This window comes from Neolamprologus multifasciatus, chromosome 8 (genome assembly GCF_963576455.1).
Source record: "Neolamprologus multifasciatus chromosome 8, fNeoMul1.2, whole genome shotgun sequence".
NCBI classification, from domain to species: Eukaryota; Metazoa; Chordata; class Actinopteri; order Cichliformes; family Cichlidae; genus Neolamprologus; species Neolamprologus multifasciatus.
The window spans coordinates 1,110,001-1,387,500 of record NC_140446.1 but is presented as its reverse complement, the minus strand read 5'-3'; the positions used below and the strand labels follow the sequence as shown (position 1 = coordinate 1,387,500).

General features: G+C 43.0%; 10 protein-coding genes and 1 long non-coding RNA gene across 41 annotated transcripts in view; 1 reads left to right on the top strand and 10 right to left on the bottom strand.

Moving 5' to 3' along the window:
- The window catches only part of LOC146512082 (serine-rich coiled-coil domain-containing protein 2-like), a 48,336-nt gene extending 20,174 nt beyond the window's left edge, over window positions 1–28,162 (bottom strand). For 4 of the 6 annotated variants that reach the window (XM_085169817.1, XM_085169819.1, XM_085169820.1 and 1 more), the window contains exons 1-7: window positions 27,392–28,162; window positions 8,509–9,881; window positions 8,246–8,422; window positions 8,098–8,171; window positions 6,317–6,490; window positions 1,944–2,034; window positions 1–43 (exon numbers count right to left, since the gene is read on the bottom strand). The exon at window positions 1–43 is cut by the window's left edge and continues 42 nt beyond it. In XM_085169817.1, coding sequence (XP_085025943.1) covers window positions 1–43; window positions 1,944–2,034; window positions 6,317–6,490; window positions 8,098–8,171; window positions 8,246–8,422; window positions 8,509–9,838 — 1,889 coding nt within the window. In that variant the 5' untranslated portion in view covers window positions 9,839–9,881; window positions 27,392–28,162. The remainder of the gene's footprint in view (window positions 44–1,943; window positions 2,035–6,316; window positions 6,491–8,097; window positions 8,172–8,245; window positions 8,423–8,508; window positions 9,882–27,391) is intronic. The other 2 variants (XM_085169822.1, XM_085169821.1) reach the window with 1 other exon arrangement.
- A 9,747-nt stretch (window positions 28,163–37,909) lies between these two features.
- LOC146512081 (uncharacterized) lies at window positions 37,910–39,366 on the bottom strand. Of its 2 annotated transcripts, none has more exons than XM_085171289.1 (4): window positions 39,240–39,366; window positions 39,105–39,163; window positions 38,049–38,873; window positions 37,910–37,978 (listed from the first exon to the last, which is right to left on the bottom strand). In XM_085171289.1, the coding sequence occupies exons 1-3, from the start codon at window positions 39,260–39,262 to the stop codon at window positions 38,050–38,052; spliced, it is 906 nt and encodes a 301-aa protein (XP_085027415.1). In that variant the 5' UTR covers window positions 39,263–39,366; the 3' UTR covers window positions 37,910–37,978; window position 38,049. The 2 variants fall into 2 exon arrangements, with proteins under 2 accessions (XP_085027415.1, XP_085027414.1); XM_085171288.1 differs by having other exon boundaries at window positions 38,056–38,873.
- A 1,258-nt stretch (window positions 39,367–40,624) lies between these two features.
- LOC146512080 (uncharacterized) lies at window positions 40,625–43,134 on the bottom strand. 10 transcript variants are annotated; one of them, XM_085169481.1, is made up of 5 exons: window positions 43,013–43,134; window positions 42,882–42,943; window positions 42,406–42,792; window positions 41,395–42,369; window positions 40,625–41,320 (listed from the first exon to the last, which is right to left on the bottom strand). In XM_085169481.1, exons 1-4 carry the CDS (start codon window positions 43,033–43,035, stop codon window positions 41,396–41,398), a joined length of 1,446 nt encoding a protein of 481 aa, XP_085025607.1. In that variant the 5' UTR covers window positions 43,036–43,134; the 3' UTR covers window positions 40,625–41,320; window position 41,395. The 10 variants fall into 10 exon arrangements, with proteins under 10 accessions (XP_085025607.1, XP_085025606.1, XP_085025608.1 ...); XM_085169480.1 differs by having other exon boundaries at window positions 42,882–42,976; window positions 43,013–43,129; XM_085169482.1 differs by having other exon boundaries at window positions 42,454–42,792; window positions 42,882–42,976; window positions 43,013–43,129.
- A 1,026-nt stretch (window positions 43,135–44,160) lies between these two features.
- On the bottom strand, window positions 44,161–44,492 carry LOC146512079 (uncharacterized). Its single transcript, XR_014875584.1, has 2 exons — window positions 44,460–44,492; window positions 44,161–44,385 (listed from the first exon to the last, which is right to left on the bottom strand). It is a non-coding gene; the product is annotated as an uncharacterized LOC146512079 (long non-coding RNA).
- Window positions 44,493–50,419: 5,927 nt separating this feature from the next.
- Window positions 50,420–68,618, bottom strand: LOC146512078 (rac GTPase-activating protein 1). Of its 7 annotated transcripts, XM_085169834.1 has the most exons (18): window positions 68,474–68,618; window positions 63,606–63,638; window positions 63,400–63,512; window positions 62,990–63,204; window positions 60,234–60,373; window positions 58,359–58,431; window positions 58,228–58,281; window positions 58,025–58,123; window positions 57,354–57,492; window positions 56,623–56,753; window positions 55,063–55,218; window positions 52,511–52,606; window positions 52,125–52,323; window positions 51,958–52,063; window positions 51,670–51,802; window positions 51,057–51,165; window positions 50,805–50,904; window positions 50,420–50,606 (listed from the first exon to the last, which is right to left on the bottom strand). In XM_085169834.1, exons 3-18 carry the CDS (start codon window positions 63,488–63,490, stop codon window positions 50,561–50,563), a joined length of 1,887 nt encoding a protein of 628 aa, XP_085025960.1. In that variant the 5' UTR covers window positions 63,491–63,512; window positions 63,606–63,638; window positions 68,474–68,618; the 3' UTR covers window positions 50,420–50,560. The 7 variants fall into 7 exon arrangements, with proteins under 7 accessions (XP_085025960.1, XP_085025958.1, XP_085025957.1 ...); XM_085169832.1 differs by lacking the exon at window positions 63,606–63,638 and having other exon boundaries at window positions 63,400–63,554; XM_085169831.1 differs by lacking the exon at window positions 63,606–63,638.
- A 3,167-nt stretch (window positions 68,619–71,785) lies between these two features.
- Window positions 71,786–91,917, bottom strand: dpysl4 (dihydropyrimidinase like 4). Of its 2 annotated transcripts, none has more exons than XM_085169835.1 (15): window positions 91,333–91,917; window positions 84,811–84,899; window positions 82,868–83,052; window positions 82,631–82,795; window positions 82,452–82,513; window positions 82,296–82,376; window positions 79,544–79,612; window positions 79,331–79,451; window positions 76,733–76,889; window positions 76,223–76,364; window positions 75,989–76,073; window positions 75,274–75,359; window positions 75,012–75,191; window positions 74,744–74,909; window positions 71,786–74,624 (listed from the first exon to the last, which is right to left on the bottom strand). In XM_085169835.1, the coding sequence occupies exons 1-15, from the start codon at window positions 91,615–91,617 to the stop codon at window positions 74,533–74,535; spliced, it is 1,965 nt and encodes a 654-aa protein (XP_085025961.1). In that variant the 5' UTR covers window positions 91,618–91,917; the 3' UTR covers window positions 71,786–74,532. The 2 variants fall into 2 exon arrangements, with proteins under 2 accessions (XP_085025961.1, XP_085025962.1); XM_085169836.1 differs by lacking the exon at window positions 91,333–91,917 and adding an exon at window positions 88,224–89,443.
- A 5,584-nt stretch (window positions 91,918–97,501) lies between these two features.
- jakmip3 (Janus kinase and microtubule interacting protein 3) lies at window positions 97,502–132,438 on the bottom strand. Of its 5 annotated transcripts, none has more exons than XM_085169823.1 (24): window positions 131,842–132,438; window positions 130,858–131,057; window positions 129,853–130,095; window positions 128,571–128,810; window positions 124,769–124,963; window positions 121,063–121,176; window positions 119,411–119,566; window positions 114,611–114,748; window positions 113,841–113,876; window positions 113,626–113,697; window positions 112,117–112,221; window positions 111,288–111,416; window positions 111,117–111,200; window positions 106,964–107,026; window positions 106,729–106,827; window positions 106,554–106,652; window positions 101,942–102,001; window positions 101,654–101,719; window positions 99,903–99,971; window positions 99,091–99,168; window positions 98,494–98,724; window positions 98,348–98,413; window positions 98,202–98,261; window positions 97,502–98,126 (listed from the first exon to the last, which is right to left on the bottom strand). In XM_085169823.1, the coding sequence occupies exons 2-23, from the start codon at window positions 130,990–130,992 to the stop codon at window positions 98,211–98,213; spliced, it is 2,529 nt and encodes an 842-aa protein (XP_085025949.1). In that variant the 5' UTR covers window positions 130,993–131,057; window positions 131,842–132,438; the 3' UTR covers window positions 97,502–98,126; window positions 98,202–98,210. The 5 variants fall into 5 exon arrangements, with proteins under 5 accessions (XP_085025949.1, XP_085025950.1, XP_085025951.1 ...); XM_085169824.1 differs by having other exon boundaries at window positions 130,858–131,051; XM_085169825.1 differs by having other exon boundaries at window positions 101,948–102,001; window positions 131,842–132,437.
- Window positions 132,439–139,277: 6,839 nt separating this feature from the next.
- On the bottom strand, window positions 139,278–220,629 carry tcerg1l (transcription elongation regulator 1 like). 4 transcript variants are annotated; one of them, XM_085170486.1, is made up of 16 exons: window positions 219,683–220,629; window positions 216,804–217,018; window positions 214,396–214,488; window positions 214,178–214,328; window positions 200,758–200,877; window positions 160,906–161,048; window positions 160,534–160,602; window positions 160,379–160,454; window positions 154,492–154,571; window positions 152,333–152,451; window positions 147,315–147,466; window positions 147,147–147,234; window positions 146,664–146,766; window positions 144,315–144,404; window positions 144,105–144,223; window positions 142,463–144,025 (listed from the first exon to the last, which is right to left on the bottom strand). In XM_085170486.1, the coding sequence occupies exons 2-16, from the start codon at window positions 217,002–217,004 to the stop codon at window positions 143,809–143,811; spliced, it is 1,821 nt and encodes a 606-aa protein (XP_085026612.1). In that variant the 5' UTR covers window positions 217,005–217,018; window positions 219,683–220,629; the 3' UTR covers window positions 142,463–143,808. The 4 variants fall into 4 exon arrangements, with proteins under 4 accessions (XP_085026611.1, XP_085026612.1, XP_085026609.1 ...); XM_085170485.1 differs by lacking the exon at window positions 142,463–144,025 and adding an exon at window positions 139,278–142,082 and having other exon boundaries at window positions 216,804–220,507; XM_085170483.1 differs by having other exon boundaries at window positions 216,804–220,629.
- Window positions 220,630–247,032: 26,403 nt separating this feature from the next.
- Window positions 247,033–251,065, bottom strand: LOC146512074 (protein phosphatase 1 regulatory subunit 3C-B-like). The gene is made up of 3 exons (XM_085170528.1): window positions 250,949–251,065; window positions 249,555–249,949; window positions 247,033–249,353 (listed from the first exon to the last, which is right to left on the bottom strand). Exons 1-3 carry the CDS (start codon window positions 250,960–250,962, stop codon window positions 248,767–248,769), a joined length of 996 nt encoding a protein of 331 aa, XP_085026654.1. The 5' UTR covers window positions 250,963–251,065; the 3' UTR covers window positions 247,033–248,766.
- Window positions 251,066–251,195: 130 nt separating this feature from the next.
- Window positions 251,196–277,500, top strand: part of ebf3a (EBF transcription factor 3a) — a 99,303-nt gene continuing 72,998 nt past the window's right edge. Inside the window, exons 1-3 of one of the 2 annotated variants that reach the window (XM_085170511.1) lie at window positions 251,196–251,306; window positions 251,507–251,564; window positions 271,509–271,719. The gene's annotated coding sequence lies outside the window, so the exon portion shown is untranslated. The other variant, XM_085170509.1, reaches the window with a different exon arrangement.
- Window positions 254,016–270,621, bottom strand: syde1 (synapse defective Rho GTPase homolog 1). The gene is made up of 14 exons (XM_085170477.1): window positions 270,492–270,621; window positions 263,501–263,763; window positions 262,450–262,927; window positions 262,029–262,367; window positions 261,573–261,768; window positions 260,935–261,098; window positions 259,602–259,706; window positions 259,426–259,514; window positions 257,957–258,094; window positions 257,754–257,880; window positions 256,128–256,303; window positions 255,145–255,400; window positions 254,780–255,064; window positions 254,016–254,622 (listed from the first exon to the last, which is right to left on the bottom strand). Exons 1-14 carry the CDS (start codon window positions 270,574–270,576, stop codon window positions 254,441–254,443), a joined length of 2,883 nt encoding a protein of 960 aa, XP_085026603.1. The 5' UTR covers window positions 270,577–270,621; the 3' UTR covers window positions 254,016–254,440.

The following is a 277,500-nucleotide window of genomic DNA, read 5'->3' as shown; positions in this document are numbered from 1 at the left end:
TGCCTCTTCCTCCACTGAGCCATGTGGGACAGCCCGTCTCCGTCTGCAGCCGAAAAATCAAACAAGAGTCAACACTGACCGGAGACGTGGCGCTGTGGTCACCGGTGAAGCTTTTGAGCCCTGCACAGATCCCGCTGCTCGCACTGACGCGACGTGCAGATCACCATGACAACCAGTAAGGATTTAACTCCAAACAGAGGATGATTGTTTTTGTAGGGCATCCTGAAAGCTTGCATCACTCTGGTTCCCTTTACAATACTTTTTAAATGATGCCAGCACTAAGCCACGCCCCCAGCATGATGATCCCAAGTGTCCAGCAGCTGTTAGCAAACTGGTCTCTGAGAAAACCTTCAGTCAGTTAAACTGGTGAATTTTATGCTGCAGAATAAAACATATAAAGTCTAAACTACACATCTGAGTTCACTTTGCAGTCTCAGCTGAATTTTGTTGTCTTGCTGTTAGCATCTTTTGGCTAAACCACAGCCCCGCAGGCCGAGGGGTAGGTGTGGCAGCAATTTTTCACACCAGCCTATTAATCAACCAAAGACCCAGACAGACTTTTAATTCATTTAAAAGCCTGATGCTTAGCCTCGTCCACCCCAGCTGTAAAACTCAGAAACCAGTCTTACTTATCATCTATCGTCCACCTGGGCCTTACACAGAGTTTCTGTCTGATTTCTCAGACTTTATATCTAATTTAGTTCGGAGCTCAGATAAAATAATTATTGTGGGTGATTTTAATATCCATGTTGATGCTAAAAATGACAGCCTCAACATGGCATTTAATCTGTTATTAGACTCAATTGGTTTCTCTCAAAATGTAAAAGAACCCACCCACCACTTTAATCACACTCTAGATCTTGTTTTAACATATGGCATAGAAACTGAACATTTAACAGTGTTTCCTGAAAACCCTCTCCTGTCTGATCATTTCCTGATAACATTTACATTTACAATAATTGATTACACAGCAGTGGAGAGAAGACTTTATCAAAGTAGATGTCTTTCTGAAAGCGCTGTAACTAAGTTTAAGAATATAATCCACCCACTGTTATCATCTTCAATTCCCTGTACCAACACAGAGCAGAGCAGCTATTATTATTATTATTATTATTATTAGCTATACTAATGCTTCAATCTTAAATAGGATCAACCTATCTCTAATAATCGGCTATGTTAAACCTTTACTCAAAAAGCATCTCTAGACCCAGCAGTCTTAGCTAATTATAGGCCAATCTCCAACCTTCCTTTCATATCAAACATCCTTGAAAGAGTAGTTGTCAAACAGCTAACAGATCATCTGCAGAGGAATGGTTTATTTGAAGAGTTTCAGTCAGGTTTCAGAGCTCATATAATATCATATTTATCTAATAGACTCCAATCTTCACACACTGAGGTTAATTATGGAGTTCCACAGGGTTCAGTGCTAGGACCAATTCTGTTTACATTATACATGCTTCCCTTAGGCAGCATCATTAGAAGACATAGCATACATTTACACTGCTATGCAGATGACACCCAGCTCTACACTCACCTCACTCACTCTGTGTTAACAGACCTCTCTGCATTGAATCATATCTGTTATTAACCTCTGTCTCTCTTCCACAGCATGTCTTTTATCCTGTCTTCCTTCTCTCACCCCAACCAATCACAGCAGATGGCCCCGCCCCTCCCTGAGCCTGGTTCTGCTGGAGGTTTCTTCCTGTTAAAAGGGAGTTTTTCCTTCCCACTGTCACCAAAGCGCTTTCTCATAGGGGGTCATATGATTGTTGGGTTTTTCTCTGTATGTATTATTGTAGGGTCTACCTTACAATATAAAGCACCTTGAGGTGACTTTTGATGTGATTTGGTGCTGTGTAAATAAAATTTAACTTTATGTCCTTACTGGGATCCATCATTTCACTTTACAGGTATCAGTGATATCTGCACATGTTCAGACGTACCGCTGTGCAGAGAGCCATCCTCTGGGAAGTCTGCGTCCAGCATGAGATCATCATCAGCCAGATCGCACGAGTCCAGGTTGTTCAGGATGTCCTGAAAGACAGCGTACGACAGAGACACGCGGTCTTTAATAAGCCGACTCCAAGAAAACACACCGAGCTAAACTCAATGAGCAGAAAATGTTTCAGGAACTTCTAACGTCGGCGTGCAGACAGCGAACGAGAGCATCCAGAGCTGGAAATACAAATGCTCCTTTCCATGGAGCACCACACAGGAAAGATGAGAGTACGGATCCACTCAGTGAAGTGTTGTTTAGGTCCAAACCTATCCCGACTGAACAGTTACAGCTTCCTGTCGTTTATTTTGGAGAAGAAACCTTAAAAGGAGATAAAGACAGAACACCGAGACGTCTCCGTTTTCTTATCTTGTAAATAAAGAAAAGTTTTTGGAAATCTGTACCCTGCTTCCCTGATTTCCTTTCCTCAAACCCAAACTCAGCAGATTCTGCTGTTAGTGTTAGCTCACATCATTGGGTCACCTGTTACTGCAGCTGGTTGACGACAACAACACGTCCACTCACAAATCCACGCAGCTCCAAAACTAAAGAGCTTCATGCAGCAGAGCCATGAGGAAGTCTGGGTAAACAAAACTGTTAGCTTCAAGAAACGGTGCATCACTTTAAAACAAAGAAACGTTCGCTGTCTGACTGCTGTCGAAGCTCTGAGGATAAATATCTATAACTAATCAATCATATCTATCAGTTAAACCTGAACAGTAGGTTTTACCTTGTATGTCACTGGACATCTGCAGGCTACAGGTTAAGGATCAGCTTTGAGCTCCGTTCATTCACTGTAGGACACATGCTGACCGTGTTTTTAAAGTTATTCTGAAAAAATAAACGAGCGTCATCAGAAAACAGCAGCAGACTATCATTCTATCGTCCAGGACAGCGGTCGGAAAACTTGATAGCATCTCGATATTTGTGTGTTAGAGGAAAAAGAACATTTATTGAATAATTCTCTATTTGATTCTAGTTTTGCACAAGGTGATCAGACAAAGAGCCGTGCTGCACAGACCGCCGACCTCGAAGAAACACAAAGACCAAAGAAAATTCATTTCCTCCCTGTGACGAAGCAGCTCCAGCACGAAGGCCGACAAAAGGCACAGACCGTCTGTGCAAGAGTTCGAAGGCTGCTTCATGCAGAAGCATCTGCCTGCATGTGCTCAGCCTTCCCGATGACACATGCAGTTAGCCTGTATGACACAGAGGCTCCTCCATCACGCCCGTGAAGATGATCTGCAGCGATAACCACAGCAAAAGTTACAGGACTCGTTTTTAGTCAAACGGCTTCAAACTGTGTCAGAGGTGAAAACTCGCCAACACTAATGTCTTAACAGAGTTAAAGTTTTTCACAAGCAAACATCAAAATTCATCCTTGAAGAAGACGAGGACGAAGAGTCAGAGTTTACCTACGGTTTGTTTTTCTGCCTCGAAAAGCTCCGTCACACCTGAGTGACCCGAGAGGAAAATAACACACGCACGCACGCACGCACGCGCACACGCACACACACACACACACTGGTGGCTGAGAGCAGTCATCCACATCAACGCACCGCCTCCTAATCTCCTCCTGCTCCTTCATCTCTTCCCTCCTCTTTGTCATCTTCACTTCTTCCTCTCCTACTTCCATCCTGTCACTCTACCTTCCTCCTCTTGCCCTTCTTCCCTTCTTCTCCTTCTCTCTCCTTCTTCTGCCCACATCATTCACAAAAACACGTATCAGCGAGAAACTAAATCACTGATTTAGACTTCAGGATATTTCATAGAGCTGTGAGCACAGAAGCTGTAACGTCGTTACACTTGAAACAATCATTTAAACGCTAACGAGTCCATGACAGGAGAACACAACATGTGTATGTACTGATTTTATAATCAATAAATCATGAGAAGGTTCAACCTAAAAGATGTAATAACAAGCACTGCCCTCTACAGGAGGAAACAGGAAGAACATGAAGAAGATGCCCTCTGACATCACAGTGACATCAAAAGGCCGACGTCAGCATGTTGTAATAAAAACATCAGAAAACTGAAACACGTTGCTGAGCGCTCTGCTTGCTCTCGTTTCCGTATTAATCCAGCCTAAACAGGAAGCAACTTCTTATCTGCCAATTCCGTTTATGGCTTTTATTGTGGAATAAAAAGTGGTTAAAAATTTTAACATGGTCTTTAATCAGTGGTTGTTGATCAATGGTCATGAGAATTTGCATAATTATGATTAAGGAACTGACCTCACAGCCCAGTGTTCCTTCAGTGGGCTGATTCAGTCATTTAATAATATTATTATTATTATTATTATTATTATTATTATTATTAGTTTCAGTCATTATGCAAATGTCCTGTTTATAAGAAACCTGCAGTCAGCTGAGATTGAAGAAGTCACCTGGATGATGACGAAACGTTTCTCCCACAAAACGCTACGTCCAGATGAACAGAATCAACTTTTGGAGAGTTAAAAATTTTAGTTTTGTTTCATAACATTTCTTAAACTCTCCTCGTGCCACGCCCCCTCTGATCATCGCTCGGGTCGCTGAACTGATGAAAACACAGAAACCTCGTCGTTGTCCTGACCCGTCTGTTAAAACAAACAGAGCAAAGCTTTCCCCTGAGACAACACTGACCCCTGGTGGTCGGGTCAAACATTTCTAATGATAATTTCAGTTTCACATCCGCCAACAAACAGAAGACAATCAGGTTAAAGCTTAAAGACGAGAAAGGCTTGAGCCATCAGTCCAGAGCTCGTTAATGTCCTCACATCATTAAGACCCTCAGCTCACTGCGATCAATCACTCGTTAGGCCCACGGCTCATTAACGCAGAGGGCACATTGAGACGGGGAGCTCATTAACAGCCTCTCAGCATCATTCAGGATGGAGATTAACTTTACAGAGCGGACATCCTGCCTCACAGCGTACATGAAGCCACGGCTCGAAGCAGTTTAACACATCTGAATCCCTTTGACTGTTGTCAGCTTTGTGTAACACCACCCAGATGCTCACTTCATGTCTGATAAGAAACATTAGTCGTTTATGGCAGCTGTAGCTCACAGTAAACACTCTGATGCTAACGAAGTGCAATTTATTAACCTGCAACCAGCAGAATGACCGGGTGGCGTTTAAGCCGCACAGATACAGGATGTTTAAACTGATTTCCTGTTTCCTGTGCCAGTTTATTTATTTATTTCAGCTGGTTGTTGTGTTTTCATCAGGGAGGTTGCAGAGTGCCCTCTGGTGGACAAATTATGCAACATCCGCACTGATAACATGGTCGTTTCATTTATTGGCTGTTATACAAGCTGACACCGACACATACACGTGTAACCGTTACAGTCCATAATGCCGATAAACCAGTCGGACTTTAGCAGAGATGCTCTTAAAACTGGAAAACCGTGAGAAAAATGGGAGCTTCCAGCTTCTCTCATCATCTCATGAACATCAGTGTCTGTAAAGTTTCAGTGGACACTGGAAGCTGGAGACAAACTTTACTGAAAAAATGTCTGATGTTGTTCAAAAATAGAAAGGATGCATGAGGAAGGTCAAGAGAGAGAGATGCTGAACATTGAACGTATCACTAAGGAGTAAAAAATAAACTCCTGACCACAAATACAGAAACCGCAGCTTCATTTAAGGGAGTATAAACAGTGAGGGAACCTTTAACATCCCTTCAACTGTAGAAGAAGAATCAGAAGAAGAAGAAAGGTTGAGTGAGGACGAGACTAAAGAGGAGTACAAAGAATAAAAGGAACAACAACAACATGATGTAATGAAGAAGTAAAGAGAAATTATAGAAGAGAAATGAAAAAAGAGCAGAACAAGAAGAAGAACAGGACATCTGATCTGCCTTGAGTGTAATTCACAGAGTGGACACAAGAGGGAGCCAGAGGACTTCCTGCAGACTTAGATGAGCTGATGAAACCTGGAGCTGAAACGTGACACGAGCGTTCATCGTGAGATTAAAAATGTCTGATTTTCAGTTTGACTCTGACTAAACTTTGGACATTTCAAATCAATGAAATCAAAACATACGATCAGTCTGAGTGAAGCTGCTTTTTGAGCTCCACTGAGAGGCCTCAAGCTCAGACTTTAAAAAACTTTGTGCTAATCTGACACGTGACTCCGTCACGATGAAGCGTCTCCATTGTGCCGTCTCTGTGGAAGCAAAGCTCAGCCGCAGCTTTCTGAATGAAGTGGAGCAGCACAGCAGACGCCTCCTGAATGTTAAACGCTCCTCTTTGTCATTTCTCTGCTGCGCTGCCACGAAATCATCCAAACTACAAACTAGCCTGCAGGAAGTGTGTGAGGTGCAGGTTTGTCCTTACGATGCTGTTGAGGTCGGAGTCGAAGCTCCCGATGTGGTGGGTGGTGTTGCTGCTGGTGTGAATGGACGCGGTTGTGGCGACGCCCCCCAGGGGCTCCAGACCCTCCTCGTCCCACATGTAGGTGCCCCCGGACCCACAGCTGTCGGAGGGGGACAGGTCCAGGGACGAGCCGCCCTGCAGAGGGGACGGACATGTTTGATTCAGACCACGTGGAGTTTTTCAGCTTTTATTAAACGTTCACGACTGCAGATAAGAGCAGGACAGACGTCCTCCTCTGTCTTTCCCAACAGCGTCCCGCCTCGCCCGGCTTTCAGGGACAGAAACCACGTCTACCTGCCTGTTAACTGTCCATGTGTGGGGCTGCTTTCACCTGCTGCAGCTGAGCTGTGAGTCAGGTATGACTCAAAGATTATGTCATGTTTCTGGAAATGGGTTTAAGGTTTGACAAATGGAGGAAACTGTGACAATTTAAGAGGCGAAATATCTGAAGTAGGTCTATGAGGTGAGGCTGAAGGCAGGGTGAGGCCAAGCAGCATCCTGCTGTGCTGATATCAACGCCTGCAGTTCCTCTAATGTCCACTAGAGGCTGACTCAGTGTTAAAGCTCTACAGCAGAAACAAACCTGCTGACGGCCTCATACAGAAACTCTTCATATCAACTGTTTTCACAACCTTTTAAAACTGTATTAACCCTTTAAAACCTACCATAAAACCATATATATATATATATATATATATAAATAAAATACCAAAAAAGTTGCACAAAATAGTTTCCCACCACAGGAAATTTATTTTGAGTGTCTTCATAGTTTTATTTTTGAAATACACCAATTTTTATACACTGCAGGAAAAACGAAAATAAATATTATAATGCAAATTTGCAAAAAAGCAGCATATGCATCAAAATAAACTATTTCCAGCAGTGCAATATGAGTCCTAAGCATCCCAGAAACCACACAGAAAGTCATAAAGTCAAAGATAACTTTTAAAAACACCAGTATAGGCTCATGAGGCCCTGATGGTGAAAAAAAACTACATTTCCGCGAAAATGACATCACTTCCGGTTTTGGGCAGGTCATGGCGGACATGCAAAAGTTCGCGCTGACGTCTATTCTAACGTAGGAAGTGTTATGAACAGCTGATTGGATCGGCAAAGCGTGTTTCTGGAATATTATGTTTTTGTTGCTGCAAGTGCTTTTTATGCAGTTTTTGCAAAACTATATGTGGAAGGAAACTGTGACCGAGGACAAGCTGATGGCATAAGATGTAAGTACAACTCCTCCGGTTTCATATGCAAAAAAAATTATTGCGCTAGCTCACGTGGTTGCAGAGCTACCGGGGTTTAAAAATAGTTACGCAAAACAGAGCGTGCTGCTCTGACCGGCTTTAAAGGGTTAAGGCTTAAAGTCTGCATTATTAGGGGCGTGGCCTCTTTGACTGACAGGCGGCTGTAGCTGCTAGCTGTCTGCTAGCTTCACCTCAGCTAACTGGAGTCCCTGAACTGGACCTCCGGACTGTGTTTGTGTTGTTAGACTCTATTTTTTCATACAAATGAAGCAGCCTACTGGCTTTTATTGATTTCTCTAATTAAAAAACAAATTCTGGCAAATGTAACAGGAAGTGTTGGCCCAAAACTACAAGAAATATGGCCGCTAGCACAGGCTAAGCCACAGCATTAGCTGCTGCTGTGGGTAGTGAGGTGGCGAGCTGTCATCAGTCAGCACTGATAGTTCCTTCTGATTGGTGGATAGAAAGTTCTTCGTATGGGTTTAATGGCGGTACCTGCTCGTGGTAGTCCGGCTGACTGGACCGTCTCCGGCGGGAGATTCGGGTCAGCTGATGGTCTCCTCGTTCACCTGAACACAAGCAGCATTATTTTTTTAAGCAGTCGACACTTTTTCTCCTCCCACCTGCTCCTCATGAAACTCACCTGTGAATCTCACGCCGCTCCAGTCGATACCATCATCCAGAAAACACAGCCCGGTCGCCTTGGTGACACAATTAGCGACCACCTTGTCATCATCAAACCTGGCGCACGATTGGTCGAGCCCGGAGTCGTCTTCCTCATTTTTGGAGGAGAGCAGCAGGATGCCGATGCCTCCGTTTCCTGCAAACAGCAGACGAGCGTCGCCGTGAAGTCGGATATTATTCTAATTTACTGACATCTGCATAAAATAAGAAATCTGATCTCACCGAGGTTGTCGAAGTCGTCCATGTACTCCTGACTGGTGTCGTTTCTATCCAGAGAGGAGGCGGAAGACAGGGACATGTCCTCCAGCGTCTCCCCTAAAATCGACACCTCTCCCTGGGATGCAGGCTCTGCCGGCAGCTCGTCCGGAGCCTCTGGGCTGTTTTCTGTCGTCGAAGGCGTCTCCACAGAGTCCTTCCGTCTGCTCAGTCCTTGGACGTCTACACACTGATTGGCCGTCGTCGCTCGCAGTGGGCGGGACTGCTTGATAAGTGTTGGGCGTGACATCTTGTAGCTGATGCCACTGGGCCTGGAGGTGGGGCCCAGGCTGGGTAGGAGTGGTTTCTTTAAGGCAGACGGAGGCAGGAGGGAGGGGACCCCTGACCTCGCTGAAGCAGCAGAACCAACACTGGCTCCGCCTCTACCTGCCTGGCTGCTAACAGGTGGTTTCAGCAGGCTGCCTTTAGGTGGAGCCCTGCTGGTGGAGGGGGACTGAGAGAGGGACGAGGAGGAGGCGGAGGAAGGGGTGAGGGTGGGGGAGGGCTGCCGTCGGACCTGGGTGAGGCTCCGTGAGCGAAAGCGATCGTCTTCCGTGAGCCGGACGGAGACCGCGGAGCCGAGGCTGTCGCTGGAGTACGAGCGGTTGGCTGGACTCTTCTTCTGGAACGGGGAACCAGCTCGAGATCCAGGACCAGAACCGCCGGCGCGAGAGAGGAAACTCTGAGGCCGTCTCAGAGAGCTGCTGGGTCCGGGCCGCGGTTTGGGCCCCGAAACGCCGTTCAGGGCGTGTTTGGCGCCGTTGGTCGGCCCTGATGGACTCAGTTTGTTGGATCTGATTTTGGAAGCAGGAAGCGTGCCGGGGCTGGACTGTGGAGACGGCGATGATGATGATGGCACAGGCTGGCCAAAGCCACGCCCCTTTTCCACAGAGGCTGCTTTTTTGGCGTCACGCTGGGAGTAAAACTGCTGGACGCTGCTGCGATTCCGCCCGCCATTCCCCCGGCTCCACGCCCTCTCCCCATCACTGCCGCCGTCCACCATCAATCCAGTTTCTTTCCTCAATTTCACAGAAATCGAACTCGGCACTCGGATAAATCCATTCTGTTTAGCCGAGGACGGGGGCGCCGTTAGGGCGCCGTTGCCCCCTGATGGTCCAGGGTGGTGGTAGAACCCGTTGGTGAGGCGGGTGCCGGCGCTGGCAGCAGCAGCAGCGCTGGTGCTGACAGCGGCGGTGGCGGCGGGAGCCGTCTGAGATCTGGGCCGAGAACCAAACTTGGGCAACCTAGAGACCATGGTGGGCATGGCGGGAGGGTCGACGAGATGAGGGGCTGACATCAAACCCCGCCCACTTCACCATGGAGACACAGAGTCAGAGGATCTGGACAGAAGACAGGAAAAGAGGATGTTAAAGGTCACAACCTCAGAAACGTCAACTGAAAACTATTCCTCTAAAACTCTAAGTGATGAAATTTGATTTAAATTAAAAAATGTTTTAAATTGTTTTCCAAAGAAAAACAAAAAAGACAAATTTCAGCAGCGATGTTTGGACACGTGGAGTCAGACGAGTCCTGCGAGGTTCCCTCGGGTAGCTTCACGTGCACTTTGCAGCTTATTCTGTGTGACGTTTGTGTTTCAGTGCAGACAGACAGGCTGCAGCTTTGTTATCACGCAAAGCAAGAACCAGTTCAGAGAACGCTTCCATTTAGAGCTACGAAGGACCTTTACTGGAAAACCTTTCAAACGCCCGTTTGCTGCGGTTTCTCTGAACCACAACAAACAGCCGAACCAGCTCTCAGCGTCTGCAGACGCTCCTCACTGAGCAGAGCTGCAGGATCAGAAGAGGACAAAGCTGCAGCAGCCTGGGAGACTTTGGTGAGCTCACTGGTATAAAAAAAGGCTGGTAGCCCACAGTGGGTGATCACATGATCACGCCGATGGTAAAGGAAAGCCCGCCTCCATGAGGTCACCATATTCAGTTTACCATAAAGAGAAAACTTTTCTCCTGGTTTAAAGAAAGTTTCCGAGGAAGAATCACTGCAGAAGGTTCAGGGATTGAACTTTACAGGCTCGAGTGACACTGTGGAGCTGTGCTGTGGAACTTTATTCATAAAGCACATTTAATAACAACAAAATGTTGGCCAAAGTGCTGCACAAAGATTTAAAACAAGTAAAAAATTACACAGTAAGAAATAAGATCAATAACAAATACGTGGAAACAGATGACTGGGTGGATAGATGGTTACTCTCATGCGGTGTTGAAAGCCAATCAGTAAAAATGTTTTAAGATACTGGGACTGTGCTGTGGGACAGCAGAGCTGTCAGACTGCAGGTTTGAACGGCGACGTTACAGGAAAACGTCTCTGAGCCTCGTTGTGGGTTCAGTCCTGATGGAGGTGAGATGGATGGACGCATGTTTACTCCAAACGTGTATTTTTAGCCTCCCCCCCCCCTCCTGGCCCCCGCTGAGCCCTCAGATATGTTGGTATTCATAACACCAACCGTTCCCTCTGACTCTCCAGAAACAGTCGCTGAAAGCGGTCGTCTGAGTTCCTGCTGGTCGCTCTGCTCCACAGCAGCTACGTGATAGGCTGCTTTTATAGCATTAGCATTGTTAGCTTGACATGACACCCTCTGTGACGCGCATGCAGAAACATGGAGCTGCACGTGTGTCGTGCACTGACAGCGTGAAGATAAACCAGCGTCCAAAACTTGTTTTTTTGCAAACAATTCAGTTTCTGAAATCTGCAGAGCTCAGTTTGTGATCCTTATTTTTGAATACATGTTTCCACCTGCAAAGCTCGCTGTATTAGAAATAAAAGCTGTTTTTTTCAAACAAAGTGAAAAATGGATTTAACTGTAGATACATGTTAGTGCTGCAGGACTTAAATGAACAACTCCTTGTTGTGTTTTCATTCATGTTTTGAGGCCATAACAAACTGTTATTACTGTCAGTCACCTGCAGTACCTTCTCAGTCCATCAGGGGTCCCCGGCCTACACTTTGGGAATCCCAGGTTTAGTCCTTGATGTGATTCCGACTCTCTGAATAAACGTGGATAGAACAATACACGAGCTAAGTTTAAGAGTATTAATCTGAAGTTTGCTTGCTAACAAACATGTTGGCAGGTTTTAAATCACAGTCAGCGTCGCTGCATCCACAGCTGAGCCCAGACTGAACCTGCTGAACAAAGACAAGTTTCATTCATTTTGGTGATGATGCATGCTGCAAATATCCAGAAGTTTCTCAGCACCAATGACGTCAGGTACCCCGATGAAATATAATGAAGGTGTGAAGCCGATAGGCCCCGCCCTCCTGCAGAGAGCCGAGCTGCGGCGTCTGCACAAAAACTAAATTACAGCCCTGAGGGAGCGGAAAAACCCAGAGAGGAGCAGCTTTGACTCCTGCCAGAGATTAACAGCTGAAACATGTGGCAGCTGATCGCTCTGCAGCTTCAGCGCCGCCGGCTCGTGTGTGTGTGTGTGTGTGTGTGTTTGGGCTGGTGTGGAGATAATGCTTAAATGCACTCCGCCCCTAATAAAAACAGCCTGCTGTTCCTGCACACAGACACACATTAATGGTATGCCACATCCATCTCACACACACACACACACACACACACAGGTAAGACTGCATGCAAATCCAGAGGCCGGGAAGCTGCAGGGAAACAAACCTGCGACCTGCTGCAGCGTGCAGTCGTGCAGCAGGTCGCAGGTTTGTGTGTCTCTGGTTGCAGAAGTTCATAAAACCACAGCGACAAGAGTTCAGTATACATAACTCAAATGTGTCAACACACACACACACACACACACACACACACACACACACACACACACACGAGTGCATGTGAGTAATTCCCACACACACAGACATGTGACCACAGGGTGTAGCCTCACTGATTCCTGCATCTTAATTAAGTTTAGGAGACTCTCGTTTCAACTGGAAAGGAATGCAGAGCAAACACCGAGTCAGCACTCGGAGCTCAGGAACGTCACGGTTTTAGATGCTGCAAACAGACGGCAGCAGCTCAAATAATCAAACAAATTATTTATATAGATGAAAAAGTTTAAAAGTGGCTGAACTCTGCTGCAGGCTCTGGATCAGCTGAGCGTGGGACGAGAGGCAGTGGATCACATGGTTACAAGTGACTGAACTTTCAAAATAAAAGTCAGAGTGACTGTGTACTCCTAGACAAGAAAATAAAACGTAAATAAAACATCATCACAAATGTGTTGATCAAATTAAAGAAGCAGCAGCAGCTAAATTACTCTTTAAAATCGATGAAAACTTTGGAAGGAGACGATTCTCTTCACATCACACCGTCAGGACCCACACACCTGTTCCTGAGCCCACAGAGCCTCCATCACATGCTGGTGTTGGACTGTGAGTGACCTCCAAACACTCCTGATCCATCAGTTTATAAGTATCACTGACTCTACATTAGTGTGCATTATAATCACTCAAATATCCTGATAGATCTGAGCTGTTAGATTTGCCCTCTTGGTCTTCAACGACACTTTTTACTGGGATAAATAAAGACGCATCAAAGTCACTTTGCACACTGTCACAAGGAAACGACTCGATCTCCTTGGCGAGACACGTTGGACAGATCACAGACCGACGAGTCGTTTACAGCCAGTTACTCTGGCGTCAGAGCGAAGCCTCCCTCTCACGTTGTGCTGATGCTAAAACCAGAACCGTCCCTCCGAGCTCGACTCAACTGAGCATCACGAGCTTTTCTGGAGGCCTGAAATCAAACAGCTGATGTGTTTATCGAGGAGCGAGGTAGGTAAGGCGAGACCGCTGAGGAGCTTGTGACTTCAGCTTGAGAGCCACAGAAAGGCCGGAGCGGCCAGCTGCTGGATCATCTGCACGGCCCGAAGGCTCGCCGCGCTTTAGGCCTCGCCGCCACGTGCTTCACTCACAGTAACAACATTATTCAGCATCAAGTCTCACCTCTAAACTGAGAACATGTTTGCTATCACTGATGTGAATAAAGAGATGCTGCAGAAAGCTGACTCACAGCTTCCCATCAAAAACTCACAGCTGGACGTCACCGTCACTGTGGCCAGAGAGCAAACCGCCTCAGGCTCACAGTGAGGGGCGCCATCGTGTATCCGTTTACTTCATCTGTATAGTACTGCATTTATGAGACACTCTTATTTTTATCTACAGAATAGGGCTGCCACAAACAATTATTTTGATAGTCGACTAGTCACCGATTATTTTTGCGATTAGTCGACTAATCAGATCATCATCCATTGGACGTAAAACGTACAGCTTATTGCACCAGCAGCATCTGCTCTTATATAACTATCATTAGCTTACAGCTTTAAGTGTTTAAGGTCTGTGCTAACTAAAAATAAAGACAAGATGATAGTTTATTAAATTTTAATGAAATCTGCAGATTGTTTTGGTGAAGTTTAATAAACTCCTTGTTATCTAAAATATAACGGGACACCGGAGTAAATTCTCGAGCATCTCACACTTCTGATAATCAGCTGTCTGCTTGACGTTTATTCAGCTGTGTAAAAACTATAACTTTAATCTCAGCCAAACCGATTTACTCAGGAACAAATAAAATACTAAAAAAAAAGCCAAACAATAACATTTTTAAGTTATCTAAGTGACTTATATATCATGTTTAACCTGAGTAGCGAAAGACGAGGTGGGTTTGAAAACGATTAGCCGGGAGTCCGGTGTTCTCACGGCTCTAGTTAGCCTAGCCCCCGGCTAGCTATCGAGCTAGTGGCTAACAGACGTCTCCGAAAATGTCGGAGCGCTTTTGAAAATATGTGGTGTCTTGATAAATTGAGCAGATATTTGAGGTTTACACAGCTACATTCTCGCCTGAAAATATGGTAAACGTTTATTTTGTGACCCAGAAAGAATAATAAGAGTAATATTAAAACTTACTAGCATTGTTGGAAACTGAGCTGGGCCGCGCTATGAATTTCTTCTTCTTCGGGGTTTAACGGCAGCTGGCATCCTTGTATATGCAGTGCTGCCATCTTCTGTTCCAGTCCGTTATTACACTCTTAAATCCTACTACTTATTCCTGTGTCTTTTGGGATCTTACAAAGCTTCAAACGACGCGTCGACTATTAAATCAGTCGTCGACGTAATCGTGACTAGTCGACTAATCGTGGCAGCCCTACTACAGAATAAAGGTTTATGAATAATTCAGGTAAAAGACTCTGTGCACAGCGCTGCTATGAGGCAGATTCATCAGATCCAACACATCACCATCATCAATATAAATATAATACTAAATCCACTTTTTCCAGCAGCAGGTTTACGTTACTGCTTCTGCTTTGAGGATGAATTTCTGTGGGGGAAGTTTAAGTGTGTCATGGTCACGAGTGATGGAAAGGTGACACACGAGGTCGCCCGGTGGATCAGTGTGGTGTCCACCCACCAGGAGCTCCTCTAAGAGCAGAGTGGAGACCCCGATGGTGGACCGGGAAGCTGCTGGTTATGTTGGTGGATTTGGGGAGTCCAGATTTCAAACATGCTTTATTAAAGATGCAACAACAACGTGGACGCCCTCCGGGTGCCCTCGCTGCTGTTTGAGTGCTGCGCTAACGTTAGCATCGGGGTGTAAACAATGGTAACCATGGCTTCCGTTAGCTTGCGAGGTAGTTGAGTTGTGCTCACAAAGGCAAAGCTTGGACTATTACTGTGGAGCTAAAAAAGGTAACCAGGGCAGCGCTCATGTTTTCATCATCTGATGGTAAATAAGTGTGAAAAGGTTAACGTCCAGATTAAGGTCACATGATTCATGTGCTGCTTCAGCAGGCTGGTGAGATTAACTGTTCAGGTGGGAGTTTATCTACACTTGTGTCACATTAACTGACACGTAGCCACGTCCTCAAAAAACTCCAGTCATGATGATGTCACAAAGCCTGCAGCAATACTGTCCTCCTGTGTGTGTGTGTGTGTGCGTTTGTATTACCAATGTTGTGGGGACATAAAACTGTCGGTCACTTTGTGGGGACTCGACTTCTTTGGTGGACAAAGGACAAATCCACGACTTGAAGCATTGAATGTAAGCCGGTGTAAAGTCCTCTGAAGTGCTGCGAGCAGGAGTGCAGCTGTACTGCAGCAGAAGCACTGCTGCGATACCAAGGACACACAGGAGGAATGAAGACTGATGAAGGAGGTCAGGGCAGAATCATAATGAGATCCTCTCTCCTCGCTCTCGTCTGTGTCTGCACACTGTCTCTCTCTCTTCATCCTGTGTTATTTATCAGCATCTCTCCATCACTCGCCTCTTGTTCATTTGGATTCTCTTCAAGTTGAAACTGAGCTGAGCAACAATCCCGACACAGAATATTTGACAGTGTTGTGCTGACAGTGTTGTGCTGGCACTGATGCTGCGAACACTTCATGCTTCCTGTGCAAACATTCATATTAAACATGCCAGAGTTTCAAACAGTGAGCTGTTCATGCTCAGACTGCACGCTACTCAAAACACACAACTGTGCACTGCTTGTTCTACTGTTGACTCCGTGTGACCTCAGAGAGGAGATCGCTCACAAGCTCCGCCCACCTGATGTTCATATCTCAAGTTTACAAAGAAAAGTCTGTCAGAAGAAAGTTGGATAACAGGGAAGTGCGGTTTTCAGACACAACTGACTGCAACAAGGCCCAGCATGAGAGGAAAAAGGCTTATTTCCAACTGTGAATCATGCAAAGCTACCTTCATAGGGTTCAGGAACAAAAACGTGGGGCTGGAAATAAAACACGGCCCTTTATCACAGTGGTGACAGTTCCTGAACTCTGATTTATGACTGATGATTCTCTCAACCATTAGTTCCCATTCAGCAATAACTTTTGTGTCCGAACGGATCAAAACGAGTGCTTATCAATCAAAAACACAGCTGTAGCAGTTTTACATCGTGGTCACCGTCCACAGTCCAGGACACGTGTTAGATAACTGAACACACAAGATAAAGACACCGTGCAGCCTATCTGAAGTGGTACGTGCTGAACAAACACGGTGCCAAAGTTCAAAGTGTCTGCATGTGAGCCGCGACGAGGAAAGTCCAGTCGGTTCCCTCACCTCCTCTCGTGCACTGCACCAACGACCTGCCGCGTCAGCGCTCGCTGGTGTTCCCCGACCTCTCTGCGTGGGCCTTTAAAGCCTCACACATAATCCAGTTTGGTGTCACGGCTGCTGGATGACTTACTTAAGCCGGATGAACAAGTGTGTTTAAGATAAGAGAAGCAAACACACGGAGGATAAGTCGGCTCAGAGTGTGAGCGGCGTGGATGAGGCCTCGGCTGTTTGGCTGTGAGCCACAGAGTCCATTTGAATTAATGAATGAAAATCCAGGAGTAAAGTCAACTCGCTGTTTGTTCGTTTGTTTAATGGATAAGAAACGAGTGAACTCTGATTACAGCAGCAAACCTCACAAGAGCAAAGATAAAAACCATTCTCAGCACCAAAAACTACAGACGCCCGTGTTATCCTTCCAATCCCCCCACGCCGAGTGTTAGCAGAGCACCACTACAGCGCTCCCTCTGAGGCTGGATTACAGGCAGCTCCACGTTTGCTCCATTGTTCCAGTTTATGTAACGTAATTCACTGCAAACCAGTCAGAACTTTGCACCATTTGTGCAGCTTCCTGTGGGCTCCGTACCAAACGTGCAGCTCTTCCCCCCAAAGACGATGTTTGAGTGCTGAGGTGTCTGCCATCATCGGTGCATCTGAGCTGCTCGCGTTGGAGCTGAAGCCAGTGAATCATGGACCGGCAGTTACCTTCATTCATTTATATAGAAAACAGAGAAGTTTTAAAAGTGTCAGTGATGCAAAGCTGTTCCTGGAGGCCCAGGATACGAACGCAGAGCTGGAAATGATCTGAGCAGCTCTCCATTAAACTCCGAGTCTGCAGAGAAGCCCGAGTGCTGCTTACGTGTCCTGACCTTGACGGCTTTGTTATCGACAGAGCGTATCCATGAAGGATACCGGGGTGATCTGAGCCCGAGACTCACTGTACTGTGCTTATGAGTCACTTTCTCTAATGCAGAAGATGAGTCAGAAAACAGAGCTGCTGGGAATCAGCATCCAGCGTTTATCTTCTGCTCCAACAATCAGTGAAACTATCAGAAAAGACGTCTGCAGCTACAAACAGGTGATGAGCGCCTCTGTGATTAATGGACAGCAGAGAGAAACATACTAGAACATACTCAGCTCTGTAACTTTGTCAGAGAACGAAAGCACAAACGCTGAGGGCGTCGCTGAGGGCGTCGCTGCGTGACGCTGCGAGGTCTCGTGTCTGAGATGGTTTTAATTCCGTATCTGCACAAACTTTGGATGTTACAGAAAAATTATAACTGAAGTGAAAATCCAGATGAAACAGCATCTTTTGTTTCCCTCCTCCTCCTTTGACTCCCCCCTCGTTTATGCATTATCCTGCACTTACTCCCCCTCCTCTTCCTCTACTGTACGTCCATGCAGCCACGCTCTGAGCTATCGATGTCTTCATGCTCCAGTTCTCCGCTCACTCAGCTGAGAGGAATCGAGGGCTGGCAGCGAGACGGCCAGGAAAGGTCAAACACGTCCATCTTTAACCTCCTGAGACCCGAACTCTTCCACAGCAGCATTTTTAATTTCTCTTTGAAATTTAGGCTGATTGATGAATATAAAAACAAAGAATTACCAGATTATTTTTTTCACCTGATTTTTGTTTCTAAGAAGAAATGAGAGCCACATACGAGGATATGCGTTTAAAATTTTGATAGAACAGTAGCAGCATAATGTCCTCGTGAGTGGACATCAGGCCCTTGTAGAGCAAAATTAAGCATTTTGGTCTAAATAACCCAAAATGTGATGTCCACATACTGTATGTGGACGCAGGTCCTAGAACGATTAATCTGAAATCAGTTCAGCCAGGACGCACACAGCTGCTTCACTTATCACTGTGGACCGCCGTCCTGAGCAGGGGGTCCGCTGCAAACAGTCAGTATTGGCATCATCAAATAATCTGGAGATTATAAAGGAATATATTCATTTATGGTTGATCGAAATCCCCAAACCCACCAAAAAGCTCCCATGGTAAATGGCCTGTATTTATATAGCGCCTTACTAGTCCCTAAGGACCACAAAGCACTTCACATATCCAGTCATTCAACCATTCACACACTGGTGAGTCCTGGTCCGGCAGCCGGGCAACGGGTGAAGTGTCTTGCCCAAGGACACAACGACCGAGACTGTCCGAGACTGTCCTCGAACCGGCAACCTTCCGATTACAAGGCGAACTCCCAACTCTTGAGCCACGATCGCCCCATGCATGCCTCAAACCAAAGAATACTTCATGTATAATGAAGCAGGGTCAAAACTCACTGTTTTATACAAATTCAGACATTTAGTGCACTGACGTTAAATTTTGACTGCACAGTTTGTAAATCATCTAAATGAGGTGCGAAACTATGCAAATATGTGGCTTTCCTGGACAGAAATGACAATGATTCACTAAAACATTGTCATTTATCAAATTATTGATCAACTAATCATTCCAGCTTCAAATTGATTGATTGATTGAAAATGGCCAATAACTTCTTAAAGTTTAATTTCCACAGATGAGTTCTGAGTCAGACGTCTGAGAGTCCAGACTCTGCCCGTCTGGGTTAATTTCACAGGAATGACGACCTCGTCGTCTCCTGACAGACGGCGCTCTCTCTCAGATTCTCAGGTGAACGTTTCCGCTCCACGGGCTCAGATTTCATTCACACTCGGAGTGAGAAAGGCCAAAAGCTGCTGGAGCAGAGCTCACAGATGGACCCGCGACACAACAGATGGCGTGGATGGAGCTCGCTGCGTGCACGAAACGTGACACCACAAATCTTGGACAGCAAGTACAAAAAGTCACAAAAAGTAAGACGATCCATTAAAAGGAGAGAATTTTAATGAATCTGCAGCAGGATCATCTTCCATAATCAGTCAATTGTTACTCTCAGCCTGACCAACAAGCACAACAAAAGAAAGTATCGCAGGGTATTTTTCTATTTTACATTGATTACAAGGCTAAACTGAACACATCACCACCAGCAGCTGGTGGACAAAATATAAAACAGCGGAGTTCCTCAGGGTTCGAGTTTAGGTCCTCTTATTTTTCACATCATATGGAATCTAAAGACTATAATTAGAGAAATGCTACTTTTACTACACATAACTTGAGTTTCAAAAAACAAAAAGTAAGGTTTACATTTGAATTTTCATTTTATTTTGCAATAAAATGAAAACTGTTAGTTACAGGTATGTTTTGCTGCTACATCTTGTTATACCACTTATGACACGGGAAACAAAGCTTCACTTCACTGGCCTGCCTGCATAAACGAAGGTGTCAATAAAACCTCCTTCTCTGTAAGATGCTAACAAACAACACCTCATTCACACGTTACGTTCATTGCCTGAGTCTGTTATGTAATATTTGATCTATTAAATTGCTCCAAATAACAACAGGAGAGACTACATGTGAACGCTCTACCTCTGAGCCTTCTTAAAGATAAAGAGAACTCTGTGCTGCTGTGGAGGGTTTAAAGGCCAGATGTGACGTAACTGCACTCACGAGGACACGCTTGCTGCTGTTGTTACACCAGAAACACTCACAGGTTTATCTGAACTCTGCTGCTGGTCTTCGTCTGTCCAGGTGAGGAAAAAACAGCAGGACATACCTGAGCTCCTTGAGCTTTCAGGAGTCGCACCAGCTGGTGATGAACTACTTCATGTGCATCAACAAAAACTGTAGTTCTCCTAATGTCCACTCGTGGCTCGCTAATAAACACATTTATAATAAACATAATAAGCTAATAAACACATTTACAGCCTGATATGAATGTAGCTAGCTCTAAAGCTAGTTCATTAATAAATCTCACTTATTATGCAGGTAGATGGTAGCACAGGTGACTTTAGCTGCTAGCGGTCTGCTAGCCTTTCCTTTAATGCAATTAGCTGATTAATAATACGGCTGCTGTGAACTCAGAGCGTCCAAGAAGTCCGAGCTCCAGTGTTTTATTATTTGGATGTTGCTGAGCACTAATTAGCAGGTAACTGTGTCTGCGTCACGCTTGCACAGTCTGTAGACGCAGCTTGCTAACCAAGCTAACTAGCATTAGCAAGAAAACAGGGACTCCGCCCTCTTGTCCAAATATGGTCACTTCTGGCTCCAAAAGAACAACAAGAGAAAACATCCATCCTTTATTTACAGTGGACAGCTGTAAATTTACCAACTGTGCCAAATGAAACTGACCCCAAACAGCAAAGCCTTATGGGTAACGAGGACAGGACTGTTGAGAAGCAGGCAGCGCAGATAAACATGGCAGCCTGATCATCACGTCTGCACGGTTAGAACAATAACAATGCTCCTGAGCTGTAGCTCACCGACTCTTTATTTCCACGTCCGTGCGTGCAGATCACCCGAGGACAGATGTTATTGGCTCAGGGCAGACTAACATTACCTCCTCCTCCTCCTCGCCTCCATCACTGAGCACAAAAAAGCTGCACTAATCTTCCAGACATATAAAACCCTGTTTAAGTGACCTACACATCTCAAGCTCATGTGAATTAAACAGACGTGACATTTAAACATGAGCCAGACTGTCAATTTGTCGTAAGAAAGCGGCTCTCTAATGAAGCCTGAAGTCAGAGTGAGTCATCGTTTCTCCGTCAGTCCAGGTCACGGTGTGGTTTCCGACTCCTCCTCAGTCAGGATGGCTCCCTATCAAAACAACAGAGCCACATTTAGCCGAGCTGTTTTATTATTCATGGCTGCCGCTTGGATGCAGGCCGTGAGAGTCATCATTCGATCCGCACACTCAGCAGCAGGTTTCTTGCAGGCCTGACGTCCACGCTGTTAGCCCAGATACTCAGACAGTAAAGAAAGTGGCGGGCTCACACGCATTACTGCGCTCCACGCAGGAAAGATACAAATTTAATAAAACTCTGACCTCATTTACTTTATTATTTTAAAGGCTGTAACATTCAAATCTGTGTGATGGACAAAAAGCCTGACAGCTGCAGCTTTGCTGGCTGTTGTTGTTGTTTTGTGAATTATTATTATTATTATATTTAGCTCATTTTTGATGACAGCTTATTGCTTTGTTTCTATTTATATGCTGCTACCAACTATGCAGCTGTTGGAAAATATTTTGCAGTTATATGAGGAGTTTAGTCATTTATTGTGTATTTATTTTCCTACATTCACCTAAACCAGTTTAACAACAAATTAACATTATGCACAAAATTTACATTTATTCAAAAATACGAAAAACTGATCAAAACAGCGAAAACTATTTTAAATAATTAGCATTTTAAATATGCACATGGAGGCAGAAGAGCTTCTCTGAACACACAGCGAATGAAACCTTGAAGCAGAGCTGCAGCAGCTGCAGACCCCACCGGGTGGGACCCACTCAGCTGAGAACAGGAAGCTGAGGCTGCGGTTCACAGGCTCAGCACTAGGGGTGGGCGATAGAAACGATATACAATAGAAACGATATAAATTTGGCCAACGATAGAGATTTTGACTATATCACTCTATCGCAATAGCGCATGTTGATGATGTCATGAAGCTGCGCCTGTTTTGATCGAAAGCATCACAGCAGCTAAAACCATTATCATCTGCAAATTATGGCGGGCGACAGTCATAGCAAAGAGATGAAGCACTTTTGAAATATGGGGAAAGCCAAAAACTGCGCTTCCTCCACTTCCGTAACATTGATTCATTAATGTTGAATTCTCTCGCAGCTGTTCTGTTCCCATGTTGTTGCAGTATATTAATAACTAACCTCGTATTGTGGATGAATGATCTCAGTTGCTCTCCTGACTGAAGTTTGGTCCGTGTATAGCATCCTGCTATGCGATTGCATTTGTCCCTGACCACCAGAATCCGTCACGTTAACTTTTATCGAGTGGAAAAAAAGTTGGCGTTCATCCTCCAGCTTCACTGTGCTAATGTTATGCTAACATAGCTGTGTTGCTAGCAATCACGTAGCACAACATGTTTAGGTGGAAGCTAGCGAGCTAACTTCCTGTTAACTTCTAACTCCGTTAAATTTAATAAATTCTGTTTCCATGGATGTTAAACTTAATTGTTACACCTGGTAAAGCAGCAACGCTGATGATTTAATTAAAGATGAAAGAATTTAGACCGTTTTTAACTCTCAGTATTCGTTTGACTTTGGGACCTGAAGCAGACGGAGTTTTGGACCCAGATTACTCCGTGAAGCTCCTCACTACGGCAGCCGTAATGCTCTGACGATCCATCAAGCAGTGGAGCTTACCAAAGTTGTACTAAAACATTTTTTAACAGATTTCTGCAGCCAAAATCGGTTCGAGGTCAGTAAGCACAACCAGAATTCATACATAAGGCACACTCTCGATTTTTGAGAAAATTAAAGGATTTTAAGTCCTTATAGTGTGGAAAATACGTTATACAGAAGAAAAGAATATATCGTGATATATATCGTTACCGCACATGCTTCAAATTATATCGCGATATGAATTTCAGGCCATATCGCCCAGCCCTACTCAGCAAATTTAACACCAGACGTGGAAACATGGGCACATCATATGGTAGGATCAGAACGTGGCGTGAACGTGAGTTCCTGGATCATCCTGCCTTGTGTCAGTTATTAACTGCCTGAGGTTGTAACACCTCCACGCAGGCAAACACACAGCAGGAGAGCCCCGCCCGGGTGGCTATTAGACCAACAAACACACCCTCGTCCAACACAGACACACACAGAGGATGTGTAAACATTTCCCACAGACAGTTTTCAGTCTGATGGTGGTGACATGTGGGATTTCAGTCTCATGCAGGAACTGGTCTGACTGGTCTCCAGCGGGCGGGGACGGCAGCGAGGATCCACGAGGAGATTCTCGTCATTTTCATAAACAAATGTGTTTGTGCTGGTCGTTGTTTAAAGCATCCGACAGCTTTCTGTGCTCGGCTCTTCGGCTCTTTCAAAAGACTGAAAGAGATCTAAAATCTAATGTTAATATTTCAGGATTTTCTCCCCCAAACAGGAAGAGCCGTCAGAGTCTGCGTCTGAGAAACAACACGTTTCATTTACCTGAAGAAAGTCGTTACTAATTCAACAGGTCCTCTGTGAGCCTGACATGGAAACTGATGCTATTTTACTTATTATTACATTCATGTTATATAATGAATAATATTTTATTGGACTTTATCATTTATTCTGTTTTCATTTGTTTAGCATGTGATCATCTGATTTTGTCATTTCTTTTAAAACTTTATTTTTTAATCTTTGAATTTTTTTGTTTTTTATTATGTTTTGTTATATTTTTAGTCGTATTAAAAATAAATAAATATTTATGTTTTGATTGGTTTCTGCTGTTCTCTGACTCGATCTGTGTTTATCGCCTCTGTGTCAATAAAGTTTGATCAGCGTTTAGCAGCGCGGGCTGTTCGTTAGCCGTCCGTCAGCAGCCGGTGCTGGATTTCCTGTCAGGAGCTGAACGCTGCTCGTGCTGCCTGGAGGTCGCTCGCCTCCACCCTCCCCAAATCTGTCTGCAGCCCCCCGCTCCCCAATCCAGACCACGTCACAGCAACAGGAAACCACTTCTGCAGATCAGCAGCTCAGACGCAGCTTTCACAAACATGAAGTTTTAATAGTTTAAACATATTTTTAAACTAGATTTTTCACATTTTGAATGTTTGATTCTTTAGAATTAAATATGTGAAAAACATGAATCCTGATAGAATTTTTAAAAAACATAAAGAATACTTTTATCATGTTTGTATCATAATGTGTATATTAGATTTGTTACATATTACTCTATAATGTTACAAAATATTTTTATTATTGTACAATATAAACAAACTAACAATATATTAGTTAAAAATATTCCATGTTTATCATATTCTAAGACTGGACTCTGTTTTCTTTCCTCTTCTTTTATTTAAATCCAGGTTGAAGACTCACCTGTTCTCAGCTGCATTTAAATAAAACACCAAATCCGCACTTAAGCTTAAATTTCAAAACTTACATTTTAACTACTGATTTTATCTGTTTTGATTTTATATACTGTTTTGTTTGTTTGTTTGCTTATTTTAATCAATTTTAAATCATGCTTTTTATTTGTTTTTGTTTCTAATGTCTCTGTAAAGCACTTTGAATCACCTTGTTGTTGAATTGTGCTATACAAATAAACTTGCCTTGCCTTCTACTTATTATATCGTTTATTTTTGTTTTTTTATTTATTTGAGAATGTTTCAGTATTTATTAGGAAATATTTACTTCATATTTTTCTGCCACGTTTGATTTAAAAAGTAATTTTTATTTCCCATTAATTTAATTTTAGATTAGTTTTTCATGCTTTTTAATAATATTTTTAAGTCAATTTCCACTTTATTTCCAGACATATATTCTTTTTATTGCTCGTTGTGCAGAGATTGTATTTTCTTCTGTTTTTGGGTTCATTTCTTCTCAGCAGTTAATAAAAATGAATTCAATAAATAAAGATTTCTGGCTTCTTGGAGTCAGTCTCACTGATTTTCTTTAAACTTTAAATGGAATGAAGTTTCCACATGAACCTTCTCGTGTCCTGATGTAATTTGTTTCTGCATGAATAACTACACTTACATCACTACATCAGCCTTTGTTTACATGTTCCCTTTCCTGCACGCTCGTCCTCGCCGAGCTCGGCTCACATGATCTGATCAGTGAGGAAGCAGCGGGCAGACACCACCCAGCTAGAGATCCACAGATTCACCAAACATTTCCTGCCGCTGACCTCCATCAGCACAGACGGAGAGGGCATCAGATATCGCTCCACAGAGAGCCACCGCCATCGCTGTTAGCATTAGCTTGGCACCAACGCACGACCAGAGCTGCGATTTGCAGAAGAAAGTTTCGACCAGTGAAACAAAAAGCTCAGATTGAATTCACAAAGATGACACAGGATGATGAGGACTGAGATAAAATCAGATGTAACGCTGACCTTTGGGGGGATTACTTTTAAAAACTAAAAATTGGAGTTAAATGCTCATTTTCTTTCATTGACACATATCACGTTACAAAATGCTGCCTCAGCAAGCACGATTTTAATCTTTGGGTCGACACCAAGGTGACCTCCATCCAAACCCCAGCAGAGCGGCTCGGCCTCCAACACGCACACACAAACTTGTTTTCCTCTAACACGGGGACTCCACTATCTTGATTTGCCAGCCCACAGAGGACACCAACTGTGCCATCTGTGCTGAAGGCCTGATGGAAAACATTAGCCTGAGGAAACGACTTTGAAACAGCGAAGTTAAACCTGCTCAGGCTGCAGGCAGGACTACACCTTCCACTTCAATTATTCATCCAACAGTCTGGAAACAATTAATGTTTGATCAGCTGGATCCAAACTCCTCCCTCTGCAGCTCCTTTGTCTTCCTCGGGGGTGAGAGCGGGCTACAGACACAAAAGGCCGACCCGTCTATGAAACTAGCTTCTGTTTCATTGGTAGGTGAACAAAAACCTGAACAGGAGGCAGAAAACTAATGAAAGCACCAGCAGGGCTTCTGTTTTCTGTGCTGTGACTCATCCCCTCTCCGTTATCTGTCGGGCTCTTCGTCTCAGAGGGAGAGGGCGAGGAGGAGAAAGGCCAGCCGGGTGGAAACGCCACACAGAGAGACAGATGGGCGGACAGGCTGGACTCCTGCCATCGGTCTCGGTGTCAGCAGGTTCCCTCAGAGAGCCGCTGAAGCTGGCAGCGAGAGCGCCACAGAGCAGCAGGGGACTCGTCTCTGCAGCTGCTTTCACACCTGATTCTGCCGACCAACCCACATCAGCTCACTTCACAGTACACGGTTAATTTCATCATCCACCGCTGCCTTTCCTCCATGGCTGCAGACTCCGGGCTCGTGCTCCAGTTTAAGACTCAGGTTAAAAGCCCGGATGATGCATTCGACTCACTGCTGAGGCCGGCTGTACTTTCTCTTCATGCTGACGGGGAAAATCAAACTCCACGTTTCCTCTCATGTGCTTTAACACCGAGCAGTCAATAAATCATCACCATCACACACTCAGGATCCACTGAAGGAAACTTGCTCAGAAAGGTGAAGCTGAACCCGTCCATGTCATTAACTTAGTGCTTCCAGCTCGTTAGGAGGCAGAACTCGAGCTTAAAGTAAATAAACAAATGTGTGTGATGATCAAAGCTCATTTATAAATGAATTCAACGACATTTCATTCCTACTATAAACTGGAATCGAGCCCAAGTTTGGTGACTTCACCTCAGCCTGAATCTGATTGGCTGTTATGACACATCAGCTGCTGATTGGCTCTTTGTAGGCAAGCTTTACGTTAACTAACCCAACTGATCAATAAAAGAAATCAGCTGAGCACTGATTAACTGAATAATCAATTAGTTCAATAAAGTAGTCAGTGATGATTCACAGAGACGGTTTGCTGCAGTAAAAACATCTGTTTTATAAACAGCACATTAATCAATCAGCTGATCTGATTGTTATTACCAGGTTAGTTTAACCAGGTTAGTTTAACCGGTAATAACTGCTGTGTGACGTCAGGCTCGTAGAAACAACACCAAACTAAAGTTTCACCGTCCTGTGAGATGTTCTGAGCTGTGTGAGTGATTGCTTCATCGGAAAGAGATTAATTGTTCGATCAGTTCATTAAAATAATAAACTGTCTCGAGTCTCGTTATCTTTAGGACAAAATGGTCAAAAACAACCCGTAAGCTTTTCTGACGTCAGATAAGTTACACACCTGATCAGCTGACAGAAAATCTAAGTAATTAATCGATTGTGAAACAGATCTTCTGTCTGACCCTCAGGTCTCTCACACACACGCACACGTACACACAGAGCCTGGACGTGGGGTGTGTGCGTCCTCTCAGCAGATGTTTCCTCACACTCACCTGCGAACCACTCGGAGCATCTGACGCCGAAATGCGGAAATATGCTGCTCGGCTGGATGAAGACAGCCGAGCTGTAATGGGGCTGTGAGCCGGGATGAACCGGGCTATGAGCCGGGCTGTGCCGAGGTAATATCCGACCGCTGGCGCTGTGCTGGAGGCCGGGCGGCGGTAAGAGTCCCAGTAAACGGCGCTGAGCTGTGGGGCCTGTAGATGCTCCTCCCGGGCTCGGCGGATCTCGCGCTGCCGACGATCACCTCCGCGCGCCCTGACGGAGAGGAGACGCTAACGTGAACGCCTTTTGTCCGCGTGCAGTCTGTTTGTGCCGCACATGCTCAGAGCTCGAGCCGCTGCTGCTGAATCATCCACACGCGCGCGTGCACGCGGACAGCGCTTGCGCGAGGCACAGCTGACTCTGACGTCACGCGGACGCTGTAAACAAAACCCTTTCGTGACCGGTGTTCCAGATCAACCGGTGTTCCAGATCTACTGGCGCTTAGATCAACTGGCGTTGGTCGAACAGATGTGTGGCAGTCTTGCGTTTCAGGAGCTGCTACCGACAAACCAGCAAAAACACGCCAATCTGTGACGCTTGTGAGGTTATCTCAAACACACTCCGTCAGTCGTGATGCTGCTGAACAACAAAATGTTTAAAAATGTCGCGAGTTTACCTGCTGGCTGGCTCGCGAAAACAGCAAACACTTAACACCACGCCGATGTTGTTCACGGGACAGCAAGAGTAAAGCGAGCAGTTTACTTTGTGCACTAACATGGACTCGAGTCAACCAGCGCCACCTCTGGCCAAGTGCCACAGCCTGCAGCCAGATCAGCCTGTGACACACATCTGCACCACGTTTCAATTGGTTTCATGCACATTTGTACCTTTGTGTCTGTTTGTGCGTCATGCAAATAAACCTTTAAAATGAATGAAATGATATCATGTATTTTTTTTATTGGCCTACATTTGTACAAAATTCCAAATTATATACACAAAGTCATAGGAATCACCACCCCTGTTCATCATGATTCTAATATTCTCTTTTTCCATAACAATGAAATACACCTTGGACAAATATGACACAACCATATTTCATTAGTGTTGTCACATCACATGTTGTTAGCGTAGTCTGTCTGTGTCTTTTATATATCTCTATATCTCTATACAGTCTGTATGTGTGGTTAATCCAATAAACATTTGTAAGGAGATGCAGTTACTGTGAATGTACAGCAGGTACACAGTGATCAGTAATAAACAGTCAGACAATGACTCTGACAATCTCATTCAGTCTTGCAGATTGAATGCACCTTCTGTGGAAAGTGGTACCACACAGTGTGTGTGGACTTCCCCTGTGCAGAAGGCGACTACCAATGTTGTGGTTGTTAAATAAACAGAAAACATTGATCCGTGTTGTCTTTGCTTACTGATTGTTTTTAGTGTTGACAATCCACATTGCTGACATTGCATCTTTCAACATGTTGGTGGGTAGATGTGGATGTACCAGGGGTAAGTGCAGCCACTCAGATCATAGCAGCAGGTGCAGATGTGTCACATGTTAATCTAGTAGTAGGCTGTGGTATTTGGCCACAGGTGGCAGCAGTGGACTGACCTCCACTTGAAACTGCTCCAGCTGCTGTGTGATAGTGGATCTGCTACAAATTGAAGATCATATGCAAGTTTTGGAAATTAACCCTTGTATTATGTTGACAAACAAGAAAATGACATTGATTTTGTTGCGGTCATTTTGACCCGTACTGTGTAAATCCACTCAGAACTGTCAAGAAACTGCAATAAAACAATAGAAACTTTATTTTCCATCAGATAAACATGTAGAACACAGACATACAACAGTTAGACTTTCCATAACTATTTTAGGAACAATTTGGAAAAGGTTTTTCGTTCTTACAAACACATTTCTGTTGAACTTGCCTGATGTTCTCAGTTTTTTAATGTTCAACATTTTCAGTTTTGTCCACATGATGGACAGAATGTAACTGTGTGCTTTCTGCAGATGTACTTCTTGCATTTCTCACAGCATCACAGGAAACAGGAAGCCAGGCTGTGATGGTGACGTGTGTCCACCAGAGGGCAGAGTTTCACTGCCTTTGAGGCACCTGAGCTTTGAAGGAAAGAGACACCTGACAGCTTCAGTGACGTCACCAAACTCTTAAAAACTGAACACGTGATCATGTTTCGAGCTTCTGTTTTCTTCCTAATATCTGGATAATTAATTGATAACTAATCTATTTATCGCCTGTTGCTGGTGGACCATCAGAGGTGTTCACATCTCCTATATTTCATATCGTTTTCTTTTATAGGTTAAAGTTGAGCTTATGGTGCTCATTATTCACAACAACCCAAAAATGGCAACAAAGGAAGAAAAAACATTCTTCAGAATTCAGCCTCTGTACGTGCAAAATATTTAAATGGCTTTTATATGTAAATGAAAAACAAATAAAAGAACAAACAACACGAGTTTATAACGGATCCTTTTAATTATCGCGCCCACAAAAATATATGAATGAAACGAAACCTGTAAGTTAATTTTTCTTTGTCTGGTACGATAAACTTTTTTTCTATAATCCGCTGATGATGTTTTATTTTAAAACTATAGTTTTTTTTAAAGAACTCTTATAAACGCCGGAGGTCACCGAGAGCAGCTGGAAAAGCAGTTTTATTTCTAAGGCTCTGTGAGGCGAAGACTGAAGCTGTGCAGGACCGAGAGCGACACACAGCGAGGAAGTCTAAACAAACCGTTTCACGACCTGCAGGCAGAAAAGCTCAGTTCAGACTCACCTTCATCAAACGTGCGGCTCCGTGAGCGCGCTCGCTCTGCAGCAGCGAGGATCTGCACCTCCTCCTCCTCCTCACTCCGAGGAGTTCTTCTCTGAAAGCAGCTGCTGTGGATCCGCATTAGACACACCTGAACTTGAAGAAAAACGGGAAACCTTCAGATTTCTGTCAAATAAACCAACACAGAACTTAATTACTGCTCCAGCTGATCCCCGGGCGGAGGTCGCGGGTCCATTAAAGGTAACACAGACGGACACCTGAGAGACCCTGACAGGCACAGACAGGCACAGCAGGGGTTCCGGGCCTGGCTAGAGTGTCTGTGGCTCTCTGCAGGTACCCTCCCACAGTGGGACGCACACGTCGGGTCGGCTGGTGCTTCTGTCTACCTGTTAGCCCTGCGACGGGTGGAGACGTGTCCAGATGGTGCCTGGGTCTGCTCCGGAGAACCGGATCACTCGTTAATGAAACTGCTGTTTCCAAAGTTTGTTGTGGGTGGAAGTGTTTGTTTCTCCCGTGACCTGTTAACACGAGAGCAGACGTCTTTGGCACATTAAAAACATAAAGAAACTGAAGCAAACGAACTCCGCGTGAACTTTCCACGCTTCGGTTCAGATATTTCACTTCAGCCTGGAGGTGATTTTGTTTCGGGGTTGTTGTTTTTTTTGTTGTTGTTGTTCTTTTACAGACCGAAACATTTGAAGTGTGCGTTTCACGTGCGCTATGTATAAGTGTTGAAGAGCTCTGAGCTCGCGTGGATTGAGTATACCTGAGGGAGGGAGGGACAGTCCGAGTGTCCATGGAGACTTTCTACAACCACACGCGGAACCAGCGGCAGGACCAGAGCCAGCACCCAGTGGTCACGGCGGCAGCGGACAGCCCCGCGCACGGGAGTGACCTCAGCCTCCGCGCGCTCACCGGATGCGTCCTGTGCGTCCTGATCGTGTCCACGCTGCTGGGGAACGCGCTGGTGTGCGCCGCCGCCGTCGTCAAGTTCCACCACCTTCGCTCCAAAGTCACCAACGCCTTCGTCATCTCTCTGGCCGTGTCCGACCTGTTCGTGGCCGTGCTAGTGATGCCGTGGAGGGCCGTGTCCGAGGTGGCCGGCGTCTGGCTTTCCCCACCACCACCTGAAGCTCGAGAAATCCAAAATGATCCATTGAGTCAAACAGGCAGTTGTGTGTTTGATGTTCTCGCCGCACATTTGCTGGAATTCTGCTCAAATCTGAATTTTAAAAACAAACCTCGTCCTGCTTTATGATCACTGAGTTTATCTTCTAAATCCTGATTTCAGTGTTAAACTTCATGATTGATCACACAGACTGACAACCAATCAGTTGTTGCTACCACGACATGATGACATATACTTTTACTGATATATTTGGTGTTCAGTATTCGGACACTGCATGGACCCCCTCGTGGCTCTGATGACGTGTTTGTGTGTTACAGCCCACGCAGGGAGTTCAGGGTTTTCTTTTGTAATGAAATAAGTGAAACAGACACAATTTACATGTTCGTGACTTTTCTTCTCTCTTCTTGTCATGGCAAAAAAAAACAAACAGTGATAAACAAGCTTTAAAATAATGAGTGTGAGTTTACATCAGCAGTGTAAAAACAAGATTTTTCTGTCGCTGAGTTTTCAGTTTATAGTAAAATGTAAAATTGTGTTTACAGCACCGTTCACAGGCTTTTCCTCTCACTGTGAAACCGAGAACTCTTTAAAGGTACTTCTTTCCTTTAGCAGATCAATTTAATCAAAGATTCTTTGCTCAAGAATCCTTCATCTTTGTTTGAATCTGCTGAACAACAATACTGTGCTCTTAATAACAGACACATATGAGGTTAAATATCCCAGGAACGTCAGGATAAATGGCACCAAGCTAACAGGCTGAATGTCGGGAATGAGGGGAAAATCCGTCCTGATTGTTCTGTGCTCTCGTTAGTGACATAAACTAATAAAGTTGTGATGTAATAAAAATGACCTTAAACGCACGGATATCGATGGCGGTTTGAATTTAAACCTAAGCCCTGACTTGTACTTGATGCCCACAGATTGAAAGCTGTTTGATGTGAGTGTTCAGACCCACTGACTGAACCTCCCTTTGATATGGTAAAGATGAAGGACAGATCATTAATAACAATTACATCATTAATTTTGGCATCTAATTGGCCCTTCAGGTAATTGCAGGCTGTTGGAGTTTGTACATGCTGAACAAAAGCCAGATGAGCGTTTCCTCGATGGCGTTTGCTGGAAAGCTTTGGTCTGCTGGTTGTCGGTGAGCTGAGGTGAAGCTCTGCAGACTCAGAGACGGAAAACCTTCTTTTCTAACAGCTCGTTTCAGATGGAGCAGGAACTGTGAGATAAAGAAGGATTATTACAAACCGCGATCATGCAAAGCTCCTCTAGCACAGAACAATAATTGCACTTTTAAGTTACTGTCATGTTGCTGTTTGAAGCTTTGGGTCAGTTCAGGATTAATGTCAGTATTTCATGTAAATCTCCCTCACTGTGTTAAGGTGAGGGAGAGCCAGACTGTTGTTTTACTGCACAGGAACCCGACAAGTCAGCGACTTTAATGTTAAATGTAGGACAAAGGTGAAGGCAGCAGCATCACCACGCTTCCAAAATACTGAGATTGGAGGGGAAACACAAATTTTCATCAACAGTCAAAAAAAAAAAGAAGAAATTCATCAACCAAACTCAAGTCTGGCTTTAATGTCACCTCCAAAAATGTCCCTGGGTGGAGATGTGGAACAGGTGGAGCGCTGTGATGTTGAGTGGATCCAGATGGAGAGGTCAGAGCTGATTAGCATTCAGAGTCAAGGATGAAGGTCACAGAGAGACCTGAGAAAGGAAGTTTGGGTGATCCGAGGCAGCTTGCAGGTGTCCTCTGGAGTCTCTCTCACTGATCCTGAAAACATGAACTCAGGAGAAAAATCGCTGCAGAGATTTCACCACGTTTGTTGTTCTGACTGTTACTGACAGACAGCGCAGCCAATCCCGGCACACCAGGGTCCAGCATGGCGCTGAAAGGAGCTCCATCTCTCAGAAATATGTACAACAGGAAAAGCTGAAAATCAAAAATCATATTAACCACAAACTTTTCAGGTTATTAACAGCAAACACAGAAATCTGTTTGTGCCATTATGGAAATGTTTCACTCTTTTATAAAACTGCTGCTCTTTCTACCTGATGAACATCAGTCAGCCCAGACTGAAATGTTACATGTGTGAGGCGTAATAAACACAAGCAGAGAAACCATGTTGCACAGTCACATGATCATGATTATTGCAGCCTGTGTAATGCTCAACCACTGCATCAACAACTTGATTTTCAGCCCAGTGCATGCCCGCAAATCTCACTTCCTCCCTGCAGTAATCAGCCATTTACAGGCTGTGAAGTTGGAATTTGCTCCAATCAGAAACTTCTGGAAATAAAGCATATGATGCATAGTGGGTGGGTCCAGCACTGGCAGAAATCAGAGAGAAATATCTTAATAGTAATATGTACAATTAACAAGCTACGGAGCCCTGCAGGGGACATGGGAGAAAAAGAAAAGTTTTGCGAGATCTCGCAAAACTAACTCGGGATCTCGCAAAACTTTTGCGAGATCTCGCAAACGTTTTAGCCGCATTCTTTGGATGCTGGCTCGAAGCCGACCGGGAGGTCGAGGCACGATGTACCGGGAAAGTGGTGTTCCTCCCGGCTGTAGTAGGTCTCGACCTCCCGTTACCTCGAAGCTAACGGGAAGAATGCGGCTAAAACTTTTGCGAGATCCCGCAAAAGTCAGTCTTAATTTTTTTTTCTCTCATGTCCCCTGCGGGGGTCCGTAACAAGCACCCTGAATTGGATAATTGAAGAAGTAAAACTTCTTCCAGGCGATGAAGTGCCAGAAATCCAAACTCCATTTCAACATGCAACAGATCTTTGAGATGTTTGTGTTGCCTTCAGATTGCTCCAAACAGTTGTTAGTCTGCACTTTTCCAGTGCTTACTGAAAAAACTGCTCCACTGTTCCCAATATCGAGTCTCCATCAGGTTCAGGACTATGTGAAACCTCTTGAGTGTTTATAGCAGCAGCATCAAGGCAACTGAGCAAATCACAAATTTATCCAAGTTCAAGTTTGTGCTCATAAATCAGTAGGATGATACGATGAAACGCTGTCGTCTGCATATAACTTTACATCTGTAATATATTTTAATCTAAGAGGTATGATAACCAGAATCTGTTATCTAAGCTGGGTTTTTAACAGTGTTGGGACTAACGCGTTATTAAGTAACGCGTTACAGTAACTACGTTATTATTGTGGTAACGAGCACGGTAACTAGTTATTATGCCAAAATCAGGAACGCGTTAGTCGTTACTGGGATTTAGATAGGGTCGTTACTCGTTACTTCGTGTGGTGGCTATCGCGGAGCTTCCACAGATTCAGTGGTGGAGGCCAGCAGGTGGATGAGGGAAAGGGGACGCAGAAGGAAAAGAGACCCGAGGCGGCCGCCGGTCCAAGTGTGAACTGAACTTCAGCTAAGAAGTTATGACCTGCAGTCTATCTGGGTCAGATATAAACCAAGTTTAGGTGGAGTTTATTTTCGTTATTCTGACTTTTTCCGTACTGCGTACTAGCTAGCATGACGGAGTTTCTATACAGCTGTGTGGGTGCTAAGAAGTTAATGATGTTGAACTTTATTTTGTTCATAAGTTATTAGAGTTGCCAACCGTCCCGTCTGGTATTCAGATAAAATATTACGCGTTTCTTATTGAGGTGAAAAGGAACAGTTTGTCCCGGACTTCAGCTACAATGAAAAAGACACAAAGCTGGAGTTATTCTGTGTCTTTGCTGCACAGCTGCCTCTTCTTCTTTCATTCTCCCCCCTCTCTCTCCCGTTTCTACTTCAATCATGAAAACTGATCAATGATCAGCTGATCGGCTCTCTTGTTTGTTTATCGCCCACTTTGCGCCAGAAACAGGAAACCAGCCGATGTCGCGTTAAACAACAGCAGCACGTTTAAGCTTGATCAGCTGTTGTTAGAATTTATTTAATATTAATTTCTAGTATCAGCAGATGTTTGCTGGAGCCACAGCTGTAAAAAAGCTGCTGGTCATGATGTCGGTTTGGTTATCTGGTGAGAGGGAAACATGAAGATGAAACCAGGAGATGTCCTTACTGAATCATCAGAGCTGAACAGGTGATGGAGAAACAGGTTTACCTTTTAGGTGACATGAATGAGTTGAAGGGAAGTTATGAACTGTTTCTGAGAGACAGATAACCCCAGGATCCTTTTTAGGTAGCTGACAGCTGGTAACTGTGCAGGTGCGGATCTAGCAAAGTTTTGCCAGGGGGGCCAGGTAGGGCATTAACAGGGAGAGGGGGGCACAAAGAAATACTTTTCTTTCTTATTCTCATTTAAAATGTTTAGGTTTTAAAAAATAATTATCTGAATCTTACAACAAAGGATTGATGCATATATACCATCAAAACAGTGAACATCACTGTCACAACAGCGTTTGTTTTCATTCAAAGGCTTTATGATTTTTCCTATAATGGTGGGCCAGTCTCTAGTCAAAATGCCCGGGCCGATTTTTTGTCCCCGTCCAGCCCTGTATGCAGCTCATCTGCAGTCTGGTGTTACCTACATCTTCCTATTCAGAAGGCAGAATTTCTGAGTTCTGAGTACAATCAAAGCACCACGACTGCAGTTTTTGTGTTGGATGTAAAAGGAGAATTCTGAGTAAAACCAAAGTTACTTTTCCTAGTAACTAGTTACTTTGAAAGTAACGAGTAACTTGAAGTAACTGAGTTACTTTTGATAGAAGTAACTAGTAATGTAACTAAGTTACTATTTTAAAGTAACTTACCCAACACTGGTTTTTAAGTACAGTCATTTTCCCTCCCCTATGGTGTGCCACAAGGTTCTGTATTGAGGCCCTTATTATATACATAATGCTGATTGAACGTTTCAGTTATGGACGTGCTTCTGTACACATTACATTCAGAGCTCTGTGCACTCAAACACACATCACTATGCTTATGTTTAACATAATGAAGATGTGACTACGACACCTCAGTCTATCTTGCACACCTCAGTCTATCTTGCACACCTCATTGGTCAGCTTAGTGCCTTCTTTGATGACATTTTGTTAAATAAACAGAAAAAGTGCTCAGTATTGCACTAGCTTCCCCTGTTTGAAGCTTTTGTTCCACATGTAGAACTGTTGCTGCAGCCACAGCAGCAGCAGAGGTGAAAGGTTGCACAGAGAAACAGACAACCACACTTAAGAGCTCTTTGTGACACACCCTTTCATCTCCAGGAGAAAGCGGCCAGGATTGTGCTCGTGCCTCCTTTCATTCGCTCTCTGAAGTCACTCAGTGCCAATGCTGGCGTTTCAATGACAGCCAGGCAGATCGCCAGAGAAGATTAACAGTGTTCATCGTCTCTGAGGTATTCAAGTGTTTGCATAAAACACATACAACCACATGGAGGGAAAACATGAAGAGAAGAAACCAACAAATTCAACAATAGGGAGAAAAATCCCATTTCAAAATCGGAGCGCTTAGAATAAAATACAGTAGATTTGATTAATTTCTTCTGCCTTCATGATATAACAAAAATTATGTAAAATCAGTAATTTAGTAAAAAGGATACTGTACTCAAATATACAGATTAGTGTCTAATTACATCTTCCATTAACCTGACCCATATAATTAATCTAGAATAAATATCAGCGGGTTGGCAGTTTGTGGAAGCCACTATGTTCCCCCACTATATCTGAATACAGTGGAGGGAAAGGACATCTGCCTTGCAACTAATGGTGTTTTACATATGTGGTGCTAGAGAGCGGAGATGCAATGTGCAAACCGAAGCAGAAAGAAGTCACAGGTGTTTACGTGAAGGTACATTTAGATTCACTTCTGCACCGTCATACCCTACATTTATCCCCTTCACCAAAAACACAAGGAAAGAAAATGCCACTGGCATCTTATTAAAATGCTTTCTTCATTTAAGTCAGCGCTCTAACACAAAAACACGCTCCCAGGTCAGACATGTGACCCTCATCTCTGGAAAGCTGACAAGAGCTTAATAACAGCAGCCAGTTATAAGCTAACATTAGGCTCCAATGTCCTAAAAGTCACTTTCCCGCTGATAAATCGTTCAACTGCGTCTCACCTGGCATTGAAAGCTGAGGTAAACAGCGGACTGACTGCCTTCTACAGTTGAAATTTAAGGTTTTGTCTGACAGATGAAAATAAGTTCTTGCCACTGTAGCCAGGCTTACGCAAATAAGTTTCTGGAGGTAATTTAATAGAATTCTGCAAGCTGCTCACATCTGTTAAACTTTTACACACTGTAGCTTAAATTGTCAGTCCATGGTTTGACTTTGGGATCTGGAGTCTTGGTTGAGTATTTTCAGTACATTTGAGTTATTTTCACCATTTTAAGTCTCGAGTTGTAGTTGCTATAGTGTTGACTTTCACTTCATTATGCTTTTCATCATCATTCATCCAATGTGACAGAATCACGTGACCTACAAGACAACCTGTGTGTCCATGCATATCAGCCAGTTTAAAGAAAGTTGTAACCCATCACCTCTGACTGTGATGGTGTCAGGTTCAGCCAGTTAAGGCAGAGTCTGGCTATGCTGAATGTGTAAACATCAAAGTGTCTGACATTGTCCACAAAAACCTAAAGCTGACCTAATGACTGGTTGCCCAGTAAAAGACTGGAGAACAGATTTTGTTGTTATAGTGCATTTAATGACCACATGATGCACGGAGGCCCAGGCTCAGCTCATCAAGTTGACCTGCAAGAACAAACAGTCACTACACACGTTTCTCCAAATTTAAGCTAGTTGGTTCGTAACTGTGCCTTACCTCAAACCTTTATCCTTTGGGAATCAGCCACTGGGACACTTTCTGGATTGTATGGCAGCACAGGGCTTAGAGGAAAGGGGTTGTAGACATCGTCAGTGTATTTGGAGTAAGAAAAGGCTTCTCTTCCTCGCTGGTACCCATTGCCGTTCTGGATGATGTAGGATGAAGGCAATGCAGGTGGAGCTATAAACATGCCAAGTGGCACTTGAGAGGTATACCAGGCATTAAAGTCAGGGTAGGTCTGAGATGGCATCCAGTTCTGTGGGTCAAAGGAGGAAGGAGCTCCCCCTGCAGGACCATTTACCCATGGAAAGCCACCAATACCAACCCTTGCAGAGCCGCCAGCAGATCCAACCCTTGCAGAGCCGCCAGCAGATCCAACCCTTGCAGAGCCGCCAGCAGATCCAACCCTTGCAGAGCCGGAGCCGCCAGCAGATCCAACCCTTGCAGAGCCGGAGCCGCCAGCAGATCCAACCCTTGCAGAGCCGGAGCCGCCAGCAGATCCAACCCTTGCAGAGCCGGAGCCGCCAGCAGATCCAACCCTTGCAGAGCCGGAGCCGCCAGCAGATCCAACCCTTCTAGTACCAGAGCTGCCAACACCATGCCCTGTAGTAACTGAGGTGTCACGACCAACCCCAGTTGTGCCAACACTTAAAGCACCAGATCTGCCAGCACCAGAGGCCCAGTTACCAGTACCAACTCTTACAGATCCAGTGCTACCACCCCCAAGCAATCCAGTTCCAGGGAACCATCTGACAGCACCAACCCCTCCAGTACCAGGTACCCAGCCAAGGTGGCCCAATCTTCCGGTGCCACCAGACTGACCTGAAAGCAGAAATAAGTTTTTACTGAAACTGAGCTTGTCGAGTTGCAATAAAGCTCTTGAAAATTTTGCTCTGAGTAGCACTGAAAGAAAACCCTTCTGTTACTTGGTTTAGCAGACCAAGCTTTTCAGTCAAGTATAAAATTACAGTTTTCTGAGAAAAAAGGTAGTTCAGTTCTGCTACAGCTAGATTTCCAAGACTAACTCTCTTGAGGTTAGACAGGAAGACTCACCTTTAACTAAAACAGGCAGGCAAGGCAGGCCAAAAAGGAGAAAGCAAATCCAGGAAACCCTGTTGAAGATATAACATGTTTTATATATATAAAAAAACTTAAATTATAAAAGAGACATCAAGCAGCACAACTAACCTCAGAATAAAAACAAGCACCATGATTAAGCCTCAAAAGGGTCAGCTACAGCAGGTCGGTACCAACAAGCTGCCAGCTGCTTACAGATCAACTCAGTGTCCATTAATTAGCTGGCAACAAATGCATGGCTTATATTGGTGCTCAACATGCTGGCAGCTCTCATTAAATTCATTCACTTCACCTGGTGCCCATCACTCCCCAGTCAATGATGCATTCTTTTTAGCCTGGAATCTGAACAATACCGAACCCCGCACAGGAAAGTTTGACTGCAATAGAGAAGAAAAAACAATAGAACATGTTTTGATGCATTGTCAGAAATATGATGCAGAGAGAAGAATTGATATGCTTGGTGATATGAAAGTGAAACTGGGCTTGGTTGATTTGTTTCATAAGAACTCAAGAAGGGAAAGTTATCAGACCATATTTAGTTTTTACGGCAGACTCATTTGTTTGGGAGGTTTTTAATTTTTAATTTTTTTGTAAAAATGTATTTATTTATTTTGTTAACATTTTGGTTCACATTCCAAACCAGTTGGTGGCAGTATTGCACCGTTTTGCTGTTTGCAAACCACCAATAAATAATATGAAGAAGAAGAAGACCGAGCTCCTACTTGTAATACTACAGGGTGGGCCATTTATATGGATACACATGGGAATGGTTGGTGATATTAAAGTCCTGTTTGTGGCACATTAGTATATGTGAGGGGGCAAACTCCTCAAAATGGGTGGTGACCATGGTGGCCATTTAGAAGTCGGCCATCTTGGATACAACTTTTGTTTTTTCAATAGGAAGAGGGCCATGTGACACATCAAACTTATTGGTAATGTCACAAGAACAACAATGATGTGCTTGGTTTCAACGTAACTTTATTCTTTCATGAGTTATATATTTGTGGAGTACAGGTAAGAACTGAGCAGTAAGGGGGTAGTGCTTGGCCTTTCTAAATTTACCCAGGATAAAGTTGTTGTTGAAAACCAGCATGAAGCTGAAGAGAGCAGATGACATTTTAATGTGTTCCGAATTAAAGAGCTCAGTTCCCCAGCTACTCAAAACAATTTACCCTACAACATCTCTGGGTAGAAAATTAATCCAAATCGGCCATCCTCAGAGAATTAAACCACCCATTCAAACAACCGTTGAAGTTGCCAGAGGCAGTCTTACCTGTCTAGTTCTAGGTGTGTGTGTATATATATATATATATAATAAAAATTTTAAAAACCCACTCCAAAAATAGATGATTTGTCACGTGCAAACCATGCTCCAACAATCAACTCTGTTGTTGAATCAATCAATTGATGGACTATGCCACCAATCTCTGATTGGACGCGTAAACATTCCTCTTAGTCCTCTGAGAACTTCCTCAAAGGCAAGAAAAAATAAATACTCAAATTCATTTGGAATAACAGACGAGCCAGACTATGCCTATCATTACTATATCTTAAGGGTAAGTCTCTGTATTCCAAGGCTCATGCTTTCCTGCAATTTTAATGCAAGAAAAAAAAAAAACCCACACACCACACTATACACACTTTTCACATCAGCTGAAGTTTGACCCAAGAGTTAGTATAATTTTTAGAGTTCAAGATGGTGGAATTGCCAAGGGTACACAAGATCAGAAACTGCATTTGTTTAAATGTATAAAAATAAATGAGATTCCCCATACCAGATCGGTAAAGGCCTGGGTTAACGATAAGTTCTATTTTTAATACCACCAAATCACAGCTGCCCCAAAGTGCTTAATATTGAAAGTTGAAAACCCTACAACTTCAAGTCAATGCAAGAGTCAGATGATCAAGCACTTTCCAGTAGAATTTTGATGCCTACTTTCAACACTGTATAATAAAGGAGCAAGAAAATCCATGGGATACCTTTTCTTTGCAACTAGAGCCAGAATCTAGCACTGTTGGAGCACACCAAGCAGCTCAGGCTGTAGCCTTTGGGATCAGTTACTTGATAGAAGTGAAACGAATCATTTAAACATTGAATTACAATCAAATGCACAGAACACTCAGCTTTATTAAAGTCTTTATTCCATATCCAAAAGGCTTCTTGAAAGCAGATACATGCTCTTCAGTTTCACCTGCAAGATTAAGAAGAAATAACAGTCAACTAAAAGGACTTTTAGTCATTAATGCTTCACTGCATGCAAGTTACCTCAGACTTTTATCGCTTGAAATCCACTTGCACTTCTTGGGTACTGTGGCAGTACAGGACTCAGAGGATGGTGGCCCAAGACATTATTAGAATATTTGGAGTGAGAAAGTACTTCTCTTCCTCGCTGGTAGCCAGTTCCAGTCTGGACAAGATGGGACGAAGGCAATGAAGGTACCTGAGGGGGCAGCGCAAACATACCTAGTGGTACCTCATAAGTAGACCAGGCATTGAAGTCAGGGAAGGGACGTGGTGGCATCCAGTTCCATGGGTGGTTAAGGAAAGAAGAACTTACTGCAGGATAATTTTGATAAGGAACACCACCAAGGAATGAATAACCATTAGACCATGTTGGGCGAAACTCTCCAATGGGGCCAACAGGAGCAAAGGACCAGCCTCCTGGAGAGCTGCTAGGGCCAACCCATCCTCCACTGGAGCTCCCAGGGCCAAAGGACCAGCCTCCTGGGCCAACTGCTACCCCAGTGGAGCTCCCAGGAATAAAAGACCAATGTCCTGCAGAGCTGCTAATCCCTCCTCCACTGGTGCTCCCTACGGGGCCAGAGGACCAACCCCCTGGAGAACTGCTAGGGCCAACTGCTACCCCAGTGGAGCTCCCAGGGCTAAAAGACCAACTTCCTGCTGAGCTGCCAATTCCTCCTCCACTGGTGCTCCCAGGGCCAAAGGACCAACTTCCTGCCGAGTTGCCAGGGGCGACCCCTCCCCCAGTGGAGCTGCCAGGGCTGACGGACCAACTTCCTGCAGAGCTGCCAGGGCCAACCCCTCCGGCAGTGGAGCCAGCAGATCCAGGACCAACACCACCTCCATTGGAGCTGCCAGAGCCAAAGGACCAGCCTCCTGCAGAGCTGCAACAGAAAACTGCCCCTCCAGCAGAACCATTATGTTCAGGGCCAGAATCGAGTTCTCCTCCAGTAGAACCATTAGGGCCAGAATCGAGTTCTCCTCCAGTAGAACCATTAGGTCCAGAATCGAGTTCTCCTCCGGTAGAACCATCAGGTCCAGAGCCAGAACCAGCCTCTTCTCCAGTAGAGCCATCAGGTCCAGGTCCAGAGCCAGAACCAGCCTCTTCTCCAGTAGAGCCATCAGGTCCAGGTCCAGAGCCAGAACCAGCCTCTTCTCCAGTAGAGCCATCAGGTCCAGGTCCAGAGCCAGAACCAGCCTCTTCTCCAGTAGAGCCATCAGGTCCAGGTCCAGAGCCAGAACCAGCCTCTTCTCCAGTAGAGCCATCAGGTCCAGGTCCAGAGCCAGAACCAGCCTCTTCTCCAGTAGAGCCATCAGGTCCAGGTCCAGAGCCAGAACCAGCCTCTTCTCCAGTAGAGCCATCATGTCCAGGGTTAGTGCCAGCACTTCTAGGACTGGCAATTACAGCTGGACTAGTTCGCCCTGAATTAAAAGATTTCAACTAAATGTAAGCTTGTAAAACCAAGTTAATTTAAGCTTCTAGGCATTCTGAAGTTGAAGGAATAGCTTACCTTTCATTGTTACAGGGAAACAAGATCCACTGCTGAAAAGCAGGAAACAAATCCAGGAAACCCTGTGAAAAAACAAACAAGTCTCTGTAGATAAACTACTAAATCAGACAGCATTAAATTTCACTACTCACTTCAAAACAAGCTTGAGCCCCATGTCTAACTCAAAAAGCAGAACGATTCCTCTACAGCAAGTTAGGATGAAAACCAGGGGGGTGCTGCTATAGGTTTGTGCTTTAACTGGTGTGTGGTTGCTGTTTATATTGGTGCAGTTGCAATTACAGTGATTAACCACACCTGGTAAAACCTGCATTTAGCTTGCAACTTGGAAGCGTTTTACCTGAACAGTTAGGAGCAAATGAGTGTAACCCTCCAAGGGGAACAGGTTGTCAACCTAATCTTATATTGTTTATATACTGCCTGCTTTTTCTTTTCTTTCTTTTTTCAAACAGTCAATATGTCAAAATTTTCAGGTTAGTATTGTGGAACTTTGACTTAAAAATGAAATATTAATCTGAAATATTGGGATAAATTGAAACTCTACGATAAGATAAAATGTATTTTTAAAAAACATTTCTGACTTATACTTTTGTTTTTTCTCAGTGCAGGAAACAAGCCTCCATAGATATGACCTATGATTCTGAACATACAATTCTTATGTTTTAATGAACACTTAAACTTAATTTAGATTATGTTTCAAAAACCAACATTTTAAGTCCTTCCAGGCATTTCAGATGGCTGTGGAGTTGCAAGACTTGCTTTTTGAACATTTTGTTCAGAGGGTTACACCAACAAAGATGAAGTGACAGTCCAAACACTGGACTGTTGAATTAAAACATGAACACAGAGGTTAATTATGTAAAAAAAAAGAATGATCAATATAGCACTGAGTTTGCATTGAAAATATACCTCATATCGGTATATTTAAATCCTACAGCTATACTAATGTTTCAAAAAATTCATAGGACATTTACGGTTGCACATCTGAAGCCTTACAGCATCAACAAAACCAGCTAATGTTAGCTCAGCTCAAACTTGAGTGTTGTGGTTGCAGATAGCGTGTTGGCAAGGTTCGTCAGCCAGCAAGATAGTTATGGGTTATTCAGGAAATTCATGTTCACCAAATCAGAAAAAATGGTGAACAAAACTCTACTTTCTTCTTACTGTTCAATACACAGTTGTAAGAAACCTGATGTAGGAACATATGATGGGTTTACTCATGCTAGCAATTTTTTTGTGTTACTTGGGGAGTGGCTTAGACACAGGATGTATTTTCAGCTCACTAGCAGTAAAATTTTGGCACCCAGTTATCCTGCTGCATTTATTTACAGGCCACAATACCCATTATTCAGTGAACATTATTGTATTTAGAAGATTTGGTTCACTGTCCGTAGAGTTAGCAGCACACTGCAACATCTAAAACCAAGATGATTGACAGTCAATGCAATTTTTCTTTTGTTTAATGTTTGAAGACATCAGTTCTTGCACAGCTGAGGGTCAGCATCACCTGCAGAAACAAAGAAAAATTACCACACAGGTTTTGATTGTTCAAGTGCTAGATGCTTATAAGTAGCCCCTTACCTCAGATCCGCGGCTCTTGAAACTCAGTCTCAGGAAAACCCTGGATACTGTGTCAGAGGAAAAGGAACAACTATATCATCAGAGTATTTAGAGAAAGAAAGGGCTTCTCTTCCCCGCTGGTAGCCATTCCCAGACTGGACGATGTAGGATGAAGGAAATATGGGAGGTGCTGCGACCATGCCCAGTGGCACGCTGTAGGTATACAAGCCACTGAAGTCAGGGAAAGACTCGGATGGCAGCCATCTCTGAGAGTCGAGAGAAAGGGCTCCTCCTACAGGAGCAGTAACCCAAGGAACGCCACCAAGAAATGAGGATCCATAAAAGCCTCCAGCACCATCCTCTCCACCTCCGAAGCTGCTAGTCCCTACCCCTCCAGAATCAGAAGTCCAGTCATCACCAAATTGAGCTGAAACTAGAAACAGATTTCAGACAGTTTCTTTTAATTTTTAATGTAAAAAAAGAAAATCCAAGCTTTAAAGTCTAAGTCAAGAAATGAAATAAAGGCTTTATCAAGTAAAACTGTTTCAGAAGACCTCAAAATCTACATTCCTGCTGCAGCTACACACCAGTTATCATAGACACTTGCCTTGAATGACTGTAGGGGAACAAGCTGCTCTGCTGAACAGCAGGAATGAACAGTCAGCTCATAGATTTCTCACTTCTGAACTTTTTTAGTGTGTTTTTTTTTCCATTTATTGTTTAATCATGTGTGCGTGCCTGTGTGTGGTTATGAGGACCTTCTACAGAGGCACCACAGAGTATTCTTATTTAACACTCGTAATAACACAAGCTGAAAATACTCCTGTTGTTCTTTTTCAGTACTGTATACCACCTGATGGTTTTGCCTCCTCTCTCTCTTTTCTTTCTCTCTGATTGCCGAAAAGCATTATAAACATGCTACAGAGAGGCGGGTTCATGCATTTCAGTTTTAACTGTTAAGCTTTCTGTGTGCATGCCTGTCTGGTTGTGTGTATGTGTAAGACATTTGCTGTGTATGTAACCTTCCTGTCGTTGCCGGGTCAAATCTCACCAATTTACAAATTTTAAAAAAACTCATAAATATTGGGTTTTACATCTGAGTGCCTCGAGGCCTTAGTACATCCTCCACACTATGCACTTGAACATATTAAACAAAAGAAGTTCTCATCACTTTAACTTTGAATGTTTTAATCAAGTTCAGCAGCTGGATCAAAAAGAGCACATGTAACAATAACACATGTATCAGTTGTCTGTGAAAGTTCTCAGTCATCCAGGTCATCGTAGTCAAAGGAGCTTGCAAAGAAAAGCGTCTGGACTTCTTTAAGTTGCTTGAAGACGTTTCACCTTCATCCGAGAAGCTTCTTCAGTTCTAAGGTCAAATGGTGGGGAGTCCCAGATATAAACCTAGTGGGAGTTTCCCCCCATGGAGGGACAAAAGGACCCCCTGATGATCCTCTAATCGCCTGAGCCAAGGTGTGAAACTGGGTGTGGGTCCCAATCAGCCAGAGTTTCGGGTGTGTTCATTGTGAAACCTGGCCCCACCCTATCATGTGAATTCCTGAGGTCAGATGGCCCAGGATGTGAGTGGGCGTTAAGGCGTCTGGGAAGGGATCTCAAAACTGGATTATAGATGGCAGACAGTTGGTGTCGTAAACCACCGCCTCTGTTCAAAGATGGTCGCTCACAGTGGACATAGATGTCCACTTTTGAGATCCCTTCCCAGACGCCTTAACGCCCACTCACATCCTGGGCCATCTGACCTCAGGAATTCGCATGATAAGGTGGGGCCAGGTTTCACAATGAACTCACCCGAAACTCTGGCTGATTGTGACCCACACCCAGTTTCACACCTTGGCTCAGGTGATTAGAGGATCATCAGGGGGTCCTTTTGTCCCTCTGTGGGGGGAAACTCCCACTAGGTTTAAATCTGGGACTCTCCACCATTTGACCTTAGAACTGAAGAAGCTTCTCGGATGAAGGTGAAACGTCTTCAAGCAACTTAAAGAAGTCCAGACGCTTTTCTTTGCAAGCTCCTTTGACATGTATCAGTTGTTCCATTGTGGAGTGATCCAAGTATAAAAACAATAACAAATACAATTTCTAGGTTCCATAACAGTTTTTATCATTACTTTATTGTGGATTAGGTGAAGAGTTGTTAAATGTGGACAATTTAAATAATAGATTAATGCAATAGCAAATTGTGCCTTTTTCTCAGATGGACAGCAGATGGAGAGTGATAGAGGAGATGAGGGAGGAAGAGAGGCAAAGATTGAGTCATGGGCAGAGCCACAGTTTTTTAAAAATTCTCTTGCTTTATGGTTCTTAGCGCTGTTACCAATCTTTGCATTTTATTATTATCTCCTAACACTTGTTTAATCAGCTATCGTCTCTCCTATGAACCTTTTGTCTGCATTCTCAGTTCAACACAAACTGAACTGAGAACTCCTCATCATGCAACATTGTATCCATCAGGTAAAACATTGGCTACGTTTGCTTTGCATTTTCCCCACCAAGTTGAAGTCACTGATTTTGATGTTCCAGACTTTTGGAATCTCAGCTGAAACCCACATTCGCCGGGGTAATCTGTCGTAACTGGAACAGTGGAGGCTGGAGGTGTAATGCTGTCTTTTTGCAAAATGTCATTTGGAAGCGCAAAGAGATTTTCATCAAAGTTTTCAGCTAATTGCTGCTCATTGATGATCTGAAACATCTCCATGGTGTCATCTGGCCTCAAGGTTTCATCACGACCCGTTGTATTGCTGTTCACGGTTGAGATAGTGTCCACACTGACAGACAGAGATTCAGTCACAGGTAGCTGTTCCCGCAGCTCTTTAAAAGAATCCTGGCTGAAGGGTAGATTCTGATTAAAAACCAAAATGCCATCCTGCCTCAGTTAAAAAGGTTCTGCACAGAAGCGTCTGCAGAAGGAACAGCAGAACCAGGCCTTTGCAGCACTGCGTCATCTCCTCGTCCACACATGCCTTCAGGACGCAGCCTACAAGTTGAGAGCAACACATGATCAGTAACCGCTATAACAGAATGGCCTCGTGCGTCTGTCATTCTCTGTGGTTTGTTTGAGTGTTTGGTTTTTAAATGCACAGCAAGTGGCACTCTCTCTCTCTCTGTCTCTCTCTCTCTCTGTCTCTCACTCTCTCACACACACACACACACACACACACACACACACACACACACACACACAGAGAAGCAGGGCAGCTGCTGTGCAACTGGGATTTTGACAAGAGGGGCTCCCTCTGCTGGCTCAATGCGGTACAAAGTGTCAGAAGTTGTTCGAGCTGCAGATCTGAACAGTCAACAATTAATTGCGTCTCTGGTCCACAGGAGGGCGCCCAGCTGGCAAGTCCTGTGCATTGCATATTAAAGGTGTTGCAACTGCACTCACATGTGCTGTTTGTGTAAAAGACAGACACACACACCCACACCCACACACACACACACACACACACAGGCTCAGAGATGAGGGAAAAACAACAGAATTGAGGAGGAAATAAATAAGTCTTCTCATTTCTTGCTGTGTGACAAGAAATAGGAGACATGTTTGTTTGTTTTTTTAAGTTAATTCCCAATAAAACTGTTTTATTGCTAACTACATTGTTGTCTGTATTAATGCTGAAGTCCTAAATGATCATGAATCATGATCATGATGATGAATTTATGCTAATAACATCATGTAACAGGCATGGAGAACAGCACTGACTGGGAGGCTTTGAACAAATCACATAGTTCAATTCAACATATAAGACTTTAAGAATTCACAAGCATCTACTTAAAATCGAATTTATCATCCGTGATATTATTATGTACAGTTCCGATGCATTTTGTATCACCCTTAAATAAACAGGCAGCCTTAAAGTATGAAATATTCATATACAAATACACACATAAATGTGTGAACTGTCTCAGTGGCTGATAGTGCCCCACAGGCCTCAGTGTGAGCTTGCAGACATTTATGTCTTTGGTAGCACAGAAACAAGAAGCTATTCTTTGTGACCATACGGATCGGTCATATTACCATTATTTCACCCAAAGGCACCAAGTTAATACTCAAAAAAGCTGCAGCAATACACACAAATATAAACAGTGACAACTTTGCTTTTAGCCTTTAACCCTCTGGGGTCCAGGGTATAATTGATTTGTTCTCTATATTTCACCTTTAAAACTGTTTATCTTGCCAATCTGTTATTTACTCATTTTGACATAATGTGTCAGCACAATTTATCTAAATTCAGACAAAATTTAAAATACGAGTAGAAAGTGATATTTTTGACTGTAAAAACCACAAGCACGTTTAACGAATCATTGTCATAACTTGAAATGCAAATAGAAATTGTACATTTTTTAAAAATATGCACAAGTTTTGCAAACAACAAAGTTATTTGGTACTATTTACCTAAAAATGCAGCCAAGGCTCAGACGTTATTTATTTAAAACTCTTTACAGAACAATCAGCTGTTCTGCATCAAATAAGAAAGCACACAAATTTATGCAACTCCAAAAAATAGTTGCATAAATTTAAAATTTATGACACAGCTGCTGTCAGACCTGCAGGTTTTTTAAATGTAAAAAAACTCAGCACTCAGCGTTTACACTGCAATCTGCCTTTGGTGGCTTTTTTGCAGCAACTGTGACGTTCACTAGTAGAACTGACACACAAAACAAAACAACTACACACTAACTACACAAGACAACACACTAACTTCAGTCTCCAAACACGGCAAACGTCACAAATCTCTCAGTATCAAAACTCGCTCTCTCTCTTTCGCCGGTCACTCCTAAAACTTCCCCCTCTTCCAAAATGACCAAATGCCAAATGTTGCCATATCATTTTTTGATTGGTCGACGTGGTACATTTTTCCACCAAGAGAGAAGAAGTGTTTTTTTCCTTTTTCACTCACAAGCAAATCGTGTTTGCTAGCGCTCTCCTTAGAAAACGCAGTTTTTACCGTTTCCTCCCGGAGTAAACGCCACTGTTTTATTCAAAAAACATCGGTTTTACGTGGCCTATCAACACAATTTAAAAACTGGTATATGTGTTTAACTTGTGTTTGAACGTGTGTTATTGTTCAAACACACGTTAAACTTGAGACTCTGGGTCCGTCGACCCCAGACTTGTGTCAAGCCAGCCTCCAGTTTGTTTTACGTTCCCTGTGTATTCAAAGTATTACGGGAATGGATGTGGAAACCGGATTTCAAAATAAAAGCCAACCTCGAGTGAATTAACAGATATGTTAAGAACATAATAACATATAATTTAGGCTTGTTTAAAAACTCTAATGTTAGATCTACATGACACAACATTGTACCCTAATAGCGCACTGTCAATATCAAGGCCATCTAATTTTGGATTTCAAAGTAAAAGCCCTGTGAATTTTTTTTGAACTACTCTTTCACAGAATTTTGAAATTGCCCATATTTGACTTACTTTTGTAACGATTTTGAAATGCTCTAAATAGAAAAAATCCTGTTTCCACAGGATAATTTCACTTTAGATCAACAGTATCCAAGCCGACAGTAAAACCATGTAAATTTCAAGTTGGTCTGATTTTGCCTTTCAAATTAATGGCCCGTCGAATTTGCCCATATGTGATATACTTTTTCAATTATTTCAGAATGTTTTAAAAATGAAAATTGCTGTTTCCACAGGATAATTTCTCTCAAGATCGACAGTGCACACTATCGCGGTGATATCAAGTCAATTTGCCTTTCAAAGTAATGGTCCATTGAAATTGTCCATGGAAGACCCACTCTTTCACTGACTTCAAAATCCCAATAAAAGCAAAGTTGCTGTTTCCACAGAACAGACCCTTTGTTTACTGGGTCATTATCAACGAACTTCATGTGAAACCCAGAGACGAGGAAGGAAAGGAGAAAAACGTGTCCAGGAAGTAAAAAACCAAAAGGGCAGATCTCGACAGGAAGGAGATCAACGTTTCAAATGAAATGAAAATCACAGCAAAGAATAGGACATCACGTTTTATTCCAACTTGTAATTTTTTTAAAGTGCCTCGAGAACAAACTTCATGTGGTTAGCATGAAATCTATAAAAATGATCATCAGGTCCAGCATTTGTGTGCTCAAACAGGTCAGAGGTTCAAAATCTGTCAGCTGGGCGACGTGAAGAATTTCCTCGCCGGCTCTGGTCGACCTCTGAGGACAAAACAAACCATGACATGAGATAACTGAAACAACAACGCTAATATCTCATATCTTTAACCTGCATTAAAGGGAAAACTAAAACCCAGAAATTCTCCCAGTCTTAGAACTAAAGTTAATTTTAGCCCCGTGATCTTCCTCAGTATTTGCTCAAGAGTTTGTGGATGTTGCGTTAACGCGGCGTGGTCTTACGCATTGCCCCGGTTCCTGACTCGCCCTCTCACAGATCTTCCTGCTGTAGCTTGGTAGTAACTGTTTAACTCTGGAGATGTCAGCGGCTTGAAGAAACGACCTGAGAGGAAAATATTTATATATATTAAAAAACAAGGTTCAGTGCTTCCTTCTTTGTATTAAGAGGTCCAGTTATACTGTGAAAGAAAACAAAGGCGGCTGAGGCAGTCGGACGATTCACGGCGATGGTTAAAGAGGCCTCAGGTTTCTCACCTTGCCCTTCACTCTGGCCCATCTTACTGGTGGAGGAAGAAGGGGGGATTTGGCCAATGAGGATACGCCTCCAGTAATCTTCAGGGAGGGACAAGAGGCGGCAGACAACCTGCAGTGAGAGCAACGAGAGCACTCAAAATGATCTCTGAAGATGCAGAGGACAGAGAAATTAATACTATAAAGATGCTACACTCAACATTTGTGTTACCTAGCAACACTTTTCACATTGCATGTGTGATCCACACAGAAATGTGGTCACAATTGTGAGTTAAGTGTCGTGATATATGGAGATTATTATGCATGTTTTATTTTGCTGGTTTATTGGTGTGATTTAAATCCACAATGTCATGTAAGTTCCCTGTTGCCAGGAGAGTGTATAACACTTTGGACAGTAGGGGGCAGCAGCGTGCTTTGGGAACTGAGTCGGATGCATGTAGGGTACTGAAGATTTTTCTTACTTTGTAGCAGCTATAAGGTCAGATATCAAATGCTAGCAGTGACCGGTTCAGTCTGTTTGTACTTTATCGTGACTGAAACCAACCGTTATCCAAAATTCAACTCAATTATCCCCCCCCCCACCCCTCTTCCGGTCTGGATATTTAGAGAGGCTGACCTTCAGCTGAGTGTTGGTGTCTCTCAAGATGGTGCTGGGTGATGGCTCAGGCATCCCGTGACCCACAATGGTTGGGCCGAACACCCGGGACAAGTTATTCTGGTCCATCTGGCAGTGAGGACTCCTCATCACCCTCAAACATTAAGTTAAAAAAAAAAGAAAGAAAAAGAAATATATATATATATATATACACACATATATACACAAAGCCTTAAAATCCCAAAGTGCTCATCTGCAGCTCTTCAGGTGTGCTTGATTTCCGTGTGGAGACTTTGTGGAAGGACTTACTTGTGTAAATGAATCATGAGGAAGGCAAGCGTGTCCCTGTTGGCCTTTGGCAGCTCTGCTATGGCCTGATACATGGTAGCTGAGCAGTTGTCTTCATCAGTCAGCTCTGAAAAAAACGTGACATCAGGCGCTGGTCTCAGCTCTGGAATTTAAAGGTCTGAACATACCTGAAGCCTCCATAAAGGTCCTGTGCAGTCTGAAGGTGATCATAGGTTCATTCAGCTTCCTCAGGAAGTCTTTCAGCAGTCCGCAGACCACATGGACATCTTGGACTTTACTGAGCATCAGAGCAGATTTCCCCTGAAGGAAGCAGTCTCTGAGCTCCTTCACCAGACGCTCACCTCCAGGAACTCTGTACAGGCCTCTCTGCAGACACAGGTTAGACATACAGGAAGTGCATGCTGGGGACAGGGCTCCAGGAAGTTTTCTTTATCCACATCCTTGCATGCACAGGAGGATCCAACCCTCATTTAATCCCAGAGTATCAGAACAAACAGCATCTTTATTATTGATACATCCATAAACCCAAATGATCAAAACAGTAACGGCTCACCTCCTGCAGGCCCCTCCTCTCGATTTCGGCCACGCAGTCCACAATCAGCTGAGGCACTCTGGGATGAGTCTGAGGAGCAAAGTCCTCCAACGAGTCCTGAACAAGGTTTCATTAATAGCTAAATTTGCTTTACGGAAAAAAAATGATAGCATTTGGCATCCCTTCAAAAAACACACATGCCTAATAAAACCCTGACTATAACACATATGTACTACTTTAAACATTTCAAATCGAATACAAAAACAGTTCTTATTTAATTCAGTGACAGCAACGGGGACAACGCTGTTTTTATAACGCTTTGTGCTGCATCTGGGAAATGAAAACCTGAGGACAGAAGCTGAAATTCACCCCGCAGAGGATGGGAACCATTTTTAAGGATTGATCCTCTGAACCTGCTAAACAAGACTGTGGCTCACCTATCAGACGACTGGACCATCTCACTCTCTGATTCAGTGAGTTCTTCTCTGTGACAGAGGTCTGACTGAACCATGCCATCAAACAAAAGGATAAAACAGACTGAGAATGAGATTTTCATGAACGATAAAACAAAGTTTAATTTTTCGGTCAGTGTCAAACGAGCACGTTTCCTGAGGCAATAAAGGTGCTGGTGACCCTTTTTACAAACTGAAAGTTCAGTTTTTCATTGATTATGGTCCCAACATATTTATATGATTGAACTTGATTTTCTGACCTTTAATTAAAGTGACTCTGTGCCCGTTTTGTTTCTTAAAATCAATAACTACATCTTTAGTTGTAAATATGTTCATTGGAGATAAGACTCCTCACACCACTGAACAAAGTCATCAATGACTGGACCGTGGTTAGTTTCACCCTCTTTCAGTAAGCTGACAATAACAGAGTCATCTGCATATTTAATGATGGCCCTGTTTTCATGTCTGCTCTGACACATGTTTGTATAGAGAACCTGTGGAGGAGAACACTGGGTCAGACTGAACCCCATTTATTCTACGTCTTTGTGACCCATTTGTTAAAATATCTACAATCCAGCCCAACGAGTTTTTCCTGATTTCAAACTGATCTAAAAGTCTTAGGGCTGTACAAGAGCAGGCTTTCATTTAGACAGATGTTGTCCAGCTGTTTCACCTCTGTTCCTCACCCCCAACCTGTCGCAGTAGAAAGCCTCCCCTCCCTGAGCCCGGTTCTGATGGAAGTTCTTCCTTCCCACTGTCCCCAAGTGTTTGCTCACAAGGCGTCGTCCGATTGTTTTCTGTATCATTGTAGTGTCTTTACAATATAAGGAGTCTCGAGGCAACTCAGTCATAGTCAACTAATAGTAGATGAAAATTTGACGTGGAAATCACATATTGAGTATATTAGAAAGAAGATGGTTAAAAACATTTATATTTTGGGAAATGTAAGAGATTTATTAGACTATAAAACAATGCGCATTTTATATTTTTCATTGTTTTTCTCATATTTTAGTTACTGTATTGAAGTCTGGGGGAATACATGAGAATACTATAAAACCTCTAAACTTATTACAGAAGAAAGTGATACGAATGATTCATAATGTTAAATATAGAGAACATACAAATAAATTTATAAAATCAAAATTATTAAAATTAGGAGATTTAGTGAAATTACGGACACTATTAATTATGTTTAAGGCTAAAAATAATATTTTGCCCTTTAAGTTACAAAGAGTATTTTTATTGTGTTTGGGGGGAGAAGATGGAAGGAAATTTTATTTGAAGCATCAGTTAGCTGTGACTACACAAAGATTAATGAGTCCAGCGGTTAGGGGTATATGACTGTGGAACTCACTTCATTATAATTTAAAGAGTTGTATAAATTTACATCGTTTAAAAAGTGTTACATGCTTAAAACAATAACTCAATGTGAAGAATGCGAATAAAATTGGAGTTCATTGAAAAAGGATCCATTATAATTTTTTGTTTTATTTATTTTAATTTTAATTTTTCTCCTTGTTACTATGTGGAGTGGTATATTCTGATTGTAAATGTGTTGTTTGGTTTGGGTTAGGACCGCAGATAAATGTTAATGTTAGTTTGTCCTGATTTTTGGTGCCCACTTGTAATATAAATTAGACTGTAGATAGGGGGCGGGGTTTAATAAGAATATTTTCTTCTTCCTGCTCCTTTTCACACATGGTTGTAGAGCTTTTGATGGAAAGTGTGGTTGGTTTGTTTGATTTTTTGTACCAAGTGATAAATAAATAAATAAATAAATAAATGAAATGAAACTGTTGTGATTTTGCGCCATGTAAATAAAACTGAATTGTATTTCACCTGAGCAGTTAAAGAGCCATCCCTGAAAATAAAACACATGTTCAATTTCAAGATATGATCTACTGGCCTTTCAGAGTTGTGCATTTAAGAAGTTTTAAACAGTCCTGCACCAGGAAGCTTTTTTTCTAGAAATGTCCAAACATACAACAGTAATCGAGCAAAACAAACGGAAACTAAACCAGCTCACTAAAGTCGCCCTGTTGTCCATGAACACAACCAACTGAAATGACTGTTGCAGGTTTGTTGTGATGTCACAGTGAAGCCCCTCCCTCCAGCTCACACCTTAGCTGCCGTTTGAGTTGTACTTCCTGTGCAGCCATCAGCGAACTTCTGTCGGCACTCCGGATGAGCGACCACGCGACAGTTCCTGCACTTCACCACCATCTTACCAAAGCGGATCCTCTTCCCACACGGCGTGCAGGTCTCCGGCCGGATCACCTGGAGGGAAATGACACGTTACTCCATCAGAGGTGATGTCGGAGCAGCTGGAATGTAAACATCAAGGAGGTTGCACCCCATGATGGGAATATCAGCATTACCCTATTGTTGCCATGCTGTTACCAACATGAAAATGCAGCGTGGGCAGGAGTGCTGCTGATTGGCTGAGAAAGAGTAAAGTAGCCATGGTAAACCAGCCAACTTAAACTTAGTTAGGTGAGGGGCGATCGTGGCTCAAGAGTTGGGAGTTCGCCTTGTAATCGGAAGGTTGCAGGTTCGAGGACAGTCTCGGTCGTTGTGTCCTTGGGCAAGACACTTCACCTACCGCCTACTGGTGTCAGTGGTGGCACACTCTACTACTACTACACTACTAAAAAAGTTCCACAAAGATGGTTCTTTTTAAGGAAAATGAGATCTTTTAATGTCTCATCTGAGATGTTGTCTTTGTTTTATAGAAGTTTTATCGAATCTGTGACGTCTTTTTGTATCGCTGCCTGGTTTGGTAACCTGACGGTGAAGAATAAGAATCGGTTGGGACTTCTGGTAAAAACTGTTAGCAAAATTTCAGGGCGCTGGCAAGATGGACTTTTGGCCATTTACAATAGAAATGTGCTTAGAAAGGCTCATTCTGTTATTAATTGTGTGAACCATCCACTTCACAGTGAGTTTGAGTTGTTGCCTTCCAGCCGCCGTTTTAGAGTTCCTCTGAGGACTAAAAGACTCCAGGTCTCTTTTATCCCTACTGCGTCTTGTCTCCTTAATGGCAAATAATTGTCCTTGAACTTTCCATCATTATTATTTTATAGTATTGTTCTGTTTATTTTTATCCTGCTGCTAAACTAATTTCCCCTTGAGGGACAATAAAGAAATTGAATTGAATTGATTCCTTAGTTTTGTTATACAGTGAACCTATTTTTTCAGTATTACACTGAAATCACTTCAACTGTTTACCTTAGTGTGGAAGAAAACACTTGTTCGGCCACGATGATCTGACATTGTGACAGTTTGGCTTATTTAATTTGCTCAAAAAGCAGTTTTATTGTACATTATTGTGGAATAAATATAAAAAAGGTTGTTTTTTTATTGTTCTATTATTACAACATGTGGAAATAATTCCACAACAGTTACATGATATCCAATCTGTGTCTATAATATCGTCACAGTGACATTTGAACAGTTTAGTTTCCTGTCACTTCCTTCTGGTAAGTTCATTTATTTCAACGTATTCAGTTTTATAATAAACATCTGAACACACTAAAATGTATGTAGTCAAGTATATTTAAATTGTTTTACATATCCAAACATGTTTTCAAAGTAACGCAAATGTTACTTTTATATTATCATAACCAAGTTACTAACTCAGTTACTTCCACAAAAAAGTAAATTGCCCAACACTCGTCGTACCGTCTTTGACACAAAGGTGTGTTTGGAGGCTTTCTGATCTCTGCCGACGTTCCCGACTTTCTCCTCGACCAGAGCTTCACCTTCAGGACCGGAGACCGAGTCGTTGCAGGGGAACCACACCGACGTCTGGCCTGAAGGGCAGAGTGCAAAACACGGGTTTTCTCACCTGTTCTGACAGCAACAGATTAAAAGAAACAAACGAAAAAAGAGGCTAAAAGAGAAACTCAGAACACCTCTGACTGATTCTCTGATCGGTCGTCTAAAGCATGATGGGAAATCTTGTCCAAAGCAGTCCAACTGTAGTGAACCTGGTAGATCCTCATTCTTTAAAATCATTAATCCGTCACTGGTCTGGACACATTTGGACATGAAGCTGAAACGAATTAAATATCTATCCAGCATACAGGCAGCCCCTCAAACGAGCCCGTCAGTAAGTAAAATTACTAAAGTTTGGAGTGAAGAGTATGAGTCGGTGCTTCAGCTTTGGTGCTACAAACTGGGTTGTGTTTAAGACTGCACAGACACCTTAATATTGCATACTCTGTATATATTATGACTGAATGCTGAAACTACTTGCACTTTAAATTCTGTTTACACCCACATATAAGCTACAAGATCTACAAAGCACTGTTTTATTACTTTCTTTTAGTTGCGTGAATCGAATCTGCAAAGTAAGAATTCGCTCTGCGAACGTGACAACAAACATCTTGTATCTTGAACGTAGAGCTGACCTCCTGCTGAGACGGTACACTCCTGGGTGATAGTCTGGGGAGAGTTTTCGGAGGTTTCCTGAGTGATTCCCAGCACCATGTGGACCTGGCCTCCAGTGTCATTAGAAATGATGGAGGCCTTCACAACGGTCTCCACCTCCTGAGTAAGTTCAAAGAGTCAGAGCCACAGGAGAGCCTTTAAAAACATGTTTTATGGCCTCTGCAGAGGCGACTTTTCACTCGGGGAATCAGGACGACTTTAGTTTGAGTCAGTGGAGGCATCAGAAACGTTCAGGTACAGTAGGAACAAACAGAACTTTAAGCAGTTAATTCTTTGGTTCATTAATGACTTTGTTGTGGTAGATTTATAATAAACAACTGATTGGTTGATCAGATACTTGCATTAACAATCACACAGCAGTGAATCATTACATTCAGAACAGAAAGTGAGTTAAGTGAGTCTGAACTTAAATGGTTGTTCAGAAACTGCTGATCTGCTGGGATTTTTCCACCAACCATCTCCGAGTTTACAGAGACAGAAGACCACACCTGTCTATTCTAATGATATAGCTGCCATGTTCCTCCCAGCTCTTTGTTAATCTGCCCCATAAAGAATTAAGGAAAGGCCCAGCCTGGTACTAACAAGACGAGGTCAAGTGAGAACATAACATCTCAGTCGGTTTTCCATTTACCTTCTCCACAGTTTTCCTCTCCAGAAGCTCTGCTGACAAGTTCCTGCCTCTGCTTCGTTTCCTGACCGAAGCACCAACAGGCAGACCCATCGAGGAACGCTGTGGAGAACAGCATATCATCAGAAAGCCAGGGGAACAGAGGCTGTACCCTGCACCAAAATCTGATGGATGAACAAACAAGTAAATATAGGACGGCGTGTTACCCTCCTCTCTCTCGCTCGAGACCTCAGCGGTTGGATCACAGTCGTGTCCAAATCCTGAAAGACCATGACAAAGAATGTTAAAGCGTTCTTACACTGCAGGCATGGTGCACGTGTCGGGTTAATGTTCGTACCACATCGTCGTCGGTGCGATCGTAGCTGATGTCAGAGTGAGACAGGAAGGACGACTCATCGATGACGGGCAACCTGACAAAAGATTTTTATCATCTTTAGTGAAAACTCTTCACTCCGTTTCAAACAGACTTTACAGAGGAGGACTCTGCTTCTTTAACCTGCATTCTCTCTGATGCCCAGCAGGTGGCAGCTCTGACCTTATTACTGGTCCCTGAGCTCAGTAAACTCTTTCCTGCTTTAAGGTCTGATTGAGATTAGAGATGGATATGGTCTGATGCCAATATCATAAATTTGGATATCTGCCGATACTGATATGAATCTGATATAGTGTTTTTTAATCAATAAAACTGTTTTTTTATATCTTGCTGCATTTTGTATAAGTTCATACTCAAGTTTAAAAACAAACACTAAAGCTATCCTGTTACACCTGTGTGTGAAAAATACACTGCAAAAAAAATATTTCATAGTTCAGCAAAACTGATCTATCTAATAAACTTAAACCTGCTCCATCCTCCCTATTCTGGTATTTTTTAGCAGAAATATTAAGCAACCTAACTAATAGGGCTGCAAACTCCCAGCAAAAATAGTGAACCCTCCACCCTCCACCTCATGATGCTTAATCGACGTAATCAACTTTAATTTGATGCAGTGTGAAAAAAAAAAAATGCACAGAAATAAATTATTTTTCAAGAATAATTAAATAGATTCAACATCTTTCTTCAACAGAACTGCAAACTGCACAGATGGTTCCCAAAGGAAAAAGTAGTATATCTTACTAGGGTATATTAGACTTAACAGTTACTATATACAGTAATGGACTTCTATATATTTAATCAGATTAAAACTTTGGGTGTCAGATTCAGATAATTATTTATTAAAAGCTCAACATTTAAAATGAGAATAAGAAAGAAAAGTATGTCTTTGTGCCCCTTTTCCCTGTTCATGCCCTATCGGCCCCCCTGGCTACACTTTGCTAGATCCGCCCCTGCACAGTTACGTCAGCTGTAGAAAAAGATCCTGGTGTAGAAATAATATTAAATAAATTCTAACAACAGCTGATCAAGCTTAAACATGCTGCTGTTGTTCAGCCGCTGGTTTCCTCTTTCTGGTGCAAAGTGAGACAAAAACAAAGAAGAGAGACGATCAGCTGATCATTGATCAGTTTCATGATTGAAGTAGCAGCAAGAAGAAGCAGTCGCTCCATATATCGGTTGTTAAGCTTAACGTGGGAATGCTTTACAAACATTCAGAGATGAACTTACACACTTGCTTTACTTCTCTCTGGGAAAACTTCCTCAGAGATGAAATGCTGGTTTGAGGCTACAAATACACACAGCCGCTCTATCATGTGACCACACTGCTCCGACTGCTATGGTTATGAGCCGAGTTACCCGTGTGGGAAGTTTTGTGAGGAGCTTTTTTAATATTTAACGGATCGGATTACATTTTTTATTTCTCTCCGATATCCGATCCAGTAATTTACGTCAGTATCAGACCGACACCGATACGTAATATCGGATCGGTCCATCTCTAATTGAGATTGTTGATATCACGGTCCTGTTAAAGTCAGAGAGGAGCAGGAGGCAGATTATGGGCGGGGCTACCTGTGATTGCCGTGTGAGCGTACAGGTGCCCTCAGGTGTACCCACAGCATGTTTAATCTAGTTTCAAAAACGGGTTTTGTTGTTTATGTTTTTTTTGTTGTTTTTTTTTTAAGTGGGGGGGGTGATGTCACAGTAGCTGCTTCCATCTTCTTTATACAGTCTGTGGTTTATTCGTGATGTTTTATCATTAGATTCATTTCAACAACGATTTAACTTGTAAACCTGGAAAACACTTTCACCAGCAAGGACCGTGATTGGCTGCCACCTCACCGTCTGGTGCTCCTCTGCAGCGTCATGTTCCCCCCTTTGTGCTCAAACGTGGCCAAGAGAGACTTCTGCTCATCGTTCAGACAGGCGCTGGATTTAGTGTCGTGGACGAGGATGTCGCACATTAGCTGCATCTGCCTCTGCTGGAGGACAGGACAGAGGTCTGTGAGCTCTCCCCACAGGCTGAACAGCTCATTATAAACAGACCTGCTGAGGGAGAGAGTGATGAAGGCCTACAAACAAAATAAACCATGGTGCACTCATTTTACTGTGTTTCAGTCTGAACAGCGAGGCAGTGTAGATCAGTGAGAGGAGGCTGACGGAGGATAAATATGCTTTGATTCAGGGGCAATTTTAATCCATTTTTGGGGTGCTGAATCAGAGCACCCCAAAAATTTCTTACTTTTTTGACAATATTTGCTGTTTGTGTGACACACTACTAAAAATATAAAACCATACAGTACTTGGTTGAGATGTAATATTTTAACAACAAAAATATAGATAACCCCCCTCCCATAATGGTTGGTTCCAGCTCTCCCCTGCTCTGGCTCTAGCGCCCTGTCTGCCAGAGCGATGGCGGCTGAGACGCAGCAGAGCGGAGGTGTTAGTGTCTGGCTAAAAACAGGACATGTTGGCTGCATTTAACCTTCAGTTACTCTTTATATAGTTGGTAGGAGTCAGACCATGTTTCTTTTTAGCTGACAAACATTACACCAGGTAACCTGCAGTGTTGAAAACGTGTTTTCCGATGATGTTTGCTACCCTACAATCAGTCCTGCTGTGTTTTAGTATTTATATCTTTTATTAGATGTTCATGTGGTTTGGTTATTTGCCTTTTGGTTGAAAGTAAACCGAGAGAGGACTTGTTTTTTTTTTTCATCTAATTGAATCTATTTGTGTATGATTGTCAGTCCAAAGAGAGAGAGAGGAAAGAGGGGAGAGAAAGTACAAGGTCAGGAAGAAGTAAGAAAACAGACAGGGAACAGTGACAGGCAGAAACTATTAAACTGACAAAGAGGAAAAACCTGATTTTACTTACAATCTGGAAGTTGTGTCCTCCCTATATTAAAGCTGCTAAACAGAATCTCCTAAACAAACTGGTTTGAACCATTTTTGACCTCTTTAACAACATTCCAACATAACATCATCATTGATCGGGGAGATTAAAATTAATGATATTTTTATGTGGTTCAGCCACAACTCTACTAAAACCTCAGACAGTAATAGGTAGGCCAACGTTTGGACCGTCCAGTTGTCTGTATGACTGCTGCAGTACGTACATCACATTTGTGCACTATCAGAGCCAAACAGCCTGGTGGAGTGAGGAGCTGTAAAGAGAAGCAGATGCTCTGTTTCTAAAAATGTTTTAAGCTTGTTTCTGTACTGCAGCTTTAAATGTTTTCCAAAAGCACACAGACACTTATCAGTGTTTCTCAAACGTTTTACAGTGTGGACCACCTGATAAAATGTCGAGCTCTCCTAAGGACCACTATGAAAGCATGAAACTCATAAATCTGACAACACAAAATTAGTTTTATTAAATTAGTAAAATTAGTATCTGCAGTAAAGATTTTTTCATGCATTGTATACATTCTACCACAGGCAAAGTTGCCTCCATTTTTTATATATTTTAATATTTTGTAATAATTTATTCTGTTTTGGGAGTGTTTTTTATGTATCTGTATTATATTATACTTACACATTAAAGTGAATCTCTGTCCAAAAAATGCACTCAGTTTACTTTTTACTCACTGTGAGCATCATTCATTATTTTCCCACTAATTAAGGTTAGGATATGTACTTTAAATTCCAATCCATTCTTCTTTGGCAGCATTTAAATAACCTTGATCAGATTTGATGGTTTTGTTACAGACTTTAAAAAAGTTTTTTTCCTTTTCTTTCACAAATGTGGGATTAAATTGTGTTAAAATGTACAAAACAGTGATGTCATGTTTTGTGACGAGGACCCAGGCACAGAGAGACTTGATGAATTTAAGAATCTCATGATTTAATAAAGAAATTTGCAGACTTGCACAGAGATGGTAAAATTATGATGACTGATAACGGAGACGAAGACAACAGATGAGGACAGGGAGGAACAGGTTTAAATGCACCAAAGTGACAGTCAGAGAGAACTCGGGACAACTGGAGACATTTAGGGATGCAGGGACTGACAGAGACGGGGAAGACGTCTCATCGTGACGAGTAAAGTTTATCTTGCCTGGCTGGGCAGCTCTCCTGCTGCTCAGCACCCCCAAAGCTCTGATCCTAGAATCGCCCTTGCTTTGATTTAAGAAACACCTCTGCTGAAAGAAATCACTGCAAAGAGCTCTGAGGATTCAAACTCAGGTTACTGTGACACATGAGTAAATACATGTATCGCTTTTTATTTTTAATATTTAATTAAGATTCAGGCATTAATCTAATGCACTTTCATGGCATTTCACTTGTATTCTTCTGGATTTAGCAGAGAGAAGTGGCTCTGTGTGTAAACCCGGGTTAAGGTCATTGCTGCTCTGAGTTTCAGTAAAATGCAGCAGAAGACCAGATTGTGTGTCGGCTGACTGGGCTGTGTGTTTTTCTGTCAGTGCCAAAGAAGCTCTTCGTGTTCTCAGAGCGCATTAACATGGTTTAACTGATCAGAGAAATGACAGTGAACTCGCTCACTAACTGATCCAACAGCTGCAGAAACGTCCCTGTGTTACATGAACCACGAATCATCAGAAACATGTAAACCAGCCGTGGTTTCCACCTCTGACCTTGAGCCTCACCAGGTATTGGTAGTCGGCCTCCACCTTGTAGCGTTTCTTCATCTCAATGTCCAGCTGATTGCGAGCGTGTTTCAGCTTCACTTCCAGAGCGGCTTTGGCCACGTCCGACTTCACCAGCAGCTCTTTGTACTTCTTCAGCTCCAGCTCGGCGTGCAGCCACTTCTTTCTGACCTCCTCGAAGTTTTTCACCAGCTCGATCGTCTCTGAGAGAGCAGACCGATTACAAGTGTGTAACTACCAAACCCGTCTTACCCGTCGAATTTTAGTTTGGTGTTTTATATAAAAACAGGTCAGAGGTCAGCAGAGAGCACATGCAGATTTATCCACGAATGAGGTGAGTTTAGGGGTTATGTCATGTGATCTACTGACAGCTGATTGGTGTCGAGTGTTGTTCTCACCCTGCTCAGTCCGCATGCTGTTTTCCTCCACAGTGATCCTCTGGAGACACAGAGCCAGCAGCTCCTCCACAATTACCCGAGACTCCGCCATCGACGACCGGATGTGCCTCCACCTGTCAGAGAGGGCGGTAGCTGTAACGCCGCAGTAAGAGAGCCTGGAGCTCCCAGAGAAGGGGAGGTCAGTGAATCTGACTGAAGCATCTTACCAGAAATCTGATGCTTTGTATTATTTCTGTCAGCTAAAAGAAAAGAAAAACATATTCTTTACCCATTTATCGATTTTACTCTATTTTTGTAACCAGGTAGCATGAGCCATCCCATCTAAGAAGCAGTGGCGTGTCCAGCGGGGTGGCCTGGGGGGGCACAAGCCACCTCCCCAACCAGACTGGCCACCCCAGGTGCCACGCCGAAGCTAAAACAATAAAAATCAATGAAATATCAAATGTATGATTATGTTTTCATAGTGAAGCTCAGATATCCGAGTGTAAGTGAATGCAGCATCGGCTTCTGCACTATGAGCATCATGTTAGCAAAGGTAGGAGAGCCAAGCACGAAAGAGGCACCGCAGAAAACAATTTTTCGGCGAAACATAGGTTAACATAGCTGGACTGGCCATCGGGCATACAAGAAGGTGTGGAAAGTTTTAAATAAGATAACGGGTAGAGATCTTGCTCCGATGATGTCTCACATCTACACGGGAGGAACGTTTATGAGTAAAGCTAAGGCCAATTATTTTGTGAATTATTACAGCAATAAAATAACAAATTTAAAATCTAATATGAGCAGAGGCGATCCCACCTTATCACAGCGTCTTATACAGGATGTTACCATGAATAATAAGCAATGCCCATTTAAGTTTGAGGCAGTGAGTGTGGATATGGTAGAGCGTTTATCGATACATCCTCCAGCTCTGATAACAGACAGTAAACTGCTCAAAGTTGCAGCCAAGTTTGTGTCCCTTCATGTCACATATGTAATAGATCTTTGGCATGCAGCTGATTTTTGTTGCAGTGGAAAGAATCGAAAATAATTCCCATTCCTAAAAACAAGAATGACATTTTTAATGGTGTCAACAGCAGATTAGTCTGCTCCTGTTCTAAGTATAATTATGGAGAGGATCGTCTATGAACAAATCCAACATTACCTAACAGAAAATCAGTTACTCAGTTTCAACATGCTTACAAACCTGCTTATTCCACCAGCTCAGCTCTCAGTCACATGACAGATAACTGGTATAAATATCTAGACGATGGGAATTTGGCCGGGGTGGTATTCGTGGATTTTAGTGCTGCATTTGATAAATCCTGATCCTTTGATAGATAAACTACAATGTGATGGATTTTCACCAGCTGCTTTGTGCTGGATGGAAAGTTATTTGTCTGGAAGAAGGCAAAAGGTTTATTATAATGGTTATTTCTCTGAGGGCTGTGAAATAAACTGTGCTCTACCCCAAAGCAGCTGCCTCGGTCTGCTTCTCTATTCAGTCTTCACCAATGATCTGCCGTACGTCCTGGATAAATCTCATCTTGTAATGTATGCTGATGACTCCACCATGTTTTCAGCCAGCAGCTACTCTGAACTGACCAGCGTATCACAACTAGATTTGCTGAACGTGTTTGACTGGATAAGTAAAAACAACATGATTTTAAACGTGTCTAAATCCAAATCCATGTTAATAGGAAGTAGAGGACGCTTAGTCAACAGCCCACAGCTAAACCTTTCCATAGCTGGATCGGTATTAGAACAGGTCACCCAGATTAAATTACTTGGTGTTACCATAAACCACCTTTCATGGTCTCAGCACATCAACTCTGATATTAAGAAAATGGGACAGGGCATAGCTACAGCTGGGAAATGCTCCTTTTATATGACTTCTTTTATGAAAGATGTCATTAATGCACCAGTGTTATCTCATCTAGAGTACTGCTCAGTCATTTGGTCAGCAGCTAATAAGACAGATCTGAACTTCAGTTAGTCCAGAACAAGGCGGCCGGATTAGTGTTAAGGTGTTCATGTTATACAAGTATTGAAAAAATGCACGATAAACTTTCTTGGCTAAATTATACTATGACTTACTTGTATTTTTAAAGAAAGCAACACTGGTAAACACACCACACTTTTTATGCTCAGTTGCAGCATCCAGGTGAAATACATAATCATGCTACACGATTCTCAACTAACCACAATTTAGTAACTCCTCGAGTTAAAAGTAACTTTTTGAAAAACTCTGTTATATTTAGAGCATCAGTGGAATAAGTCGCCTTATGCAATCAGAGAATTGGCTTCTATTCATAATTTTAAAATCACCTAAAAGCCAATTTAGGCAGTTTTTAATTTATTTGTAAATGTTGTAAGAGGCTAATGTCACTTGTAATGGAAATTGTGTTTTTTATAATTTTTAATATTTCCATGCTTATATTTTCAGAATTGTAAAACCTTATTGTGGATGTAGGAGCCAAATTATGTGGATATTTTGTATCCAACTCATTGTGTAACATTTTATTCGGTGGTATTCGATGGTTTGGGCCCGAGGAAGACGAGCAACCACTGTTGTGGAAGCTAATGGGGTTCCTTATAAATAAACAAAACTGTGCAGGGGCGGGTCTAGGAAAGTTTTGCCAGGGGGGCCAGGTAGGGCATTAACATTTAAAATTTCTCGCTTTTATTATGTAATTATCTGAATCTAGCGAACAAAGTTTTTATCTGACGTAAAATGTATAGAAATCATACATATAGCAACAAGACTGTACATCACTGTCACAACAGCGTTTGTTTTCATTCAAAGGCTTTATGGCTTTAATACCTGGGGGGTCGGTCTCTAGTCAAAATGCCCAGTTTTTGTCCCAGTCCAGCCCTGCAGATTAATACTGCCAGCTGACTGTATTTCATCATCAGCCAGTGTTGTTCTTTATACATCAATATTACCAAAGTTTACCATAAGGCAGCATATAAAGTATTTACTTGCTTTCAGGTTTTATTCAAATGTTAGTCTTTTCATTTGTTTCCCCACTTTTTTCCTGTTTCAAAATCAAACACCAGTTTGTAAGAAGATTATCTTTTGTTTTAATAGGCAGATAAAGTTTTGCATTGGCTAATTTGCCAATTGTATGTTAAAAATGTTCATATTTTAATATTCAAAAATGTATTTGCCCAAAACATATGCACTACATGTCAGTAAAAATACTTTGCAAATATTGATGTCCTTGACTGCTGAATAAACACCGACTGATTGTATCTCTTGTACTTTAAAAACTTTGCACCGTAGTGGTTAAAATCTCATTCTAAGAGTTAAAAGCACATTCGGTTATTGAATTATGGTTAACGGTTGGTAGAATTGTTTTTAACATTATCTGCCACCCTTCTCCAAATCTGTGCCCCTACCTGCTCCCCCCCAACAAAAATTTTCTAGACACGCCACTGCTAAGAAGGCTGCTGAGGCTCTGGTGGAAAGATATGTGGAGAAAAAGGAGAGGGTGACATTACTGAGCACGCCTCAGAGGATGTCCTGACCTCTGATAACAGGGTTTCTGTTAGCTGCTATTTTGTTGATGCTGACGACCTCATTGGGGTTCTGCGCTTTCCCCCCGATAGTCACACAGAAAATATTGCAACTGTTGGGCAGGAGCTGATACAAGAATGAGGAAATTGTGAGATACTTGGTGACACATGCAGCCCAAAATATGGTAGCCACTGCCAAAACTTTAAAAAGTTAAGCATGCTTTCTACAGAGCACCAAGCCCAAACCCGATTTTTAAAAACAAACAAAACAACAACAACAACAACAACAAAAAGGGGGTATGAAAAAAACAAACAAACAAACAAACAACCCCCTCCCAAAAAAACAAAAACACACAACAACAACACCAACCCACAGCACTTGGACACTGCTAACATAATGGACAGGTTTTTGACGGGCCTCCCACACAAACGCAGAGCAGGAGCTGAAGCATCGCCAAATGTTTCCAAACCAACTTCATTCTGAGACAAAGACTAGAAAATATGGTGAAGCAAATCTGCTCTTTGGTTTCACCTGCACGAGGTAGGTCTCTGCGACAGAATTGGTTTTCGCTGGACTCTTCAAATCACAGACAAACAGGATCCCACATTCTTGATTTTTAGTTCAAACACTTGTTGTAATGACTAACTACTCCTGACATGTCGGAGATGTTAGCTCTTTATACAGTAAAGTTACAGCTGGATACAAATAACATCAGGCTGATCCTGACACGATTTGTTCCCCGGTTTAAATCACAGACAAACAGGATCCCACAGCTGTTTATGTTTTTAAACCCATTTTCCACAGAGAGACATTTTTAAAAATGTATTGATACCAACGTTGAATATTATTACACAGGAAAAAAACAACTACATGTAAAATAATGACAGCGTGACGCCTCTGCCTTTGTAAACAGAGGGACAGTAACTGCTGTAAAACCTGCAGACAGTCAGATTAACAGTATTTTGTCTCATTCTGCGATTCATCTCATGTAAACAATAACGTGGCGCACAGCGTGACGTGAAAAAAGCACATACCTTTGACGTTGCCTGACGTACTCTGTATTCCTCGTCCACACGGAAACGCAAAAAAGGAGTTTAAAAAATCTCAGTTTTCGGTGATTCACGCCGTTTACGTGGACGAAACAGCTGCGTGTTCAAAAATACCCGTGTAGGTGTGGAAGCAGCGTAAAAGAGTTGGTAGTTTATTTTATTACTACCTGTAATTTATTGCAGTTTGCTTGTATTTGTTTAATTTTTTACTAAGTGTGAAATAAACCGCAATGGAGTTTGAAAACAAAATGTATGTGTGTGTGTGTGTGTGTGTGTGTGTGTGGTTGGAGGATGTGTTTGAGCCGATGCCATCAGAGCACACACTTACTGTGCAGTAACAGCTGATTTCAGTCTTCTTCCACTCGAGATTCGCACATTTCATTTTAACCCTAATTATGTATTTATGTGACAGGTGACGTCACCTTCCTGTCAGACACGTGAAAACAACCTGAGGACGGCCCGGATATTAAAGCAGCAGGTTAAATAACGTTTTAGATGTGCACAGCGCAGAAACAGAGACACTGACCTGAGTGACGCAGAGTTTCACGTCCAGGACACGTGCACAGGCTTCAGTCACATCACCTGAACGTGGCCACAGACGTCACAGCAGCTGTTTCTTATCACTGATCAATAACCCCGCCCTCACCTGTCTAGCTCCGCTGGACAGGTTTATGCAGGAACGATGGGGGACGTGACCTCACCGCAAGTCGCCCCCCCCTCCCCCCAAGATTTAAGACGGCACGAAAATAAAATGGATAAAATAAAACAAAACAAACACAAAAAACAGAACACATGTTAGAGCGAGTATATTTTGATTTGGCCCAGTCCCGAAGAACGCTAATAATTCTGTTTGCTTAAAGAAAATCTGAACATATTTAAACGATGCTTCTCTGTGCAGTTAATGAATGGTGAAATAAAAATGTCATATCGGCTTTTACAAGTCAGCAAGTGCAAAAAATAACTTAAAAACCTCTGGAATTAAATAATGATATAGAAATAATGCCTCATCTATATAAGAAAAGTTACCAGTAACAAAATGTAAATAACCCTGAATGCCTTTCCTTGCACCTTATTTTGGTACTCATTGCTGTTTTCTACTACAAACTTCCTGTTCGGGTGTAGAAGCTTTTATTTTGATGGGACGATTTCCTGTAAAACTGTTTTTGGCGCAGTTTTCAGCGGCAGTCGCGGGAGTTTTGAAATGTGATGGCTTAACGGAGCCTGTGGAGATTTCTTTTGTCATTAGCAGCACAAAGTATGGTTGTGATATAAATGAGGACACGTTTAGATGTTTTTGTGACAGTCGCTACGTTTGTTAAATGTTATGTTGAAACGAACTTCATGTTATAAGGTTTACGATTGTGAGAGTGTGGATTATTTTTGCTTACACGCTGTTTCTATGTGTACATCCCCAGCTCTTACGGTGAGATTGATGGTTTACAGCCATTAAACCTTCAAAACGTCATCAGTAAAGTGTCATCCTTCATTGGGGGGGCTTCGGGTTCGCTACACAAAATATTTTCCTCTCCTTTGAAGTTTTACTGAACAAACAAAAATCTGAAATATATTTTCAACATAAGCATTCTTTTCTTTCTTCTCAAAGTAATAATGCAAAGCAGCAGTCATGTGACATTTATTTAACAAGAAAAGTCATTTGTCTTCTACATCCTCCTTTTCTGACCACCCAGATTTTTCTTTGGAGCAGAACTTTCTCAGCAGTTTTTGGTCACTCGACAAATAAGAATGAAAGTGTCTTTGAATTGATGTTGCACAAACAGAATCCCCTTTAGTGACTCTAGAGAAAACTGATTCCTCTCCTTAGTCCACTGGCTCTGCATTAGTGAGCAAACATTTGCATTGTGTGAGGGAAGAGCAAAGACAAACTGTGCAATCTTCAGGCTTTTGGCCTTCTCAACTATTTGGTCCACTTCTGGTTCACTGGTGGACCTCTCTGTGCACTCATCAGTGACCTGGTCAAAACACCTGACATCATTAATTGCTACTCCCTTCTCTCCCTACTTGATGCAGACTTCAACCCCAGTCTGGTGGGTCTCTCAGATCCGTCCATATAAATGTTGAAAACTCTTCCATGGAGCATCCATTTCTCAAGATACTCCAGACATGTACTGAACATCAGCACAGAACTGGTCATGTTCCTTACCAAGTCCATCTCTACACTTTTGTGCTAGTAGTCCCTTAACTTTCAGAGACATGAGGTTTCGTTTTGGGTTTTTTTCTTGTTTTTTAATTTTGCTGAGAGAGAAAGAGTGCGTTTAAAGCTGGAAACATCTGTATCGTCCTCTCAATGCCTGGGAGCTCTGACAGCAACCATTGCTCTGTATTCAATATCAACAAATTCACAGAACTCCTTCAGGTTCTCAGTGTGCGCTGTGTAAATGTGGAAATACTGATAGATTTTGAACATGATGTTGTCATCATCATGATGAACACAGTTATTCAAAAGGTGTGCTGGCCACGCCACACCAATCACATCTTTTCTGAAGAAACTTCTTTAAATTGGCGAAAAGATTCTTTCCTCCTTCATTGGATTCCTCCAAAATGTGTGTTGCACTTGTCTCCAGTAAACACAACACATTTTTCAGACAATATTTTTTGTGTTTCAGTGAGGTATTGTGCAAAGGTTTCTGCCGTGTTTCTAAACTGAATTCATTTTGTTTGCACGCCACCATTCTTCCAGTCAAAGCACTGAATTATGTTTGGGAATATTTTCTCCATGGTTACTTCCTGTAGAAATGCCACAGTACTGGATTTCATTAACAGCTTCTAAGAGCTGTTGGAGTCTGGAAATGCTTTTTTTAGCAACCCCCAAAAATTGATTCTGTTCATCTGGACGTAGCGTTTTGTGGGAGAAACATTTCATCACTCATCCAGGTGACGTCTGCAGGTTTCCCCAATCTTATGACTGAAACCAGCCCACTGAAGGCCAGCCCATTGTTGCTCATCTCAGTCAATGATTGTGCAAAGCTCTATCCTCGTCTTTCAGGTTAGGATTCCTGACGAGGCGGAGTGTCTCCGCAGTTGTTCTGGGACTTTTAGACTCACTAGTTTTCTCTCCAGTGTCGTTGAACTCTTTGCTTCCTACCTTCCTGCCAGGCTTCTTCTGTACTGTGTGGCTGTTTTTGAATTCCTCGATCACTCACTCCAGTTCTTCACGGTCGACAACACTGCAATAACGTTTTACATGCATCTTTGTGAGCATCAACAGTTCTTTCTCTGTAGTCTGATGAACTGATTTCTTTAGTTTAACTCTATTTTGATTTTAAAGCTTTGAGTATTACAAAGGTAAAGCCCATCGATGGCCTGTGCTAAGGACCCTGATTATATTTTCCTGAAATAATGCTCTGCTGAAAAAGCACCTTCAACAAATTTCATAGTGCAGCTAATAATTTTGTCCTCTCCTGTGCTATAGTTATTTACCCCAGTAAGAGGCGAAAGCCCAGGCTTCACCGTTACCTGGATGAGACCAAATCCTGCTTCTTCTCAGTCCAATCTTCTTTTTATTTCCCTCTTCCTTGTGTAGTCAAAATGACATTGTTCTAAATCAACTTAAGCTGTCGTTTAAAAGATGTAGGACATAAAAGAGTCTCCAGTTTTAGGAGAATGAATCTGATCTTACGCTCTCTGCGATCCCCCCAGAAGCTGAACCATGGAAGGTGTCAGGAACGGACCTGGATCCAAAACCAGAAGAAGGCCGAGTGCCGTTTGGATTTCTACTTAAAATAGAAACTCTGTCTCTGCTGTTTGCTCGCTGAAGCGCTCTTACTTCAGTCTGAATGATGAAGATTTCATCACATTCAGGAAACAGACATCTCTACGGTCAGTTTTTCTCTTCCTCCTTTATTCATGCAGCTCTCATCACATCTGGAACAAATGTTTTCATTCACCAACAAAACAACAACAACAATGGTGACCTGTGTGCACCAGGACTTCATGCCCTCTATGCTGCACCTGTAAGGACGGAAAGATGTTCGACTGCTACAGAAACACACTGCACGACACAGATACCATTTTTGAGCCTGGCTTCATACTAGACTAACCAGCTGCTGTGCAGATGAAGAACAACATCTTATTACTATAGCAACAGCCTGCCACAAACATGGTTGCCATGGGCTGCGTGGTGAGCTAACTGACGCTAACACTTCCAGGATACAAAAAGTGTAAAAAATACAAAATGAACTTTGTACAAGTCTAACACACTGTTAAAAATCTGAGGTCATCAGAGGACAAAGGTCAGAGGTCATGGTGGATACTTACAGCAGGATCTGATCATGGACGTAACCCTAACCGATGGCTCAGCGTTCGCCCCGGTGTTTCACTCAGTGACCTTTATGTAAAGTCCAATGGAAGAGTCAGAAACCCTACTGAGCATGTGCAGTCTGTGATCAGATCAAGCTGTAGTTGCTGTAATGATATTACGTGGCTGTGCTAGCCTCCTTTGGGAGGTGGGCTTTGTAGGGATTGCTACTTGCAGGCTATCTGGATTTCTTAGCACCATTCACAGCCAGAGGAGAGAACATCTGCGTGAATCTGAAGGAGTTTAATTCTGATTCGGAGATTTTCAGAACGTCATTAAATGAATGAATTAGAAGGGCACTCGGACAGGCACGAGTCCTGTCTCACAAACAGGAAGCAGAAGCGTTTGACACAACCAGCTGTCACAGACAACAGCTGAAAACAACCGGAGGAGCTTCCACCTGGAACCTGACCTGACAGGAATACTGGTGCGACAGTTTTCTCACGATGAAGTGGCATGACCATGCTAATCAAAGAGCACTACAGAAAGCACAAATGTTCGGTTATACTTCTGCTACTACGACTGAAACTACAACTACTGCATTTATCAGAGCTGATAGAACAGATGGAGTGACAAATAATGACATGAAGATGAGAATACCAAAAACATTCAGTACCATGTTTCTAGGGTGTAGTACTAGTTACACTAACACTGTAGGGGTTGCTGTTGGGCTTCTACTGCAGAATGAGTCAGTAGGCTAAAGTATTATAGGGTCATAGTTCTAGGTAAAGTACTATTATAGAATAAAGTATTTGCTGTATGGTGTAAAACAGTCGTTATGTAGTTTTAGGGCAGAGTACTAACAGCTTAGTGGTAACTGTGGGGTTCGTACTGGGTTAAATACTAGCTGAAGTACTAATGGCATATAATTTATAACCCTTCCTTTATGTCAGGAAGCTTTAGTACTTGTAAAGGTACCACTCTGTCTGATGTAATACTTGTTTAGTAACTTGCAGTCTTAGTTGTACTTGATGCTTTTATGTGCTGGAGTACTGCTATCTTAGAAACGTGAAGTAGTTCAGTGTAAGCAGGGCTTACTGGTATTTATCGAGTTGCAGAGGTGGGACCAAGTCATTGTTTTGCAAGTCTCAAGTAAGTCTCAAGTCTTTATCCTCAAGTCACAAGTCAAATCTCAAGTCACTGGTGTAAAAGTCCGAGTAAAGTCACAAGTCTGAAACTTTGAATTTCAAGTCCTTTCGAGTCTTTAAAAAAATGAAAAAAAGAATGTTGCAGTTATGCTAAATGTAAATATGAGACCATGTGATTTTTAAATCTGTGTTTTTCTCAACACATGACGAAATAGTGAACTTAGAAAATATACACAAATTGTGAAATTGCACCTCTATAAAATGCAGCTCAATTAAACTTAACTCCAAGAATAATTTTCACCGACAGTTCTGAGATAAGCTGCATGTTATTCTTGGATGAGCTTGTAGGACCGGCTTTAAAATCGCATGACAAAAATATCATACACATTAAAAAAAACTGTATCACCAACGGAGCCTGGACAACATTTGCTAGATGCAGTCAGCTGTCTCATCGTAGCAAAAGAGAACCTACCGTTCTTTATGCAACTTCAACTGTCAGAGAAAGTTGAAGTTGTTCCATCTGTCTGTGATTCTCTGTTTGCATGTTTTGCATATTGCATTTTGTTTTTTTGTTGACTACTTCATAGTTTATGTACCTGAAAAAAATAACATTTGAGCGTTTTTTTTTTTTCTTTTAAAAAAAAAATCTGGTCAATTTGATTGGCTGTGCTACAGCTCACGCACTCATACGTACGGAGTGTGGTTTGAATAAATGAATCAATGAATTGAATTAATGGTGCACACTTTCTATATAATATGTGTGTTAAATTTTAGATTTGGGCTCTTTTCAAGTAAACCGGTTCAAGTCCAAGTCAAGTCCCAGGTCATTGGTGTAAAAGTCCAAGTCAAGTCACAAGTCTTAGAACATTTTTTCAAGTCAAGTTTAAAGTCATAAAATTAATGACTCGAGTCTGACTCGAGTCCAAGTCATGTGACTCAAGTCCACACCTCTGTCGAGTTGCATTGCCATTTTCTACTAGCTGAAATACTACAGCTTTATAAAAGTACAATTAGACGACTCAGACGATTTAGGATTTAGTAGTTTAAGATTTTAAGACTAGCTGTAGGGTTGTTTGGAGGGTTGCATTTGAGTTCATGATGAAATATTACTATTATGAAGCGCTAGTAGTCATTGTAAGGACTGTTGGACAGTCTCACAGCGACTGCTTCATTCTTCCAGTTTTAGGATAATGACGTAATGTTGGATCGTCCACCAGGAGGTGCCACAATCCTCTGAGTAGAGCGCCGTGGTATGTGGTCATCAATCTGAGTTCCTGGACAGAAAAATAAGAAGATGATCATTTCAGTGTCACTGTGTTCTTGTTTTTTATTGCTAAACTTACACTGGTCAGATTATTGACCAGAAATCAGCAGACGTGTTTTGGTTTCCCACCTGCGAGGGTGAATCCCGACTGGTGGAGATTTCGGGGGCCGGTCAGGGTTTTTGGACATGGGGGCCCCCTGGTGGTCGGGGTGGGTGGGACTGATTTAGTCATGCTGATGACATCGTGGACTGGACCATCGTAGTTTCCACGGGGGACACCGCGAGTTTCGGCCATCTGAAACGGGAAGAAATAAACCTCCAGATTACTGGACAGGTGGAGGCTGTTACCATGCATCTGTCACTAACTACCTCTCAGCGGCTGCTAACCGCCGGTTACCTTGCTACGGGCTTTGATCCTCTTGTACACGACATCAGGAAAAGCCTTCCTGGGAATGAAGCGTCCTGAACCTTCGGTCACGTTGAGTTTTCCGTCCTCCAGAAGAACTCGTCCGCCGCTGATCACCACCGATGCCACTCCCCGAAACTCCAAACCCTCAAAGATGTTGACCTCTAGGTTCTGCACACAGGAAATTGATCATGATGAGAAGTTTTGAAGAGGTTTGACCCTAGATGTAAATGATCGATAGCGGTGTTATTACCAGGTTGTGAGTGTTTGCAGAAACGATTCGTGTCTCCTTCGGATTCCAGATGACGATATCAGCATCAGATCCAACAGCAATCCGACCTGAGTGTACAGAAGCATCAATCCTTAAAAACAGCTAATGTCTGGGGAAGAAAGGGCAGCAAGACTTTGTAAGATTGTTCCTCAGGATGGCTGGAGTGTTTTGTGATGTAAAGCCGGTATGTCAAACTCATACACTGGGTGGACTGATCCAAAGAATCTCTCTTACTGTGAGTGTAAAGAAGTTTTAACCATGCCAATCTCGGAGATATCGAATTATTAAAAAGAGCAATTTTAGCAATGTATCTAAATTTTTCTGGATGAAAAAGAAATGCTGCTGTAGTAAATGAAAGAAATTTGTCAACACATCTCTTTGGGCTTAAATTGTGAGACATGAGTAAAATCTGGTAACTTGTTGTCCATTGGCACTGAATTGTTTATTTATTACGTAATTACTTTGACCTAGCATGATTCATTAGTAGCAAAAGTTGTAAGACTTGTGAAAGTACAGTTAACACTCATAAAAGTTTTATATATATTTATTCACATTTTTCAGTGCCATCCAATGCGGTGGCGTGGAGTCTTCACCTGACCTATCCTATGTTTGACACCCCTGAAATTTGTCCTCTCGTCCCAGAAACATGTCTCCAGTATTTATCCTTTACAACATTTACCTGTGACTGACATCATACCTTTTCGTGGATACATGCTGAAGAGCTTTGCAGCATTGGTGCTGGTTACTGCAACAAACTCATTCTCATCCATCATTCCAGTGGCCTGAGAAACACAGTGGAAACAGCATGAATGCTGGGACTCGCAGTAAAAGCAGAGGGATGGAGATCAGGCATAGGAGGAGGAGGATCAGGGTGGGCGTGCACTACATTCACACTGATGATACCATGAGACTGAGCGTCAAGTTTTCTTACCACTGCTCTGTCCCAGACCACAGACATCCTCTCCTCTATGCCATTAGTTCCCTCTGGAATCGAAGTGAAGTTGTCTTTACCAACAGCTTTCTGAGCGGTGGAAAAGCTGGCCTGAGCGCTGGAGGTTACTTGGAGGTCTCCACTGGAAAACACACAGCAAGCCCTTGTAAGGGTCACCTGTGACATCTCGATGGTTCAGGTGAGGGGTAGTAAATGGTAAATGGCGTGTATTTGTAAAGCGCTTTACACAACCAATCATCCACACATTCACACACTGGTGATGGCAGCTACGTTGTAGCCACAGCCGCCCTGGGGCGCACTGACAGAGGCGAGGCTGCCGGACACTGGCGCCACCGGGCCCTCTGACCACCACCAGTAGGGAACGGGTGAAGTGTCTTGCCCAAGGACACAACAACCGAGACTGACCAAGCCGGGGCTCGAACCGGCAACCTTCCGATTACAAGGCGAACTCCCAACTCTTGAGCCACAATCGCCCCATGAAATGCTTACCATGCTAACAGGGAGGTCAAGTACTGCGGAGTCGAAGGATCAGGGTTAAGGGGCGGGCTTGTGACGAAGGCAGCAGCTATGGCCCAGTCTTTGGACCAATAATGGGAGCCGTCGGTAGCCAGGCCAGCTGTGATTGGTTCCCCATACACCACCATGCCTGAGGACAAAGAAGTTCAACTTTAGGGCACCAAGATGCTTTTAAAGTATCAGTACCTGAGGCTGGGGATGTTGTTTATGGTAACAAGTTACCCCAGAGCTGTGTGCAGTCTGTCAAAGTAAACTGATCCTGGCTTAGGTGACCCCTTTCTCTGTATGACTTGAACATGGTGGTTAGTGCACCAAATGAAAAGCTCAGACAGCTCGACATCCAGTCCAGAAAAATGTAAATGTTGTGTTTCAGGACAGCTGGAAATCCAGAGGCTCCTGATCCGAGCCACAGGTGCGGCCAGCGACAACTCTAGAAATCGGCACCAAACTACTGACAGTCCAGAACAGGCACTCAGACCTCTCTCAGAGTCCAGGATTCCTGCGTGAACAGGAGCAGAGGGTAAGTGGCTGGTTTGGCAAACGAAGGAGACAAAGATATGGAGGAAGCCCAACGTCACAAACATTCAGAGACTGCCTTCTTCCAGCATAAATAGGAACCGGCTAACAACCAAATCTCTGCTAGGTGTATTAATCAGATTCTGACCTGAGAATGTCAGAATCTAAGAATGTGTTTAGTGGACAACCATACCTTCTGACCTGGGTGATAGGTAGCAACAGTGGTACGCCAAAGGCTGTCAGGAAACTTGTTTTGTTCTTTTGTCCATAACAGGGCTGCTCGAGTGGTCCTCCAGATCCTGCGGCAATGACGGACATGAAGTTGAACAGAAGGAAATCTCACCTTCCAAAGTTGGAAACAGACGTAGCCCAGAGACACTTCGAAAGATGACAAACGAACAGCGAATTGTGAGCAAATTCGATCCAAGAAATTGGTTGGCTCCAAGTTGCCTTATTGGAGGATGCAAGACATTGAAGAGCAGCCTCCGGCTCCTGACTTGCCCTCTCCACCTGCCCTTTAGTCTGTGGATGGAAACCAGAAGACAAGCTCACCTGCTCGTCTCTCCAGACTCGAGATGTAAATTGTGGGCCACGATATGACACAAAGTGTTGAAATATACCGTGAAATCGGAAAACACGGTGGACCATGGGGTCGAGCAGCTTCTAGCGCAGACTGGAGTTTGGAGAGGGCAAAAATATGTACAGCCTTTGAAAAATAGTTTATGATGGTGAGAAGGACTGTTTTACCCTCCGAGGGAGGCAGACCAATGGTGAAGTCCACTGGGATGTGAGACCAAAGTTGTTCCGAGGTTGTAAGAGGGTGCAGGAGGCTGGCTGGAGGTGAACTGACAGATTTGTTTTGAGCACACAGAAGACATGCAGAAAAATGCTACCAGGCTTCTTTGATCAAGGACGGCCACCAGAAGGAGCGTTGAAGAAGAGTGATAGCCCGGTTCTTACTGGGATGGCGGGCCAACTTAGAGGAATGGAGCCAGTGGATGACTCATTAATGGATGTTGGATGGAACATACAGCCGGTTGGGTGGACCGCCACCTGGATAAAGTTCATCCCTTTTGGCAATTCAGATCAGTGACTTCATCTTGGAGGTGAGTGAAACTCAGAGAGAAAATCGGGCTTTACATTCCGAGAACCTGGGAACCTTAAAGCCTGGGAAGAAGGTTGAAATCTAGTATATCATCTCGGTAGACAAAGAAGAAACAGTTCAGGAAGTCACCATGTGATTAATTAGGAATTGAAACACAGATGGTGCACAGATTAATCCAAAAGGCATTACGAGGTATTCAAAATGTCCTAAACCTTTATTAAATGCAGTCTTCCACTCATCCTCTTCACTGTTGTGCTCTGTGGGAATTCAACATTCAAACTTGATGTTTTTTAAGTTTTGTTTTTTCTCTTGTTATTTTAGTTATATTTGCATGTTTGAAATAAAAAAAAAAATACAATCTATCTAAGAGGGGGAGACAGCAGTGGTGGGAGTGGATATTTGTTTTGGATGGTGATATTATTTAGACCTTGGTAACTGATAGATGGACAAAGACTTGTCCTTTTCTCTACAAACAAGAACCCTGCACCTACAGGAGAAGTGGAAGTGCAAATGTGCCAGCTGTGAAACCCATTGGTAATATATTTTTCCACGGCGTCCCGTTCAGGTTTGGTGAGACTGTAACTATGACTTGTAGGTAGCGAAGCTATGGGAAGAAGGTCTACTGCACATTAGGCCAGATCTTTACGAAAAAACTGAACAACAGATCTGAGGCTTCACTGGGGCTCTGCCTCCCATTCTACTTTTAAACACTCTAGGAACAACAACAACAACTGCAGTTGCAGACCAAGGTCATTAAGATAAGATGGGGCCTGATTATTTAAGACCTTGTAGAGATGGGTGAGCCGGGAAACAGAAGGACCACCAGCTGAGCTCAGCATTCACCCTCTTACAAAACGATGACCCTGAAGGCTCAGGACCCCAAATAAGTGTCTGAATGAAACCTGTTAAATCTGTATTAAAGGCCAAAAGGACGAAGCTGACGCCCTCACCTTTCTTCCTGGCTTTGGCGATGACATCAGCAGCAGATTTGCTCATTACCTTGGTAATGTACAGCGGGCAGTTGGACTGTTTGGCAATGGTGATGGCCCGATACACTGCCTCAGTCTCTACCTGAAGCACACACAAAAACACACATCAGAAATATGCAACATGCCAACACATCAGCCACAATCTGCACAGGAGTGTGTCTCAGGTGTGCGTACCTCTTCTGAGTGCGATATAACATGTCCTTCAGGTCCAGTAATGCCAAGACAGAGAAGCTTCTTCTGCTCCTGAAACACAAACCAGTTTATACCAGTTAAAACGTATTTACACCAGTTAACGCCTGGGGTAACCAAACAGTGAAACTGAGCATGAACCTTATTCTCCAGGAACAGAACATGAATCAATGTTATTGTAATTCCAGGTGAAAGACCAACACAAAGTGGTGAACACGTGAGAAGTGGAACCAAAATCAGACATGATTCAAACATTTGTTACAAATAAATAACTGCAAAGTGGGGTGTGCGTAATTATTCAGCCCCTTTGGTCTGAGTGCAGTCAGTTGCACATAGACGTTGCCTGATGAGTGCTAATGACTAAACAGAGAGCACCTGTGTGTAATCTAATGTCAGTACAAACACAGCTGCTCTGTGACGCCTCAGAGGTTGTCTAAGAGAATATTGGGAGCAACAACACCATGAAGTCCAAAGAACACAGCAGACAGGTCAGGGATAAAGTTATTGAGAAATTTAAAGCAGGCTTAGGCTACACAAAGATTTCCCAAGCCTTGAACATCCCACGGAGCTCTGTTCAAGCAATCATTCAGAAATGGAAGGAGTATGGCACAACTGTAAACCTACAAGACAAGGCCGTCCACCTAAACTCACAGCAGAACAAGGAGAGCGCTGATCAGAAATGCAGCCAAGAGGCCCATGGTGACTCTGGACGAGCTGCAGAGATCTACAGCTCAGGTGGGGGAATCTGTCCATAGGACAACTATTAGTCGTGCACTGCACAAAGTTGGCCTTTATGGAAGAGTGGCAAGAAGAAAGTCATTGTTAACAGAAACCATAAGAAGTCCTGTTTGCAGTTTGCCACGAGCCATGTGGGGGACACAGCAAACATGTGGGGGACACAGCAAACATGTGGGGGACACAGCAAACATGTGGGGGACACAGCAAACATGTGGGGGACACGGCAAACATGTGGGGGACACGGCAAACATGTGGGGGACACGGCAAACATGTGGGGGACACGGCAAACATGTGGGGGACACAGCAAACATGTGGGGGACACGGCAAACATGTGGGGGACACGGCAAACATGTGGGGGACACGGCAAACATGTGGGGGACACAGCAAACATGTGGGGGACACAGCAAACATGTGAAGAAGCTGCTCTGGTCAGATGAGACCAACATGCAAAACGCTGTGTGTGGAAAACTAACACTGCACATCACTCTGAACACACCATCCCCACTGTCAGATATGGTGGTGGCAGCATCATGCTCTGGGGGGGCTTCTCTTCAGCCGGGACAGGGAAGCTGGTCAGAGTTGATGGGAAGATGGATGGAGCCAAATACAGGACAATGTTGGAAGAAAACCTCTTGGAGTCTGCAAAAGACTTGAGACTGGGGCGGAGCTTCAGCTTCCAGCAGGACGACGACCCTGAACATAAAGCCAGGGCAACAATGGTTTAAAACAAAACATATCCATGTGTTAGAACGGCCCAGTCAAAGCCCAGATCTAAATCCAAGAGAATCTGTGGCAAGATCTGAAGACTGCTGTTCACAAACGCTGTCCATCTAATCTGACTGAGCTGGAGCTGTTTCAAAGAAGAATGAGCAGATTTCAGTCTGTAGATGTGCAAAGCTGGTAGAGACAGACCCTAAAAGACTGGCAGCTGCAACTGCAGCAAAAGCTGGTTCTACAAAGTATTGACTTAGGAGCTGAATAATTACACACACCCCACTTTACAGTTATTTATTTGTAAAAAATGTTTGGAATCATGTATAATTTTCGTTCCACTTCTCACGTGTTCACCACTTTGTGTTGGTCTTTCACCTGGAATTCCACTAAAATTGATTCATGTTTGTGGCTGTAATGTGACAAAATGTGGGAAAGTTCAAGGGGCCGAATACTTTTGCATCCACTGTATTTTGGGATTGTAAGAATATTAAGAACTACTGGAGAGATGTCCATAAAGTGATGCAAAACATCTTTAGTACATATTTAGCCTTTGATTTCAAATCCACATTTTTAGGATACATAGCCTCAGACATAAAGTGTATAGATAAATACTAACTTGGTGTGCTGCTAGCTGCAAGTAAAAAGGCACCGACCAAAAGATGGCTAACATAGGATCCACCAACATTAAACAGCTGGATTGATGTAACTTTTGAGATGTATAAGATGGAAAAGATACTTTTTTAGTGAATTTTGAGTATGAGAAATTTGTAAAACACTGTCTATGTGATGATATTCATCATTGAAGGAACGGTTGTTTAAATTTTTGTTTGTTATAATAACATGTACTAATGCTATGTCACCATCTGCTACTGAGTGTGTTGGCTTTTCAATTGCTCTCTCTCTGGATAAATATAGTTACAAACTGTATCTGTTTGTTTGTGTGTTTTCTTTTCTTTCTCTTTTTTCGTACCTGCTTGAAGAAAAAGTACTTGAAGTGACGGCGGTCACCCAGACTACTGTACATATATGAGTCTTAGAACAAAGGAAGCCATCAAATAATGCACATTTTATTTCGTGCATAACTTCAATAAACACTAAAAAAACAACCTTTTTTTGCTTCTGACTACAACACTTAATTCAGTTCAATTTTGTTTTATTTACATATCACATCAACAGTCACCTCAAGGCACAAACAGTTACTGTTTGCATTACGCTCATCCTTAGTTTGGACTAATTTAACTGATTCAACTGTGAAACACCAACCTTCAGTTTTCTGCTCAGTTACCTCATCAATGATGTCACCATTCTCAGCGTGGACCTGCGCGATGGCTCCGAGATCACGGAGGACACTGAAGGCCTCATAGAGCTGAAACCATGACAACGGTAAAACGAAAGCAAAACTAACAAAAAGAAACAATTAATGAGAAGTTCCTCTGCACACCTGAGAGTCGGAGCTCTGGTACTTATCTTTGTAGGCCATGAAGAAGAGGAAGGAGTTCACCCCTGAAACACAGAGTACTGCAGTTTATACTCAGCCAGACTACAGCTCACCCTCTGTGTCTTGCGATATCTGACTATAATTGATAATGAGCTTATTGATTATTGCTTGGCAATCTTGACCTTTGTCCTTGACAAGTGTCTCCAGCTCCTCGTACAGCCCCTCGTGCCAGCGGGTGATGTCCACGTGGAGGGAGAAGTCGCAGCACGCCCTCTGCTCTGCCGCATCTTTCCACTGGTCAAATGCCGTTAGTAAACTAGTCCCCGGCTCCACCAGCACGTGGTCCACTGCCAACACAACCAGCTTACCGTTAGCACATCACACTGAGGCCGGATGGTATTGATCGATTGGTTACTGACTAATGGTGGTGGTTCCTCCGGACAGGGCGGCTCTAGTTCCCTGGTAGAAGTCATCTGCCGGGTTCAGGCCTTTCTGCGGTGAGTACAGGTTCGTGTTGGCGTCGATTCCTCCGGGGATCACCAGCTGACCATATGCGTCCACTGTTTTCACGCCGGGCGGGACAATCAGGTTCTCGCCGATCTGTCTGATCAGGACACAACAGGAAGTCCGAGGTGTGATGGTCAAGCTAACATTGGTGTTATTATCGATTAGAATATGTTCACTCGACATCTGACTATAGGAGTAACCTGATGAAACACACTTTGCTGTTCGTACCGGTGCTCGATGAAGACCACTTACAGCAGGGGTGGGGAACGCCAGGCCTCGAGGGCGGTGTCCTGCAGGGTTTAGATGTGTCCTTGATCCAACACAGCTGAGTTAAATGGCTACATGACCTCCTCAACATGTCCTGAAGTTCTCCAGAGGCCTGGCAATGAACTCATCATCTGAGTCAGGTGTGTTGACCCAGATCTAAAATCAAGGCCTGGAGCTGGACACCCCGGACTTACAGTAAACTGGGCTTTTGGATTTTCTCGTTTTCACTTCTGCTAAGATGAGCAAGCAAAAGGTTAAAACAATGCAGCAGATCTAAGAACACCCTGGGAGAAGACGACTGGAGCTCGGGACGGCCAAAGAAGAGAAACCAGCACCTCATCTCTGACTTTTTAAAGATGAGGAAGCAGACGAAGGACCGCTCTGTCAGACTGAGCTGTGATTGTCTACAGCTCAAGATGATGCTGATTCTCTGAAGTAAAGAGAGTTTAGGAATAAAACTTAGAAGATAAACTTTTGCTTGAAGACGTCATGAAGAACACCGAAAGCTTGTAAATTGACTTTTCTACTCTTTCTGAGCACTTTAAGCCTTTTTTCTATGTAACATTTACACACATTCATAGAAAGCAGATGGGGGTTGATGTCTTGCCTAAAGCAAGCAGGCTGGAGCAGATGGGTATCAAACCACCAACCTCCCAATTAGTAGGTGACCTGCTCCACCACCTGAGCTACAGCCGCCTCAAGTGGCAGAGGCTGAAGGACCAGAGACAAAAGAGCTGCTCAGTGTGGACAGCTGATTCGAGCACCACGACGGGATGGGGAGATGCTTAGGCCACACTGGGAAGGTTGATTATGAACATGCTCAAACACAGGGACAAAGTGAAGGCGATTCACACCGACCACGAGTAAAAACCTGACGCCCAACTAGTAAGATTTTAAAAGTAAATGAAATGAAATAAAGATTATGTGTGAAGAACTCAGTGCAGTCCAAACAGCGGGGAACCAGTTTTCAGATGCAGCCTTTAGACTGAAGGTCAGTATGATCCAAATTCTGATGTTTTCACGGCCAAACTTACAGTGAACAGGAAAAGGGTTTCTATGTCTGCATCCATCATCCACTTCCTGCTCCCACAGACATCTGCTGAGAACAGTTTTATCATCACGTCAGAGGTGCTGCCTATCACAGACATACGTGAGCAATGACTCGGATGAGAACATCTGGTTCGACACAAAGATTCAACCGTTTCAGGAAGAGCTCAGAGAGACGCAGAGGAAATGATTTGTTAAGAAGCTGCCTCTCCTGCTCTGATCCAGGGTGTCAGCGTTCGTACAAACATGAACAAATATTGATGAACTTTCAAGATCACAGTGAAATCTAGTCTTCTCAATGACCAAATGTCCCCCACTAAAAAAATACTAATTACAGAAAATACACTGCAAATGCTCCATCAGAGGAACCAATAACCCCAATATAAACCTGAAACATTGACCTTTTTGAGTCAAAGAAAACTTGGTTTTAAACATGATGTTTGTTTGATGTTTCGTTTGCCATGTGTGGAACATGAGGACACGTTTGTTCCTCTTTAAATCAGAACGATTACATCAGTGAGAAAAAAGAGAATATATTTACTTGATTGTCCCATCCTCAATATAGATATCAGCGTAGAACGACTGGTCGTCATTAACAATCTTCCCTCCTTTGATGATCAGACGGTCGCCCTGGAAACAGAGAGGATGGTGCATAGATCATAGGGAAGAAGCTTCTGACTGCAGATTCAGACGGGGTCGACGGGAGAGGTGTGGCCACCAAGCAAGTTGAGAACGCTTCCTTTGAGTTAGCTGGATCCACAAAACCTACAAGTCAGAGTTAGCAGCTCCCACCACATCATCATCTTTCTGGTAATTCTGACTCTCTGCTTTAGAATTTAAGCCTGCTCATGTTTAACCCTTTAAAGCCGGTCGGAGCAGCACGCTCCGTTTTGTGTAACTATTTTTAAATCCCGGTAGCTCTGCAACCACGTGAGCTAGCGCAATAATGTTTTTTGCATATGAAACCGGAGGAGTTGTACTTACATCTTATGCCATCAGCTTGTCCTCGGTCACAGTTTCCTTCCACATATAGCTTTGCAAAAACTGCATAAAAAGCACTTGCAGCAACAAAAACATAATATTCCAGAAACACGCTTTGCTGATCCGATCAGCTGTTCGTAACACTTCCTACGTTGGAATAGACGTCACCACGAACTTTCGCATGTCCGCCATGACCTGCCCGAAATCGGAAGTGACGTCATTTTGCGGAAATGAAGTTTTTTTTACCATCAGGGCCTCATGAGCCTATACTGGTGTTTTTAAAAGTTATGTTTGACTTTATGACTTTCTGTGTGGTTTCTGGGATGCTTAGGACTCATATTGCACTGCTGGAAATAGTTTATTTTGATGCATATGCTGCTTTTTTGCTAATTTGCATTATAATATTTATTTTTGTTTTTCCTGCAGTATATAAAAATTGGTGTATTTCAAAAATAAAACTATGAAGACACTCAAAATAAATTTCCTGTGGTGGGAAACTATTTTGTGCAACTTTTTTGTATTTACAGTTTTGAGGGATAAGCCTCTTAAATTTCTCTAACTAGAAATATATGTTAAAAAAAGAAAAACGATTTTCTATTTTTTTGTAGTTTATTGCACTTTTTTGCAATTTATGTAATTACTATGCACTTAATGCAGACATATTATTAAAATCTAGGCTGTAATGGTTGTATTGATGTATGGCAACTTGAAATGCTCCCAAAAATGGCTCCACAGCATGTAAACATATAATATAAGCTCTGGCGGACTTGGTTCTATGGTAGGTCTTAAAGGGTTAAAGAGGCATTTCACAGGTCACGTGAATCTTCTTCCTCACAAAATGATCCTCGTTCCGCTTGTCCTTATTATGTTGGGGATGGGGCCTATCTCAGCTACCGTTGGTCAGGAGGCAGGGTCACAGTTTTTATTTGATTCCTGATGTTTTAGTTGTTTCCTGCCTTCCTTGCGTCCCCTTGTAGCTTCTGATCTAGTCTTTATCTTTCCTGTTTTATTTTGATAGTCTCATGTCTTGTATTTATTTTTACTTGTTACATGTTACAGGTGTTTCCCCTCATTAGCACTCGGTGCCTTTGCCCTCAGTCACCTCCTGAGTGCCCTATGCTGGGCCGCCTCAACAGCCTGAATGAATATTTATAATATTCATAACATATAAAAATGTATATTATATGATGTCATATTACACACATACAGTTATTATCCATGTAAGACGGGTAAAAACGAGTCTCCGGTTCTGAAGATGATGCCGGTGTTTCTCTAGATTAAAACGGAGGCTGTGCTCTTTATTTACCCGTTGTCATGGCAAATCCTGGACGATGACGTCAGAGTGGACTGAACTCTGATCACTAATCTCAGCCGATTATCTGCAGTCACAGTTTTACAGATGTGCATCGCCTCTGATGAGGTCCTTGATTGGAGGAGTAACTCAAAGAAAGCCTGGATTTCTTGAACTTGAACATCTGTTTGGTGCAATCCAATCTCGTGATACAACACAGAGTATGAAAGATGGAGGCTGCCACCCCAACGTCACCCACTACAGCAGGGTCGGCAACCTCTCTGATGATGAGTGCATCTAAAATTTCCTCAGAAGTCAGTGTGCCATATGATGCATTAGCATTAAAAATAATAATAACGCTCTATATTAACAGTTAAACACTATATAGAACCACTTTATAGATTATATTTGTTCACAGATGTTTGCAGCTATCAGCGAATAGTTATCAGATATTTTGAAACAAAAAAAAGAGTTTTTATCCATAACAGCAAATGAACTGAACAACAGAAAATACAAATGCTATTTATGTGCTGTGGCACGCGTGGCTAGGGTTGCCCACCCCTGCACTAGACTCTAGATCATTTTGTTTGTTTTTGTTGTGCCCAAAGTGACCAAATTTGGTCAACGGGGCGGAGCTAAGTTACCAGGCGATACCAGCTAGCTTGGTTTGTGCGTTTGGGTGATCGGCGAGCTGTCACGACTGTCACTGTCTACATGTTTTTAATGTATGCTAGCATCATTCAGAGCCAATCAGCTTTTAGCTGATGGTGACTGCACACCTGAGCTTACAAAGGGAGATAAAGCATGTGTGAGTGCTGTAAACACTGCGGTCAGACTGTAAACGAGCTGCTGTGTGAATAAAGTTTATATGAAGCAGGAAGTAAAAGAGGTAAACTGGTGAGCACGGGTGGGTTTTATCAATTATCGAGTGTTTGATTAAAATGAACACAGCTGCAGTTATCTCCTGTGGCCTGCAGCCTTACTCGGGTTTATCGCACTGAAGAAAGAATAAAAACAAAGAACAAATATACGCTACGTGGCTCAAAGTGGTGAAACCGCAGTCCTGCAGTTTCACTAGACCAATAAATACATTTACAGAAATAAAGTCGCCAGTACGGAGAAATATGAAGCAGATTATTGTTTTAAACTAAAACACTTCAGACGCTCCAGCCGTCTGAGCTCCGAACGATCTGATTGGTTAGTGCTGGTGAGTTCATCCCTGCTGATCTCTGCTCTGGAGCAGGTTGGGTCTACAGCATCAGTTACCATGGTGATATACCCTGAATTACCTGGATAGACCAAATGCTGCCCCTCCCACTGCCACAGGTGAGCAGGACGGATGAACTGTTTTTAAAAACACGCGTAAAACGTGGATCCTGTCACCTGACAGGTGAACTGAAACCAATCGAACCGTGCTGTGCCAGGACTGGAACTGGCTCAGGTTTTAACCCGTGCATTTTTATCGACCTCCCCTGAACGCGGCGTGAAAAAAACTGTCAGCATCCGTGACCTCTGCAAACCGAGCCAAGCCGAGCCAGGCCGAGGTAGACGTGTCTAATCAGCCCCGCCCCGCCCGGCCCGGCTCGCTTCCCAGCCTCGGTATGCTTCTGACTGACCGGCGGAGCCGCAGCATCACCGGTTGGTTTCCCCGGCTCGGCTCGGCCCGGTTCGGGTGGACCTACCGCGTGTCTCGCGCTGCTCTTCTTGGCCTGGAACGACATCCCGATCGATCTGTGATCAGCTGATTGATCCGCTCACACACGCACACAGACACAGCCAGCTATTGTTGCGCCCGTCGACACTGACGTCACGTTTCCGACAACACAGCCTGACACAGCTTCCGGTGGGAGCTTCAAAGTAAATCTCCCGAACGTGTCTTCTTAGAGTAATCAGAGTAAAAGTACGAGTATTGGAGGCACATTAAGAAAATATATATTTTATTGATCATCTTTTGAATAAAGTCGAAGTTTCGAGATGAGAGAGGTAATGCGGAGATCCAGTGTGAAGTTAAACGGCTGCTGTAACACACCGAGGCGCGTCATAGCTCATAAACACAGGACGCACATCACGGAAGCTGCATCTGTCGGAGGAGTGGATCTGTGCAAATGATGGTCAGATGCCAGGTTCTTGCAGCCTCGGCAGTCAGTTTGCGTTGAAACAACGGTCATCTCCAAATTTCATCGTTTTCCTCAGAATGATGTCTGGCTCTAGTTCAGACTAACAGCAACGAGTCAGAATGATCAAATGCTTAAAAGTGTTTATAATGTTTTAAATGCCTTAAACTGATTTCTCTCACCTCGACTCTATGAACTGAGCAGATGCTGCTGTTATTACAAAACGCTGTGTTTTTATTAAATTAGGAGATCCCGTGACTAAACAAAGAGCAGGTTCAGCTCAGCTTTAACTTTTTCATCAACATCAACTCCTCAGGTTTTAGAGCAAATTAACAGCCTTTTATTCTGAAAGGAGATTAGACCTCTCGTCTTGGCTTCTGATTGACTTTTAGTGTCAACTAGTGGTCACAGATTTATTGATCTCGTGATGTGAGTTGGATATTTTTTATTTGGATATAATTACACACAGTACAGAACAATAACACTCATGCTGCATGGCTGCACTGTCATTTAATCCTTTTAGCAGAACTGTACGCATACTTTTGTTTATTAGTCTGTCTATTTTTATTATATTGTTATTTTATTCTGTAGAATGAATCATGAGTGAAAGCATGTAATAATGCATGTGTGCTAGTCTGCTCCAATTTCTCTGTAAGTACAACGACAGTAAAGGAATCTTTATCTGCTGAGGCCTGAAGGATCTGTTTATCTTCACCTACATCTGCACAAGCGTATACTTGGCTATATTATTGCTAATATATATTGTAATATATCTATATCATGGCTAAAGCACTTCTGGATGGATGCAAACTGCATTGTACCTGTGCATGTGCAATGACAATAAAGTTGAATTCTATTCTATTCTATTCTAAGCACATACAAGGGAGTTTTGAGAGTCTGTCCATCTCAAACCTGCATTAGAATGTATTCAACAAGAGCTGGTGATGTCCTGCAGATCCTTCCACACTGATGCAGGGTCGTTGGCTGCGAGCAGTTCTTTCAGCTTCTGGGAGTAGATCCTTTTAGCTGCTTTGGTCCGTGTGCTCCTGGTTTGTTTGTACAGGGCCCTGTCACCACTTCTGTAGGTGTCCTCTTTGGCCCGATGAAGATGTTAGAGTTTAGGAGTGAACCATGGTTTATTGTTGTTGTATGTGCAAAAGGTCTTGGTTGGCACACACATCTTCACAAAAACTGATATATGATGTCACAGTGTCTGTCAGCTCATCCAGGTTCTCAGCTGCAGCTTCAAAAACAGTCCAATCAGTGCAGTCAAAACAGTCCTGCAGTTCCTGCTTTGCTGCGTTAGTCCACTTCTTCATAATTAATAAATACATGTAAAATAAATGATAAATGAATAAATGTAAAATAAGCTCAAACACACAAACTTCCATCATTTGGAGGAAACAAATACCTCCTACCAGCTGCCAGTACGATGGTGGAGGGATGATAAACTGAGTGGAACACGAACTACTTTCTATACTAAAGTAATCTAGAGTCAAAAAGTGAGGCCATCTGTTCCACAGCTGAAGCTTGGACCACACTGGGTCATCAACAGGACAATGATCTTAAGCACAGCAGCAAATTTCCAACAGAATGGCTGAAAAAGAAAATAATCGAGGTTCTGCAATTATCCAGCTTTGTGGTTGTTGGTTGGTAGCTGTTAGCTTGTATTTGGTTTTTGGTTGGTTGGCTGTTGGTTGGTGTTTGGTGCTTGTTGGTTTTTGGTTGGTTGGCTGTTGGTTGGTGTTTGGTGGTTGTTGGTTGGGGTTTGGTGTTTTGTGGTTGCGTTTGGTGGTTGTTGGTTGGTATTTCAATGTTGTTGGTTGGTGTTCGGTGGTTGTTGGTTGGTGTTTGGAATTTCGTGGTTAGGGGTGGGTGTTTCATGGTTGTTGGTTGGTACCAGTGTCTGGCAGCCTCGCCTCTGTCAGTGTGCCCCAGGGCAGCTGTGGCTACAATGTAGCTGCCATCCCCAGTGTGTGAATGACTGAATGTAGTGTAAAGCGCTTTGTGGTTCTTAGGGACTAAGTAAAGCGCTATATAAATACAGACCATTGACCATTTTGTTGGTTGGTATTTCATGGTTGTTGAAGTAAATTAGTGTGGTTTAATGATTGGGGTCGGGGTACCGTATCTGTGTGTCTGATTGTCTTGATGCATTCTCAATCATCCAGGAAAGTAAATCTGCAAAAGTTGAATCTGTTCATCGTAGCGTTTTTGTGGGAGAAATGTTTCGTCACTCATCCAAGTGACTTGGATGTAACAGACCTGTCCGCTGTGACCGCGGGGACGATATGAATTGCTGAATAATTATTTTAAAGTGAAACTGAATCGTGAACTGTGTCTGTGACATTTCATTAGAAACTGAAGTGGAAGGAAGAAAAACGGGAAATGAAGTGAAGTCTCCACAGCCTGGGGTCACACTAACCGTATGCCCATGAATGGCAGTATTTGTACTCCAACTTTGTAATACGATACAAAGTTGTTCCAAGTCGTCAATCAATGATGTGTTACATGACTATACTTGTCTGTAACAAATGACTGAAGCAAAATAAACACTCACCATCTGATGGTCGGTAACTCTGAGTTGTGTGAAGGTTGAAAGGTGAGATCAGCAGGATATGAGCATTACAAGGATAAACAGAACTCACATTTTCAATTCACTAGAAATAATACAAACCTCTCTCTTGCCACAATTTTCCCGAGTGTGTCCAGATGGAAACGCCACCGTCTGTCCTCCTCCTCTTCTGGCGGCGTGGCCTCCATCTCGGCTGCGGGTGCAAGTGGCTTGGCATCGCTGCGGCCGCGGACCCAACGACTCAAAGTTCAGTGTCTTGTTCTCGAACGCTCCCTCGACATTGCAGAACATCCCGCCGTACTTCATCCGAGGTCGAGGAGAGTCCGAGCCGAGCCGCGAAAGGAGAGAAGAGCAGTCGTCCTCCGGGGAGCACCTCCTCTCAGACATCCTGGAGAGATGTGACCTGATCAGAAACAAGCAAGAGAAGAAAAGGAGGAGGAGGCGGGGAGGATGAAGATCTCAGACGATAAACGAACCGACAGGATGAGGAGGAGGTGGAGGAGGAAGAAGGGAAGAAAGGAGGTCATGGGCCCAAACTAAGATTAAGAGGGAGGAGGAGGAGAACACAAACCTTCAACCAATCAGATTCACAGGTCTGTCCTTTGTCTCCTTTTCTCTCTCAGGAGTTTTTATTGCTCAGCATACCCTCACACCTCCTCACTCACTATCTCTGACTTTATCAGCTTTGAATCAGACGAAGGTCGTGACCAACACACACACACACACACTCACACACACACTCACACTCACACACACACACACACTCACACACACTCACACACACACACACACTCACACACACACTCACACTCACACACACACTCAAGTCAGTGCTCATTACTGCTGATGCTCTGAAGTTGCTGCAGTTTCAACTTGATTTCTTTGGCTGTCAGATTTAGTCCATCTAATCACACACACACACACACACACACACACACACACACACACACACACACACACACACACACAGAGCCAGTGAACTGTAACAAAGTCTGTAGTTCATGCCCACATGAAGCTTTCATCTTTGAAAATGAAGTCAGAGTATCTGTTCAGAGTTCTTAGACTGAATGCAGGGCGACCGCAGTCAGGAAGTAAACAAAGGTTGTAACAACAAACATCAGGTTATTGGATGATCCAAACACAGTAAAGAAAAAAGGAAGAGAGAGGGAGAGACGGCTGAAACTACTTCATGTTTAAAGTGAGTGGAAGTTTCTGATGAAAATGTTCTGCAGGATCTTTGGAAATCTTCATCAGGAAGTAAAATAAGATGCTGACTCTTCTGCACAAACACAGAGAGCCTTCGGAACTAAGAAACAATCCTCCAAGTGAGCGGGTCCACCTTTCTTCACTTAATCTTCCACTCCCCTCACTCATGAACACCAAGATACTCAAATGTTGGACTCGGACTGCAAAATAGGCCATGACTATCTTCACTTTCATTTCAATATCTAGAAACCGCATGGCTGTTATCTTTTCATGTCTTATGAAAGTCGGATCTGATATTGTGTGTACTGAGACAGATTTGAACACCAGCACCAGAAACTTTCACAGGATCAGTGCTGGACGATATCAAGTTCTGTATTCCCCAAACCAAAAACCCTGGATGACCCTCGAGGTCCGCACACTCCTCAAAGCCCGGGATGCCGCCTTCAGGTCAGGTGACAGAGCTCTGTACAGGGCTGCTTTAGCTGACCCGAAAAGAGGAAAAAGCCAAGACAGACCACAAAAGAAGCATCTAGTCCCAGCTGTCCAGCACCAACACACGGGAGGTGGGGAATGCAAGACATCATCAACCACAGAGGCTGTGAAAACAGAAAACCTGAGTGTGCAGCTGGCAGAGGAAATAAACAGCTTCTTCACCCGCTTTGAAAAACAGCAACAGCAGCACTCATCTGCTTCAGCCCTGCTCCCATCCTCATCCTCATCCTCACCTGGATCCTGCACCGCTCCACTCACTGTAACGGAGCACGATGTCAGACGTGTGCTCCTAGCAGTGAACCAGGAAGGCTGGTCCAGACAAAGTACCTGGCGAGGTGCTAAGAGCGTGTGCCCACCAGCTCACCCTCATCTTCACCAGACTCTTCAACCTCTCTACTTAAAACCACACGAAGTGATTAACTACTCCGACATCTCGGATATCTTACCCCCTACCTTCCTCCCAGGATCAGTCTACTTTCAGACTGTTTTGCCATCGCCCGCCATGTTGGACAGGATGCCCACTCGGACTTACCGGTTGACTTTCTACCTGCTTGGAGCTGGATGCGGGCTCGTGGAGGAGGAGGCGTGAACCACAGCAATCTACGCCTGCTGAGGCGTCCTCCAAGAAACAATAAGACCACAATCCAGATGGCTGTGCTAAACACCAGGTCACAGGGACTTCTTATTTCTGACGGAGACCTGGATTCGTCCTGGTGAGTCCTTTTCCCTTTCGGAACTTCTTCCACCGCAATGGTGGAGGGCTAGCCTCAGTTTTTAAAAACAAATTTGAGCACGGCTTTTGCCTCCTGCCTTGCCCTCCAGCTTCGAAGTGCAGCTACTGGAGTTAAACTTTGCCCCCTCGATCCTCTGTGCTGTTGTGTACCGACCGCCAAAATGTAATTTTGTTTGTGAGTTCGCCGATCTTTTAGGTAATCTTTTTTTAAGTTACGACTATATTTTTATTACCAGTGATTTTAACATTCATGTTTGTTGTGAATCAGACCCGCTGGTCAAGGATTTTCTGGCTCTCGTTGACCCTTTTTATCTCACTCAGAGTGAGTAAGCAAACGGCTTATGGCTTGGACATTTGCATTATGGATATCAGCAATGCTGGAATTTCAAACCACTTCCTAGTTATGTTTAATATTGAAATATGTCATGTGGAGTTGAACTGTGAGGACTCCCTGTACAAAGTATGCAATATTAATCCTGAAGCAATCGTTCATTTTTCCACGGCCTCGACTAACTCTGCATTTTATGATGATAATTGTAAGACAACTACACCAGTAAATGAACTCACTAACTCCTTTATATCTATATATACTTCTATCTTGGACACTGTGGCTCCCTTAAAGACCAAACGCTTTAAACCTAATCGCCAACCCTGGCTGAATGAATCCACCCACACTCTCAGACGTGAATGCCGCCGTGGCGAAAGGAGATGGAAAAAAGACAAACTCCAGATTTCCTTGGACATTTTGCAGAACTGCCGTTTGAAATATCAGAAGGCTGTTAAAGTCACAGAAGCTTCTTTCCTGTGGGAAATCATTGCAACCAATAGCCACAAACCCCAATTCAGTGATTAACCCTTCCTCTGCCACTTTGACGGAAGCCTCCCCAGCTCTCTGTGAAAAATTCCTAAATTATTTTACAGATAAAATCTCAGCACTAAGGGCCACAAATCTATCAGCAGCAAACCAAAATCTAAATTCTGAATGCTCAACAGTCTTTGAACAGTTTGAGCCTGTGACTCTCCTGACTCTTAAGGAAATATTAAATTCATTGAAAAGTTCTAACTCCTGCCACAACATTCTTCCTTCCCGCATTATTGAGGATGCTCTGAACATCATTGGACCTGTATCCTACTCCTAATGAACTCCTCACTGTTATCAGGCTGCGTTCTGTCTGCCTTCAAACATGCTGTTGTGCAACCTGTTATCAAGAAAGTAACCTTGATCCAAATGTTCTTTCAAGCTATAGGCCAATCTCTAAACTTCCTTTCATGGCCAAAATCTTGGAAAGATAAATAAAGGCATTCTATTCTATTCTCGATTTTTCTTCCCACTGTCACGATTGATGCTTATATAGGTGCTCTGATTAATTTTGTGTCGTCTTTACCTTATTAAAGTATATTTAGTTGACTGTTGTTGTGAATTACTGGTCTTTGAATGATGCTGAACTGTTTGGATTGGATTATTCTGGTGAAAACGCACTTGGACTCAATAATCCGATACAAGCAACAAAACACAGACTGCTCCTTGTTCGGTTTCCATTTTTAATCGCCAACTCTTCAGATGTTCAGTGTTTAGACTCACAGCAGGGATAGAAAAATATCATCTGGAATAATAAAAGTACAACAGCAGGATGCAACTTTTAAAACAACAGATTCTGATCCTGCTTCATTTGAACACTGAGGATAACTCAGAGAAATGGGAAATGGTCAAAAAGACAAAGTGCAGAACTTGAAGTCAAATACGGTTGCTGGCAGAAACCCAAAAGAAACAAAAGCTTTAAAAATATTAATGTAATGTAGGTATTAACCAAAATACAAAGTCTTTAGCTTTTTTATAATTAAACTTTTTATTTAACAATATCAGGTAACTTCAGTGTAAAGTGAAAAGGTGCATCATTTCATGTAATACTAATCAATCATATATTATATATTGTGATATAGTTTAGTTTTAGTTCTGTGACATTATTTAGATATGGAACAGAAACATATTGGGAGTCATTCCCAGGACCTAAATCCAGGATATCTAGCACCTCAAGATCAGAGACGACTGCTGTGCTTTTCTCCATCAAATTAAACACAGTCTGAACCTTGTTTGTCTGGACCTGGTGAACCTGGTTTCTCTGGACCTCATGAACGTGGTTTGTCTGGACCCGGTAAACCTGGTCTATCTTGACCTCCTGAACCTGGTTTGCCTGCACCTTATGAACCTGGCTTGTTTGGACCCGGTGAGACTGGTTAATCTGGACCTCCTGAACCTAGTTTGCCTTGTGTGCCTGGACCTCATGAACCTAGTTTGCCTGGACCCGGTGAACCTGGTCTATCTGGACCTCCTGAACCTGGTTTGTCGGACCTCATGTTTATCTGGACCTCATGAACCTGGTTTGTCTGGACCTCCTGAACCTGGTTTGTCTGGACCTCATGAACCTGGTTTGCCTGGACCTGGTGAACCTGGTGTATCTGGGCCTCATGAATAATGAATGAATGAATGAATACATTTTATTTAAGAAAGCGCCTTTCAAAACACTCAAGGACACTGTACACAAGCAATAACAACAACAAACATAACAATTTACAAAATAATAATGATAAAACGTTGAGCAAATAGATCAAATAAATTAAAGTAGCAGGATGGAAAGATTTATGTGGAATAGGCTAATGTGAATAGGTGAGTTTTGAGTCTGGACTTATATAGAGGGAGGGAAGTGATGTTTCTTATCTCAAGAGGAAGGGAGTTCCAAAGACGGGGGCAGAGCAACAGAAAGCCCTGCGCCCCACGGTGGCTAGCCGGGGGAAGGGATGGAAAGAGAAAGAGAGGAGGAGGATCTGAGATACGGAGAAGGAATGGTGATTTGAACCAGGTCAGAGAGGTATGAAGGTGAGAGATGATGGGTAGCCTTGAATGTGTACAAAAGTATCTTGAAATTGATGCGGTATTTAACCGGAAGCCAGTGAACCTGGTTTGTGTGGACCTGGTATACCTGGTCTATCTGGACCTCATGAACCTGGTCTTTCTGGAACTCATGAACCTGGTTTATCTGGACCTCCTGAACCTGGTTTATGTGGACCTCCTGAACCTGGTTTATGTGGACCTTCTGAACCTGGTTTATCTGGACCTCCTGAACCTGGTTTATTTGGACCTCCTGAACCTGGTTTATGTGGACCTCATGAACCTGGTCTATCTGGACCTCCTGAACCTGGTTTATCTGGACCTCATGAACCTGGTTTATTTGGACCTCCTGAACCTGGTTTATGTGGACCTCATGAACCTGGTCTATCTGGACCTCCTGAACCTGGTTTATGTGGACCTCCTGAACCTGGTTTATCTGGACCTCCTGAACCTGGTTTATTTGGACCTCATGAACCTGGTCTATCTGGACCTCCTGAACCTGGTTTATCTGGACCTCCTGAACCCGGTCTTTCTGGACTTCCTGAACCTGGTTTATCTGGACCTCCTGAACCTGGTTTATTTGGACCTCCTGAACATGGTTTATCTGGACTTCCTGAACCTGGTCTTTCTGGACTTCCTGAACCTGGTCTATCTGGACCTCCTGAACCTGGTTTATCTGGACCTCCTGAACCTGGTTTATTTGGACCTCCTGAACCTGGTTTATCTGGACCTCCTGAACCTGGTCTTTCTGGACTTCCTGAACCTGGTCTATCTGGACCTCCTGAACCTGGTTTATCTGGACCTCCTGAACCTGGTTTATTTGGACCTCCTGAACCTGGTTTATTTGGACCTCCTGAACCTGGTCTATCTGGACCTCATGAACCTGGTTTATGTGGACCTGGTTAACCGGGTCTATCTGGACCTCCTGAACCTGGTTTATCTGGACCACTTCACTTCACTCTTATCTCCTAACAGACCTCCTGACATTGTGGAGATCCTTCTTCTGTTGCAGACAAACCAGGTGTGACCTTAGCTCTGTGAATAAAGCGGGAGGAGCTAAATTCACCGTCTGCTCTTCAGGTGGAACAGCCAATCAGAACAAAGAATTGTTGAACTAAACTTCTGTCAGGCTGGTTTCTGATGTTTTTATGTCTAGTTCTTATAGAGATTTTGCTCTTCAGCCTAACTCTGCTGAGCTCAGGTTCAGCTCTGTCACAGGTTACTGAACCAACCCCATCTGACAACTTCAAAATCAGCGACCTAAGCTAATCATATAGGGCGTCACCTAGTTTAGCTAGTAAGAGTCCAACACCAGTTTGGGCCAGACTCTTTTACTTAGCTGAACATCAGTGAGCTGAAACGAAGCCATCAGTCATTGTGAGACAGCACAGTGGCATTCTAGGAACGAATGAGAGCCAGCTGACAGCTGGGCTCTGCTCTGATTGGCTGGCAACAGAGAACCCATAGACACTCGGTTGGTGAGCTGCTGGTTCCAGGAATCCTTTCAGGTCCTCCTGGTCTGATCCAGACTGAGCTGACCTGGCCACTCAGCTGCTGGACTGTGGTGGTCTGCACACACTAAAGCAGAGCAAACATTTTACTACACTGAGACCCAACAGGTAAACTCTGCACACCTGGGAAAGTGTGACCAACCTGCTGCTGTTAGGACCATAGGATGAAGGCCAAAGAGAAGAAGAGAAACAGGAAAAGGAACTGAAAGAAGAAGAAAGCAGTGCAGAATCTGTTGATGCCAAAGGAAGCAGTTTTTTACATACATGTTTCTGTTTATTTGTCTTTACCTTCTCTTCCAGCTCTTTAATCTGTCGTTTCTGTGCTTCTATAAATTCTTCCAGCTCCTTGTTCCTCTGACAAACACAACATCATTGATTACAGACTACAAAGGAGAAATCATAATAGTGTACCTGTGCTCATTTCAGTGGTTTACCTGCTGGGTGAGGTGCAGTAGTTCCATCCGCTCTCGAAGGATTTGGGCATCTCTCTCTCTGAGCTCACACATCACAGTTCGTTTCCACTGGTCCATGGCTCTCCTCAGCTCCTCTCTCTCCCCCTCTGTCAGACTCTCAGACAGTCGACCCTCCATCTTTAATCCCTCTATCCTGGATTCCTCTTCCTGCTGCAGAGCCTCAAACAACATGGCCTCCAGCTCCAGGATCCTCTGGATCAAAGAAACATTTTTGCGCTGTCATTGTTGGTCAATGATGTCTTGATGCATGCTCAATCATCCAGCTAAGGAAATCCCAAAATGTTGATCCTGTTCATTTGGATGTTTTCAGTGGGAGAAACGTTTTGTGCAGGTTTCCCCAACTTTATAAACAGGACATTTGCACAATGACTGAAACGAGCACCACTGACTGAACAATGGGCCGTGAAGTCATTAATATGCAGATTGTCATGGCCATAGATTGACAACCACTGATCAAAGCCCACTGATCAACGGGCCAATGATATCAGAACAGGCTCAAAGACTTGCTCTCAGTTATTTGTTGACCTCTCCACAGTACAGGTTCAGCTATTCACTGACCTTGTGGGCCTGATCCATCGACTGCTTCCTGTAGTCCAGCTCTTCATCCAAGTAACCTTTCTGCTTACTGAACAGCTCCTAGAAAACAACAGCATCTTCACTGACACCACATTTATTTAGACAACAACTTCCCAACATGGATACTGCTACTTTACAAACCGCTAAGGTCTGTACAAACAGACTCCGACATATGAAAGAGTTGAAACTAAAAGCTTCCTGTCCAGCTTGCGATCACCACGCTCTTCTTACTGGACCGACTCACCACAGAGCACTTATTTCAGATCCATCTGAATTAGCCTGATAATTCAGATGGATCTAGTGTCATTGACCTACGGAGCCCCGCAGGGGACATGGGAGAAAAAAAAATTAAGACGGACTTTTGCGAGATCTCGCAAAAACTTTTGCGAGATCTCGCAAAACAAACTCGGGATCTCGCAAAACTTTTCGAGATCTCGCAAAAGTTTTAGGCGCATTCTTCGGAGGCCGCCAGCTCGAAGCCGACCGGGAGGTCGAGGCATGATGTGCCGGGAAAGCGGTGTTCCTCCCGGCTGTAGTAGGTCTCGAACGTCGGAGCACTTTTGCAAATATGTGATGTCTTGTAAACCGAGCAGGTATCTGACGTTTACACAACTACATTCACGCCTCAAAATATCTTAAAAGTGTATTTTGTGACCCAGAAAGAACTAAGTAGCTGCCGCCATTGTTGGAATTCAACTTTTGCGAGATCTCGCAAAAGTCCGTCTTAATTTTTTTTTTCACATGATTTCAGCAAGTAGAAAAAAGTCCCAACAGAGATACACTTTGTCTTTCACCTTCTCACTCTCGATGTCCAACATTTTCTGCTGCAGAGACGATTTTGTCACTTCAATGGACTCCAGCCACTGAAAGGGGGTAAAGAGAGAATGGTGAGCAGACAGGTAGACAGAGACAGCAGATATTGATTGTGCACTGTCTGTCCTCCTCATCAATCCAAGTTCATCTTTAAATTTCTGTGTATGTTCAGCTTTATTCACAGAGTTCACACATAAATCTGTGTGAACTCTGTTCCTCACCTGAACTCGTTCATCCCAAACAAACAGTTTAGGAGCCTCAGGTGACGCATATGAACAAACGATGAGGACCGGGCTGTAGGGCTGCTCAATTAATCAAATTTTAACCTCGATTACGATCTGGGCTTTCAACGATCATTAAAAATGACTGAGCCGATTATTAGCCCCTCCCTCGTGCTTTACTCTCGCACTGCTCCGTGTGGCAAATCGAGCGCACCTCTCTGCATTTCGAACACGTGTCACAACAATTAAGAGCAGCGGTCTCCAACCTTTTGGTTTATGCCCGACAATATTTTCATGGACCGGCCTTTAAGGTGTCGCAGATAAATACAACAAAATAAAACTAGTACCGGTACCGAAAAAAAGAAGATTTATTCATAACACACGTGAAAAGACCCAGGAAAACTGAGTAAACGATAAAAACGATAACAAAATAACGCTGAAAACCGATAAAAACCCTGAAAACTATACATTTCACACCTGAGCCTCAACTCTCGCGGCCCGGTACCAAACGACTCACGGACCGGTACCGGTCCGAGGCCCGGGGGTTGGGGACCGCTGATTAAGAGGACCCGAGGGAAGCTCGGAAAGCTCAGCAGAAGTTATTTGGAGAGGAGAGTGACTGCTGTTGGTTGAAGAGAGGTAAAAAAACTTGAGTGGTGTGGAAACATTATGGGTTCAGAGTCAGACGTGGATCAAGTAGACACAGTGTGTAAACGTTGCTACAGTGTCGTAGCTGCACCACAGAGCAACACTGCAAAGCTCACTAAACATAGATGTTTACATTTTTCATTTATTTTTATATTGCAAACATTTGCACTGTCATCAGTATTTGCACTATTTTATATTATTTTTGACAATCTTTAAAGTCATTATTCAACACATTGTTATTGTTAAATAAATATCGTCAAATAATCGAGATCTCAGTGAAAATAATTGTGATTATCATTTTTGCCATAATCGAGCAGCCTGTGTCCTGGGATACTACTTTTCAAAGCTTTTATTAACCCACAGATGCTGGAGAATCTGGGAACCTCATCAACACTCAGCATCTTTAAATCTCACCTAAAGACTTGTTTTTAAATGTTTCTGACACTTTTCTGTTTTTCTGTCCTGCAGACATGCAAAGTACCTGTTGTTTGAATTTATTCTAGTCCATTAACAAACACATGATGGTAAGAGCCAACTTAGCTGGTGTTCATGTTTCATGAATCACATGGTATTTTTGCATGTGCACACATTTTATGTTGTTACCTCACAGAGAGCAAACAGCTTTGTGAAACAATAGCGATGAGCTGCCTGACTGTTCACCTGAAACCTGCCGAGAGCAACTTTACGAGATCAGACTGATCTTATGTGAACTTTGATGAGCCGTCAGTTATTCCACGTCCTCAATCTCACTATGCAAACCTGCTTTTTCCCTGTGCCAATAACTCTGAGAGGTGCAAAGAATAAGAAACTTTATCTGCATCCTGTCAGAGAGCAGAAACCTGACACGCAGGTGGGACGCTCACCTTTTCTGCTAGAGTGAGTACCGTCCGGGCATGTATCACCACCACCTGCTCTTCATTGGACAGATTCTACAGAAAACAACATGTCAGCGATATATAAACAACACGCTCAACATGGAAATGATTGTTGTCCCGACACAAACTCAGATTTATTCACTAATGAAACAGGGAACGTGTCACCACGGTTGCTAAACAGCATGTTTACAAAACGCACACATTCAACACACGTGAAGCCACAAACGCGTCACATGTTTCAGTGACACATACATGTACAAAATAAATTCAACATACACTTACGGCGTTATCTCCCAGAATGTCCAGCTTCTTCATCAGCTCACTCATCACGATGTCCTGATGGGCAAATCACAAAAACAACCATTACACAGTGAAACAATAAACACACACAAATAGACGACAAGACACAAAAGCAACACAACTCAGTCACGATTAAAAGCTAGAGAGTAAGGATGTGTCTTCAGTAGAGGTGGGAATCCCCATACATCCCACGATACGATATTATCACAATACTTAACGCACGATACGATATTATTGCAATTTTTTAAAATATTTTGCGATATTCAGATTCTGTACATAAAGGTAAACTTTATCAATATTCATTTTCTCTAATATCAAAGTCTCACACTCAGTCTTTCTCTCATTTCAGTTTGATTGTTGACAAACTGAACGGTTTGTATTACAGTCTAGTCCAACTTAACTGAACAACCATCTGGTACAATTATAGCTATTCTGAACTATGCAGTTTATGAAAACTATGCAGCCCCTTCAGCAACTGAAGAATTTGAAAGTAAATTAAAACAAAATATAATTTTACATTAAATAAAAAAGTTTTAAACTTAATTAAAATAAAACATGTCTTAAATTAAAATAAGTAAACTGTCATGTTTATTGCTGCCAAAACAAGTTAAACATATTTGGACAGTGAAGGAATGTCAGGATTCTTGCTCAGAAAAAGGATCAACATGCTCTGAAGTCAGAGCACAAAAACCTTTTTGTAACAAAGTATCGATTTCTGCTGTCCCTGTATCCATACATTATTAGCAAACAAAATATCACCATGCTACACAGTATCCATTTTTCCCCCCACCCCTAGTCTTCAGATGGGTTTTGAAGAAGTCGAGTCTTGGAGAGACCCTAATTTGAAGAAGCAAACTGTTCCAAAGTTTACACACAGCAATCGCAAAGGCCCCTACCCATCAGCTGACCTTCAGTTTATAGCATGAGATAAAGATCAGAGAGGTACGGCAAAGCTTATCCACTTAGAGACTTAAAAACAAGCAATAACATCAAGCCAGAACGTAAACAAGCCTAGAGCGGGGACATACGGTCGCGTTTACGCCTGCCTGTCAAGAGCACACGTAAACACGTGAGAGAGGAGCTGAAGATGAGAGAGCAGAGCTGCTACCAGGTCTGGATCAATTACTCGCATTAGCTACTCTCTCGGAGCCTTTAACAGCAGTTTCTCAATATGAACCTGTCATCAAATAACATTCCCAGATTTTTGCAAAGGCAGTTCTGCTTTTTCCAGAGGGTCAAGGTCCACATAGGACAATCTCAGATTTTTGATTGTTCACATTCAAAACATTCAATGCCAGCCATGATTTAATATCATCAAGACAGTCACGCAAAACTTTTAAAGTCTGTAGAATTCTTTTTAAGAGGAAAGTAGATTTGTGAGAGAATCCATATTTTCTGAAAATAGAGCCTAATGGGAGCCTGTGAAAGGAGACAATGGGCCAAGGGTGGATCCTTGAGGGACTCCACATGTAAGGGGATGGATGAACTTGACAGGAAACACGCTGCTGCTTAAATAGAATCTAAACCAATCAGGACCCTTAATACCCACACTGGACACTACAACACCATGACCCACTTTATCAAATGCAGTGCTCAGGTCTAAAAGCACTTAAATGGCATTAATAAAAGATCATTAAAAACTTTTAAAGGCATAGTTTCAGTGCTGTGCAGCGCTTTGAGCCTGGCGCTGAACACAGACAATTTTCTCCAGGACTTTGGACACGAAAGGAGCTCAGAGAATTGTTTTTGTTTGCACTCTAGCAACATGAATTATAGTTTGAAGGCCAAGAGAAATAGAATAGAATAATCCTTTAATTGTCCCACAAGGGGAAATTTGGTGATGCCCACCTGATTTATGTTTCCAAGTGGATCATTAATCATCCACTTGATTGATCTTTATTAATTATTTATCCTTTTAAGTTATTACAATTGGAACAGACAGGACCCGTGGGTAGAAAAGGGAAAGACAAAGACAAGCGACCTTCCAAAAAAGGAGAGGGAAAGAAAAACAGAGGGAAAGAAAAACAGAGGGAAAGAAAAACAGAGGGAAAGAAAAACAGAGGGGAAGAAAAACAGAGGGAAAGAAAAACAGAGGGAAAGAAAAACAGAGGGGAAGAAAAACAGAGGGAAAGAAAAACAGAGGGGAAGAAAAACAGAGGGGAAGAAAAACAAAGGGAAAGAAAGACAGAGGGGAAGAAAAACAGAGGGAAAGAAAAACAGAGGGGAAGAAAAACAGAGGGGAAGAAAGACAGAGGGAAAGAAAAACAGAGGGAAAGAAAAACAGAGGGAAAGAAAAACAGAGGGGAAGAAAAACAGAGGGAAAGAAAAACAGAGGGAAAGAAAAATAGAGGGAAAGAAAAACAGAGGGGAAGAAAAACAAAGGGAAAGAAAGACAGAGGGGAAGAAAAACAGAGGGGAAGAAAAACAGAGGGGAAGAAAAACAGAGGGAAAGAAAAACAGAGGGGAAGAAAAACAGAGGGAAAGAAAAACAGAGGGAAAGAAAAATAGAGGGAAAGAAAAACAGAGGGAAAGAAAAACAGAGGGGAAGAAAGACAGAGGGAAAGAAAAACAGAGGGAAAGAAAAATAGAGGGAAAGAAAAACAGAGGGAAAGAAAAACAGAGGGGAAGAAAAACAGAGGGAAAGAAAAACAGAGGGGAAGAGCGACAGAGGGGAAGAAAAACAGAGGGGAAGAAAAACAGAGGGGAAGAAAAACAAAGGGAAAGAAAGACAGAGGGGAAGAAAAACAGAGGGAAAGAAAAACAGAGGGGAAGAAAAACAGAGGGGAAGAAAGACAGAGGGAAAGAAAAACAGAGGGAAAGAAAAACAGAGGGGAAGAAAAACAGAGGGAAAGAAAAACAGAGGGAAAGAAAAATAGAGGGAAAGAAAAACAGAGGGAAAGAAAAATAGAGGGGAAGAAAGACAGAGGGAAAGAAAAACAGAGGGAAAGAAAAATAGAGGGAAAGAAAAACAGAGGGGAAGAAAGACAGAGGGAAAGAAAAACAGAGGGGAAGAAAAACAGAGGGGAAGAAAGACAGAGGGAAAGAAAAACAGAGGGAAAGAAAAACAGAGGGAAAGAAAGACAGAGGGGAAGAAAAACAGAGGGGAAGAAAAACAGAGGGGAAGAAAAACAGAGGGGAAGAAAAACAGAGGGGAAGAAAAACAGAGGGGAAGAAAAACAGAGGGGAAGAAAAACAGAGGGGAAGAGCGACAGAGAGAAAAAATCAGCTGCTGGCAAAAAAACAAAACAAGCAAAAAGAGAACGACGAGTAGAGAGACCACAGCAGCAGAACTAACAGTAAATAATAAAAACTGAGCGGAGCGGCAGCCGAGGAAGATAGTGTGTGTCTGTGAACACAGGTGTGGACAAACAGGTACTCAGGTGTGAACACCTGTGTGTGCAAGCGCACTTGTATTCATAAGGTTTCTCCATGTAAGTGCAGCTGGATAGTGTAGTGGCAAGACTACACATCCCACTTTGGAGTGGGAGGTGCAAGTTCGATTCCCACCCAGTATCCACTGAGGGTCCTGGCTAGACCCCCGCGGCTCGGGCTGTTACAGACAAAGCTTGTAGGTAGTAGGTGTTGCGAGCCATGAAGCAGGCCCCCGACATCCAGACGCCCCCCAGAGCACCGGAGGAGCAGCTGCGCACATCACCATTGTGGCGACATAGCCACAGGCTCCGCCTGAGCCCCCCACCCCTGGAAGGGGCCTGACTGAGCAACGGGCGCCGGGATTGATCCAGTACACGGCATGGTGTTAATAATCGAACAGTAGGTCCAATGGTGTCAAAGACTTATTATGTCGAGGCTTCAGATGGGACACTAGTTCAGTGCACCAAGAAACAGGTTAAAGGTGTGTTCAGGGGTAATCAGCACAAACAGGATCGACATGTGGAGGATGATTTTTAGTTATCTTGCATTACACGGATGTTTGTTCTAAACTCCAACCTGAGCTTTTCTTAATCCAGATCTGCTGCTGCGACTCTCCCGGCCTCTGATGTGAATGCGACCACTTGTGTTTGGAGGCGGTTTGACCCTTGAATCTGTGACAGACTAATTTCTACGTCTGTGACTGAACACTGACCAAACTTCAGCGCCGAAGGGTTCACAGATGCAGCCCTAGAAATAACCCTAGAAATAAAAAGGTGTGAATGGTTGTCTGTCTCTGCATTAACTTGATGACAAACCTGTGACCTGTCCAGGTGTGCCCCGCCCATCGCCCTATGACAGCTAGGATGTGCTGCAGTCCCCCCACAACACTAAAGAAAACGGATGGCTATAATAGATTTATCTCACTGCTGCTTGATGATCACAAATTCAATAATCCTCTGCAGCGCTGCTGTCATCGTTTTTGCAGCACTTTCTTTTCTTTTACATTTTATCCTCTAATAACTCCTCTCACTGGAGCAAAAGGAGCTCAGCTGAGAATGACAAATCAAACACACCTTTCAGGCCCAGTTTAACAGTGAGAGTGTAGCTTAGTTCAGCCAGCTAACACAGTGAAAGCCTGGATATGCTGAACATGCTGGCAGTGCAGCCCTCAGAGAGATTTACAGGTGCACTCAGGTGTACTGACGGATGTACTCACAGTGACTCCCTCTGCTTCACAGTACACCTGTAGAGGACTGAGGCCTTCTGGGAAATGGAGCTGTTGGAAGTTGATGGCGGGTGAGCGCCGCTCCCTCTCCTGAACAGCAAACAGAAATCACAGGTAAACGTCTGGAAGTTGGAGACGCTGTTACTGGCATCTGCGGCGTTTTCACCTCTAACTCCAGGATCCTGAACTCCAGCAGCTCGTTCTGGTCTTTGGCATCCTGGATGTCGATTCTCAGTCGCAGCTCTTCACCTTCCATCTGCCTGACCTGCAAACCATCCGTTGTGACATTAAGTCTATTTTCAGCCAAATACCAAATATACCAAATGCAAGTTGTTCTTTTTGATTAGGAAGAATTTGTGTGTATATTTACTGAGACGTAACGACTGACAAATGCGATTCACCTTCTCCACCAGTTCCTGATTCCTCCGATACAACGCCTGCTTCTCCTCCACCCACTTCAGGTCCTGAGACACAGACAGAGCGAACTGTCAATGTTGTGATGGTGTGATCTGTTCTCATCACACGTGTTCAGCTGGTTTTGCTGTTATATGTTCAGATATATATTTAAAACTATCTATTCAGGATTGCAAACGTCTCATCATGACTCTTAGTCTATTTATGCCTTGTTTAGCTTTTATACTTGCATGTTTATTTTTTAAAATTTTGTTTACCTTGTTACCAATGTTCCCTCTAAGCTGCGCACGTGCAGAATTGCAGCTGCTAGCATCTCTGCACACAGAAAATCTGTGTTGCGCACAAAAAAAAACTAACCTGAATTGAAATTAAATTAATACTTTAATAATTCTGTTTTGCAGTGTGAGTCAGTGACTGGCTGCTCCCGTATGGTAACGACGCCACCTTATCCCAAAGTCCAGCCAATGATGCGATTCACATTCGTATATGTGCAGCTAATCAACGTTGACAGGCTATGACAGCGTCCTTATGTGCCGACACCGGTGTTTCAGCAAAGCGGCTGATGTGGAGTGAAGCCACGTTAATGACAACGTGTACAACAAGTGTGGACTTTATACCAGTTTTTAAATTGTGTTGATCGGCCGTAAAACCAGAGTTATGATAAATTATCTGCAATGTTTGTTTTTCTTCCTGAATACTGTCGTTGTTCATATTTACTGCAGGAAGGAATGAGAAAAACTGCATTTTATAAGGAAAACGCTCGAAAGCCTGTGAGCAAAGACAAAACCAACCCCCCCCTCCACCCTTTCCTATTGGTGGAATAATGTGGACCAATCAAAAATGATATGGCAACATGGCATTTAGTTGTTTAGGGAGGGGGAAGTTTTAGGATTGACAGCGTGTTTTGAGATGCGAGAGATTTGTGACCTTTTTATACAATATTTTTGCCCATTGAAATGAATGGAACACATTATCAATGTGCTCACTTGTTTCTGCTCGCCGGGCCGAGTGTGTTTTAGCTCAGTGAGATGAGCAGCCGTTCTCAGAGCGGGAGGCCCGGGTTCAAATCCCGCTTATGGCAACATTTTTTTTTCAGTTCACAGTTAAACTTTTTTAACTCTTTTCAACACAAATTTAAGCATCTTTACCCCCTTTCAGCAAAATTTTCAGTTTTTTCTGCTGTTTTCAGAAAAAAACTCTTTTCGACAGAAATTCTGCCTCTTCTTCTCTTCTTCTCAGCACAAAGCTCAGCAGCTTCTGCTCATTTCAGCAGAATCATCAGTCTCTCCACATCTTTTTTGTGAGTGTGAGTTTGGCTCAGTGACTAGCCACCTTAAGACCAGGAGGGCCAAGTTTGAATTCTGCTCGTGGCAACGTTTCTTTTCAGTACAAATTTCAGCTTCTTTTCCCCTTTTCAGTAGAATTTTTTGCTTTTCACCACTTTTCAGCAAAAATGTCTACTTCTGTACCTGTTTTCAGCAGAATTTTCAGTTTCTTCACCACCATACAACTTTTTGCAACGTTTCATCTTTTTCAGCTATTTTCAGCAGACAGCTTCAGCGTTACGGCATCCACACAGCATTTTCGCAGGAAATGCGAATTTTTCTAGTTCTTTATTCCACTATATTCTAGTTGCTTCTGTACGTTTTTTGGCATTTAACTAGTCCCACAGTTTTTATCTGATTTTCGCCATTCAAACTTTTAAAAAATCTGCTATTTCTGCTCTTTCCTGCTATGACTTTTGGTGCTCATAACTTCTATACTTTTTGAGATATTAAATTTTTATGCCATTTTTTTGTCCCATTGAAACGATGGACCACATTATCAGTGTGGTCACTAGGGATGGGTATCGAAAACCGGTTCTTGTTGAGAACCGGTTCCCACTGTTTCAATTCCTTGGAATTGTTTGCCATTTTTGCAAACGATTCCCTTATCGATTCCAGTCGCCCTGAATGACGTCACCACGTTGCGGAGCGTCATTTACCTGGCAGGAAACATGGCGGCTCAAACGCTCAAAAGTTTGGTTATACTTTACGAGAACGGATGACAACAGGGCAACTTGCAATACTTGCAAAGTAGATATTTCATTTAAGGGAGGAAACACTACGAATATGCAAAAGCATTTGCTCACAAAACGCGATGACCTTAAATGAATGTCGTGTTTTTAATTCCGGACTCGTGAATCTCAACCCAGCAGCAGCGGTAACGTTTGCACGTCCTCTCCCGTTAATACGGCAGGTAAATAATCAACTAACAGTGCAGATTATGTTAGCGCGATCTGCCTTATTACAAAACCTGCCATTACTGTGCATTTAGGTGACCATGATGAGAGAGACAGACAGAGTCTGGCTCAGATGCTGGCAGTTCTTGCTACAGTCTACCGGCAGCGTCTCCTTTCAGGCAGGATAGACGAATGTCACCGAGCTGTGACTAAGTTTGTGGTAAAAGGCTTGCAGCCGTTTGCCACAGCAGATGATTTTCAGTAAGTGAATGTGTTTAATTGTAGGCAGGGACATTACTGGATATCCTTGTGTAATTGCTACAGAAGAATATTTATTTTATTATTTTACATTCACATTTTTTTTTCCTGGGGACCCTGTGACACCCCATTGAAGAGCTGTAGGTTGGATCTGTTAAGATCTCACTGTTGGGTTTGTAAGGCCATGTTACTCCTAAATTTATATCTTGTTCAAAGAGAAGATATAAAACAAAGATCTAAGCTAATTGACCTTAGTGTTCTCCTTTTTTAAAAAAAAAAAAATCGATAAGAGAATCGATAAAGAATCGAATCGTTAAACAGAATCGAAAATGGAATCGGAATCGTGAAAATCTTATCAATACCCATCCCTAGTGGTCACTGATTTTGCTTGCCAGGGTGAACTGTGCTTTAGCTCAGTGAGATGAGCAGCCGTTCTCAGAGCAGGAGGCCCGGGTTTGAATCCCGCTTATGGCAACATTTTTTTCAGGTAACAGTTAAACTTATCAACACAAATTTCAGCTTCTTTTCCCCTTTTCAGCAGAATTATTAGTTTTTCATTCCTTTTCGGGAAAAATTCCAGATTCTTCAGCTGTTTTTTAGCAGAAACGTCCGCAGCACGACAATCCGTTTCTTTTCAGTTTCTTCACCTCCTTTCAGCACAGAGTTTTACTTCTTCAGCTGTTTTCAGCAGATTCCACTACACGGCATTCACACAGCATTTTCGCAGGAAATGCAACTTTTTCTAGGTTAAAATATTTCTGCCAAGTATTATTTTTCCTCTTCGTTATTGCAGTAAGTAATTACATTTTTGCTAAGTTTCTATGCTTTTGCAAAGTTATTACCATTGTTGCAACTTTTCAGCTATTTTCAGCAGACAGCTTCAGCGTTACAGCATCCACACAGCATTTTCGCAGGAAATGCTAATTTTTCTAGTTCTATAAAGTTGTTCTTCCATTGTGTAACTGTTCATATAGAGCGTTATTAAAATGATTGCTAATGCACATTGACTTCTGAGGAAATTTTAGATGGCACTCATCATCAGAAAGGTTGCTGGCCCCTGGTCTAACAGATCTTCAGGATGAACATGGATCTGGTCAAGCATTCAACGATTTCCTCTCACCTTTATCCATATTTATGAGAGAAAATGAAAAAGAAAAGTCAGGGCGTGCTCTCCTGAACTACCTCTCCAACCGTTTGCACCAGCAGAAATGGCAGCTGATGAAGCTGTGATGTTGTGTAACTCTGGGCATGTGCAGTAGAGGTTCAACCTACAGGAAAAACAGCGCTTTGGACACACCAACTGTTGGATGTGGAGGTTTTACACCTACCAAGCACCAACATGAAGGTTTTACCTCTTTCTCCAGACGTTGAGGTCAGAGCTCGAGGAGGAGATACGACCTGCCCGCCACTGTGAGTGGAGACTGTGTCACAGCTGTGCCTCCTGCTGGCTCTCTATGCAGTACAACTGTTCTACTATGTAGTTTACTCTACCTCTGTATGGCTCTGATTGGTTCTTTGATTAGCTTGAAGACACACCCCTTTATTGCAGGATTCTATAACCAATCAGAATGCAGATAATATTCTCCTTCACCTGCCTCCTCTTGGTTTTATCCTTCTGTAATCTTTCTGCTTTTTATAAACTCAACAGTTTTGCACGTTACCAGTCCTTGCTGCTTCAGCGCTGATTCCAGATCTGAAACTCTGCTCTGGTATCGACTGATCTCACTCAGCAGCTGCTCTCTGGTCTGAAACACAAAGAATACAACCGTCGACCTGTTAGTGCCTTGCTTCATTGCAGCTAACGCAGCCCCCTGTGCCCCCACCGGGGTCACCTTGATCTCCTTCTCTGCATCGTAGTTTCCGCCGCTCGTCTCCGCTAACAGAGCATACGCTCGCTGCAGCGCTTGGTACTCCTGAGTCAGCTGACGGTAACGAAGCTCCGCCTCCTCATGCACGCATAACTAAAACACACAAAACCCCAACTTCAGACCAGCGAGTCAGAGCAGTAACTGAAACAGTCTCAAGCTCTCATTGTTGTTGTCATCATGAAACGTAATACAGATAGCACAACCAATCATGCACAACTACACACATATCAGCCAATCAGACACTTGCAAGTCACTGCTGGACATATAAAAAAACATGGCTTATATCGTGCCACTTCAGATTTAAAATTTAAACTCAGTCATCATCTCCATCAGCTCTGTTTTTAATTTAATGACTCTATTAGGACTGATGCAGTTAACTGTTTATAGATCAGGTCCAACTCCAGTCCTCGAGAGTTTTTAGACGCATCCTTGGTCCGACACACCTGAATCAAATTTATGGCTTCTTACTAGGCCTTTGCAAAGCTTGATGGGTAATTCAACTATCTGATTCAGCTGTGTTGGAGTAGGGATGCATCTAAAAGCTGCAGAACTGTAGCTCTCGAGGATTGGAGTTGGACGCCCCTGTTATAGACACTGGCAGCTTAAGCAGGTTACAACTTAAAAAGTACCTGAAGGATGTTTTGTTGTTACTATATGAATTATTATTTAAAATCTAGCAACGGTGGATCTCAGAAACTACCAGCAGTTTCCTTTTACATCCCACTGGACTTAAGAACATGTTTGGATGTCCTCACCTTTGGAAACAGTGTGTGTGCGTACGTGTGTGTCGTACCTCGTCTGGTTCAGTATCTGGAGTTCTGTCAGTGTGAAAGGACAAAGACGAGCCATCAGAATCCACAGACGCCTCTTCATCATAGCCATAAAACGTCTCAATGACCTGCAGGCAACACAGAGACACAACGTAGTTCTGAAAACTCACCACAAAGTGCCGTAACACCATCAAGACATCACACCCAGTTCAGGATGCTTCACAGATCATCAGAGATCTGATTTCTGGTCCAGAAGAGCTGACCACAGTTGGTCCAACCAGCTGATTGGGCTGTAACCTGATTGGTCAAAGCCAATTACTGATGGAGCCGTGACAGGCGAAGACTCTGAATTAGTAAACACTGTTTAGTTTGTGACCTTTTAATATTTCAATCATTATCAGAAAACACTGAATGTCTGTCACCATGGTGACTTAATTTAAGGAGCTTGTAAAAACACAAGCGACTTGACTCGTTTATCTCGTTTGTGCCTTATTTGATCATTACCCTCATCACAGGAGCCAAAGTGTGAAAAAAGGTGTAGTTGCTATTAGCAGAGGTTTAGTTGAACCATCGTGAGTCATGTGACCTATTGAGATCAACTCACCCATGTGAGTGGGCGTTAAGGTCTCTGTGACGGATCTCAGAACTGGATTATAGATGGCAGACAGTTGGTGTCGTAAGCCCCGCCCTCTGTTCAAAGACGGCCATTCACAGTGGACATAGATGCTTCTTTCACTCCTCTTTCAAACCTGTCCTCTCTGTCCAACATGTGAACATTTGCATCCTTAAAGCAGTGACCTTTGACCTTTAGTACAGCCGAGTCTCGTCCCGTGGAGGTGGCTCTTCTGTGTTGTGCGTTTATAAAGTGGCTGTTTGGTGTCTCCAGTGTAGAGGTCTGAGCACTCCTCCCTACACTGTACAGCTACGCTACATTGTTGAGGTGGTGCTTGGGATGAACCAGTTTGTGTCTGAGTGTGTGGCTGGGTACACTTCTTTACATGTGTGTTCCTTTGTTTCCCCTTCTGGCTTAGAGGGGATGTTTTTCCCAGGGTTGCAGGATCCCGATTTCCCCAAGTTTGTGTTCCAGAGGGTGGTGGAAGACAAGTGGGGAGTAGGTACTGGTCTGTGTTTGTGGGTTTCCAGTAAATGTAAACGTTGAGGTTTCCATCCTCCTCAATGTGCCATAAATAGCCCCTACACGTCGTTTCTACTGACGACAACATTAAGCAGACATTTAAAACCAAAATTGGTCCAAAAATGACTTCATCGCTCCAACTTCACTTTGTGTAATGGGATGCACATTCAGCTTTACAGCAGGGCTTCATTTGCTGCTTTCAGGAACAAGCTGTACACAAAACATCTATCACACTGAAAGCATTCTGCACATGAAAGAAAAGCTGAGGGTCACTTGCTTCTGACCAGGTTTTCATGGAGATTCAATAGGTAAACAACTCGCTAAATTAACCTGGCTTTGTCATACACTTCTCTGCACACACAAACAAAGAAATATGGGGGTACAGGCCTGGCCTCACCCTGCAGGCTCTGAAGGTCCGTTTCCTCCTCACTGATTCCTGACGGCGGTACCTCAGTAACATGTCTCTCTCCTGCAGACAGACAGCAGCATGTTTCACTATTAATAGAAAGATCTGACTCTCAGGGTTATCACTGATTCTATGCATGTTAGATACAAAGCTCACAATCCATCACACAGGACACACAACAACTGTATTAACACTTCAATACTTACAATCACATTCTTCACATAACCAGCTGTCTCCAGAGCCTGTAAACACAAAGTTTTATTAAAGTGAAGCACTGAACTGTAGTACAAGTATAAATGTGTGAGTGTGTGTAGTACTAGTAGGAGCAGTAACAGTATTACTTGTATGGACACAGTTGCTCACTTAATGGGTTTTTTTCACATTGTGGTTTCTCACTGAAGGCATCAAAACTATGAATGAACACATATGTGTGTCCATCCATCCCCCTCCCACTTATTCTCTCTATTACAGCTGTCTTAGGGCAAGACACAGGGTAGACCCTGGATTGTTTCAAGATTAGGCTTCAAACTTTCCTTTTTGCTAAAGCATATAGTTAGGGCTGGACCAGGTGACCCTGAATCCTCCCTTAGTTATGCTGCAATAGACGTAGGCTGCCGGGGATTCCCATGATGCACTGGGTGTTTCTTCTTCACTCACTATGTTTTTATACAACTCTCTGCATTTAATTACTAGTTATTATTAATCTTTGGCTTCTTCCTGTTGACAGCAGATGGCCCCGCCCCTCCCTGAGCCTGGTTCTGCTGGAGGTTTCTTCCTGTTAAAAGTGAGTTTTTCCTTCCCACTGTCGCCAAAGTGCTGCTCATAGGCAGTCATATGATTGTTGAGATTTACTCTGGTTTATTTGTATCATTGTAGGGTATTTCTTTTACAACGTAAAGCGCCTTGAGGCAACTCCTGATGTGATTTGGCGCGATACAAACTGAACTGAATTGAACTGAATCAGGTGTATGGGTACCTTGGACAGGTCATCAATGATGTGTTGCTGCTCCAGGACTTGTAGCCGCAGAAACTCCATCTCTCTCTCGTCCTGACTGTAACCGTGGTAACTGGTGGAGTGGCTGCGGTCCAGATCATTTAATGAACTCGGCCTCCTCTGTGGACCACAAAAGCATGGCTGTTACCATAGCAATGGTACGCTAAAGTATAACCATAATATTCTATTAGAGCGATTAGAACATGCTGTAGGTATTACAGGTATTGTGCTGCAGTGGTTTGTATCATATCTATCTAATAGACTCCAATTTGTGCATGTAAATGGAGAGTCCTCTTCACACACTGAGGTTAATTATGGAGTTCCACAGGGTTCAGTGCTAGGACCAATTCTGTTTACATTATACATGCTTCCCCTAGGCAGCATCATTAGAAGACATAGCATACAGTGGGGCAAAAAAGTATTTAGTCAGCCACCGATTGTGCAAGTTCCCCCACTTAAAATGATGACAGAGGTCAGTAATTTGCACCAGAGGTACACTTCAACTGTGAGAGACAGAATGTGAAAAAAAAAATCCCTGAATTCACATGGTAGGATTTGTAAAGAATTTATTCGTAAATCAGGGTGGAAAATAAGTATTTGGTCAATAACAAAAATACAACTCAATACTTTGTAACATAACCTTTGTTGGCAATAACAGAGGTCAAACGTTTACTATAGGTCTTTACCAGGTTTGCACACACAGTAGCTGGTATTTTGGCCCATTCCTCCATGCAGATCTTCTCAAGAGCAGTGATGTTTTGGGGCTGTCGCCGAGCAACACGGACTTTCAACTCCCGCCACAGATTTTCTATGGGGTTGAGGTCTGGAGACTGGCTAGGCCACTCCAGGACTTTCAAATGCTTCTTACGGAGCCACTCCTTTGTTGCCCGGGCGGTGTGTTTTGGATCATTGTCATGTTGGAAGACCCAGCCTCGTTTCATCTTCAAAGTTCTCACTGATGGAAGGAGGTTTTGGCTCAAAATCTCACGATACTTGGCCCCATTCATTCTGTCCTTAACACGGATCAGTCGTCCTGTCCCCTTGGCAGAAAAACAGCCCCATAGCATGATGTTTCCACCCCCATGCTTCACAGTAGGCATGGTGTTCTTGGGATGCAACTCAGTATTCTTCTTCCTCCAAACACGACGAGTTGAGTTTATACCAAAAAGTTCTACTTTGGTTTCATCTGACCACATGACATTCTCCCAATCCTCTGCTGTATCATCCATGTGCTCTCTGGCAAACTTCAGACGGGCCTGGACATGCACTGGCTTCAGCAGCGGAACACGTCTGGCACTGCGGGATTTGATTCCCTGCCGTTGTAGTGTGTTACTGATGGTGACCTTTGTTACTTTGGTCCCAGCTCTCTGCAGGTCATTCACCAGGTCCCCCCGTGTGGTTCTGGGATCTTTGCTCACCGTTCTCATGATCATTTTGACCCCACGGGATGAGATCTTGCGTGGAGCCCCAGATCGAGGGAGATTATCAGTGGTCTTGTATGTCTTCCATTTTCTGATGATTGCTCCCACAGTTGATTTTTTCACACCAAGCTGCTTGCCTATTGTAGATTCACTCTTCCCAGTCTGGTGCAGGTCTACAATTCTTTTCCTGGTGTCCTTCGAAAGCTCTTTGGTCTTGGCCATGGCGGAGTTTGGAGTCTGACTGGTTGAGGCTGTGGACAGGTGTCTTTTATACAGATGATGAGGTCAAACAGGTGCCATTCATACAGGTAACGAGTGGGGGACAGAAAAGCTTCTTACAGAAGACGTTACAGGTCTGTGAGAGCCAGGGATTTTCCTTGTTTGAGTGGACCAAATACTTATTTTCCACCCTGATTTACGAATAAATTCTTTACAAATCCTACCATGTGAATTCATGGATTTTTTTTTCACATTCTGTCTCTCACAGTTGAAGTGTACCTCTGGTGCAAATTACTGACCTCTGTCATCATTTTAAGTGGGGGAACTTGCACAATCGGTGGCTGACTAAATACTTTTTTGCCCCACTGTACATTTTCACTGCTATGCAGATGACACCCAGCTCTATCTGTCCATGAAGCCAGATAACACACACCAATGAGTTAAACTGCAGGAATGTCTTAAAGACATAAAGACTTGGATGGCCACTAACTTTCTGCTTCTTAATTCAGATAAAACTGAGGTCATTGTACTCGGCGCTGAAAAGCTTAGAAATATGGTATCTAACCAGATTCTTACTCTGGATGGCATTACCTTGGCCTCCAGTAACACTGTGAGGAACCTTGGAGTCATTTTTGACCAGGATATGTCCTTCAACGCACATATTAAACAAATATGTAAGACTGCGTTCTTCCATTTGCGCAACATCTCTAAAATTAGAAATATCCTGTCTCAGAGTGACGCTGAAAAACTAGTTCATGCATTTATTACTTCCAGGCTGGACTACTGCAATTCATTATTATCAGGATGTCCAAAAAACTCACTGAAAAGCCTTCAATTAATCCAAAATGCTGCAGCAAGAGTACTGACAGGGACTAGAAAGAGAGAGCATATTTCTCCTGTTTTGGCTTCCCTTCATTGGCTTCCTGTTAAATCCAGAATTGAATTCAAAATCCTGCTCCTCACATACAAGGTCTTAAATAATCAGGCCCCATCTTATCTTAATGACCTTGTAGTACCATATCACCCTATTAGAGCACTTCGCTCTCGCTCTGCAGGCCTACTTGTTGTTCCTAGAGTATTTAAAAGTAGAATGGGAGGGAGAGCCTTCAGTTTTCAGGCCCCTCTTCTGTGGAACCAGCTTCCAGTTTGGATTCAGGAGACAGACACTATCTCTACTTTTAAGATTAGGCTTCAAACTTTCCTTTTTGCTAAAGCATATAGTTAGGGCTGGACCAGGTGACCCTGAATCCTCCCTTAGTTATGCTGCAATAGATGTAGGCTGCCGGGGGATTCCCATGATGCATTGAGTTTTTCCTTTCCAGTCACCTTTCTCACTCACTATGTGTTAACAGACCTCTCTGTATTGAATCGTATCTGTTATTAATCTCTGTCTCTCTTCCACAGCATGTCTTTATCCTGTCTTCCTTCTCTCACCCCAACCAATCACAGCAGATGGCCGCCCCTCCCTGAGCCTGGTTCTGCCGGAGGTTTCTTCCTGTTAAAACGGAGTTTTTCCTTCCCACTGTCGCCAAAGTGCTGCTCATAGGGGGTCATATGATTGTTGGGCTTTTCTCTGTATCTATGAAGCGCCTTGAGGCGACTTTTGTTGTGATTTGGTGCTATATAAATAACATTGAATTGAAAATTGAATTAAAGTGCTTGGCCGTGATGGGTTGTCTTTTCTTTCATATAGAAATATAACTAAACTGAATAGATGTGGAAGAAATGCTCAGCAGCTGATGCAGCACTGCTTCACTGTGTTTGAATAAAGTTTACTATAACTATACTGTAACTATACTGTAACTATAATCGGACCTAAAACAGATCCTTGAGGTGCCCCAGAAGGCAGAACTGATGTTTCAGACAACACATGATTCATACAGACAGTAAAAGATCTCTCAGATAGATACGACATAAACCATTTAAAACAACACCAGTAATCCTGAACAAGTCCTTTAGCCTATTTATCAGGATGCTGTGATCAACAGCATCAAAAGCTGAGGAGAGAACCAGTATAACCCGTACGGTGCACTCCCCAGAGTCTGCTGCCATCAACATGTCACCACACACTTTGAGTAAAGTGGTTTGAGTCGAGTGCAATTTGTGGAAACCAGACTTGGAAAATGTCCAGAACATCGTTCTTCTCCAAAAAGTTGTTCAGTTGTTCTGCAACGGTTTTTGACATAAATGATCATTTTGACATTTTCAGTGTGATACTGAGAGGATGATGGAGAGATAAGAGACCTGATGGCAGCGACTTAATTTACAAAATAGTTCAAAAATTCATTACAATCAGATTTAGTATAGACTGGTACGTGAGGAATATCAGGAGAGACGACATTCAAACAACACTTTGGTTCTTTTTTGAAATTCAGTTCTGGTATTTTTGTATCATGTCATTAAGTGAGGAAATTGATTCCTTGACATGTATCCCATGAACCTCGAGCTTGGAAGCCTTCCATAAACGTTCTAACTTAAGACAATATTTCCTAAAATTCAGAATATTTTCATTTATCCAGGGACAGAAATGTGAAGAATAGACGACACTTTGTTTCCTGTATATGAGATAGATTTACATTAACTGTTAAAACGTACGTATATATCTGTGTATATAGGTAGGTATGTATGTGTGTATGCGTATGTACTCCTTTGTATGTATAACTTGTACATATCTTTTTTGTGTAAATGCCTGTGTTACTCTATTGTGTGTTACACACACTCCCTGAGTAGGTGCCCTTAAACTTATCTTCCTCTCCTATCCAAAAACTGAATGTAAATCTACATCCTGCCAACGGAGAGATGCCAAACTGTGTTTCATTGTTCTTGTAACAGTGACAATACAGATCTATTCTATTCTACAAGACACCAAGAGTCCTGCCAGGCTCAAACGTGGCAGCGAGCAGCAGCATCCTGCTTTATAATCTGGATCATTCAATCTTTTGGATCATTGGTGAAAGCTCCAAATAAAATGACAAATTAAACTTCAGAGTCTTGTAATCGGGTTGTCAATGAAGTACTTAACCCTGAAGTGTGAGTGAATCCTGACACCTGCTGGTAAAAAGCAGTAACTGCGTGTGGAAGCTGGACATCACATCACCAGTTTGACTGATACAGAATAGGGTGTGTTAGAGTCAGAGGTTACCATAGTTACCATCTCCAGATTCTCCTGGGTGACGAAGCGAAGCTTGTTATCGAGTCGACGCAGCGCTAGAGCCAGCTCTTCGTTTTTGCGGCTCAGACGTTTGTTCTTGTCCAGAAGAGGAAGAAACTGACTCTCGGCCTCTCTCAGGCGCTTCAACTACAGAACACACGAGAAATAAAAACATACAGACAGGAAGAGGATTTTATCAAGTAATTCATCAGCCCCAGGTAAGATAACATTAGGGTGACAGTGCCCTACAGGGTTTGTGGTTCTTATGATTGGAGTCCATTAAGCTTACTGTCTCATTTCAAGCTCCATATTTTGTTTCCTGGACTGGAGAGCCATTGCATGAGTTGCGGTTCATTAGCTGCATAAGGTGGAATGTAACAATTAATTTACTCAACATTACCCTCTACAGGTGTAGCCGCCTTATAAGTTAGGATCAGCCTGGGTTAGAGTTAGGACAATAAAGGGAAGGAGGAGCTATACTATAGTAACACGAGACCCAGCGTGAATCTCACCGGGCGATTGAGAACATTTCAGTCACTAGTTTTCTCTGCCAGCTTGAAAACTGTGTTTCAACCAACTTAAGCACCACAAAGAAGACCGGGACAGCAGAAGCAGTATACTGACACGTGTTTCAGGTCCATTGTTATGGGGAAACAAGGCACTGACTCCATCCAGCAGCAAAGGACTGTTGCCATGTTTGGAACGGGCTTCTCCTCAGACTAGCAACACGATGGAGATTTTGGTGTCCATAGATAAAAAAAACCCTCGAGCTTTGACATATACCTGCCCCCACTGGAAATCTTGCATAAAGACTTTCAGGTGCTGCATAAGTCCGTGGAGTCAGCCGCAGGTGAACACACTCACTGCTGTGGCCGGGAAGAGTCGGGGTCATCCCTCAGCGACGGTATGACCCAGATCTCAGTCGAAAATTAAAAAATCAAGGAAACTGTCGTCGAGCTCCAGGCCTAGCATGCTGCAGGCCTGGAGCTGGAGCTCGACGACAGGCCTGCAGCATGCTAGAGAAGGCAGCAAAGGACCTGCAAACTACAGTGAGACATTACATCTAGATCCACCTCAAACTCCACATGGTAAAACATCGGCTTCCATCATCTGGGACGTAAGCAAGCTGATGGACGCAGACCCAGACCAACTGTGTCCAAATTGGAAAACTTGAAACAGAACGAGCTGGTGTAGAGCCGTGGCTGGGAGCTGAGAGCAACAAACTTCAGTTTCTCACAGAGATCCTGGAGCAATGCAAAGTCCTGTTCCTGATCTGAAAGAAACTCGTCCACGGAGGCTCCCGAGCTGCCATCGTGTCCTTCAGGTGCTTTGTGTTTTGTTAGAGATGCAGCAGGTGGAGACCCTGTTTGACTCCCCACCTTCACCAAACTGGCCTTCAACCTCCTGTCTGCTTCAGCACAACACCCACTCTGATAATAATGTAATATATATATATATATATATATATATATAAACAAAAAACAGATTAGCAATAGGAGCCTACAGAGAGTCCATAGTTCTCCTCTTGGTAAAACAAAGCATTCATGATTCTGTTTGCTAAAACTGCCACACATGACAGGTAAAAAGATAAAGAAATGAGCACAATGGGTGTGTGTGTGTGTGTGTGTGTGTGTGTGCGTTACCAATTCGTTGCGTTCTTCTGACAGTAGAGCATTTCTATCCTCTAACTTCCTGACGACGGCGCTGAGCTCAGCTATCTTCAGCTGAAACCTCCGAGTGTCACGATCCTCCTGAGACTGAGCACAAGAACGACAGCCCAGGTCAAAGGTCAGCCACCAACCAAATACCTAACAGCAAACTGCATTCAGGCCTCATCAGCGTGGTAGCATGCAAACACGTGAAAAATCTAACGATTCTTTTGTATTTTCATACAACAGGAATTTCTCCAGCAGAATTCAGTAAGAGTACAAATGGTGTTAAAAGGTGAACCTCTAAGGAACTTTGGCGCAAAGTCAACACAGCTTTACAGAAGACTTTACTAGTGATTATAGACATCCCATTTTAGTTCTATCACTCGCTGATAACTAGTCAGTAAAGTTTTAAAAGGTCCAGGGGAAAGTTGAGTGCATCTTTCTGCTAGAGTGCAAAAGGTCTGGTTCGCTCCAGGCCAAGTTTTCTTTGTCTCTCTGTCTACCATAGCCCCTTTAGCCTGGTCTGTAGAAGAAGACTGCACATGCAGTTTGTGTAGACACCAAATTTCTTCAGGTGAAACAGCAAAAAGCTTGGCTGAAGTCAACCTGTTATTGGCCTTAATTTCCGGTCTCAAATTAGTCTGGATGGTAACTCAGGACTTTACCTGTTAGGATGGGTAGGAAGGCCCTGAAACACTCGCCTGGGGAACTGGGATATTATTTATAAGAAAGGTGCCTCTGGTGGTAAACTTTGAGAGAAGTACAGCATGACTCTGTCTAACTATTAGGGGGTATTATACTGTGTTATTTAAAACATGTTGGATATTAGTAGTCACAGAGCAGTCATTAGGTCAAGTACCATCTCAACAATGACTATGAAACTGACCTCCCAGCCCACTGTTCGTCAGAGGTGCTAGCTTCAGTCACTGTGCAAACGTGCTGTTTATAAGGTTGGACATTTGCAGTCAGACTGAAGAATGGATGGATGTAGAGCTGCTCAATTAATCGAATTTTAATCTCGATTACGATCTGGGCTTTCAACCATCATTAAAAATGACTGAGCCGATTATTAGCCCCTCCCTCGTGCTTTACTCTCGCGCTGCTCCGTGCGGCAAATCGAGCGCACCGCTCTGCATTTCAAACACGTGTCACAACAATTAAGAGCAGCGGTCTCCAACCTTTTTTGCGCCACGGACCGGTTTATGCCCGACAATATTTTCATGGACCGGCCTTTAAGGTGTCGCGGATAAATACAACAAAATAAAACTAGTACTGGTACCGAAAAAAAGAAGATTTATTCATAACACACGTGAAAAGACCCAGGAAAACCGAGTAAACGATAAAAATGATAACAAAATAACTCTGAAAACCGATAAAAACCCTGAAAACTATACATTTCACACCTGAGCCTCAACTCTCGGGGCCCGGTACCAAACGACTCCCGGACTGGTACCGGTCCGAGGCCCGGGGGTCCGAGGCCCGGGGGTCCGAGGCCCGGGGGTCCGAGGCCCGGGGGTCCGAGGCCCGGGGGTTGGGGACGGCTGATTAAGAGGACCCGAGGGAAGCTCAGAAAGCTAAGCAGAAGTTATTTGGAGAGGAGAGTGACTGCTGTTGGTTGAAAAGAGGTAAAAAAACTTCAGTGGTGTGGAAACATTATGGGTTCGAGTCAGACGTGGATCAAGTAGACACAGTGTGTAAACTTTGCTACAGTGTCGTAGCTGCACCACAGAGCAACACTGCAAACTTCACTAAACATAGATGTTTACATTTTTCATTTATTTTTATATTGCAAACATTTGCACTGTTATCAGTATTTGCACTATTTTATATTATTTTTGACAATCTTTAAAGTCATTATTCAACACATTGTTATTGATAAATAAATATCGTCAAATAATCGAGATCTCAGTGAAAATAATCGTGATTATCATTTTTGCCATAATCGAGCAGCCCTACCTGGATGAGTGACAGAAAGGTTCTCCCACTGAAAACATCCAGATAAACAGAATCAACCTTTTGGGGTTTACTTACCTGGATGAGCATGCATCAAGATACCAACTCAACAGTTTGGAAAGGGTTAGTGTTAACACATTCACACAGTTTATATGAACTATATTTGAAGAGTTTCAGTCAGTCAGAGCTCCTCACAGTAAACAGCTTTAGTGAAGGTTACAAATGATCTGTCCAGTAGACCTCAGTGTATTTTTGTTACAGCGATTAGAGAAGGCACTGCTGTGGTTTCTCTAATCATATCTAAATAACAGACTCCAATTTCTCCATGTAAATAGGGAGTCTTCTTTACACACTTAAGTTAATTATAAAGTTCCACAAGGTTCTGCACAATCAGTATCAGGGCAGTGTCATTCAAAGGCTCGCCATACATTTTTACTGCTATGAGGATAATACCAAACTTTATCTACCCATGAGGGAATGTCTTAAAGACATAAAGACCTGGATGGCCACTAACTTTCTGCTTCTTAATTCAGATCAAACTGAGGTTATTGTACTCGGCGCTGAAAAGCTTAGAAATATGGTATCTAACCAGATTCTTCCTCTGGATGGCATTACCTTGGCCTCCAGTAACACTGTGAGGAACCTTGGAGTCATTTTTGACCAGGACATGTCCTTCAACGCACATATTAAACAAATATGTAAGACTGCGTTCTTCCATTTGTGCAACATCTCTAAAGTTAGAAATATCCTGTCTCAGAGTGACGCTGAAAAACTAGTTCATGCATTTATTACTTCCAGGCTGGACAACTGTAATTCATTATTATCAGGATGTCCAAAAAACTCACTGAAAAGCCTTCAGTTAATCCAAAATGCTGCAGCAAGAGTCCTGACAGGGACTAGAAAGAGAGAGCAGATTTCTCCTGTTTTGGCTTCCTGTTAAATCCAGAATTCAAAATCCTGCTCCTCACATACAAGGTCTTAAATAATCAGGCCCCATCTTATCTTAATGACCTTGTAGTACCATATCACCCTATTAGAGCACTTCGCTCTCGCTCTGCAGGCCTACTTGTTGTTCCTAGAGTATTTAAAAGTAGAATGGGAGGCGGAGCCTTCAGTTTTCAGGCCCCTCTTCTGTGCACACTCTACTTTTAAAATTAGGCTTCAGTTTTGTGACAGCATTAGTCACCTGAACACATAATCTTATTTGTGTACAGGTTTCTGGATGGCTCAGTGAATGTTGAGTATATTGATAGTTGATGAAGCCCCTGAGAGCTGACATTGGGAATGTTTGCTGGATTATTTTAGCTGAACTGCTGCCTCCTTCTGGTCTATGTGGACAGTGAAGGGAAACACTGCAGACAGCACAATAGAGAGATGCTGTGCCAGTTTAACTCTCTGTGAACAGCTGCTCTGTAGGTGTTATTCTGTCTTTGACTGCTGCCGTTTGGTCTGTGATGCTGTGAATATTGTATTCGGTGAATACAGCAGGCTCGTATCACTAAAGTCACAATCGCAGCCATGACGACAGGCGGTACATGTCAGCAGAGAGTTGCTGAATCTGCTTTTGTTTCTGCACTGGTGCAGGCTCGTGCCTGGCACACAGCTGAGGGCGACACAGTCATGAATCAGGATCACAACACAAACAGGAAGTCCCACTGTAACGCTCGGGGGCTTTTGTGACATGAAGCAAATGAGATGGCTGTTTCACATGCAGTTTAAACAAGCAGGAAGAGGCGGAGCTTACAATGTGAGGAGCGTTGTTGGGGTTGGGGTTAAGAGTGGGGTGGTTTAGCCCCGCCCTCTGTGCATCTCTCAGGGCTGCAATTTGCTGTTCAGCAGCCTGAGTCTGCAGCTGGAGGCGGTGGGCGTGTCCAGCCTGCAGACCGAGGGCTTTGTCCAAAACACTGACAGCTCTGTCCTTCAGCTTTATCTCATCCATCTGCGCACAGACAGGTGAGAGACAGACATTGAGACAGGTTAGAGGAGGCGGGGTTAGTCAGCTACGTCCTTCAGTTCTCTCTCTTCAGTCAGGTGAGACACAGACAGGTGAGACGGACAGGTGAGCGACAGACAGCGAGACAGGTTAGAGGACGCAAGGTTAGTCAGCGATGTCTTTGTTTTATCAGAGACAGGTGAGGGGTGAGAACTGAGGCTTGGGTTATTTCAAACACACACGTGAGAGTCCAGAAAAGACTTTCTAGTCTTTGTAATGTAAAATGAAGCAGGTGATTTTTGTACCTGAATAACTTGTGTATAGTACACTGAGTATCCTGAGTTTCGGGTTTGTCCAGAGAAATCTGGAGGTGCACACGCTCATAAACAAGCTAGAGTCATAACGTTTTGTGATAAATTATTTTGGCTGATGTCTCAGGTAACTTTTGCAGGATGTTAGTGCAGCTGCTTTGGTGCTGGATCTAGTTTGCATCTGTGATTTTACTGTGAACTTCCAACCCCATCAAATGTGCTAGCTGTGATGGAATTTATTGAAAATATTGCAACGGCTGTGGATGAAAAACAGTTTGGAATAGGTGTGTTTATTGATTTACGTAAAGCCTTTGATACGATAGATCTTTCTTTACTTTTACAGAAGTGTGAAAGGTATGGTTTAAGAGGTGTTGTACAATTTTGCTTAAATAGTTACTTGAATAATAGGTTCCAATATGTGAGTATTAATAACATGAAATCTAAACTTGTGGAGTTCCTCAAGGATCTGTTTTGGGACCTAAGTTATTTTTACTTTATATAAATGATATTTGTACAGCCAGTGATACTTTAAAATATGTGATGTTTGCTGATGATACAAACTTATTTTGCTCTGGAAAAGACATAAAGAAATTACTGAAAACAGTGGAAACAGAACTCATGAAGTTAAATAGATGGTTTGTATTTAATAAACTATCACTGAATGAAAGTAAAGCAAAATTTATGTTATTTGGAGGTAGTAAAAGTAATATTAAAGTAAAATTGAATTTAAATAATGTTGAAATTGAAAGAGTATATGAGACAAAATTTTTAGGAGTAATTAATGATGATAAACTTTGTTGGAAGCCCCACATAGAACATGTGAAATGGAAATTATCCAAGTCTGTTTCTATTCTTTATAAAACAAGAGACTTTTTGAATAAGAACTGCCTTTATTTATTGTATACTTCCCTTTGTTGGCCTTATATGACCTATTGTGTGGAAATTTGGGGGAACACATACAAAACATATTTGGATTCAATATTTAAATTGCAAAAAAGAGCTATTAGAATAATAAATAAAGTTGGATATAGGGAACCAACCAGTTTTTTGTAGGATCATCGATGTTAAAATTCATGGACATTATATATTCTAAAACTTTAGAAATGATATATCGAGTGATTAAAAAGAATGATCCAATTTGTATTTAAGTATGTTTCAACTAAGAGATGGAAAATATGATTTGAGGGGGTCTTATAAGTTTGAAATGCCTAAAGTGAACCAATGTTAAGTATAGATGTGTCAGTTTGGGGAGTGAAATTATGGGATGGACTTAATGATGAACTGAAGATGTGTTTTTCTTTGTCATTCTTCAGGAAGATTTTAAAAATTAGTATTACACAAGGTTATAGAAATTTGGTTTGTTAAAAATGTTTTGTGTTGATTTAATTTCTTGATTTATCATTGATTTCTTTTCAAACTGTTATACAACTTATTTATCAATGCTATTTATTTTCTTGGTTAAGGATTTGATTATTTCTATGGGGGTAAGGGAGAGGATAAGTATAAGCCACAAGGCTTCAGCCTATTCCTTTTTCGGTTACTGTTTCAGTACTTTTATGTAAAATTATAATCTGTTGTTGTTGTTGACTGAAATAAAAATTTCAATTCAAAATTCAAATATGTAAGTGAGTCGTACGTTTACTTACACAATCACTAACCTAAAAGGTGAGATTGGTGTAACCTGGTAACCACCCACATAAAGTCTTGGGGTGCGAATTTTTGTTTCTAAGTAAAGGAAGTATGTGAGGGAGGGTTCGGGCTCCGAGGACATAGGTCAAAATGAAATCTTGAAAAGTTTCGTTCCATGGCCAGAGGCACGAACCTTGTACGTGATAAAAATACAGATTTTTTAACTTTGAGAGAAATAAGTTGGGCCAGCAGCTTAGGTGAATGTCTTAGGTCATCGTTGTCCCCTAAGCTGATTATAACACGCTCAGCACTTCCATCTTTCTCCATCTGAAGGATTTTCTGACTCCCAAAGGCTTCTACAGTCAAGTTCAAAGGTCATGTTTATCACCACTAATGACTAATATTTCTGGTTTGATTGCAGTTGGATGACTTCAGGTTCAAATGTCAACATTGTTGAGTTTAGTGTGAGTTTGTGTTGCCTTAAGATTGAAGCATGCTCAGGTCAAACACCCTCAGGTTGAGTTCATCGTTGTCCCCGGCGGCGTTTCAGTGAGCCGGTGTTCAGCCTCTGTACTGCACCAGTCTGTGTTTGTGTCGTACCACTGCATGTTACTCATGTATTCACTTTCATAATAATGCATTTATTCATCAGAGTCCACCAGAGGAACATTTTTAGTGGCTCATTCATCTGCCAGTTTCACATTTTTCATCTTATTCAGAGACAAGTTACAGATGTCTATGGTTTAATATTTTTAACTGACTGCTCAATGCTTTGGTCAGGTTTAAACTCTGCATCCAAACAGAAAACGACCCTTCACGCTCATTTTCTATTTAAAAAAATGCCGCTGGATTGATGATTCCCATGTTTCCAGAGTCACAGCAGTTGGGAATTTCATCTTAACCGGGACTTTTTGCCAGAACGCATTTTTGATTTTTTTATAAGCATAAATCTGCAGGAAGTCTAATTCTACATTTAAATTCTGTTTTGATTTTTTCATCAGAACATTACACAACTCCACCAAACCTGCAGTGGAAGAATAAACAACTAAAATGGTCTTTAAACATTAATATAGTGAGACACTCAATTATAATCCATCAGATTCTGCTGTGTGTTAACGACAGAGCTGTGACCTGATAAATCTGGTTACTTACAGTCGCCATTTTTAGTCTCCTGTCTTCAAATGAGCTGAACTTTATTATTTAGTAGACCAATTATACTGAACAAAGTGTTTAGAGCACACACGTGCTCACATGCTTTAGAGGTCACATTTTACGCACTGACTGCTCACAGTCGTCATGTCCACCAGGCCGCCCCGAGCAACATGGCGGAGGACTTTCATCGATCATCTACCCACCTTAGATGTTGCATGGGATGAGGCCGAAGCAGCTGCAGCTGACCGATTATGCTGGCGAAGACTTGCACACAGATGCTACGTGCTGTGTGCAGCAGCTGTGTTTCTTTCATTCTGTCTTCTGTGTTTAACCTCTTTATATTTTCTAGGTTTACCTTTATTTGTAATGCTAATAGTAAAGCTGTCCATGTTTGTGATATGTCAGACGCTTCAACCTTCTGATTAGCAGATGACCCGCTCGGCCACCTCAACATACAGCGCCTGGTTATGTGTAACTATCATGAATGTGTAAACAGTCATGTGTGCGTCACAGGCTCCTACCAGGCGGCGAATCTCTCTCTCACAGTCTCTCTTGGTCCTGTTAAGCTCCTCTTGGTGTTGATGATGAGCTGATCGCAGCTCGGCCGCTCTGGCCTGGCAGGCCTGCTGAGCCGATGTCAGCGCCTCCTCAGCGTTCCTCTTTGCTCCTCTCAGCTCAAGAATCTCGTGTTGGAAGCGACAACGCTCCGCCTCCCAGCTCCTTCTCGCCTCCTCCACTTCCCCCAGCAGGGCGCTCCTCACCTGAATAGCATGAGAACAAAGAGCCGATGGTGTCCTCTGGCGGTAAAGAATGAACACAGCCCAGATGCAGGTATTACAGCTACTGTGCTGCAGGGCTCGTCTTCACACACTGAGGTTAATTATGGAGTTCCACAGGGTTCAGTGCTAGGACCAATTCTGTTTACATTATACATGCTTCCCCTAGGCAGCATCATTAGAAGACATAGCATACATTTACACTGCTATGCAGATGACACCCAGCTCTATCTGTCCATGAAGCCAGATAACACACACCAATTAGTTAAACTGCAGGAATGTCTTAAAGACATAAAGACTTGGATGGCCACTAACTTTCTGCTTCTTAATTCAGATAAAACTGAGGTCATTGTACTCGGCCCTGAACATCTTAGAATTATGGTATCTAACCAGGAATACATTTTGAGGGGTTGTATGTTTGACACCCCTCCCAAAAGCTGGCCTACCAGCCAAACCAAAAGCTAAAAGGACGTACCAGCAACTAACCAAATTATCACAATTAATTATTTAATTAATGAATTAGCTAATTCAGGGCTGAAATTGACCCAGACTGAACTCAGAGCCTGGGATCACCCAAAGTAAACAGCTAAAGCTTTATTTTCCAACAGCCTAAAATGAGAAGTGTTTGAAATTAAACATAGACTACATTTTTTCTACAGTGAAATTGCAGCGGCAGCAGCAGTAAATGACATTTATTACTGGAATGTGCAGAAGCTGAGAACAGCTGATCTGCTGGCCTGCTTCATGGCCTGCCATAAATTCCTCTCTTTGCCAACCTCTTATGTCATTTGTGCAGTGTGATGCACCCATACACTATTAACCAAGCTAGCTAGCATTAGCTGATAACTTAGCACGCCACCCTCATCCAAATATATTTGTCTCAAGAGACAAACATCACCGTGGCCAAGTTCATATAATATGTGTACAGTGGAGGAGGAGCTTAATGCAGTGAGCACAGTATGGACAGATGGATGGTGACGGACAGGTGACGGACAGGTGACGGACAGGTGTGCTTTAGGTGGTTCACCTTGTCTGTGGATCCGTCCCTTAAGGTGAGCACCAGTCCATTAAGACGTTGGATTTCACCATCTTTGATCTTTATGACCCTCATGAGCTCCATCTCATGTTGCCGTAGTAACGTCTCCCGGGTGAGTGCAAGCTCCTTCTGCTTCTCCTCGTGGAGTTTGGTCTTCAGCTCAGTCACAGCAACCGCCGCCCGGTGATGCTCCGCCTTCAGCTCCTGACCTTTCTCCCTCTCCAGTCGGCTCACCTACAGTACTCAGTATTATCATTACATTACTCTCAGTACTGTGAAATGTTTGCAGTAATCTTTGTGGTACTCAATCATCCAGGTAAGAAAATCCCAAAGTTTGATTCTGTTCATCTGGATGTTTTGAGTGGGAGAAACGTTTCGTCATCCAGGTGACGTCTTCAGTCTCAGCTGACTGCAGGTTTACATCCTTATAAACAGGACATTTGTATAATGACTGAAACCAGCACCACTGAATAAACAATGGCTGTGAGGTTAGTTTCCCCCCACAGAGTAACATAGTGTAGCTGTTAAGTGCAGGAGGATTGCCAGGATTTATACATCGGGGAAACCAAACAACCTCTGGCTACAACACAGAAGAGCTACCTCGCCAGGACTCTGCAGTCTGTTTACACCTACAGGCCAGTGGACACTCTTTCAAGGATGAGGATGTTCACATTTTGGACAGGGAGGAACGCTGGTTTGAGGGCGGAGTCAAGGGAAAGACCATCTCTGAATCGAGGAGGGGGCCTAAGGGTACATCTGTCACCATCTTACATGCTGTGATTGCAGCCATTCCCCAGCTCTCTGTGAATGGGACTCATGGACACTGATCAGTGGTCATGTCACTTTACTAATGATCATAAACTGTTCATTCAGTGGGCAACTTCCAGTTATTGTGCCATGAACTGTCTGTAAGTTTGGGGAAACCTGCAGTCAGCAGAGACTGAAGAAGTAAACAGGATCAACTTTTTGGGATACTCTGGGTGTTGTAGTCCTTACCTTGTTCTTCTCCTGTTGTAGTTCGATCTGGATCTCTGTCAGTTTCGCTCGGAGCTCCTCATTGGCTGCTTGAAGAGTTGCCATGGTGTCCAGTCGCTCCCCCTTACTCCGCCCTCCTGCTCCTCGCTTTGACATCACCACCTGCAGGCTCCACCCCCCACTCAAATGTTTGTCAATCTGAGGTTTGACTACATCTGCACCTGTGCTCGCACACACAACCAAAAACACACAGTCAGTATAAGTAGAAGCACGTCTACTGCTACACTGCTGAAATCTCTCCAGGCAGCTGCTGGGTCGTTATTTTGAAACACTGCATGAACTCCTAGTGTCCATCAGTGATGATCCCAAACTACTGAAGAATATATCAAAAAATGGACCACAAGAGAATGTCTGAGAATATCCATCCACAACATGAGGACAGTCATTAATCTGCTGCAGCATGGTCTAGATTACACACTGTGGAAACGTCCTGATCCTCAGCTTCACGTCCACACTGATTCTCCTCTGAGGCGTCCTAATGTTTGGTGGCCACGGGCTGTAGTTACACCAAGAGTGTAGAGCAATCAATCAAACACAAAAACCTCATCCAGCGCAGGAAACCAGAATCATGGTTGATAAATCATGAAAACCTCTGTGAGTCTCTGACATCATTCCAACATAAAGAAGCTTTTTTAAACTCATAGCGAGCAGGTTACAGAGGAGAACTGTACTCCAGTGTGGCAGCGCAGCTGCAGGACACAGAGGTGCTCTGCAACTGTGTCTGCACAGCTACACACCTTCTTACTCACCTGGCACTGATCACATGTTCGATGTCTGACAGGTGACTTCTCTGACAGGACAAATACATGACTGTTTCCATGGCAACAGCAGCAGCACATAGCAGTTGTCATCAACATGTTAACACACACACACACACACACACACACACACACACACACACACACACACACACACACCTAAGGGTCTAACTGATAAATCACTCACCGTCCAATTGAAAGCCCTGGACACTGCATTGCTTTGCGTGTGTGTCTGTGTGTGTCTCTCTCTGTGTGTGCGTGTGTGTGTGTGTCAGTAGATTAGCCTTCTCTCCACAGCATGCTAACAGCAGCTAGTTCAGTGTGTGTGCTGCCAGCTTCAGCCTGCCTTTACCTGTCTGCCTGTGTGTGTGTGTCTGTCTGTCTCTCTGCCTGTGTGTGTGTCCGTCTCTCTGCGTGTGTGTGTGTCTGTCTCTCTGCGTGTGTTAGCAGTTAGCTCCTGCCAGAGTGTGTTTGTGTGTCTGAGCTGTTAGCATCTCTGCAGCCTCTGCTGGTGTCACCTCCTCCTCTTCCTCCTCCCAGCATCCCTCACTCTGGAAGCTGAGCGCTCTGAGTTATGTCTCCCTCTGCTGGTCACTCGCCTCCACCACACCTCACTGTTTCTCGCTGCTCCTCGTCTCCACATGGCTGATGAAAGGCTGGCTTTGATGATAAAAAATGATCATGAAACAGGAACAACGTGAAAACTGTGATTTGACACACGCAGCAAACTGGACACAGGTTTGCAGAATAACGATCAGAACAGGAAGTGGGAGAAAATGAATACAGACGACAGCTGGTTCATAAAGATGACCATAGTAGTAGTATAGACGATAGTTTTTTTGTCGTTGGGAACGATATAAACAATGAAAAGTGGTGGATTGCCCAGATGCTGACAGATGTGTAAAAATAACTCAGTTTCTTGGTGGTGGCCATAGCAGAGCTTCACAGAGGACAGCAGGTGGATGAGGGAACAATCCCAGAACAATGTTAAATCAATATCAGGCAATTCTATTGAATCAATCTGATATTGATGTAACGTCACGTTTGCACCCTCTGTTAATGTTGAAACGATGTTAGAGTCTGATACTGAATCACTGAACTCTGATGTTGATTTTCCATCACTTTGCACCCTTAGTTACTATTGAAACAATAAAATCAGTACTTAAAAACAGTACTTAATAGGCATTTCTATCAATACTAAACTGCAATTGTTTAGTATTGACTAAATACTAAAGACAATTGTGTCTGATCCACAAACAGGAAACCCATTATATGCAAAAAAAAAAGAAAGAAAGAGAAAAAAAAAGACATCTCTGATTCAATAACAAAGTAATTTATTATATTTTTTTTTTAAAAGTTGTGTTACATGTATTGGTTACAAGTCACTTTTTTTTTTTTTTAACTTTACTCGGGGATCGGGCTGAATATCGACCATCCTGCAGGCCAAATTAGAGCTTAAATATGAATAACCTCTTGTCAATTGTCTTCAGCAGGGAGAAAGCATCTAAACTACTCGGCTGATTAATATGAAAGTCACAAGGCAGAAATCAGCAAACTGCTGCCTCACTTTGATTCCCAAACATTAGCTGAAAAGCTCAAAGCCTAATTTTCTAGAGGTAAAAAAAATAAACCAAACTATTTGCAGTGAAATGCATTTCTATTCCTGTTTGTTGGATCTTCCAATAACAGCCTGCTGTTGTATATTCAAGCAGAACATACAGGACAAGGCCATTTTTAAGCAGTCTAAGGAGCTTGGAAAGAAAAGCGTCTGAACTTCTTTAAGTAGCTGCCCGGAGCATCATGTTGGGGGCAGACTGCAGAGCGGCCGAGGCTGTTTAGAAAAATGTTTTAAAAATTAACACACAACTCGTCTACAGAGGTTCCTGTTCTCACACACACACTAAACATGACATTATTACCTGGCACTTTCCTGAGGAAACTTTATTTTGGAGGTTGCTCATCATCAGAGTCTGTAACTGTATAAGGGATTTGGTCTAAAAGAAAACAAAACATTAGTATTGAACTGCATTGTGTTTTTTGCTTATTTTGCCTTAAGTTGTTAGTTTTTAAAATGTTTAAACTAACAATTTTAAGACATGAGTATCTTACTTGTTTATGGATGGATTGTACTTCACTGATCTGAAATGAGAAAATGACAAAAAAAAGAAGCACAATGTTAATAAAAAGGAAAGACATGAGAGTCAAGATAAGCTCCAGGTAGGAAACATTCATTATTAAAGTCACGGAAACGTAACGCCAGGTGGGCATGTCACGTGATCATTCGGTCTCAGGCGACTCTTTCACGTGTTTATAAATGGAAGCGGGTGCGGTCAAATCTTCAAATGTAACACACTCGTGCACATTTGTAGAGACAACTTTACGTTTCTGGATCATATTGCTCACATTTGTAAGTCTGAACGCTGCACACTCTGAGACCTGTGTCTCTGAGTGGGAGACCAGAGATCACATTAACATGTGTAGCTCTGTATTAACAAACATGCCATATTGGCCCAGTTTATTTTTCTTATCATTGTTGTGAGGAGACCATAAATAGCATTTGTATTTTCTGTTGTTCAGTTCATTTGCTGTTATGGAGAAAAAGTTTGTTTCTAAATAGCTGATAACTATTCGCTGACAGCTGCCAACATCTGCGAACAAATGTGATTCTAAGTTGTTCTTTATAGTGTGTAACTGTTAATATAGTGTTATTAAATTTATTGCTAATGCAGTCATACAGCACATTGACTTCTGAGGAAATTTTAGATGCACTCGTCATCAGAAAGGTTGCCGCCCCCTGGTCTAGAGAGATTAATAGAAGAGAAAGAGTGAATCTGTTCAAGCTGCTTAACTTCACCCCAAATTGAAACCCCCCAGGTTTCCAGGTGCTGGGTTTGAGTCCTGCCTTACCTGCCACACAGCTGAACCTTGGCGAAACCAGAACTCTGAGTGAGCCAGGCCAGGGCGGAGCTTGAAGCATTTGGTTGGCAAAAAAGGGCGATCAGCATGTAAGTATTAACACTGTAATCTTTTATGTTTATATTTGATTTCATCTGGTGCCTGAGGAATGGTCGATCAGGGCTGCGATTCCCATTTTTGAAAAGGTGGGCCGGAGGGTGTGCTTCAATTACTGGGGCATGGCTCTGCTCAGTCTCCTGGGAAAAGTTTATTCCAGCCTGCAGGGAAAGAAGATCCAGCCAACTGCTGAAAACTGGATGTGGTAGTAGAAATGCAGGTTCTGACCTGGCTGTGGAACAGGCAAAATCGTCCAGTTTATCCGTTTATCTACATCATAACTCTTACCTGTGGTCATCAAATCTGGGTAATTACCAAGAGAGTAAGGTTGTGAATAAAAGCAGCTAAATTGAGCTTATTCTGCAGGGTGGTTGGGATCAGCCTTAGAGTAGAGCCACTACTTCTGCAAGTTAGGTGCCTCCAGAGCAGCTCCCTGTGGATGTGTTCCAGGAAAAAACCCACCAGAGATTCCATCTCTCATCTGACCTGTGAGAGCCCCAGTATCCCTCAGGAGGAGCTGGGATGTGTTGGGAGAAGCAGGGTGTTCCACCATGACCTAATTTCATTTAAGCCAAAGATAAGGATGGATTATTAAAATCATTAAAGTTGCTGCACTTAATTATAGATTTGTGGGACCGCTGTAAATACTTTTTTCCTCTAATGGTTAAAATTTTATTTGTAGAAAAATTCATATAGTCATTACTAGTTCAGGTTATTGCAGTATGTGGCTCAACAGGGGGCTGTTTCTTTTTTATGAAGATCAATGACAGCTAGTGAGGGCTTATTCTTCTTATCTTAATGACCTTGTAGTACCATATCACCCTATTAGAGCACTTCGCTCTCGCTCTGCAGGCCTACTTGTTGTTCCTAGAGTATTTAAAAGTAGAATGGGAGGCAGAGCCTTCAGTTTTCAGGCCCCTCTTCTGTGGAACCAGCTTCCAGTTTGGATTCGGGAGACAGACACTATCTCTACTTTTAAGATTAGGCTTCAAACTTTCCTTTTTGCTAAAGCATATAGTTAGGGCTGGACCAGGTGACCCTGAATCCTCCCTTAGTTATGCTGCAATAGACGTAGGCTGCCGGGGATTCCCATGATGCATTGAGTTTTTCTTCTTCACTCACTATGTATTAACAGACCTCTCTGCATTGAATCATATCTGTTATTAACCTCTGTCTCTCTTCCACAGCATGTCTTTATCCTGTCTTCCTTCTCTCACCCCAACCAATCACAGCAGATGGCCCCGCCCCTCCCTGAGCCTGGTTCTGCTGGAGGTTTCTTCCTGTTAAAAGGGAGTTTTTCCTTCCCACTGTCGCCAAAGTGCTGCTCATAGGGGTCATATGATTGTTGGGTTTTTCTCTGTATCTATTATTGTAGGATCTACTGTACAATATAAAGCGCCTTGAGGTGACTGTTGTTGTGATTTGGCGCTGTATGAATAAAATTGAACTGAAATGAGTCCCACCCCCTTCTCCTCTAAATTCTCAGGGGGATTTCTTTTATTACCTCTGGGGTTTATGGGCTCTGAAGGGTTAATAAAAATATCCATGTTTGATATAATTGAACTTGGCAAATTTTTACCAGAAAAACAAAAAGTTAAAAATTTGAATAAATGAGCTGTTTTAATGTTCTGCTGCTGCCACGTCAAAAAAGCAACAGGTGTCAGTGCTGCACCAAAGTTCAGCAGCGATGTGGCCTCAAATCTGTGGAAGACTTTTTTATCGGGTTTTTCTGGTGATTCTTTACATACAGGCGTTACGTCCTTTATTAAAGGTAACATAGATGATGCCTCAAAATAACTAGGACTTTGGTTTAATGCAGTAATAGTGTAGTAAGAGTGGAGTTATCTAATTTAGGAGCTACACTATCTTTAAAACAGCTCAGCACATAGACAATGTCACCTGTGTCACCTGGACACAACAAGCGGAAAGTACACCTGTCGCCACTCAGAAATCATGTTTGTGATGTCCTCACCTCCAGGTCTTCAGCTGTGCTGTGAGATGTGATGACAGTTGGGCCACATCATGTGTGAAGAAGGCAGGACAAACATGTCAAGGCTGGGCTTTGATTTGATTTCTTTGACCTGCTCAACACTACATCTGGCTGACCACATGTGGATGTTCTCACATACACATGCCGCACTGTGTGTGTCTAACAGCCCATAATTGTTTCCTCTGCCATGATCTCAGGTTGCCATAGTAACAGACAAAGAGCAGCTGGATGATAGTGATTACTTAGAGAGGGAGACGGCTGTCTCGACCCGCTGGTCTGTTTTTGACATCCATTTTCTTTACAGCTTAACCAATTTAGGGTACGTTTAGCTGTCACGGGAAGAGAAGTGGGGTCACCTCCACAGGTGATCTGAGGGTCAGCACAAAGAGAGGGACAATCATTCACATCTATGGCCAATATGGAAACACAAATGAATCTATCAGGCATGTGTCTGGACTGTGGAGGAAAGCTGAAGAACCAAGGGAGAACATAGAACTCCTCCACATCTGTGTGGAGGTTCTTATTCATGGTAGTCTAAGGAGCTTGAAAAGAAGATGACTGGACTTCAAGTTTTTGAAACATGACATCCCAGTGCACCTCCAACCCAGCAACACTGTGAAACAAAAACTGGTTCATCCCAAGCACCAACTCTCAAACAGCTCTCTAGCACCCAGCCACTGGTACAGATATGTGGAAGAAACCTGGAACAAAATTAAAACCCAAGAAGTAGACACCTCCATGGTTCACATCAGCCCAGTGGAAACATAAAGTTCACCAGGAAGACACAAAGATAACAGTTTGCTGTTTTTGGACTGTAGTGTGCACACTGGGGAGACTGGAAATGTTAACAGTAAAGTTTACCTGAAGCCCACACACGGACCAGTACCTCCTCTTTGACTCCGCCCACCCGGGCGATTGTGGCGTTGGGAGTTCACCTTGTAATCGCAAGGTTGCCGGTTCGAGCCCCGGCTTGGACAGTCTCGGTCGTTGTGTCCTTGGGCAAGACACTTCACCCGTTACCTACTGGTGGTGGTCAGAGGGCCCGGTGGCGCCAGTGTCCGGCAGCCTCGCCTCTGTCAGGGTGGCTGTGGCTACAATGTAGCTGCCATCACCAGTGTGTGAATGTGTGGATGACTGAATGTGTAAAGCGCTTTGGGGTCCTTAGGGACGAGTAAGGCGCTATACAAATACAGGCCATTTACCACAAATTTAGAGGATCATCATTTAGCCTGGAGAAATAGTTTGTTGCTTTATAAGAAAGCCCTCCGCAAAGCCAGAACAGCTTACTACTCATCACTGATTGAAGACAATCAGAACAACCCCAGGTTTCTCTTCAGCACTGTAGCCAGGCTGACAAAAAGTCAGAGCTCTGTTGAGCCAACCATCCCTTTAACGTTAACTAGTGATGACTTCATGAACTTCTTCACAAATAACATTTTTATCATTAGAGAAAAAATGACCAATAATCATCCCACAGATGTAATATTATCTACAGCTACTCTTAGTTCCATTGATGTTAAGTTAGACTCTTTTTTTCCAATTGATCTTTCTGAGTTAACTTCAATAATTACTTCCTCCAAACCATCAACGTGTCTTTTAGACCCCATTCCTACAAAACTGCTCAAAGAAGTCCTGCCATTGATTAATTCTTCGATCTTATATATGATCAACCTATCTCTAATAATCGGCTATGTACCACAGGCCTTCAAGCTGGCTGCAGTTAAACCTTTACTCAAAAAGCATCTCTAGACCCAGCAGTCTTAGCTAATTATAGGCCAATCTCCAACCTTCCTTCCTTCCAGGTCTCATCATGGTGCACTTTGCTGGCCTATTGGGGATATGGATATTATGAAGATCATGGACATTTCTTCTCCAATGTGCACATTCAGGCAGGAACACATGCACACACAAAGAAAGAAAAATGTGTTCGTGAAAGCAACTAAAAAATAAAGAATATATATTTCTTTTTATAAAACAATCAAATTTATGTTTGTTTCTTACATTTGCTTTGTGCTGCTGTTTATGGTTTAAAAAAATGTTCAGATTTTTGGGGGCTTTCATTGATATACATCATCCAAATAATGTCATGTCAGATTTGAGGAAGGAACAGCTGGCATACCCTAGAAACAGGAAGTGAATATTTGTCAAATTTAGCTCATGTTCTCCGACCTTCAGCTCAAGTTAACCTGAAGACTTTAGTGCGGGTCTGGGCCGAGCTTTCACCTGAAACAGAAATGCAATATCATCATAAAGAACACAGCAGTTTATTTTGACAGTTTAATTTAAAACACGGCAGGACCAACAGCCAATGAAACATTAGAACACACAGATCGTTTCAACACAGACATCCAATGAGAAGACAAAAAAACAAAACACCCAATCAGGACATCGTGACACAAAGCCTGCCCAACGACAGCTCACCGTGCCCATTGGTGAGGGCAGCGATTACACCACATGGGTTTTGTTTGTTTGTTGACCACAAACAGTAGCACACGTTATAAACGAAGCTGGGCAGGTGAGTCAGGTGCACATGTGGTGGTTGAGCGACTGTCTCTCTGCTGGCCAAGTCCTCGGGCCAACAGTGTGAGCAGGTGCTTCCTGTTCCTGTTTCTCTGCTCTCAGATGTTTGTTGTTACTAAGACGGTGACATCAGATCACCGTGAGGGATTCACACAGACATTTTTGTAATTCAGCATTTTTACAGACAGAAAATTACAGTTTATAGTTCTGTGACAATAAGTATCAAGTAACGACGAGAACCCTGAAAAAATGTAAAAATGTATACAAAGATTTGTAAGAAAGAACCGATTTTGCCAGAAATAAAGATGTTAGAGGAATGCAGAATGTTTTTTTAATCTTACAGTGTAAATTTATTAATAACAATTTTATTAATCATACCGCCTTAAAAAACCCATTGATCATTATTGTGTTTCTTCTACTGTGTGAGTAGAGAGTCTGGAAGACTTCAAGTCAGTGGCAAAAAGTCCCAAAACGCAGTTTAACATCATGTGATCAGTCGAGAAGGGTTGTCACTTCCTGTTTATGACACTTTGAGCCCTTGATCATTTCAGTCTCGGTTAGTAATCAGGCAGGTAGTTTGAGAAACTGAAGGAGCTACACCAACATCCCTACAACTCCCAGAGTACATCGGATGGCCAATCAAACTGCTCCTAGTTTGCCATTTTCTACAGCAGATGAGAATTTCTGGAGAACTTGTAAAAGTCAGATTTCTTAATGGGATCTGCAGGTTTGTTTCCAGGAAACACAAACTGAAGTTAAAGGATCACACTGTAAACACACACTGAACAGAAAACACACTATTAAAAACAAGTGCAAAAGCTGAGAGCCACCAAGGTCAGATCTTCATAAACATTAATTCCATAGACATGGGCTTCGCAGCCCTGGACTCCACAAACTGTGGACTCTACAGACCAAGAACCCAAAGACCAGCACTCTGCACAGCAGGACTCCAGGGCCTGGACGTGACAGACCTCGAAGCTTCCTTGTGGTATCTGACACCAAGTCCTCAGGGCTGCTGAGTCTGTTTCCTGGAAGCTCTCCACTTAAGCTGGGCTACACTGTGCACTTTTTTAGTCGTGTTATTCAGCTCCTGCTCAAACTGCACGATTGACTCGCAGGGGTGAGAAGTTCATAGGTCACGATGCAGAGTCTCACACTATACGACCTGATGCTCACACTGTGCGTCCATAACATGAAGGTTCATCCATCCATTCGCTTCCGCTTATCCTTTTCAGGGTCGCGGGGGCGCTGGAGCCTATCCCAGCTGTCATAGGGCGCACATTCACACCTAGTGACAATTTGGATTATCCAATTAACCTATCCCCACAAGCTGCATGTCTTTGGACGGTGGGAGGAAGCCGGAGTACCCGGAGAGAACCCACGCAAACACGGGGAGAACATGCAAACTCCACACAGAAAGACCCCGGCCTGATGGTGGAACTGAACTCAGGACCTTCTTGCTGTGCGGCAACAGTGCTAACCACCGTGCTGCCCAACATGAAGGTTATAACAGAAAATCTGTCTCTCCCTCTCTGTCTTTCACTCACACAGACACACAACCACCATCAGCTTTGCTAAATTGCTAATGAAAACATGATCAGCTGTGATTGAGCAGCAACGTAAATCCAACTATTTTCACGGTTGTTGTGGTCGTGATAATTTTGCGAGGCCACATCGAAAAGGCTCGGATGAGCCAAAGTTTTACAAGTTGTGCCTCCATCGCTTGTGTCCAGATCACAGCTGCACTGCTGCTGCGGTGCCCTCTCGCCCTGACGCCCTCTCGACGGCCGACGGGATTTCAAACAGGTTTGATTTTCTTACGACCGAGCGATTGATGATCAGGAGCTGGTCATGAGGTGTTAATCGCTTCTCGTTACCCCACGTATACTACACCATGCAGGCGAAACTCGATCACCAAGACGAGCCAAATAAAATCGCCCAGCGTTATCAGCACCTGACTAAACTCATGATGTTATCATATCTTTCCCACCTTTTCCCCTCTGCATATGAAAGGTCAGAGGATCGTGGCTCACTATTCTCATTGTTTTACATCCATGCTTACCTTTACAGAGGAGGCGGAGCCTCTAAAGAGCTCATGTATTTATTCTTTTTTGGGGGTTTTGTTTGTTTCTCAGATTACACAAATAAAGTTTGGCTTTTCTGAGTTTGTCTGTAGATTAGTTCAGTATTTGTCTTCACACAGTTATCTGCCCTTCTGGTTTAAAATGTGTTTATTTACTAATCTCTTTGTTTATGGTCTTTTATCTACTTGTTATTGTTTTTAATCTGTTATTATGGTCCAGTTTTAAGTCCAGGAAGCTGCAGTGTTGATAAAGTTTGAATGAATCTTTACAGGACAAAGAAACAGACACATGAACATTTGTTTTTGTGCTCTGGTTTTCGTTTCTGTCAGTGAGACTATGAATCAGATCCAGTCCAGCAGATCCAGATGACGGAGTGCAGTTCAGGAAAATGGTCTAATGTTGGTTCAGGTTCATACTGACCTGACAAAGTCTAGAACCACGAGAATCTACTGAGATGGTTCTGGGCCCATTCAGGTTTGTCCAACAACACCACAGACAGTTTGATAGTCCTGGTTCACTTTGTTAAACATGAGTCTAATCCAGGAATCAGGAGGCATGAGTGCAGTGAGACAGGAGTTCTGAAGGGTTTCTGAAGACTTGGAAGGACCTAAAGGGTTCTATAGATGTTGTAGATGGTTCTGTAAGGTTCTTTCTCAGACATGTTCTCATCTCATCTTCCTCAGTCTGGTTCTGTTCTCTTTCTCTCGTTTCTTTAAGGCGGTGATGTAATGGCTAAAGAGTACTTCCTGTTCCTTCTTCCTGGTGAGAGTGCTGAATCGCTGCTCATCCCGATAACGAACACAAAACTCCTTAAAAGTTGTTCTGGAGAAGAAAAACAAAGCAGATTCATATTTTGATATGAGAGGTGGAAACAGTCATTCTGACGGCTCATTAAACTGCATGAAAATTATTTTATTTTAACTGCAAATAAGAACCTCAATAAGGAACCAAAAGCATTAAACTGAGCTGAATAAATTGCTTAATCATTTTTAGATGCTTTAAATCATTTACGTTATGGCGAGAGTGAAACTATGAATCATGAAACTCTGGATTCTGGGGGAAGTGACTCCTCGTGCTGTATCCCGCCCGCTCTATGGTGAATACGTCTCACAGCGTTCATGATCATCATGTCCTTCATGTGCACAGAGATTATTTATACATTTCAGTTTAGCTGTGTTAAGACTCAACTGATGCGACGTGTGTGGCTTGTAGATAGTTGTGTCAGAACCACAGTCCAGGATGAGACAACAGACATAAACACAAGAAAACTCAAAACGCTGAAACGTAGGGGGCGTCTTCCATTGTGAACTTGGGGCTTCCAGGCCATTCCAGGCCATTCCAGGCCATTCCAGGCCCAGCTGTCACACCACTCTACAAACTCCTGCAGAGTGGACCTGTGGTGCTGTGAGGGTCTCACAGCAGTGACACGAGAACTGTGTCGTCAGCATATTTCACCAGGTGACAGTCGGGCTGTGTGGATCTGCAGTCATCAGTGTAGATGATGAAGAGCAGGGGGGAGAGCACACAGCCCTGGGGGGAGCCAGTGCAGGTGGAACGGAGAGAAGAAAGAGAGCTGTTGACCCAAACTTGTCCTGTTGGTCAAAAAGTCCAATGTCCACAGGATCAGCTGATCATCCAGGAGGAAAGTTTAGTGGGCAGGATACGAGGTTGCAGAGTGATGAGCGCTGATGAGAAACCAGCAAACAGAAGTCTGGGGGAGGAGTCAGGGAGCTCCAGATGTTTGTTGAGTCCAAGATGAAGATTTTTGCGTCATCTACACCTCTGCATGGACGGTAAGCAAACTGGAGTGAGTCCATCAGGGGGTCAGTTGCTCTTACGATGTGCTGCTTTATGATCGTCTCCGCCGAGCGGAAAAGTCGGAGGCTGGGCTGCAGCTGCATCTGCAGCTGGATGAGGGAGTGAGCTGGATGAGGTGAGCCTCGGGGTCATGTCGAAGTGTTGGAAACAAGTCCGAAAAAAATCACAAAAATGAGGAAAAGAATACAAATATACTGAGTAGACGGCGAAAAAAGAGCATTAACGTTAGAAAAAGAGCAGCGACCTGGAACCGGATCTCGGAGATTTGTCAGGTTAAGTATATCCTTCATGAAATTTATAACAAAAAAGGAGAATATGCCCACTTTCATCTTAAAACTAATTGTTATGAGAATGGTGAGAAGACAGGCCGGCTATTAGCAAGACAACTTAAGCAAATGAACAATCAGAAATTTATTACAGCAATGAAAACGATGCTAAAGTAGTTACATCCTCTTCGGAGATCAACATGATTTTTAAAATATTTGATCAAGTACGGATCGGCTAAATGCATTCATGATAAAAGGGAAATAAATAAAAATTTCACAAGAGGGTAGGGACGAATTGGAAACTCTCCTAACTGAGGTAGATGTAAGGAAGGTATCCATGCAATGAAATAACAAATCCTGTATTGGCTATATGTTTAGATGCACAGAAGGCTTTTGATAGGGCGGAGTGGAGCTTTCTGTTTACGGAAAAATTTGGAAAAGGTGACAACTTTTGCAGATAATTTTTATTTTTTGTTGTGGTTGTTTTTGTTTGTTTGCTTCTTGTATTTGTTGTTATAAAACCTGATAAATACTTGAACTGTACAAACAAAAACACAGTTCTGTTTCCGGGGCTGAATTAGCCTAGCTCTCTTGGTGCTAATGAATCTCCGATGAATTTTATTCTGGTAGAAATACCTCGTCTGCATCTTCAGGTTGTCCCAGCGACTGGTGGATAAACAGCTGCCGGTCGAGGCGAGGTCATATCAGGAACACAGCTGAATAATTAAGAGTGCTTCTCTGAATAATGAACGAGGAATACCTGCTGGTGATCTTTGCTTCCTCCAGCAGCTGTTTGAACTCTTCTCTGGCTTTCTGCAATTTACTCCTCTTCTCTTTGTACTCGTCCTTCATCCTGCTCTTCACAAACTGATCGAACACCTGGACGCACACAGGTAACACTGATGTCATCGTGACATCATGACATCACTTTCATTTCTAACATTTTCATGCAATCTTTCATTTGCCAAACCTGTTTCCTCTGATCTGAGGTCAGCAGCAGGTATCGAGGGTCAAAGACCATCTTATGAAGCTCCTTCTCCCAGGTGGAGAACGCAGACACCTGAGGAGAGCCACAGGTCAATGTTTAAATTTAAAGGTTCAATCTGTATTTATCCTGACAGGGTGACTCTTAACTAATCTAATTTATATGGAGGTGCATTACACATACTGACTAAGATAAAGCATATAGTCAGGGCTGGACCAGGTGACCCTGAATCCTCCCTTAGTTATGCTGCAATAGACGTAGACTGCCGGGGGATTCCCATGATGCACTGGGTGTTTCTTCTTCACTCACTATGTATTAACAGACCTCTCTGCACTGAATCATATCTGTTATTAATCTCTGTCTCTCTTCCACAGCATGTCTTTATCCTGTCTTCCTTCTCTCACCCCAACCAATCACAGCAGATGGCCCCGCCCCTCCCTGAGCCTGGTTCTGCCGGAGGTTTCTTCCTGTTAAAAGGGAGTTTTTCCTTCCCACTGTCACCAAAGTGCTGCTCATAGGGGGTCATATGATTGTTGGGTTTTTCTCTGTATCTATGAAGCGCCTTGAGGCGACTTTTGTTGTGATTTGGCGCTTTATAAATAAAATTGAATTGAAATTGAATTGAATTAAGATCAATAATGCTTTCTATAACAACATGAGGTGAAAAAGAAACAATTTTAAACACAAATACAAAAAAGACACGTACAGATACACGTAAAACATAATTTTAAGTCGGAGGATTGTGGCTGTGATGAAGATCGATCATTGTTCTTCTGATAGTCGGGGTCTGATCCACCAGATCCAGCAGGACAGGAGTAACGATGGATCCAAAAGTGCAGACTCAAAACAAAGATTTACCACATGACAAAAACAAAAAACTGGCTGAACTGGGAATACAGGAACTAAACTGGCAGGCAGATGGAACACACAGAAAAGTGTATAAAGAGAACCTAAGGATTACCTAGACTGGGAGAACAAAACAGACCTAAAGCCTGTTGAGGGAGAAACTCGACACAGAGCGAGCGATCAGTGAGTGGGACACAGAAGGGAAACACAGCTCAGGGCAAACGAGACGGGGGAAGCAAAACCTGATACAACAGTGTTGGCAAGTTACTTTGAAGAAGTAATTAATTATAGTTACTAGTTACTTCTTCAAAAAAGTAACTGACTTAGTAACTGAGTTACAAGATCCTAAAAGTAATTAATTACTTCAAAAGTAACTATTTCGTTACTTAAAAAAAAAAAGTTTAACCAGGGTATAATTGTCCATTTTTAACTACTTTAGATTGTCTCTCCACATTTCACCTATAAAAACTGTTTACTTTGCCTTGTTTGGTCCTTTTCAGCACAGCCTCACGTGTCTGAATTTACAGTCATGTTTGCATTTTGACTGTATTAACACAACTGATCTAAAATCAGACAAAAAACATAAAATCCGAGTAGAAAAAGTGATATTTTTTAGTGTAACAGCCACAAACATGTTTATTGATCATATTTCATAACTTGAAATGCAAATATAAATTGTCAATTTTAAAATCATATGCACAAGTTTTGCAAACAACAAAGTTATTTGCAGCCGTTTACCTTTGACCCTTTTATAATAACCATTTCACTAGCTGTCAAAAGCTATCAAATACGGCGCATTTCTCTGCTTTTAAAAAAATGCTATGCGTCGCCAGGTGTTTCATCAGATTTGAGGTGTTACCTCCTTTGACAGCATCACAGTATCAGCTTAAAGCACTTGTTGCAGCTGCTGAGTTTGCATCTTTTGCTGTGAAGTACAGCCAGACTTTGACCGCTTCACCTTGGGCATTTTTAATCTGTAGCTCTGCTCTAAAAGAACGTACGTACCTGGACCCGCCTACTATCCTCGGAAACGTAAAATGATTGGCTAGAATCTAAAGTGTATCACAGCTCAGGAAATAAAGCACCGAAATGTGGCTGCTTTTCGGTCTGGTTACTACCGTTTATGTCAGACCCATCCCTACCTTAGACAGTAAACGTGACGAAACTATTCAGGAAAAAAACGCATCGTACATATTGTTTATCACGACTCTGGTTTTACGTGGCCTATTGTGGCTCTATCGTGGGCCCGCTGATAGAGAGCGCCGTGTTTACATTGGTATCAGGTGGAATGTCCACAGACGTGATGATCACTACTGTGAGCTCTCTGTAGAGGTTTGGGGAGCAGTTCTTAATTGTCCCGTTGATGCACCAGCTTTCTTTTACCTGTAAACTGTTGCTGTATCCTGAGAGTTTTCACAGTATTTCCAGTGAAACATTTGTACTTCAGTGAGTGCTTGTGTGCAGCATGTGTGTTGAGTTTAATGTTACCCCTCTCTCCAGCATCATTTCCTTGAAGTGAGCGATCCGGAGTTCCAGTGGGAGGAGCTGAACGCCTCCTGGATGGGGAACGAGAGACATCGACTCCTCTGTTCTAAAAATAAAGAACCAATGATGGTAAATGGCCTGTATTTATATAGCGCTTTACACTACATCCACACATTCACACACTGGTGATGGCAGCTACATTGTAGCCACAGCCACCCTGGGGCGCACTGACAGAGGCGAGGCTGCCGGACACTGGCGCCACCGGGCCCTCTGACCACCACCAGTAGGCAACGGGTGAAGTGTCTCGCCCAAGGACACAACGACGGAGACTGTCCAAGCCGGGGCTCGAACCGGCAACCTTCCTATTACAAGACGAACTCCCAACTCTTGATCACAGGTTGGTGATGACATCAGCAAAGCAACATCTTTACTTTTCCTAACAAAATAAACAAAAACACTTTCACCTCCTGCATCTTTTAGACTCACCTGTTCCTCTTGGCGCCGTGTTTAAGGTCGTTATCTTCATCTTCATCATTCCTATGGAGACCAGCTGATTGACAGCTAGAGCTGATTTCTGTCACGAAGATGTAAAATCCACAGTTACAGAGTGAAGTGAGACAGCTGAGACACAGGTGAAGCATAGAGAGGTCAGACCTGAAGGCGAGGTCTTCTTTCTCTTGTGGGGCGGGTCCTCGATGATGCGGCTGATGTCTCGATCGATCAGCTCTCCTGGTCTCTCCCACACAGAGAGATGGATTGTGGGATTGAAGAAGAACACTCTATCATCTCCAGTCCAGACCACACACCTGAAGACACACATGCACACACGGGTGAGTCACGAAACGAGGGTCATACTATGAGCCTCACTGCCCTCTAGATAAGAGCCAATCTTCAGAAGTGAATCATCTACCCCGAGCACCATCTTCAGTCTCCTCCTTCCCAACAACAACACACCTGCTGCTAATTACGTGCGCTACCTTACATACGTTCACATAGACACACCATATGGTAAAACCAAAAGGTGACCGCTAGCGGCACACATAAGGAAAATGGCTCCTACACCAAGTGTACATGAGACATGGGAAAGCTAACTTAGAGGACGATGAATATAGGAGTTACTGAATAAAGAGGATGGGATTAATTTACACTTCTTCCTCCTTTTCAAGCATGAAACTTGAGCTGCTTACATATAATAAGTAGATCAAGCATATATATGCAGAACGGTGGTTTGCACTCACAGCAAGAAGGTCCTGAGAGAGCTGAGAACATGGCCAGAGGGGGCTACACCTGTTCTCCAACACTGCTTTGAATGCACAGACTGGGATATGTTTAGAGAAGCTGCTACATACTCAGACACCGTGGACCTGGACGAGTTCACAACTCGGTGTGTAACCAGCTACATCAGCAGATAAACTGAGGATGTCACTGTCTCCAAGACCGTCATCACCTATGCAAACCATAAACCCTGGATCTCTGCAAAGCTGCACAACCTGATGAAAATCCGAGACTCTGCCTTCAAGTCCAAACATAGAGGAGCTTACACTACAGCCAGAGCAGACCTGTCACCAGCCATCACAGAGGCAAAGCGGCAGAATGCAGATCAGTCAAAACACACATTTCACAAGTACAAAGGACAGTCGGCGCATGTGGCAGGTCATCCAAACAATCATGGCTACAAGCCAACGCCTCCAGCATGCAGCAGTGATCCCTCTCTGCCAGACCAACGAAGGCTACGTCCACACGAATGCGTTTTTGTTTGAAAACGTTTTCTCTCCGTCCACACTGAGACGCCGTTGTCCTCAAGGAAAAACGCAGGGTTTTGAAAACGCTGTCGAAAACGCACACATTTCAAAACGCAGCTGCGCCATCACAGTGTGGACACACAAGAACGCAGACTTTCTAAAACGATGACGTATTTTAGTCATGTGATGCAGTCATGTGACCAAATAAACAAAGATAGAGGAGTGCATTATACAGCAGTTGTAAATAGTAAATGGCCTGTATTTGTAAAGCGCTTTACACATCCAGTCATCCACACATTCACACACTGGTGATGGCAGCTACATTGTAGCCACAGCCACCCTGGGGCGCACTGACAGAGGCGAGGCTGCCGGACACTGGCGCCACCGGGCCCTCTGACCACCACCAGTAGGCAACGGGTGAAGTGTCTCGCCCAAGGACACAACGAAACGTGCGGCTATCCTAAATGGGCGTTCTTAAAGTCAGCAAAGAGGCACAGAAAAGAAGATCAGACACCAGCGAGGGAGGATAAGAAGGACAGACGCAACAACATTGTCATCCCCTATGTAGCCGGTGTATCAGAGAAACTCAGTTTTCTCCAAGCATGACATCCCGGTGAATTTCAGACCCAGCAACACACTCAGATAGAGCTGGGCGATATATCGAGTTTTTAAAAAATATCGATATATTTTTATACGAGATATAAGATGTGACAATATCCTTTATATCGATATAGTCTATGTTACGTTATAATTATACGTGGAGCCGCAAGTTTGCCTCTCTTTCATTCACTTTCATCTTTACGCAACATTACTTGGCCTTGCCCCTCCTTCACTGAACACAACTCCCCCTCCTCCCCCATCGCTTCACCTGCAGGAAGCGACAAGATGGGCACGGCAAATCTCCGTTAACGAGTTACTGCGCATCGCCCCGTGCGTGGGGCTGGACGCCGACAACGTGTTAGCTAGCTAACCACGATAACGAGCTAACCACGCTAACGAGCTAACCACGCTAACGCCATGCAGCCCAGAGGCGCTGCACAGCCTAAAATCCTTTCATTTTCTCAAAAGTTGACAGCGCGCCTTATGTATGAATTCTGGTTGTGCTTGATGGCCGCGAACTGATTTTATGTGGAACACGGCGCTCAGCAATCTGTTAAAAAATGTTTTAGTACGACTTTGGTAAGCTACGGAGCTGCAGCGCTTGATGGATTGTCGGAGCATTACGGCTACCGAGGAGCCTCACGGAGTGATACGTACTGTGCTTCAACGTAATATTACCCTACTGTGTATAAGGACCATAAATGGCACCTGTTAAGAGACGTGGTTACGAAGAGGATTTCAAACTCAATGCTGTCAGTCACGCAGTAGAAGTTGGGAACAGAGCAGCTGTGAAATCTGTCTTTGTTACTATGCTCAGCTCTGTTAGTTTACATTTTGACTGCCCAATTGTGAGCTTTTTGTTATGCACAAAAACAACATTGTTTTCTTTTATTTATGGAGCATTATTATTTAATAAATGCTCATAATTTATTTTTGAGTAAATTTTATGTACATCTATGCTCTATGTTAATAAAAGTGCCTGTGTGACATCTGGGACACAGCTTTGACTAAGAACTCTCTTTTTGTTCTTACTTTATGGCTTTAAAAAAAAAAAATCGAGATATATATCTTATGTCGCCGTCCAGGTAAAAAATATCGAGATATGAATTTTGGGTCATATCGCCCAGCCCTACACTCAGACACAAACTGGTTCACCCGAAAGACAAAACTCCAAAACACAGACTTAACAATGTGGTGTTTGCTGTACAGCAGCGAGGAATGCCCAGACCTCTACATCGGAGAGACCAAACAGCCACTTCACAAGCGCATGGCACAACACAGAAGAGCCACCTCCACAGGACAAGACTCAGCTGTCCATCTGCATCTAAAGGTCAAAGGTCACTCTTTGAGGATGCCAATGTTCACATTTTGGACAGAGAGGACAGATGGTTTGAAAGAGGAGTGAAAGAAGCTTCTATGTCCACTGTGAGCGACCATCTTTGAACAGAGGCGGTGGTTTACGACACCAACCGTGGGACCGTCATTCCACTGGAATTCAGCCATAACCCGGCACGGACCATAACAACGCGGGAAGGTCACCTTTTGCGTTCCTCAGGAACGCCGCGGGATGTGGCAAAACGCCGGTATACTACGCCCCGGCAGTGAGAACGGACCGGTCCGGGCCATATGGAAAAAACAGATCAAGGGTATGGCCTTCAGAGTGTGTTGGTTCATTTAGCCACTGAACCTCAGTTAGAGCAATAAAGTCTTTGGCTAATGGATCATCCTGACAACAGATATGAATATTAAAATCACCCGTGATAAGAACACAGTCATATTTAAAAAGAACAGATCCTAATAGATCAGCAAAGTCATGAATAAAAGCCTTGTTGTGTTTCGGTGGTCGGTTGAGTTTTAGAAGAATCGGCCATATCCAATAATTGAACTCCAAAGGTAGGGGAGGTAGGGGAGGGGAGCTGCCGAATTTTATGTTTATTTTCAAAAACCAAGGCTAAGCTACCACCTCTGCTGTAAGCCTAGGTGAGCTGAAGAAGGCACAGTCTGGAGGGAGAACCTCCGAGAAGGAGAACGACTCACCAGGGCGAATCCAAGTCTCCGTCAGGAACAGAACGTCCAGCCCCGAGGTGAGGAAAAAGCCATTTAAAACAAAAGTCTTATTCACCAGCGACCTTACATTTAGTAGAGCCATCTGTTTCATGGACGCCATGTCTCTACTTGTAGTGCGTCGCAAACGGCTTAGGTTGCTGTGATCCACGCCACCTCTGGAAGACGTTATCCAGGTCCTGGGAGGACTGGGTAGACTTACTGCCCGACGGAGCAGAGCCAGCGACAGCTAAGCGATCTGACAAGAACGACGAGCATAATCCCAAGAGAATGAGGAAAGAGGGTTCGAAAGGAGAGGCGAGGACGACAATAACCTGAAACTGGTATTCAATACCTACTGCACATTCCACTCTGTATCATCTCTGTCCTGTCTGTGTTTATCGTACAGTTAATATTATATAGTTACCATTATAGTATTGTATAGAATTGTATAGTTAGTAATGAGTACCTCTTTATCCCTTAATTTTACAGAAATTTAGCATGTTATTTATTTCTAATTCCTAGTTTTATATCTCTTGGAGATATATCCTTTATATATTTATAAATACACCATGGGGGGCTTAGGGTGAAACAGCATTTTGGTACACTGTACACTGTGTATACTACTATGTTGACAATAAAGCTCTTGAATCTTGTGTTCAATTTCCCCATCAGGCCTGGGCTCTCTCTGTGTGGAGTTTGCATGTTCTCCCCATGTTTGTGTGGGTTCCCTCCGGGTACTCCGGCTTCAATGTTGAAAATGGACAGGACAGGGACATGAATCAGGACAGGGGAGAGGCATATGACAGTGTCCAGTAAGTTCAGGTTCACGACTCCAGGAGCTTAAATGGTTCGACTAAATCCAGGAGCTAAGTGGCTGTGGAAGATAATGGTAAAGATGGATGACTGCTCTGTCATTCTCTAATAAAACAAGACAAATATTCTGTGATTAAATGATTCGTATTCATACAGTAACACAAACATGAAAAACAGAACAGTGAAGTTATAGTTGCTACAGACTGAGGGGAATGATTTTTCTCAGACCCACAGATGACGGTCTGAACAATCAGCATCCTCAGCGCCGTTGTTTTTTTTGTTTGCACACAAAACAACCAGATGACTGCATCGGTTAATGGTTGCCGTGGTAACACCAGCGAGGAGTCACAGTACAAACAGCGGAAACGTCCAGATCAGCCACTGATGAATTTTTAATGAATTTAGGCTAAAACATGTCTGAAAAATCAATAATCATCAATAACAACAACAATGTTACAGAACAATGGTTACCATGGAGACCCAGGCACAGGAGTTGAGGCGACAGGGCGCTTGTCTTTCCTTCTTCCTTCTCTTACGTCCTCCTCCTCTTCATCATCATCCTCTTCTTTGTGTACAGACATACTGACACACTGCAGCAGACACAGACACACAACAATGTTATTGTCCTACAAGCATCAAGATGAAGATAAAAAATGGAGCTTTTGTTTGTCGTTTTTGGCTTTACACAGTCATCTAAAGCTATATTTGAATTCTGTTTTCATATTCTTTACTTTCAGACTCCCAAAAGTTTGATTCTGTTCATCTGGACGTTTTCAGTGGGAGAAATGTTTCATCACTCACCCACTCTCGGCTGACTGCAAGTTTCCAACCTTATAAACAGGACATTCGCACAATGACTGAAACTGTCCCACTGGTGAACAATGGGCTGGAAGGTCAGTTCCTTGATACTTAACACGCAAATTGCCATGACCACTGATCATCATCAACAACAACAAAACCAACAAACACTTAAAGTACTGTTTATAAGGTTGGAAGAAGTCACGTGGATGAGTGACGAAACGTTTCTCCCACTGAAAACGCCACGTCCAGATGAACAGAATCAACTTTTGGGATTTCCTTACCTGGATGATTGAGCATGCATCAAGACAGTTACTTTCAGACTGTTTCAGACTGCAAAAAAAAAAAAAAAGAAAAAAAAATCTATAACCCTCATCAAATAAACATTAGCCATTCATCTGATGTCCCTCCTGTGACCAGTTCCAGAGTGATTGAGTAAAGTTACTGGCAGATGCTAGAATGAAATTGACCTCAAAGAGATATATGGTATAGTTTGTAGGATGCTGTTTTATCTGTGAACACTGAAACTATTCCCTAGGTGGTAATGACACTGCAGAAAGTGTAACACAAACTGAAAATAGAGAAGGTTCTCTCTTTCCTATCTCATGCTTGATTAGAGCTCCTCCTAAAGTAAATGGTGAATGTTTGCAGACAAGTGCGTCTCTTCTAGGCAAGCTATGGGCTAAAGTAAAATCCAGTAATGATCAAAGCGATTTTAAGGAGGTTTTTGGTGGAGCTTTCTCTTTAAGACCCATTTAACCTAACAACTTCCAAAAACCACTCACCAACCAGTCTAGGAATATACTAGGGATGCAACGATACACAAAATTCACGGTTCGGTTCGATACTTTGGTGTCACGGTTCGATATTTCTTCGATACAAAAAAATGTTCATGCTTTTTTAATTTGTCATTTATTAAAATTATAAATATATATTTTGACTCAAACGTACAGTTTTTAAATTTAATGTTGCTGAAACAACAAAGTAATAAAAAATAAATCTATCTGATGGAGAAATCCCTCATCTTTGGAAAAGAGAGTTTATTACAGAGAAATGTCTCTTTCCAAAATAAAAGCTCTACTATACGCTTCTTCTGGGCTATATTCTCAGCAGCATATTAAACATATCAGGTCCCCATAAGGAGAATCATGTGCTAACGGCTGTCTAAATGACTCGGGTAAAGTTTGTAGCATGCTGCTTGTTGTTTTTGTCTGCTTCCAGGACACAACGGTGTCAACACGTTAACGAGCTAACTGCGCTAACGAGCTAACTGCGCTAACGAGCTAACTGCGCTAACGAGCTAACTGCGCTAACGAGCTAACTGCGCTAACGAGCTAACTGCGCTAACGCACTAGTTCCCACCAATGTAATTGAGCATTGCGTGGCACATCCAACATACTGTTTTACTTTAGTCCATGACGCGCTTACCTTCAGGGTCATACGTCACATGAAGACCAAAATAGTTCCAAAGGCCAGATCTGAATGAGGGTGGGGGAGGTTCAATTTGCCATGTTGCAACGACCTTAGCTTCTGTTTTGCTAGCTTGCGCTGCGCTCAGTGGATCTGCGCTCTACAGTGCAGCCTAGGCGGAGTAGTCGAACGCAGATCCACTGAGCGCTCAACACAGACAGCGTCGTCAGAAGAAAAGTTGATGAAATAAATAAAAGATTTTGTATTGTTCGATACATATGCGTACCAAACTGAACCCAGATAATGGAAAGATACCCATTTCAGGTGATTTTGTGTTAAACAGCTTTGAGTCTTTACAGAAAGAAAGGTTGTAATTTTGCTAGAATTATCTGAGTTTTATTTTGATTTAAATGGATCCTCACCTGTCTGTCTTCTGGTTTCTTTGTCCTCAGCAGTAATGCTCCTTGATAGGAAAGCTTTCCTCCACCCGTTCCTCGTTTCCCTGACAAACAAAACAAATAAAACTTATTGCTCATACAGGATCCCTGGATCTGAACTGGGCAGCACAGACTTTCTCCAACAGGTGAACTCATTGAAGAACTGCAAGGAAAACAGTCCTTTGACCTCTTGAACTCTAATTTATCTGCTCAGTAACGACTCTCTTCCTAGTTTGACTGTGAGAGTAAAAATGTAACAAGCTAAAAATATGTGACAGATGAACAGAATTCCTCAGGCTCAATGTTTGATACTCTGTGAGAAGATGAAACATTGTGACACAGAAACATGGGTCATGAGAGCGTGATGTGACAGGATGATGAAGTCAGATCTGTTTTGCTCTGCAGACTAACCTAATCCTGACCAAACCTACTCACACCCTAACTTTTACTGCTGAAGAGTTGAAACACGGTGAACTAAAGGGTTAACTTCTGATTTGATTCAAGAATGAGTTCTACTCTAAAATCATTGATTTCCACTTTTTAAAGAATTCTTATAGATTCATGACTTCATGCTCCTTTACCTCTGTCAGACAGCAGGTGAAGTTTAAACGCAAATGATCAGTATGTTTGATGGCTTCTTTCTACCTGCTTTGCTATTTATTTATTTTTAACATCCTTCAGCTTTAAGTGCCTTAAGATGGCTGTTGTTGTGAATTGGTGCTGTATAAACCAAAACCTAATGATCATGAAGGTCGTTTTACATTTTACACAGCTCCATCTGTACTCCAATGGGATCTGCCTTGAGGCGTAGACAGGAAAGAAGTAGGGCAGATTTTTCTGATCAATCATTCAGAGGGAAACAGACAAGGGATGCTGCCAACATGAACTTGCTGTGCAATAGAGTCGGGACCCTCAGAGGTACATTTGGCTATTTGCTCTCTGGATAATTTAACCCAGGGTCTAGGGTTGCCAACTCCCTGAGAAATAAATAAGGGACACCTGGTGGCCAGGGCCGGGCGACCCAGTTGTCTTCACCCTTCCCAGTGTGGTGAATTTTTTAGCTCTTTTTTTGTGTGTGAAATTATTTTTTTAACCATTTGACTTGAATTTGATTTAAGTAGATGCATATTCTTTGTGATATCAACACATGGGAAACTAAAATCATTTAGCCATTTATTTTTTAGCTCAAAATGACAACATTAACACAATAAAACAGGTCTCTTTCTTAAACAGAAGCCTGTCATACTTAACTTTTGAGAATAAAAGTAAATCTTTCTTTAAAAGAACTCTGTCCTGCTTAACCTAAAATTATATAAATTAATAGAAAACAATAGAAAGAAAAATATTCTTGTAACAGTGCACATTTAGTGCATTTAGTGCAATTGGCTTCAGTAGAGGCATTTTTTCAGCTTTTGCTCCCGTTTGTAAACCCACTTGTTCCCATGATTACGCATCATAACTCATCATCATTATTCATCTATGTATGAATAATGATCTATTATTACTTTTATACTTTTATTACTTCTAACCCTAACCCCTAACCCCTAACCCTAACCCTAATCATTGTTGGATAGATGATTACAACAAATAGATTACATCTATTTGTTGTAATCATCTATCCTTGCAGTTGTTTATTACACAAAATAAATTATATTATCACACTTCTGGCCACATAGCGCTGATATTCACTGCACATGCCCATTTTAACCTTAACCAGAGGGTTTAAAAACAAACAAACCAGTGTTTACCATATCTGCTTCTGCCGTGGCCTGGTGGACAAAAATTGGTTAAGGGTTCCCCGAGCTTTCACGCCCCTCATGTTCTTCATGTGCCCACCATTAGAAGCACGCCTATGGAAAAAGTGCGCCGGCACACAGTGCAGTGCGCTTTATTGGTGTTATCTTGCACTTTTCCAGCCAGGTGTTTTCCTTTTCCCATTCTTTCCTGTACTTTTGTAGCCTTTTTTTCTTTCTCTGAGAGGAACAAACATTGCTGGTCTAATGCCTGGCTCACACTGTGCGATTTGTGGCCCATTTTGAGCCGATTTTTGAGTCGTGCGACCAATTTGGTGATCGGCCCGATTTTGGCCTTCATCGTGCATCGTGTAGTATACGTGGGGTAACGAAAAGCGATTAACACCTCACGACCAGCTCCCGATCATCAATAACTCGTGAGGGTGTCACCGCAGCCGCTCACACTGCTCACACGCAAACACGTAAACGTCGGTGAAAAAGACGGAGCAGCACGGCTGTGCAGCGTGTGATCTGGACACAAGCGATGGAGGCACAACTTGTAGAACTTTGGAAAGCTCATCCGAGCCTTTTCGAAGTGGCATCACCAAATTATCACGACCACAACAACCGTGAAAATAGTCGGATTTACATTGCTGCTCAATCACAGCTGCCTGATCAGTGTTTTTCATTAGCAATTTAGCAAAGTTGATGGTGGTGTGCGTCTGTGTGACAGATTTTCTGTTATAACCTTCATTTTATGGAGGCACAGTGTGAGCACTCAGGTCGCATCAGAGCATCGGGCGGTATAGTGTGAGACCCTGCATCGTGACCTACGAACTTATAACCCATGCGAGCCAATCGTGCAGTTTGAAAATCGCACAGTGTTTGCCCAGCTTCAGGTGTACTGTCGTCTGAGACTTGCACCGCAGTGTCGGCGTTTGTTTCCCTGTTGGCCATGCTTTTTGTTGTGGTCATCTGTTGTCTTCCGGTATTTTCTCTGCAAGCGACCTTTCCTCAACCAATGAGATGAGCGGTAATCTGAATTGTCATACTCGAATTGTCATAAGTGTGCTGTCAGCTCATTGGTCACAAAGCAGGAGCGGGGCTGGGAATTATGTTTTCAAACAAAGTGTTAATTACATTAAAACTTATAGACTACTTTTGATTCTCACTGTATTACGGGACAAAGTGCGTCCCTTTTCAGCTCAATACGGGACGTGTACTTTTGTTTCTAAATACGGGACGATTCCGTTTTTTAAGGGACGGTTGGCAACCCTACCAGGGTCCCCAACCCTTTTTGTGCCATGGACCGGTTTAATGTCAGACAATATTTTAAGGTGTCCCAGATAAATAAGAGAATCCTGCTAAACTGACTCTTGGTGGCGCTGTCACTTGGTGTTCGCTCTCTCTGCGGTAGAGTATCACTTCCTGTTTCTGCTTAAACACAGTGGTGTTTTTGAGTAGCTTATCTGCTTAACAATTTAAAGAAAAACTTTTAGATAATATTATAATCTTCATGTGCTTCATCCGAAGCACACTTTCTGTGTACTCACGACCTAATTTATAGCCAAAGTATTCACTCACTGTGTTTTTACAGTTTTGCTAGCTTAGCTTAGCTCGTAGCCGACCCGTTAGCACCATGGCTACTTCACCTGTCCCTCCTGCACTTTCCTGCTCATTGTGTCAGATGTTTAGTTACTCCTCGGCCTCCTTTAGCAGTAATGATATCTGTAACAAATGTAGCATATTTGCAGCTCTGGAGGCCAGGATTACTGAATTGGAGACTCGGCTTCGCACCCTTCATTCACCCTTAGCTAGCCAGGCCCCTGTAGCTGGTGCAGCCGAAGATAGCGTAGGCCCCGCTAGCTGTTCCCCGGCAGACCCCAAGCAGCTGGGGAAAGAGGGCGGCTGGGTGACGGGGAGGAGGAAGCGTAGTCCTAAACAGAAGCCCCAGGTACACCACCAACCTGTTCATGTGTCTAACCGTTTTTCAGGTACACACCCGCCGGGGGTCAAACTCTGGTAATTGGTGATTCTGTTCTGGGAAAAGTTAGAGCACTCATAGAGAAGAGGGCACTGTTCAATGTTCTATTGCTTTGAGTGGTTGTTTCATTGTGCGTTTCACCATTCATGTTCAGTTAAGGTAATGCCACATGTGGAGCCTCTAATTATTAGTGAGCAGCAAAAGGATTTGAAATAAGGCTGAAGTGAGTTTGTAGAAAGTGATTTGTTTAATTGCTGCTAATTACCATAAATTTACAAAATTATCTGTGGATCATAGTATGCAATTATGGCTCAGTATGCATGTGATTTAATGTGAACTTCAATGCCATTCTCTTGTTATATTTTGTTTAGGGCTGGATATCATTATTACTGCTGTCTGTTCACTCAGAGCACAGCAGCAGGAAACGTGCACAGTTTGATTGTGACTGTGGTGGTTTCACTTTTGTTATTTCCATCACTTTGTCCAAAATATGTTGTTAACATCTCTTCCACACCATGGCATCAATGCATCCATCTTCTTAATCAGAAATCATTAAATAGACTCAAGTTGTACAAAATTCAGCAGAAGAAAAAAACCAACAACCAAGAAAACAGAACAAATGACTCCAGTTTTAAAGGCTCTGCCCATTGGCCCCAGAATCGCTCAGAAAGGATTTTACTTATTACTTTTAAAGGACTTCACAATATCTACTCAACTGGTGCGCCACCATAGATCCACAGGGGAAACCTGTCACCTATTCCCACCTCAGGTGGACAAAAGTCGAGAGATGAGTCACTGTTAGGAACCTGAGCAGCTCTAAGTTGCCTCATCAGTCTTCTTTTAAATCCTTCTAAAGACTCTTTTGTATTGTAAGGGGTTTGATTGTTTTTAGCAAAGACGTGCTATTGTTTGACATGCTTAGATTTACTTCATCTTTGTCTTTTATGTTCATGATAATGTTTCATTTAATGTTAAGTTTAGTCTGGATGAAGAACTTGCAGGTGACAGGGTACACCTGAGTAATGATGTATAACCCTTGGTCTCTTGTGTTCTGGGGGCCTCTGGATGTCTGGAGTTTTGATCTCCTCCATACCTGCTTCATGGAGGACGGGGCTGTGGCCCCCCCACACCCTCTAGCAGATCATTACATGAAGGAACCTTTTAAAAACGAGCGCGTCCATGCTCACAGGTGTACACACGGGTGCTCACACACACAAACTACACCCTTTTTGGCTCCTACCTCAAAGCACACTGTGCTGTCGATCTAACGTGCTGCACAATAATGTTTAATATTTAATATTTACTGCTATATACACATAGAGTATCACGATGGTGTTGTGTTTATTATATTGCTTTTTATTAGTTTTTGTTTGCTTGTTTTCTCTTTTTTTTTTCTCCTCTGTTGTTTCCCTCCCTCCCCCCGGTGATGTCTGTCCCGTCTGTAACGACTGAAAATAAAATAAATAAATAATAACAACAATACGGCAAGGCAGGGAAGGTCTACTTGGTAAAGTAAATCCACTGGGCTTCTCTCTTTGCCTTCAGACAATAATTCTGATGCAAAAGAACCAAACGGGACCGGCGGCCAAAGGAAAATAAAAAAAGATGTATAACCCTTCCAGCTGAGGTACCTGAACTGCATATCAGTGTGGTATGAGTGGCAGTTTTACAAAGTATTAATTTCTCGCTGAGTATCTGTGGCATCTTCTCTTTAAGTTTCCAACAAATGCCTAATCACCATTACAACATGCACCATCCCGCTCTCACTGAAGCAGCAGCAGATGGTCCAGGACTCAAATGTAAGACAGGGTAGCTGGTGCCGAGCTTTGGATCATCAACCTCAACATGTGGCTGAAGCTCTCAACCTGGCCTTCAACATGTCTATGTGTCTGTGCCAAAAACACAAACATCATCGTGTATGATGGACGCGAGATATTTATGGCCATCATTTACTGTACACAGCACATCATAATCAGCAGTGAAATATTCATTTGCCACATGGTTGATTTCGTCCGCGTAAACAAAGATTTCGATGTTTCAATCTGCTCTCGTGGCTCAAAGGCATTTCATACACACAGAGTGCTTCTGTTTATGGCTGACACACACATTTACACAAACAACAGATGAACAGAGACATGCTGAGAGACACACTTACTGTGTCTGTAGTTTGTCAGCAAAGTGAATCTGGAGGAAAACTGTGAAGAAAAAAAAGGCTGAACTTCTTTGATCACCTGAAAGAGACGAGATGTGATTAGCACAGCTCGAATGGACAGAAAGACAAACTGATGGACAGATCAGCTGGAGACTCACCTGGAGAGGTAACACGGGACAGTTTTCAGTGCAGAGCTGAGAGGGACGAACAGGTCCAGAAACACACTGCTGAAAGACCGTGAGAGAGATCTGAACACCTGTTCACCTGTCTCACATCACTCAGCACCAGGAACAGCAATTCCTCCAAACTCCAGGTGAAACTGCTGCTCAGCTCGTATAAGGTCACCCTGACTCCCGCTCAACACATTCAACACATCTCTAACCAGGACATCTTGCTCTTATCTGGCTCCTCTTACTCTGACACCAGCCATCAGCTCACAGGTAACTTGGGGGTTGTAATTTAAGCACATCTGCATCAAAAAGTGTTCACTGTGTTGATCACTTTGTAACATTGATGTGATAAATACTCACCTGCATGGGTGGTGCTGGTCTACTTTCACAGCTTATCATTGGCCGGAGCCATGTCACTCTTCGATGCTGATTGGGTAGAATGAGATGCCACGCCTCCTTGTGTCTCTGCTTGTGTAGGCCGGTCCATTCACAGTACATTACATCTACAACACAACACAGATGGTTTCAGTGAGTCCTTGATATTCAGCACTGTGGCACAGTGTTCTCCCCATGTTTGTGTGGTTCTCTCCGGGTACTCTGGGTGGGAGGAAAGGTTAATTGGAAACTCTAAATTGCCCATAGGTGCTAATGGTTGTCTGTGTCTATGTGTTAGCCCTGCGACAGACTGGCGACCTGTCCAGGGTGTGCCCTGCCCCTCGCTCTGAGACAGCTGGGATAGATCCAGCCCCCCCACGCCCTGAAAAGGATAAACTGAAGAGAATGGATGGTTGATATCCTTATTAAGGATGTAGATGACGGTTCTGCTGTTTTATGAATTCACAGCGATGCTTGTGAAGGTGGTTTAAACTGGCTCCAGGCTGGTTTAACTGAGGTTTCAGAGGAGAATGTGAGGTGACTGAAATCTTTACATCATTTCATTATCTGTCATCTCTCCCGAGGCATTAACAGGACAGACAGCTTATAGAACTACCTAAACCCACTTTTTCCTCTGAGCTGCTAACCTTGTTAGATGTTTTTTTATTTACTTGTACACACACACACATATATATGTATATATATACACATATATATATATATATATATATATATATATATACGTATATATATATATATATATATATGTATATATATGTATATATATGTATATATATGTATATATATACATATATATGTGTATATATATACATATATATACACATATATATGTATATATATGTGTATATATATATATATATATGTATATATATATATATATATGTATATATATGTATATATATACATATATATACATATATATACACATATATACATATATATGTATATATGTGTATACATATATATATGTATACATATATATATGTGTATACATATATATGTATACATATATATATATGTATACATATATATATGTGTATACATATATATATATGTATACACATATATATACATATATGTATATATATGTATATATATACATATATGTATATATATATATATATATGTATATATATATATATATATATGTATATATATGTATATATATACATATATATACACATATATACATATATATGTATATATGTGTATACATATATATATATGTATACATATATATATGTGTATACATATATATGTATACACATATATATATGTATACATATATATATGTGTATACATATATATATATGTATACACATATATATACATATATGTATATATATATGTATATATATACATATATGTATATATATATGTATACACATATATATACATATATGTATATATATATGTATATATATATGTATATATATACATATATGTATATATATATATATATGTATATATATACATATATGTATATATATACATATATATATATGTATATATATATACATATATGTATATATATGTGTATACATATATATATGTATACACATATATATATGTATACATATATATATGTGTATGTGTGTGTGTATATATATATGTATATATATGCATATATATATACATATATATATATATATGTATATATATGTATACATATATATACATATATATATATACATATATATATGTATATATATATGTATATGTATATATATATATATATATGTACATATATATATATATATATGTACATATATATATATATATGTACATATATATATATATATGTACATATATATATATATATGTACATATATATATATATGTACATATATATATATATATGTACATATATATATATATATATATATGTACATATATATATATATATATATATATATGTATATATATATGCATATATATACATATATATATACACACACACATACACATATATATATATACACACATATATATATATGTGTATATATATATAGGCAAGGCATACATGGAACGCCATAACCAAGTGGCCGGCATAGTGTACAGGAACATCTGTGCCGAGTATAACCTGGAAGTCCCGAGGTCAAAATGGGAAATGCCCCCAAGGGTGGTGGAGAATGACCGAGCTAAGATCCTGTGGGACTTCCAGATACAGACGGACAAAATGGTGGTGGCTAACCAACCGGACATAGTGGTGGTAGACAAACAGAAGAAGACGGCCGTAGTGATCGATGTAGCGGTTCCGAATGACAGCAATATCAGGAAGAAGGAACACGAGAAGTACCAAGGGCTCAGAGAAGAGCTCGAGAAGATGTGGAGGGTGAAGGTAACGGTGGTCCCCGTGGTAATCGGAGCACTAGGTGCGGTGACTCCCAAGCTAGGCGAGTGGCTCCAGCAGATCCCGGGAACAACATCGGAGATCTCTGTCCAGAAGAGCGCAGTCCTGGGAACAGCTAAGATACTGCAGGACCCTCAAGCTCCCAGGCCTCTGGTAGAGGACCCGAGCTTGAAGGATAAACCGCCCGCAGGGGCGTGCTGGGTGTTGTTGTTTTTATATATATATATATACAGATGACAGATAATGGCAGATAAATTAAGAGCTACAATTTGAGACTAAGCTCCCTCACCACAGAAAACAAAGGAACAAAACAGTGACGGTAATCACGAGCTTATGCATCACCTGCAGTCACATCAGGCATGTTATTACAAACACGTGAATACCAGGGGAAGCTAGACCAGTAACAGTAAAATGAAAGTGATCGGCCCCAGTACATGCGGGGAAGCCATGAGGCTCTCTGTAATGCTTGTACATTTACAATATTTTTAATGTATTTTTTAACATTATAAAACAAAACAAGGAAAAGGCAACATGGGATCCATAGACAGTGTGCTGCAGTTCAGAGGTGTGGACTAAAAACCTGTTCACCATATTCAGGAAATGTTTTATTAATCTGGTTTTACCAAATATAACAACTTTGATGCTTTATATCAACTATGTTTATCAAGTAAAAACAAACAAACAGGTAAAGGCTCGTGTTCCAGCTTCTTTTATTCTTCCCAGCTTGCAGTAGGGCTTCCCTCAGACCACAAATAGTTTAAACAGCTGGAAACGTTCATCGATCTGATCACTGAGTTAGAAAACAGCTTGTGAGACATTCCTCCCCCCGAGTTGAGCCTAATTTGGCCCGACGCCCAAAAGCTGACTGTCACTGCAGTCTGTAACAAGACAATCTCAATCTGCACACCGAGCTGATGGTCAGGAGGTGTTTAGCTTGTATGCTGAACAACAGAACATCTGGGTTCAGGTGGTGTTGGCTTAAAGATCAGCTGACCGGGTCAGTGTTGTTACGAGCTCGAACCAGCAGAGGGCATCTTCCAGAGAGGACAGGAAAGGAAAGCAGAACATCTTCGTGTTCTTTCTTCCTTCAGCAATGAATGATACATCATCTTCTCCTCCTTTCTGCTGCTCTTCTTCTCTGCTGACAAATTAAATCAGTGTCACATTTAAATGCAACACGCAGTGCAGGCAGAGCGTGTGTGGATCTGCAGCATCTGCATTTATGGCTGAAACACTTTAACCCTTTAGTACCCCTGTCCTGAAAAAGAAAGGCCGCTGCATGCGTGTTTCTGGCTGATTACTGCTACATTGTGCACACAGTGTGGCTCAGAGTCTAGCTGCAGTCCTTTACCAAACCACTTCTGTTGAGGCAAACTAACCACATCTCCAGGCTCTCGACATTTTCTGTTCTCCATTTCACTGACTGTTTCAGACACACTCAGCTTACCTGACACAATAACCAAAGTGATCAGCTGTCAGGGGCGGGTCTGTGACCCAGCAGTTTGATTTCTTCTGTTATATTGGAAATAGTGTGCTGCTATGATTAGTTAGGATTTAGTTGTTTCATTCTAGCTTTTGTTTCTTCTGTAACTCCTTAACAACAAGTCTTTTCTTGTCCTCAGTGTTTTATTTTCAGTTGTATGTCTGTGTGTTCCATATTGTCAGGCTGGTGTCGTCACGTCTCTCCATGCTTCCTGCTTTGTTTTGAAGAGTCTAGTGTATATGTGGCAATGTAGCTGCCATCCCCAGTGTGTGAATGTGTGTGAATGACTGAATGTAGTGTAAAGCGCTTTGGGGTCCTTAAGGACTAGAAAAGCGCTATACAAATGCAGGCCATAGTGTTTCCATGTTTATGTGTTTCGTTTTACTTTCTCTGTGGCGTCATGTTCGTTTGTGTCAGCTGTGTCTCCCCGGGTGTTTCCACGACCCTCTTGTGTATTTAAGGCTACGTTCACACTGCAGGCGAAAGCGCATCAAATCAGATTTCCTGACCCTCTGCGACTCATATCCGATCATGGTGTGACAGTGTGAACGGCACAAATCCGATATTTTCAAATCCGATCTGGGTCACTCTCGTATGTGGTCCTGAGTCCGATACATATCTGATGTTTCAGAAAGCTGCTGTTTGATGTTCATGTCGCATTAAATCCGTCTTTTACATCACTGACACAAGACAGACGCCAATTATCAGCGCCGGAGAAGACATCGTGAACGCTTCCTGGACATCCGGTGAAACTGTTGGGAAGACAACGTTGGAGAAACGTGAACATTTTATTTGTTCTGTATAATCTGCAGATTCTGACAGAAATCTGCAACTATCCTTTGAAGCTCCGCTCCTCTAAAACAGCAATAAGGATCATTATTAGGTTATTTAGATTATTATGTCAATAACAAAATAACTTAAAGCAAAAATTGGGAAACGTGAAGTCTGAAGTCTTTATATTAAAGGTTCATCAGTCAAACAATACTGTTGGTCTGGGTCTAAACAGAGCGCGTTGTGTGTGACGTCTTCTTTTGCGCATGCAAAAGAAGATGACTGTGACTTTGAGCGTTCACACTAGAGCGCGTTTGCTGTCGCATTTTATTTGTAGTGTGAACGAGCAGACAAAAAAATCGGACCAGTACAATACAAAAAAATTGTATAGCGCTTTTCAGACCGTGGCTCAGGGGGTTGGGAAGCGCATCTGTAACCGGAAGGTCGCCGGTTCGATCCCCGGGCTCTCTGTTCTGGTCGTTGTGTCCTTGGGCAAGACACTTCACCTACCACCTACTGGTGATGGCCAGAGGGGCCAATGGTGCGATATGGCAGCTTCTGTCAGTCTGTCCCAGGGCAGCTGTGGCTACACCTGTAGCTGCCTCCACCAGTGAGTGAATGTGAGAGTGAATGAATAGTGGCATTGTAAAGCGCTTTGGGTGACTTGAAAAGCGCTTTATAAATGCAATCCATTATTATTATTATTAAGTCAGGTCACAGAAACTTGGGGGGGGGCGTTTCTTCTCAACCAATTTTCTGACTTCCTCTCTTCATTCCTTCTTCTCTTCCTCCTCAGGTTTAGTTTTCTTCATGTTCCCGTTCAGTGTCATGTTCTAGTTATCGTGGTCATTCCTAGTTTAGGTTTCAGTTTCAGTTCTGAAACTGAAACCTAAACTGTTCGCCTTGCTTTGTTTTTGTCTTCATGTTTTTCAGCCAAATAAACGGCTCGCTTTTTGTCAAGCTTAGTTTTCTCTTGTGTCTTGAGTCCCTTCATCACACACACCGGCTGCACAGCCATGACAAGTCAGCCTTTTAGATTGATTAAACCAGAGTCTCAGAGTTTGGTGATGTTCAGGAGAGCGAGCGATGTTCTTTAAAAACCTGCTGCATTAAAAACACAGCAGGCTTTCAGAGAAACCGCAGCTTTGCATGAGCACACACACACTGATAACAGGTGACTGACAGGTATGTTGTTACCGTGACCAGCCAAATTTTCCCTGAGTTGACTGAAGTGCATCATGGGAAAAAGAAAAAAAAACATCTTTCATCGTCTCCCCATTTTTGCTGGTTTGCTCGCCCGTTTTCAGTCAGCGCATAAAAGGACGATTCATCTGCATCTGAATGGAGATTAACTGTGTGTGTGTGTGTGTGAAGCAGCTTTGTCTAAAACCACATTGATGTTCACACACTCAGCAGTAGGTAGCTTGGTTCTGTTTGAAGTGTCTAGGGCTAATTTTCTGACTTCCTCTCTTCATTCTTTCTTCTCCTCCTCTTCCTCCTCTTCTAATCCCATTTATTTATTTATTTTCCAACCTCCTCTATTATCCTCCATCCACACTCCCAGTTTTCAATTAAAGTTAAATTTGGGATAAATGTGTCAGAAGGACCAAGTGCAGACCAGAACAAGTCCAGGGTTCCCACTCAAACAGAGCTCACAGGTGTGGCATCTGAAAGTCGACTGAAAGCAGGACAGATTCATTTGACTTGAATGGGTGCAGGGATTTGTGGCTGTAGCTGGTGGCAGGCGGAGGACATCAGAGGTGAAGGGAGCTGTCATGCTGAAAGCAGACGTGAGTCAAGCTTACCTTATTTTCCGCACTATAGGGCGCACTTAAAATCCTTTAATTTTCTCAAAAATCATCAGTGCGCCTTATGCATGAGTTCTGGTGCTTACTGACCTTGAAACGGTTTTATGTGCTCAAAAATCTGTGAAATCATGTTTTAGTACAACTTTGGTAGCTACGAAGCCGCACTACTGTCGGAGCGTTACGGCTACAGTAGTCAGAAGTCTCACAGAGGAATCTGGGTCCTAAACTCCGTCAGCTTCAGGTCCCAAAGTCACACAAACACTGCAGCATCACTGAGAGTTAAAAACTGTCTAAATTCTTTCATCTTTAATAAAACGATCAGCGTTGCTGCTTTACCAGGTGTAACAATGAAGTTTAACTTATCCATGAAAACAGAAGTTATGAACTGAGTTAGAAGTTAGCAGGAAGTTAGCTCGCTAGCTTCCACCTAAACATGATATAGCATGTTCTGACTCCTCCGTTGGGGAGGATGAAGTTTCTCAAGGCTCTGGATTAGTGGGTCTGTCCTGGCTGGTACAAGTCGAGGAGGGTGGATCTGCACAGGCAGACTCGAGTGGCGGTTCCTGCTTGTTGACATATGGACTCTGTGGCTCTCAGTGCCCTGCGGGGGATTCTCAGAGAGTGTGGGGTATCTCTCCCCTGTCACGGGCCATTCAACCCCACACCACCACAATGATGGGAGCTTGGCTTGGATTGCCAGTAGGTCAGTTATTACTGGCATTACTCTGTCAGGGCTGGACTTTGTCACAGGTCATGTTCATAAATTGTATATGCAGAATTTCTGTGAAGTGGTGGGGGTCTCCTGTTGGCATCAAATGATGACGGTTTGGTGCGTGCTTCAAGTGTACTGGGCTCTTCACCCTCAGAGATGAAAGATTGGCAGGTGGATTGGTGAAGTGCCGGCTGTGCTGCAAAGCTGCTAAATTTCACAGTTGATTCTCAGCTATGACCACGAGCTCAGGGAGCGACCAAAAGAAAGAGCAGCAGAAATGAATAATGGCGTCTGGGCTAAGCCTTAGAGATCGAGTAAGGAGTCCAGTCATTCAGGAGGAGCACGCAGGAAGTCGCTACAACCAACACGTTCTCACTCCCAAAGCGTAACATTTTACGCTAGGTGACAAATCGTCAACATATTACGTTTTCGGCTACCCACCACGTTCCTAAATGACGACCTCGGAAAAATGAGGAAATATGAGAACCGTATGGACTCAATCTACACATGTTCGCTCTTTTTCTTAGAAACACGCTATTTAACATCATTAAAGTCCTGGTTAAGGTCAGGAAAAAGGTTATGGTTAGGGCTAGGGATAAGGTTAGGTTTAGGGCTGGAATACAGGGCTGGAACGTCTATTACCGCGGGAGCGTCATTGCACTGGATTTCAGCCATAACCCGCCGCGTACCATAAGAACGCCGAAGGCCACCGTTTGCGTTCCTCAGGAACGCCGCGGGACGTGACAAAACGTCGGCATGTTACGCCTCAGGAGTGAGAACGGGCTGCAACACCACATCGAAAAGAGCCAGTTAAGGTGGTCCAGTATGTGAAGTCATCTCCTTGGTCAGGGTTTTCATTCACACAGAAACTGAAGGGACAGCAGTCTGTGACATGTGACACCCATGAAGACGGACATCTTCAAGGTGTGAATGAGACCACCTCCACCGGGAAGGTACAATCGAAGCAAGAGGAGAGGAGCTGCGATCACAGTGCTTTGTTAACTAATGACAACCATCACACACACAAACATTTCCCCTGACAACACACAGGAAACAGCTGATGAACAATGACCAAGAGGAGGAGGGGCCACAGTGAGAGACCAAGAGGAGGACGAGCATGAAGAGGAGCTTCTTAATACTGTGAGTGTGAGAGGTGAAAGGTTTGTCATAAATCAGCTTTTTTCTCCCCAAACTGCACCTCCTTAATTATTAATGAAGTCAAACACACTGAACTCTGTGCATGTGTGTGTGTGTGTGTGTGTGTGCATGTGTGCATGTGTGCATGTGTGTGTGTGTGCGTGTGCTGCATGTCTAATCAGTGATATCCACTCTGGGCTTGTTGCAATGAGCAAACCTGCTGTGAAATTATTCACTAAATTGGGTGTGTTTCTTTGTGTGTGTGTGTGTGTGTGTGTGTGTGTGTGTGTGTGTGTGTGTGTGTGTGTGTGTGTGTGTGTGTTTGGGGGGAGGGGGGGTAAGCTATAAATGCAGATGGTGATTGCTAATTTTATTCTGAAAAACAGAAAGTCGGTCAGGATTATTTATGACATCCTGAAGTGAAGTATGAGAGGAAATAAAACTATGAGGAGGAGGAGGACGGGAGGAAGGGTGGGGAGCAGAGAGGAGGGGGGGGGGGGGCGATGCTCGTGGTTCATCCTTCAAGCACAGTCATGGAGTCGGAGGGATTAACGTTCTGAGCAGCAAGAAGGTTAAAGTGTCACATGATGACAGCGGTCACCTGACTGAATACTCAGACTACACATGATGGCTCAGTAACCCAAAATCATGATCAGCAGCCCTGAGCTCAACTTTGATGTTTATTTCAACTAGAACTAAACAGGAAGTCGATGAATTTGTGTTAAAAAATTTAAAAGTGCAGCAGTTTCACCTTTTCTTTCATGTTTTATTCACACGTGTCTTTCATTTATTAATCAGCAGGAAGAGATGAAGAGACGGGAAACAACCGAACAACAGCACTCCGTCTGTTTTACACGCCCGTCTGTGACACGTTTGTAACACATCTGTACATCATGGACACCCGCTGCCTCGTGATGGTGTATCCCTAAGCATGTAATATTCTGATGGCGTGTCGCCCTGTAAAGGTGTGCCTGTCCTGATTGTGGGTCCTGTCCAGATGGCATGACTTGTGATCCAGTCAAAGAGCAGGTGAAGGTCACATGTTCACCACGGCTACATGAGACCGAGGTCTCCAGTGGGCCCAGGCGGTCCTAAAGTCACATCTCGATCTATCCTACAGACTTCAGAAAGGTTCAGAAATGTTTACGACAAGGCAACCAACTCAGACGCAGCGGCCCAGAAATGATTTCCTCAAGGCCAAGGCGAGTGGAGCGTTGTGGATGATTCCGTGGATGTTTGGATTTTTGCTGTGGAAGCAGGAATGTTGGAGCGAGCACCATGAGGAGCATTGTTGGACAGATTATCTGATGAAATGAAATCTGCAAAATAATTTCCTGTGTCTCTTGATACCTTAATCACCTTGTGTATTCAGATCATATAAGTGAATTCCACCCAAAGAAAAACTACAAATCCAGTGGTCCCTGCGCTGCACTGCTTCCGGCTCTGAAGGAGCTTCCCCTGAAGAGCCTTGGAGCCCGAACTTTGACTCTGACAACGGAGAGCAACCGATCCAGCTCTGCTGTGCCTGCCCATGACACAACTGAGCGAGTGAGTGCCTCTGTTGCTGCAAAAAAGGAGCTGCAAAACACGTCTTCATCGGCCAAGAGACAGGGCCTGGCAGTAATAGTAGGGATACTGATGGGCAAAATTGAAAAGTTCTGCAAAGTTCTGCTTCCAGTCTCATTTACACATTAAACTATGCATTTTTGAAGTACCTAACACTCATCCCTAGCTTGAAGCTATGGAAAAGTACATCACCAATTCACTGGTAGGTGGCGCTTCTTAACTCAGATCAAACTGAGGTCATTGTACTCGGCGCTGAAAAGCTTAGAAATATGGTATCTAAGCAGATTCTTACTCTGGATGGCATTACCTTGGCCTCCAGTAACACTGTGAGGAACCTTGGAGTCATTTTTGACCAGGACATGTCCTTCAACGCACATATTAAACAAATATGTAAGACTGCGTTCTTCCATTTGTGCAACATCTCTAAAGTTAGAAATATCCTGTCTCAGAGTGACGCTGAAAAACTAGTTCATGCATTTATTACTTCCAGGCTGGACGACTGTAATTCATTATTATCAGGATGTCCTAAAAACTCCCTGAAAAGCCTTCAGCTAATCCAAAATGCTGCAGCAAGAGTCCTGACAGGGACTAGAAAGAGAGCAGATTTCTCCTGTTTTGGCTTCCTGTTAAATCCAGAATTCAAAATCCTGCTCCTCACATACAAGGTCTTAAATAATCAGGCCCCATCTTATCTTAATGACCTTGTAGTACCATATCACCCTATTAGAGCACTTCGCTCTCGCTCTGCAGGCCTACTTGTTGTTCCTAGAGTATTTAAAAGTAGAATGGGAGGCAGAGCCTTCAGTTTTCAGGCCCCTCTTCTGTGGAACCAGCTTCCAGTTTGGATTCAGGAGACAGACACTATCTCTACTTTCAAGATTAGGCTTCAAACTTTCCTTTTTGCTAAAGCATATAGTTAGGGCTGGACCAGGTGACCCTGAATCCTCCCTTAGTTATGCTGCAATAGATGTAGGCTGCCGGGGGATTCCCATGATGCATTGAGTTTTTCCTTTCCAGTCACCTTTCTCACTCACTATGTGTTAACAGACCTCTCTGTATTGAATCATATCTGTTATTAATCTCTGTCTCTCTTCCACAGCATGTCTTTATCAGATTCAGATTTTTTTATTCAGATTCAGATTTTATTTGTCACATACAGGTTGCCCCGCAGTGAAATGAGACCCCCCCCCCCCCCCCCGACCTTACACACATAACACAGACATTACATGGGGGTTACAAGTCGGAGATCGGCAATTACGGAAAAAAACACTGAAATGTACACACAATGGGAAGGTACAAGAGGAAAAAAAGAGACCCCTACTCATGCTGTGCTTCCATGGTAGGACAGCACGAGAACAGGAAACAAAAAAACTCCTCTGCACAAAAAAAGCACATGAATGTTCACAGCACAACATTATGAAGACATAACAAGCCACAGGGTGGGAGTGGGGGGATGAGGAGTAATCCCAGGCAACACAGCAGACATCCTGCCACTGCGCCGACTCGCCAGCGCGGGCCCAGACCCGCCTCGTGTTCCCAGGAGGTAACAAGCATCGAAGGCGTTGGAAAGGGAAGGGGAGATGAGTGAGTGCTTATCAGTGTAAGTGTGTGTGTGTGCGTGTCCATAGTTCAGCTGAGACAGTGTCCTTCGCCCTATCAGGCTAAGTAAACAGTCCTCCAGCCAATCCAGGTGGCCTTGCAGGGATGGGGAGATTAGTCAAATCACAGTCGTTATCAGGGAGTGTTTGTCCGGCTTCAGCCTTGGGCCTGTGCAGCTGGCGCCGTGGTGGTGTCTGCATTTTGATCCCGAATTTGTTGATTTATTGAGATTTTTCAAAGCTGATCTTTAACACTCGGACGCTGGTCTCTCGATCTCCCGTTGGAGAGCCGCGAGCCTCCCCATGATGGTATCAAACTTCTGTTCCGTGGTGTTGTCATTCTTTTGATTCTGAGACCTCACAACTGCAGTGATCCGTTCTGTGATGTGATCCAACTTTCGCTCAAGGGTGTCATTTTGAGCAGGGCCCTCTCTGATGTATCCCACCATACGCTCAATGGTGTTGTTTTGAGCCTTCACAGAAGCCGTAAGCGTCTCCAAGGTGTTAACCATGCTGCGTTCGTTGTGAGAGGTCGCGACTCGTCCCGTCGCTTCAATTCCAGCGGGCAGCTTTTGGGGGGTTTGAACAGCCGGTTCCGCTCTCTTATTTCTCCGATAAGTCAGGGCCATGCCAGCTCCGATCAGCAAGAACCCCGTTATCATGGTTCCGAATAGGTAAATATCTTCAGCGTCCTCGATCGACAGTCCCGCCAGGCACACGAGCCTCCATTTCTGCCACCCGTCCATCGTGTAACCGGCAGGGAAAGTCCCTCCGGGGCACTCGGGCTCTCCCGAGCCCAGACTTCTCGTTGAGAAGAGGGTGTCAATAGCATTCAGAGACCAGTTGATCAAATCCATAATTCTCTTTTAGGTTTTAGAGAACGACAGTGAGAGACTGTTCCAGGGAAAAAGTAATGCACATGAGACAGACAAGGACAGAGAGGCTAAGCAGGGAAGATAAGGGTAAGGAGGAGAGGAGAAAAGTGCGACCGCCTCCGCTGAGAGCCAAACGAGAAGGTCTTTATCCTGTCTTCCTTCTCTCACCCCAACCAATCACAGCAGATGGCCCCGCCCCTCCCTGAGCCTGGTTCTGCCGGAGGTTTCTTCCTGTTAAAAGGGAGTTTTTCCTTCCCACTGTCGCCAAAGTGCTGCTCATAGGGGGTCATATGATTGTTGGGCTTTTCTCTGTATCTATGAAGCGCCTTGAGGCGACATTTGTTGTGATTTGGCGCTATATAAATAAAATTGAATTGAATTGAATTGAATTGAATTGAATTGAATTGAATTGAATTGAATTGGCGTTATCCATCTATTATCCTCTCCTCTTGGAGAGAATCTAAATGGTTGTCCAAAATCTCCTTGAAAATAAACTTTTTGTTAAGGTTGAGAAATGTGAATTCCACACCCATAGTATTTCCTTCCTAGGTCATATGGTTGAGAAAGGACACAGCAGGGCATATCCAGCAAAGATCCAGACAGTTTTGAACTGGCCCACACCTACTTCTCAAAGCACCTTCAGTGTTTCCTGGGGTTGCCAAATTTTACTGCCAGTTCATGCGAAATTTCGGTAAAATTGCTTTACTTCTCATTACTCTGATTTCTCCCAAGGTGCAGTTCGTGTGGAACAGTGCTGCCCATAACGCCTTCACCATTATTAAGGACCAGTTCACCACTGTATCGGTATTTGTTCAGCCTAACACTACTCAACAGTTTGTGTTGTGCACGTTTCAGATACCGGAGTCTGGGCCATTCTCTCAAAATCCAAGGAAGGTAATTCCCACCCTTGTGCTTTTTTCTCTTGTCGTCTCTCCAGCAGAACGCAATTATGATGTCGGTGATCGGAACTACTGGCAGTCAAAAAGGCTGGAGGAATATACTAATTAGATCTTATGGGGCGATCGTGGCTCAAGAGTTGGGAGTTTGCCTTGTAATCGGAAGGTTGCTGGTTGGACAGTCTCGGTCGTTGTGTCCTTGGGCGAGACACTTCACCCGTTGCCTACTGGTGGTGGTCAGAGGGCCCGTTGGCGCCAGTGTCCGGCAGCCTCGCCTCTGTCAGTGCGCCCCAGGGTGGCTGTGGCTACAATGTAGCTGCCATCACCAGTGTGTGAATGGGTGTGTGAATGGGTGGATGACTGGATGTGTAAAGCGCGTTGGGGTCCTTAGGGACTAGTAAGCGCTATACAAATACAGGCCATTTACCATATGGGCAGATCACAAGAACCTTGCATACGTCAAAGCAACCAAGCGAGAAAATCAGGTTGCGTTAACTTTGTGATCACCTAGAGCCCCAGCTTTAACAACATCAAACCTGATGCCTTGTCATGACAATTCCACACTGCTGACTCCTCCTCAGAAGAATCCACCGCCTGCCTCATACCCGTATAGTTGGTTTACTTACCTGGGAGATTGAGTCCCTGGTCTGGAACTGGTTCTAACCACGTGTTTTGGCTTTATGGTATCCCGGTGGATATTGTTTCCTGTCAGGGTCCTAAATTAACTTCCCACTAAGTTCTGCTGTTCTGATGTGCAGTATCATCTAACTTATCCACTTGGAGCACTCAACTGGTCTGGGTCAAAAAGAGCAAAACAAGTTCCTCACAGACCAACACCACAACGAAGAACCTCACTATCGTCCAGGATAAAAGGTTTGGCTTTCTACAAAAAACATTATGTACCGAGTCTCACGAACTCTCTCCAAACTTTATTGGACTCCATTTACTCCAACTCAGTTTCTGTTCACCTAAAACTTCAGTGCAATATGCACATTCATAACATCTATCTGCAGCCCGTTGTACCTGCTGGCCAACCTCCCCCCACTAGACTTGTAGTCAAGACCGCCTAAACCAAGATCAAGACAAGACCAAGACAGACCGAGTTAAGACCAAGACAAAGTCGAGACGAGACCAAGACCGAGACAAAAAACTCTTTAAACTGCAGCCAGATGCTGCTTCGTTTATGGTCAGGCATATTTATGTGTTTTTGCGATGCACTCGCACAGCCCTCCTCACCGCTGTCTACTGTCTCACTCACTCACTGAGAGGAGCTCTTCAACATCTGGTGGACTGGGAGGTGTATGGCCCTGAAGAACGTTCCTAGGTTCGGCAGTCCTGAACAAAACCATGCTCGGTGACCTCTCCTTTGTTTTCCCTCTCTCTGTGTGTGGGTGTTTTGACTACTACAGGATCCTCTTGGAATCTTGACCCAGTACTGGACCCACCTGAATCAATCGAGCACCAGCAGATCGTCTGGCAATCAGCTGTCTGCTATTCAAGCTGGGTCCTTAACTTCAGTCTTCACCCGAGTGTTGTGGCCCAGTGGAGTTCTGAGAGTTTTTGGTGATTGATGATGTTATGAGATCCTGTTCGGGAGACTCAGAGGATTGGATTCCCTGAAGCTTCATTCCATTGGACGTTTGCACATATTGAACTTTTGAACTGAGCACTTGAAAAATAATTTGTATATAGCACTATCTGCACCAGCACTGTAAATACACTCATTGAACTTTAATTCCTGAGTCCTGTGCTTGAGTTCAGCCAGACAGCAAAATGATCAATAATCGTTCATGGTGAATGGAAATCAGTTTGATTTAAATAAAAAGTGTTTTAGTTCATTCACAGAAACTCAGTGTTTAATTTCTGGATACAAATGTTTAAATAACCCTAACACACACACACACACACACACACACACAAACACAGTATTAATGGCCCCTGTGGCCAATTACCTCAATTTCAGGTTCTTCAATCAATCAGCTGGTTATCAATACAGGCCAAGCTCACGCTGTGTGTGTGTAATATAAAGCAGAACCCTGTAAAGATGAGCTATGAGCTGTCCTGAAAATACCCAATTACATCCTGGAGAACTGTGTGTGTGTGTGTGTGTGTGTGTGTGTGTGTGTGTGTGTGTGTGTGTTCAGGACGCTCTGTTCTAGTTTATAGAGTCACTTTATCAAACTGCTTCTGAACACAGCAGAGATCAGCAGGTTTACTGACAAACATTGTGTGTGCGTGTGTTTACTGATGATTTCAGTTCTTCTCTTTCCCCACTGTAAATGATCAGCGAGTGGGTGGAGTGGGTTCACCTCTGAAACACTGATCACCAGGACATCTGATGAGCCGTGACATCAAAGCTGCTCATACTGTTCTCTACCAACAGAAGATTAATATTCTCGGTCAGGTGTAATCTTTTTTGCTGTACTTTGTTAGACTTAAAGCTTCAAACGTCTCATAATTATGTTTTCTGTATTGATATATATTTGTGATCCAGGAGCAAGTTTTTGCTTAAACTGCCTTTTAGTGGGGGCACATGATCAATAGAGTGTCAACGAACCTCTTCAGGAGCAAATCCTACTATGGAGTTAATACCTTGGACTCTCTACCATTTGTCTCCTTAGAATTTATAATAGACACAGAAATATATCCAAAACAGCCAACTACCAAAAATTCTTAATTGGCTCCTTGATTTATTCCTGGTAAGTGCAAAAACAGCAAAACTCTACCTCGGGTTTTCCACCCAGCACAAAGCCAAACAAGGAAGCGTGCCCAGCACTTCTAAACACAGTGTCCTGGAGCTTTTTGTTTATTTACAATATCATAAATATCATCACTGTTGCTCTAATAGGCTGGTTCAACTTAGTGCACCGAAGCCAGTCTCACTTGTACTCCTATGAAACGCCAGGACTGCCATAATGAATTAATTAAGTACACCATTAAATACTTAATTAAATGTGGCAATAATTAATTAAAATTGTAAATAATTAATTAAATAAATATTTTTGACACATTTCATTGATTATTTATTTCACATTTTAATTAATTGTTGCCACATTTAAATAATTATTTAATGGTGTATTTAATTAATCCATTTTGGCACAGTTGACTCCTTCAGGTCTCACCATGAACTTATTTTATCTGTCAACCTCACCCATCAAACTCAGGGGGCGGGGTTAATGCTGATTGAGTCAAAACCATTGCTTTGGCCTGGTGGACATTGTTTTTAGCACACAACAACCGGCATGTGGAAACTAACAGAACTGAACTCTGAAAAACCCTGTTTGTGTGTCACCAAATACAGTTTTAATAGTTTTTAGCCAAGAATGTAGCGGTTTAATCTTCAGATGTCTGGTCGGTTTGTCAAGATACAGCCTCTTTGCAAAAGTGCTTCGATGATTTCGGAGATGTGACCTGTGTATAAATGCATAAAAGAAATAACGTTGGTGTTTCCGTCATGTACTAGCTGCTAGTTTTAACTGTACAAAGGTTGTTCGACACTATGACACACATACAGACTTAATGGTGTTCGGCGAATATTTTTATTGTGAATATTAATCATGAGGATAAACGGACCTGTACACCACGGAGCGAGGTCAGCATGTCCACGATATCTTCAGCTCTCTGAGTTAACACACAGTTTCCCAGCTGGGTCACATGAAAGTGTCGGCAGCATCAAATAGCATATATATATACAGTGGGGCAAAAAAGTATTTAGTCAGCCACCGATTGTGCAAGTTCCCCCACTTAAAATGATGACAGAGGTCAGTAATTTGCACCAGAGGTACACTTCAACTGTGAGAGACAGAATGTGAAAAAAAAAAATCCATGAATTCACATGGTAGGATTTGTAAAGAATTTATTCGTAAATCAGGGTGGAAAATAAGTATTTGGTCAATAACAAAAATACAACTCAGTACTTTGTAACATAACCTTTGTTGGCAATAACAGAGGTCAAACGTTTACTATAGGTCTTTACCAGGTTTGCACACACAGTAGCTGGTATTTTGGCCCATTCCTCCATGCAGATCTTCTCAAGAGCAGTGATGTTTTGGGGCTGTCGCCGAGCAACACGGACTTTCAACTCCCGCCACAGATTTTCTATGGGGTTGAGGTCTGGAGACTGGCTAGGCCACTCCAGGACTTTCAAATGCTTCTTACGGAGCCACTCCTTTGTTGCCCGGGCGGTGTGTTTTGGATCATTGTCATGTTGGAAGACCCAGCCTCGTTTCATCTTCAAAGTTCTCACTGATGGAAGGAGGTTTTGGCTCAAAATCTCACGATACTTGGCCCCATTCATTCTGTCCTTAACACGGATCAGTCGTCTGTCCCCTTGGCAGAAAAACAGCCCCATAGCATGATGTTTCCACCCCCATGCTTCACAGTAGGTATGGTGTTCTTGGGATGCAACTCAGTATTCTTCTTCCTCCAAACACGACGAGTTGAGTTTATACCAAAAAGTTCTACTTTGGTTTCATCTGACCACATGACATTCTCCCAATCCTCTGCTGTATCATCCATGTGCTCTCTGGCAAACTTCAGACGGGCCTGGACATGCACTGGCTTCAGCAGCGGAACACGTCTGGCACTGCGGGATTTGATTCCCTGCCGTTGTAGTGTGTTACTGATGGTGACCTTTGTTACTTTGGTCCCAGCTCTCTGCAGGTCATTCACCAGGTCCCCCCGTGTGGTTCTGGGATCTTTGCTCACCGTTCTCATGATCATTTTGACCCCACGGGATGAGATCTTGCATGGAGCCCCAGATCGAGGGAGATTATCAGTGGTCTTGTATGTCTTCCATTTTCTGATGATTGCTCCCACAGTTGATTTTTTCACACCAAGCTGCTTGCCTATTGTAGATTCACTCTTCCCAGTCTGGTGCAGGTCTACAATTCTTTTCCTGGTGTCCTTCGAAAGCTCTTTGGTCTTGGCCATGGCGGAGTTTGGAGTCTGACTGGTTGAGGCTGTGGACAGGTGTCTTTTATACAGATGATGAGGTCAAACAGGTGCCATTCATACAGGTAACGAGTGGGGGACAGAAAAGCTTCTTACAGAAGACGTTACAGGTCTGTGAGAGCCAGGGATTTTCCTTGTTTGAGGTGACCAAATACTTATTTTCCACCCTGATTTACGAATAAATTCTTTACAAATCCTACCATGTGAATTCATGGATTTTTTTTTTCACATTCTGTCTCTCACAGTTGAAGTGTACCTCTGGTGCAAATTACTGACCTCTGTCATCATTTTAAGTGGGGGAACTTGCACAATCGGTGGCTGACTAAATACTTTTTTGCCCCACTGTATATATATATATATATATATATATTTTACTAACATGTATGATATGCATGTTAGTAAAACAAATATTTTCAGCTACTGTTCTGGCTGTAGTAATTCTGAGTCACCCCTAATTAAGAATTAGTGTGTCTAGGTCTGAGAGACACACTGGAGTCATGGGGATTGCAAGAATGCCACCTTGTCAGTGTCACCACAGATAACACCACTAACAACATCTCTGCAATCGAACTGAACCAATGGGAACGGCTACAATGCTTTGGTTACCGCCTACAGCTAGCCATTGGTTAGTGTAAAACAATCTAAAAATGGCTTAGTGTAATATTGTTGAGAGTAATATAGTAGCAACAAAAATATTAGTAAATCTAAATTACATCAGCCCATGTACAAAACATTATTGAACCGGTTTTATTTATATTGTTTATTTATTTGCCTGTGACAGTAAAGAATGAATTGTGATACTAGCTGCTCACAGTATCTAATTATTAAATCAATTAATAAGTCATTTAAGTGATACATTATGATAAAAAATAAAGTTGCTGTCAAAATATGTTATAACATACTTGCTCTAAAAGCTCTCACACCACTATCTACAAACAGGCTGTGGGACGAGCAGTTGGAGTGTGTAAAAAGGTGGGGAGTGCCTTCTCCGAGTCATGGAAGAAAAAACGTGAATTGGCCAAGGCGCAAGCAGTGCTGGACTTGCCTCCTCATCAGCTCATCACTGAAAGCCCTACAAGACGAGGCTCGTGGCAGATGATGATAGAGAGGTTCCTGCAGCAGGAGAAAGCTCTTTCACAGGTTCTCCTTGCAGACAAGAAGGTGAGACATAGCCACTGGACATTGTACATCGAGTCTTTTCATTGTGGATTTTGATTATGTTTGCAGCTTAGATTCACCACCTCATGAAAGTAACCTTTTTTCCCCCCTTTCTTTTTTGCTATTTGACTTAGACAAGACATCTGGTGCCAAGCTGGCAAGACGTGGCATTGCTAGAGTCCTTGAACAAGGCACTGAGTCCACTGTTCGAGTTTACTGACGCTTTGTCAGGGGAGAGTTACGTCAGCATATCTTTTCTGAAGCCAGTTCTGCACCTCTCCAACAACGAAACCCTCAGTCAGAAGAATAGAGACACACAGCTCACAAAAGCAGTCAAAGACGGCATCCTCAAGTACCTCAATGAAAAGTATGATGACCATGCCACCAACAACCTCCGAGACATGGCAACACTTGTTGACCCACAGTTTAAGACAGCCTACATCAAGGAAGAGAGGGTGGAGTTCATAAAGATGAGAGCTGCAGCAGAGCTGGTGGACATGGTGGGAGCAACAGCACCAGAAAGTGCACAAACAGCAGCAGCCTCCAGTTCACCCCCAGCTGCTGAACATGATCCAAAGCTTCCCCCGTTCCACAACGAAGAGTTTAGGTAGCTACTTTAGGTAGCAGGTCAGTCCACCACCACTCCTAACCCAGCAGAGCATCCATTGAACTGGAGCTCTCCGTGTATCTTCAGACACCTGGGCCTGACTCAGAGGCTGACCTGCTGGAGTGGTGGAAGCAGCATGAGACAAACTTTCCAGGCCAGGCTGGCAGAAACGTATGTGTGCATTCCTGCTACTAGTTCTTCATCTGAAAGGGCTTTCAGTGCGAGTGGGAACATCACCACATGTAAGAGGTCATGTCTTAAGCCAAACACAGTTGACCAACTAGTCTTCCTTGCACGCAATCTATAAATTCAACAGTAACATATCTACTTCTGCAAAGTAGTCATTTTCTGTTTGCACTTTAATTTATGGTTAATGCCTTAAACAGAGTTCTGTTCAACCGTGATGCTTATTTTTGTCACTTTATACTGATTTTCAAACTTTTCACTACAAGGTTACAGATTTCAGAAAGTTAAGAAATAATTTGTGTTTAAAAGCTGAACTTTTGTGCAAGTCTGAGTTTTCTTCTCAGAAACTTGAAACTGTTGTGCACTTTATTTTGAAAATTCATTTTAAATGTACGTTTTTGAAAAAAAAAAAGTGAAGGCCACAGCTGTTTTCACTTGATACATTTATACTAAACTGTTACAATGTTTCTCAATTGTGACAGTTCCGTTAAATGTCTTTTCAAAATACAGTTGGAGAAAAGTGAGCAATGAAATTTGTCAAACTTTTCAGAGAATAACTGGAAACATTGTGGTATATCATGATATATATCGTTATCGTGATATAAAATAATTCATATCGTGTTAAATATTTTTTCCATATCGCCCAGCACTACTGGTTAACATGAAAGATACCTCATACTGACAGAGATAATTATTTTTTAAGCAGTTAAAGCAGTTTTTGCATCTAGTATGATTAACTAGAGTATGTGTGCATTCTCTTTTAAGGCTTATTGCTGGAAACATGCTCTGATATGGTTTCTTTTTCATGCAGAACTTCTGACTAAGTAATAGTCAGTGTTATTAAAAAAACAAACAACAGCAACTTGACCAAGCAAATTATCTTACTTATTTAGCCATGTGTTTCTTTTTTTCAGCACACATATGACAACTTAGAGTCATATGTGAGAAATAGAGAAATTTGTATGATGTCAGCAGTGCCACAGACATTATGTCAAAGCCAAGCTCAGCACATGGGCCGTGTGCTTGATAGGTTGCTAAAGTATAACACTGATTTCATGGAATATATTGATGTTGACAGTGAGGTAGACGTTAAGGACTTTGATAGATTCCATATCGTCCTGTCAGCCGGAGGGCCACCGATGGAAACCTCTCTTGGGGAGATTAGACAAAGTCAGGTACACTTTGCATTTCTCCAGTTTCCTAAGTCATGAAATGTGTTTTAACAGTTATTAACTATTAGTCAGGATCAGATTTATTCACCAAGTAGCAACTAGAAGATAAAATCAATTTAATTATTATTCAGAATTTCTTTTAGTCATTGTCTTATAATCACGGTAATTAAGAAACCGCCTTCTTCCGCTGCAGCTTTTTGAGTAAACTCGTGCTTCTATGCTCTGTGGAAATTTGCTGTCATGACTTTGAAGATTATTGCAGAAAGGAAAAGTGTCTGGTGTTGCCTTTACACAGTCTACCATTACCACAGAAGAACAAAGTCAACCCCTGAAGTCACTACTCACAGAATCTTAAGGAGTATGAAACCACAGGTACCCTGTCAGTGCCATCGTGGAAGCTTCTTGTGAAGACTTGCATTGGGGATTTGGTGGAGAGGTGTGGTTAGTAAGTATAGCACCTTACTGTGTTTTGTTAAAATTTTGCAATGAATGTTTTCCTTCAAAAATGTGCACAGAAGTAAAAAAGGTTACCTTTGTTTTCCCTCATCATCACCACTTTTCCATCCCTGTGTGTCCGAGTGGCAGGACAGGGGGAAGGATTTGTAAGTAAATTTAGTTATTTAATAATGTATATTACCCATATACCTCTGTCCTTTCTTTCTCAGGAGCATTATTATGATCCAGTCTCTTATTGTGGATTCCCAGAGACTAGACTAAACTAAACAATTAAATCATGTGGCCTTGGGCTGCACATATAAGCCAAATGAGGTGCCTTAAGCCTCTGCATTTCTGATTTCATCTATTCACAAAAGAAAAAGTCATTTTTGTTGTACATCTCATAATTGATTAAATAACACATTTCTGTATTTTGAATAATTTTACACCTTGCTTTTCTTCATTAGATGAGGCTTGTTACACTGGCCTTGTAGTGTTAACACACCTGCTCCCACCAGTTGCAGTCGTTGCAGCCTTAAATCAGCTATAACGCACTTGGTTGTTCTTGCACTGATATGTATTCAGTAAAGTTCCCACAGTATTTACCTGAGGAAAGCATTTGTCTAAACCTCACTGAATACTCTAAAAATCCATCTTTATCTTCCCCATCTCCAAGCCTGGAACAAGTATTGCATCACTTTGCAGTGATCCTGAAGCATCATCCACAACACACCAACCCCAGCAAATATGCATCGGGGATCTAAACAGTGCAACCAGGCAGTACGTCATTGTTGCCAAGAATGACAAAGCAACCATTCCTCTGAATGATGGCCGGACGTGTGCTGTGGATAAGCTTTTCAAACTGTATTGGGTCCTTGTCCTATCCAGCACCGCTCGGCTCCGTCTTCACCTTCTTTGAGTTTGTCTATGACCTGCCGCTGTCCACCCAAAGGAAAACCAAAGTACTGGAGCTGATTGCACAGATTAAAGGATGCAAGTAAAATGTTCACCTGTCCAAAATGTAGAAAGTCTCTGTTCACAGAGGTGAGAAACCTCATTTGGCATCTTCGTCAAATACACTGCTTATCAGATGGACAAAACCTGAAAATTATATGTAGCCAAGACGGCTGCCCAAGGACGTATTATAACTTAAATTCATTTTCAAAGCACCTGCATAGATCTCATTCTACTTCATCTTCAGTGGATGCTGACTCAGTTCAACCTTCTTACCAAGGAGAGACATCAAACAGTTCAGTTGAGACTGATGATCTAGTTCCTGATGTTTTGGAGATGCCCAGTGATGTAGCAGGTGCAGTATCAAAGTTAAACAACTATACTGATCTCGGTGAATGTGCTGCTTCTTTTGTGGCACAGATGTATGCATCATCAAATATTACTTTAACAGATGTTACAAGAAGTGTGAACTGTACAAAGGAGTTGCTTGAGAAAACTGTAGACTGTTTGCAACAGTCAACTGCTGCTTTGTTGAGTAGCTTGGATGTAACACAAGACAGCGAGGCTGTTCAAGCATTAATGAAGGAGTTTGAAAGTGCTAAAAATATATTTGAAGATGTAGACACAACATAAAAGGAACAAATGCTTCACTGAGAAGTTTTCCCTTGTTAAACCACAGGAAATCTTTCCGGGTCACAGGTCAGATACTGTAAGATAAGATGGTCAGATGAAACAGGATTTGGCAGCAGATACATGCCAGTCTTGGCAGCCGGGGGTCAGTCCGCCAGGGCCTCCGCTCCTGGCCGCCACCCGGCACACAATGCACCCGACCCCTATGGCGCCTCCTGCGGGTGGTGGGCCTGTGGGAGGATGGGCCCATGTCTCCTCTTCGGGCTGTGCCCGGCCGGGCCCCATGGACTAAGGCCCGGCCACCAGACGCTCGCCCTCGGGCACCCTCCCCGGGCCTGGCTCTAGGGCAGGGCCCCGGTAACCCTATCCCGGGCAGGGTAAACTGTTCCCTCTGTGTTTTTTTCATAGGGGTCTTCTGAATCGCTCTTTGTCTGGTCCCTCACCCAGGACCCAATTTGCCATGGGAGACCCTACCAGGGGGCAAAAGCCCCCAGACAACATAGCCCCTGGGATCCCTGGGACACACAAACCCCTCCACCACGATAAGGTTGCGATTCACGGAGGAGTCCTGCCCCAAGTGGAGGAGTTCAAGTATCTCGGGGTCTTGTTCGCGAGTGATGGGAGAAGGGAGCCGGAGATCGACAGACGGATTGGGGCTGCAGCTGCAGTAATGCAGACGCTGCACCGGTCCGTCGTGGTGAAGAGGGAGCTGAGTGTAATCTGAGTGTTACACTCAGCTCCTGAGTGTAGTCTACCCTCACCTATGGCCACGAGCTGTGGGTAGTGACCGAAAGGACGAGATCGCGGATACAAGCGGCGGAAATGAGCTTCCTCCGAAGGGTGGCTGGCATCTCCCTTAGAGATAGGGTGAGAAGTTTGGCCATCCGGGAGGGGCTCAGAGTAGAGCCGCTGCTGCTCCACATCGAAAGGAGCCAGCTGAGGTGGTTCGGGCATCTGATAAGGATGCCTCCTGGGCGCCTCCTGGGTGAGGTGTTCCAGGCATGTCCCACCGGGAGGAGGCCCCGGGGCAGACCCAGGACACGCTGGAGAGATTATATCTCTCGGCTGGCCTGGGAACGCCTTGGTGTTCCCCCGGATAAGCTGGAGGAGGTGGCTGGGGAGAGGGAGGTCTGGGCCTCTTTGCTTAGGCTGCTGCCCCCGCGACCCGGCCCCGGATAAAGCGGATGAAGATGGATGGATGGATACATGCCAGTGTGTATCAGTCATCTAAGCTAAGTTTTTATTCCATCATGAGGACATACAGGACTTCTTTGTTCAGAATAAGAAGAACACTGATGCCAAAATACGTGATTACTGTGATGGCTCTCACTTCTCACACCTGTTGTTTAAAATGTACCCTGATGCTCTTCAAATACAACTTTACTTTGATGACCTTGAAACAACAAATCCTTTGGGGTTCAAGACAAAAATACATAAGCTAGGAGCTGTGTATTTTACACCAGAGTGGAATTCCTCACTTGCAAATATTCACCTGTGTCTTTTGTTTAACCCAATTGACAGGGAGGTATTTGACAAGATTTTGCAACCACTTCTTGATGACTTGAGATTTCTTGAAGATTCTGGTCTAATTGTGGATTTAAAAGGTCATAGCCAACAACTATATGGTACAGTTTGTGTGTTAACAGCAGGTAATTTGGCAATTCATTCAATTTGTGGCTACCTTGTAAGTTTCTCTGCAAACAAATTCTGTCAGTTTTGCATGATTGACAAAGCAGATGCACAGTTGATATATGATGAAGACAAAGTTGAGTTGCACACCAAAGACAGTTATCAGCAACATGTCAGCCTAAACTAACCAAGCAAGTGTGAAAGAGGACTCCTGTCTGAATAACCTTCAGTATTTACATGTAACAGAAAACAGTGTTGATATCATGCATGATGTACTTGAAGGTGTAGCCCCTTTAGGGGTTAAATTAATGCTTCACCTTTTCATTTATGAGGAGAAGCTGATGACTTTGGAACAGCTAAATGAGAGGATTTCCAGTTTTCAATATGGAGACATTAAAAACAAGCCAAGTGTTATAAAGAACGAGTGAGAGTGCATTAAAACAGACAGCATCTCAAATGTGGTGCCTTTTACTGGTCTTGCCCTTTTTGTTGGGAGATTGTGTAAACCAAAAAAGTCAACATTGGCATTTATCGATTTTAGAGGGAAATATGCAGTATCATCTTTGCACCAGTCGTTACGAGGGGGCTTGCAGTATTCCTAAAAGAACTGATAGAGCACCGTACTCTTTTCAAACAGCTGTATGCCACAAATCTTATTCTGAAACATCATTTTATGATACATTATCCAAGGATGATGGTTTTGTTTGGAACTCTGTCTAAACTTTGGTGTATGCGATTTGAAGCCAAGCACAATCCATTTAAAAGACGAGACTTTAGAGAAGAGCCTTTGTTTGGGGAAGTCATTCATTATCTTGCCAAAGTCAGTTAATGAGTCTGTCTTCGTGTTTGTGAGGATTCTGAAGGTCAGCTTCTTCGATGACCATTTTTATGCCTATGCAGTGGAAAGGTCAAACGAACATGAACTGATGAGATTGGCTGAAAGTTTTGATTTGATGCTAATAAGCTGTATTTAAACCCAATGTACAAAATTGAATGACCTGGATGCTATATATTGGGGCGACCTCAGGGGGATGGGAAGCGTATCTGTAACCCGAAGGTCGCCGGTTCAATCCCCGGGCTCTCTGTCCTGGTCGTTGTGTCCTTGGACAAGACACTTGGCGCGATATGGCAGCCTCGCTTCTGTCAGCCCCAGGGCAGCTGTGGCTACAACCGTAGCTGCCTCCACCAGTGTGTGAATGTGAGAGTGAATGAATAGTGGCATTGTAAAGTGCTTTGGGTGCCTTGAAAAGCGCTATATAAATCCAATATATTATTATTATTATTATTATTATTATATTCGCCAAAATGTAAATATGTTTTTCTGTTTGCATGCAACTGCACATTTGTTGAAGATGACAACTGTTACCTTTAAAAAAGTGCATTCATGTATTGTCTGGACATGATTATATCAGAACATTTATGAATGATACCTACCTTTCTATTTTTTTTTATTTTTTACATTTTAACGATCTAGAGAGTTAGAGGGTTAGTCAGATATTAATTTTGTTTGATTTTGTCAATTAAAATTTGTAACATAGCTTTGGCTAAAATTGAATTTAATACATTTGAATACATTTTTATTGAAAAGATTCTGAAAAATGTTTATTCAGTTTGTAATAATTTATAATTTCCTAAGTAAAAAATGGAATTCAATAAATGTATAATCTATCTATCTATATACCCTTTTTTAATGAAATGTACACATTTTAACACATCCTTTTCAAACAGTTTTAACAGTTACTTTAGTCTAAAAGCCGGAGGACGAATTAGCACTTCCAGTCAGAGACTGAGCATGCACCGCTTTATTGTATTTCCAGACTTGCTTCCGGCACAATTTACAGTGCGCTACTCTGTTTTTTGTCAGACTTGAAATAGCCGAAATACTTTCACATTACAGGACTTCTATGGCTCTTCCGTTCGACAGTCTCTCCGGCATTGGAACCATCATCGGTTTTCTCTTCGGTAACCTTCGGTCACGCTCGGTTGATTTTTCTCTAGTTGGTACACTCATTTCCTCCATTACCCGGGCGGCACGGCGGCTGGCTGCTTCCCAAACAAATACACATGTGCGGCACTTGTGCTGTACGTAACAAGTCACGTGACGTGACACTGGGGCTGTGATTGGTTCGGCTCTGCGCTACTTAATTTGGATTGGCTGTTCTTCTTTCTTTTTTTTTAAGAGGACAAGCGAGATGAGGCCTATCACAATAGATTAATTTTTCTATCGAGAAAAAGTTATTTCGCAATACATATCGTTATCGTTCTATCGCCCAGCTCTACTTCAGGGTCATACGTCACATGAAAACCAAAATAGCTCCAAAGGCCAGATCTGAATGAGGGTGGGGGAGGTTTAATTTGCCATGTTGCAACGAGAGCTTAGCTTCTGTCTTGCTAGCTTGCCCTGCGCTCAGTGAATCTGTGTTCGACTACTCCGCCTAGGCTGCACTGTCGAGCGCAGATCCACTGAGCGCTCAACACAGACAGCATCGTCAGAAGGAAAGTTGATAAAATAAATTAAAGATTTTGTATTGTTCAATACATATGCGTACTGAACTGAAAGCACTGTATCGAACGGTCAATATCGATACAAGTATCGTTGCACCCCTAATTTTATATATATATATATATATACATACATATATATATATATATATATATATATATATGTATGTATATATATATATAGATATATATTTTTATATATATATATATTTTTATATATATATATATATATATATATATATATATTTTATATATATATATATATATATATATATATATATATATATATATATATATATATATATATATATATATATATATATACACACATACACACACACACATATGTTACACACTATGAAAGGCAGCAACAAGTTTAATGTTCAGAAACCTAAAGTATGTATCAGCAGCAGAGCTAAAAATAAATGTTTGTTTCAGTTCTATGAAGCTTTGAGTATTTTGGATCAGTAGCACTGCTGTGTTTGTTGCATCATATTGCTGTAATTGTTTATATGCTTTATATATTCTGAGCTAAGTTGATCTATAGTGTTACATCATATTCTATAAGGATGTTATGTGTTTGTTTACTTTCTGCCCAGTTTGACCCATTTAGCAGAAGTCAGCCTGTTTAAGGCTCTGATATCTATTCTGTATGACTTAAAGCAGTTATGACATGGTCTGATTTTCTCACCCAATAAAGGAATATTTCATATATCAGTCTACTCTTCATTCTATCAGACACAGTTATCACAGCTCGTACATTTGCTTTTTACACATGTATGTAAGCAATGAGCCAAATGTAATAATGCCAACATACTGAAGGAACAACATTTGTCTCTTATATATAATACATCTATATACACACTGTCACAGATACTTGAATGTCTTTGAGTGAAGATTTAAGGTGATGGGACATATAAAAGCTGCAACTTGAATCTTTACTGAAGCTCAGTGTTTGACACAGAGTCACTCACATGTGCTGTACCAGTGTACCTGCACATGTGATGTGACAATAGAAGTGATTTGATTTGAGAGTTCAAGCTCACTGCTGTAATAACTGATAATGATTAATATAATAACTATAATATTGGCCATCTCATATTTACACTGACTTTAGTCTCATGAACAACATTAACTAATTGTTATTTACTAGCTAATCTTAAATGACTGTTCAGTACAGAAATGAAGCCCAACAATCATGTTTTACAGTCCTGTGGTCTCAGCCTCAGATACTTATTAAATCACACAAATGAAACAAACAAACTAAATATGTTCTCCTTCATTTCTGTCAACCACACGTTTCCTGCTATCATGGTTGCTAGGCAACCTGGGCAGCGCGACGGAGGCTAGACCGTCCCATTTCACAAGCCTCACAGCGGTCTTTGAGTACGCGGCCCTTGAGGACCGTTGAGGCTGCGTACTTTAAGGCTGCGGACCCTGAATGGGCGTGTTTCTTGAATTAGCAGCAGGTGTTAAACAGCTGACAGGTGAGGAGGATGCATGCAGGTAAACTGAGGGCCTGTTGAGCTGATCGCTGGTGTCAGCTCGTTCTTTATGTCACAGAAGCACAGAGACGAGAGCAGGCGGAAAGAGACGATCGTTCGGTGAAAATGAGAATCTGCGAATGCAACATGTGGACACGGAGAGTGGAATATGTAAACAAACCGGTTAACGTAACCCCCCCTGCCCTAAAAACTAGAAAACAAACAGTGAAGCTGGAACACCGGGGCTGTGAGCTCGGTGCTCTCTGTCAGCTGACTGTTAGCAGAGCGACATCTCTGAAAACATCTGAGCACAAACATGTTCTATGTTGACAACCTGACCAGACGTGACGATTACGGCGCGACATTCGCGGCTAAAACTGTTAAAAGTTCAGCTGGTGACAGAAAAACAGGTTATTTTAAAACTTTACACCACCATCACTGCTGCCTGTGATTTGAAATGCATTATGGGATACCTGGCTGCCCCAAGTCCACACAAGCAATCGATTATCTAGGATCGACCTGTCTTGACTTACTTTGCACGGCAACCAATCAAATGTTAGAGAAGCTGCAGTGGCAGCTTTAACCCCGCCCACTTAGTTTGATGGGTGAGGCTGACAGATAAAATGATTTCAAGGTGAGACATGAAGGGGACAAAAGTGCCAAAATGAATTAAATAAATAAATCATTAAGTAATTATTTCAAATGTTAATTAATTATTGCCACATTTAAATAATTATTTAATGGTGTATTTAATTCCAACCATGCAGGGCATGAAGGTCAGTTCCATGGATGAAAACGAAATCATACATGTGCAGGTGGCCGTCCAACTGTCACAGCAGTGCTATCATAGTAACAGTTCTGATTTATCAGAAATAATTTGAGAGTAGGTGTTCAATATCTCCATGTAGAACAACATGAATAAGTCTCAGCGTGTCAGGCCATGCAGAGTTAGGGTGTGGTCACTGAGGTTTGACGCTCATCGTGAGAAAACCAGCACTCTGCTGACTCAACAACTACACAGATTAACATCAACACAGAAACTGTGCTGGAATATTCATGTCTGAGCAACTCCTGTAAAGGCCAAGTCCTCTTTCCATATTGTGAATGTTGATACATTTCTAACACCAGACATGATTTATGTGATCTTGTTGCAACATGTCATATTACTGTATATTTAATGCTGACAAATGGGGATTTTTCAGTACTTATTAGTGCAAATGAATAGAAATGAAGAGCAATTCTGTTTCTTTTGATCTCACCTGATTTTGTCTGACGGCATCTTACCTGTTGTTTTTATGCTTAATAGTAAAGTTCTGCATCAGCTGATAAAACTAGCAAACCCACCTGCCCAGAAGCTTAAAAACTATCTGCAGATGTGGACGAATGAAGAACACCGCTGATGCCATCTAGTTTTATTGTCTGCAATCTGTAAAACCTGCCATGGCTATTTTTACACATCCACACAACACTTTCATGATTTAACTGAACAACAATGAGAAAAACAAGCACCGTGAATCCACACTGAAAAAGTCGAACTGGGCTGAGTTCAAGCTTGTGGATCTGCTATCTTGTGTGAGAAGTTGTTAATGAAGCTGGAATCACGGCGCTGTGATCATCTGTGTCATCTGTCTTCTACGTAAGCAGAAGTCCTCTCAGCCATTCCATTTCAGGACTTCACATTTGAGATCTGCAGCTACCAGCCCGTCAGGAGAGAGGAGGAGAGAAGCTGCAGAGAGGCGTGTATGACTGCAACTCTGCTTCCTGGTCCCAACTCTGGATAGTCATGTTTTGGGGGGTTTAATAAATTTGACATATTTCTAGAAATGAGAGCTGCTCCATCCAAAGTGGGATGGATGCCATCTCTCCTAACAAGACCAGGTTTCCTCCAGAAGGTTTGCCAATTATCTATGAAGCCCACATCGTTTCTGGGACACCACTCAGACAGCCAGCAATTTAAGGAGAACATGCGGCTAAACATGTCACTCCTGGTCTGATTGGTTTCACTCCACTACAAAGAAAAAGCAAGAAGCACAAATAACAGAAGTGAACATTATTGATGCTTCCTTACATTTAGGATTCCCCTGGGTGAGAGCACAGTTACAACATGTAGATGCTCTCGATAGGACTAACGCACAGCCACATCAGTTGTCTCAGTCTGTTTAACAGGATGCAGTGACCAATGATTCAACAGCCCAAGAATATACAAGCTGAGAGCTCAGCATCCACTTCTGCTCTCTGATGGTCTAAACTCAGACTGGAATCAAAAAAATGGTAAGGGTGAACACTGACTGCTTTCCATGACTTCTTTAAAAAATCTTTAAAAAATGATTTTGTTACAGAGAGAAGATAAAGCATCATGACAGTTGTATACAAACACCTGGGGAGAGAAAAAAGGAGAGTGAAGAAGAAACTCTCATAATGGAAAGTCTTTCAGCCTGAGCTGCACGATTTTGCATAAAATGAGAATATATTTAATTTTTTTTTCTTAGAATTGAGATCACGATTCTCTCACGATTTTCTTTTCCAGTATAAATATTTATTGCACTTATTAACTGCACATCAACTTCGTAACAGTTGAGACTGAACATAAAAACAATAAATAAACATAAAAACAACAAATGTCTCACATTTTGTCGTTGCTGCAAAATGTTGTACTGCTTGTAATTGCGTCTCCACCGTTGCTCAACACTGCGTGTATAGAGCAGGTAGTGCAACAATAGAAAAATAGTTGCAGCGCTGTGTAGCGTTTGTCTAGGGTGTTGATCGTTTCCCTAAATCCCTCGTTTTGCACAGTGTTGATGGAGCCATATCTGTCACGATGAGTTGTGTGGCTGTCAGTGGTTGGACCCACGTGCAGGACTCGGAGACGAAACATTAACTTAAACGACAGCTTTATTTGCTGGTGAGTCACCCTTGGCAATACATAAACAACAACTTAAACTAACTAGACTGGAGATGCTGAAGGTAGCCGACAATGAATACACACACAACAAACGTGGAGGACGCAACAACTGGCAGGGAAAAACACAGGGCTTAAATACATACTGAGGTGATTAGGGAATGTGAAACAGGAGGAGAGCACAGCTGGGACTCAGACATGACAAGACAAGGGGAGGCAAAACTCAACACATTGACATAGTACACAGACTTTCAAAGTAAAACAGGAAACTGAACAGACGTGGACTAAACGAGGGGATACAGTGACAGAAATGACTGTATACTAACAGAAGTAACACAGAACCACGATCTAAGAAGGAGAACACAAGAAATGCCAAGGACCTAGGGAGTTAGGAATACTAGTGACAGAAATCAAACCCAAGAGAATCAAAACACATCATGAAATCAAAGATAACTAATACAAACAGAAAAACACTGAGTCACAGACTCAGGACCGTGACAATATCTTTGGTCAGGTGATAAGTGATAGCCTCCGTAATTTCTTTGTGCCTGCGGGAGTTCGATGGGTAAAGGGAAGCGCTGTATAAGGTTCCCGTTATTGATGTTTGGGTGGTTGACCAGGACGGATTTTCTCCGGTCACTTCCTCGTCATCGCTGACGTGCTCTCCGTTGTTTTTTCCTGCTAATTTTAGCAGCCAGCTTCTGTATCACGTGGTATAAGGCTCCGCCCTCGTCATTTGTTGAGCAGGAAGAGTGAGCGCTTGTTTTCATGAAGAGTACGTCCCGGATCAAAATGCGGGACAATCGTCGTCGTCTTTTTTTTTTTTAAATCGTTGTCATTTGGAAATGAGATCGCACATAAGTATGAATCGAGATCGCGATTTTCTAACGATTACCGTAATTGTCGGGCTATAAGCCGCTACTTTTTGCACAAGCTTTGAACCCTGCGGCTTTTAGTCAGGTGCGGCTTTTCTATGGATTGTCCATGATTTTTGTGACATCGTAAGAGGATTTGTTTTGTTTGTTCCGCTGTTGTACGGGGCATGTGATCAGACCCACAGTATCGGGGTTCAAGAGTGGTATGTTGGTCACATGTCCGTCCCCCAGGCAACATAGTGCCGTACAAGTAGCGCGAAAAACAAACTTCAAAGTAGCGCTACGCGTTCAGCGGGAGGCGTGGATGACGAGCGGCGATAAACTTGCGAAAAGCAAGTTATGCTCAACTCCACCGGTGGATTCTGACAGCGTGGAAAAGTGTGAAAACATCCACGATCACCAACGGATTTCGAAGGGCTGGACTGCTGCATGATGGAGACACCGCCACGGCCCTTCTGAGGGTGTTCGACTCTGACACTGACAACAAGGATTTGTTTGGTTTTGAAAGTGACAACGAAGGAAAGAAGCGGAGAGTGGATGACGAAGCCATCCTGAGCCTGTTTGTATCCGACACTGGAGAAGAGGACTTTGGTGGTTTTAGTGCAGGAAGAAGAGAAAGATGGTGAATGACTGACTTTTCTTCTTGTTAAAGCCGTGTCACTGCACCTGAGCCTAAAAGGTAGAATCTATTTCTCTGGTGTGCTGTAGGTTACTGTTATGTACTACGTTTGTTACTCGTTTATGAAGCACAGTACATGTTTCGTACTTGTATTTACCGCTGCTTGTACATATACCTAAAAAGTTATGCAAATATGTACCCGTAACTTGTTTTTCAGAATGTCTCCAAACAGCCATCTCTTTCCTGACAATTCGCTTTGTGCATATTCTCTTACATATGATAAGTCAACATTGAAACACCTGCAGCTTTTAGTCAGGTGCGGCTAATGTATGTACAAAACAGGATTTTCCCCTGATTTTAGCTTGTGCGGCTAATATTCAGGTGCGCTTTGTAGTCCAGGAAATACGGTAATCGTGCAGCCCTACCTGAGCCTATTGCAGCATAACTAAGAGAGGGCCAGGGTCACCTGATCCAACCCTAATTACATGCTATATATTCTATTTTATTCTACTGTATATAGTATTTTATTTATTCTATTCTGCACAGTTGTGTACTGTATTTATTCTTATTGTATTCTAATTTTTGCTTCATAACTTTTGCACTGTCCACTTCCTGCTGTGACAAAACAAATTTCCCACGTGTGGGACTAATAAAGGTTATCTTATCTTATCTTATCTTATCTTATCTTATCTTATCTTATCTTATCTTATGCTTTAGCAAAAATGAAGCCTAATCTTAAAAGAAGAGAGGGTGTCCAGAGAAGAGGGGCCTGGAAGCCAACCCTACGCATCGTAGCAAACACGTAACAGCTGCACACGACTGGCTCAGAGGAGCAAGGGATTGTGGGAAGAAAGTTAACTAGTGCCTTTGAGAAATCTTCTCAGTCTCTCTCTCTCACACACACACACACACACACACACACACACACACACACACACACACACACACACACAGCACTGTAATGAGCTGCTTTACATTTTATAAAAGCTGATGAATCTGTTATTTTACATCTAACTTTCCTAAACTTTGTTGAATTATTATGTGATTTTCTTTTTTTGTTTGATGGACCATAGCAGTCAAAGTAAGAAGACCGTGATCAGCAGCAGATGCTAATAAAATCAGTCACACGCTGCAGCTACCTGATGTCAGACAGAAACTGTGGAAAAATATTTGTTTTCATACTCCTCAGTGGACGATAGACTCCCCACTGCTGTTTATTATCTGTTTTGAGGCTGTTAGTCACTTTATTTTCAGTAATGACACGCTGAGCTGCAGATTTGTTTCGCTGCTGCAAAACACCAGAGCAGATACACGGTGTCAAATCGAGTACGGCTGGATTTTAATAAGCAAAATGAAAAATACACGACAGCAGTGATGAGCAGCTGAAAAACAGATGAACGCAGCCAGAGGAGCAGACACATAACAAGCTTTTCACAAAGCTGTTCAATATTATGGAACGCCAGGACTGCCATAATGAATTAATTAAATACACCATTAAATAATTAATTAAATGTGTCAATAATTAATTAAAATGGGAAATAATTAATTAAATAAATAGTTATGACACATGTAATTAATTAATTATTGACACATTTAATTAATTATTTATGTATTTCACATTTTAATTAATTATTGACACATTTAATTAATTATTTATTGACACATTTAATTAATTATTTATGTATTTCACATTTTAATTAATTATTGACACATTTAATTAATTATTTAATGATATATTTATTTATTTCATTTTGGCAGTCCTGGCGCCTGGCTCTCATCATGAAATAATTTTATCTGTCAACCTCACCCATCAAACGCAGGGGGCGGGGTTAACGCTGCCCATGCAGCTTCTCTAACATTTGATTGGTTGCCGTGCAAAGTAAGTCAAAACAGGTCGATCCTAGATAATCGATTGCTTGTGTAGACTTGGGGCAGCCAGGTATCCCAGAATGCATTTCAAATCACAGGCAGCAATGTTGGTGGTGTAGTTTTAAAATACCCCGTTTTTCTGTCACCAACTACACTTTTAACCGTGTTTTAGCCGCGAATGTCGCGTTGTAATCTTCACATGTCGGGTCAGGTTGTCAACCTTTGCAAACATGTTCTATACATGTTTGCAAAGGTGCTCAGATGTTTTCAGAGATTTCAGTAGCTCTGCTAACAGTCAGCATGCAGAGTGCACCGAGGGGGTTACGTTAACCGGTTTGTTTACATATTCCACTCTCCGTGTTCCACGTGTTGCATTCGCAGATTCTCATTTTCACCGAACGATCGTCTCTTTCCACCTGGTCTTGTGTCTCTGTGCTTCTGTAACATAAAGAACGAGCTGACATTTTTCTCACGAAACCAGCGATCAGCTCAACAGACCCTCAGTTTACCTGCATGCATCCTCCTCCTCACCTGTCAGCTGTTTAACACCTGCTGCTAATTCAAGAAACACGCCCACGTTATCTGGTGATAGTCACAGTTTAACTGGGCAGCCGGTGCTCGATATTACGCAACGTCAGCACATTTTTCTGCACAAGATAAGTAAATATAGTTTTTCCCGAGCGCAGAGCTGCTGGAGCTTGTTTCCCAACAGAGCACTTTATTGGCGAACCCACTTCATCAGCGGCTGATGTCCAATCACCGGCACAGCTTTGAAACCTCAGCTGAGTTTTAGCTCTCAGTGGTTAAACGCTGGACTTAATTCACTCAGGTTCTGTCTGTCGGGTCACGTTTACTTCGCTGTTTTATTTACAACTGAGCAAATCGGTTTGGCTGAGGTTAAAGTTACGTTTCATAACTGCACAGTTTTACAGACGTTTAATGGTTCACTGGCACATGTGTTAGACTGAACCATTCGCTTTTCTTTATCTGGTGTGTTTTGGATTTAACAGTAAATTTTGAGATTAAACTGACTTTTAAAATGTTTTTATACAAAGAGGAAAGAGAAGGCGCATTTCCACCGAGAGGAGCAGAGTTTCCAACTACATGTTCATAATGCAGACTGCAACCTGGACAGAAATATTATATCATCTGTTTTTAATAGGTTTTCTAAGCACCAGCGATCTGTTAGAATTTTTAGAGTTTACTTAACTAAAAATAAATGAGGTTAACATATAATTTGTGTGATTTTTTTCTCTCTCTCTCTTTTTATTTATTTATTTATTTTTTTTGCTTTTTCGGTCATGTTATGTTTAACTGTCAAAGGTTTGTTACAAACTATGAAACACATGGTGCAGACTTCTGGATGTTAGAAGAAAACTAATACTGCTAATAAGGCAGGAAGGTGTCCTTTAAAACTAAACATGTTAGTAGGACTTTAGTATTTATATCATAGTTTATGAAATAGCACGTGTATTTCAGTAATAGCCTACTGATTTCAGTGTAGTGGTGAACAGTCACACAGCTCACGTGGGTGTTATCTGTGATACTCCTTAACTATAATTTATCCAGGTTAACTTCAGTTAACTCTGAGCGGCTGGATCGACGGAGGTCAGACAACAATTTTACATGTATGATCTTAAAACAGGACACAGCCATTATCCGTCCTGGCCTCATATCAAATGTGAACGCAGACTGAGTCTATGTTTGACGATTGCTTTATATCTAATCTTCCTCTCAAACATTTAAACAGTCTGCAGCTGAGGGAATACAAACTCAAATTGTCGGAACAGGTTTGCTCGTTTCTTGCGTTCATTTGGTAATTTATTAAATGTATAACTGTTATAACTGCTGAGTCTCTTACGCTGATGAAAATGCAGAAAACACAGATCACACCTGTTCAACCAATCGCTTTCATTCCACTTTGACAAACTGACGCGTTCATCTCTGTTACAGTGTTGCGTTAGACTGCTATATTTTTGTGTTCTTTATGCTGTAGATTTTCACGTCTCTGGAATAGTTGGCAGTACTAAGGATGCTTTTCTGTAAAATCATATTGATATGACCCGTGAATTATTCGTAGATGACAGTTAGATTAGTCAGCTGGGAAACTCTGTGTTACCTCAGAGAGCTGAAGATATCGTGGATATGCTGACCTCGCTCTGTGGTGTACAGGTCCATTTACCCTCATGATTAATATTCACAATAAAAATATTAGCCGAACATCATGAAGTCTGTATGTGTGTCATAGTTTCGAACAACCTTTGTACAGTTAAAGCAGTTACTACATGAGGAAACACCAACGTTATCTCTTTTATGCGTTTATACACAGGTCACACTGATTACTGAACAAAAACCCAAAGATCAGCTGTTAATCGAATTTATTTGCTCTCTCTCCTCCTTAAACATGTTTTTAATGTTAGTTATAATTCAGAATTATACTGAAACATGTATGACGAACATCAGGAAATAAAACCCTGATAAATATAACCTCAGTAAAAGAAGTCCGTGTCAGCGGGGGTTATTACAGCTGTGTACCGGGGCCTGAGCTTTGTCGGTGGTAATAACAGCTCGTTTGCTTGTGAGGCGAGCGGGTCTATCCACGCTTTGCCGTGAGACTGGGCAGACATCTCCGAAATCATCGAAGCACTTTTGCAAAGAGGCTCTATCTTGAGAAACCGACCAGACACATGAGGATTAAACCACTACATTCTCGGCTAAAAAAATATTAAAACTGTATTTGGTGACACACATAAACAGGGTTTTCAAAGTTCAGTTCTGTTAGTTTCCACATGCTGGTTGTTGTGTGCTAAAAACAATGGCCACCAGGCCAAAGCAATGGTTTTGAGTCGATCAGCGTTAACCCCGCCCCCTGCGTTTGATGGGTGAGGTTGACAGATAAAATTATTTCATGATGAGAGCCAGGCGCCAGGACTGCCAAAATGAAATAAATAAATATATCATTAAATAATTAATTAAATGTGTCAATAATTAATTAAAATGTGAAATACATAAATAATTAATTAAATGTGTCAATAATTAATTAATTAAATGTGTCAATAATTAATTAAATGTGTCAATAATTAATTAAAATGTGAAATACATAAATAATTAATTAAATGTGTCAATAATTAATTAATTACATGTGTCATAACTATTTATTTAATTAATTATTTCCCATTTTAATTAATTATTGACACATTTAATTAATTATTTAATGGTGTATTTAATTAATTCATTATGGCAGTCCTGGCGTTCCATACAATATCACCACACCTGCAGAGATCTGCACAATAGGGCTGTTCGATATGACAATATATATCGGATGATGATATGAAAACATTATCAGTTCATATTAAACGCTATCGATTGTTTCGTGGTGTTACAAAACAAACTGTTTACAGCACTATTTCTTCATGGTTTTGACTGTAGTGGCGGATTAAAGTTCTCTTTTTCTCTTATATTTAATAAAACCACACCACGGATGGACAAGTGACTCTTTTTATGCGCTGTCGTTAGCAACAACGACGGTAACACCATCGTGTGGCTCCACCGTCCTCTTGTTTATTTTCCACATAAACCTTTCACAATAAAGCTCAATAATACAAGAAATTTGAGTAGCAATGCAATTATATAAAATTGCGAGATTTGAGGTTGTCTTCCATCTAGTGCAGTGGACAAACAAACTCGTGTTTAAAGGGTTAAAAATTTTAAAAGTAATAATTATTTTATATTTATGAAAAGAACTGAAGTTACTTAAAAGCTTTATGCAGAAAAAATGGCAAAAAAACATAAAAATAATAAAAATTACAGACCTAATCTGTTGGTGGCCACTTTTGGCCACGAACAAGCTGAAAGGGTCGTGATTTTGATCAAACCCAGAGGGTTAATAAAACCACACTACGGACGGACAAGTGACTCTTTTTATGTGCTGTCGTTAGCAACAACGACGGTAACACCATCGTGTGGCTCCACCGTCCTCTTGTTTATTTTCCACATAAACCTTTCACAATAAAGCTCAAGATCCTGTTAAGATTTTCCAAATAAACTGAAATGGTGACAAACAGAAGGACCAGGCGAAACAAATCGAGAACCTTGTTCCTAAACGAGGGCTACCTCTGTAGCATGGACATGGTTTGTTTATGAAAAGTCTGACACAGACCAGAAAACTGAGCTAATTATGGTGCAAACTGGCCTCAGACTCAAACACGACAAACCTCTTGTTCCACCTATGAAAGAAAAAACCTCGACTCCAGGTAAACGACGCCCAGCTGAAAACTTCACATGAGTCGAGCTGACCGAGATTCAGTGAATTAGCAGAAAATGTCAAATTCTTGTGATATATATCGTTGTCAGGACGATAAATGTCTTATATCGGGATGAGCTTTTGGTCATATCGCCCTACTGCACAATCAGAATCACAGCATGGAACCAGAACCTGAATGATGGTATCACAACCAGATCCTGTTATCAATAGATTATACCATCATCTTATTTCATTTACTTTGACTGCAGACAGGAAACACACAGCATTGTAAACAGGAAGTGGCTTTACCACGTGATCCATATACAGCTTATGAAATTAGCGAAAGCAGCAATTGTGACTCCACCAACACTAATTACACAATGAGGATCAAATCAGACTCACCCGATGGAGGAAGAGCTGTGGGGAGAGGAGACAAAGACAGCAGGTGTAGTGGGAGCGAGGAGGAAGACGAGTCTTCAGGTTCAACATCTCTTGTCTTTGTGTTGTCTCTCCTGATGTGATCTGCACACAGAAGAAGAAATGGATGCTTCTGATCTTCATCAGTGTGCTGAAGAATATTTCACAAAGCCTAAAACCTGAGTGTCCACATGTCTTCTGCTCTAAAAATAGATTTTATTCAAGCTCAACAGGAACAGCTGAGAAGAATTTGTATGTATGAGTTCAAATACTGAACTGATTTCCAATGAATATAAAAGAGGGTTGACAGTGAGGGTGTAAGCAGTCACTTCAGATTAAACATCCATCTTCTTCCGCTTTATCCGAGGCCGGGTCGCGGGGGCAGCGGCCTAAGCAGAGAGCCCAGACCTCCCTCTCCCCAGCCACCTCCTCCAGCTTATCCGGGGGAACACCAAGGCGTTCCCAGGCCAGCCGAGAGATATAATCTCTTCAGCGTGTCCTGGGTCTGCCCCGGGGCCTCCTCCCGGTGGGACATGCCCGGAAAACCTCACCCAGGAGGCGCCCAGGAGGCATCCTTGTCAGATGCCCGAACCACCTCAGCTGGCTCCTTTCGATGTGGAGCAGCAGCGGCTCTACTCTGAGCCCCTCCCGGATGGCCGAACTTCTCACCCTATCTCTAAGGGAGAGGCCAGCCACCCTTCGGAGGAAGCTCATATATTGTAAGGTAGACCCTACAATAATACTTGTTACGAATCTAAACCGATGAATCAAAAGAACTAGTCATATGAAAAATAAATGAATAAATTTCAGATTGATACCGGCTTCAATGAAGTAAACCATCATGGAAATAATTAGAGAGAAATGTGTCATCGCCAGTGTTGGTCATGTTTCTTGAAAAAAGTAATCAGTAACTAATTACTGATTACTTCCCCAAAAAAGTAATCCCGTTACTTTACTGATTACTTATTTTCAAAAGTAATTAATTACTTAGTTACTTTTTAAAAACACGATTTACAACCTGAATAGGTGATAAAGTGATAGATCTTTCAGCCCAATTCTACTTTTTCTGCATAATCATCATACAAAATGTAATCAAATGGAAAAGTCTCTTTTTAAAACTTGTTTTATTAGTTTTAATCTTTTAACTTTATGCATCAAGCAAACATTTAATTATCTGCAACATTCTCTGACTAGAAGAAATTAGTTTAACATTTAAACCTATTTTCTGCACATTCCAGCACATAAAATAAAATATTTTGTGTGTTTACACTCAGTCTTTCAAATAGATGCAAGTAAAACACAGCAGAAAATAAATAAAGTCAAAGACTAGCGGTCCTGTTGCCCTATTTTCACCTGTAAAGCAGGAGTGGGGTAGGCGGAGGGTTACCCTGGTGCAGGTGTGCAGCGGTCAGTGGAAGAATCCGCGAGTTTCTCTGTGAGTTTCCCATTACGTCGTAGCTACTCGGAGCTTGTTTGGAAGTTTAGGGTTTTTTTCGCTGTAAAAAGAAGTTTTCTTCCCACGCACAACGGACACTAATGTTTTTGTCACTTTTTATGGAATCAAACTCAAAGTAAGGTCAGTACTTCCACGCTTTAAACGCTGCACGCTCATACTCTCTCTGCACTCGATATATGATCCATTGTTGATCTGCACACAGCTGTTGTCACGAACGTCGCACTCGCTTACGTCACTGTCATGAGACATTCTCGCAAAAAAAATCACGGTTTTAGTAACGCAGCGTTCCTACGGGAAAGTAACGGTAATCTAATTACAGTTTTTGCAATAATAATCCCTTACTTTACTCGTTACTTGAAAAAAGTAATCGGATTACAGTAATGCATTACAAGTAACGCATTACTGCCCATCTCTGGTCATCAGTGAGGCTCCAGATGCAAACCTCCACAATCAGCCATTATAAGTGGCTGATATCATTGTGGCTTAACTGAAGTTTCATGTAGTTACACTTTTAATGACGATCTGTGTGCTTATAGTTATATTTCAGCAGATCAGTCCGCCTCCACCAGTTTGCGCTCCTTTCAGGAAAACGCTGACCTAAATCTGTTGACGGCAGCGCCATTGCAGCGACAATAAAACATCTGTGTGAGGATATTTGATGCAGCACAATGCTCGCAAGATACTAACCGCCATGTTGCTCTCCGATGCATCCACCGGAGTATGAATGTGTGTGAATGTTCGATAGTAAGCACTTACAGACAGCACAGACAAAAAGTGCTGGTGTGACTGGTGAGTGCTCAGGGTAGAAAAGTGCTGGATAAGAACCGGTCCATTTACAGTCCAATGAATGATAAGGTTAGAAATTATTTTAACAACACATGCTCACTGTTGCAGACATGACATTTTTTAATTTTCCTCTCCACGTTCAGCAGAGCAGAATTTCCTGCGGAGGTTTGCATCTGTGAGCATGTTGTGTCAATCTGAGACAAATCAATCCTGACAAACTATAAACTGAAGAGAAACCGAGCTCCTGCCAGAAAACATCGACAACACGAACACACGCCCACGTTTGACTAAATAAAAGCAAATTTAATCTGCATTTGTTGGCTTCCAAAAGCCTCTGACTGCATCTGAGCATCGTCTCAAACAAATTAACTCAGAGGCTTCAGACAAGAGAAACACATCTGTGTCTATTTCAGTGATGGAGACTCAGGCTGCAGTCAGTCAATAACCTGTTCCTGCACCCCTGAGTTTATTCTTTAAGGCAGCAGCTGTGCTCAGGAAACTCCTCAAACAGCAGATAAAAATATAAAGACACACAACAAAGACCTCTTACAATGTTAATGCAACAAACCATCTGCAGATGATGATGCTACAAGTTCAGCAGGAGATGATGTAGAAACACAATGCCACATTATACAATAAAAGAGGCGACATTAACAACTCAGTGTTCATTTGAAAAGTGCAATAACGTAAAAAAACTGCACCACAGGTGAAAGTTGTGCAATTTTACTTCATTCAGAATATTTATGAGTTCTGTTCTTTTGGTGAATTGAGCTGTCATGCTTAAAACGTTTCCTGGTCTTTCTTTTTTACTGAACTTTTGCTAAATAATTTTCCTGGTGCTGGGGTTTTGGAAATCCCAGAGGTTATAAAGAACCACCCCAAGTTGAACCAGTCTATTTGGGGACAAATGATTCCTGATATCAAAAGACGGAGGGGGTTGGTTTCATCCACCTGCACAGCTTTGCCTGGATGTCATCAGTCTGTAGAGACTACAAGGTGGCTATTATAAATAACATTAACTTGCTTCTGGAGCACAGAGGGCTTCACTGGAGGGATGGATGGTATGGTAACATAACCAAGTTGGTTCCTGCATGTTGATGGCAAACATATATTATGGTTTACAGCAGCGGTCTCCAACCTTTTTTGCGGTTTATGTCCGACAATATTTTCACGGACCGGCCTTTAAGGTGTCGCGGATAAATACAACGAAATAAAACCAGTACTGATGTATTCATAACAAACCCTCAACTCTCGCAGCCCGGTACCAAACGACTCACGGACTGGTACTGGTCCGTGGCTCGGGGGTTTATAGCACTCACATGTTCCGCCTTTCTCTGGGTTATATATAACAAGGGTTATATTGACTAATCAATCACAGCACTAATCCTTTGGGTGACTGGTCCAGCTCTATGTGTCTAAGCCATTCTCACCCACTTACAATAGGCATGGACCTGCAAATTCAGCAACTCATTTTAATAGAGACTTCACTTATTTTGGCTGAATTGTGGCAATAAACCACCAAGAGACTGTGTTTGGGCCCAGACCACCTAAACAAGAAAACAAATAAAGCCGTTTTCAACTGTACCAGGACAGTTAAATGTAGACTATCAGACATTAGACCTCTCTCTTCTAAGCCCTATTAGTAAATGACAAACAGTACAGGCTGAGTTGAAGGCTGAGTGAATCTTTCACTCCAGCTTATTAATTAGCCAAAGACCGACACACAGTTTTACTTCAAAGCCTCAATCTTAGGGTCCATAATACTCTGGTTCCTTTCTGGTTCATTCATTCATCGTACTCTGGTTCACCCTGTATATTATTCTTTTGTGCAGATGCGAACACAGTATGCACACTCGAGTGTGGCCTAAAACAACTGCACCAAAACCCTTTGGTGGAGGTGATTTTGGTGCAGTTCCAAATGAAGTCCAAAGTGGTTCATTCATGGTGTACGTGTGATCTGAGCTGAACCAACTACCATGTGTACGCTGCAAGTTTGAGTTCCAGTAGCCACGTCTGCTTTGTTACCATAGATATGCAAAGGTCTGTACAGGCTAGCAACTAGCCACAAAGTAAATCCTGTAAGTTCTCCAAAGGTCATAAAGACAACACCATTTTTTTTATGTAAACAAACTAAAGCTACAAGTTTACAAACCTGTCAACTGATTTGTAAGTAAATGGACGATAATGTCTTAAGCCCCACCACGCTAAGTGCAACACAGATGAGCTGTGTGTTTAGGCTGATAAAAAGTCCAAAAGACAAAACAGAAATCCAGTTAGCTAATGAGTTACATAGTCTACAGGGGAAAATTAAACCACATACAAATGCAAACATGGAAATGGGTAACACTAGGGCATGCAAACAGATATTTGGACCAGAACTGAACATACACAAAGGGGTGTTTGCAGCAGAGAGGAAACACAGGTGAGATAAATACCAACAGAGACTAACCCAAAGTAAAGTAAGAAATAAAGAAACAGAAAACGGCACATTCTAACAAACAAACTTGATTATTGGATAAAAATAACACAGGGGAGGTGAGGTACACTAAATCAAAAGCTCAGGTACTTAAATATAAACTTCAACATGAACAGAATCCAAAAGCTATACCAATACTAAGAAGACCTTGGACTATCAACATGAATAAACCAACCAGAAACTGGTAAAAGGAAAAAAGAAAAAAAAAAAACAGAGAAAACGGAAAAGAATACAACCAGACCAAACACAAACTTCCCTGGTTCATTACTCATTTAGAGGATCATCATTTAACCTGGAGAAATAGTTTGTTGCTTTATAAGGAAGTCCTCCGCAAAGCCAGAACATCTTACTATTCATCACTGATTGAAGAACAACCCCAGGTTTCTCTTCAGCTCTGTAGCCAGGCTGACAAACAGTCAGAGCTCTGCTGAGCCAACCATCCCTTTAACGTTAACTAGTAATGACTTCATGAACTTCTACACAAATAAAATTTTAATCATTAGAAAAAATTCCCAGAAGCTTCTTCAGTCCTGAAATGAGAGGTGAAACGTCTTCAAGCAACTTAAAGAAGTCCAGGTGTCTTATGGCCTCTGACAGTGGACTCATCTCTGTGCTTACTGATGTGATGGCTGCACTTACAGCCACACAGTGGTAATACCCACCATGTTAGTGTGGAGGCTTATAAGTAACATCGCATTCACATTTGTCTTTCTTTAAATATAGGAATTAATTTACAGGACAATAAATAACTGGTTTTGGTTTAGAGTTAATGCACATATCCACATAACACTGCATCCTAAAATAAGTGCGCACATTTTAGTTTACACTGTTATGTGTGATTAATCTTTTGTTTTCTGAGTTAGCTTAGTTGCAGCTGTTCCAGTCCCTTGATTAAGGAGCCAAGAGGTGGAAAAGGGGCGGAGCCAGCTTTAAAGGAAGACTACAAATTGGTTGATGCCATAACTCGGGACCATGGGGGGGAATTGGAGTTCATTATGTTAGGTTTAGTTAGGTTTTGTGTATTTTACCCCTTCTCCTGTTTTTGTGGGCTGATCAGCCACTATTTAAGTTTCCCCTTTGTCTTGTTAAGTTAGGTCAGTTTGTTTAAGTTATCAGTAGTGTTGTCAACTTTGAGTACAGTTTTGTTATTTTGACCTCTTTTATGGGCCCAAGATTTTGATTCTTTTTGCATGATTTAACCAATTATGTTTTTTGGGTTAAATAAAAAATCATTTTTTTGGACTTTAACCTGTGCCTAAGTTTCCTTCACTGCTCGGTCCATCACAAGTGGTGTCAGGAGTGGGATCAGCAGTTAAAGGCACAGGATTTTTTTTCTCTTTTTTTCCCCTCTTCACTTATCAAGCCATGCACAGAATGGGAAGGAGTGGCAGAGAAGCAAAAGGAGATTGGCAAAACCAGCCAGTTGGAGTGGTAGAGCAAGAAGAAGGAGAAGAGGAAAATGGAGCCTCTGGAGGGGTGGATAGCACTGACAGCCAAAGTAAGGAGCCGACAATGGCAGAACTGATTTCCATCCTTCGTTCTCATATGGGTCAGCAGGAGGCCCAGGAAGCAAGAAGAAGGGAGGAGTTTACCTGCCAGGAACAGCGCTTTAGAGCACTGCAACATCAGTTTCAGCTGTTGCAGGTAGAAGTGCAAGCTCATACCTCCCTGGTCCCTGAGCCTCAAATGGAGGAACCTGAACAACTAAAGGTAGAGTCCTTTGAAGAGGACTCTTTCTGCTGAAAGATGGCATTTTGTATCGTCAGCAGGGTTCAGCATCACAGTTGGTGGTTCCTAGAGCAGTCCGGAAGGTGGTGCTCTCCTTGGGACACTCCATTCCATGGGCTGGCCACTTGGGAAAGCACAAAACCATGGCCCGCATTGGAAAATATTTTCATTGGCCTGGAGTGCGCTCGGATGTGACACTGTTCTGTAAAAGCTGCCCTCAGTGCCAGAAGTCTTCTCTTGAAATCCCCTCCAGAGCTCCTCTCCAGTCTCTACCAATTATCAGCACTCCATTTGAACGGCTAGGAATGGACATTGTTGGTCCTCTAGAAAGAAGCAAGGCAGGCAACCGTTACATGCTTGTTGTGACAGATTACTCTACAAAGTATCCAGAGGTCTTTCCTTTAAGATCAATAAAAGCCAAAGCAGTCGCCCTCTGTCTCATACAGTTCTTCTCAAGGGTTGGTTTTCCTCGTGAGATTCTTACTGACCGTGGCACTAACTTTATGTCCACTTTGTTGAAGCAGGTGTACCAGCTCCTTAGGATTAAGAGCCTGAGGACAACGCCATACCACCCTCAGACAGATGGCCTAACAGAGCGTTTCAATCAGACCCTGAAACAAATGTTACGCAAATTTGTCAATGAAACTGGTACAGACTGGGATCAGTGGCTGCCCTACCTCCTCTTTGCATATAGAGAAGTACCCCAGGCTTCTACAGGTTTTTCACCTTTCGAACTATTGTATGGCCATGAGGTACGAGGCCCCTTGTCTCTTGGGAGGGTGACCAAGAAAGATCACAGGCTGTCAATGTTGTCTCTTATGTTGTCCAGATGCGGGAACGGTTGGAGAAGATGACAGAGCTGGCCCAAGCCCACAAAACAGAAGCACAGCAGCACCAGAAGGCCTAGTACGACCAGTCAGCTCGGCAAAGATCCTTCAGTCCAGGTCAGAAGGTGCTGGTGCTTCTTCCAAGTGACAACAGTAAGCTGTTAGCAAAGTGGCAAGGGCCATATGAGATCCAAAAGAAACTTGGACCAACAACCTATAAGGTCGCTATTCCAGATCAGCCCCGCTCAGCAGAGTACTGCACATCAACCTGCTTAAGGAATGGGTGGAGAGACCAAAAGCAGATGTCTTTCTGATCCGGGAGGTTTCGGAGGAGGAGGAAGTGGATGATCAGTATCTGCCAACACCCACTCCTCAGGACCTGGATCTCAACCATCTTCCTGAGGAAAGACAGGCTCACGTGAGAAACCTGTGTAAATTAGATGTGTTCAGTGAAAATCCTGGTAGAACGGACATTGTGGAACATGACATTGTGTTGAAAGATGGAGCTTCTGTGAGGAGAATGAGTTACAGGATACCTGAGCATCTACTGATCCCGTTGAAAGAGGAGATCGACCTGATGTTGTCACTAGGAATCATTGAAGCCTCGAAGAGTGAGTGGTGCCAAAGAAGGATGGCAGTATCCGTTTCTGCATAGACTTCAGGTACCTGAATGCAATATCACAATTTGATTCATGTCCAACTCCCCGCATTGATGACACGGTGGAGCGCCTTGTGAAGGCCAGATACCTGACAACAATAGACCTCTGCAAGGGTTATTGGCAGGTACCACTGACTGAGCGCTCAAAAGAGCTGACTGCTTTCCGGACGCCGTGGGGCTTGTTCCAGTTTAAAGTCATGCCCTTTGGACTGCATGGTGCCCCGGCAACATTCCAGAGACTGATGGACCAGGTACTGTCTGACATGTCTGATTTTGCTGCAGCCTACCTTGATGACATAGTGATTTTCAGTTCTACCTGGGGAGAACACCTGCAACACCTGGAGAAGGTATTGGGGCGTCTTCAGTCTGCAGGGTTGACTGTTAATCCAGCTAAGTGTGCCATTGCCAAGGCTGAAACTGAGTACCTTGGGTTTGTGATTGGAAATGGAGTAATAAAACCTCAAGTCAATAAGGTCACCGCCATAGAATCCTGTCCCTTGCCAGAGACCAGAAAACAGCTGAGATCATTTTTAGGTATGGCAGGATTCTATCATCAGTTTATCCCTCATTTCTCCGCCAGGGCAGCTCTTCTGACGGATCTGACTGGTGCCCGAAGTCCCAATAAGATCACCTGGACAGAAGAGGCTAAGATGGCTTTTCAGGACCTACGACAATCTCTGAGTAAGAGCCCAGTCTTGCACAGCCCTGATTTTGAGAGAAATTTCATTCTTCAGACTGATGCCTCAGAGAGAGGATTGGGAGCTGTTCTATTACAGGGACCGCCTGGAGAGCGTCATCCAGTGGCCTTCATCAGCCGCAAGCTGTTTCCGAGGGAAGTGCGATACTCAACGGTCGAGAAGGAGGGACTTGCCATCAAACAGGCCCTGGACTCCTTTAGGAATTATCTTCTCGGACGGGAGTTCATATTGGAAACAGACCACAAGGCTCTTCAATGGATAGAGAGAATGAAGGACACAAATGGAAGGATCACGCGATGGTAGGTGGAGGTGGAAAAGGGGCGGAGCCAGCTTTAAAGGAAGACTGCAAATTGGTTGATGCCATAACTCGGGACCATGGGGGGAATTGGAGTTCATTATGTTAGGTTTAGTTAGGTTTTGTGTGTTTTACCACTTCTCCTGTTTTTGTGGGCTGATCAGCCACTATTTAAGTTTCCCCTTTGTCTCGTTAAGTTAGGTCAGTTTGTTTAAGTTATCAGTAGTGTTGTCAACTTTGAGTACAGTTTTGTTATTTTGACCTCTTTTATGAGCCCAAGATTTTGATTCTTTTTGCATGATTTAACCAATTATGTTTTTTGGGTTAAATAAAAAATCATTTTTTTGGACTTTAACCTGTGCCTAAGTTTCCTTCACTGCTCGGTCCATCACACTGACGACATTTAAATCTATTTCCAGTTGTGTGATGACCTGCCAGCTTCATTGAATCGTTTGTCTGACTTCATGAAAGATGTTACAGAGTGGCTGTCAGCCAATTCTCTCATTTAAAATGAGAAGAAAACTGAGATTATGGTGTAGGATAGTCACACTCCACGAGACCAGCTAGCTGCCCGATTTGCTCCCCTTGCCTGCTTTCTTACAGATACTGTAAGTAATCTAGGTGTTTGCCTGGATAGTTCATTTAAGCTGGATAAACAGGTTTCCTCTGTGGTTAAATCTGGCTTCTTCCAAATTTCCATGGTCAATCGTTTAATACCGTACAAAGATCTTGAAAAACTGGTACATGCCTTTGTGACCTCCAGATTAGAATATATTGTAACTCGCTCTACTCTGGACTCCAACTCGCTAGTGATGTTCGATTCGTGAACGAATCGTTCAATACTTGAGAATCACTTTACTGACTCGTGAATCATGATTCAAAAGCCCAACTGACTCACTGACTCATCCCTGTTGCTGTTAGCAAACTAATTCCATTAGTAGAAATATATCTAGCTTATAATTAAAATTGTGGGGGGGGGGGGGGGGGGGGGGGGGAACAACAGCCAATTTCTTAACAAAAGCATTTCTGCTCTGAACTGGAAGAAAAAACCCTGAGTAGAAGCTCACAGCAAGAAAATAGCTCCTCGGTTCACAGTAGCATCGCTCTGCTAACATGCTAACAGCACATTTAAGCTACTCACCCCTTCCCTCCTGTGCTGAATCGTAAGCGTAAGCGAATCACTCAGGACTCACTAACCCCCTCCCTCCTGGCTCACAGCTTCTTCTTCTTCTTGGTTGGCGACCAATGTTAAGGCGCATTACATGTCCATATCAGCTAGTCAAGTACACACCTACACAGCATGTTAACAAACCGTGAAAAAAAGCCACACAAAAAAATTAATGATTGCTGGTAACGGTTTCTATACATTAGTATTTACGAAGGGTATGTTGTGACTTACCTTCAAAATTACAGCGGTCCCTCGCTATAACGCGGTTCACCTTTCACCTCGCTGTTTCGCAGATTTTTTAGTGCAAGTTTGCATGCTTTTTTACGTCGTGCGTCCTGATCGCTGCAGACGATCTCCTCCGTCTCTCCTGTACAGTACAGAATCGCTGCATCTATCGCTAGCAGTGTGACTCTGAAGTGCAGTGCTGTATGTCCACGATGTACACGAAACGTTTTGCACCGTCAAAAAATAAAATTGGCTACTTGATTTCACCTATCACTGGTTATTTTTAGAACATAACACCCGCGATAAACGAGGGACAGCTGAGAAATATAACATTTGAATCCATTTTCTCTTTTCCCCTGAGGCGTGGGGGAAAAATATCGACAAGTCGATGAACATCATTTACAGATATATTGGGTAAATGCCCGAGACATCTATAGAAATGTAAATCGCCGCTTTATTTATTTATTTGCTTAACTTGTTTTGGACCGTAAACAGGGCGCAAATAGGACACCGGAAACAAAGCTCCCCACAGGAGTTTCCGCACCGGAAGTAGCATATGCTAATGTGCACATAGTCAATTAGGTGAGAAAATATAAATTTGACACATTTAAGGAAAATACTAATAAAATAAAAATAAACAAAAGAAATGTTTATTAAGCAATTTTGATAGGAAATTGCTTAATTTTAGAAATGTTTTTGCTCTTTTTTGCTCTATAAAATAGTTGTTTTTTCAGAATCACTCATCTTAGCAGTAGGATTTACATGAAAAGAGAAACAAATTAAGTTTGAGTGAAAATGTAATTTTTTTTGCACTCTCTGGTCGACTGACTCAGTGAATCAAATGACTCAAAAATCCCGATTCACTTTGGTGACTCATTAAAACTCGATTCAGTAAAAAGAATCAAATTTACCATCACTACAACTCGCTCACCTCCAACGGTTACAGCTCCTTCAGAAAGCTGCGGCTCGTCTCCTAACCAGAACTAGAAAGGTTGCCTGTATTACTCCAGTGCTCTCTGACTTACATTGGCCGCCTATTAAATTTCGTATTGATTTTAAAGTTCTGCTGCCTACTTTCAAATGCCTAAACAACCTTGCCCCTGACTATCTCACCAACCTCCTCAGTCTCTATACTCCCAGCCGTTCTTTATGATCATCTGGTCGGTTACTTCTGGCCCAGCCCATGCTCATGTATTAGCCCTTTAAGACCTACCATAGAACCAAGTCCGCCAGAGCTTATATTATATGTTTACATGCTGTGGAGCCATTTTTGGGAGCATTTCAAGTTGCTATACATCAATACAACCATTACAGCCTAAATTTTAATAATATGTCTGCATTAAGTGCATAGCAATTACATAAATTGCAAAAAAGTTCAATAAACTACAAAAAAATTGAAAATCGTTTTTGTTTTTTTAACATATATTTCTAGTTAGAGAAATTTAAGAGGCTTATCCCTCAAAACTGTAAATACAAAAAAGTTGCACAAAATAGTTTCCCACCACAGGAAATTTATTTTGAGTGTCTTCATAGTTTTATTTTTGAAATACACCATTTTTTATATACTGCAGGAAAAACGAAAATAAATATTATAATGCAAATTTGCAAAAAAGCAGCATATGCATCAAAATAAACTATTTCCAGCAGTGCAATATGAGTCCTAAGCATCCCAGAAACCACACAGAAAGTCATAAAGTCAAAGATAACTTTTAAAAACACCAGTATAGGCTCATGAGGCCCTGATGGTAAAAAAACAAACAAAAAAAAACACATTTCCGCAAAAATGACGTCACTTCCTGTTTCGGGCAGGTCATGGTGGACATGCAAAAGTTCGCTCTGACTTCTATTCCAACGTAGGAAGTGTTATGAACAGCTGATCGGATCGGCAAAGCATGTTTCTGGAATATTATGTTTTTGTTGCTGCAAGTGCTTTTTATGCAGTTTTTGCAAAACGGAAGGAAACTGTGACCGAGGACAAGCTGATGGCATAAGATGTAAGTACAACTCCTCCGGTTTCATATGCAAAAAAAAATTATTGCACTAGCTCACGTGGTTGCAGAGCTACCGGGATTTAGAAATAGTTACGCAAAACAGAGCGTGCTGCTCTGACCGGCTTTAAATGGTTAAGGCAATGGACAGTAAATTTGTCAAATAGTGCAGTGGAGTGAAAAGTACAAGTAAAATAATATTTTTTCTTAACCTCCCACAATAGTATAGACAACTGAGGACATGAGGATTGAAGACCAACAAAATCAGGAATGCAGGAGGCAATTCAGGGGCAAACCTACTTGGGCGAGGCCATGCTGTGTATACACTCACTTTTGTCTCCTGAAGAGTTGATCCCACTTCAAGGGGCAATAACACTGAATACGAGCTTCTGACCCTCCTTCATGTAAGGAGAAGATCAGCAGGCTGATGTTTAACCAACATTTAAACATTTCACTGTTTACAGCCACCCCAGCCTGTGAGGCTGATTCCAAAGCGCAGACAACACAGTCAGAACAGAACGATTCACATTCACATACCATCATTCACCCTATCTAATAACACCACCTTTAAATAACACCGCCACCCCGTTCGTTCATATGTCAGTCACGGTTTTTCTGCTCATCAATACACACGCCTGCGGTCTCAGAGCTGAATACCACACATTTCCAAACATGCTTCATTGGGTGATTTCAAATGGACCAATCATCTTCCCATTACACTGACACCAGTGTGTGTGTGTGTGAGACAGAGAGTGAGTAAAAACACATTCACCTCGGAGCAGCGAGCTACAGCCACTCAGCTCTCAGAAATGAGCCGTGTTGTCATGGCAACATGGCAAATGAGAACCCAGCATCCCTGAAACACCTCCAACCTCCAGTGGTTGTTGGTTCGATTCCAGATTAGCCGGGCCTTTACACACAGCCTTTCAGATTAAATGCACAGGACCAGATGAGAAGCCCCGCCTCGACGTGAAGGTCCCTGATCTGATTGGACGAACTGTGTGTAATCTTAAACTCTCTGGGCTGGTTTAAACAAGCAGGTCAGAATAATCAGGTGGATTCATAAAGGATGGATTCACCTGCAGCAGGTGTTGTCTTACCTGAGAGCTGAGGAGGGAACAGCAGCAGGTTGGCCGCAGAGGTTTGTCTACGTGATCTCGGGATTATCCGATTGGTTAACAGGAGGCGCTTCTGTCTCCTTGGAAACACCCCCACTTCCTCTGGTGAGAACCAGGTATCAGTGATCTGCAACTACATTAGCAACATTAGCATTTGCCAGTATGTGTGTGTGTGCGTGTGTGTGTGTGTGCGTGCGTACCTTTGGGAAACGATGATGACAATGATGGTGAAGAGGTGAAGACTGATAAAACGGCTGGACGAGAGGAACGACTTCAACTGCTGGACGTTCCCACTGAAATCACAGAAAATTGATGAACTTCCTGTTCCACCAACACAGACACACACAAAGACAGGTAGACAGGTGCTGGTGCAGCCTTCTGTCGGGGAATTTGTCCAATGAGAGTGCTCCTGGCCCTGCCTGACCTTTGTGCTGTGTGCTTTCAGACTTTCAGATGAAGCTGCTGACAGAATAAAATGAGGACCTGAACTCGTCATCCTCTTATTGAAAAAGGATTTTTCATCAAGGTGAAGGAGCTCTCAGAGATCCATTATCACTATAAAAACTAAAACTCCTTCATCCATCGTCCACGTGTGAAAAGAGGCCAGTCAGAGCACAGAGGTCCAGATCTGTCAGCAGCTTTTCAGTCCAGGCACACAACCTCAGATCTCTGCAGCTCCTTCCTTTCTTGCCACCATTTAATGTCACTGTGCAGGATTTCAGACAGTTTTCTTTGTTCGACACAAACATGCTTTGAAAAGAAAAATTACTTCAGAAGGTTTGCTGATAAGATGTTAAATTCTGTCAGTGGAGTTTATGCAGAAAGAATTAAAGAAGAGCAGCACGAGATAATTAACACGACACCGATAATTAACAGACAATTATTCACTTTGCCCTCAGGGATCATTAAAGTTTCATCTTATCTCCAGACTGCAGAGGAGGCCGAACTCACTTAAAGACACTTTAGATCAAACTGAAGATGTGAGGAAATAACGTCCTTAAGCCTTTCGCTTCACATATAAATCAATCAGTTTCAGGGACAAGATGAAACATGAGACATTAAAATAAACGAAGGTCTTGTAATCAGTCAGCGCTGCTCGTGATTCAGCTTGTTGTAATGTAATCACATTACAACAGAAATGTAATCACTTTGAGCTAATTAAATTCCATCCAAATGCTGATGTGAGAGGGGAAACGTTCGGACATATTTGCATCACTAAAATAGTGTTTGCTGAACATATCAGTCAACATATAAGAAAAACTGTAACACAATGACGCTGTCCCTACGTCTGCACACGCCTCGTTCATTCAGCAACATTCAGACAATGTTTTTGATCGGTTTCCTTGTTTTAAGTCAAATCCTCCTGCATTGCTCTGTGTGACCTGACTCTTCCACCGCAGGGGGCCTTCAGCGCTGTTAATTTATCAATAATGTTGTTAATTCAGAGGCGACTCCAGCGTGACTCTGCAGAGTAAAACGTTTCCAGCTGTGAAAAGCTTTCTGTCACTTCCTGCTGAGGCTTTCTGCGGTCTGCACTTGCACCTGAGAATTCTGGGAAGTTCTCACTTTTCTTTGATAATTATTATTATTTGATTATGACGATCTCCCATAAACAAGAGAAGAAACTGTCAGGTTTTTTTAATCGATTATTTTCTAGCGATCTTTGAGCACATCAGCACCAATCACCCAATCTACCAAGAACAGTGCCAGATATGAGTGAACAGGCAACACTAACAATGATTATACAGAACAGGTTCAAACAGAGCAGAGGGAATGGCAGCCATTGTTTGATATTAAAAGAAAATCTTCCACTAGACCACGATGAGGATGGTTTAGGGCAGGGGTGTCCAATTCCAGGCCTTGAGGGCCAGCGTCCTGCCAGTGTCACGTTTTAGATCTCACCCTGGGTCAACACACCTGAATCACATGATCAGTTCATTACCAGGCCTCTGGAGAACTTCAAGACATGTTGAGGAGGTAATTTAGCCATTTAAATCAGCTGTGATGGATCAAGGACACATCTAAACCCTGCAGGACACCGGCCCTCGAGGCCTGGAGTTGGACACCTGTGGTGTAGAGCAGCGGTCTCCAACCGTTTTTGCGCCACGGACCGGTTTATACCCGACAATATTTTCACGGACCGGCCTTTAAGGTGTCGCGGATAAATACAACAAAATAAAACTAGTACCGGTACTGAAAAAAAGAAAATTTATTCATAACACACGTGAAAAGACCCAGGAAAACCGAGTAAACGATAAAAACGATAACAAAATAACGCTGAAAACCGATAAAAACCCTGGAAACTATACATTTCACACCTGAGCCTCAACTCTCGCGGCCCGGTACCGGTCCGAGGCCCGGGGGTTGGGGACCGCTGGTGTAGAGTCTTGGGACAGCTTTGGAGGATTCGTTCAATAAAGAGCTTCTCTATTAGCAGCCTGTGGCAGGAAACTGAAACGTGTGTAACAGCAGGATGTGCAGACAGACACAAAACAACATTTACAGACAGATCCTCCGCACGTGAGCAGAATTCAAATAAATCCCGCCTACACACAATGAATCAGCTGGTCTGACGGCACCGGTGATCAGTTCAGGTGTGTCACGTTACCTGCATCAGCTGTGCGTGCTCAGGTATCCACACAGCTGGGGGGTAGAACACCAAAGGAGGCATGGCCTGGTATGTTGCAGCTGACCAGCTGGCCAACCACAGCCACTGGGGGGAGGGGTCAGTGCTTACAGACAGCCAGGGTGTGGTGGTGGTTACCATGCCAGCTGGCTGACCTTTAAACCGGGTGACTGGCAGCATCATGATGACATCACCATCTGAGTGGCAAAAGGGCGAATTAGGGCTGAGCAGTATGATCACATGGGTCAAACTGTATGCTAAAAGAAAAGTTAATGCTGAGGTTAGCAATCTGCAAATAAAAAATACACAAAAAGAAAACATAAACGAGTCAAACCCGAGTTGAGCACATGCTTTCAACAGCCATAACTCATCAATACATGACATCAGCTTCATCAGTGCAAAGTGACACTTCCACAGAAACACTGCATCTTCATCCAAAATCAGTCCAGACAGATCACGGATCACTGCCAACTAGGGCTGCCACAAACGATTATTTTGATAGTCGACTAGTCACCAATTATTTTTGCGATTAGTTGACTAATCAGATCATCATCCATTGGATGTAAAACATACAGCTTATTGCACCAGCAGCATCTGCTCTTATATAACTATCATTAGCTTACAGCTTTAAGTGTTTAAGGTATGTGCTAACTCAAAATAAAGACAAGATGATAGTTTATTAAATTTTAATGAAATTTGCAGATTGTTTCTGTGAAGTTTAATAAACTCCTTGCTATCTAAAATATAAATACTAAAAAATGCCAAACAATAACATTTTTAAGTTATCTAAGTGACTTGTATATCATGTTTAACCTGAGTAGCGAAAGACGGCGGTGGGTTTGAAAACGATTAGCCGGGAGTCCGGTGTTCTCACGGCTCTAGTTAGCCTAGCCCCCGGCTAGCTATCGAGCTAGTGGCTAACAGACGTCTCCGAAAACGTCGGAGCGCTTTTGAAAATATGTGGTGTCTTGATAAACTGAGCAGATATTTGAGGTTTACACAGCTACATTCTCGCCTGAAAATATGTTAAACGTTTATTTTGTGACCCAGAAAGAATAATAAGAGTAATATTAAAACTAACTAGCTGCCGCCATTGTTGGAAACTGAGCTGGGCTGCGCTATGAATTCTGGGACACAGCTTCTTCTTCTACGGGGTTTAACGGCAGCTGGCATCCTGTACATGCAGTGCTGCCATCTTCTGTTTCAGTCCGTTATTACACTCTTAAATCCTACTACTTATTCCTGCGTCTTTTGTGATCTTACAAAGCTTCAAACGACGCGTCGACTATTTAATCAGTTGTCGACAATTTTGATAGTCGACGTAATCGTGACTAGTCGACTAATCGTGGCAGCCCTACTGCCAACACCTCCGAATTCAGACCAATAAATATTTAAAAATTATTAAAGAACTAAATGTTAAACTGAAGTCTCAAACTGGTGTTTGAATTCCACTTTAACAATAGAATATAATTCTACTGTTTCTACTGTTGCATTTAGTATACTCTCTTCATGGAAACCATTACTGATCTAACTGATTATCAATGCGATCATACTGATCACCTCAAAATCATCATCACATCTGTCAGAGCTGTAATTTCATTTTGATGGAAAGAGAACCACAAGCATTTCCTGTGCTTTGAAACACTGATAAACCTTTAGCGATTTATTGATCGGAGCAGGAGCCAATTTTATGGGTTGTTACCTTTTGTGTTTTACCATATGGTGTGTTTATGTGAACGTATGTAAGGTAGCGCACGTAATTAACGCAGGTGTGTTGTTGTTGGGCAGGAGCAAACAGTTTGTGACCACTGTGCTGTTCTCATGAATGGTGGATGAAGAGAACTGTTAACAACAAATGCAACTGATGGAAGTGGAATAAAGATGTTAAATGGAGAAGACAAATACGGCTGGAGTTGTTGGACTGTAACAGGTTTCATTCATAACAGTGGCAACGCGTCACCCCGCCAACGAACACCTCAGAGACTTCAAGCGTAGGCTTAGCCTCTACGATCAGGATCAGCTGAAGTTTCTTTCTACTGAATGCGTCCAACCACAAACAGTCACAACATGTTTCCGACTGATGTTCCTCACAGGTTCCTCTCTGTCCTCCTACATCTTCTTCACCACGGACACTGTCGGCAGCAGCAGTTTAGGTCACACGATCAACTACAGATTCAAACATTTTCCTTCACTGATCAGTTATAAAAACTAACATTTTTATTACAGTCACATTTTAAGATTGTAAATCAATACATGATTGTTGTTCTTAACAAATGAATTTTATTATGAAAAGAAAATGAGATTTTGTGTAGCAGCAAAGACTCACACTGAGCTCCAAGCCGTCATATTGGATTAAATAAATCCATTTTTATTTCACTCTGTTCTGTTATCATTTATTATTTCACTAATGATTTTTACTCTTGGATGGTTTTTCACATTGTAAAGTTCTTAAAGTAAGCCTGAGGTTTCTCACACTTGGATTACAGATTATTGTTTGGACTCAGGTATTGATCAGTAATCAATAAATATCATATTAGAATTAGGAACCGTGAAGTTGCTGTTAGGCCGACACAGGCATTTCTGAATAGTAACATTCAACTGAAAAATAATCACTTAATATCATTTTATATTTAACATGACGGTGAACATGGTGTCCTCACACACACACACACACACACACACACACACACTAATGACAGAGTTTGTATGTGTCTGTTTATTAAAGTCAGACTTAAATAAAAACAGTCAGAGTCCAGCTGTGAACAGCTGCTGCTGAAGATGACGATGATGAAGAGGAGGAGGATGATAACGCAGACCTGCAGCTGACCGGAACATCGGTAAATCCGGTAAGAGTCACCTACCGACCCGCGGAGCTCCTCCGGCGTCTACCCGGTAAACTGCTCCTCGCGCCGGCGGGACCGAGCCTCTGCTCTCCGGTCACGTTCTTCGGGCTGCAGCTCGCGGAGGTCCTCGCGGAGGTCCGCAGATCAGCTTCCAATATGGTAAAGGTGAAAGCACGCGCGCGACATGACGTGAAATACCGACAGACAGACGCAGACAGACCCGACGGACACGCCGCGCGTGTCACTGCGATGCCTGATGGTTGAAAAACACCGGAGCCCGCGTGCAGCTCCGCGTCGTCACGGAGTCTCCCCCCTCCCCCCTCTGTCCGGTACAAACGGATTTGAGCTTCTCTCAGATCAAAGAGCCGCTCCCCTTCACGCGCGCGTGCGTGTAATAATCAATGGTCCGTAAAAATGAGGAGCTGTGAGTTATTCGGGGTGATTGTGTTTGTGGTTCTTCCTCATCATCAGTTTCACATCTTTTCCTGAGTCTCGTTGCTGTGCTCGTGTCTTCGGTCTCCTCCCACCTGTTTGTTTCGCTCACCTTGTTTCCGCTTCCACGGTCTGTTTGTCGTCAGTGTTTCGTTCTCTCGTGCTCTGTTTTACTTTGAAGGACTGTTTAAGTTTTGCTTCCTGCCTCCCCCCTCCGGTACTGATGCCTTTCACCTGTGGCTCCTTCCAGCACTTCCTAAGTTGGCCAACAGCTTAACCTGCATGTTCACTGGAATGGGCGGGGCTAGGAGCAGGGTCAGGATCTCCTGCCAGTGGTTATCTAAAGCTGTGATTGGTTGGAGGCTGCCAGACTTGCCCCTTTGATTCTGATTTGTGATGTTGGTGTTAGTCAGGGGTGGGGACCTCAGGCCTCATGGCCGGTGTCCCTGATCCAACACGGCTGCTTCAAATGTCTAAACGACCTCCTCAACATGTGTTGATGTTCTCCAGAGGCCTGGAGCTAATCATGTGATTCAGGTGTGCTGACCCAGGGTAAAACCACCCCTGCTGTAAGTGAATTCAGAGAGCGGCGCTGTGCCCTGGGTATGCTGACCTCGCCTCATACTTCAGATTGGGTGGAGCAGGTCTCCCACTAACTGGAAGGTTGGTGGTTTGATCCTTGTGTGCTCCAGTCTGCAGCCCAAATATCCCTGGGCAAGATGCTAACCCCGTGTTGTTCTCTGGTGCACCCAAGAGCCACTACGACTGACCTTTTAAAAGAAAAGGAAAAACTCTCCACGTGTGATATTTTGTCAGGTATCTGTGAATGTTTACATCTTCCACTCATTGTTGTTTTTCATGTATAAAGATAATAAAAAAGTGACTCAATAAATGAAGCTTTAAGACAGGAAACAGAATCTAACCCAACTCCGTCCTGCAGCTTTTAAATTTGACCCTGTGTAAGCACACCTGAGTCACATGATTAGGTCATTATCAGGCTTCTGGAGAACTTCGAGAGATGTTGAGGAGGTCATTTAACCATTTAAATCAGCTGTGTTGGATCAAGGACACGTCTAAACCCTGCAGGACACCGGCCCTCGAGGTCTGGAGTTGGACACCCCCGATCTAACCCAAGCTTTTTGGTTTCTTTAAAATAATCTGCCAACATTCACAGACTCTTGGTTCAGCGTCTTTTTTCCATGTGCCAGTCATCAAAAAAAAGTCGTATGATGAGGTAGATCATAGCGGCGAGCATCTCCTCTGAAAGGGCGACAGTTAATCCGTCGGTCAATATCAGCGTGTGTTTGCAGAGATTACAGCAGAGCCGCTCGAGTCGGAAACAATTACTGATATCAGGTAAAATAAACACACACCAGAATATGTCGGATTAAATTGTGTGTGTGCTCAGAGAAAACTCACACGTACAGAATAAACTTCATTATCGCACTAATGGGTGTTTGCTTGTGATCGACACACAGGTCTGATAAACCAGCACAGCAGTATTTTATAGTAATGTCACAGATTACAAACGGACTGAGGACATAAAACTTAAGGCATCAGGTGCTAAATTGTGTCTATTTTGTTCCCGTTTTCTGTGATAGAAGCTGAAATCTGAACTCATCACTATTTTAAAGGACAAACTGATCTCTGTGGATAAAACGAAGTTTACAGAAACCTGTTTTCAGTCCATGATCTGATTTTCTGAGACAAATCTGCACAAACTGGAATTCAGCCTGAAGCTTAATGACTGGCAGACTTCAGAAAGGAATAAATGATTTCCCCTGGTTGGCAGCAGAGTGGAGCTTCACCACTGATTTAATTAATTCAAATTAGCCGAGGATATCAGAGAACATTTAACCCGTTTCATGTAAAACTGCTAATCCCTGGTGGAGGTGTAAATGAGACTGAGGCTTTGCATTCATAAAAAACTCACTCCAGCTGAAGGCACGAGTATTAAAATAAACTTCAGTGAAACAAAGTCACAGAACAAATATTTATAGGAACTAGGACAGATCAGTGCAGAAGAGGATAAATAAAAATCCTGTCCTGGGAAATGCAGAGAAGTCCTCCATGCTAACACTTCACGTGTTTATTGATCACTTTGAGTAACGTCTTTTAATCAGGTGAAAAAACAATCGAGCAGCTGCTCGAGCAGCAGCAGACTTCATTCTACATTTCCTGCTGATGAACGTCAGAGACATTTGGGGCCCTCCACCTCATCGGTATTTCTGGATTATTGTCTCGATCAGCTCTGTGGGGTTGATGTCAGGAGCGCTTCGTGTGACAGACCGCTGTTCTCATGTTGTTGCCCTGTTGCTGCGATGGTAAACGCCAAACAGCTGATTCTGTTCGTCTGGATGTTTTCAGCGGGAGAAACGTTTCAGTCTCAGCTGACTGCAGGTTTCCAACCTTATAAACAGCAGCTTTACACAGTGACTGACACCAGCCCGCTGAATGAACAATGGGCTGGGAGGTCAGGTCCTCCATCATCAAATATGCAAATTCTCATGGGCATTGATCAACGACCGCGGTTCTGTAACTGCACTCTATCGGAGTGCAACACCCTACAACGGATAGTAAGAACAGCTGAGAAGATCATTGGAGTCTCCCCTCCATCACGGACACCTACCACACCCGCTCCGACCGCAAAGCAACCAGCATCGTGGAGGACGCCACACACCCTCACACACCCTTCATCCTGTTGGCTTCTGGAAAGACGTACCGGAGCATCCGGGCCCTCACTGCCAGACTGAGGAACAGCTTCTCCCAGCCGTCAGACTCCTGAACACTCAGTGACTGGATGAACACACCTTCATAAATCTGTTTATGAAGACACTGTTTGCAAAACCCACTGCTGCACATTTCTATTGCACTGTTGTGTTTGTGTCATTCTGGGGGAATGGCACACTTGTCTCTCACATTATGTAGTCCTGTGTTGATTGTCTGCCGTATGTAGGAATGTTGGAGGAACGTCGGAGGAACGTTGGAGGAACGTCGGAGGAATGTCGGAGGAATGTTGGAGGAATGTTGGAGGAACGTTGGAGGAACGTCGGGGGAACGTCGGAGGAACGTCGGAGGAATGTTGGAGGAACGTCGGAGGAACGTTGGAGGAACGTCGGAGGAACGTCGGAGGAATGTTGGAGGAATGTCGGAGGAACGTTGGAGGAATGTCGGAGGAACGTCGGAGGAATGTCGGAGGAATGTCAGAGGAATGTTGGAGGAACGTTGGAGGAATGTCAGAGGAATGTCAGAGGAACGTCGGAGGAACGTCGGAGGAATGTCGGAGGAATGTCGGAGGAACGTTGGAGGAATGTCAGAGGAATGTTGGAGGAACGTTAGAGGAACGTTGGAGGAATGTCAGAGGAATGTCGGAGGAATGTCGGAGGAATGTCGGAGGAACGTTGTCTCGCTGTGTACTGTAACACTGACCGTGGTTGGAACGACAAGTTTGCCACTAGAATTGTCGTGACTTGTGCTTCCCTGGCTGCTGTATCTGTGGGGACGGCGTTCGCTGTGACGCCCAGTTTGTATTAATGAGCGAAGAAGAATAAAAGAATAAATCAGTAATCATACAAAAGTTTAACACACATGACACACTGGGTTAAAGGCCAAAGAGAAAAGCGAGAGACGGCGCCTGCCTGACCTCCAGAGGAAGGTCCTTTTACATTTTAGGAGACAAAAGTGCAAAGGCTGTGTCTCCTGTGGATTCATAAAAATGTCTTCGGGACAGTCAAAGCTGCTGGTTAGCAGATCTACGTGATGGCGTGTGAGGGTGAAGCAGGTCACACCTACACGAGTAAATGCTGGTTTTTCATGTGGGGCCAAATAGGAAAGGTCAAAGAATAAGCTGGAGCCACCGGATTTAAAAAGCATCACCTCAGTCACTTTTCATTAAAATTACGATTAAAGATAATTATTAAGATAAACTTCAGTGCTATCCACTCCCTGATGGCAGTGAACAGAAATAGACGTGACATCATCAGCATATACACTCAGGGAAAATGATTTTGTAAGTTTGCCCACAAAGAAATGATCAGTCTCTCATTTCTATGGTAGCTTTATTTGAACAGTGGCAGGCAAACAAATCCAGAAAAATGCATTTCAAAACAGTCAAATTCACATTTTCATGAATGAAACGAATATACGATGCTTTGGTGCTTTGGTGGCAAAACCTTTGTTGCAGTCAGAGGTCAGTTTTACATGTCGGGGTTTGTCCCAGTGCTCGATGCAGATCCTCTGCAAGTCATTGAAGTTTTGTGGCTGACGTTTGGCAACTCGAACCTTCAGCTACAGATTTGCTAAAAAAAATTAAAAAAAGATTAAATGAGAGGGCGTGTCCAAACCTGTGACACACGTTTGTACATATATAGTGTTTGACACTGTTAGACAGGAGCCACGCACACGGCAGTCTTGATGTGTTTTGCTCTGCAGCTGTTCGGGAGCTGCTTCAGAGGATAATGAGCAGAGTTAATGATGCTTTTGTTTACCTTTTGCCTGAGAGCAGGCGGAGTCCTCCGACCTCCAGCCCATGAACAGGAGCAGCTTTCCAAAGTGTCTCGTGATAATATTTCACACAGAAACAGAAACTCTGAAATGTGTAAAAAATCATTTTTCTTTGTTCCTTCTCCTCTCTGAGTTTGGCAGTTTGTCATTGTTTTAAATGACTGCAGGTCATACACACTGCAACACACACTAACAGACACACACACACAGTGTTAGTGAGGGGTGAAATTGAGTTGTTTCAGTCTGGGGACTGAAACTAAAGAATAATAGAGAGAGAGAGCATGAGAGAGGCTCAGCTATTACACTTTCAAACCTCCTATTTTCCTCCATTATCTCCATCTCTCGTCTGTCCGTGTGTCCCACGCTCCCTCTGTTGTCATGTTGTGATGATGAAAGCTGTTTAAATAGCTGCAGTCGGCACGACAACACAAAACACACCCATTACCCCGACTGTCAGCTAGAGCTGATTAGTTAAAGTGTTTCCCAAAACACAATTATCCTCTTTTCCTCCTCTCCTTTATGGTCTCCATGGAAACAGCATGTTGTAGTTTCCCCGGCTGTTGCCATTGTGATGTATCGTCCTGAAGATCTGTGTACAGATGAATTTATTCAGGCCAAAAAGCCACGTGCTGTTTACCTGGTCGTTTAAACACAAACTCAGAGCTTAAAACCAACAACCACAGACAAACCACACAAAACCAGTCAAACTGTCCTCAACAGAATCCCACTGGAAGCTTCTTCCATTGAAGCCAGCAAGCATCTAACCAACCGTGCCTCAATCACAGAAGTGTAGGTCGCAGGCCTGAATAGTCTAGCACAGCGGGCGTTTTCCCAGTCAGCTGATGCACTTTGGGCCTGATGTGTCTGACAGCCGCGCAGTGGACAGAAACAATTGTTCAATGACATTAATGTCACTGTATTGCCCAATCAAATCTCTTAACGCAGCAGAGTGGAGCCACTAGCCCCTTACCCTACCATCGCTGTGTTCATGCACATTGCAGAACAGAGTTTAGTGTGGAAGAAGTGCAGCTGAAAAGCTAAGAGATAAGCTAAACTTGTCAGATTAGCTAACATGCTAGCTGTTGGCTGCTGCACTATCAACAGTACGAGCAACAAACTGCAGCCAGTGCTCACAGTAATAAGAGGCTGCTGTTTTTTAGGGACGTGACAAAGAGGAAGAAGGTGAAATTAATGTTGTAGGAAAATAGACGTAATTAAGGAGACCCATATGGAAAAGAAATAGTAAATTTATGATTTACTCATGAAAGTCGCCACTTTCTCATTACTTTCATATATTGTTTTAGTATCCAAAACATACAAGTTTCATTTATATAATTTTTCAAGGGATCTTATATCTGTTTTCACTTTTGTGTGCTTTTCATACAAGTTTCACACAAGACTAGGGATGGGTATCGAAAACAAGAACCGGTTCCCACTGTTTCAATTCCTTGGAATTGTTTGCCATGTTTGCAAACGATTCCCTTATCGATTCCAGTCGCCCCGAATGACGTCACCATGTTGCGGAGCGTCGTTTACCTGGCAGGAAACATGGCGACTAAGCGGCTCAAACGCTCAAAAGTTTGGTTATACTTGACGAGAACGGATGACAACAGGACAACTTGCAATACTTACAAAGTAGATATTTCATTTAAGGGAGGAAACACGACGAATATGCAAAAGCATTTGCTCACAAAACACGCGATGACCTTAAATGAATGTCGTGTTTTTAATTCCGGACTCGTGAATCTCAACCCAGCAGCAGCGGTAACGTTTGCACGTCCTCTCCCGTTAATGCAGGTAAATAATCAACTAACAGTGCAGATTATGTTAGCGCGATCTGCCTTATTACAAACCTGCCATTACTGTGCGTTTAGGTGACCATGATGAGACAGAGTCTGGCTCAGATGCTGGCAGTTCTTGCTACAGTCTACCGTAGCGTCTCCTTTCAGGCAGGATAGACGAATGTCACCGAGCAGAGACTCAGTTTGTGGTCAAAGGTTTGCAGCCGTTTGCCACAGCAGATGATTTTCAGTAAGTGAATGTGTTTAATTGTAGGCAGGGACATTACTGGATATTCTTGTGTAATTGCTACAGAATAATTTATGTTATACTTTGTTATTGCTACAGAAGAATATTTATTTTATTATTTTACATTTACATTTTTTCCCCGGGGACCCTGTGACACCCCATTGAAGAGCCGCAGGCTGTGGATCTCTTAAGATCTCACTGTTGGGTTTGTAAGGCCATGTTACTCCTACATTTCTATCTTGTTCAAAGAGAAGATATAAAACAAAGTTCTAAGCTAATCGACCTTAGTGTTCTCCTTTTTTTAAAAGAATCGATAAAGAATCGAAAATGGAATCGTGAAAATCTTATCAATACCCATCCCTACACAAGACAGATACAAACTTTATAAGATTTATATCTTTTCCATTTGGGGAGAGTTAAGGATTTAGGTCAAATGGCTACTGTGACTGTGAGCCGGTGCTCATAGCTAAAGTTGGACTTATTTGTTGCAGTGGAACTAAGATGTCCTAACACAAGAACAACTGTACCAAGCTGATTAACCCTTTAAGACCTACCATAGAACCAAGTCCGCCAGAGCTTATATTATATGTTTACATGCTGTGGAGCCATTTTTGGGAGCATTTCAAGTTGATATACATCAATACAACCATTATAGCCCAGATTTTAATAATATGTCTGCATTAAGTGCATAGTAATTACATAAATTGCAAAAAAGTTCAATAAACTACAAAAAAATTGAAAATCGTTTTTGTTTTTTTAACATATATTTCTAGTTAGAGAAATTTAAGAGGCTTATCCCTCAAAACTGTAAATACAAAAAAGTTGCACAAAATAGTTTCCCACCACAGGAAATTTATTTTGAGTGTCTTCATAGTTTTATTTTTGAAATACACCAATTTTTATACACTGCAGGAAAAACGAAAATAAATATTATAATGCAAATTTGCATAAAAGCAGCATATGCATCAAAATAAACTATTTCCAGCAGTGCAATATGAGTCCTAAGCATCCCAGAAACCACACAGAAAGTCAAAGTCAAACATAACTTTTAAAAACACCAGTATAGGCTCATGAGGCCCTGATGGTAAAAAACTACATTTCCGCGAAAATGACGTCACTTCTGGTTTCGGGCAGGTCATGGCGGACATGCGATAGTTCGCGCTGACGTCTATTCCAACGTAGGAAGTGTTATGAACAGCTGATCGGATCGGCAAAGCGTGTTTCTGGAATATTATGTTTTTGTTGCTGCAAGTGCTTTTTATGCAGTTTTTGCAAAGCTATATGTGGAAGGAAACTGTGACCGAGGACAAGCTGATGGCATAAGATGTAAGTACAACTCCTCCGGTTTCATATGCAAAAAACATTATTGCGCTAGCTCACGTGGTTGCAGAGCTACCGGGATTTAAAAATAGTTACGCAAAACAGAGCGTGCTGCTCCGACCGGCTTTAAAGGGTTAATACCTGTTTCAATATAAGGAAGCAAAATGAAACATGGACAAAATATGTGACAGTTTAATAAAAAGTTGTCCCATAACCACCGGGGCATCTTCTCGAGCTCCCATTTCAGCCCTTTTGATTTCCCTCACATTAATCATGTTTCTCATCACAGTCACACAGCTGTGCTAATGCTGTACTCAGAATCAGCTTTACAGTCATTAACAGTTACACTGGATATATATCAGGTAAAGAGCAAAAGGAAATGTAGACAGGAGGATTAGCTAAAGCTGCTGAAGATCTTAGTGTAACCCGCTCTCATTTTTGGTTTTCATTCAATGAGCTTTAAATATCTATTTTCTAATGATCTCACTTGTTGTAACACTCATTGACTCTGTTATAATCGCTGTATTTTTTCTCTCAAGTGTTTAATGGTAAAGAATATTTCAAATATAAACATGCAAATAATGGAATTTGATTAAAAGCTCGAACGGTTCGCAGCTGACTGAAGCGGTGGGAATGAGAATCAGCACCTCCAAATCTGAGGCCATGGTCCTCAGCCGGAAAAGGGTGGAGTGCCCACTCCGGGTCGGGGACGAGTTCTTACCTAAGTGGAGGAGTTTAAGTATCCCGGGGATTTGTTCATGAGTCACAGGAGAAGGGAGATTGACAGACAGATTGGTCTGTTGTGGTGAAGAGGGAGCTGAGTGTAAAAGCGAAGCTCTCAGTTTACCGGTCGATCTACGTCCCTACCCTCACCTATGGCCACGAGCTGTGGGTAGTGACCGAAAGAACGAGATCGCGGATACAGGCGGCAGAAATGAGCTTCCTCCGAAGGGTGGCTGGCCTCTCCCTTAGAGAGAGGGTGAGAAGTTCAGCCGCTGCTGCTCCACATTGAAAGGAGGCAGCTGACCCGCGACCCGGATAAGCGGAAGAAGATGGATGGATAAAAGAGACTTTCAAACACAGGTTTATATAATAAAGTAAGTTTGAAGTGTAAAACCATTCTGAAGCTCACAAAGAAATGCATGGGTGAAAATGTAATTTTGATGTCCTTTACTTTTCTCTGCATCTCAGTTTATTATGTTTCATTTCATCAGTTCTGTGATGTACTTTTAGAGCAGTCTTCTCTCGAAGAAGAGATTTTGATCTCCAGGGACGTGGCTGAGCTTATGACAAAAGAATAAGCAGATCTCAGTCAGACAAAGAGGAGTAACGATGATTTTTTTGGCTCAGAATCACAGTCGTTAATGAGCACGATGCTTCGTTAAGCTTTCAGACCCTCATTAACCAATCAACGACAAGCAGAGAGCCTCCATCTGAAATTACATTTCAATAAAATATCTGTTGCTTTGAAACAAAAAAAGATCTTAATGAGTAATTCAGCCCTGAAGAATAATTTTCCATCAAACCAGAAAGAAATCGGGCAGCGAGGTGAAATAATGGTCCCCAGAGCAGCTTCAGAATAGAACTGAAGGGTTGAGGTGTGTGTGAAACTCTTTCATCAGAAAAATACGCTCATTATGTTTGACTTTGGGCTTTTTTGTGTATTTATTTTGCAGTGAACAATGTGAGCAGGAGATGTTATATCATAAGATATAAGGTTCATCTTCCCCGTGAGCGTGTGCTGCTGAAGAGGTTAAAAACATTCATTTTCAAAAACTTTCCAGATTAAAGAACCACAGAAAATAAATGTGACGTGTGAGCAAACTATAGCAAATCGCTGTTCACGAACAACATTTTCTCTTAAACTGAAGTCATGAAGTGGAAAAGCTGCAGCTGTGCAGGTGAATAACAATCAGAGTGAGTCTAAAAGGAGAAGACTGAGGGGTCTGAAAGCTTTCAGTGAATACAGCAAAGACCACACAGTTGTCCTGCCTCAGCAGGGTCAGCAGCCTTTTATAGCATGCAGCTGTTTCCAGATGTGCTGTCAAAGATCTGCTGCAGAAGCACAAAGACGTGCTTATCGACCGTGGAGAGCTTTGGGATTAAGAAACCAACGAAAAATATGTTTGAAAGACGTCAAGCAGAAACATCGTGGAGACCATGACACAGGAAGTCATCAGCAGTTTAGTTATATGAACTACAGTCAGTTCATCATCATCATCATCATCATCATCATCATCATCTCAGGAAATTAGTCCAATTTAAACACTGACAGAGTCACGACAATCAAACAAGACACTTGAACAAAAATCACTCGTCCAACATTAGGTCAGCCAAACATTTTATTTTTAAACTTCCTGATACTCTGAACGGCGCTGTGATGATGTAAGGTGACCCGAGGCTTTGTTATAATTAGAGAAACTGTCCCAGGGAGGGCTCAGGCAACACAAACGCACACATGTAGAGTAACACAACAGCATACACACAGTATGTAAAACCCTGCCTCTCAAGCCCTTCCCAGTTCCTGCTGCTGTTCCAATCCGCTGCACAAACCTTATCAATCTTCATTTGATTGTCGCATGCACCCCCTACAGTTCGCCTACAAGCAGTGTTGGGGAGTAACGGAGTACATGTATCAGTGTTGTGTATTTAGCCCTTGGAGGGTCCTTAAAAAGACATCCACCTTTTTTCCACTTTAAATGAGTCAGTCTTTTAAAACTACTTCTACTTCTAAAATATTCATATCAAGTTTTAATTATATATTTTTGTTGTTTTAACCCTTTAAATCCCAGTTACTTTACACGAGCGCACGTTTTTTTTAGCCATAAAATACATTTAATGTAATATTTCATTGTTATTATAATTAGGCCTTTAGATGGGCCAAAGATTGGCACCAACATTCATTTTGATCTGCCATTATTTTTGTTGCAGGGGCAGTAAATTTAAATACAAAATATTAGGGGTGGGGAAAAAATGGATACTGTGTAGCATGGTGATATTTTGTTTGCTAATAATGTATGGATACAGGGACAGCAGAAATCGATATTTTGTTACAAAAAAGGTTTTTGTGCTCTGACTTCAGAGCATGTTGATCCTTTTTCTGAGCAAGAATCCTGACATTCCTTCACTGTCCAAATGTGTTGGACAATGTGTCCAAAACTGAAATGAGAGAAAGACTGAGTGTGAGACTTTGATATTAGAGAAAATGAATATTGATAAAGTTTACCTTTATGTACAGAATCTGAATATCGCAAAATATTTTTAAAAAATTGCAATAATATCGTATCGTGCATTAAGTATTGTGATAATATCGTATCATGGGATGTATGGTGATTCCCACCTCTACAAAATATGAGTAACTGTATTCAGTTAAAGTTACTGTTTAAATAGGTGGTAATCAGAATACAGTTACTTTGCTGAAATAAACAGAATACATGACGGTCATTTCCGGTTTCATATGTGAGGCTATGCCCTCTCTGCCTCCTTCAGTTTTGGTGATTAAACGCAGTCGGGCGCAGATTTAACCCAGTTGGATGAGCATGTAGCCATAAATCACGTGGCTGAGTACGGCCAGTTTGAGTACGACTTGCAGTTCTTTTGTTATTTTTTTTTTTAAACTTAATTTCCATTTGGGACTAATACAGGTTCTCTGATTTTGATTGCTGGAAACCCAAACAAAACACACAAAAGGCTCTAATGTCAGCATCCTGTTAATGTTGGTGTCAGGCAGCAGAGCAGTGCATGGGCAGGAATGCATTTCTTACTTGGAAACGGGATGGGCGAGACTGCAGTGTCTTCGATCTGCTATTGCTGTGTGATTTTTATCACTATTAATGAAGGCTACTTGCCACCAAGCTAACATTGTTAGTTGGCGTTAGCTGAGGTTAGTTCATAGACTGTAAGGCCGTTTCTCAATACTCAACTACGTAGTCGCGTTTTCACTAGTCCGGACTTCGTAAGTTCACACGGGAGTCCGGTGTCGAGAACGCAGCGCGTGATGACATCACATTTTTTACTGTCATCCCTTCTAAATTTAACTGTGATTAATATTTGCAATAGAAATTACACATGACATGGTGTTTGATTGAGTGAACGCTGGCACGCCTGACTGCCGCTGCTCACCGGTTACTGTTATATTTTTACTATAATTTTTTCAGTTGCTGACGACAATTTGAATCGAATATCTAAGGCGCAACCCTGCTTTGACTTGTTTTTGCAATACTTGCGGGCTTGTATTGCTTGCGCTGCAGCTGTCAGCTGGTTGTTCGGTCCTGTTCAGTGCTCGACCCTGATTAAGATGTGGATCCACAGGGTGTTCGTGTGGCTCGTGCTCACCTGGGTTCTTTATCCATCGTTCATCACCCGGCGACAGCTCTTCTCCAGTACTCTGCTACGGGTCTTTTGCGGCTCCGTTTTTGCCTGGCTGTCTCTCCACCTGTGGCTCTATACTTCTACCTGGACATCGCCTTCCAGCCCCGCCGCAGGTATATCCACCGAGGGCTTCGATGGAAGTTCAACATCAGTGACACTAACTCAATATTTTCCATCTGGTCAAAAACTCGTCGTCCTCCCCGCAAGACTGACCGGACTGTCGACCACAGTGTGCTGGCCCACCTGGCTAGATCAACTAAGCCTACTGTCAGGCATGGCAACTCCAGCATCAACTTTGGTCTATTAAACATCCGCTGTCTCACTGGTAAGGGACATCTCGTCCATGATCTCCTCTGTGATCGTAAGTTGGACTTTCTTTGTTTGACTGAAACATGGCAACAGCCCAATGACTTTGTTTCTCTCAACGACTCCATCTGAGTTTGTTTACACCTGTCAACCTCGCATCTCGGGGAGGGGCGGAGTTCTCACGATAATTCACCGGAGGCGCTGGAAAGTGCTCCCTGTCTCTGCCCCTCCCTCCCATTCATTTGAATACACTGCACTACAGCTCCCTGGATCTACCCCCACCATCATATGTGCTGTTTATCGGCCACCTGAGCCAAACAAGGAGTTTTTAAATGAATTTTCTGCTCTTCTCACTCATTTCTCTGTACTTTCTCCAAATCTGATCATTGCTGGTGATTCAATATTAATATAGACAATAATAAAATCCCTCTTTCCAGAGAATTTACCTCCTGCCTGGAAAGTTTTGGGCTTCTACAGTACATAAAATCCCCTACCCATTCCAAAGGTCATATCCTGGATTTGGTCTGTTGTTCTGGCATTACCCCCACCCATTGTAAAGCCACATTGTTTCCCCAGTCTGATCATATGTTTATTTCTTTTGATGCAAACATAACCGCTTCCAAAACCTGTATCTCTTGTAATATCACTTTTAGGAAAATTAGTAATATCAACCCAGCTGTGTTTTCATCTGCCGTCCATGACCTTCCATCTATCCACAGCTCCTCAACCCCTCATGAACTCGTTTGTCATTATAAAGTCAACCTTCATAGCCTTCTTAACATATTTGCTCCCCTTAAACATCGAACTGTGTCATTTTCCCGTTCAGCTCCATGGTTTACCTCCGACCTGCGTCACCTTAAAGCTAAAGGACGCCAACTCGAACGTCTATTCAAGAAAACCGGACTTACTGTACATAAAGAAATGCACAGCGATCATGTTTTGTTCTATAAGGACTGCATTGCCTCAGCCAAATCTGCTTACTACTCTGGTTTAATCAGTTCTAATGAAGGTAACTCCAGGTCCCTCTATTCATTATTCAGTAAAATTACAAAACCTCCAGACACATTCCCCTCCCACATGTATTCTGTTGATTTTTGCAACTCTCTTATCTCTTTTTTCACTTGCAAAATCTCAGACATTCACCGTCAACTTAACTCTTTAGGAGCTCCTGACTATGAAGTAGACTTCCTGTTTCCCCCACTGTCTTCCTATCACTTATTTTCAAGCTTTACTCTTCCCTCCATAACTGACGTATCTAATCTCATTATAAAATCTAAGTCATCCACCTGTCACCTTGACCCTCTCCCCACTGTGTTAGTTAAAGCCTTTCTTCCCTCGTTAGCTCCTCTCATAACCAATATTATTCGTTCCTCCCTGAACACTGGAATTGTCCCTGAAGCACTGAAAGGCTTCTGTTTTCCCAACTCTCAAAAAGCCTGGTGCAGACCCCAATAACTTTGATCATCTTCGCCCTATATCAAATCTCCCCTTTATTTCAAAAATTCTTGAAAAAGTTGTCGCCGCCCAGCTTCATTTACATCTCAATGACCATAATCTCTATGAACAATTTCAATCTGGTTTCCGCCCCAATCATAGCACAGAAACTGCTCTGTTAAGGATTACCAATGACCTTCTGATGGCAGCTGATTCTGGTCTCCTATCCATCCTCATCCTTCTTGATCTTAGTGCGGCGTTTGATACCATTTCTCACAATATTCTCCTGAACCGGTTAGCTTCCATTGGTATTAGTCACACCCCCCTTACCTGGTTCATCTCCTATCTCTCAGACCGCACTCAGTTTATCCAACTTAAATCCCAGTCTTCAACTCTCTATTCTGTTTCTGCTGGTGTGCCCCAGGGTTCAGTATTGGGGCCTCTTTTATTTATTACTTACATGCTCCCTCTTGGTCATATATTCTGAAAATATAATATCAATTTTCACTGTTATGCCGATGACACCCAGCTCTACCTTTCTAAACCCAATTCATCCCTCCCACCTACCTCCCTCTCAAACTGTCTTATTGAGATTAGATCCTGGTTCTCCTCCAATTTTCTCAAACTCAACAGTAATAAAACTGAAGTTTTACTTGTTGGTACACCATCTATCTTAACCAGATCCCACAGCTTTTCCATTAACATTGAACGTTCTCCCACCCTTCCCTCCCCTCAGGTTAAGAGTTTGGGTTTCATACTTGATAATACTCTCTCATTCCAGTCTCACATTAATTACATAACCCGGTCTGCTTACTTCCACTTATGTAATATTAACCGACTCCGTCCCTTCCTTCCTCCCCATGCTGCTGCCGTCCTTGTCCATAGTCTTATTACGTCCCCTATTGATTACTGCAATTCCCTCTTATTTGGTCTCCCTAAAAGGTTCTTTCATAAACTCCAACTTCTTCAAAATTCTGCAGCTCGGGTCATAACTTGCACTCTATCAAGAGCTCATATTAGCTGTTCTTCAGCAGCTTCACTGGTTGCCCGTAGAAGCCAGGATAAATTTTAAAATACTGACTCTCTTCCTGCATTTAAGTCACAGCTCAAAACACATCTGTTCAAACTGGCTTATTCGTTTTAGTGCTGATTTTACCTGTTGTCAAGTTCTGCTTTGCAATTTTAACTTATTTTATGTATTTTATGATTATTGCTTCGTTTAATAATGTTGTTCTTTGTAAGGTGACCTTGGGTTTCTGAAAGGCGCCCTCAAACAAAATGTATTATTACTATTATTATTATTATTATAAAAATATATATACATGATTTAGTAATTTCTTCAAAAAAATTAATTTGAACTGATTTGAATTGAACAAACATTTAAAATATAATCTGATCATTTTTGCAGCAGCCTCTCCACGTATTAACAAGCTGTTTTTAGACGTGATGGGTTGCATTAACAACCTGATCGCTGCTAATAATCATGTGCAGTTCCACATGATTATTAGCAGACAAAAAGAAAGCATTACTGATACAGAAATAGTTTTCTACACGAGATCACTGCAAGAAGTGCAGCCTTACCTAATGTCCACCTACTGTTACTCATTTATATTAAGATTTAAAAATCTAGCTGTTGGTGTGGAGATTAACCTCCAGTAATAGTAACAAATCACACAGCAATAGTACATTCATGTAGTTGCACAAAGTAATAAGTGATAATATATTAAGTAATCAAAAGCATTGGGAATTACTCTCATTAAGTAACTTAATGGAATATGTTACGAACCACATTTTGCGGCATGTAATCTGTAATCTGTAGTGGAATACATTTAAAAGTAACCTTCCCAACACTGCCTACGGCAGATGTCAGTGTGGAGGATGCTATTCTGTACCTCTAGTGACTTTAACACAACCATCTGCTCCAGGAAACACTGAACAGGAAGCGGGTGGACCCCTGCCTCACTGACAGACCGCAGTACGTCAGGCTGAGGGACATCACGTCTGACACTGTGGTCAGACGTGATGTCCGAATTTCTGGGAGGAACTTACTCGAGGGATTAATAAAGTTCTGCCTATTTCTCACACACTTGCCATCTCATTTATGCACTGTGTTACAGCACTGATAGAGTCTCGAGTGATTGTTATTAAATTAAATTAACTTTTGGTAATTCCCATTCAATTCACACTATTCTATGTTACCACCTGTGAGCCAGTTGTAACACAGACACACACAGTTATATACACATAAGAGACACATATGGAAACACACACACACACTATAAAACACACACTGTAACACATACACAGTGTTTCTCACACAGCAAGCACAACACACAGTGTAACATATAGACGTATACATGGTAACATAGTAACATACACTGTAACACACACAGGTGTCTGCTGTCATGTATGGTTGTAGCTGGAGGCGGGACTTAAGCTTAATGATGTCATCGACTGAAAACATGAGAGGGATGTAGAATCCCCATGGCAACTCCTCGTCGCCATGGTTACACCCCACATCCAGCAGTAGAAAAACAAACGCAGAAGGATTGCCCATTGTGTGCGTCTCATCTGGAACTGTGCAGCCAATCAGTGCTGTTTTGTCCCAGAGGAGGAAATGACTTCAGAGCAGCCTTATCACCTGAAAACAGACACAGAAACTAAAGCAGGCATGTTTACAGCAGCTTCAAATGAAAATCCAAGCCTACTGTTTGTGTGTACAACACAAACATGGCTGCAGACAAACTGAAATCAATAAGATTTTATCTTTGACTCTCAAACTTTTCTCCTCTCCAGAGTTCAGAGTTGGACTCTAAGTTCCTGTTGTTGTTTGTCTTTAACATTTTTATTTCCTCACAGCTCAGACTGAAGAAGCATCAGATTCACAACAAGCCAAAAGCCTTTAAACTTGCTTATAAAACTTATATAATAAAAACTTTGCAATAACATCTTATTTCATAGTGTAATCTGGACCTGCTGCCTCCAGATTGCCTCTTAATTACTATATTTAACTATACTTGTAATAAATGTAGCCTGTTTGCAGCTCTGGAGACCAGGATCGCTGAATTGGAGACCCTGGCATTGAAAAGTCATAGCTGCAGGCCTCTGAAGTACTGTACCCCCCCCCCCTGCATGACATGTTTAGTCACATTGCTGTCTGTCTGACTGGTGTCCAAAAAACAATGTTGCCATGGTCCCTGTGTCTGCCCAGCCGGTCCCGTAAGTCTACATACGTCTCTCTCATCACTGCGGGCTTCCGCCTTTGGTCCACGCTCCTGTCTCCAATTACTGTTGTGTTCCTGTGCCGTTTAAGATTTAAGGCTCAGATTCTCTTGTCGCTGGATGATTGTGACACGTTAGTGCTAAGATTCTAGCTTTTGTGAAATCTCTTAAGCGTTTCCTTCTTGAGTTTGTGAGCTTCCCTCTTCTGTGAACAGTTTCCCCGGCCTTGTTGCCTAACCTGCCTTTCGGAGCGTGAGTGAGTTAGCGTGTGGAAAAATGTGACTATGCAGAGTTATAAGAGGGGCGTCATACAGACTACTTTAATCCTGAGTGGGCTGGACCAGTGAAACTCTCCTTTATGTGAGTGTAAAGAAGTTACATATTTAACTGTTTTTCTACATGATAAAGAAAAAAGTGGTGTGACAAAGAAAGAAATCTGTCAGCACGAGTCTTTAAACTAAATTAAACTAAATAAATGTGTAAAATTACAGAAAAGGTTTTGGCAGCTCATTGCCCCAACTGTCCAGTTTGTTTGTTTTCTATTCATAATAAAGGGAAACTAGGTCTTATATTGCCACTGTTTGTGGGTCTGCTTTAGCAAACAGGGGTGTCGCCCACCCCCATGTCACAAGGGTCCACGTTATGAAGCTAACCCTCCTAAACAGAAAGGGGATGAAGACAAGAAACAGGGAGGATTTAAGAGGCCAATTAGTTATTATATGATTTATCAAAGAATAGACACAGATGAAGGGATTATTATTATATGGTCAAACTAAGATTAATCATTATTTATCCATTTATTTCTGTTACAGGTCCATTTGGTGAGGTAAAATAAAAAAAAAACTAACTTAAACAAAACAATAAAACAAACACATAAAACACAAAACCAGCACTACAACCTGCCTCTTATCTGTAGTTAATTTTATTTAATAACTGTACAGTACTGTGTTTATAGTAACCACTGTCCTTAATGTTTCTGTTCTGTGTCCTGTTTGTTGTATATGTGTCTTTCTGGCTGCTGTTACAACCAAATTTCCCCCTGTGGGACAATTAAAGGATTATTCTATTCTATTCTATTTTATTTTATTCTATTCGGTTCTGTTCTGAGTTATTTTTAAAAAGTAATAAAGCCGATGGGGAGAAAATCTTCCATTTAAAGATGAGTTTGAGATCATGGCTTTGAAGAAAGTAATGGCCATTTCTTTTCTGTCCTGATGGATGCTCAATCATCCAGGTCAGTCAAGCCAAACAGTTGATTCTGTTCATCTGGACGTTTTCAGTGTTTCATCATCATCATCATCATCATCATCAGGTGACTGCAGGTTTCAACCTTATAAACAGGACATTTGCATAATGACTGAAAGTAGCACCACGGAGGGAACAATGGGCTGTGAGGTCAGTTCCTTCATCAATTATATGCAAATTGTCGAGACAATTGATGAACAACCACCTGAGGTACTGTTTATAATGTGGATAATATAAAAAAAGAAAGAAGATTAAACCTTTAACAGTTAGTAAGAGTTTCATGTCACTCATATATGTAACGATGCAAATGTTCCAATATGATTCTCGGATGAGAGGTGAAACGTCTTCAAGCAACTTAAAGAAGTCCAGACGCTTTTCTTTCCGAGCTCCTTTGACCACGATGAGCTGATGACTGAGAACCTTCACAGACATGTTCCAATATGAAAGAACATTTACACATGTCGGTAAAGTTATGTGACACTAGTGATGTTAGCACTTAATGTGGTTCAGGTTCCACTTACTTTTAAACCCTGTACTTAAATATGAACACTCTTTAAAACTTTGATTTTATGGATAATTAATGCCATGGGGCAATATAGCATGTGCTAGATGTAGGAGGTATAGAAGCTGAGTTATGACTGAAAAAAAGGTGCCATTATGAGGACCCATAATGCATCGCAAGAAGGACATTGTTGTTGTTTTTTTCACTTTTTAAAATTATTATTTTGTGTGTGTTTCTGTGTTGTTCTGTAATGTGAATCACAGCCCAATGCCTCCATCTAGTGGTGAAACGTCTGAACTGCATCTTCAGTCACACAAGCAGAACAGGGCAGAATGTGCCTAATATTTTGGTCATTACCGAGTCTTCGGTTGTTAAAGGAGAATACCCTTTGACCTTTGAGACGTTATAGTCATATTCTCGTCCTCCACAGATGACGTGGAGAACTGTGTTTTTAATTTCTGGAGGATGATCAATACAAAGACATTGGCTCTTGTGATGATTGATGATGAGCTGAGCTGGAAGTCTCATATAAACCATGTGAAAACAAAAATGTCAAAAACCATCGATATTCTCTATAAAACAAAGCATGTCCTGAATAAAAAATCATTATACACACTTTATTCTGTTGCTTCCATGTATGACTTACTGTGTGGAGATATGGGCTCATGCATATAAAACAAATACTCTTCCTATTTTCAAGTTACAAAAAAAGAGCTGTAAGAATTTTAAATCAATCAAACTATATAGAACCAACTAACATTTTGTTTAATCTGAATACCCTGAAATTTTATGATTTATTTGAATATAAAATGGCACAGATAATGTATAAAGCAGCGGTCTCCAACCTTTTTTGCGCAACGGACCAGTTTATGCCCGACAATATTTTCACGGACCGGCCTTTAAGGTGTCGCGGATAAATACAACAAAATAAAACTAGTACCGGCACCGAAAAAAGAAGATTTATTCATAACATACGTGAAAAGACCCAGGAAAACAGAGTTAATAAAAACGATAACAAAATAACGCTGAAAACCGATAAAAACCATATATTTCACACCTGAGCCTCAACTGTCACGGCCCGGTACCGGTCCGAGGGTTGGGGACCGCTGGTATAAAGCACAAAATAACTTGCTTTGCTGCAGGACTCAGAAGCTGTTTAAAGTCAGAGAGAGTCAATATGACTTAAGGGGAACAGATTTCTTTAAAAAACAAGATAAGACAAACATAAAGATGTGTTTCTGTTAGAGGAGTTAACCTGTGGAATAGTTCCGACAGTGATTTAAAAAGGTGGAGTTCATTCTCCTCATTTACAAACATGTTTAAAAGTATTAGAAAAATATATAAATCAAGAATGAAAAGAGCAAAAAAACAAACAAACAAACAAACAAACTCTTGATTCTTTTGCTTTGATGTAGTTACTTATCTAAGGTGGAAAGTTTTTGTTTGTTTGTTTTTGCTTTGCTTTGTTTTTTCTTTGCTTCGAGCCCTGTGTACAGGAGCTGCAAGCAAAAAGATCTTGTGTTAAAGCGTAATAAGCAAATGCTTCAGCCAATACCTTCTGATTAGTCTCGTGCTTTCTTGCTTTGTGGTAGATCTCTGTTCTGTATTCATTGAGATATTTGAATGCTAATCAATAAAATCAAATCAATAAAAGATACAATAAGGCCTTTGCACTTTTAGTGCTCAGACTGCAGACAAATATGCCTGCGACTCACAAAGTGTTGCACCAATTATCACACCAAACTGCGATGTTCACTCGCAGAATCAGCCCACGCCATCAAACTGTACAAACTTCTGTTGTATTTTTACTCAGTTGTAAATAGAATTTGTATTCTATTTTTATCCTATTGTATATTTTATTCTATTTTATTCTATTCTCTTCTGTACAGAATATTATTTTTATTGTATTCTAATTTTTGCTCTATAACTTTTGCACTGTCGACTTCCTGCTGTGACAAATCCACTTTCCCACGTGTGGGACTAATAAAGGTTCTTATCGTATTAAGCTGCAGGTCAACAGAAAGCGTCACCCCATGCTCACCTACCTTTCTGCTCATCAAACAGCAGGTGTGGTTAACAGGTGAGTGCCATTATTTATCATCTAATACACAACCAGGAGTCACGCCCACAACCGTGCACCAATACAGCGTGTGGACTAAACCAGCCTCTAACCCAAACAAGGAAAAGCTCACATATGCTACACTGAGCTTTCTGTCTGTTGTGTCCACAGCTGGCCATCGGCCCACCGGGAAAATGATTTTCCGTTTTTATGTGTCGATGAGTTTTTGTTTGTTTGTAATGGTATTAAAAATGAAAAGTGATGGATTGGCCAATTGGTCATGATCGACTCTGGGCTGGACCAATTACAGCCAAGGAGGTTGGCTGCGCCCTCCCTCTGAAAACACTCTTCTCACAGACAAACATTAGAGTGGTTCAGGTCTGTCTGACAGGACCTTCTCTGTGAGTGTTGGCGATTTTCTCTCTTCCTCAGCTCCCCTTACTCGTGGTGTTCCCCAGGGATCTATACTGGGGCCAGTATTGTTCTCCATTTATTTGCTTCCTCTAGGTCTAATTTTTATAAAATATAACATTTGTTTTCATTCGTATGCCGATGACACTCAGATCTTCAACTGAAGGGAAACAGTCCTGCCTCACTAGATCCTTTACTTCAGTGTCTCGATGAAGTTAAATCCTGGATGGCCTCTAACTTCCTTAACTTCAGTGAGAACAAACCCGAAGTGATGATTTTTGGACCAAGCGGCAATCCCAGCACCTCTAATTTTAACCTGCACAGTCTTGAGCCTTTTGTCAAATCACATGCCAAAAATCTGGGGTTATATTTGACAGCAAGTTCACCTTTGAAAAACAGCTGAGCTCAGTTGTACAGCGGTCTTTCTTCAAACTGAGGCTTTTATCTAAGGTGAGATCATTTTTATCTTTTAAAAACTTTGAACGGGCGATTAGTGCTTTCATTATATCCCAGCTGGACTATTGTAACTCCTGATACGCTGGAGTTAGCCAGACCGGCCTGGCAAGGCTGCAGCTCGTCTTCTGACACTAAAGGATGTGAACACATTTCCCCGTGCTCGCCTCTCTTCATTGGCTCCCTGTCCACTTCAGAGTCAACTTTAAAATGTTATTGTTGACCTACAAAGCCCTGAATGGACAGGCTCCCGGGTGTTTGTCTGACCTCTTGCAGACTTATACCCCCTTAGATCTCTTAGATCAAGTGATCTTTTGCTTTTAGCCGTACCAAGGTCGAGGCTGGTTCATAGAGGTGATCGAGCATTTGCAGCCGTAGCTGTGGAATAACTTACCCGTACATAGGGATGGGTATCGTTTAGGTTTTATCCGATACCGGTGCCAAACCGGTACTTTTGAAACGGTGCCGGTGCTTAAACGGTGCTCAAACCGGTGCTTAAAGAATGGAAAACACAAAAGTGGTCCAAAAACCTCTCATGTTTAACTGTTTTTTTGTAAAAAGATAACAATGTTAGCCTTTTCTGCAGCTATGGGGCATATATGGTATCATTCTTGGCTGGAAGCAGCTTAAACAATGGAAAAAACACAAACTTTGTCCAAAAACCTCTCATGTTTAACTGTTTTCCACTTTTTCTTTGGTCATTTTAGCCTTTTTGTCCAGGGTGAAGGGAGTATCTGCCATCAAACAAGAAGACAGCTGCATGTAGCTATGACGGTGTTTGCTAGTTCACCTTACATGCATTAATGTAATAACGTGGTTAGCTTACTCAACGTAAATTATACACGAACAACATTAAGCTACTCACGCAGAGAAGAACGGCTGCTGCTGCATCATCATCCTCATCATTTCTGCTACACTGGCAGGGCTAGGGGCCAGGACTCTCCTCTTCGGGTTTTTGGGGGATGTTGCTAATTCCGGGTCCGATAACAGGCACCACACCCGCAGTAGATGTGCTCGGTGTGAGGTCTCGCAGCAAGCTATCAAATACGGTGCATTTCTCGGCTTTAAAAAAAAACCACTATGCGTCGCCAGGTGTTTCATCAGATTTGAGGTGTTACCTCCTTTGACAGTATCACAGTATCAGCTTAAAGCACTTGTTGCAGCTGCTGAGTTTGCATCTTTTGCTGTGAAGTACAGCCAGACTTTTGACTGTTTCGCCTTGGACATTTTTAATCTGTAGCTCTGCTCTAAAAGAACGTACGTACCTGGACCCGCCTACTATTCTCGGAAACTTAAAATGATTGGCTAGAATCTAAAGTGTATCATTCCATACCAGTTGGTGGCGGTAATGCACCTTTCAGTTGTTTGCCAACCGCCAATACAAATGTAAGGAAGAAGAAAGTGTACCACAGCTCAGGAAAAAAAAGCACCGAAATAAAGCACCGAAATGTGCGCTGCTTTTCGGTCTGGTTACTACCGTTTATGTCAGAACCGGTGCCATCATGGCACCGGATACCGGTACCCATCCCTACCCGTACACATCAGACAGGCTCCACCTGTCAATCTTTTTAAATCTTATCTTAAAACATATTTTTATTTACTTTTAATACAGCATGAGAGTTATTTGTTATTTTATTATGTATGTTGTATTCTTGTGCAGCACTTTGGTCAACGCTCCTGTTGTAATTAAATGTGCTATATAAATAATTAAATTAAATTAAAACAGAAGAAAATGGTATTGAGGTGAAAAGGAACAGTTTGTCCCGGACTTCAGCTACAATGAAAAAAAGACACAAAGCTGGAGTTATTCTGTCGTTACGCTGCAGCTGCCTCTTCCCCCCTCCCTCTCCTGTTTCTACTTCAATCATGAAACTGATCAATGATCAGCTGATTGTCTCTCTTGTTTGTTTATCACCCACTTTGCGCCAGAAAGAGGAAACCAGCGGATGTCACGCTAAACAACAGCAGCACGTTTAAGCTTGATCAGCTGTTGTTAGAATTTATTTAATATTAATTTCTAGTATCAGCTGATGTTTGCTGGAGCCACAGCTGCAAAAAAGCTGCTGGTCATGATGGTTTGGACATGTGGTGAGAGGGAAACATGAAGATGAAACCAGGAGATGTCCTTACTGAATCATCAGAGCTGAACAGCTGATGGAGAAACATTTTAATGTGGGACAAACAAACAAATACATGAAATAAAACAGCTGCTCTAATCGCTCTAATAGGATATTATGGTCAACAGTATCGAATGCTGCACTGAGGTCTAGCAGGACAAGCACAGAGATGAGTCCACTGTCAGAGGCCATAAGAAGATCATTTGTAACCTTCACTAAAGCTGTTTCTGTGCTGTGATGAGCTCTGAAACCTGACTGAAACTCTTCAAATAAACCATTCCTCTGCAGATGATCTGTTAGCTGTTTGACAACTACTCTTTCAAGGATTTTTGATATGAAAGGAAGGTTGGAGATTGGCCTATAATTAGCTAAGACTGCTGGGTCTAGAGATGCTTTTTGAGTAAAGGTTTAACTGCAGCCACCTTGAAGGCCTGTGGTACATAGCTGATTATTAGAGATGTATCTATACAACTGACTATGTGATCAGTGAATACATCAGGCAGGAGAAACCTGAGAAAGAGGAGCGAGGAGAAGCATGGTGGAGGACAGGCCCCTGCAGTGTGTGCCCCCACAGAGAACATGGCTGGACTGAAGAGGCAGGCTCAGCTGTTTCTATTAAAGCGTCGCTGAGCAAGTTTGATTGTTTTCGCTTTAAAAAGAACAAAAACTTTGAGCAGACCTGCAGTTTGCTGCCTCATCATCTCCTCTTCCTCCTGATAGGTTTCAGAGTTCCTCTTCTTCGTGTGTCACTTCCTGATCATCACAAAATCAATCAAACAATTAATTGAATCTGATTCTCTCCATGTAAGAAAGATGCACATAATTTGGTGTCATGCCGACATTTCAGTAACAATTTATAATCAATCACTCAGTGAACAAAAAGACGTTTCTGAGGTTCTTCACAGACACACTGAGGAGGAAGAGATTGATTTATGATTGGAGCAGTTTCTTAGGTCTGCTGAAGGATCACTGCTTTCATTCACACTTTGGGATCATCTGAAATTTGACAGATAAATCATTTTAAAAACCATCAGACACATCGCACGCTCATCTCCCTACAAGGAGTCTAAAAAGAGAGGTCACATGACTGCTGTGATGCGTCGCCTCCCGGTGACCACAGAACAAAGCGTGTCTGCTGCGTCCACACATTCCTGACCATCCTGCAGTCAAAGGTCATCTGAAATGGCGCTGCGCCTTCACCGTGTCTGCACCTCTGGAACGGCCGCCCAGCTGCAGCTGTACGCTCTTTAAATAAAGTTCAAATCTTTCTGTGGAGCCTTTGAAACAGCTGATGGTTGAGGGCAGGTCACGGTCGTGACCTCTGCGATCTTCAGGGTTAAACAAGCCATGAAAAGAGCTCTGAGTGCTCAGCAACAGGAAGTGATGTCAGAGTATCAGCTGGAAGCATTACAGAGATGATCAGATTGTTTTATTGATCAGTGTTTTGGTTCGTCAGATTTTGCTTTCAGGGATCAATAAAATGTGATTTGAAATATTGATGTAAATGTTGAACGACTCTGATGATGTCAGAGACATGCAGACGTTAGCCTCGATCAGAGCTTCTTCTGCAGAGAGCGCTCCGTGAGAAACATGGAGCCTCGTCTAACAGGCTCAAACTTCCTGAGAAAAAACAGCTGATCCGTTTGGGCAGGAAGTAAATAAATCAGGAGAACCGCGGACAGGTGACCTGCACTAACATTACATGCTGAAAGTAATCAGAGTACATCAAAAATGCTCAGTCACTGATCACTTTCTTATCAAAATGTTTGTTAGCCTCAGCGTGCTAACAGTTAGACTCCTCACATCCCAGCGCTGACCCCTTATTGGTCAGATCAGAAACAGACTCCTCCCACTTCTCCATGGTTTCCTGACTTTACTTTATGTGCTGAAGACGTCTTTGGGTTTTATTGATCCAAGGATCAAATTATCAGTAAATTGGCTTCAGGTCAGGAGCCAATCAGACGCCTGAACTCAAGTCATGATGATGATGATCCTCTTATATAAACGGGCTAATCTGACGTTTACTGTCAAGTTCAAACTGCACGTCAGGGCTCAGCATGGCTGAGGTCTGCCCGGCAACAGATGAGTGCCGTCAGCGCTGACATTAGCCAATCGCAGTGTTCTAAAAATGAAAAAGCAGTTCAATCAGTTTTCACTTTAAACTCAAAAAGATGCATCGATTTACTTCCTGCTGAACATCGATGATTTTACAGGTCAATGCAGCCACAGCAGCAGGATGAGCACGCTTTGCTTTAAGCCTCAAAGCTTTTCAAAATAAAGCGCTGAAAGGCTTTAAATACAGTTTAATCTTGGGGTCAGACAGCAGCTCCACTTCTTTAATATTTAAACCTCATTAAAGTGCAGAGCAGTGTGGGGTCATGTGACTCCAGCCTGACATCCTGTGGACACAAGCTGCTCTCAGGAGGAAGAGGTGGTGCTACAGCTACAGCCGACCCAGCGACGCACAGAAGCAGCTTCACGGCCTCTGAGGTCATGTGACAGCAGCGATGTAATCCACATCGCATCTGACAGCACCAGATTTAACTTCCTGTCTGCGCGTGCGCTCACGAGCTTATATAAGCATAAATCTCCCTCAGTGGAAACTATCCACACACTCTGGATCAATAACTGATACAGACCATCTCACTTCCTGTTAATTGAACATGCTCGATCACATGGCCGCTCCGACTCGCTGACCGCCCTCTCCCCTCGGTTCAGTCAGCTGGACTCTAATCAGACAAAACCAGGAATGTTAATCACGCTCACAGCCATCAGCTCACATCTCATCACGCCAGCCTCCTCCTGTCCCAGAGAGCGTGCTCGCGTTTATTGAACCTGACTGAAACGCTCAGAGTTGGTTGAACAACAAAGACACTTTCAGGTGAAAACAATTTAAAACAATTATTTATCTTTCATCTCTTCATTTGACGTCAGTTTTTCAGAATAAAGTAAGCGAGAATCAAACTTTACAAATGTTAGACTTTTATTATGAAATGATACACAAAAATAGGAACAGACAAACACTCCCTGCTTACATCACTTCCTGGTACAGACATCATCATTACATTTCTCATTACGTTTACAGTGCTAGCAGCTAGTTAGCTCACGAGCTAACCAAGTTAAATACAATAAGTCAGAGCTGAGGGCGGGGCTCTGTGGTTAGGGACAATCAGAACTGTGCCCCCACCCCCCGATACAGTCGCTCATACAAAAACTCCAAGCCTCAGGGCCGACAGCACCTGAACGCAGCACAAGCCCATCAGGAAACACTTCAGGGCCCATCAGTATCGACATCATCATCGTTCACTTTAACACATTTCCATCTTACTTCTTGTCACATGGTCCCCCCCCCACACACACACACACACACACACACACACACACACACACACAGGTAAGAGCACTGGAGTGTTCAGCAAAGGTTTCAGGAGCAAAGAGGAAGTGAAAGGTCACGTGACTCCGCCCATAGCAGAGGGTCAGAGTAAAACAACTAAACATGACAAGGCTTTCCTGACCTTTGACCGTTTAAAGCTACATCAGTGAAGGGGAAAACATGGCTGAAATCTGCCCGGTAACAGACGAGCCATAGTTTTGACATTGACCAGTCGGACAAGTTTGCGTCATCAGGCTAACCTTTGAATCTGGTCATGTGACTTTAGCCTATGAAGCTAACATTTTCAGGATCCCCACAGGGAGACGTGAAGGCACAGCTCTGACTGAAGCTGGTCCAGTCCCTGAAGGGTCCAAGTCACAGGTCAAAGGTCAGACATTACAAGATCTCAGCATTAAAACAAGTTCAGACTCGAGAACGGTTAGTCTAAGCTCACTGACATAACTATAGCGAGTCCGAGTCGACACAGTAGCGAACAACTGCAACAAAAAAATCTCCGATAAGAGAGCGACAAACCAGTCTGAACAGAGACGGACCACAGGGCGCGCCAGGGTGACCATGGCTCCGCCTCCATACACCCTGCCATCATCATAATAACTGGCAGCGAGTCACGTGCGTGCCGTCTAAAGCAGCGGCTAAAACACTTCCTGAATCCGACCTGTTACAGCACAACACTGATCGTCACGGTCACGCCGAGTTCATGAACCAAGGAAACTCAAAGTCCTGACGACAGAAGCAATTCAGTTCATATAAAACAACCCAAAAAAGGTGAGCCCCTCAGGAACCCTTACATTAACCATGCTGGTGTTTCAGAGTCCTCCAGAGAAGGATGCTCATGAAGACGTGAAGGTCATCCAAGTCCTGTGAAACCCAAAAGAAGAAGAAGAACATGTAGACCAGAGGAAAAAACGTTTGTAAGGCGCTGATTACGGATCTTTGGGAGCTTCGGAGAAAGCTTCGCGGTTCAAAGTCTCCTTTGGATGCTGGTTTAAAGCCCTTTGGAGCTCCTGGTTCCTCCGACTGTGTATGAAGGAGCCCCGGGTCGTATCCGGCTAGGCGCCGGGATCGTGGGAACCAGGGTGCAAGTTAAAGGTTCAGTTTTCGGGTGCATGGGGTAAAAGAGTATGAGACAGATCCAGAGGTAAACATCTGTCTGAGAACTCCTGTGAGGTAAAGTGAGGAAGTGCGCAGTGAATCCTACAAACATCTGGATCACAGCTGGAGGATAAAGTGTTTCTTTAGTGCTGGAGTGGATCTTGTACATCATAAAAGCCAGTGAGTGTGACCTAAAAATGTGTCGTGGCAGTCTCACCAGTAGGGGGTGGTGTCGATGTGGCCCCAGCTCTGCCATTCAGGAAAGATTCCTGCTGATGTCCGAGGGCTTCCAAACGGATCAAAGTCCGAATGGATCTCATCTCTCTTGTCTCCGCTGCGCTCCCTCTGGATCGGCACTCCAGCTGGACTCTCAGCGACCGTGCTCCGACTGTTTCGATCCGCCGTAGCCAGCCGATAGTTGTTCCCAAGGTTGTTGTCCCAGAAGGTCTGGTCCTGAGTCTGGTACCGGATACAGAACTCCACTTTTCCAGAGGGCTTGAGGAGCTCCGGGAGCGCGATGGAGAATGAGAAGGTGTCGGTGTCGGGGCAACCGTAGACGTTGTTCAGGTACTGACAGCGAACGTCCTGGAAGGAGCACCAAGAGTCAAAGGTGATCCGCACCCAGACAGACTTCTCAAAGCAGATGTTTCGGACCTGGACAGTACCCGAGAGCAGGTGTTCCTGGACTGAACAGGTCTCCAGGCACACCTGCTGGGCTTTGAGACGACTCCTCAGGTCTAAGTAGTCTGTGGCTGGCTGGGTGAAGGCCAGAACCAGGCAAGAACCACAATCTGCTGGATCTGGAAGGAGGAGATGAAGAAAGGTGTCAATGAAGAACATGAAGCTCAGCTGAAATGTTCTGACTTCCCAACTGCTTCAGGGATGCAAAAAGAAGAAAAACAGGCTGTGAGTAAGCGACCAGGCACAAAGAAGCTTCCAGAACAAATGTATTGATTCATAGATTACTGATTTGTTTAAGTATCAGTGACCTCCTCCGTCACCTTTGATGTCTGCCAGGTGCAGTCCGGAGGCAGCACCCTCGATCTCGGTCAGCAGCTCGCTGAGCGCCTCATCTTCACACTCGTTGTAGACGTGGACAGTGGCGAGCGCCAAACCCCGCGAGTCCGCAAACGCCACGGTCTTCCTCCTTAACATCCCCGGGCTGCCGCCGCCGCTCTCTGTGCCCGCCGATGGTGCCGTCGCCATCGCGGAGGTAAGGCAGGGTCGCAGCGGTCGGCAATGCGGCAGCAGAGCGACTGAGGACGAGGAGCGCTTGTTGCAGTTCCCGAGTAAGGAGCGCAGAGGAGGTGAGCTGGCCAGGCAGATCCTTACGGCCACGTCGATGGGCATGATGGTAGATGGGCCCCCGGGGCGAGGGTTCAGGACATGGAGGACCCTGAGGAGGACAGAGGGGGTCAGTATTCAGAGTGCAGAAGAAGAAATCTCCATTAATTTGAATAAAGTCACTGAAGATACGACTCTCTGCAACACCAAACACCTGAACTACGTATGGCCTCTCAGACGAAGCTCAGAGCGCTCGAGATGACGGCCAGTGATGAAAAAGTGACCAATCAAATAACTCTTTCCTCGTTAATGTATTAAATGCTCAACATTCTGTGATCGTAATACATTAAAACTGCCTAAAAAGCAGGTACGTCAGGTGTGCTCATACAGGACCAGCACTGGACTGACTTTAGACCCGACTGTGGGTTTTCAGAGATTCTGTTTCCTGCCTGTCGTTTGTTTTGTTCAAAAACTCTGCTGTGTGAAGACGGCGAAGAGTTCCAGGTGTCTTTAGAGGTGATTGTACACAGAAAAAACACAAACTGGATGATATCATAGATCTGCAGGTGCAGGTTCAAATTAAAGAGCGTCTAAAATCAGTCTGCATGCAAACGTTTTTTCATGCAGGAAGTGAGAAAAACTCCAGTCAGTGTGATTGGCTGGTTCTGCTGATCAATGTTGAAACCAATAACCACCAAATGATTGATTATTGGGCATCTTTAGCTAACAGGTGTGTCGGACACACAAACATGAGGAGGGCGACTAACACAAGTCAGGTACGTTTGCATGTTTCTCACATGAACCTGAAAGAAACACACCTGAAGCGGAGCTGACAGAGTAATCTGATTACTGAGTGCACGGTCAACAGTCAAAGCCAGGTTATTGATGACTTGATCTGCAACTCTGTGATGAATATTTCAACACGTCTCCGATTTTAAAGCTGAACTTCAGAGTTTTCAGACTGACCGGAAGTTCTTCTGATCGATGTTTGAAACCAATAACGACAGAACCATCGCTTATTGATCAGAGCTGAACTGGAGCTCGAGTTCACAGACGGAGGATGAAGAGGAGGATGAAGGCTGTGGCGCAGTTTAATATTTGAGCGGCTCACCTGGTGCAGTTCATGGAAACCTGTCGCCCGGTCCGTCCCGGACAGCAGCGGGGCTTCCCTCCGTGTCCACGGTTTCTTTTTTTTGTTTGTTTGTTTGTTTTTACTTTTTTTCTTCGTTTATTTTTCCGCCATTTTAAAGTCCGACCGCTGCCTGTCCGCGCGCACCGACACGCCCCCTGACGATCCGAGAACGGGGAGAGAGAAGAAGCCAATCAGCGCTCGGCACCGTCAGCTGGTCACACTGACAGCCAATCAGAGAAACGCCAAATAGAGCGAGCGAGAGAGTGAAGGAGAGAGCGCGTTTAACGGGACGGAGAAGGTGGGCGGGGCCTGATGCACACTGAGCTTTGACTGACAGGTGAGTTAAGAGGAAGAAATGCAGGTGTTAGTGAGCGAGAGACGCCACTGATAACTGCCAATCACGCTTCTGTACGTCATCCACCCGCCCCTCTTAAACTGACACACGTACCTGAAGCAGAATGTGCTGTTTTTAAAGTTACCACAACAAAGTTGTGATTTTGATCTGTCTCATGTGTCTCTGATCCCGGATGAGGACAGAGTCTTCTGTGGTGAAGCTTCTGAAAGATGGACGACCGTCCTACAAACGTCCCCACAGGTTGGTCGAAGCTGCTTCCCTTTTTACTTACAGATTTCAGCTGCAGAGACCTCAGGAAATCACTGAGTTTACAGTGAACAGGTAAACTCACAGGTAAACTCACAGGAAGCTTCATGCTTAGCCGCCTCATACATGATCAACAGACAGACAGTTTGCCTCCTCTGCAGGCCGTGAAACTGAGGTGAGGACAGGATTAGACTTTTAGACTGTCCTGCAGCAGCAGCTTTGCATGAGTCAAAGATCAGAATAATCCTTCTTTGTCTGTTACTGGTTGCAGCTCCTTGACTCCCCCACTCTCGTAAAACAAGCTGTTTCAGTGCCTTCCCTTTAAGGGGGGTTTGTTCTGGTTGACTTTTTATTTTTATTTTTATTTATTTTTTATTTATTTTATTTATTTTATTTTAGTTGTTTTTAGGTGATTCGATGCTGTTTTATCTTGTTTTTGTTTTAATATAGGGCTGTTTTAATTTTATGTTTTATGTGTTTTATTTATTTATTTTAGCTGTTTTCTGTTATTCTATTGTTTTAACTTATTTTCTGTACAGCACTTTGTTCCTGTGCTAGTGCTTTATAAATAAAATTGGATTGGATTGGACTGACTTCAGGAAGTCTGCAGAGGGGCAGCCTGTAGTGCTTCAGAAAGACGCTGATGTTTAGTGAGGAGTCAGAGGTACGTGTGATGTCACGTGATGTAGATTTAATCTGTGACACATTCAACTTGACACTATTTATAAAACACCCTTTAACAGAAACAGGGAGGGGCGGGGCCATCTGGGAAGACACGACAAAGTCACGCTGTGGAAGAGAGCCAGAGATTAATAGGAACTAATGAGCACTTAAAGCACTATACAAATACAGGCCAATGCAGAGAGGTCTGTTGACACATAGTGAGTGAAGAAGAAACACCCAGTGCATCATGGGAATCCCCGGCAGCCTACGTCTATTGCAGCATAACTAAGGGAGGATTCAGGGTCACCTGGTCCAGCCCTAACTATATGCTTTAGCAAAAAGGAAAGTTTGAAGCCTAATCTTAAAAGTAGAGATAGTGTCTGTCTCCTGAATCCAAACTGGAAGCTGGTTCCACAGAAGAGGGGCCTGAAAACTGAAGGCTCTGCCTCCCATTCTACTTTTAAATACTCTAGGAACAACAAGTAGGCCTGCAGAGCGAGAGCGAAGTGCAACACAAAGCGAATGGTGCACTGAGGTCGAGTGACAGCAGTGATGATATTGACCACAGCAGGCAGAAGCTTCGTTAATAAGGTGTTTAATAGCTGTTTGGGGTAATAAGACATACAGACTGTGTTCTGTTCCAACAGGAACTGTGCTTCATCACTTTGCTTCATCTGCAGACAAACGTCGTCTTCATTGTAAAAAACACAAGTGCTTATTGAAGATGTGCAAAACAGAGTAACAACAACAACAACAATAATAATAATAACAATAATAATACTGTCAGCAACAACAAGGAGAAAAGAGCTTCAAACTTCACAAACTCACAGTGAGAAACTCTGTACCATCAACACAGAAATTATGGCTTCAACAGTGCAAACAACACCAGATCCCCCGAAGTCCTGATACCCAGATATCCGGTGCTCGCTGCTGTGGAAGGAGGTTCCTGCACCTCCTCCACGCCTCAGAGAACCCATTCTTCACACTGAAGCTGCAGGTCCAAAGTTTGTTGACAGTTTGGGGCCTGAACTCGGAGCTCCACAACCTCAGAGAGCAGTTGTTATTAATAACCCCAGCATGCGTGCTGTCTAACCTGACCTGGCGCTCTGCTGCCGCCCCCCTGTGAAGCCTCGTGCAGACAGTCGAGAGCTGCTCGTTTGGTGATGTCACTGATTACTGGACTTTGTTAGCTAATGTTAGCTCACAGGCTCTGAGGCACATACTTTGGTTTCAACGTTAGACTCGCCCTGAGACCGTCACCGTGCACGCTTTGAGAATAAATTCCTGTTTGGTTCAAAAAAGGAATAAATTCCTGTTTGGTTCTAGGCACAGCGCCTCCTTCAGGACGTCCTGAGCAGCTGATTTAATCAGTTTAAAGAGTGACGGAGCCTCACCTTCAGACTTCACCTTTTTCAGATTATAGTTTCCCCGTATTTAAAGATTATTTTCTATCATTTGAGGAATGAGAACATTGGTACTTTGAGCCCTGATGACGGGATGATGGAGGGTTGTGTGAGTTTAGATGATTTAAAGGTCACAAAATTAATTGTTTCCTTTTTTAACTTTATAGTTAATCAATATAAAAACTGTCACAATGAAAAAGACTTTAAAGTCATGGTAATGACAACATTTCCCATTTTTTTCAGATAACTATTTGTTTAATGTATTTTAACTAGAATATTCTTCTTTAAGTACAAAATACAAAACTCATATTTTACCAGCACCGAGATTAGTTCAGGTTTTTCTCTTCATGCTAATTATTTATTTTTTATTATTACAAGAAATGTTTTCTTTATTTTTAATGTTTGCTTTTGAAATGTGTTGCAGAGTAAAACGACTCTTCTCTCTTTTTTAAAAGTCTGAAAATAAACACGTCAGGTGTTTTTTCATTACATTAAATAATTCAACGTTAATCATAATTCACTGAAAAAGTTATAAAAAGTTTCTTTGATGAACTTTGAACTCTGAGCGATTATTAACGTTCATCCCTGTTGCTATGAAAAGTTATTCTGCTCTCATTGCTGAAAACAGCTGTGGAGTAAAAGGTCAGAGGTCAAGCTAACAGCTGATCTGCTTTCCCACACAAACATCATCGTAGTTTCATTTAAGCACAAACTCAAACCATCAGAGACAAACACGTTAAAACTCAGCTGATCTGAAATTTAATGAGGTCAGATCTTCCTCCTCCTCCTGCTCCTCCTCCTCCTCTACAGACAGATCTGTTTGGCGAGCTCGCGGTCCAGGTCGTGGATCAGCGCGTCAAAGTCCTTCAGGCTGAGCCGACAGTTAAACGGAGCGTCAAAATCCAGGAAGTCATCCATGTACAGAGCTCCGCCCCCTCCTGTTGGCCACGCCCTCTTCTTCTCCTCCTCGTCTTCATCATCACTCCCTGAAAAACCAAGAGGAAGAGTCAGAGAGGAGAAGGGGCTGTCAGTCAGACACCTGTCACCTGTCGTGATGTGACCCAGCAGGAGTCAAACATGTGACTTCAGTGACACCTGTGAAGGTTAACCACGTGTACAGGTAGACGATCAGCTGATTTTTACCTGCATCGCTCTCACTTCCTGCCACCTCATCGTAATCGGCATCCTGCCCGGTAAGAAACTCTTGTCCGCAAACGCTCCAGTCTCCCGCGTACCTGTTGATCGGCGGTGGACTCTCCAGCCGGGCCACACCGCCACGCCCTCGCCGTGACACCACCACCTCCTCTTCAGGGCTCTGTGGTAGAGCCAGGCGCAACGCAGGATGCCGCTGCTGCTGCACCAAGGGATGCTGGTGAGGGGTGGAGGAGGGAGGAGGTGAGGCGTCGGCTGGTGCTCGATGAGTCGGCACTGAGGACGAAGAACAATTGGGACGATCTTGATGGTTTCCATGGCGAGGTAAGGTATGCGGGCAGGTCTGTAGGGCTTACCTGGCCACAGCTGCAGCAGGTAGTGCAGCGCTTCGATGTGCCGTTTGAAGTCCACGGCGCTCGCCATCTCCTCGCCGTGATAGAAACCCTTCGTTGATCCTCTTCCCGACTTCCCTCCTCCCCCCCTCCACGCATCTTGGGTTGGCGTGAGGAGCACAGGCCCGAAGCACACGGCGAGGTTCTGATGAGTCATCCTGTTGGCGGCGCTGAAAGATGCTACGAGGCTGAGGTGGTCGAGCAGGAGCAGCAGAGTGGCCTGAAAGCGAGAGATGGCGAGGACGGTTAGTAGACAACTCAGCGGTTGACCTGATGTCAGATTTCCGATTAACTCGTCTCAACTTTCCCGAATGTAAAATATTCAACCTGTTTATTTTACTTCAAAGGTTCCAGGTTGCGAAAAGGTCAAAGGTCAGGGTGTTAGGTTGCAGCTGAAGCTGCCAGTTTTCTACCCCTCTGTAGGAGCAGGTGTTCATACAGGAAGTAAACAGGAAGCATGCGTTCATTATTCCAGACTATTCTTCCTGTTCAGAGGCTGCTGCCAACATTACCCACAATGCACCGGGAACAGCAGCTTCTGCATTAACGAAGAAGAAACGTCCCTATGAGAATGCAGTTGGTGCATTATGTCACTGGCCAGTTCTAGCACGACGTGCTCGATCAGAAATCAAACCTTCATCATTTGCTTTAGATGTAAACACTGTGTTCTTTATCTGTCTCACACCAACTCTGCAAACTAGAGGGGTCATAGAGGGGTCATAGAGGGGTCATAGAGGGGTCACAGTAGTGTCCCAGAGACAGGAAGAAGCAGGACCAACAGCAGGAAGAAGAGGAGTAGCATGAGGAAGAACATTGTGGGCTAGTGTCCATCAGAGGTACTGCTGACTGTGGGGAGGAAGCACGACGCTCACAGCAGGAAGCTGCATTGTAAGAATACTGCTGGTGCAAGATTAGCGCAGTAGTACTGCAGGAGTACTGGCTGTTACCCTTTCTGGAGGTGGCAGACAGGACAGCAGCTCCACGGTCCTTTGGGACAGTTGGGGATCAGGTGTTGCGGGTTGGACAGGTGGGGGTCGTAGGGTCATGGCCTCCCGGACCACCTGGTACAGAGTCCTAGTGATGAGGGGGGATGGCAGCTCCCGCAGGTAGTCCTTTAGAATCCCTGAGGAGGCAGGTGAGCGCAGTCACAATCAATGTTCCCTCTAAGCTGCGCACGTGCGCAATTGCAACTGCTGGCATCTCTGCACACAGAAAATCTGCGTTGCTAACAAAAAAAAATCTAACCTGAATTGAAATTAAAATTAAAATTTCAACAATTCTGTTTTGCAGTGTGAGTCAGTGACTGGCTGCTCCCGTGTGGTAACGATGCCGCCTTATCCCACAGTCCAGCCAATGATGCGATTCACATTCGTATATGCGCAGCTAATCAACGTGGTTGACAGGCTATGACAGCGTCCTTATGTGCGACACCGGTGTTTTAGCAAAGCGGCTGATGTGGAGTGAAGTTAATGACAACGTGTACAACAAGTGTGGACTTTATACCAGTTTTTAAATTGTGTTGATCGGCCGTAAAACCAGAGTTATGATAAAATATCTGCAATGTTTGTTTTTCTTCCTGAATACTGTCGTTGTTTATATTTACTGCGGGAAGAAACGGTAAAAACGGCGTTTTATAAGGAAAACACTCCAAAGCCTGTGAGCAAAGACAAACCCCAGCCTTTCCTATTGGTGGAAAAATGCACCATGTGGACCAATCAAAACAGGGCATTTAGTTGTTTAGGGGGGAGGAAGTTTTAGGAGTGACGGCGTGTTTCTAGATGTGAGAGATTTGTGACGTTTAGCACAAATCTTGTGTAGTTAGTGTGTAGTTAGTGTGTAGTGTAGTCAGTAGTTGTGTTGTGTGTGTCAGAACAATGAGGCGACTGCTGAGTGTTACAGGTGTTACAGCAGTGACACATCTGCTGCTGTCAGGCCTGCAGGTATCAGGCTGTTGTTCTCCTTCATCTCATAGTGGACAGAAATTATTTTTTGGAGTGGCACAAATAATTTGTGTGACATCAGATTTGATGCAGAACAGCTGATTGTTCTGTAAATAGTTTGAAATGTTTATTTAAAAAACACCTTGGCTGCATTTTTAGGTAAACAGCTGCAAAAAACTTTGTTTGCAAAGCTCAGTTACTTTTTTGAAGAAGTAACTATATAGTTAATTACCCAACATTGGTCATTATTTACTGTATTTTGCAGACAGAGTTACAGACTCTCTCCCAGACCACAGACTCATCATACAGTCAGAGCTTTATTAAAAATAAAGAAAGAAAGTTGTGTTTTTAAAATTGGAGTTCAAGTTATTTTTACTACCAATAGTGTGAACATACTACAGGTCATGAACAAGATCTTTTTAAATTTTCATTGTAAGTGGGCTAAAGCAGTTAATTAAAAGTCTAACATAAATGTAAATGCTGTAATTAGATTACTTTAATAAACATGTAACTTGGATGGATTCGATGCTGGCGCGACCACAGTGGTCACAATGAGTATGAGGACGATCAGAGGTCGGGTCAGAGTCTAGCTCAGACACAGGGTCAGGGGTCAAGTACATGTTCTCTGCTTACCTGTGATTACGTTGATGTCAGGGTAGAGGTCCTCAGACAGACAAACTGCTGAGCTGTTCCTCTCGAACCAATCCCTGAGCTCCTTCTTCACCGCAGCAGAGCCACAGAGCCTGTAAAGACCTACCACCTGACACACACACAGACACATAATCAGCTGACGGTGAAGCCGCGGCATCTTTGTCGCAGCGGACTTGCACGCTAACCTTCAGTCCCCGTCGTTCGATCTCTGCCACTGTTTTCTGGATCAGCAGGGGGACGGGAGTTGCAGAGCCCTCTTTCTCCACCAGGTGGTGGAGCTCAACCCCAAACACAGAGGACGGGGTGGATGCGTCGCCGTTGGGCTGCAGACACACAATTTATGATTGAGTCTGTAGCGGCGGTGGTGGTTGGTCCACAGTTCACAGCACTTCATGCTCATCGTGGAGATGCTGATTTCCCTTTTCAGCAGCACTTGGCACCTCACAGCGGTGCAACGCCTACCAGAGGGTTTGCTGAGCACGATGCTACTGTGATTGGTCTGCCAGCTCACCTGACCTGAACCCCTATCTGTGCTTCTGTAATGCTGGAGCAGCTGCAGGCTGACCGTGTCTATGCTGCGCTGCAGCAGGCACTGATGGTGAAGGAGCCCCACCAGGTACTGACTGTGTGAGTGAACACACCCTTGAGAAGTTGGACGTTTCACAACCACAATCACCAAAATGAAAACAACAAAAAAGGCTTCAAATGTTTCACTTTATGTGTAATGAATATGTGGAAGCTTACTTTTACCATTATATACGTTGTTACTATAGTCAAAGTTTTCGAGTTGTGCTATTTGAAGAACAGTGTCATGGTCTGCAGTGGGTGGCTGGAATTTCCATAAGGCTCCTGAACCTACCTGGGATCCGCCCCTGGGCGGGGCCAACTCCTCCAGCTCCTGCACACCTGGAGCCAATTGCAGGCAATCAAGCCAGAGGGATTTAAGCCACACGTTGATGTTCATTCACTGCCAGTTCGTCATCAACACATGTTGGTCACAGGCCTTATACTTCAAGTTCTTGCTGTGATTTATCTTGTTAACCAGACTTTGCTGCAGTTGCTGTTTTCACCTTGGCTCACGCTCCACCTCCGGACTCAGGATACCAAGCAATCATTTTGAAAATCTCTCTGCGCCTCACCTGCCTGCCCTCCTGCCATCACACTCCATCTGAAGCCCCGGATCTCAGGTCAGCCTTTCCACGCCACTCAGCCCCCCCTGGATTCTCATCAGCCCCCTCTCAACACTCCATGTCCCCTACTGCAAGTAAGAGTTGCCACTCTTACAACTTCAGAGCTGCCTCCACCACCTCCCTAACTCCACTATCTTCTCTCTTCAGTGTGACTGCTCAGCTCTACTCTGCATCTCAGGCCTCATTCCCTCGCCCTAGCCACGTTTCCCAGGCCACGCCTCGTCAAACTCCACGTCTTATTGTTTTTTGTCTTTGCTACGTTTTTTGCACTTACGCCTAATAAATTGTCACATCATCTGCTGTCTCTGCTCTGGGTTTCTGCACCTGAGTCCTGTTCAGTACAGGCCACTCGGCCCCGTGACAAACAGTCCATACTAGCAGGATGATGTGACCCCGCCCAGCTGACCTGCTGGTCCCAGTTAAATCTAGCTACATGTATCAGCAGCAGCAGTGGGATTGTGTACCTGCGTGTCCCATTTCTCCTGCAGAGACAGTTTGATATAGAGAAGTCCTCTGGGCTCCAGCTTCACACAGAGCTGCTGACAGCGACTCCCTGACAAACCAAACAGTATACGATTCAGACATCACTGATAATCATAGCGTCAGCTGCATTAACAATGAACAATGTGGTCTAATGAACCTTTGAAGAGAGGGGGGATGGAGACCCCACCCAGACCGCACACCCGGTTTCTGGTTGGACCACCTGAGTTGGGACTCTGCTCAGATGTTGTTTTGGGTGCACAGACTGAAAAAGGGGAGAAAAAAAATTAGTGAGCAGATTTAAATGGACGCCCAAAGAATATGATGATGTTGGGGGGGGGGAGGGGTCATCATGACATCATGATAGCTGGAGGTTGTTTAAAGTTTTTCACCAGTGATAGAAACGGAGGAATCGTCAGTTTGTCTAAAGGCTAAAGTGGAGACTGTCTGAAGAACTGAACCGGTTACTTGCTGTTAAGAGTTTTTTGGATAGATGAGTGTGGTCCGAGCTTTTTAGAGCTTAAAAAGCACTTTGATGCAGTCAGTAACAAGACCGTGTCTCAATTAACAGAATTTAACCTCTCTTCACAGGAGATGATGTGGTTTAATACCTACATTAGAAATAAGAGTCAGTAATTCATCACTGCTCGCTCTGAGTCCACAACATTCTGTTTCTTTAACCTTTGCTTTTTAGCTTATTTACGTAATAAGATTTATGAATGTTGTACAGGGACTGGACTACACGTTTACGCTGATAGCATTTTCTATAACTGTTTTGGCTTGTTCACAGAGAACATTTCACCCCCACATCCTTGTTTTACCTTAGTCCTGCCCAATGTCCCCTCTAAGCTGCGTGCGTGCGCAATTGCGAAATTATTTTTTGCAGTGGCACAAATAATTTGTGTGGCATCAGATTTGATGCAGAGCAGCTGATTGTTCTGTAAATAGTTTGAAATGTTTGTTTAAAAACACCTTGGCTGCATTTTTAGGTAAACAGCTGCAAAAAACTTTGTTTGCATAACTCAGTTACTTTTTTGAAGAAGTAACTATATAATTAATTTCCCAACATTGGTCATTATTTACTGTATTTTGCAGACAGAGTTACAGACTCTCCCAGACCACAGACTCATCATACAGTCAGAGCTTTATTTAAAAAAAGAAAAAATAGAAAGTTGTTTTCAAAATTGGAGTTTAAGTTATTTTTACTTCCAATAGTGTTAACATGCTACAGGTCATGAACTAGATTTTTTTAAATTTTCATTGTGATTGGGCTAAAGCAGTTAATTAAAAGTAGTCTAACATAAATGCTGTAATTTGATTACTTTAATAAACATGTAACTTGGATGGATTTGATGCTGGCGTGACCACAGTGCACACGTCTGCTGTTGCTCACAGTGGTCCAAGGGACGCTCAGGGAGTTTGTGCGTTCGCTCTTACACGTGAAACATTATAGGGAGCATTGGTCCTGCCTGAATGCGGCTTTGTTGTATTACCTGGTGTTAAAACCACTATGCGGAGCTGCCTGGCTCGCTCCAGCTCCAGGTGGAAAGTGTGGTTTAAGGGGAGGGCCGAGCCTCGCAGCATCAGGAGGGCGGTCCGCGCTCTCGTCACCCCATCGATCTGTATCACCAGGAAGACTTCCTTACTGCCCTCTGACCTGAGACCGAACATCCAGAGAGACAGAGACAATGACTGCTCCAAAACTGAACCTAACCCTCCAGCAGGGGGCCCCCTTGAACACAACATTCACAGAAAAATGTTGTCAGTGGAGCCAGAAGTGACCAAGAGGGTGGATTAGTTTGCTAGACTGTACAGGTCTGTCCGGTGTATCACATAGACACAGACGACCTGCTAATTAGTACTCAGTCACATCCAAGTAAATTCCTAAAACTGGAGCTCAGACTTCTTGTACGGTCTGCTGGTCACCCCACAAACACCAGCCAGAGATCCAGGTTAGAAGAATGTTTATATCAGACCTGTACTCAGACAATTTACACCCTATACAGTCATGAATTAGCCAGTCAGTCTGAGCTTTAGACTGTTGACCTGCAGTTCTCTTAATGTCCACTAGATGCTGCTGTGTTCCGATTCTGTGTTGAAGTGAATTAAAGGCTTGAAGGTATGTTTATACCTGCTGGTCTTCATCTCCTCCAGCCCCAGCAGGTGGACTGTCAGTAAACCCGTCACCCGTTGGCTGCATCTCGGCGGGTCGGAGCCCACGTACAGCTGGAACGAGCTGACGTCACAGGGCCCATCCTGGGTGATCACGTGTTGAGAGGGCTGCTGTCGTGGCAGTAGTTCAGGGGAGTCCCCGTCACTGAGATACCCTGACAGGAAGACATACATGTTCTATTATAGTCGTTTTCATTTCACTTAGAGGCTGAGACTCCCCACGCTTTATTGAAAATGGATGAAGATGGAATCCATGACCTTAATGAGGTTCTGGCAAGGTCAGAAATATCAGGAAGATACACAGATTTCTGTGAAATACAGTCACAGACGCTATCGGTTTACTCCTGAATCCTGCCCAGAGCCATGAAAGTTCCTGCTCTACATCTGTGCTAACCTCCCCCCCCGAGCGGTTTACCTCCTTTACTGGCTGAACATCCTCTTGATGACCGTCGCTGTGGTCGGGCTGGAGAGGTGGAGCTGTCCAGATGATACTTGCTGATCACGTTCTGGTTGGAGAGCGCCAATAACGATGCCGTGCTCTTACCAGCCGACTCCTCTCCGCATCCTCTGTTGTCATTTGTTTGCCGCTGGGCCCGAGAAGATGAGCGGAGGCTGAGTTTCCGGCGCAGCTCGGGAAGTTTCTTCATCTTTAGAGAGAGTTTTCTTACCGTACCAGGAGACCTCAACCTGTCAATCATACTTCCTGACACACCCCCTTTCTTTTGGGAGGCGGGACTAGAGTCTGGAGGAGAGTCTGAAGCAGGGTGAGATGAAGAACGCCAATGAAGACAAAACCTGAGCAATGTGGCGACAGCAGGTGAAACAGGAAGTCTTACCTGTATTTTCTGCTTGGATATCATCGATATGGTGACTGACACTTGGATTGGGGAGGCTGGAGCACTGAAAGTCCTCCAGTGGACTGGCACTGCTACAACCTCCGCCAACGTCTGTTCCAGCACTAGGCTCATCTTTTTTTGCCCTCCGCTTCCATACATCCTCGTCCCGGCGTAGACCTCCTAAGTCCTCCTCCTCAGGGATCGGGTTGTACCAGATGTTGCTGCCACTGTCCTCCTGAGGGTCGCACACTTCATCTGAAGTCTTTCCTGAGGAAAGCACCCAGGCTCGGCTGCTGCGATCCAGGCTCTGCAGGTAGGCACGCTGGCCAGACAGCTTGGCACTGACGGAGGTGGAGGGAGATTCAGCGGGGTCCCCTGCTGGGTAGTAGGATTCCTGTTGCATTGCTGTGCTAACACAGGACGCACTGGTCTTATCCCAGGCCAGACTGGTGCACATCCTGTCAGCACACTGCTGCATCTGCAAACCATGACAATAACGAGTGGACACATCACTGAAGGGAGAGAAGGAATAGAATGAGGAGTCAAACCACCATCAGATCCAGGAGGACGTGTCCATCTACCAGCAGCACAATCTCTGTCCAACAACCTTGCAACTGTTATTTCTGGGAAGTGCACATATTTTTCGGTTTTCCCTGTTAAAAATCCATGCCCAAGAAATAAGTGCATTGTTTTAATACGTGGGAATGTATTAATGAAGTTAGCTGAATTGAGACATAGGAAAGGGTTCAATAAGCAGCAGCAGAACAAGAACAAGGGACCCAACAACCATGGACATCGTAGCTGGAGGAGAACATAGAGAACTACCAGGAGGACAAAGACTAAGGATTACCGGGAGAAGAACAATGATTAAGGATTAGCAGTGGAAGTAGAAAGACTAAAGATTACTAGGAAGATAAAGCCCAATTATTAGCAGGACAAGAACAAAGATAGCGGACAGAACAAAAACTGAAGCAGCAGTAAAGGTCTGACTATTAGCAAAAGAAGGGACAAAGCAGTGTGAAGGCTCGGTCATATAGATAGCGTGCTTTACCTTGTCTTGCACCAGCCTGTGGCTCAAGGCCTGCCCAGATGCCTCCTGAGATATCCCTGTGGGTCTCTCCTGGTCTGAGAGTGTGATGGTGGAGCTGGAGGTCAAGAAGGTGGGTGGAGCTGCAGAGCCCTGACGCGCCCACTGCTGTTTCTTTGCCACTGTGATATGGTTTCGAGGAGGCGATGGGGGGTCGGGGTCTGTAAGTGTTGGCGACGATGGTGAGGAAGAGGACTGGAAGACATTGTCGGGCCGGACTGGAGCCTCTGTAGTAAACAAACAGCTGTTATTATGGGCTGGATCAGTACGTTTGGCGCTATCAAAGTGGTGAGGTGGGTGAGTTTGATCTGCACTGGTCCAGATCAGATGATAGGAAGCAAAAGTTGCCCCTCCCTGAGCCTGGTTATGCCGGAGGTTTCTTCCTGTTACACATTTTTCTTTCGCACTGTTGCTAAGACAGTTGCTCGCCTGCTCGTGTCTCATGGTTGTGTCAGATTATCCAGTTTTGGTTTGTAGAAATATTTTGTTTTGATTCCTGGTTGCCTTGCTTTGCATATTATTGTATTTGGTGATTAATGTATCTGTGTCGTCCTCATGTAGTGAGCTCACTTCTCTTTTGCTTTGAGAATTCGTGTTCCTCGTGCTTTGATTTTAGTCTGTGATTTGGTTCAGCTGTGTCTCCATCTGCACAGCTGTCTCCACTTGGTTACCCTCCTGTCGCTGTCCTTCAACAGAACATTTGTTCCCCCAGTGTTCTGCTAGTGTTTCCTCTGTTTTTGGACTTTATGACCTTTGGGATTTTCTGCATTCACTCAATAAGAGTTCAGCTTTGTCTGTCTTCATGACTCCTCTGACACCTACAGCCTTCTGACATGTTGGAGTTTCTCTGTAGTATTACAGGGTTTTTACTTTGACATATAAAGCGCTCTCAGCTGACCTTTGTTTTGATTTGAAGCTGAAATGAAGTTTAGCGCAGCAGGCTCTGACTGAAGGTCTGATTTTCTATTGATGGTCATATGATCATGCTATGTTCAACTGTTTGCATGAAGTTAAAATTTGGTTATCACATAATTGCCTTACATTGAACGAGAATAAGACCGAAATCATAGTCTTTGGTAGCCTCCGCTAGACCAGTTAGCTGATGCCCTTGGCCCTCTCGCCAGCCATCTCTCGCTCACTGTAAGAAACCTCGGAGTGTTCCTGGATGGCTCTTTTAAACTTGAGAAACACGTCTCCACTGTGGTAAAAACAGCTTTTACCAGTTGCGTCAGATTTCCAAAGCAAAGCCGTTCCTTCCTTTAAAGGACCTTGAAAAGCTTATCCACGCATTTAGTACATCCAGACTGGACGACTGTAACTGCCTCTACTCGGGCCTCCAACACTCCTCTCTTTGCCGGCTTCAGTTAATTCAAAAAGCAGCTGCGCGTCTTTTAACAGGTACGAGAATCCATGAACACATAACTCCAATTTTAGCCAAACTACATTGGCTCCCTGTTAAATATCGTATAGATTTTAAAATTCTTTTGTTCACTTTTAATATTCTGAATAATTTAGCGCCCAGCTATCTTTCTGAACTCCTCCACTCATACAATCCCAACAGAGCACTTAGATCGACCAATCACAGGCTCCTAGCACAGCCTAGGACTCAAATGAAGTCGAGAGGTGACCGGGCCTTTGCATCCGTGGCACCCAGACTCTGGAATAACCTCCCTGTTCATGTTCGTACTGCCGAGTCGATCCAGTCTTTTAAATCACGTCTTAAAACTTATTTTTTTTACTTTGGCTTTGATTCTGTCTAGTTGGCTGTTCTAGCTTGTTGTGTTGTTACCTGTTGTTTGTTGTCCTGTTTTATTGTTTGTTTTAACTGTCTCATGCTTTTACTGACTGTGAAGCACTATGGTCAACACTGTTGTTTTAATATGTGCTCTATAAATAAATTTTAATTTGATGATCAGCTGTTGCTGTGAAGAAAAGTGGAACGTTTCTCTGTCACATCCTATAGATTACTGTTCCAGCCCTCAGTGCAGACCGTGTGTGTGTGTGTGTGCGTGCACGGCAAAGTGTTTCTGCGCAGTGTACCAGGGGCACGGAGAAAAGTTGTCGTACCATAGGCACGAGGTGTGTGTGTGTGTGTGTGTGTGTGTGTGAGATCCTCGTGACGGTCTGCAAAGTAGCTGTCTGAGCTGCATGAATACACTCTGTTTGTTTCTGTGTGTGTTTCAGCATCTGTAAATGTGACGTGTGTTCTGAGTTCATGTGTTCAATGCCATGAATGCACCATTGTGACTTCTCATTGGGTAAAGTCAGCAGTTTAACCTCTGCATTCAGGCTCCCCCACCAAGAGAATCTAAGAGAAGTCCGAATTCAGGACTGCACTCAGGACCCCTCAAACTGTTTTAAAGTGGTTTGGATGGTATTCTCGAGGGTCAGTTATCAGCTGGTGTGGCTTCCTGTAGTTAAACTGTAGTTAAACAAAGTCCCGAAGGACATCAGGATCATGGCTAAAGTAGGATGAGCTAAAGAAATCCCTCCTGGAGGTTAGGATCACTCTCTTTCACTTTGCAGGTTAAAACATCGTCACGCACACGCGGCGTCCTTTCAGTGCATTTGTTTTACACTGAATCAGACCAAGCTACAACACGAAGGCTAGCTGTTCTCCTTGTGTTCTCAGCACAGCCCCTTTGGACTGAAAACGGGCCCAGACAGGAAGTGACACTCTGCAGAGGTTGTCCCTCGTTTCCTGTCATCAGAGACGAGAGCGTGAGCGCTAATAATAGTCCATCTGTTTTTCATTTCAACGGTCCTACAAACAGCGATCACTGTGGGGCGGGGGCGGGGGAGTTAGGGCGTAGAGTGGAGTGGTGGGGGTGGAGGGGTGGTAGGGTGAATAAACAGCTGTGACTGTGCAGATGTGAATGAAGTCTCTGTGTTTAAAACCAAACACACTGCTGTCTATTCACTATTCATTACAGCCTACACACACACACACACACACACACACACACACACACACACACACACACACACACACACACACACACACACACACACACACACACACACACACACTCTTTCTAAACAAACTGATGTGTTTCAGACACTTTCATTTAAAGGCTCTTAAAGGGCCAGTTCCCTGAAAATCCTCCTCTGACCTTTTGTCTGCTTCAGCTTTGACCTTTGACCCACATGTTTACATCAGAAACTCAGTGAGTGAGTTTCAGGATGACCTTCGACCCATCAGACTAACCTCCGCATTGGTTTAATGTGTTCACTCCGGCTCGCTCCATGAATCGCAGCGTGCATGTCAGCATGTGTGAGCTGAAGGAAGAAGCCATCGAGCTCGTTTTCTGTGAAGTTTAATCTTTGTGTCCACATGTTTACATGTTTGTATCCACACGTGAACATGTTTGTATCCACACGTGAACATGTTTGTATCCACATGTGAACATGTTTGTGTCCACATGTGAACATGTTTGTGTCCACACGTGAACATGTTTGTGTCCACACGTGAACATGTTCACCTGCGTGGTTTTAAAAGTCCTTACACATAATGTTTGAAATGTTAATATGAAATGAAGCCATCGTGTTCACTGAGATTCATGTCTGAAACTTTTACTCAACATCCCAGAGAGATAAACAGGAAGAAACCACACACAGGCCTAATGACAGGAAGTGGCTAACTGACCCAGATTTTCTACAGAAAGCTGACAACGTGCGACTGTCCAGGATCTGGATCTGGTCATGATTTCAAACCAGGACTGAGGAGAACCTGTGACACTGCTTCAGTCTGATCCCTACTGAGGGTTTACCTGGAAGTGTAGTTACACGTCGCGTTATTGGTCGGTCTGTGGAGCAGCATCTGTTCCTCCTGTTTACTTAAAGCTTTTCCTCTGGGGTTTCAGAAGTTATCAAAGAATAATGATCATTACTTTAGTGTAAGGACTCCCAGATGTCAGAGAGAGATCAGTAAAACTGTCTGCCCCTCACCACAACAAACAGCGAGGACTCTGTAGTGGAAAAGTCTCAGACTTCATTTCTTTGGCTGCAGCTGCTGATGAAACAGCAGGACAAGAGCACAGCCATGAACTCATGATGCACCTGCATGAAGCTCTGCACAGAAGAAATCCGGAGCGAGACATCATGTTTTCACATGACACTGAGCAGTGACATCGCAGTGACATCATGAGCATTCAGTCCATTCATTGGCTGTTTGTCTGTTGTTATAGAAACAGAAGACGTCACTCCTCTGTGTGTGTGTGGAAGAGTTCGGCCCTGAGCCCAGAGTCGTGATCCAGAGCAGACCTGCTCTAAAAATAAAGTGAGGAGGAGGTCTGAGCATGCACTGAGGAAGCTCGTTGAGGACTCTCTCAGAGAACCGAGGTCATGTGGCAACATTTTTCCTCTCCACAGTCTCTGATGCAAGAGCGCAACTCTGCAGCACACTGCGTTCACAAAAGGATCTAACGTACATATTAGTGAAAACAGCACCGCAAAGCTACACTCTGACTTCCCTCGGATGTGACGTGACGGCTGATTGGCTCAGGTAAAAGTGTACTGTGCTGGTGTTCCAGATGTGCAGGTGTACCTTCACCTTCTCTGACAGTTACAGGAAAGCGCACTCGTGTTTCTTATTGTTCCAAGCTGAGAAACATGTTATAAACAAGCTCCAGCAACACACAAGGTCACATAGATCCATCAGAGCATGAATGTTAGACAGAACACACATACATGGTATAAAGTGCTTGAGTGCTCAGAATAGAAAAACACTTTATAAGAAGCAGACAACACAACATCAGATGTGTTTGACACAAGAGTTTCAGTCAGGTTTCAGAGCTCATCACAGCACAGAAACAGCTTTAGTGAAGGTTACAAATGATCTTCTTATGGCCTCTGACAGTGGACTCATCTCTGTGCTTGTCCTTCTTGACCTCAGTGCAGCGTTCGATACTGTCGACCATAATATCCTATTAGAGCAATTAGAACATGCTGTAGGTATTACAGGTATTGCACTGCAGTGGTTTGTATCATATCTATCTAATAGACTTTGTTTGTGCATGTAAATGGAGAGTCCTCTTCACACACTGAGGTTAATTATGGAGTTCCACAGGGTTCAGTGCTAGGACCAATTCTGTTTACATTATACATGCTTCCCTTAGGCAGCATCATTAGAAGACATAGCATACATTTACACTGCTATGCAGATGACACCCAGCTCTATCTGTCCATGAAGCCAGATAACACACACCAATGAGTTAAACTGCAGGAATGTCTTAAAGACATAAAGACTTGGATGGCCACTAACTTTCTGCTTCTTAACTCAGATCAAACTGAGGTCATTGTACTCGGCGCTGAAAAGCTTAGAAATATGGTATCTAACCAGATTCTTACTCTGGATGGCATTACCTTGGCCTCCAGTAACACTGTGAGGAACCTTGGAGTCATTTTTGACCAGGACATGTCCTTCAATGCACATATTAAACAAATATGTAAGACTGCGTTCTTCCATTTGTGCAACATCTCTAAAGTTAGAAATATCCTGTCTCAGAGTGACGCTGAAAAACTAGTTCATGCATTTATTACTTCCAGGCTGGACGACTGTAATTCATTATTATCAGGATGTCCTAAAAACTCCCTGAAAAACCTTCAGCTAATCCAAAATGCTGCAGCAAGAGTCCTGACAGGGACTAGAAAGAGAGAGCAGATTTCTCCTGTTTTGGCTTCCTGTTAAATCCAGAATTCAAAATCCTGCTCCTCACATACAAGGTCTTAAATAATCAGGCCCCATCTTATCTTAATGACCTTGTAGTACCATATCACCCTATCAGAGCACTTCGCTCCCGCTCTGCAGGCCTACTTGTTGTTCCTAGAGTATTTAAAAGTAGAATGGGAGGCAGAGCCTTCAGTTTTCAGGCCCCTCTTCTGTGGAACCAGCTTCCAGTTTGGATTCAGGAGACAGACACTATCTCTACTTTCAAGATTAGGCTTCAAACTTTCCTTTTTGCTAAAGCATATAGTTAGGGCTGGACCAGGTGACCCTGAATCCTCCCTCAGTTATGCTGCAATAGATGTAGGTTTGTCCTGTCCTCCTCTCCTCACCACAAGTGGTCGCAGCAGATGGCCCCGCCCCTCCCAGAGTGTTGGAGGTTTCTTCCTGTTAAAAGGGAGTTTTTTCCTTCTTACTGCTAAGTGCCTACTCATAGAGTTGTTGGGGTTTTCTCTGTATGTATTATTGTCTTTATCTTACAATATCAAACAGGCGACTGTTGTTGTTGTGATTTGGCGCTATTGAATTCAATTGAACAACATACACACCAACACAGTGAGCTGTTGATGTGATTACTGGTATGTGAGTGAAAAGGTCTAATATAGATTGATGGTTTTGAATGGTTTGGGTGGCCACGTTGACTGGAAACGCGTGGACATTCACCCTGAAACATCTGAGGACTGGACGGCAGAGACGAGGACGCTGACCTTGGCCTCTGTTAGCATGTTAGCACGAGGTCGTCTGCTCATCCGTGGGTCATGCTGACCTCCACTCTTTGCTGAGAATGCAAACGCAGAGCGTCAGAGTCATGTGTCCTGACGAAGGCTGCGATGAAAACAGACTCTCCCTGTGCTCTGCTTCAGCTCTGATCAGACACTGTTTGCCCAATCGGATGCCACCTGAGACGCCTGAGGTCATGAGGTCAATGCTGATTCCAACAGCAGAACTTTATTTAAACAAACTCTTTCATAAGAATGGTCCTCTGCCTTAGTTTCCCGCCCACTTCAGGGATGAGAGCAGTTCATCCCTCAAGTTTGGGACGCCGCAGGAAGCTTGCCGTGAGCGTGCTCACAGCGCCTTTAATCTGTGATAGGAAGCAGCTTCATCACATGAAGGCATCGTGAGGTGTTCACTGCCCTCACTTCATAAACTTTATTCTGACATTAAAGGTAGCGTGAGGCATTTACAGGCTGCATGTAAGTGAAGGAAAAGTGAGTTTCAGCTGCTTACCGCTCAGTTTGGGGTCGGTCTTCCTGCGGCTTCTGTCTCTGCCTCTCAGCCTGGAGAAGGTCCTCTTCAGCAGGGGCTCAGCCATCGTGCACCTCCCTCTCCTCCTCCTGCTCCTCCTGAGTCGGGAGGTGCTGGGAGGAGAGTGGAGTCAGTAATCCAGCAGGAGAGCAGGAGATAGAGCTCCTTCTCCGCGAACTCCTCGTCTCCTCCTTCGTTCTCAGAGCTGTTCTACAGGAAATGAATTCCTCGCATTCTTTCCCAAACTCCCCCTTCGCCCCTCTCCGCCCCATGCTCCTCCTCCCACTCTCCTCCCTCTGCAGGGACACAGGGAGAGCTGCACTGAGGCATCATGGGAGGTGTAGTTCCGCTCCAAACAAGTGCTCAGTTTCTCTTCAGTTGATGATTTTAAAAGTGATTCTTAACACTCATGTTGACGGGCAGTGAGGGTGACTCCCACGTCATCGGTGACACTCGTCTTCTTCTACTGTCTAATTCAGGGTCATTAACCAGATCCTGGGGAGGACCTGTAAACTCAACACAGAGAAGCCCTGAATACAAAACCCAGGACTGTGCTGCTCTCTGCTGCAAGCCGCTGCTCTCTGTCCATCCACCGATCTGTAAGAAATAAAATCTGTCGGATTGAACTCACGACTCAGCTGTTACGCCCTCTGCTGGAAGGAAACCGGAACAAAGAGGCTGAAGGTGAAACCAGGTTTAGGTGCAGGAGGAGGGGGAGGAGCTTTGGAGGTCTCTGCTGGTTTCTTTAGTTTTGTAGAACACAAAGTGGGAGTGAAAGCTGGAGGTTGCCTCAGCTCCCAGTGACCTGAGGTAGTCTCCTCACGCTGGCATTCACAGGTGTAACCAAAGTCAACTCACTTCCTGTGTGAGCCGAACTGCATGTTGTCTGGAGCTGAGCCTGTCAGGCAGCAGGTAACTCACCTGTGCTGGAAGCTGAGTCCGACTTTAGGCGTCTCAGCAGGAGGCGAAATCTGTAAATCCTTTATTTCTGTGTCTCAGTGGAGGTAAAGGAGCGAGGAGTAACATCCACGTGACAGGAAGGAGAGTGCCGAGGTTTGGACATGGAGCTGCAAACAGAGACCAGACAGATGGCAAAGAGCTTCCTCCTCTTCATCAGCACTAAGGTGTTTGGGGGTCCAACGCTCTCAGGGAGCTTTCCCATGTGACAGCAGACAGCCAATGAGGTGACATCACTCTGAGCTGTAACCAGGTATTTAACCACTCAGAGACAGGGGAGCCTGTGGGCCTCCTTACTCATCTGACCCTCCTCTGTGTTTGAGGCTGCCTCTACGGCCCTCACTTCACCAGAAAGTCGACACAATGTTTCCTGAATCTTCATCGATCAGCTGACTCATCTGTGTGATGGTGACTATCAACAACCAGCACCAAACTTAAATCTACAATTAAAGATAAGGACAAATCGTAAAACATTATGTGAACATCAGCAGGTATGAAATCACCCATACTGACCAATCAGATCTCAGGAAACTGCGTCACCACTCCCTCAGCTCAGCAGGAGGTCTGAAGTCTTTGTGTTTGATCAGTAACAGAATTTTATTCTTTATCTTACAGAACTCAGTTTTCTGTGAGCATGAATATCTGATCCTAACACAGAGCAGCTGTTTATCAGACCCACAGCTCAGAACATCACAGCTGGTCTTTAATCAGTCACTCGATTAGTCTGTCACACACACACTGACACACAGACACACATACACACACAGACACACATACACACACACACACACACACACACAGTCATATGTTTCTAATTTAACCACTCTCCTTCCAGGACACCTGTTCGTATGTGTGATTGGTTAGATGCTGCCAGCCCCGCCTCTTCCATGTGAACCTGTTTTAACACTTGGCGTTCACTCTTAGTTAGAAATATCCTGTCTCAGAGTGACACTGAAAAACTAGTTCATGCATTTATTAGTAGTAGTTCTGATTAAGCAGAGATGCACAAATAAAAATATAAGTGTCATGAAGTAGGATCTGTCATCAGAAAGGAGCAAGCACTTTGGCGACAGTGGGAAGGAAAAACTCCCTTTTAACAGGAAGAAACCTCCGACAGAACCAGGCTCAGGGAGGGGCGGGGCCATCTGCTGTGATTGGTTGGGGTGAGAGAAGGAAGACAGGATAAAGACATGCTGTGGAAGAGAGACAGAGGCTAATAACAGATATGATTCAATGCAGAGAGGTCTGTTAACACATAGTGAGTGAAGAAGAAACACCCAGTGCATCATGGGAATCCCCGGCAGCCTACGTCTATTGCAGCATAACTAAGGGAGGATTCAGGGTCACCTGGTCCAGCCCTAACTATATGCTTTAGCAAAAAGGAAAGTTTGAAGCCTAATCTTAAAAGTAGAGATAGTGTCTGTAATGTTTGCATGCCTCAAGCATTAATGATGACACCTTCAGTATTTCTCAGTTCCAGTCTTTAATTCTCAGGCTTGCAGCAGCAACACAGTCTGCAGCGCTAACTTGTTCCTCTAACGTTTTCGTTCCTTTCCTACTAACTTCCGTCCGCCTTACAGTCGACCTTTTCAAAATAAAATATCTGTAAACATCACAGTGTCTTTCTCCTGAATCCAAACTGGAAGCTGCCCCCCCCCCCCCTTTTTTGTTGCGTGTTTCATGTCTGTGTTTGTGAATCCAGCTGCCAAAATAAGTTTGATGTTGTTCTCCACCTGTAATTACGTGTTTCTCCACTAGATGGAGACATACTCCATGAGATGGTTTAAAGTCAGTCCCAACAGCCACCATCAGATCATCACAGAGAGTGCAGAACCAGCTTTAATTGTGTGAATGCCTGAGGCGCACTATTGTGATCCTGTTTCTCTTTAAACTTTATTCTTCTACCTTATTATTCTAGTTGCTCCGTTTCTTTGCTGGTTAACTACTGCCTCAGTTTTTCTGCTCTTTCTGCTAATGCCTGCTATATCTTTCAGTGTGCATAACTTTTATACTTTTTGAAATATTATGCTTTTATGACATTTTTTTGGCCCATTTAGATGCATGGAACCACATTACAAGTGTGATCACTGGTTTTAGATGAGCTGTGTTTTAGCTCAGTGAGATGAGCAGCTGTTCCCAGGAGGCCAGGGTTCGAATCTCGCCCCTGGGCAACATGTTTTCAGCAGATACTTCAAGTTGGCAGAACTTTAGGTTGTGCAGCCTAATTATTTCTGCCAAGTAATTACAATTTTGCAGTGTTTTTATGATTTCAGCAAATTTTCTAATATCCATTTTAGCTTTTTTGCCTCTTTTCACCGGAATGTTCAGCTCCTTCACCTCTTTTCTGCAGAAAGTTTTCAGCTCTTGTCACCTAATTTTTTTTTAGGTTTTTCTCCTAATTCCTGCTATATCTTTTGCTGCTCATAACTGTTATACTTTTTGAAATATTAAGCTTTTTATGCAATTTTTTTTACCCTATTCAAATGAATGGACCACATTACAAGTGCGATCAGCGATTTAGCTCTCTGGTAAGCCTTCTTTACCTCATTGAGATGACCACCCATTCTCAGAGCTGGATGGCCGAGTTTGAATCTCGCCCATGGCAACGTGTTTTCAGCAGACAGTTCAAGCTGACGGAACTTCAGCTTGTGCTGTTTTTTCAGCTGACTGTTTTGCTTGATCGATATGTCTGTAGTGGGAGTGATTGATACATGCATAGCAATCTTGGGAGAACGTTCATCTTTATTATTTGAATTCTAGAGTAAAAATTTGTAGGTGCTGTTGACTTTTTTATGTTACCCTCCACCTGATTGTAGTTGGTGTGAAACATAGCAGATAATGATTTTGTCAAGGTTACGCTCAAATATTTCATGGTATTCAAGTGCCACTTTAGTTTCTATTCATCTCTAATCTTTTTAGACTAGGCCCATTGAAATTAATGGACCACATTACAAGTTTAGCTCCCCAGCATGAGCCTTGCTTTAGTTCAGTGAGATAAGCAGCCGTTTTCAGAGCAGGCGAACTGGGTTCGAATCTCGCCCATGGAAACATGTTTTCAGCAGACAGTTAAAGCTTACGTAACTTCAGCTTGTGTAGCTTTTTTTTTCAGCTGAATGTGTTGCTTGTTTAATATTTTTGCTAATTCATTACAATTCAGACTTCAGCAGCTTCTACAATTGTCTTCAGCAGACAGTTCAGCTTGCCAACATTTCTTTTCAGCACACAGTTTAACTTTTTAACCTCTTTTCAGCACAAACTTCAGCTTCTTCACCCATTTTAGAAAGAATTTTCAGTTTCTTCATCTTTTTAGCAGAAAGTTCTGCTTCTTCACCTCTTTTCTGTAGAAAGTTCAGTTTCTTCATTTTTAGCAGAAAGTTCTGCTTCTTCACCTCTTTTCTGTAGAAAGTTTGGTTTCTTCATTTTTTTAGCATAATGTTCAGCTTCTTCACCTCTTTTCTATAGAAAGTTCGGTTTCTTCATTTTTTAGCATAATGTTCAGCTTCTTCACCTCTTTTCTGTAGAAAGTTTAGTTTCTTCACCTCTCTTCAGCACAAATTTGGGCATGTATTGCAGCACATCTTCCCTCTTCGCACTCATTCTGCTTTCTTGACACTCACTCAGTATACCCTTTTAAATAAAGCTGTCTTCAGCGAACACTACAGCTTCTTCACCTCTTTTCAGCAGAATTTTCAGTGTCATCACTTCTTTTCAGCAGATAGTTCTACTTCTTCAGCTGTTTTCATCAGATTCCACTACACGGCATTCACACTGCATTTTCGGAGGAAATGCAACGTTTTCTACTTCTACCTTATTTTATGAATGCCGTGAGGCTTTTTATGCCATTTTTTGCCCCATTAAAATAAATGGACTAAATCACAAGTGTGTTTGCTCATTTAGCTCGCTGGGGTGAGCGGTGTTTTAGCTCAGTGAGATGTGCAGCCGTTTTCAGAGCAGGAGGGACGGGTTCGAATCTCAGCCATGGCATCATTTCTTTTCAGCAGACATTTTAACATTTTCACCTGTTTTCAGCACACATTTTAGCTTATTCACCCCTTTTAAGCAGAATATCAGTTCTTAGCAAAGAATTGAGCTTCTTCACCTCTTTTAAGCAGAAAGTTCAGCTTTTTAACTACTTTTCAGCACATATTTCAGCTTCTTCATCCCTTTTCAGTAGAAAGTTCTGCTTTGCTGTGATGCATTCACAGTATTGTGATCCTGTTTCTCTTTATTCTTTATTCTTCTACCTTAATATTATTATAGCTAGTTTTAGTTCACAACATATCACAAGATTATAAGAGATTAAATCTAAAGTTGACTGAAATATAATCTGTAAAATCATCTGGAGACAGACACAATCTCTACTTTTAAGATTCAAACTTTCCTTTTTGCTAAAGCATATAGCTAAAGCTGGATCAGGTGACCCTGAATCCTCCCTTAGTTATGCTGCAATAGGTGTAGGCTGCCGGGGGATTCCCATGATGCACTGGGTGTTTCTACTTCACTCACAATGTGTTAATAGACCTCTCTGCAGTGAATCATTAGTTATTCTTAACAGTGGCGGTCCTAGCCTGTTTGCCGCCCCGGGCAACCGCCCGTGTCGCCCATAACAAAAACCGCTACTGATTATTAATCTCTGGCTTTAACAGTATGCTTCTTTCCTGTCTTCCACCTGTGACCCAACTGGTCGCAGCAGATGGCCCTGCCCCTCCCTCAACCTTGTTTTTTTTTCTGGAGGTTTCTTCATGTTGGAAGAGGCTTTTTCGTTCCCACAGTTGTCAAAGGGCTTGCTCATAGAGGGTCACCTGATTGGGATTTCTCGTCTGACAGTTGAATGATGTGTTTATAAACTTGGTGTTTATATACTTTATTTGAACACAGACTTTCTGTTTTAGATTTAAAAACAAACATTTGGGAATTTGTGTAGATAATTACAACTCATGATGTTGGAGAAGAGGAAATAAAGTTTTTGTCCAGCAGGGGGCATAATGTCTCCTCACAAACACCACCCACAGCACCTTAAAGAGTATGAATGAATGTATTCAATAGCTTTAACAAACTTAAATAACAATTAAAATAATTGTTATTATTGTTGAAGTAATGATGTAATCAATAATAACAGTTCTAAAATTCTCCACCTTGTGTGTGAGGTCACTGATCCTCAGTCTGGCCTGACAGGCGCGTTGCCCATCAGGCTTGATTACGGTGTGTGTGCATCTTTAATTGCTGCTAATGGAAGTTGACGCTTCTTTAATGAATTGACAGCGAGGTTAATGAATGCAGCTGTGAATGGCAGGTCCAGATGTCCAAACCAGGCTGTCCTCAGTTTGTATCCTGCTAACTCGTCCTCTGAATGTCTCTTTGTCCTCTTCATCAGGACAGAGATGGGGACTTTTATTGTGAAGGGGAAGCTTTGACTTAAACTTTAAATTGCAGGGATCAGCAAGCAGTGATATCAGCTGATCAGCTTTTCATGTGAAGCTCTTCATACGATGTCTTAAGAAGAAAAGAGGATGTGAGTGGTCCTGAAGCTGATCACATCATTACAAACCGTCACCTCACACTTTGAGGTGCAGGACACGGGGGGCTTGTGCTGGGACGAATGAGGATTTAATCGGGTTATGTTTCCAAATGTTTTGTCTGCAGTTTTATTTCGATGCACAAACGTGAACAACATGGCCACACTGTTGTATTCTAGTGCTAAACTTTGAGCTTGTTTGAAACTTGAAGAGGAGTTTTCACAGAGAGTACGGGACGAAGAACAGGGAGACTGTTCGTTTTTTTTCTGTTTGCAGTGGATTTTATTTTGCTTTATTTATATTTAAATGTTTGAAATTAAAAGTCAGTCAATGAAACGTCTTCATCAGATTCCACAGTCCTTCACACATCAGTTTCAGGAAACGTCCCCGGCCTGCTTCCCTGCACAGCAGCTGCTCGTCCTCTTCATGCTTTAAAGTGTTCTTTGTGTTTTCATGTAACACCGTCTCGTCTCCACCTCTGTCAGCTGGACGCATCATAGTTCCTCTGGATTAGGGCT

Bases quoted from the DNA above. Each gene is read 5' to 3' on its own strand.
- LOC146512081 (XM_085171288.1), bottom strand. From the start codon at position 39,262: ATGGTGCTTGTTTTTATTCTGAG. The intron at 39,164-39,239 runs GTTAGTTGTGCT...TATCTTCAACAG, and splicing joins GTGCTTGTTTTTATTCTGAG to GGTTTCCTGGATTTGCTTTC. The intron at 38,874-39,104 runs GTGAGTCTTCCT...TTCTGCTTTCAG, and splicing joins CCTGCCTGTTTTAGTTAAAG to GTCAGTCTGGTGGCACCGGA.
- LOC146512080 (XM_085169480.1), bottom strand. From the start codon at position 43,035: ATGGGGCTCAAGCTTGTTTTGAA. The intron at 42,977-43,012 runs GTGAGTAGTGAA...CTGATTTAGTAG, and splicing joins GGGCTCAAGCTTGTTTTGAA to TTTATCTACAGAGACTTGTT. The intron at 42,793-42,881 runs GTAAGCTATTCC...CTTTTAATTCAG, and splicing joins TTTCCCTGTAACAATGAAAG to GGCGAACTAGTCCAGCTGTA.
- LOC146512078 (XM_085169828.1), bottom strand. From the start codon at position 63,720: ATGGGATGGCTCATGCTACCTGGTTACAAAAATAGAGTAAAATCGATA. The intron at 60,374-62,989 runs GTCAGAGGTGGA...CCTGTCCTCCAG, and splicing joins AATACCTGGTGAGGCTCAAG to CAGAGGCAGATGCAGCTAAT. The intron at 50,607-50,804 runs GTAAGACCACGC...TTTTGTCCTCAG, and splicing joins GTCAGGAACCGGGGCAATGC to AGGTCGACCAGAGCCGGCGA.
- dpysl4 (XM_085169835.1), bottom strand. From the start codon at position 91,617: ATGTCTGAGAGGAGGTGCTCCCCGGAGGACGACTGCTCTTCTCTCCTT. The intron at 76,890-79,330 runs GTGAGGGCGTCA...CTTTGTCCTCAG, and splicing joins CGCCAAAGCCAGGAAGAAAG to GCATGGTGGTGTATGGGGAA. The intron at 75,192-75,273 runs GTAATAACACCG...TCCTGTGTGCAG, and splicing joins CTGCAAACACTCACAACCTG to AACCTAGAGGTCAACATCTT.
- jakmip3 (XM_085169823.1), bottom strand. From the start codon at position 130,992: ATGTCAAAGCGAGGAGCAGGAGGGCGGAGTAAGGGGGAGCGACTGGAC. The intron at 113,698-113,840 runs GTAAGTATTGAA...GTCTGTCTGCAG, and splicing joins GTTATGTGAAGAATGTGATT to GAGAGAGACATGTTACTGAG. The intron at 106,653-106,728 runs GTGAAAACGCCG...TTTGCTGTTCAG, and splicing joins TCAGGATCCTGGAGTTAGAG to GAGAGGGAGCGGCGCTCACC.
- tcerg1l (XM_085170483.1), bottom strand. From the start codon at position 217,214: ATGAAGCTGATGTCATGTATTGATGAGTTATGGCTGTTGAAAGCATGT. The intron at 146,767-147,146 runs GTGAGTCTAAAA...CTTTATTTTTAG, and splicing joins CACGGCGCCAAGAGGAACAG to AACAGAGGAGTCGATGTCTC. The intron at 144,405-146,663 runs GTAACATTAAAC...GGCTCTCCTCAG, and splicing joins AAATGATGCTGGAGAGAGGG to GTGTCTGCGTTCTCCACCTG.
- LOC146512074 (XM_085170528.1), bottom strand. The intron at 249,354-249,554 runs GTGACGGAGGAG...TCCTCCTTCCAG, and splicing joins GCACCTGGCAGACATCAAAG to ATCCAGCAGATTGTGGTTCT.
- syde1 (XM_085170477.1), bottom strand. From the start codon at position 270,576: ATGGCTGAGCCCCTGCTGAAGAGGACCTTCTCCAGGCTGAGAGGCAGA. The intron at 257,881-257,956 runs GTTAGCGTGCAA...TGTGTGTGTCAG, and splicing joins TCGAACGACGGGGACTGAAG to GTGGTAGGTCTTTACAGGCT. The intron at 254,623-254,779 runs GTAAAAATCAGC...TTGGTTTTTCAG, and splicing joins AGGAAGTGAGAGCGATGCAG to GGAGTGATGATGAAGACGAG.